At 36.7% G+C, this 288358-nt stretch overlaps 2 protein-coding genes and 3 long non-coding RNA genes across 5 annotated transcripts; 1 reads left to right on the top strand and 4 right to left on the bottom strand.

Annotated features, from left to right (window-relative positions):
• Positions 1 to 15565: 15565 nt before the first annotated feature.
• On the bottom strand, positions 15566 to 17140 carry LOC120747587 (inositol 1,4,5-trisphosphate receptor-interacting protein-like 1). Its single transcript, XM_040053599.1, has one exon. It carries the CDS (start codon positions 17138 to 17140, stop codon positions 15566 to 15568), a length of 1575 nt encoding a protein of 524 aa, XP_039909533.1.
• A 48441-nt stretch (positions 17141 to 65581) lies between these two features.
• On the bottom strand, positions 65582 to 180573 carry LOC131378489 (uncharacterized). Its single transcript, XM_058419299.1, has 4 exons — positions 180356 to 180573; positions 72139 to 72328; positions 68179 to 69600; positions 65582 to 66638 (listed from the first exon to the last, which is right to left on the bottom strand). The coding sequence occupies exons 1-4, from the start codon at positions 180571 to 180573 to the stop codon at positions 66513 to 66515; spliced, it is 1956 nt and encodes a 651-aa protein (XP_058275282.1). The 3' UTR covers positions 65582 to 66512.
• A 19259-nt stretch (positions 180574 to 199832) lies between these two features.
• On the bottom strand, positions 199833 to 206416 carry LOC120749675 (uncharacterized). The gene is made up of 3 exons (XR_005699726.1): positions 206204 to 206416; positions 201609 to 201658; positions 199833 to 199936 (listed from the first exon to the last, which is right to left on the bottom strand). It is a non-coding gene; the product is annotated as an uncharacterized LOC120749675 (long non-coding RNA).
• A 136-nt stretch (positions 206417 to 206552) lies between these two features.
• Positions 206553 to 208115, top strand: LOC120749348 (uncharacterized). Its single transcript, XR_005699631.2, has 3 exons — positions 206553 to 206735; positions 207300 to 207353; positions 207742 to 208115. It is a non-coding gene; the product is annotated as an uncharacterized LOC120749348 (long non-coding RNA).
• Positions 208116 to 231894: 23779 nt separating this feature from the next.
• On the bottom strand, positions 231895 to 233691 carry LOC120765523 (uncharacterized). The gene is made up of 4 exons (XR_005704447.1): positions 233626 to 233691; positions 233017 to 233142; positions 232348 to 232420; positions 231895 to 231999 (listed from the first exon to the last, which is right to left on the bottom strand). It is a non-coding gene; the product is annotated as an uncharacterized LOC120765523 (long non-coding RNA).
• Between the last annotated feature and the right edge of the window lie 54667 nt (positions 233692 to 288358).

The raw sequence follows: 288358 nt of genomic DNA, 5'->3' as shown, positions 1-288358 counted from the left end.
AGCCTGGGGGGAATTCCTTTCCTCTGGAGGTGGTTGGTCAGAGGCTTGGGGATGGGCACACCTTGTTACCCCCTGAATCCCCTGATCTGTTGTCTTGTTGTAACCCCCCCTGAACCCCTCCCCTGCTTATAAGGAGTAGGAGGGAGATTCAAACACTCTCTCGCTCGCTGGTCTCTCTGGCCTGAGGTTTGGATCAGCTGCGGACTTCCCGCAGCTGGGCCTGAATAAATATCTTTTAACCTGCAAAGCTGAGAGCCAGCCTTTTCTTACTGCCGGTGCTGTCACGACACTATTTAGTCCAACTGCTGCTGAGAAGCCAAGCCAGCAGGTAAAGATAACCTGTGTGCCTATCCGAACTGGGAACATCTTGTAGCTGTGCTGACCAGAGCTAGCCGGAGGTCAGCATGCGCCCGGTGCCGTGACAGAACCAGCCACAAGACACACTGAAGTTAGCTCATCTCCATCATGGACATGTGGATTGGTCCCTTGGATTAATGTATTATGCCACTATTTGGCAGCCTCACACTCTGCTGGGAACTAATCGGGGACTTGGCTCAGCGCTCACCCAAAGTCCCAGGAAGTTGTGGTAGTGCTCACTGGTGGCTTTGGTGCTTCCTGCCATAATAAGGCCCCGTCAGATACACCCAGCAGGGGTTTACAGCCAAACATAGGGTCTCTTCTGTGCTTGGCCCCATGGGAGCCATCAATCCTGGCTGTGCCTGCCAGTCATTTCTGGTTTCTGACCAGAAATGGGCACTGGCCCACTAGCAGTTCAAGGCCTTGCCCCCATGGCTTCCTCAAAGTGAAAAACATGTCCCTGAGTTTTGGATCTCCTCACAGAGCCAGACTGCTGACCAGCCCCAGGCACCTGAGCCCTCCCTCACCTGTCCTACCAGGACTCAGAGCTCCTTAGGGGCAGTGTTCTCTCCCTCCAGGAACATCAGGAATGGCTTGAATGTCCATTCAAGATCCAGATGCCCTACATTGTCCCTGCCACGATCCTGACACTACTCCAAATCCCCAGTGTCATGCCCCCATTTCAGCCTCAAGGCTCTGTTCTGCATCTCTATCAGGTCCAGGTTCCCTGCCTCACTCCCAAGTGCCCTTGGCCTTGCTGTGTTCCTGATCTGGATCTAAGCTCCACCCTGAGCCATATCCCTTTTCCAGCTCCCTGCCCCACCTCTTTATCCCATGAAACAGACCCCTGATGTCCCATAGCAATGAGAGCACTGTATAGCTTGTCCCTTCTGATCCCAGATCCCTGGGAGACAGGAGGACAACTCTTGCTTGGGTGAGAGGAAAGGGGGACTTCTGTTGGGGTCCTGAGGGCACTAAAAGAAGTCTCCCTGAGCCCCTGCACAGCATCCATTGTGGCCTCCTCCTAAATCTGCCCATGGCCCAGGACCTCGTTTCAGCTCAAGTATGGTCACTGAGTGCTCACCTGAGCAATGTTGTAGGCATGCCTTTCTCCAGCCCTGTGACAAAAATTAGTTTCTACACGTAATTTCAACTTAGACTTTTTGGAATTCATTTGTGTAAGCATTTTCCTAAATGTTAAGTGAGAAAAGTAAGATGCATGAGTAAAAAGTAAAATGAAACAAAAACTAACAAGAAACAAATGCTCCCTGTCACAAGCTAATGTTAGGTTGTTCTGTATAAAAAGAATGATAAGACATATTCTTTCATTATTAATATATGATCTTTTTATTTATGGACAAGCCCATCTGTTTGCTTTTTAGAACTTTATGTTACATGATATAGCAAGCATTTACTATAACTGCAGGGTGAAAGCATGCTAGACCTTTTCCTAGTTGTAGGATGTTCATGCTCTAATGAGGTACTCACTTATCTCGCATAGATGAACTTTTCTACCATTCTTATTCTTTTTCATAAAAAAATATAATTGGCTATTCAGACTTCCTGAAAGTATGTGAAGCAACACAGACTTCAATCAGTTAATCCCACAGACTCAAATACAGATGGGGCTCTAGGAAATGAAAGGCAGAAGCGCAGTGTTATCTATATTGCTACCTTTTTGTTCAGTTTGCAGTCTGACCACAGCTTACGCTCTGTGGTCAAAGGAAAGATTAGTTCTAAAGCACAGCATCACTTGTTGAAGACTATGATCAGACTTGAAGCTTTACAAGGACCATATAAAAAAATAAAAGGGAAGATTGTTTCTGAATTGAATTTGAAGTTCTTTGACTGTATTTAGGGATACCTATGTACCATCTGAATGAGCTCCTATAATATTAAATTTATTGTAATATAAAATAGGGCACACATTGTTAGCGCATAAAAGAGATTTAATTAAAAGCTTTGTGATCTCTCCAATTTCTGTCTTAAACTTTACCTTGTTAAATATCAGACCTGAGAGAAGTAAAATAATACTTGTATGATGGTAAGCTAATAAAAAATTTGACCATTCAGATGTTTGCTCTGCAAAGAAGCTATTATTTGGAAACTGATAATTATTATGAACACCATTTTGATGAGTGCTGCTTATTTCAATGGTGAATTAAAGACACAAGGTACAGGTTCTGAGGGGTGCAGTGTTGAGAAAAGATGTACAAATATACAATGAGAGTTGGGATGAAACAGGATGGGAAAAGTAAAACAAATCCATCCTTAGCTCAATTATATTGTCTGTGTCAAATCTGCATATGACCTTACATCTTATTTTTTTAAGAGGAAAGTCTAGAGAGTTAAATTCCACATGCAGCAACATGTTGCTATGAGCAATACCCTAAATTCATGTCAAGCCTTTCAGCTCTTTTTCAGTGGCTTTCTTTAGTCCTGTTACAATTTTCTTCTTCAGAAACAGTAGAAACTTGCAGAAGATAAACTTTATCTCTTGTTTACTGATATCCAGAAATTTCTTCAGTTTAGAAAATAATTTACAGCATTTTGAGCTCATATATATATTAAAAAAGAAAAAAAAACAAAACACACACAACAATAGAAAATAGGGTTTAGAAAGGTTCCTGAGTTCAAATTTGTGTTTCAAGCCAACATGAACTACTCATTCTTTTTTTCTTTTTTCTTTTTTCTTTCTTTTTTCTTTTTTTCTTTTTCTTTTTTTTCTTTTTTTCTTTTTTTTCTTTTTTCTTTTTTCTTTTTTTTTCTTTTTTCTTTTCTCTTTTTTCTTTTTTCTTTTTTCTTTTTTTTAATGGACTCCATCCAATATGAAATGTAGTGAATCCATAAAATCCTTCTACACTCTTCACATTTTTTTCTAAAATATTCCTCATTGTTCCCCTCCATGCAAATCAGTGATTTTTGAACCAGATTGGCTGAAAGAGCTGTTCCACACCTGTACACTGCTTTGCTACATGCATCGTGGCAGAGACTCTGATGATGATCTAATGAAGCTGGTGGTGAAAAAGTAGTTGCTTACTATATATCAATGTTAGCTGCTACTAATCACTGTTCAGAAAAGTGATGTAAAGCTGTCACAGTGTCCCTCACGCCTAGCAGGTGTTGACCACAGGCTAGCTCAGTTCGGCACTGCGGCTAACGCGGATCAGTCGGGGTTACAGGGAGGGCAAGCAACCTCCTCCCTGTGGGTCTTTGTTCCCCACACCGGTGGCTGGACCTGATGGCGTCATGACTGCGGCGACGGAAAAAGGGTCAGCTCTCTTTGAGCAGGGTTAAAGGTGCTTTATTAAGGGGAGTCCAGCAAGGAGCTCTGCCTCAAACCCTTGCTGCCCAGAGAGAACATGTGGAACTGGGCTGCACGAACTTATAAACGGGGGAGGATCCAGGGGTGGCGACAACAGGTCAGCAAATCAGGGAATTTGGGGGTGTAACAGGGGTTGTTAACTTTTGAACAATGAATGAATCACAAGAGGGAAGAAAGGGATTTCCCAGGCACCAGCCTATCACTCGACGCCTCCCCTGGATCTTTCCAGAATCCAGGGAAGGGTCTCGAAGTGACAGACAGGGCAACCAAGAGTAGAGAGAGGTGATTGACAGGGACAGGTGGAAGAAGGGGATGATTGACATAAAACGACTGATTATATAACTAACTCTTAGGGGGGAAACCATTACAGAAAACGGGGGGCATGAATGGGTGGAAAGAACCATTACAAAAAACTACTTATAAAACTTAAAAAAATAACTTAATAAAACAACTCTTGCACGACCACATAAAGCAAATTAGAGAATTCAGGATTTTTACGTTTCTGTTGAATGGAGAAAAAGTTGATACGTTTTCCTATTCTATATGTCATAGTTAGATAGTAGTTCATCTCTGCAACAAGAAGTGCAATTACTTCTTTGCAAATTATTCTTTTCAACATTAGCAAAAGACAGATACGAGTTTGATATTACCTAAACATGCTAGAAATACTCTGTAAGACACAGATGACCAGGAAGATTATGACTCATAAAGAAAAAAGATATTTGGTAAATGAGATAAGCAGGACAAAAAGAGTTTTAATATTTTCAAAGTTTAGCCTGAGACAAATCTAAGCATCACTTTTTGATATTTCATGTTATAAGAATTAGCTATTTCTTCCTTATGATGCTAAGAAGTAAAAAAATTAAGACAGTAAAAAATTGTAATAATTTTTGTACCAGCACAATGAGAGAAAGGATTTTTTTGAAGATAATGTTTCCCAAATGAATCAACAACTTCACAGAATGTATTGAAATATTTATATAACCTAACATCATGCATTTAACTGGAGCAACATAATTTTTTAGAGAAAGTGAAACTCAGACTTTCATGATATGCAGAGAAACAGGTAAAATTATGTTCTGTTGGTTTGTTACTTTGTTATTTTAGTTGCTTCTTTTGAGATCTAAGGCTATATTCTAGGCACAATGAAGGAGCATGGAATTTAAACAGCTTTTTTTAACAGCATATGTGATTGCTTGTATTCATGTATAGCTGTGGATGAAAGATGAAGGGTATTTTTTCTTTTTTGTCTCCTTTAAATTTTATACAGGATTCATATTTTTTATTATTTATAAAAATCTTGTAAGGTTTTAAATATTTACATATTCCAATCAAAACTAAATATGACAAGAATGAAAGTGGAATTGAAGGCTTTACTGAAAAAAAAAAAAACTGGTTTTGAGCCTACACTGAGAAAATAACTAATAGACATGGTTTACTATTTCTTCTAAACTATATTTTTTTTTCTCCAATTAGTTTCACAGGAGAGTTACAGACATTGCTCATTTAATTATTTCTAATGTTAAAATAATGTGTTCCATTTTCTTAAAGGCTTACTTAGATTGGTGAGTGTCATGAACAGTGGGAGCTTCAGACAAAGTTTATTAGAGAAGCACTCCCCAGGAGCTATGTGGTGCAGAAATTCATATCTTTAATCAAATAAGAAAAGATTTTAAATCAGTTTTTCACATGCAAGGCACAAGTACAAACCCACTATTTTTTAAAAATGTTTTGCTAAAAATAATTATTTAATTAATTTCTGCTTTCTTCTGTTTCAACTTTTTGATGGTTAGCTGGATGTTAGCCACTTAGATTAACTAACACTTCCTTTATTGTTTATGTCCTTTGCAGAATTGTCTTTTATTTTGAATCAATTGCTGTCCAGTGCCCCTGGTGAGATAATTATCTCCTATCAGAGGTAATTATTTAACTATTCAGGAGTTAAGTTTTGAGTCAAGTTACTATACTAAGAGAAATATAAACTTTGTTAAAATGGGCTGTAAGATATGGCTTTGCATTTACATATTTATCATGAAGTAAGAAAGAACATGTATTTTATCAAAGTTGAAATAGTTTTTAATCAGTAGATGCAATGGACATGACATTAAGTACTAACTCAATTACAAAACCAGAACAAATAAATATTTGTTTCAATATATTGGTATGATATGCTAAGGAACACTGATGGAGTACATTTCATTTCATTTCATTTCATTTCATTTCATTTCATTTCATTTCACTTCGGACACTTTGTAGGTGTCTCCTGGATTTTTTCATAATTTTCATCATTATATTACTTAGTTTTGCAACTATAAGGGTTAGCTGTAACATATTTTGATCAGAGAGCCTTCATATCCTTTCCAGATTTTCAGTCTTTATTTTTTAGGAAACCGCCTACGCAAACTGCATTCCTGAGATTAAAATTTCCGTTCTTCTAGTGGATGACAGCTGTTATGGAGATGTAGCACTTAACCTTGTGGTTCCCCCTTTTGCCTTCATTGCTTTTAATTAACTACTCTTAATTATTCTCAAACTGCTGAAAATAGAAAAATATTGCCTCTCACTGTAATTCACTCCCTGTCAAAGTCATGAGGCAGCAAAATTTCCTGAGAAGCTGAAAATGTACATATTTTCAAGCGAAACTAATCCCCAAATATTTTAAAATATTTTGACAATAATTTCTGGTTTTCTTCACAGCAAGCACATCCTGAAAGTGTTAGCAAACCTGAATATTTATATATTGAGGTTGTGCAGTGGCACTGGTAAGTCTATAGGGTTTAATTTTATCCCTTTTTTTTTTTTTTTTTTTTTTTTTTTTTTTACCCAGCGTGTATGGCATTATCATTTAGTTCTCAGGGAAGCAGGGCTAAATTAACATGATATGAAAATAATTATAACCACTGTTTGGAAGCCACTACTAATTTGTTATTCACAACTGGATTAAAAATTCAGACTTATTTACAATAAATCATGTATTTATACTTTTTAATTTAATATCAAACATGGGAAAACAACAGTAAACCAAGGCATTCTCTTCAGGCCAGTGTCATCCTCATGCTACACAAATGCTGAAACTGAAATGCACATTTGTCCTCTAAACAGGATATATTGGTCTTGTAACTAAAGAAAATAGGTAATTAACAGCTGTCTTTTGCAAAGAATCTACCTTATTTACAGTTCTCTCTTTGTTGAACTCCTAGGATTTACTTGCTGTGCATTGTAGTGAAATAATGTTTAAACCCCTTTTGAATGTTTCTGTTTAGAGAATACTTCTATTTTTCATAATTTTGACTGGCTAAATAGTGATGTATATTATGTATTTACAGAGAAATTCAGGAGTCCAGAAGAGATATGGTAGGGACAATATAACATGTCATTCTATAACTGCTATTTTCAGTTACCTCAGGTAGTGTTGCAGTGGTCAGTCAAAACTGGGCTGAACTGAAACAGTGCATACAAGCTTTCTCAAATTTTGAATACATTTGCTAAGCTCCTGTCAATTTATTCTTTGAAGTAGTGAAGTAAAGTTCAAGAATCTGAAATACCTCAAAACTACAACAATAGCAAAAACTTGCTTCACAACTATTAAAAATAAGTGTTTATAATTTGCATCACTGTCTACTGCAAACCTGAGGAAACAAGTCTTGAAAAGTATGACTGAACAACCAAACTGCTGTAGACATTCCACAATGTACTGTAATATCATATGAAGAATGGAGATCTAGCACTGAGTACACCAGTCCTCCAACATACGTATAATGCAATAGCAAAAATGATCCCAGAATCAGAACTGAATTAAAATGTAGCTCCGTGACCTGTCAAAGTAACCTTAATCAGAGGATATTCTGATTAAGATAGGTAGGATGACAAAATAAAACAAGTCTATTGTTTTCACTTGTATGTCTTGAAGAATCTCTTTCATGACCCTTGAGAAATGTCCCCCCTATCATGACCCCTGCTCCAAGAAGATCAGTCCTATTTTATTTACTCTTCAGTCAGAAAACAACAGAGTATTATCAATAATTTAAGGAAAACAAACCAACAGACACCCAGATGTATCACAATATTTCCCTTCAGATTTTGGTATCAACTTCATGTTATTTTGTCACATCCATGTCCAGTACAAACAAAACACATAATATAAAAAGTACAGTGGTTTTAGAGTTGTTATTCTGCAGTCCATAATAGGAGAATAGGTTCGGTATTTAAAAAAAAAAAAAAAAAAAAAAAAAAAAAATCAGCCTCCTTTATTTTTTCTTTGCCATATTTTCTTGTGTTTACCTTGACTTGATACTTCAGCTACACATGTGCATGTTAAGCATGATGGCATGAAAAAAACCCCGTGAAATTAAATATATATATTAAAAATCCTATTTTCTTTAATATTTTTTTTAAATGATTGCTGATAAAAAGTGAAGAAACAACAAAAAAAGTCAAGCTACATTGTCACCATTGAGCAATCTGTTTTACAGGAAATTAATAAATAATTCTTATAACTGGTGAAAAAGAAGTTAAAGCGAATAAAAAAAATAAACAGAAGCACTCACAACCCTCTAATGGTCATAACAGTTTTGGTTATGACTAGAATGGATAACAGTATAAATTGTGACACTGAAAGGGTGCTCAACATAAGAATAGACTGCCCAGGGATGTGGTGAAATCACCATCTCTGGAAGAAATCTAGAAGATTGTGGTTGAGGCACTTGGGAACATAGTTTTGTGGTGGACACAGTGGTTCCTGGCTTAGTGGTTGGACCTGCTGATCTTTTTGTTGAGGTCTTTTCCAATATTAATAATTCTATGGTTCTACGTCAAGCTGGATTAATGACATTGTACTTAAAATAACAATAGAGAAATTCAAGAATACTTTTGAGATGGCTATGAATTATTCCGAATCATTGAAGAAAGGAATATGAAGGTATAACACTGGTAAATATTTTTAATAGCTCTCCTTTAAGATATACAATTGCAAAAAATGCCAAGAACACATAACTACTGGTAATATCAAAAGAGCAGGGGGTAGCCTAACTCAGGAAATTACTGTAATAGCCATTCCAGATAAACATCTGTAACCTCAGCTGCACAGAAAGCTAGAGGCAAACCTTGAAAGAGAAGCTCAAACATGAGTTAATTAATGTTCTAAAACAGGCATAATAGAGATATGATAGGATATTTTTTTAATATAGAATTCTATTTAGATGTGTTATATATAGGAACTTCTGCTGTTATGAGCATGCCAGGATATAGAAATGCCTGTGTTATTATTTCTCAACATTTTAAAGAAAGATTTGAAGAAATTAAACATGACAAAATATTCAAAATACTTAAAATTAAATATAAATAAATAAATGTGGACATTTTCCTAAGGAATAATGCTTCTTAACATCTTTTTGTGTGTTTTCCAGAGTCTAAAGTATAACTAACTTGTAAGCAACATGCTAAAAGGCCTTTTATTCCATTAGAAAATTATGGGTTTAAGATTAACCATGGTTTCTAATCATCTAGTAACAGAATCAATATTTGCAATTCAAAGAGAACAATGCCTTGGACTTCTTTATGCAAGTCAGTAGGGAACTATTTTAACTGGACTAACATAATGGTTAGTCATTAACTTGATGTTGCTACCTGGCATAGGGATGTATGTGCACTTCTTGCTCTCCTTATCTTGAGGAGGAGATAATTATTCTGGGATCATTCCTTCTAGGTGCACAGAATGCTTAAAGACTTCCACTATACTGGTGTGCTCTGAATTTCTATTTCAGAACTATTATATTGACATTTACATGGCATCTCCTTCCTTTAGTTACTTTTGATTAAGGGCTTTATTGTATCTAAAGATGAATCAATTTGGTTCTATTGCCGTAATTTTATTTTATTCCAGTTGAATTGTATTAACTTAATTTCTGCTGTTTTGCCGTGTGTTTTGTGCAAATGGATAAAATAATGACTCTCACTGGAGAAACGCATAAAATCTGGTTCAAGATTTAGACATCTAAATGGAGGCATCTAAAAAGAAAACAACCCAAAACCCAACAACAACAACAAAACTGAAACAAAAAACAAAACCAAACAAAACAAAAACCACACAAAACAATATCTCAGTTAAGTTTCCCAGTTTTCATTTTACCTAATAGAAACCTAGGCAAAAAAGTCAATGGAAACCAGAGTAAAATGTAGTGAGAAGATATTAAAATTATTTAGTTGCTTTGCCATTTAGGATAACCTTGCTTATAGAAGGTATTTAAATAAGGTTGATGTACATAAAGTAGTATTTGCAGAAAACTCTCCTAAAAGATCAGCATCTCTAGATAACACTGGATGACTAACAGGATTTTCCCCTCAGTGACTGTTTTAGAGAGGACTGAATCAGCAAAGGAATTTAAAATAGTTGAAACCAAATCCTTACACCATTTTCAGCAGAACATTAGAATCCAAAATTCCTATCATTTTCCTATCATTTCTTCCTTTATAATTATTGAAAAATCTGTTAGGTTATCACTGAAAGGAATCAGAATATTTTATCTCAAAATCCTACTAATAAAGTAAAATAAGAAATACAGAAATTCAATCTAATTAATAAAAGCCTTATCTATAGCTGGGGATTGTATGTTCTCATTAATTTCAATCAGTTCTCTAACAAAAAAGTGTGCAGCTTCCCTGAGTATATTTGATAGAATATAAAATATTAATATTTGAATGAACCATTTGCAGGAATCTTTCCAATAAATGCATATGTACAATAACATACTGAAATGGAAGTATTTTATGCAGGCTTTTCTTGTTCAGGCCAGTGTAGACATAAAAGTAATTTTGATTATATGGCAGGTCATATAGGGGTTAGATTAGATGATCTTTAAAGGTCTCTTCCAACCCAAGCCATTCTCTGTAATTATGTTAAGGCTGTTGACTTCAGAATTTAATCTAACATTTTCATAATCAGCAAAAAAATGCGAGCTCACCCAGGACTAGTGATTCCATCACAGCAGCATGATATCTTTGGGTTATACAAGCCATTTGCAAAATAACCCACCTTGTCATCACAGTTTATTTTCTTTGTAACTGGAACTTTTTTTTTTTTTTTTTTTTTTTTCTGGTTTCTGTATAATTATGATCCTCAGATGCGGTAACTATCTATGAGTTTATACAGATATTTCATGGAACAGGAGAAAGAGTGCTTTTATCACCTGTTGAGCAATGTGATTTAGTGCTTGTTCACTCTGAACGGAAAATCTAAAACAAATTGAAGGAAATATGTTTAACTGTTAAAACTTTTTGAGTACAATTTCAGTAGAAGTCATCATCCATAAGTATTTTAATCTGGGACTAAGAAATTGCCTTGGCAGATTGATGGAAAGGATTTTAAAATTTTAAAAGGATTTTCCAGTGATCAAGATTTTAAGTTAAGAAATACTAATAATAAATACCATGGAAAATCCAAAGAGATTTTCATTTATGAGACTGGGCTGAGACATAGCAAATAACATTTAATGTTGACATTTGTGCAACAATTCATGCTGATAGGAAAAAACACTGGCTCAAATTTAAATTACATGTTACTGGGGGGTTTTTTTGGTGTTGTGGGTTTTTTTTTTTGGGGGGGGGGGGTGTTTGGTTGTTTTGTTTTGTTTTGTTTTGTTTTGTTTAATATCCTAAAATAGATCTTAACTGGGGGTGAAGATTTCAGAGAAAGTATAAGAATGTGTAGAGAAGTTCTAAAATTAATTATCTTATGGTCCTATGCTAAGAATGGCCAAAACAATATTTCTTGGCTATATGGGAACTAGTTACTATTATTTACAAAGTAATTATATGCATTTCTCAAAAGAAAGTGATAATCATACAAGCATGTGGTAATAGGTTATAAACCCCAGAAAAATAGAAAAAATATCCTCAATCATGGGCTGTCTTTCATAATGTTTAGCCCTACTTTGAGGAAGATTTGTATTTTTCTAACCACTGTTGATGTATATTGCATCCAGGTTGCAGTTGCTTTGACTCGTACATATTTTTTTTAGTTTGATAAGTTGTCAGAATCTTGTGAGATATACAAATAATTGAATCCTATTATTATAGTTAATGATTCATAATGCTGTTTCAAAAAAAGTTTTTATCTCATTCTTTTTCAGCCTCAATTTTAAACTATGTAAGCTCTATTAAGGAAAAAATAAAATAATTTTCCTTGGTAATTATGTGCATGTATGTGAGTTATTACCAATTTGGCTGTTGTATGAATTTAGATAGAACACTGTAGTTTTCCCCACAAGACTAGACGACCGCTGATGGCAAAAGTAACAGAGTCTGCTCCCTGGCTTCAGATGGGATTTTACAGCTTTTATTCTCAAGTCCTGCTCTGCTTAGCTGGACTGTCCCGATGGTTCACCGGTGCCAGACAGAGCTGGGCCCTCCCCATTCGGGGCAGTTTTCCCCAGGGGGCAGAGCCCAGGGGGCAGGGCCCAGAGGCACCACCCGGTCAGGAATAAGTGGGAGGGAACAGGGCTGGATTACATTTCAGTGTGGGGGATGGGCAGATCATAGGACAGATACATAGAAAAACCATTACAAATCCAATGAAATATAAACCTAATTAATGCATTACAACAACCTACTTATGGTTTGCACAACAGCGTAAAAGTCCTCATGCCCATGAAAACTACTTCTTAGAGTAGAGATAGCTGATCGATAGCCTGCCAGAAGAATGTAATCAAGAAGTACAAGTTTTTAAATGGAAAAAGTCCTCAAAACACAGAACTTCTGAAGCTTAGCTCATTCCACTCTAATGTGCTCTCCCCAACAAGCACCTAAAGATGTGCTCCTTCTGACTCTTGCTGCAACTGGCTACTCTGTATCATGACAGTCATTTTGAGAGAAACTCTTTTATGTATGGGATGTAGACATGTCTGCATCTAGATGCCATCGTGGGTACAAACCTCCTGCCTTGCTTTTTCTGATTGGAGATCCTTGCTACTGGATATGATGGAGCTGTTTATTGGGAAGAGTTTCTCTGAGGCTGATTGCAGCACCAGCAGGAGGTGTTTGCTCCCTTGGCTACTCAGATTCTTCTTGGACAATCTCTTTATCAGCTGAGAACTGACAGAGCACAGAATGTCTGGGTCATCGCCTTTCTCTTTTCCACCCATGATACAAGAGCTGGCTGCACTCAGAAAACACAGTTTCCTGAAACATCCTATATATTAACAATCAATGCCTTATAAATTCTGCTGTCTAGGTGAGGTCGCTATTGAACAGCTTCATGTCCCAATGGTACCTAGCGGGGGGGAAGCAGGGGAAGACAGGATCACAACAGCCACTGATCAGTCATTCACAGGCATCAGCGGGAAGAAACAGGAGAGAGCCATGAATTTCAGATGCTACTGTGTTTCAGCAACCCATATCAGCCTGCTCCTTTTAACTCTCTTCTGATGAAAGCTTCCGGTCCTATCACAGTGCTCGCCTGAGGCACATAAGTAACCAAGATGAAGATTAGGAGGGAAACTTTTTTCTGACCTCCAGTGACGTGAGCATCAAGAAGAGAAGAGAAAGTTACTGCCCTACTCTAAGGAAGATGGTTTATAGACTCACCTACAGCTAAATCTATTCTGAAAGCCCACATTACTAACTATGAATTTGCTGACCCTGAGAAAAAGGCAGCTTTAAATGAACTCTGCTGCTCCCACTGTCTCTCCTTAGAACTTCAGGCTGAGGTGCCTAGGACCAACTAATGAGAAAAATAATTTCATTCCTGCCCTGGTCAACCATTTCTCAGCCTCTTATCCCTCCCAATGCACCAGCCAGTCAAACACAGCAAAAACAAGAGACCCATGCTAAGCTTCCAGTGGAAATACTGGCAAAATCCTCTTGGACTGCATTATTTGAATGACCTGAGATCAACTCACTGACTGTGAATCACTTTTACTGCTCTGCTTAGCCTACCACCTCAGCTCAGCTTAGCTCACCAACCTCCCCACACTCTTCAGCTGTGTAAGCCCGTGACCTGCAATCAGAAAGGCACGAGTCTTACGAAAGAAACAGCCATGGGGAACAAAGTGCGGAGATAAGTCCACACTCTGAGGAGCAGTGGAACTAACCAAACACTCCGGCAGTCGCTTGTGTCTTGAAGCTCTGTACCTTCAAAACTACCTCAGGGGTTTGGGACTTGTGCTGACTTGCACAAAGGAACCCACTCCACCCTGCAGCAGTGGGCTCCTTCTTTCCAGCCTGGATGGAGTCATGTCCTGCATTTTGCAAGCATGTCCAGATATTCAGAATGGAACATGCTGACCGTATTTAGCACCTTACGGCACGCAGCTCTTCCTTTCTCAAAGTATATGTTGTGAAATTATAGGCAGTGCTATCCCTACCTTTCCAAACAAATTACCCTCCTTTATTGCACTTCCATTCAAAACACTGTCACTCGTACATTTCAGACTTTGCTTCCCTCAGAAGGATGCACAAACGTTTAGAGTAGTTGCAGGCACCGGCACCTGCAATTTTCAACTAACTGCATCTTCAGAAAGGCTTCTGACAACAGGCCATTCTCTGGAGATGAACACAGCACGCTGAGGCAAGACAGATGACTTTGCTACATCTTACTTGGAAGCCTCTTCTGGGGAAGGGACTGATGAGCACTCAGCCTGGGGCAAGGGAGAGGGGAGGTCTCTGCACCTGGGGGCAGAGGAGAGGGGAACAAAGTGTGTGTGTGTGTTTGGGAGGAGGGGAGCAGGGAGGGCGTTCTCCTCCTTCCACAAGCAGGGCCAAAGGGGCTGTGGCGGTGGCAGTTCCTGCCCAGCAAAGGAGGCAATAGACAGGGACCTCAGTGGAACAGCGAGTTCTGCTGTTGGCAGTGATCCTCCTTTGGGAGGTTCCCCCTTGCTCTCCCCACAGGGACGTGCTTGTTCCTGTCCCCATAGCTTCCCTCTCTGACATGGGACACAGCAGCTTTCTTTTCCATGCTCTGAATGAGGAAGGGGAACTTTTATAACGGCAGTGGGAGGACTGATTAACTAATATTTTAGCTGTTTCAACCATCATGACTACTGGTTGAATTCAAGAAGCAAAATTAATAGCCCTGCTTTAAAGTGCTGCAGAGGTGGAATACTGAGAGGTGACTGCCAGGCACCATCACCGTTTGAGTCACAATGTCATTTTTTCCAATAGCAGCACGGGATGGACAGTCTTTAAGAAATGATGGGTTAAGTGAAAAGAAGGACACATTTCAGGCAATTTGAGAAACTTTTCTCCTTTTATTATTTCTTCACACATATATTTGTAGATTACTACAATAGATAGTTAAAAGGGTACCCTTACTAAAGGGTAACTATCCCAGTGTACCTCAATGGCCTAAACTAACAGTAACTGGAAAATAATTTTACACTAACAATCCTAAAGGACCTCTTGAGGCAATGATAATGAACACAATTCCTACTATGAAAACTTGGGCTACCTGTTCTGCTATGGAAAAGTGACTTAAAATTATTATCTACACTTTCATATTCTGAGATGAACTACATGTTTACAAAAAACATTAAAAGTATAGGTTACAGAATAAGCACAATAATTCCCTGACAGGCTAGATTTTCCAGTCTTTGCAGTCTACTAAGCAACCTCCATCAGGTTCAGCGTCATCCATGAGGATGTGCAGGTGTAGGCAGTTTCTGACTCGTAGACATAGGCAACATGGCAACAGCATTGTGTGGAAAGTGAAGGGTAAGGCAACTCAGATGTGTCTGCACATGGAATGCCATGTGCTGCAGCATCTTCCTTCCACAGGAGCAGGAAAGCAGGCAGCTTCAGGATTGCCAGTGACAAATGCAACAATTATGCAGTGTTCACATGGCTGCCATAGGGTGTGAGCCCCGCAGCACAGCTGTGTGTAGGGAACTCCTCTCAGTGGCTGGAGAGCAGCACCCAGAGGCGAAACCGCAGCTGACCATAAGCTTGCATCGCCTCTCTGTGGGCCGCTGGATCTCGGGCCAGGTGCTCAAAGAGGTTGAGTGGCTTAGCCCTCCGCATTGTCAGTGGCAAGCTGATCTCTGCAGGAAGCCTCTCATTGCCTAGCACAAAGTGCTCCAGGCATTTTGACTGCAGGCAGCGGCGCAGGTATGCCATGATGTCCCACAGCCGCCGCGCAAATTCCCTCCTGCACCACCGGGACAGCGGTACGGTGGTCAGCACGTGCATGACCACAGTCTTCCAGACAGAGCTGGAAAAACCTGTGCCCCTCAGGACGCAGGTGAAGACCTGCAGGCATTTCAGGTGCAGGCTCTCACAGGGCACCTGCCTGGCAATGTGCCGGAAGAATTTCGCCTCCGCCACAGTGTACGTCTCTGGCCACGTTGTGCTTGTGATGAAGTTGGCCTTGAGGGCCTGGCTGCTCACGAAGATGCTGGAGTCACCTTTCTGGGCCTCTGTGGGCTGGCTGACCACAAAGATATCAGAGTCCCCTTGGCGCACCCCAAAGAGCATCTCCACCGTCAGGCTCCTCCTGCCTTTGCTCACCTGGAATTTGCAGGAACGGCTGCAGGGCTGAAACGCCAAATGCCATGAGTCTGACTGAGGCACATGCCGCCAGGAGCATCTCACCAACTGGTAGAACCAGTGGGAGGTTTTCTCCACGTCCAGGTAGGAGCCAGTGCAGAGTGTCTCTAGGAGGCTGCGCTTCCGCTTCCACCGCAGCTTCTTCTGCGAGTGGTGCAGGAAGCACAGCAGCTTCTTGCCCAGCTGCTCCCTCTCGCACGTGCACACCAGCTCCACGCGGACACTGAAGGTCCTTGTGGCCGTCTGCCCTGCACTGTTCAGCTCTAGGTGGAAGGCATGCCCTGGCGGGGGATTCAGCGGGACCAGCACACGGTACACCCCATCCCAGTCACGGGGACTCCAGCCCTCAAAGGCATTGCCTACCCCAATGGCTTCTTGAGGCACTGGGTAGAAACTATTGCTCACTCTGTCCACAAAGACACGCGTGAAGCTCTCCATCAGCTCAGCTGTCACTGAGCAACCTCTCTCCAGTTCCTCCGCAGGCCACTGTATGTAATCCACTAAAAGGATGCCTTGCTTATTCCCAGCATCTCGGGTGTCTTCTCTGTCTTCTGTTCCGCCATTGCCACTTTCTTCTTTGCCACCATCACTACCTTCTGTTTCACTGGCAGCCACATTGCCTTGTTCATCGTCTTTCCTTTCCTCATTCTTCTTTGCCTCCATATTTACACCACCCTGTTCTTCATCCTTGTTTCTATCACTGTCATCTACTTTTATCATTTCTTTCTTTTCTTCCTCAGTTGCAGAAAAAACACTATGGTCTACTTCATTCCCACAGTCATTGCTATCTTCCTGTCCAGTCCAATCACTGCTTCTCTGTTCACTGGCATCACTGCTTTCCTGCACCTTCACATCCACATATTCCTCCTTTCCATCTACAACGTCCTCACCGTCATTTACAGCATCATTGTTGTCTGCCTTCATATTCGTACCACTGGTTTTTCCTTCTTCATTTCCATGTCCTTCTTCCTTTCCAGTGTCCTTGTCTTGCTCCACCAGCACATCCTTGTTTTCCCCTTCACTGGCTTCATCTAGGCCTTCTGTATTTGCTGCAACATTGCCAGATTCTTCTTCATTTCCTTGAGCAGTGTTGTCTCCTGGCACATTCCTATCACACAGTCCATCTTTCTTTAAGTAATAGCCATTGTCACTCTCAGCATCACTGTCTCCCTCTGTCTTCACATCATCACCTTCTGTGGCATCACTGTTGTCTCCTTCATTTGCAGCCACAGGACTGCCTTCTCGGTCATTTCCTCTGTCGCTGCCATCTACCTCCACATCATCACCTTCAATGGCATCATCGTCGTCTCCGTCACTGGCAGATAGAGGAATGCCTTCTCTGCCATTTCCACTGCCGCTGTCATCTGCCTCCACAGTCACATCCATGTCTTCTCCGCCTTCCTCTGAATAAAAACTGTCTTCTTCCTGTTCTTTTCCTCTCTCATTTCGCAAGATCTTGCTGGAGCTCAGATCCTTGCCGCTGCTGCTGGCTTCACGGCTCCTTGTCCTGCAGCTAAACCACAGGACCAAGAGGAGCAGGAATCCAGCAAGAACCCAGAATGGCCACAGCTGCAGAGCACCAAAGAGCTCAGCTCCCCAGCCCTCGTCCAGCTGTTCTGAGGGCCCCTGCTCCAGCTCCCGCAGCAGCCGAGCCATCTCACGGTCCAGCAGCTCCTGACGCTCCCGCATTTGCCGGTGCGTGGCCTCATCCAGTCCATCCCCAGCAGGCTGTGGGTACTGGATCAGGCTTTGCATGAGCACGAAGAGCAATGGAAAGAAAGCCATGGTCTGCAGGAGGACACACAGAAGGGGTTCAGTGGGGCCGGAATAGAGATAGAAATTGGGGGGCAGGATCAGCAGGGATGTGGGGGCAGGAAGGAGAAGGCCCCCGGCAGCTGGCAGACAGCAAGGTCTGCAATGCTGGCCCCACAAGCACCGCGCCCTGAGCAAGGCGCTCCCACCAGGGGGATGGATGCAGGGGCAGAACACAGGTCCCAGGTGCCAGCACTTCTGCCCCAACCTTCCTCCAGCCCTGTCTACTCACTGTGTGTGTACTCACCGCTTGCCCAGGCTCGACTGGGGCAGCAGTTCCCCTTGGGGCCTGTTAGAGCTGCCCCCATTGTGACACGGCCCCCGTGCTGTCACAGACCCCAGAGCGCATCACCGGCCAGCCCCGCCCGCCATCCCCAGCCCAGATCGGGGAACATCATCATGGCCCTGGGCACCCAAAGCCCCAAGAGACACCAAGTGCAGAGCCCTCATTCGGGAACCTGGGAACCCCAGAACTTCCCTTCACAAAGCAGGCACAAATGCCCTCCCGCACAACGCTTGTCAAATATAAATTTGGGTGATGTGACCCATGGATGCTCTCAGTATACAAGTGTAGACTTGTATTTATTAGTCAAGGCGGAACTTTTGTACTATTAATATTGGTATTTATTGCTGTGGTAGTGCAGCTCCCTTTCCCCAACTCCTTTGCAGGCTGCAGTGTGATCTGTGAAATACTGATTAGGCCTCAGCCTTGACACACCACCTGGGATCAGCTCCTTCTTTTTTTTGGGTGATCTCAAGTGAACCCGCTTGGGAAAATCACTTTACGTGGGGGCAGAATTTCGTATCAGCTAATCTTTATTTACTGATTAAGTGAGAAATAAAGAAATCCACACTACTTGAATGATGAACAGGAAGTTGTAACACCATCCAGTCTTAGGGCCTACACTTCTCTTACACCAGTGCTGTCCTGTCTCACAAATCTTTTGTGAAAACAAAGATGTCAGGGTTTGTCTCCTGAATTAGTGTCGTGGTGCCTAATGCGTGGTCTTCCTCACACGCAAGCAGGCTAGCTCAGGCACTGCGGCCTGAAAAGGTACGGACAGCTGGCAGCGCCAGCTAATCCCTTTTCTGTGGGGTCTTGGCTCCCACACGATCTTGGCGGTAGGCAAGGATGGTGCAAGGCAACGATGACAGAGATAGAAAGGCAGACTCTGATGAGCAGGTCACAAGATTTCATTGCGGCCCCAGTATGGGACCTCCTGACCTCCAGGTAACTGCCCAGGCAGAGCCCCCCCAGGCTGCTTGCCAGCACCTTTTATTTGGGGGTGGAACAAGGAGAAGAGGCAGGGGGTGAGCAAATCAGGGATCACCAGGGAGGGGTCACACTGGTGAATGATATTTTCATATACCAAACATAGATGATGGGGAGGGACCCCCTCTGGATCTGACGTTTCACTCGACGCCCCTGGAAGAACTTTCTAGCTCCAGGGGAAAGCCCCAGGATGACAGGTAGACTCCAGAGGAGAGGGAATGGGGGATTGACACATAACTGTTGGAGGGGAGAAAAACAGGGAAAGACCATTGGGGGGAACAAACAGGGGTACATAGGAGGAACCATTCAATAAATTAACAGCACATACAATAAAACCAAAACGAATCCCACACCGCTACAAATTAGGAATGCATACAATGATCTATTCATCGAATGACAAAACATCACAGATGACCTGTTGTCGTTTTCGCCACGAGACCAGATGACTGCTGATGGCAAAAGTAACAGAGTCTGCTCCCTGGCTTCAGATGGGATTTTACAGCTTTTATTCTCAAGTCCTGCTCTGCTTAGCTGGACTGTCCCGACGGTTCACCGGTGCCAGAGAGAGCTGGCCCCTCCCTCTTCAGGGCAGTTTTCCCCCAGGGGGCAGGGCCCAGAGGCACCACCCGATCAGGGATAAGTGGGAGGGAACAGGGCTGGATTACATTTCAGTGTGGGGGATGGGCAGATCATAGGACAGACACATAGAAAAACCATTACAAATCCAATGAAATATAAACCTAATTAATGCATTACAACAGAACACAGTCTTTCCTGATTCATATAATAAGTTAGAAGGAATCAAAATTTCTTTCAGCTGTCTGTACCTTTGCTCTTGCTATCTTTCACTGGTTTATTATCTGCCTTTTTCCTGAAAGTACATGAAAGCCACTTTGAGTGTAAAATGTATACACAGAGTGGGATGTACAGTTGTTTAAAAAAAAACCCACAACTTTTTTTTTAGAAGTTACACAAAGTTAAATCTAGTTCACTGTATCTAAGTGAATAGAATAAGTATTAGGTGGATTCATCCTACCTGGGTCAATTAAAGGTGGAATTTTATAACCTGTTCCAGGTCTTTTTTTTCCCTTGTGTACACACTTAGCACTGAAAAGAAAAAATAAAGGAGAAAACGACTGTATTTACTATCTGTTTTTTCATACTCTCATCAATGATTGTCTTTTATAATGCAAACTTTCCATCTTTGTAGTCCAGCCATTTCATAATTATTCTACTTTCCGTTTCCTTTCTTCTTTCCTGTGATGTATTATTTATCCCAAACTGCATGCTCAGTACACTTTTTTTTTTTTTTTTGGTGGCAGCCAGATTCTATGGATATTTGTTTCTCAGTCCTTTAACAATTATCCCCTTTCTGAACAAGTTTTTAAGTTATAATGTCTCTGATCAGGGCTGAAATTGGGTTATCACAGAACATACTTTCTTGATTGCTTCATGTAATTAAAAGTAGACCTAATTCCTAATCTCTTTAAGTTTGAATGGAAATAAACCAAGTGTCAGATACTATTTGAGATGCTGGAGTGACTACGGGAAGTAAACCACACATTTTTCTACAAAGAAGACAGATACACTTGGTAAACCTGAGCCTCAGTCTAAGGGAACTCTATAATACAGCACACAACAAAAGCAATCAAATGTCTAGTCACAAAGACAAATGTCTGAAACCACAAATCTTAGCTATTGATATAAAGAAGACTATCTATATTTCTTTAAGTGCTTTCACATATTTTCCAAACTGAAAAGCTTTGAGGAAACTAATTAAGAGCTTGTATTCAGAGAATGGTATTTAGACATACATTTTTTTAAAGGGAATTCAGGTAATGTCAGTTCAGAGAACAGACAAAAAGAACAGCAGCTGAATATGGGATTTCTATCCAGTTTGTGATTTAGATGTTTTCTGACAAGTTACTAAAACTAGACTATGAGATAAATTGGCTTTTTGGAACGTGCACCCTAAATGAAATATTATCATGAAAACCGCTAAATAAAATGAGCTTTTGGGGGTTTTTTGTTGTTTCAATACTCTGTTCCCAGTATTTGCAGCATTGGGCAACAACAACAGAAGTCTTCTAAATTTGTAACCTGAAGGTCTCTGTAGCAATGGCTCTGAAAGCCTTAATGGATGTGGTGGTGGAAAAACACATTTCTCTCAGAGACTCCAAGGAGTCTTCTAAAGTCTAAGGAGTTCTAAGTCTCTTAAAGTCTAGGACAAGCATATTTCACCCACATCATATTGTATTTGTCCATGGAATACCTCTGTGCTCCACAAATGGTCACATGACCCTAGATCCAAATTACTGTTTTCTGTTCTTTCCTGTTTCAAATCCCTGGAACAATGCAAAGGCATTTTTGTAGCCCACTGGGCTTATGTTTTATTAGCTTGAAAGCACTGATATCTTGCATGCAGGGAGAATTGCTAAGGCTCTAAAGCACTGTGAGACAATTTAAAAGACTGTGATGGGAGAGGCAGTGAAAACTCTGTAGTATCCCAGTATAGACCATATCATAAACCATATCATTTATTATACTTGCTGTTCTGTTCTCAGTAAAGTGCAAGAGATTCACAAAAGAGCTAAGATTTATTCAGTGTTCATGAGCAAGGAACCAAGATGCAGAAGTAAACTTTAAAATAGTTATTTTTCAACATAGATTTATCTTGTAAAATCCTAGACTTCTAATCATGATCTAGTAAACCTCCCTGTCACCAATTTTGGAATCACATAGATTTTAGGGTTCCTGAGATGATTTAGGAGAGATAAATGGCAATCACACATACAACTCCTGGAAATTTAAGTTCCAGGCTACATGGCAGAGAACTTAAAAAACACTTTGCTGCATGACATATGGGCAAGTAGTATTTCAGATTAACATTCAGCTCTCTTCAGTCCCATTTTACAGGCATAAACCCAAGTAAAATTCTTTGTAAATTTGCCTTCCAACTGAGAAGATGTCAGAAAGAAAGAAAGAAAGAAAGAAAGAAAGAAAGAAAGAAAGAAAGAAAGAAAGAAAGAAAGAAAGAAAGCCCCCCAAAGTCCCCCAAATGACCAGAAATACTCAGAAAGACATATTTTTGCATGAAAAAAAAAAATCAAAAATATGTAGTTTAAGTGTGGCAAAATCTCTCTAGTTTTCTCACAGTTCAGTAATTAGTGAATACACTGCTCAATCAGGCTGTAATGTCTCATATGGGAATCAAGTTTCAGAAGGGTAACAACAGATTTTATTTTAGATATATAAAAATTTATCAATATGTATCCTATCACTCTGTATAAATTTTATTAGAGAATAATTAGCTATGACTTTCTTCTTCCTGAAGAGTCTTGACAAATTCTGTACGATTTCCAGTCCACAAACATCCATTTATCTGATACTGTATAAAACTGTAAGACTGACAAATTTTCCTCTATTTGACCTTTAAATCATTCTCGTCTTGTTGCAAATTTTATTTAGAGGTCTGTCTTGTTACTTGCTGGTGACATTTTCAGAAGAACTTCCAAAATCTGATTTCATCAGTTAGGATAAATGAAGAAAATCTGAATTCAGAGGCTGAACATTAAATACCTATATTTTTACTAAATTATTGTTTAAAGATGAAGCCTTATGGGCAGTGAGACAAGAGTTGAAAGCTTTAATAATGTTACTCTGACAAGAAATAAGATATGAGTAATTTTCCTTCTGTTTCCTTCTGTTTTTGAGGGTTTTTTTGTTAATTTGGTTGGTTTATTTGATTTGAGGGTTTCTTATCATTACATGTCTGGACAAAAAATGTATGAAGACTGCAAGAAAGGTTTCTTAGACTTTTGAACCATTTTCTGCTGAGAGATTACTTTGCATAAGTTACATTACAGGTATTGCATTTCCTATTTTGGGAAAATAAGTCAGTTTTTCATGTCTTTAAATAAATTATGCTTATGTCTCCTCTGTTGCTTCCTGTTCTAAGATTAGTTATATTAATATAAATTGTAGTTCTAATAATGAAAAAAATAAATATTCTATTCAATTAGCTTTTAGTTGCTTCTTTTAAAATTGATATACTATTTTTTTCCCTTACTCCTAGCTAGCTGATGTTCTACTATTCATTTATTACAGCACCATATGGCAAAGGTTTTTGTCTCTTATAGGAAAGATTTGATATAGTATGCTATCTGCTAGTTTGATTTTTAGCTAAAGTATTTTTTAAAAAAATATTTTAAAAGGAAAGATGCTGGCATCATACAGACCTTTGGATGTGGAATGAAGGAGTAATTTATCATTTCAGAATTTATTTGCATTTTATTAGGATAGATGGAAAATGTTGTTAGCTAAGAATGTGAGGAAAACATTAGCACAGTGCCAAGGAAATAGTAGGCACTTCTCAACGTCACCCATTTTCATTTTATGAAATTCAACAAATCATTTGAGACAAAGTACTTGACCATTCCCAAAAGGTAGCACTACATAAGTACTGTACATAATAATCTGCCATATAAAGCAAAACTATTAGAGGAATAATTATGTATGGATACTACAGTAGGTTTATTTCATGTTATGTCTTTCACATACTCACAGGGTTTTTTGGATGGTAAGCTTTGCAAATATAGAGAGAAAACTTACACAAAATTAAATCATAAAGTCATAAATCATTACGGTTGGAAAAGACCTCCAGGACCATTGAGTCCAACCTTTTACTGAACAACACTGAAACACGAAGTGTTCCACTAACTGCTGCATCTAGCTGCTTCTTGAACAATTCCAGAGATGGTGACTCCTAAACTTCCCTCGACAGCCTGTTCAATGCTTAACCACCCTTTCAGTGAATAAATTCTTTCTGAAAGTCATTCATCCTTAATTCTATTTACTTTTTAGCTAGTTATGAAAATTCTCTTTGAAAAAGTTTGGTGTCAGACAAAACTTCTCAGACTCTTCAAGATCTGTGGGTGTATACACTCAATTATAATTTTAATTCTAAGCTCAGTGTAATGAGGCAAGCAGTAGTAAATAATGACAGATTCATATGAATGTTAAGTGCTGTAAATATACTTAATAATTACAATAGTATGACTAGTTCAGTAATTGCAAGAGTTTCCTACACATCCATATGTGACTAAATTGCTGACGTTTCTGTAGTTATTTTTAAATTTTCACTATTCAGTTTCTAATGAAGTTTCATACATATAAATAACATTGATCTCATTAGGAGAATATCAGTAGTTATTAAAATTCAGCTGCTATCAGACCTAGCATCTTTTGAGGCTTTCCATAGTTGACTCTAAGATGTGGGGAAAAATAACAGTGCTCTCAGTATAGGAGAAATCGCAATATTTCTTTTTTAATGTACATATGTGTGTATGTGTGCATGTATTTATACATCTGATGAGTTTCTACATGTTTCTTGTCTGTTTCACTTATTTCAAATTAAATTTTCCTCTTCTAGTACCAAATTTTTCACACCTGGAAATCTACAAGAATGGATTTTTTTCCACCCCCCCCCCCCCCCCCCCCCCCCCCCCCCTCCCCACTAGAAGGTGTCAGGCTTGATTCTCCATTACCTCAGTGCAGTCATGGAGACATGGATTTCATACATCAGTCAGTTCTCTCTTCTAGTCTGTATTACAGACACTAAAGAAACTGGGGTCACAACTGTACTGATTCTGTTTCTTAACTTTGATTAACAAAAGATCAAAGAACTTGCTTCAAGCCTAAATTTGAAGTACACCATGAAAGTAACTGATGGAACCAATGTTCTACTTTAATTCATAGACTCCCATAGAATTACACAAATAAAATGCAAATACATTTCTGGCTCTTTATAGATAGCATTTAATCATCACTAGAATTTTCTAGATCAATTGAAATTTAATTTATACATCTACATAATTAAAAAAAAAAAAAAAACAAACCAAAAAAAAAAAAAAAACAACAAACCACAAAACTCTTCTGCTAATCTTAAAATTTATTACACTTCCTGATAATTTTCATGTAGGTGCTGCCACTCTGACTAATGGTGACTTTGTGGTAGCTTTAGCAGTGTGCAGATAACCCATAGCTGTTTTAGCCTTTTCATTAATAATTCTCCTTGTTCCTCTTTGATTTGGCGATGCTTCTCAGATCTGAGCAACTGGAAAATACCGAATCCAGTACAGTTCTGTCATAGTTGAGGTTTTGGATTTACAGACTACACTATGTTGTGAATTCAGCAAACTTTCACTAGTGTGTGAGATAATTTCTTTAACCAACTGAATCAATTTTCTTTTGCTCTTTTGCTCACCCCTCTCCTCAAACTTGCATCTTATCCAAATCAGTTGGGGATTTAGTTTGATTTGGGTTGGGTTTTCCTTTGTTTTTCTAGACCTTCTTTCTCCTGGAATCCTTATTTCTCTCTTTTTCTTAGCATTCCAAACTTTTAAATGTCTGCTTCCAGCCCTTCAAGTCTATGAGTCTGACGGGAGAGAGAGAAGAGCCATTTCTCTCATCAGAAAAACTTTGTAGAAGAGAATCTACCTGGTTACCCGGTAGGGTGAAGCATTTACAGTCCACACTGTCCGTAGAAGATCTGAGAGGCTCTGACTATAATTTTTTCACAAAACTTTATGCTAAGGTATAGAGCTAGGAAAATTAATTTATAAGCAGCTGGAAATGAATTATTATAATAAAAGCATCATGGATCTCAAGGGTGCACAGTGCTAAAAATTCTCTCTAACACTTCTTAAATACTCATCAGAGATAACTATGAACTATGATGGTAGCCTACAAATATATTTGAAAACGAAGGGAGTCATACAACAGCATAGAGAGAAAAGAACAAAATTAAATGCTATATATGAATGAGAGACCACTTTGCCAGAAGACAGTACTTATTATGTCACAGTCATTCACTAATTCTATCCTTTCATTTTCTCTGTCATTGCACAATGCAGAAAAACAAATCCCTTCTATTAAATTATTACAGTCTGTGTATTGGATATTTTTCAGTTATGGTTTTTGGAAGTGCTCAGCATAATAGATATAAAAAATAAAAAGATACTTTATTGTATCAATAACTCCAAAATGTACTTATATTCTGTAGAGTAACATTTCTAATTAGTTAAGACAGAAATATAATGTGTAAGTAAAATAATATAATTAGGGACCCATTCCATTTAAGGAACCACTTATCATGTCATGGAAGTGTCAAAATGTGTTGTGATTATTTCTCCAATAAATCTTTCTAGTGAAACAATGTCTAGATGGTTTCTGAGTATCTCTAAGGAGAAAGACTCAGAATTTTCATGTGAATTCAAGTACATTTTATACAAATTATCTCTATTTTGGAAATCAATATTTTTTGTGTATTATTAGATGAAATTTGAGCTAGATAATTTTATATATAGATCAGTGTTTTTTGTGTTAACTTGCCATGTGCATATATGTGTTCTTTCTGGGTGGCTTTGATTAAAATCCTGACAAAATTATTTAGAGTTCCTAGTAAATGGCATACGTATCTCATATACAATATACATTTAATAACCTTCTGTTAAAATGTATCAGAGTAAAACATTCAGTAAAAAGAATTATCATTCTTATGCATATTGACTCATTCTATACATACAAGCATATATTTGAATACATACATATACTAAAATTAGTCTGTTGCTTGAATGTCATTGATGTTTCTCAGGGATAAGGAAGTCAGGATATTATCTAGTAATTTGAACCCTTCAAGGCTAAAGTTTTAAAAGCAAATAATAAACTCTAGTTCCTCAAAAATTACTTTGAATTTCCTGCCACTCTGTGTCATATGTAAAGTATCCCTTTTTGCTATTCTGTTTAAAGAAGGTACGTCTTCCACATTTCAATCCACAGCAGAAATGCTGTTACTGTCATGCCCACAGATGTTCATCATCTGGTTCAGAGTAAACCTGCATGAACAACTGCCAAGAATATAGAGGCATCTCAAAACCAGGTACATAAAGCACAGCCCAATGGATTTCTACCACATTTCAGTTTCAAATACTAATATATTTTCAGCTGAATTTAGTGTAGTTAGAAATATAGATGGGGTTTAACTGCTAAGCATGATGTTTTGCCTTGTATTTACTTTTGCTGTGGATGTAGTTTTCCCTATTTGCAGATGGGTTTTTCTGACATATACAGAGGAGCACTTTGAGAAAAATCCTTCAGCTCTTTATTTTATGAAAATTTATTATATGAAGCATGCAACTAACATGAAAGATTGCAAAGCATGTTTAATTATCAGGAAGAAAATCCAACAATTAAATAAAAAATCTAATTAATATCTCTACTCTTTCATTTGAATGTTATGCAATTCAAATTAAAATACATAAATATAAACCCTGAATGTATTAAGGAGGGCATATAGCTTTAGAAATTTCTTATTAGGTCTTAGCTAAGATTAATGAAGAAGTGGATTTTTTTCTATGGAAGCACACATAAGTGAAACAATGTCATTAGTTTAAGAGTCCTAATGCCTTCAATCTAGGACATTCCACAAGAGAAGAGTGAAACACATACACAAAGAGAGTAAAATCTATCCATTATTCATCAAAGACAAGCAGAAAATAATAGATTAAGAAATTATTGCAGATATAATTTTAAAATTTATTTTAACAGAAATAATCAATAAATTCAGCTTTGAAGAAAATCGGCTTTGCTCACAGATCTAAAAATCATCACAAGCAGTACTCACTCCAGTGAATGCCTAAAATAGTCCCTGAATTTATTCATTAATATCTCTCACTGTTTCAGAAATTCACACATTTATTAATAAAATTATTTATGAGATTGATGACAAAATAGGTTTATATATTAATGAACTTGTTAAAATGTACTAACAACCTTTATTACTTATTAATATCAGTTTTGATATAGCAGTGAACTCTTGTTTGGAAATCTTGTCTGTTTCTCACCATTTTATTAACTTTTTTCTTTCATCACTAAAGTCTGTCAAACATCAAAATGTTAACTGAGAAGTCATAAGGTAAATTTAAAAAGAGAGGAATTCATAGAAATGGTATTTGTTAAAGTAAACCCAAATATGTTGTAATTTTTTTTCTGGGAAGTTTTCTTTATGAATCTTTGACTGCTAATATAATTATTATTCAAGGTTTCAAGTTTGTATTTTTTTTTCTTTAACCTTAACACCAGACTAAGCAATTAAGTTCAAAGATTTTTATCCTTTAACATGTGAATGAGTCATAAAAAAAAAATAATTAAATAGTTGATTGAAAAGCTATTTTTGAAAACATCACATACAATGAAACCATTTCTTTCTTTTTTTTGAGTGATGATGGAAAATTTTATAGGACATAGTGAGAAGGATAAACATATCTTGTTTTGTAGAAAATTCTTAAAGAATCTCCCAACTATTAAATGGAAATCTAAAGGACCTCTAACCCTGAAGAAAATGTACGTTTTCCCTCCTATAATTAATGAAACTGTTTCATCTTTGAAATAATTTGAACATCAAGAGAATTACAGAAACATTAGTAAATGGCTTTTAATGTAGTCAAAAGTGGAAATTAACAGCTAAAATTATTTTTTAAAAAGAGTACATAATAACATTTACTCTTATTCTTAATTAAGCAAGCTACACCAATAAAGCTATGATGCAGTAGCTTAAAAGTGCCTTTAATAGGGTGTACAATGGCTATGTCAGTAAGAGTTCACCCTTCCCTCACATCACTGAACAATGCAGATGCATTGCTCACAGTCCAAGAGTACTTTGCTCAGGTTTTTGATCTGACTGAGAAAAAGAGAATCTTATCCACTAGGATAAGGGTGGCCTAATTCAGACCTCAGACAAGTGTTTAAATATTCAACAAAATACAATGTTCTGATTTTAGGAGCTTTTGTGAATTCTGGATTTTCCTATAATATTGGAAGATGTAGCTTTTGTTGAACAGTGGTTACACAGAACCGAAGCCTTTTCTGCCTCTCACCTCACCACACCAGTGAGGAGGATGAGAGTGCACAAGAAGATGGGAGAGGACACAGACAGAAAGGTGAACCAAACTGACCAAAGGGATATTCCATACCATATGGTGTCATGCTCATTGTATAAAGTGGGGCAGAGGAGAATAGGAGGATGTTCAGACTCATGATGTTTTGTCTTCTCAAGTTATCATTACAGGTCATGCGGACCTGCTTTCCTGGAGCTGGTTGAACAGCAGCTGTTCATGGACAGTGGAGAATAAATTCCTTTTAATGCTTTACTTCTATGTGTAGCTTTGGTAAAAGCTTTTGCTTTACCTACTAAACCTTATCTTAACCCATGTTTTTCTCACTTTCACCCTTCTGATCCCTTTTCCCCTCCCACTTTAAGGAGGATGAAATTTGAGATGCTTAGCTGCTTGCCTAGGTTAATCCACAACGTTTATGTTACTAAAGACTTGTCAAATAATATAAATTAAGAGTTATATTGGTATGAAATTAATTCTATTTATATAGAATTTGTTAGTAAGTTTTAGTTTGTTCAGAGCATCTCCTACCGGCAGCCACTGATAGCATTGGAGAGCAGATGGCTTGAAAAGTACTGCAACAAAATAATATTACAGAACCCAGTAATGATTAATCAGTGATAAAAGAATTGTGCAGCAACAATTACATGAAGCTTCCCACAACTGTTAGCATAGGCATATTTGTCTTTGAAGTAAGGCTTAATGAGGCTACAGAATGCTATGACAAAAAATAGCTAATTACACTGCTTCAAAATCTCCTACACAGAATTGATCACTCTGAATTCTTGCACCATACTGCTACTGATGCAAGGACTATCTTATTTCCATCAACTTCATTTATTGCCTAGATGTCTAATTTTGTTTTAAAACAAATATTCTAAATAATGCCATAACTTTAAACAAAGAAAATTAACTCTACGCCAGCCAAAACTGGCAGAACACTTCAGCAGCTGACAAAACTCACATATGATGTTAAGCACATTAAAGAATGATGATATTTTTAATTTAGATTTTTTTTTTTTCTATATGAAACCAATTTTTAAAAGTCAGATTATCTGCTGATTCATATTATTGGTTTTCAGGACAAGTCATCTTCTTTCCTTCCTTCCTTCATCCTTCTGTCCTTCTTTTCCCTCTCTTCCTTCTTTCTCCTTCCCTCCCTTCATGTTTATCACTTAAGTATCATTTAAATTATAGTTAACATGTAATTACAGAAGGGAAAGGCACATTCATGAAAAACACGTTATAAGATCCTCTAAAGGAAATATAACTAACTGTTCTTATTTCTAGTATGTCTGAGTTTATCTTCCTTTTTAGTCAGAAAAGAAAATAATGTTTGCAAAAACATATTTGAAGCAAGATCTAAACTACGTAACAGTGCAGAAACTTCTAATATTTAATATACAAAATCTTTTCTAACTTCTCTGTAATTTAAGACACAATGGGGGAAAGGAGAAAAATGGTGAAAACCAGTGAGACAGCTTAGAGAAGTTTTTCTAATAAAGGACTGCTCCCATTGCTACATCAAAGAGATGTTGTGGATTAACCTTTTTTTTTTTTTTTTTTTTTTTTTTTTTTTTTTTTTTTTTTTTTAATATGGGTAGAAGGAAGTAAGGTTTAACTAAAAAAAAAAAATAACCTCTTCTTTTATTTGTGTCTACTTGGAGCCACTTCTGTGACATCAAGATGAGGGTTTCTGACAATGCTCTTGATGTCAGAGGATTATGACTTCAGCTGGAGGAATAAAAAGAAGCAGCAGATGAATTCTTATAGAATAAAGCTCTGCTTTCATGAAAATGCCTTTGTTAACAAGAAACAAGACAAGAAAAATGCGAAAGAAAAGTGACATATTTAGGTTGATTTCTTTCCCCTAAACAGAGTGTCCTTTAATATTCAAGATGTATCCCAAACCTGCTGATTTCTATAACCTCTTCTTGGAAGACTTAACCCAGTATGGATAAAATATTTTTCAAGGAGTCTTCAGATGTTCATTCTAGTTCTTATGACAGCTAAAACTTTCATATTCATGATGCCCACACAAATATCTCCTGTATAAAATCAATTAAAAAGCAATCCTATAGCCTCTATCATCTCACAATTCATTCCTCCAATTACTGTGTTGTGCAGTGCCTAAGAATATAGATAGAATTAAATACCTAACTGAAAGGCAGGCAAAGTCATAACAAGAAAACACGAAGATGTAATTTTCCTGAGTCTTCATTTATATCTGCATTAGTCAGTTCACATTTGGATATAAGCATGTTAAATAAGCAACCTTAACCGAGCTTTAAATATTTCTCAATTGTAAGACTATGAGTTAATACAACATAATATAATAAATGTATCACAGAATCATAAAATTACCTGGATTGGAAAGGAAGCTTATATATTAGTTCCAAGTAATGTTAAGTAATTATGGTAATTAAGGCTACATAATGTTAAAACCTAGTTCCAATCCCCCAGCCATGAGCAGGAACACCTTCCACTAGACCAGACTGCTCAAAGCCTTGTAGCAAATCAGACTCGACTTGGGAAAGAGCAATTTCATTCACTGTTAATTAAACCTAATTAGATTGGTGAGGAAAAAAAAAAAAAAAAGATGAAAATAAAAATACACTTTCCCCTGTCCCCATCTTTCTTTCAGGCTCAGTTTTACTCCTTCATTCACAACTCTTCTACCTCCTCCCTCCCCACCTGGAGCAATGCAAGCAGGATGAGGAATGGGGGTTGCAGTAGAAACAATTTGCTCTGCTACTCCTTCCCCTTCATGCTCTCCTCTACTCTAGTGTGGGACTCCTCCCATTGGAGACAGTCCTTTCCTGAGAGTCCTTTCCATAGGCTGCAGTTCTTCAAAGACTGCTCCAACATGGAGCATGGGTTCTTGCAGTGAGTTACAGTCCTTCAGGAATAGATTGCTCCAGTGTGGGTCTTCTATGGGGTCACAGGTCCTGCCAGAAAACCACTCACAAGCTCTTCTCCATGAGCATGGCCCTTGCAGAGGCCTGTCATGACAAGAGGTCGCCTTGGGCTGCACCTTCCTTGGGGACATTTCCATCTCCTGCAGCATGAGGTCCTTAATGGGCTGCAGGGTGGATATCTGCACCAACGTGATCATCCCCGTGGATTGCATGGGGAAAACCTGCTTCAGTGTATCCTTCTGTTTGAGCTGCAAGGGAAACTCTGCTCCAGCACCTGGAGTACCTCCTCCCCATGCTTCTGTGATCGAGATGTCCGTAGGATTGTTTCAAATTTTTTTATCATCCTTCTCTCTCACAGCTGCTGTGTAGCATTTTTTGCCTCTTCTGAAATATGTTTTATAGAAAGCACCACTATCTTGGTTGAGGGGCTCAGCTGCGTTCCCTGGTGAGTCTGCTGGATCCATGTGGAACCAACTGCATCTAACATGGGAAATCCCTGGCCTCTCTTCACAGACTTCACTCTTTTTCCCTCTCACACACATTGTTAAGTAAATCCAATACAGAAATCTACCTGCTGAGATGAGAAAACATAGTGAAATTTCTTGGCAGCATGAAAATAACTTTATAGTTTCATGTTTAATACTCATTGCTATGAAATATATTATTTTCTTAAACTTTTTTTTTTTTTTTTTTTTTTTTTTTAAAGACTGTTTTCTTGTTACAAATAAAATGAGAAACATTCACCATTTTCCCTGGTGAGATGTGAACTCCTTTGTGTTACTTTGGAAAAAATGTTTTTCATCTCTCTCCCTGATCTGAAAATTCTAATTAGGGTAGATTTAAATGTGACAGTATCTTTTTCATAAGACTGACATCAGTAGGATGAAAGTAGTGAGAAATAAGGAGTTCGGATGAGGAGTTGATACAAAAATGACTAGACTTATCAAGAATTCTATGTGTGAAAATCACAAATAAAAGGAAAAATTATATCCAGCAGGCAGAGGCAACACACTTTGGCAGTATCTGAGATATGAAAGGAAAACAAAGGTGGCAATGGAGTTGGCGGGAGTCTGAGAGTGATACTGCTTGAATAATTAAATATTTTGGTTCATTTCCAAATCTGAAAGATGAGACAAAAAATAATCTAAGTCCACATCTTACACCTAGGATGTAAGATATTAAAGCCTACAGTCAAGACCCTGTTCATCGCAACACTTCAAGTTGTTACATCACTTTGGGTTAAGTAATGTTAAAATTCAATAATGGTAAAACACTAGTTCCAAAATTAAATAATGTTAAAATATTAGTTCCAAGTAGAATGAAACTTTCATTTCTGAATTCAGAATGATAGGAAAGAAAATCAACTGCAAAGACCATGGAGCCAGACTCTTTTTAGGGGTTCATAGGGACACAGCCAGAGGCCATTGGCACACCTTGAAACACAGGAGGTACCCTGTGAACATCAAAAAACTTTTTTTTTTTTTTTTTCCTGTTAGAGTGACTCAGCACTGGGACAGGTTAAAGATCTTGGAGATCTTCAAAAGCTGTCTGGAGCTGTCTGGAGCTGTCTGGAAAAGCTTCTAAAGCCATTGTTCAGGGCAAGCTGCTAGAGGTGACCGTGCCTGAGCAGGTGGTAGAACAAGATAACCTCCAGCAGTCCCCTCCAACCTCAAACAGCCTTCAATTCTTTAATTGTTCTCCTTGTTCAGAGTTCCCCAGGACTCTCTGCCTATGTTCCAGGACCCTATTTCAGTCCTCCAAATTCAACATTCCCTGCCTCAGTGGTGCTGCAGCAGAGTTGCTCTCTAGCTTCCCACAGCCCTGACGTGCCCAGCCATGATCCTGCTGAGTCAGGCCACCTGTGCCTGCAGATCCCAGGCCACACTCGGCCCAGCCCTGTGTCCAGGCTGCCCTGGTGCTCTTTGGTTGACCTGCTGGGACGAGCCTTCATGGGGAGCCTCCAATTCTGCTGGGCTCCAGGTAGGCAACAGCAGAGCTGTGCCCAGCAACTCACGTCACTAACTCTTCTCTTCAAGGAACAGTGATAGCTCAGTCCCTAGAGTTTGCTTGTTTGGGTTTTTATTTATGAAATTTTCCCATCTAGAAGTTATCAGGAAAGCCATAGGTATTATTCCAGTTTTAATAACTCTTTTTTCTGCCGGTGATTTTCCAGTATTTGTTACAGCTTTCATTTGAAATTATCACCAAATGAAAAATTAAAAGGTATTACTTGTGTGCTCATACAAATTTTTAGTCAAATATTTTTGTGGGCTTCAGCATGTAATCTAATGCATAACCTGAAAATCTCAGGTTTATAGAGAAAAAAAATGAAATTGTTTCCTTGGATACAATAGAAGCCAAATGGGCATGTTAACAATTCAAATCCAAGAGATAACTTTTCATCAGTAAGGGCAAACAAATGATTTCTTTCATTTCAACTCAGATATAATCTGTGTTCCCACACTGAGAATAAGGGTAATCAAGAAATATTTTCTAAGTTAATTTCATGCAAAGAAGCCAATACTGTGAAAAACATTTAATAAGACAGAACACAGAATTCTTTGAATTTCATGGAGCTGTCTGTAATTTTTATTGTAAGATTGTAAAAAGTGTGACCCGGACACAAACCCCTCTCATCTGTCCAAGATTTTCATGGGAATACCAAACAGAACACAGGAGTGTTGAACAAAAAGTACTATTGTGGGTCCATCAAGCTTCCACAGAAAGGTTATTGTGTTCATAGTAGTCAAAGCACAGTGTTTCTTAAAGATGTTGGATTTGGTCCAAACCATCACTTACCCTAAAATGAGATATGGAAAAATATCTCAGATCTTTTGTGATAGATCTTCTTGAGACCATATAAAACATTTGAAGTATCCTCATTATAAAATGGACATTTATAATGAAGTTGCATAGTGACAAATCCTTTCCCAATCCTTGTTACCCTGGAACAGAATCCTGGATGCAATCTAAACTGATTTGCACTTAATTGTGTAATGGAGATGGAACAAACTCAGAATAGTGAAGTTCCTCTTACAGAGTTCAAAGACCTAGCCTGGCAAATTTTCAGGACAGCACAAGGAGATTTGCTTCTTGACTCTTTCTTTGTCTTTTGTGATTACCTCATCTGATTACCTCATAACACTATCTTATCTTACTTGCACATTCGTGAGATGTCAATGGTTTTTAAATTACAGAAATATTTATTGCAGTCATACTCCATTTAAAAGGTCATTTGCAGTGTTTTATAGTTTCCTCTGTTCAGCTGTAATTTTCTCTCAGAAACCTAAATCAGTATTTCCTACAAATAACTATTTTTTTTTCATCTAGAAATTATGCATCTTAGCCTTGCAAACTTCATTTAATCAACATGATTACACTGGAGAACCTGGTAATGCATAACAAAGTAGATTGAGTGTGTTTTTTAGGGGAAAAGAAGTATAAAAGTGAACAATCCAGTCTTGTGCAAGAAAATTTCCCTGCAAGAAAAATGCAAGAAAAATAGAAATTTTTTATAAGTCTGCTAGTTAAGCATTTTCCATGTTGTTAGGTCTCTTCAGAATGTCTTTTATTTCATGGTTGAATATTTTATATTCTTACTTAATAGAACACTGAGTAACTTAAATAAAATTATATTTTTAACTATTACCTAATTGTAACAGATTTGTTGGTTAGCTACACACTCTTAACTGTAAAATTCTGATTAGTGGCCATTGTGTCACTCTCAGGTAACGCCTGAAGATCACTTCTGTATTGCCAGACTGCACACTGTGGATCTTTTAAGAGGATTTTCTTTTCTTTTACTTTATTAATGACAGATTTTCTTTTTATTTTCTATTTCTGATGTTTATTAAAAGTCATTTTCAGGTTTTGAACAAGTCAAACCTTTTTTCTCTTTTTTTTTCCTGGAAAGAAATACAAAGATTTACATGCTTTGAAGATAAAATAGAGTCTCTGTGGATGAAATTGCAAATGCTTGAAGGATCGTATGCATATTAATAACATTGTTTGACTAAAGAACAATTGTTTACTATTTTAGGTAGATTTTTAAAGAACATAAAAAGAAATACCACTCCATGGCTCTTGTGGTTAGTTGGGGGCAGAACTGTCTTTAATAATGTGGGGTTTTTTTTTAGACCATCAGTGAAAAACAGAGCCAGAACAATGTCAAGATATTTTTTGTCAGAAATTAAGAACAGTAAAACTCAACAAAGGGTTTTACTACATTTAGATCCAATAAAAAAGAAGCTTAATTATGTACATACCTATATCACTATTTCTACCTTGTCCTATACTAAATATTTATTTAAGAGGTCTTAGAGAATGATCTAAGTGATCTAAGAAGACAAAGCAGGCATCTTCACTAACGCTCTAGCAGACATGAGAAAAAAAGCCTTATTGGAAATCAGCGCTGCAGTTAATGTATTTTTGCAATAGAATTATTACACTGATGAGGGACTAGAATTTACCATTAGTATGTCTTTCTGTTGAAAGATGCTCAGAACATATGTGACCTAAGAATGCTCACCCTGCAGTGCATTATGTACATTTTAGTTCTGAGGGAGTTTATTTGTTTGGTCACTTGTCTGTTTGACTGGATTTGCTTGGTTTTGCTTTCAATAGAAAACTTAGCAGACAATTTAATTTTAATGGCTCTGGGCACCATGCACTGTATTATGGCAGCCTGGTTGTATGTGTCACCCTATGGCATGGCACTCATTTTATTGTCACAACTACACTCAAATTGTAGAAGGTCTAGTGGAATAAAAACCCCCCAAAACTGTAAGACCTCAGACACTCAGAGCTGCATATCTACTTTTATTTATATATGCAAATCACTACCCATTCAGCCTCATACTACACATAGGTCTTTTGCAGCTGAATTATACTCAAAAACTTATTCCTTACTTCAAATCAAAAGCATTAGTGGAGTCGCAGCAGTGTGTGTTGCAGAGCCACACTACTATAGCCAAGTTTCTGGTTACCCGCAAAGGCAGTGTTTGACTTTGTCACATATGCAGCTGGGGACATATGAAGTACTCCTGATTTCCTTCCAAGCCTTCTGTCGTGCTCTGCAATGACGTGGGTGCCCTGTAGGCTTCTCTTGTTTCTGTCAAGCACTTTCGCATATCTTCAATCTTTTATGACATATGACGAGATCAAACAGAACCAGCTGTTAGAACCATACTTAGGCAACTAATTTCCACATTTGTTTTCTTTATAGCCTTAAATTGAGGCTGCTCTCAGTGCAATACCATCATTACTACTACTCAACTACCACTTGTACTACTACTGCTACTAAAAGTGTACACAAACTATTTAATAAACTCGAGCTATATTTTGAAGTGGCCATTCTTATGACTTTAAAGTTATTTTCTACAATGAATACTTTCAGTACTTAGCCAGATACTTAGAATTTATGCACACACCTATATGAGCTAATGCTTCAATTTACTTCAATTATTGCGTATTATTAATTATCCATACCTGAATTTGAACTAGATTCTCTGCTATCTTTACACTTACAGAAATCATTCCACCAAAATCGTTCTTCCAAACAGCCTCTCACTATGACTTCTCTTTTTCTTATGCATAAATCTTAATTACTTTAACTAGAGTTCCATGCTGAGGAGCAAAATCACTGTACTTTGCAACTGCAAGAAAAACCCACCAGAACTTGCTGATATTGTGTGTTGACAGTGATAGCACTTTCAACAGTGATCTAATTTGAAAGAAGTAATTTCTTTTAGCAAAAATTTCTAGCTCCTGAATGCAACATGAGTCTAGTGATTGTAACAGACATGGGCCTTGTCAATAAGACTAATTTTTTCAAATATTACTTTAAAGAACTGAGCATCTAATCAACAAGTATTGAAGTGCAGCAATTTAGTTTTGTGAGGCAGATTCTCTTTGCAGAATAATAAAATTATGTTCAAGGACACCTCATACATCTTTGCCAATATCACAAAAATTTTAGTAATTGAATAAAGTTGTTAACCACTAGAATGGCACTTATTTTAGTTGTGGAAAAAAAAAAAAAAAAAAAAAAGAGTGCCTAATTTCAACTAATATAAAGACTACATAATGCAAAATAATTGACATATCACTAGAATGAAGTAGTGGTACTGACCATTTATTGTAATTTTTTTTTTTTTTTTAACTGAGACAAGACACTGATTAATATTAGAGTATCAAATTATTTTAATTACTGTAAGAAGGGTTCATCCTTTTAACTTCAGTTGTACTTCCTCTGAATATTATGATGAACTTAGGGACCTGAAAATATTAAAAACAAAAACAAAAACAAACAAACAACCATAAAACCTTCTATAATAAAAATGGAAACACCATTTATGGGGGGGGGGAGGGGGGGGCACACACACACACAAAACACCCAAAAAACCATAAATAGCTAGATCTGGGCTCAAATAAGATGTGTGATTTATAAAAGTCATAAAAAAATTGTAACATCTAAATTTTTATCTCACTCATTTTTAGTAAAATATCAAGGGAGAAACCAACAATTTGTTTTCTCTTTACTAAAAATACTTCATACTTTTTTGCCTCAATGACTTGAAGATGTTGGAATCCAGCAGTCTCAATTTGTCAGGGGAAGATAATTTTATTGAGTTGCGGTGGTAACGCGAGATGTTCTACCTGTGTCTCCAGATTTCAGGATTCCAACTTAAAGCATTTTGAGGTCCATATGCCACATGCAACTTGCCCACAGAAGAGGCCACCCTTATGATAGTAAGTAACTAACAGTTCCAGAGTTGTGCGCAAAAAAAAAAAAACCAAAAACACCAAACCAAAAAACAAAGCAAAAACAAACAAACAAAAAACCATCAGAAACAAACAAACAATTACACCTTTTCTCACCTTTGAGTGTTGCAACACATCTCCTTTCAGTACCTGCTCAGAATCATTTTGAAAACAAGATATTTGAAAACCAGCTGTGACATGATTATTGACTGTGAAGTGTATCTGGATATTTACCATGCATAGCATGCAGAATATTTTCCTAAAAGGTAGACAAAGTCAAAGAAATCCTGCTTCTGCTTTTTCTAAGATGCTGATAGAATTGTGCCTCTGGCTCTAACAGTGGTGTGGCATGTTAAATAAAGAAGAGGAAGAAATTTGCTCTGAGCATGAATATGAACTATCTCCATGGCATCACTGGATTTATTTATTTCTGTAAAGATTTTTTTGTGTGTCATTGCATCATAGGTAAAAAGAAATAAAATATGATTTTCAGGTACTAAGGAAAAAAACCAAGGGACTTTCTTTTCTAATTTTGTTGTTTTGTTAACTTTGTTAATTAAAACACATGTATATTTATCATTTTTAAAATTATCAAAAAGAATCACACAGGCAATATACCTACTGCTTTTCTCTTTTAACTTATTTTGTTATTTTAAATATAAGAACAACAACTTTTTTTGTTTTTTTTTTTTTTAGGTTTTACTTTTCAGTTTAACTCAATTCCATCAGGGACATTTTATGGCCAGGGTCATAAAAAAAAGGCAGTCAGCAAAATGATTTGTCTAAGAGCCCCAGAACTGTTCAGTTTCCTTTGTTTGCAATCCTTTTTGCAGTTCAGAGAGCTCCAATCTGATCTGAGGTACATGATATAAATACCTTATCTAGAGACTTACTCTTGGTGAATAAACAGAGCAAAATGTGTCCTGAATCTAAAATTGTCAAGTACTATAACTAAAAATAATAATTTTATTGTTCTGCACTTGATGATCCTTCCATGTCTGTTCAGCTTCTTTTCTGTTCCTGCTTCCTTTTTCTTTCAAATTAACACAATTCTATCTTACATTATATCTAGGAAATAATGTAGAAGATTCGTGATATGCATTAAAATTAACACATAAAAGCAATGCCTTTTTATTTTGGTGTTTCTCTCCTCCAGTAGGTGTGATCCTTACACAGATAAGACAGTCTTCACTGCACCCAAAGATGTCTGTGTTAAACTGAGAATTTTCATTTCTCCTAAAAGAGAATACTTTGTTTTTTTCTTTATCTTAACTAGAAGACTTTCACCAATGAGTGATAAGCCATGTATTGGAATAACAAAAGAAAATATTTTCATTTAAGATTATAAAGTTATTGTTTTATTATGACCTGCAGGATTTGCAAGTGTAAATAATAATATTGTGATGGATTTAATCAGTTCTCCAAAACCCACCCTCATATGCTCTGTACACCACATCTCAAAAACTTCTTAGCAGACATTGTCAGAACACTTACATCCATAGAAGTGATTGTGCCTACAGTTTTATTACTCAGAAACAGAACCCTGCACTACAAAGTCAGCATTGCCTATTCATCTATAACATATGTGCCATGTATAGGCTCATGGATACTTACCCTGTATTTCACAGAACTGTTAATCCTGCTGGAAACAAAGTACACTTTATTTGAATGGGACCATAACTTCATCCAATTATAAATGAAATACACTTGCTTAAAATATGTGCCAAGTAACAAAAATAATTAAAACTCAAAAAATCTAATTTACAGATGATGGAGCATGCCTACCTTTACATACAAAAGCCTCTGGATATTTGAAGTTTTTATATAAGGATAGGAACACTTGTTTTTAATTGAAATGAAAAGAACATAATTACCTGTTTTAAACATCAGCCAGCCCTTCATATTAAATATTAAACATTTTGAATCTGTTTCAAAACCATTCCCAACAGCAATTAACTCCCCCTTGCACACTTAAATAATTCTTATGTTATCTGCAAGCCACACATCTGGAAAAAGGCCAAAGGAAAATCTATTCTAATAAAGTGTATTTTAAAATGAGAAATACTTTTAACTGTGAGATGCACTGAGGTCTGTTTTAACCATCTCATTCATGTCTACTGAGTGAAGTAAAATGACACATTCACTGTATTTAAAAACTAATAAATACCAGCCAAAGAAAAAGAAAGTGCATTAATCTTGGTCATTTTGCCAGGAGAAAAATTAAACCTAGAAATAAGTAGTATGATATGAATGCATTGCAGGACAGGAATCTGAGCTCCACTGAAGTGATATCAAAAAAACTTGTGTCCACATAAATGAAATGGTGTGAATCAGAGAGAGTTATACACTTCATGGCCACTCTCATGCTATGTGACTGAGAACACACATGCTGCACTGCATGGCACTATAATTTATTTAATATTCATGTGATATCCTGGCCTGTTGCCATATTCAGGCATTAATCCAACCAGGAACATGATGTTCTCTATACCTCCCCTGAGGATAAATTAAGGCCATTTGGTGAGAGTTTAAAAATACACAGTGACATACTTTTCCACCAAATATATGAAACAGACAAGGCCTTTTGCATTCTGGGGTCTGTGGTTGGTATTTGTTTGAAATTTAGCTGCTTGCATGGCCTATGGATCAAACAAACTTTTAAGTATGTGTTTTGTGAACAGAGAAATTATTGATTTTAAACTTGTTACAAAGTTTAAAAAAATCTCTCACAGAGAGTACAGGCTTCTCTAAAATAATAAACCAAAAAGAAAAAATGTGATTGATACAAGCAAATATATGAAACATAAACCTTAACTGATATCAAATGATTGTATCTATTATATCAGTACACATAAGTTTCATATATTTACTCTTATCAATCACACATTATTTATGTTTGGATTATTATATAAAATGCACATTAAATATTATATTTTATATATATATAATTTCTTTTGCATTTAATTTGAACCTCCTAATGTCACTGAAATTATTACATGAGTCCACATGAGTTCCACTCTTTCTTTCTCATGTAGATATAGACAGCTCCCTGCTCATCCTACTGATTCCTTCCCACGCTAATTTATAGAATGTAGCTCTTCTCAGGCAATGTGTTGAAATTGCGTGTGCCCATTCAAGGCTTGCTATTCTACTGGAGAGAATAAATGTGCTAGAAGATTTTCCAGTGTAAAAACCTGCGACTCGTAGTTGTCTTCTAGTTTAGGATCTTATTTCCTTTTACATATTTGGTCATAATGTAATTATATAGTCCAGTCTCACAGTATTGCCATTGCTAGTAATAGGTCATAAGTTTGGTACTTCACTTGCCAGTCCTGCTCTAATTTTAGTTTTATACAGAATGTAGCAATTAAAAAGAAAAAAAAAAAAAGGTATTTGCAGCTCTAACGTAATGTTGTAGTACAACGAAATTCACATCTCCTACAGTAGCAAAGAGTCTGAGAAGTGGAGACAAGTGGAGGGCTTGGGATAGAGGAGCTTGGGATAGAGGAGCTCAGGCATTGTTGGAGGTTAATTTGTTTCTTTTTTTTTACTTATAGATTTTTTTTCCCGTAAGTTGCTAGGAAGCTAACTACTAGCTACGTTTAGGTACTTAAGCAGAACAAAGGGGCCAAAAGAGAGTCTCTGGGAGTTTCTCTCAGAGGGGGAAGGTACTGAGAGTTTCGGCGCAGGAAAAGGACCGGGCTGGGGGACAGCTCCTCTATCTCGCCTCTCGCTCTCAAGCATCGGAAGGGGGACGACCAAGTTTACTGTCACCACCAAGTCCGATCCTAGGAAATCTACCGTCATCTGCTCGTGCGCCCAGGAATTCTGAGCTCGCCTCCTCCTGCCTGCTGGAGCTGGGCTGGCCCTGTCCCGCCGCCGCTTCTTCGGCACTGCTCTCTTTTCTCCGCCGTGGCCCCGCACTGCCCTGCCTGCCGGGACATCCCTGCCGCTCCAGCCACCACCGCGGAGCTTCTGATACACCTCATACACCAGCCCGGGATTCCTGCTCATTCCTGCTGCTCCAGATTAGTGCTCCTCAGAGTCCTGCAGCGGCACTGAGATCAGACTGCCCCAGGCTTTGTGAAGCGAAGCCCCTCGAGGTTTCTGGTTCTGTTTTGTTGTTAATGCTGTAGTTGTTCTATTTGCCGTGTTATACATACCAGTAAAGAACTGTTATTGCTATCCCCATACCTTTGCCTGAAAGGACCTTAATTTCAAAAATCATAATAATTTGGAGGGAGGGGGTTCAAATTCTCCATTCCAAGGGAAGCTCCGGCTTTTTCCCTGGCAGACACCTGTCTTTCCAAACCAAGACAGGCATGGTGATGATAAGAGATGAGGCACAGGCTTGGCACCGGAGATGCCACACCTATAAATAACTCACTGTCAGTTACAGAAATGCAGATTTGGATTTCAAAAATGGGTTTTGGGATAATGAACAGGAAGGAAAAAACAAAACAAAACAAAATAACAAAATAACAAAAACCACTCTAGTATCCAACATGTATATAAAGGTCAACATATATAGTAAACTGGGATGTAGCATGACACTGCATACCTATAAGAAAAGAGAAAGGTGTAGAAGCTCATTAACACATACAAAGTACCACAACTAGATACTGAAGGAGAAAGGAAAAACTCTAAATAGCATATTCATTCCAACAGAGGACTCCAGAGGCTGACAGAGTTTTGCCTGTAAGTGCTTATAGAAGCTGTGCTTCCTTTAAAGGTATCTGACCAAGGATCTTTACCAATCTAACAAGGGAAATTATATTATCAATGTAATAAGAAAAGGAAGAAATCATAAAACCTGACTCTTGCATTTTGAATTCTCTTATGAATATCATTAAAAAAACTTTAATAATTAGATCTAGATTAATGATTTTTGAACTAGACTTTTCAGATTTCCATCAGAGAAGAAACAACATTTTGGTTTTATTTTTTGTATGCATTTTACTTTCTCTTTGCCCATAAACAATACTTTGAGCATAACATTAACTTGTTTTTAGTTATTCTTTCCTATAAAGAGTTTGTTCCCACAGGGGAAGATTGATTTCAATTTACTTATTTATGCCCAGATTCATCCCACTGTTCTTGAGGCATTTAGCTAATACATCTGAATAAGGGTATGTTCTGTCAAATGCCTCTTACAGCAGTGGAAAGACATTGGCATGCTCAGAGGGCAAATCTGCTCTTTGTGACACTGCACAAGGGAAGTTGTTCACTTTATGAAAATTAGAGAGAAAAATCAGGACAGATTCCTACTTTAAGAAGCTAAAAGTACCAAGCTGGGCAGAATGACTCTACCTCTGAATAGATGAACCTTGTTTATGGATGAACATAAGGATTACTGTTATTTAAACCCCTTTCTTGTTATCAATTAGAAAATCCTTGCTTAATGGAACAACACATATATAACACATAAAAGGGAAAACTTATTACTACAAAGGGGCACCAGAAGTATCAGTAAAATTGCAGACAGGATTTATAAACATTTTTCACAGCGTTTAAAGTGTAGATGATGTGCAGAATGAATGCAGAATGATATCAGCAATTAATTTCACTGTAAGTAAAAAAATTAATTGTCCAATGACACAAAGTACTGCAAATTGTATGAATTGGAGTCCTGCAGCAGCATGCTATGTTAAATTACCATTATTGTACATAGCAGGTGACCAGGAAGAGATATACTACAATGGAAGAAAATAGAAAGAACGTGAAAGAATTACCTGTGGGAAAAAATACTTCCCAAAAAAGAACAATCAACCAATGCTGAGTACTTGTTCCTACTTTTTGGTATTTTGCAATTTTTTTTTTTTTTTTTTTTTTTTTCTCCTTGTCCATCTATTTAAGATAATAAAGAGACTTTTAGATGTCTGTAGTTCATAACAAACAGACCCTGGACCTGTAAATATGAGATAATTCAGAAGTTAATCATTATACAAAGGCCCCAAATTATAAGTCACAGAGGGTTACTATTTCAGAGCCTAAAATCCTTGAGTGCCAACATTTCAGGCTGTGTTCAGCCTCGTGCAGGCCCTCCACAGAGACTGTACGTAGCACAAGGTGCTTCTTCAGTCTGTGAGCTGAAAAGCTACGAGAACATGTAATCCTCTTCCTCGCCTTTTCTGTTGCATTCTTTAATGACAGGTATCACTGACAGAGGGAATATTGTGATTTTATGGTAAAAATGTTCTACTGTCATAATTAAATATATGAACTGGAGTATCTAGAGAAGAGTAATCTATGTTTTGCATTCTGAGTTGTCACCCTGGTTTTTCTGAGTTTTTTTAAAACTTTCTACTTATTCGTAAGATGGAGTCAGTTTCTTTAGTTTCTGCACAATATTAGCAGCAGTGTTTCACTGTTCTCATGCGTGGGAACATAAACAAACCTTTTGGTTTTGTTCCCCATCCTTTGTTTACATATTTCTAGCCTGAAAATAATGTGGTTGACAGCTGGTCTGGCCAGTGGAGTGAAAGGGTAGTAACCCCAGAAGCCAATCCACAACCAGACCCACAAATATATAAAAATGAAAGAAATAAACAGGCTCTCTCTGTTTTGGGGAGCAACACTTCACTGCAGACCTCTCGTCTCTGTGTTATTGCTTTGCGTGCCACTACCACACTTACTCTCCAGAAATCCACCAGGTTAATGCACCTGAAAGACATTTATTGATTTGTCTACAAATGATGGTAAAGAAAAATATACATCAAAAGAGCATGTTCTATCTAGTTTTTAAATAATTCCATGTTTTCATTTAGATAAGTTGAAAATAAAAGATTTTTTAAGCAAATGGAGGTTTTTAAATAGTAAATGCTGAAGCAGTGAATAAGTAAAATCTGTTGGTTCATATTTAACAAAAATTATCCTTTTTTCTAAATCTTAACATCTTCAATATTTATACACTTCTGGTTTTGTGCTTTTTTGAAAGATATAAAAATCTTTGATATTCTCTTTCTTCAGTACATAAAACTCTACCATATGTGGTGAAGCAGAGAAAAAATGGCTCAAAAATCATACATTGAACCTACTTGCAACCTGAGATTCATAGAATCTCAGTTTCCAGATGTACAATTCCACAGCAACTTTACTAGCGGATAGCACAGAGATGAAGATGAAAGACCAAGCCAAAAAAAACCCCCACAAAAACAAAAACCCCACAAACCTCAAATATAACACTATATTTTGGGGTTTCAAAACATATAATACATAAATTAATCATTAGTAACGAAAAAACTTGCACCAACCCTTGGCAACCATGAATGATCCACTCTATATTAACCCTAAGATAAAAGTGAGGTGTTCTTGTATTCTAGGTACAAAACTCTATGTACTGAACTTTTTGAACTTGTTAAAAAATCACTGGGACTATTCAAAACTTTGTAATCTGTAGCCATGGGATCTAGGTGCCAGTATCCATTTAACTTGATGATTTTGAAGCGGGGTAATAATATTGTCACATTGAATTTTTTTTTTTTTTTTTTTTTTTTTTTTTTTTTTTACAGAACTATCTGAGTAATATTTCTTGTGACATTCACTTCTTTACTCTTTTGTGACACCTTTCATTTTAATTTTCTTTCTAATGGAAAGAGTACTCTACAGTAGAAATCTAAGTCAGTTGTCTAAAAAAAGAGCATCTGGCAAATAAAATTGCTCATTGTTAAATAGCTGGTTCCTTTCGGAAGATGAAGGAAAGAAGTACTTAAATATTAAATGATGCAAAGATATTTATGATGATAACTGTTGAAATCTTTAACCCACACTATTCTTGAAACTGCATTCACAATGAAACAAATGAATGTCAGTTATAGCGGTGCCTAACCAAATCTTATTTATATTGTTTGACATGGATTTTTTTTCTGTTTATATATATTCTTTTTTTAAGAAATTCATATTTCAAAAATCCTAGAATCTAAGCACATTGAACAAAAAACAGCTCACACTCTGAAATGTGGCATTTCTACCTACAGCATCAGTTTGTCTAGAGATCTTACTATAAAAATAAAAATGTTAAAAGAAAAACTGTCGTTGTAGCACATGAAAGAAAGACGAAGGACTCCAAATATTTCAGAAGGCAAAGGATATAGAAAGCTTCATTTTCTAATTCTTACCACCTTTTATAAGGTGCTGATACAGACTTAACATGACTGGTGAATAGGAACAACACCTCTCTAATCCCATTGGTGAAACTAGAGAAACAGCAAAACACCACCTGGAGAAAGATTGTTTTGGGAAAGGGTAGTTGTTTGCCAAGATTGTTTTGAGAAGAGGCTTTCTCGAGAACTTTTCCCTTGGGAAACAGTTAGCACTGCTAGCAGGCTAAAATCTCTTCAGACTTAGAAATGTTAGGCCCACAAAAAACAACTGTTTTTTTCTATTCCCCCAGGCATTTCAGGTAAAATGAAAAGTTCTGCTACTGTTTTAAGAAGATTATTGGCTATGTTAATTTGTTCTAGTACATGTTTTTAATGATGCAAACAGATAATGTTTGTATATTTGTGAAAGCATGAAAATCTCTGAAGTAAACTAAGAAAGGGTTAATGTGTTGGAATACTTCCAGAGAGAGGAGAATGTGGATTAAAGTTAGAAAAACAGGATCTTCATAGAACAAATAGGTTTTTTTCACTTATCATATTTTTAAGTTAGTAAAATTATATAGCAAGTTATACAAGATGACAGGAAGCCGTGTAAACATAGGAAGGAATATGTATTCATAATCATAAAATATATACTCAGTTAATAAAAACTAATCCATTCTGCTAAAGTGCCAAAAGACAAGAATATTGTTAGACTGTCATCACCCTTCTTGATTAAAGTATATATTTCCTCAATTGATGTTTGGAAAAGAAAATGTAAGCCTAGGTTAAACTTGAAAGCACAAAAATGTTGAACCTTAAGACTATTTAGTCCTTTCCTATAATTTCAAACTGCAGACATTCAAAGATAACCAGAAGAACTGCAAGTTCAGTATTTCTCTCTAGATAATATCTGTACATACATTTTATCTTTCAATTATTTTGCTGTTCTTACCACAACCACAGTCCATCTCAGCAACAGAGCATGGATTTTGCTCCTGTCTCTTGGTTAATCACCAAGACCTGAAATTAGCTGTATCTATACAGTTTGACCTCTGTTTTAATTTAAAGGCACCTATAGTATTAACTACTAAATCTACCAATAAAACAAGCCCTTATGGTGCTATTTTTTTCATTTTTTTATCATAAAGTACAGGCTGCTAATTTCAATATTTTGTTTTACTTCACAATATGACCATGAATTCAGTATTTCTAACAGAGTGAGATTATTCTTCCTCTACACTAAACAGAAGATAAACATTCACGTAAGAAAATATCATAACCATTCCAGATTAAGTTTGGTGTAGGGCGGATTGTATCTCTGTTTCATTTTCTGTATAGATTTTTAACTATTTGATTCCATAATCCAGACTGGCGAATTAACTAGATTACATTTCCATCCAAATGGCTCTTATGGCCTTATACAATGGCTCTTCTCTTAAAACAAAAACAAACAAACAAACAAAAAAAACCCACAACCCCACCTTTCCTTGTTAATAATGGTTATCAAACAATTATTCTCCACAGTGATGTTATCCACAAATTTTCACAAGATGATGAAGTCTAAATTTAGTGAACACTCAGCTTAACTATATTAACAAGTCTTAGATTAACTAACAGCTGTTCTTTTCTAGATTAATTTTAGACTCTTTCATTTTCTATCTTGTGCAGCTGAGCATCAGTCATCTTGTAAAAGTGACCGTGACAGAACCGTGACTTCACGGCTCTGAGGTACATTTATTTGCGCCTTTTCCATGCATTAAAATACCAAGTTCAACAAAATTACTTGAATCTTGAAATCTAGATTTCATTACTGACAGAAAACACTACTCAAGAAACATTGGATCACAAAAAGAGCAGATAATTTTCATTACAGTAACCATCTCATCTCTACAATGTCACTACTATGATTACAGCGGGATTTTTATTTGTTCCCTTTATGAGGAAGACAGTAGGCATTTTTTTGTCCCCATTGAATTTCTACAATGGTTCTGAGATAGGTGAAAGAGGCTATCTCTTTTTATAATGACCAGCTAAACCAGCTATTCCAAGCATATTTTAAACTTTTCCTTCATTATCAATTTATTTGTCAAAAATGTAATATTTATTGTTATTCAATCCTATGAGCATAAGGAACATTTTCTTAAGAAAATATGTGATGATTTAGCAGGACCTCATGCAAAAGCTTGTGGGTTTTTCATACGGTTTTGTACGGGGAACCAGTTGTAGCTTTGTGGAGAAATACTGGGCATGCTGATGGGCAACAAGTTGAATATGGATCAGCAAGGTATCCTTATCACAAAGGTCAGCAGCATCCCAGCTGCACTATGAAAAATCTTGTCAGCACGTTGAGGGAGGTGTTGGCTCCCCCATCCCCAACCCCTGTGAGGCTACATCTGGAGGGCTGCTTACAGGCTGGGTGGATATTGACAGAAATCTGTCTGACATATAACAAAGGCCTGCACATTAAGGGACAGGATCATGCTTCATATAAAAAATACTGAGAGAACTGAGTTGTTTAACCTGGAGTAAAGAAGGCTACAGGGGAACTATCAATAGCCTCCAATACTTACACAATGTCTTTTGAGGTGTAGGATGGGAGAGCAAGAGAGATGTTAATAGAAAAAAGGGAGGTCCAAACTGGATATCAGGAAAATCAGTGAGGTCAACTACACAATGGATGAAGCTGCCCACAAAACCCGTGCAGGCTTCATACTTTGAGGTTTTCAAGATCTGTCTTGACAGAGTCTGTCGGGGGCTTTCCCCGACATTCAGGTGGTTTTAGAGTCTTTTGCCCTCTGCAAAGCTCTGTGCCAAACAGAAGAAAGAGACGGAGTCTTCAGGTTCTGATTTTTCAAGGTTGCATGCTTCATGTATTTTTTCTTATCTTACAATTTTCTCAGTGCCCCACAAAGATCTTTGCAGCTGCTCAGGCATCTGGTGACTCCTTGACTTCTCCCACGCAGGGCTGTCTCTATCTTTTATACTAATTGCTATGTATTCTTTATTTATAATTATTTGCCAATACCTATCACTTATACTAAACAGGTCATCTCTACTTTGACCCAATCTCTTTAAAATACTTTGTGCCACCATCACTGCTGAAATGGAGTGAGGGAAGAAGAAAGAAGAAGCAGGAGACAACGCCCCAAATCCTCCATCTTGCCCCCATTCACCTCAATGCTAGAAATCTAAATCTACTGTTTTTTCACCCTGTGATAAGCTAAACTACTACCTTTCACACTTTTGTGGCCTGCAATCCCTCCCGCAGTGCAGGAAGTCTTTCCCATGGACTGAGATCAAAGCCAGTGTCTTTCTGGGCTCTGGGCCAGGGTCCCAGACCCCCCTGTCCAGGTCTCTGACCCTCCAGGGCAGCCAAAGGAATGCCCTGGACTCCAACAAGAGTCTTGAATGTTCTGGTCAGAGCTATGTTTGCTTTGACCAGCAGCCTGGGCTAAAAACCCCTCATGTACCTTGAATCACCATACAGTTCCTACCTTGTCTCTGTTTGCTTCTTCTGAAGACCACAAGTCCTTCAAATATTGTGCATTATCTTCTATCTTTAATCAGGTGTCTTGAATACTGTAGGGAACCTCAAGTTGCTTTATAGCAATTTGTATATAAAAACTCGAAGCAAGGCCAAGGCCTCCCTATTCTAAATAGATATCTTAACTCTCATTACAGTCAACTCATACCTAATGTGGGATTCAATAATCCAAAATTAGGTGCTTAGTGAAAGATGATGAGGTGGACAGCTGTAGGTTATCCAAGACACATAAGACATGTTTTTTTCACTATAACAAACAGCATGTAAGATTACCAGAGCCTCAGAGGAACCACAGATAACCACTTACACCTTCAAGGATAACCCAGCATGATACCTCACAGCACCAACTTTTAACCTTAGTCATTAAGTCAATGTGGTTAAACTTACCTCAAATCAGACCTCTATGGCCTGCTCCAATTTTGTAAAGATATCATCAAGTGTAAAAATCAGATGCTCAGGGGTGACTGAGATAACATTTTGGCCTTGCAGATATAATAGGATTTATGGTAGAGCCATGGGCTTGTTGGGGTGGCAGCTAGACACCAGGACAAATAACCTAGGGTATTCTAGAATGACAGCAATATGTAGCCAGCTGATTAATCTGAATAAGCTCTCTGATATACTGATCAGGGTCTCAGTTCAGCTGCTATGTATATAGGGTTTTAATGCCTTTTCAAACACCCTCAGTGGTCATGAGTATCTGCTAACGTCATAGTTATCACCAATATATTCTAAACATTACTAGATGTCTCTGCAAATGACAATTCAAAAACTTCAAATAGCCTGAGGAATATTTATATATATATATATATATTTATATATATATACACACACACACACATGCATACATATAGACACACCCACAACCCCCATATTTAGCCAGCTTTATTTGCATGTCTAAATTTAGAAATAGACCATCTGGAACTGCATTTTACCCAAGGAAACATTAACCATGTTTTGTAATAACTAAGAGTCCTTTCCAAACTGCTGACTCCTCAGGCAAGGAACAGATTCTGAGAGTCAAGTGCTGATATGCTAATTTGGATAACATCACTTTCTTCGGTTATAGATTTTCATTGATGGTAGAACAACATGAAATAGATAAGAGATAAGATTTACACTGGAATTTCATTTTAGTTGAGGGTTAGCTAACTCTCCAGAGTTTAAATTTTCTAACTAAAAGAGTTTTCTCATTTAGGCAGTGCTGTTGGACACATATCTGGGCGACTGCTCAAGACATAATATTGAAATTACCTAAACCCTAGATTTAATACTGAGAAAACAAATCCAGCAGTAAAGAAGAAAAAAGAAGTCTGAATAGTCTTCTTTTTTACTAGTACCTGAGCTGCAATTCAAGCTTTGATGCATGCACATACATACCACCATTTTAAATATATAATTAAATATAAATAAAACACAGGGGTTTTATAATTCCTTTAAAATATCTATTAATAAAAAGTTTATTTGAATTTTCTTAATCAAAGGGGTTTTTTTACATAATGAAACAGAATTAAACCATTGCTTGCAGCTGCATTCAGACAGAAATCTGCAGACCATCTGTGATTCAAAACCACAGCACACAGTCAGACCATCCCTGCTCTCAGAAAAATACTAGCCCACTTGACTCTTTAATGTTTGCCTAGAAGGCACATTTCCTACTGGGACAATGAAACTGGCAGATCTGGCACATTCTTCTTAGCAAAAATTATGTTGCACCCTTGTTTTAATTACCATCAGAAGAAAATCACATGAACACTATGAGGCTTATTTCATGTCTTCTTTTCTTTTTCCTAATTTCTTTTTCTTCTTCTTTTTTTTTTTTTTTTTTTTTTTTTTTTAAATTTTGGTCTGGAGAAGTTTGAGTTTGTTTGTTTTCTTTCTAGCAATGCTCGAAGCTTCTGAAATATCTGCTTATTCATGTACTACCACAGTAAAAATTATTCTAAATAACTACAGAAGATTCTACCATTAATCATGTAACAGTTTTGCAAGCAAATTAACAAAGACCATCAGTAAGAATAATCAAAGAAGGATAAAAATTCAATTTTAGCAGCCAGGATGAGTAAGAAAAAAATATATTTTTTTTTTAAATACCACCAAAATATATGCATCTAGAGTGATGAAATAAATATAGTTTTGCTTCAAGTTATAAAGTGAGAAGAAACACAAGAATCAAAATAAATCAAAATATGAAAAACATAATCTTGACACTCTTGATGCTTCTGAAATTCCAGTAGCAATGAGAATTACATATGGTCTATTCAGATGATGTGAAATATAACAACATTTGTGTACAGATTTTTTTTTTTTTCATCCTGTTTATTAAAAACCTTATTAAAAGTCCTAGCAAATACAAAGAGTGGTTTTCCTGTTTTTTTCCTAAGGAACATGAATTTGTTACTTTACAAAATCAGCACCTTATAGGTTCATCTGAAAAGCATATTCATTTAATCTTTGTAGTCCTCAGAGACAGAGAATTTAAAGGCAATTAAATTGTGCTTATAATTTAGGTCATATTATAGCTTCTAAATGAGTAACAAATTGTTGGCATTAATTATGCATTAGCTTTAAATAGGTCTTGTCTTTTAATATAAAACCAATTTCCTGATGGCTGTGGATTTTTTCATCTTCCTCTTTTGGTTTGTAAAACCATTTGTTTACTCTATGCACATGTGCTGAAATAATGAATTCCTGATGAAATCTGGTGCAAATGAATGTTCTGTTCTTTCACTTCAAAGCTGAGTGACTTTTGGACTTATGACAGAATTGGTTCGAGACACATATTTATGGGAGGCATTGTAATAGGTACAAGTAGGCCTAAGATATAGCAGGTCCCACATCTCCAATAGGATTTCCTATTAAATCATTGTATTTTACTTTATGATGTCCAAATAGATATTTTGTACTGTCAAAAAATCTAGTAATTAAAAAAAAAAAAAATATATTTTCATATAGATTGGAGACTCAGTGCTGAATACAGAAGTTTACTGCAAAGAAGATAAGACTAAGCAGTTGTATGAGCTATCCTGTTTTCTTCTTGGAGTTCTTAGAAGCAGTTGACTATGTTTTACAAACTTTTCTTTCTACTTTTTGTCTAAAATTCCACTCAGGGCATGTGACATGATATTTAAGTTTACATTGCTGATATGCACAAAACTGACAAGAGATTTTTGGATCTGTGAAAAGCATGGCATTCCTAAGAGTGAAAGAGTTTTTATTATCAGTGCTGTAGTACCTCAGAAACAACTGTGCAGGCAGCTGGCAGTTTTTCCAGTAAGTGAAAGCCCCATCCTATGGTCCATTGCCTCTAATGCTCACCAGATAATCGGATGATGTATCTATTTACTCTTCTGTGTTTGATAGACTACTTACATTACAGTGACTGATAGCTCATTTGAGACTGTTTGGCTCAGAGAAACAGAATGGCACTTTTAAATTCTGGATTTTGACAATTTTTATTGTAAATTTCTATAATGGTCTAATGGGAAGTCCAGCTGCCAAGTAATGCTGTCTTTTCTTCTGACCTGGTGCAGCAGTTCTTTTGCACAAGTAGTCCTGTTATGATTTATATAGCTACCAAGAGACACCATAATGTGAAACACCTTTTTTTTTTTTTTTTTTTCTTTAAGCTATTTTTGTTGTGGTTTTCATAGACGTACATCATTTCCATTAATAGAAGATTTAAACTCTTGATGATGTAATCAAAACACTGGCTAATATATTCCAAGAATAATAAACAGAAAGATTGAATTTGAAAAGATTTTAGTACTTTGAGAATTGCCAAAAATGTGCAGCAATTGATAAAAGAGGGATTTAAAGGAGCATAAAAATAATTGATTTTGAGAGAAATTAATTTATATTCTTAAATTTATTTATTTGCAGAATAAATCATTAAGGGACTGCTCAAGTATATTATATTTGTATCAGTGAAGAAGTTATATGCCCTTTTCATTGACAAAAATTCAAAATACTAAATCAGATTTAAAAAAGAAAGAGAGAAGAAATAGGGAGCAGGGTAGAAAAACAGGCTGAAAATGTAGGCTGAAGATATTTGCACATCTTATGAAGCATGTATCTTCAGACTGGCAATAGTTGCAAACAGGATGATCTCTTGGCAGAGAACCTGATTGTTCAAGTGTATTTCAGTCTGTCTTATCTGGATAGGGCTAATGTCATGTAAGTAGTGGTCTTTTATCTTCTGAACAGGCAAAACGTCATACTGACAGGCAGATATGGATATTAGCATGGAAAAATATTATCATATTGTTCCCGTTTGACTTTTAGAGCCTCTAGTCTGGCAATCTACAAAAAAACTACAGAAAGAATGTTGTACCAAGTTGTAGGAAGTTTTTGAAAGACTACATTGTGTTAGCTCACCATAAGACTAGATGACCGCCGATGGCAAAAGAAAGAACCTGCTCTTTGTCTGGGGGAAAATATTGCTCTATTCTCCAGTCCTGCCCTGCTTTGGCTGGAGATCTTCCCCGATTACTTCCCGGGCTAGAGAGAGCTCGGCCCTGCCCGTACCAGGGCTTTTTCCTCAGGGTCAGGGCCCAGAGGCAGGGACAAGACATCATGCAATCAGGGAGCAGGGGCAGTGGAAGAGTTAGGTTACAGATGAGTAAGGAAAAAACGTGAAACAGATTACAAATCCAATAAAACACAATATAAACCAAATTAATGCATTACAACACTACATGTTCTAATTAGTCAATTTAAGCAATCTCTAGAAAGAACAATCCCAAAGAGAGCAGACTGTTTCTGGAGCTTGTAAATTGAGCTTACTGACTCAGAATTATCATAAGAAATAAACATGATATAAAGTTTTTAAATCTCAAGACATTTCAAAGACAATTAAAGTCAAGTTATTGTATAGATGTTAAAACCTGAAATGTTTCCCTTACACTCTCCTTATTTAGCTGATTATCAAAAATTCTAAAGCTTAGTCACTACTAATTGCACTTTGGAAAAAAGAAAATTATGATTTTCCACTAACACACATGAAGATTTAATGAAAAATCAAAAGTGGTTTAAAAAAAAGTCAGATACTAATGCTTCTAATATTTTCCCAGTACTCATTTTTAGTTTAATCTTTTACTTTTCATTAGTAAATAAATAAAATGAGGTATAGTATGGTTCAGATCATGTAGGTCACATTATCATGAAACTAATTCATAGTGACATTGTGCCACCTGAAATATTCACCCAACAAAGACCCTTGTCTCTCAGCCTCAGTGTCATTTTAAACTATGATTTAGTCTTTTTTCCTTGAAGTTAGAACTCAAAATATCTGAAAAGCTCTTATATAAACAATTGAAACAGTAAAAATCTGTGTGAAATTTTCAAGATAATCTAAGGTCAATAAAATGCTCTTTGAAGTTCAACAATATTATGGGAGCAAGAAGGATTTCATGGTCCAGTCTCACAATCCCATATGAATTTTGTCTATTTTCCTTTGTCAGGTAATTTGGAATAGAGTTGTTCATGACTTAATCTGGAGATTTTGGTGCTTCCGATTGTGGAGGGAGAGTTAATTCTAAATTCCAGTATAATGCATAAAAAAACCATTCTAAATTTAGTGAAGGCAAGTACTTCTAAGCATCAATTTTGTTCAGCAAATAACTCACTGTCTACTATGATCTGCTGTAAGGGAATTATTTCCCTTCTCAAAAACCTTGCTCAGAGCTAAGTGAAGTATAGAAAAAAATAGTTCTAAAGGACAGGATACATACAGTCTCTCTAAATTCTACCCTAGATTACTCTGGTAATTAACAACATAAACCCATTCCTAAAGTAAAACCCTTCCTAGAGCTTGAATTTCAGAGATGGCATGCACAAGCTTCATTAGTACTCACACAGGAAAATAGACTGAAATAGCACAATAAGATACTCTTTTATCATCCGTTATTTTGGCTAACCAAAATGTGGCACCCATTTTCTGTGTAACATGATAGTCAAGAAGGGAAGTTGTACAACAAGGTTGGATAATGTGTGTCGGCACGCTCATTAAAGGTGATACAGATTCAGTAAAGTAAGCAAATTGAAAGCATAAGTTAACAGCAGGCCTCCTGAGGTTGAGGAGGACTTTCTTCACTTGATTAGGCGAGCACTTCTAATGAGGAGGCAGATTAAGAAGATACAAGAACTGCCCTGGCAAAAAAATATTTGTTTTCCATATTTAGGAATCTCCAGTTTTATGCTCATAAGAGACATGGTTTCATAGCAGTATAGGACAAAAAATTTATAGAATGTATGCAAAGATGTTTTAATTGACTATGCAAAACTAAAGACACAAGGCTTATATAATTTTGTTTCATTGAGAGTTTTTATCTGTACTCAGTAGGAAAATGTGTTAGCTTGGGGTTTTTCTTGTTTCATTATTTGTTTTTTGGGTTTTATTTGTTTTGGTTTATTATTATTTTGGTTTGGTTTTAACTTTTTATTTGTTCACAAGAGAAAATAGTATTGGTAGATTGCATTAAGCACAACACAAAACACACCATATACATCCTTTTTTTTCTAATTATTTTATTTTTTTCTCAGAAAGACAATATTTAAGCTAACTTTACAAGCATTGTTTTTTAATATCCAGATCATTGCTTATAATGTGCATATAAATTTGTTTCTGCACACTTGGCAATTTATAGCTTATTCCCACTGCTGATGCCAGCATTTGTCACTGCATTGCATTGATACTTGGATTATTTTATAGTGATTAGTTCTATAATTCTATCTCCCTACTGACTAGTCTAAACATATATAATACCCTTTAAACAAATAGCACTTTTTTTCTTCATCTTAATGGCACTTGTGCTGGGAAGCTGAGTAGATACAAAATGTTGCTTTGTTATTTTTCAAGGATATAGGTGAAATGTCTATATTTCCTGGTGTATTGTGTAATGAAAAACACTGATCTTTACAAATATAATATCATGCTAAGTTTTGGTGCCACAGAAGAAATTACAAAGCTTCCTGCTGCCCTTCTTTTTCTCTTCCCCACCACCCAGCCTTGATACTTCTAGACTGAGTGTTGTCTCTCTTTTCCCTCACAATTTTTATCTCAAATTCTTTGCCTCCCCTATCAATATTGATTTTTAACCATTTAACCTTATTTCAGTTATGAGCTGCCTAATTCAGTTGTCTGAAAGAGATAAAGCAGGCACAGTTCCCCGTCCATAGGTACAACTAGCAGAAAGGCTGAGCACATATTATCAGGAGGCAGACAAACCCACGCACATACTACATGTATGTATATATATTTACAGACAGACAGACACACAGCTCAGCACAAGCACTCAGCATTTGCGGGGACACAGACAACACCTATGGCCTTTTCCTGTTCCCCTCTCTGATCAAGATGCGAGTTCATTAGTGGAAAGTATGTATGACCCATTCTCCACTGACTGGCAGTCAAATCCCTGTACAAACCTATGCATTTGGAATAGATTTATTTGCCCTCAGAGACAGTTAGAAACAGATTTTAATGAGAAAATAAGAGACACTGTGGTGATCAGGTGCAAAGAATGGCCATAAGTACAGATTAGTAACCTGTAACTAACCAACACTTTTTATGTCTTTTTCCCCTCTATCTCCCCATACTTGCTCTAACCCAAACCTCTTTGGTCTGTGTATTTCTCTGCCTTTGACTACTCCATGAAATAACCAATAACATGCCTTGCATGACCTCCCAATATTGTTTGTGGTATCTTACAAGGACTCTTGTAGATTTCCATAATCTACTTAGGTCACCAGGTAATAAATTCTGTTTCATTCCCAAATTCTTTCAACTTCATTCTGTAACACAGATGACAGGCTGTTCCCCATCATTTGCAAGGTCTCCTGGTATATCCCACCCTGTTTCTTACTGCAGATTACCAATGCACTGACTGTTTTTCCTCGGCAGACCTCAGCGGTGGACAATTCCATGAGTTGCCTGTTCACTGGATAGTTTGGTATTTTCTTCCACCAGTCATACTTCTCATCTTTGCAAGGTTCCTTTCACTTATGTTATTAGACTTTAAATAAATAGCTTAATAATTTTCTTGTTTCTCTTTTCCCATCTGAAGTCCTCTTCTCTCGACACTTTCTCTTTCCATGTCTATTACTTTCTACCGCTTCATTGTGCTTAATTTCATACTTTTACTGTTCACCTCTGCCACCTTATTCTCCATTTTATAATTTAATGAGTACATGGAAATGAAATATCTCATGTACATTAGGATTTATTCAGAAATTTTATTGATTAGGATAGAACTTTTATTTAATAGAATGTGACTATTCATGTTGAGCACTGGCACAGAAGCAGTAATGTGTTCTGTTTGGATACCAACCACATTATATTAGATAGTGTCATATATCCACCATACCCTTCTAATTACAAAAGCCTATTACATGATCATTTCTGCCCAGTATGCCTTAGTTCCCACTAATATCACTTGTCAGACACCTGAATCTTCTTCAAATTCTGCTTCTGGTCTGGCACTGCTTAACACGTATATTGCCCATTTGCTGCTAAATCTGCCTCTCTGATCTGTTCCGCGTATGAGACTGGAGGCTCACATGAGACGCACCATAAGGAATACTCCCATGCAGCCAAGCAACATCAGAGAAAGACTAATCAGACTGTCAAAGTATGCAGCTATCAAGCCTATCAAGAATATCCAGGATAAAGCCACTGAAATTGAGAAAATGTCATGGAAACCAAGAAACAGATGATCCATACAAAAAATGCACACAATAAAAAATCACTCACTGATGTTGCTTCCAATCAAATATCATTCTAGTATAGTAAAACACTATCTTATTGCATTCTCTTCACTATTTATGTTCATTCCATAATAAAATATGTAAATAATATTCTCTTTATAATATAGTCTGTGCTCTGGCAACCAGGTTTTTCTCTTGTTCTTACCCACAGCAGCCTGTGCTCACATGGAATACATACAGACTAGATTCCAGGGGAAGAATGTCCCTTTCCCAGAATATATCCATACTTAAAAACAGCATAATTTGAATAACCCAATTTGAAATTCATCAGACTGTTCATACTGAATTGTCATAATATTTCACCAAAATCATGGAATAAGACATATTTGACTATCCATGGCTTACTAATACATCAATTCTCTAATTCATTTTAGCCATATGCTGCTTCTCCAGTATTAAGAGAAACATGATCTTCTACACTGAGTTATGAACTAAGTTTTTGTTGGTTTTTTTTTTCCTTCTGAAATGAGAGAAAATACTTACTTTTCTTACTTGAAAATAAAGTTAAAATATATTCTAAACCAACATGGCAAGCACTGATTAACTGTTCTCTTGTAACTCATGTACACATAGCAGATACATCATTTTGCTAGCAGCTTTTCCTGTTGTGGCTGATAAGAAGTGGAAAGAAGGTATAAATGCATTTAGAAAAAAAAAAAGGCTCTTCTTGACTGCTATATCTATTGATGATATTAATAATAATTTCATAAAATCTATCTACTTCGGAAGGCATGATACATAAATTAAATCAGTGTGACTTCTTTGTCACTAAAGAGACTTCTGTGACTTAATGAGAAAAAACATTTATGAAGTCTGAGAACTGTGCAAAAAAATGTATGTAGTATCATTATGTTAGAGGAAAAGACACAATAGGGTGAAAGAATTACAGATATTTTAATTTTCACTGGAATAAAAGCATATGAATGTAGAATACACTAAGTTAACCTTGCATTTTAATTTCTTTATGTTCATTAAACACTGATGTGCATAATTAAGGCAAGTCAAATACAGAAAAGTCAGTCTTTCAAAGCTGAAGAACAGCATAGATCATGCTATAAAAATGTATTTAAATTAAGATTGGACTATAAAGTTTGGAGCAAAGAGTTTGACCAAGAATTCTGAAATAAGGGCATGTGGAAAATTGAGGAGGAAATTAAGTTCCATTATATTTTCCAAAAGTAATGTTTTCTTAAATCTATGCTATGTGCCTTGAAATAGAACATACATGTTTATTTCCATCCTTCAAAATAATTCTGGCAGGACTTCAGGCACATGTTTTTGGTTTTTTGGGTTTGTTTGTTTGGTGTTTTTTTTTTTTTTTTTTTTTTTTTTTTAATGGTTGTTTGTATATTCCCATATATACTATTTGCAAGAATTTATACTCAGGCTTATGAGAAATGACAATCTGTTACAATCCATGTGAATGTATAGCTCAGTATGACATTCAGAATTCCCCAAGGGGGAAAAATCAAACAAAACCAAATTATTTTAATATTCAGCCTAGAAATAGCTTTGGAAACAGAATGTAACTTATATTCCATTATCTCATCCTCTAAAATAACCTGGAATGAGATTTTGCCTTAGATATTCTGACGGAAATTTTTCTGTAGATATAATTGTAATTTAGATAGTAAGGCTCACAATATCTCTCTTAAAAATCTAGCCACATCTACTGAAGAAGCTTAATGTAAGATAATTCATTTCCTTATCTAACACTGCTAAAATTTTATACCTTATCTGTGTATTTCAGAAAATTTTCAGGGTCAATATATGTGAATAGATACACGTGGATATGACTATCTTATTTATTATATTGACATATTGAATATTATTTTTCATCTTTAAAATCCCTTCCTACCCAAACCCTTCTGTTATATGAATCTATGATATACAACCATATGCCATGAATATTAAAAAAAATAAATATTTTTCCTTATTGTGGTTAATGTCTTTTAAATCAAGCTATTAATTTTCTTGTTGCTGGCAAAAACTATGGCCATGAGAGCTCTTTATCCCTCTTAAAGTGTTTTGTACATTTCAAAATCAAATCTATTTTTTTGCATTTTTAATCTAATTCATGAGTGTCATTGAAGTCAAGCTATTGAACTCAAGCTACAGAAGTCTTGAATCAGTTAATCCTGGTGCAAGAAGAAAAACTAAGCCAAAAACGTCCTGTCTCAAGTTTTCAGGCCAGCTCCATTCTTTAAAATTAAATCTTCCATGAACAAGCACTGTCATCTGTCACACCATAAGCACATCTCCTTTGACATTCAAAGCTTATTTAAAGGGACTCTCTTTCAAATGTCTCCCACCCGTACACCACACTTCTTTTGTTGCAGACATTTCAAAAAACACTTGGAAAGATGGAGGAGGAAGTGAAATGAAGTTGTAACATATGAAGTGTAAGTATTGCACGCATGCATAACCATCTGTAGGCCAAACTTTGAAGTCCCTGTTTGGCAAAACTCAAGCTTCTTATCCTTATTTCTTCAAATACTCTAGAGAAAAACCACTTCTTTCAAGTCATTCCTTGCAGCAAAAACATTTTGTCCAAAACAACCACACAGCAAGTGATTTAACATGTGCCAGGAAGAATTTGAAAATGGGAAAACATGGTTTTAAGGGATATTTTGCAGTGGAGGAACACTTGGGAAATTATTGGTCTACTCTTTTTTTTTCAAATTTATTTTAGCTTGATTATCCCACTTTATAATGAGCGTAGACACTTTTTTTTCCAGTACAGTACCCCTTATACAGTTTTCACAACACAAGGACAACAGTATCAACATGAAATAAATTACTTATTTAAAGATATAAACACTCTGAAAATACCTTTTCTCCCTAGCCATGTTTTGGGGCTTACCAGTCTTGTTTTGTTTTGTTGTTTTCTTTTGCTTTCCATATAATTAACAGACTATTATTAGTTACAGGTAAGGAAAAATATGATACATTAAATGAAACATTTCATAATTTGCAGACAAAAAATGAAACAATCTACCATATGCTCATATAGCTTCTTTCCAGATTATTTTCTTCACTGAAGGAATGCTATTTCCTTTTTTCCCCCTTTCTGAGTTTCCTGAAATAAGTGTTGCATCAGGAAAAATAAAGAATGTCTGCGTTCTGAATGACTGCCAATGAGAGACTGACCATAGTCTGTTCAGAGCATCCTCCACTGGGTTCAGATTAAAAATATATATTTGGAGCATGTATGTCTGTATATGCATAGAGTCAAACAAAAGAGTGAGTTATATCAGATCTATACTGATGTATTTAGAACTCTTCCTCTGTATAACACACACCTTCTACTATTGTCATTTTACCAAAAAGGTGAAGTTATGTGAAGAGGATGTACATTAGAAACTTTCAGTAAGACACTGTAGCATAAAATATGGCAAATATAAGTGATTTTGTTGTAAATTTATATAGGGTTGAGTAACCAGAAACTTAGGATGAAGGCAAAAAAGGTAAATTTTGAGAACACTCCATTCTATTTTTTTCTTTTCACTCTTGCTCTTTTGATTATTGCATTTTTGTCCTATTATTTAAGAGTGACAGTTAATATCTCAAATTTGACCTATATTTCTTAAGGAAATGCATGTCTTCACAGTAATAAAATATGATCCTTACCCCATTACAAACTTCTCAGAAATGAACAAAAAACTGTATTAAATTAGCTCATTCTCTGAAGAAACCATTGCTTTATGGAAAATGAGACACTGCCTAAATTTTTGGTGCTTTAGGCCATTGTTTATAAACTCATACAAATATTTTTGCCCTGAACATCCAGAATTGTACATGACTGGTCCCTTTGATCTTCAGTGAATCACGTATTTACACCTCACATGAACTTGAAAGCAAAACATTTTAAACTTTGCAAACTGAAAGCTATTCATTTGTTATGCTCCTTTTTTTTAACCCCATGATGGGTTTTCTTCACAACAAAGAATGAGCTTTAAGGGTCTGTCTTGATGTAAACCAACCAACACTGAATCACAGCTATTTGGAATCAACACAGTGTTGGGGGGGGGTGCGGAATTGTGAACACTCTTTTGTCTTACCTAACACAGAAGTCTATATTAAAATTAGATAAATAAAATAGATATAGGACAGTGTGGATACATCAAGGTGAGAAGTAAAAAAGATGCTTTAAGTCTAATGCAAATATTATATATATATATATATATATATATATATATATATATATATATATATATATATAAATGTGCTCAGGTTCATACTGTAGCTCTCTCTTTAAAGATCTGAGAAAAAATTGGTTTGATTTGGATAAATTTGTGACATCAAACACAAAAATTGATACAATATAGCACAGTCCATATACTGCAAAGGGAACTTTAGCCAAGTTGACCGCCTTGTGAATACTTCTCAGAAGCCTTAATTGTGGAAGGTAGTTACAAATTATATTACCTTTTGGGAGCTTGCTTTTTTATTTCAGGCCTCTATATCAGGTTTTGGACTGAAATGCTAACTTGTATTTCTAATGTTGTGGTGCACACTTTCATTAAAAAAGAAAGCAAGAGAAATACAGTCTTGCCATTAAGAACAAGATAGGAAATTATCTGTCAGAAAGAGAAAGGAAATAAAGGAAACTCAAAGTTTGAATAGGTTATTTAGATTTAATATTGAGGAAGGAAAAACAATTCCTAGGGTTAAGTTGTATCGAGGGTGCATCTACCTACCTACATGTCCTATAAAAATACTCTTGAGACTTCAGTCTAAGCTGAAATCCCCTGATTTCTTTTGTAACAAGGTGATGTCTACACCAGCATGAAGTGAGGACCAGTAGGAGTGGATCTGTAGAATGGAACAGCCGGTGTTGAGGCGCTGATGTCCACACTACACATAGTTCACTGATTTTCTTCTTAAAACGATCTCATCTCTGGTTTCATGGACTACATTTTGATATAGTCGTGAATCACATTTTTCAGTTTGAGCACTTTGGTACAATTCCATGGTGCAAATTGAAGAAAAAATATCAGGGATTCAAAATCTCACTCTGGATGAGTAGTGTAGCTTGTCTTATAAGGATTCTGCTGACACATTATGGAAATAAAACAGCCAGGGTGCTGTATCTGCTCCCTCATGTAGTCTTTATGATGCCTGATTTGGACTTTCTCCTTTCTGTGGAAATAATTTTCAAAAGGTGATCATGAAAAAAATCCACTTGAAAAAAAAATCCAGGCACACTGACAAATTATATTAGCAGTTACTAGTGCAGTGTTTCTGTCCTTCTGATACATCCTTAAAGAACATGTAGTTTTTCTTCCAATGGCTAGTGGAAAATATTTATATCAATACTTGACAGTTACGGGGATAAATGGAAAGCAGAATTTTTTTTAATCTCTATCCTAAGTCCAATTTTCTTTAAAGGTGGTATGGTTAAAGAATCTGAAGGAGAAATTTATGTAAAGACAGAAACCAAACTAGCTCAGAATTTTCTAGATTCCATTCCCCTTTCTTCCCTTATTTTGCTCCTCCTTACATTAAGTTATTTAAATTTATTTGACAACATAATGTCGTGGTGCTGTTCCTCGCGCTGATGAGCGCGGCCACGGGCTAGCTCAGTCTCCTGCACCGCGGCAACGTATGAGGTCGGGGTGGCGAGCCGGTCGAGCCACCTCCTCCCTGTGGGTCTTGGTTCCCCTCTCAGCAACGGCCAGCAGATGGCGTATGCAACCCACGGCAGCTAATCAAAAGGCGGACTCCTCTGGGCTCAGTTAAACAGGATTTTATTCAGGGGGAGAGGCAGCACGGGGCTCAGCACTCTCTGACCCACAGCCCAGAAGAGACTCCGGGGGCAGGCGTGCATGAGCTTTTAAAGTGGGGTGGAAACAGGGGTGGTGACAACCGGTCAGCCAGTCACAGGGATCGGGGGGGTTAACCGGGGGTGTGAACCATGGAACTGGGGACCAATCACAAAATGAGGGGAGGGGGTCTCCCGGGCCCCAGCCTATCACTCGGCACCCTTCCCGGAGGATTCTAGAAGCCAGGGAAGGGTCTCTGAGTGGCAGGCAGGCGACCACGAGGAGGGGGGGGGCGGGGATTGATAGCGACAGGTGCAGGGAAGGGATGAATGACAGAAAACGTCGGGTTTTACAATAGACAAAACAACAGATGCAGAAGGGAAAACCAATGCAGAACACAGGGGTGTACAGTGAACTAAACCATTATAAAAATAACTTAAAAATCTTACAAAAATAACTTAATAACTTAATAAAACAATTCTCACACCACCACATCTCCCCCTTTTTTGTTTTTTCAAGAGGAGTGGGACTGGAATGGAGGAGGGAGGTCAGTGATGCTGCGTTGGGTACCCCAGTCCATGCTCTTCTTCATCCGGATTTCGTTCTCCGTCTTCTGGGGTCCCCTCCAGCACCTCTTCCAACTCCAGTCCTTCCTCCTCATGGTCCTCTTCTGATGGCATGGTGACATGGTTAACTGTGGGGGAGTGTGAGGTGGCAGAAACCAAATTATACAACATCTTTTTTGTACACCGAACGCAAGGATAACAAGTAATAAAACAAACAAACACAGCAACCCAGTTTTATCATAGATGAAGCCCAACCGGAGATTCCCCAATTAGAAGGCAGTCCGCCCAGCTAGTCCTTGGTCTCCCTTTTGAGGTTGGTCACTTGTCGGATGGTGGTGTAGTTGTTCGGTTGGTGGACCAGCCATCCGACGACTGGGAGACTCAGGCTGAGCGTTGCCAAGGCTCCGAGGGCTAGGTGGAACCTCCTCGGAGCGGGGAATCCGGCTCGGGTTGCTGTTATGAAAAACTGAAAGACACTAAACAAAGATGTTACTTAAATTTGACACAGCAGGGAAAGGGATGGCTCCGCCCGGAGCTGATGTTCAGCTCTCCTCGTTCGATGTTTTCCTTTTTCGCCTCCACGCTGCTACGGTGACTTGCAGACTGTTGATTTTGCCAGACCCTGGGCTTTTGGGAACATAGGGCCTCACCCACTTAGCTGGAATCCATTTTGGTCCCGTGGGGGTGGACACGCAGGCGTACCCACGTCCCCACGTGACCAGATCGTGTGGCCCTTCTGCCCCTCCAGACCCAGGATCTCTGACCATGACCTGCGGTCGTTCTTTGACCCCAAACAGCGAGCTGGCACCGAAGTGCCGGACGATGGGCGGATTGAGACCTTCGTAAGAACAATTCAGGAAATTAATGGTAAACAAAGCTCTGGCCAGCCTGACCGATGGTGACTCTGTCTTGAGGACCCTCTGCTGCTGATGTAGTACACGCTTGATGGTCCCATGGGTCCTCTCAACCATGGCTTGGCCTGTGGGGGAGTGGGGGATGCCGGTCTTGTGCTCCACCCCCCATTGCTGCAGGAAGCTACGAAGCTCCCTGGATTTATACGCCGGGCCGTTATCGGTTTTCAGTTCTCTCGGAATGCCCATGAAGGAGAAGGCGTGGATGAGGTGTTTTATGGCATCCCCGGCCTTCTCCCCTGTGTGGGCAGAGGCGAACACGGCTCCAGAAAAGGTATCTACGGATACATGAACATACTTTTGTCGTCCAAATTGTGGGAAGTGTGTGACATCCGTTTGCCACACCTCACAGCTCCGCAGCCCTCGGGGATTAACCCCTGCATGTAAAGTTGGAACAGCCTGCTGGGAGCAGGATGGACACGCGGCCACGATCGCTCTGGCCTGTTCCCGCGTAAGGTGGAAACGGCGAACAAGGCCAGGCGCGTTTTGGTGGAAGAGCTGGTGGCTGAGTTTCGCCTGCATAAAGATGTTTGGCAGGGGGGCCATCTCAGCGGGGGCAGCAAGGGCATCAGCCTTCCTGTTCCCCTCTGCGATGAACCCTGGCAAATCTGTGTGTGACCTCGTATGCATCACAAAATAGGGTTGCTCTCGGTGGGAGACCAATCTAACTAATTTTGAGAGCAAGTCATAAAGTGCTATGTTGGACACCTCCTGTAAAATCGCCTGATCTGCTCTGGATACCACCCCCGCCACATAGGCGGAGTCTGTGACCAGATTAAAGGGTTCGGGAAACCGCTCAAATGCCCTAACGACAGCGGCCAACTCAGCGACTTGAGGTGATCCTTCCACCTCGGCAATATCAGCCTCCCACTGCTGAGTTTGAGGGTCCTTCCAAGTCAGAACTGACCTGTGGGACCTTCCGGACGCATCTGTAAAAACGGTTAGAGCCTTGAGGGGCCTCCTACTGCGAACCTCTTTGAGTGATAATATAAATTTAGTTTCCGAATTAAAAATTTTGTGGGCAGGCCGATGAATAGAAATTTGCCCAGTGAAGGAGTCCAGAGCGAATTGGAGTGCTTCATTCTCCTGAAGCAAATGCTCCAACATAGCTTTTGAAATTTGGCCCGATCTCAAGCCAATTGGGATGTGAATACATTCGAAGTCACAGCCGGCCAATTCTCTGATCCGGAATCTCGCTTTCCGGATCAGCTCTGCAACCAACTCCTGTGGCCGGGTCATCCTCTTGGACCGATGATGACTCAGGAAGACCCACTCTATGATCAAGAGTGGATCATTCCCTTCACGGTCCTTCTTCGGGATGCTCTTCCATTGAAAGATCATCCCATGGAGGTGTGGCAACTTTCCCATTATTATGAATTTGAAAGGAAGCTCTGGGTCAATTCTGTGAGCTTGCCTTTTGGACATAGCGTCCTGCACCTTTTCCAAAGCCTTTTCTGCCTCAGGGGTAAGCGCCCTAGGAGAACTCAGCTCCTCTCCCCCTTTCAATAAATTAAAAAGGGGGGCTAGGTCGTTGGTGGTGAGACCTAGCCAGGGCCTTACCCAATTCAAACTCCCACACAGCTGGTGGACATCTGCAAGGGAACTTACTTTTGTTCGAATTGCCAATTTTTGGGGAACAATGGTCCGCCTTCCGATTTCGAGCCCGAGGTACTTCCAGGGCGGCATCCGCTGAACCTTTTCTTCCTGTAGCTCAAACCCTGCAGCAACCAGTGCATCGACTGTCAGACCAAGCACATGGGAAAGCATGTCATCATTCGGGGCGCACACCAGGACATCATCCATGTAGTGGTAGATGATGGCCTGTCCCGCGGCTGCGCGGACAGGGGACAGCAAGGAGGCCACATACCACTGGCAGATAACAGGTGAGTTCTTCATCCCTTGCGGGAGAACTCGCCAGTGATAGCGTCTCCTCGGGGCTTCCCGGTTGATGGTGGGAACCGAGAAAGCAAAACGTGGGGCATCGTCAGGGTGCAGAGGAATTTGAAAGAAGCAATCTTTTATATCTATTACAGCCAATTGCCAATTTTGGGGGAGCATAGTCGGGGAAGGCATCCCAGGTTGGAGAGACCCCATGTCTTCGATAACATTATTAATTTGGCGGAGGTCCTGAAGGAGCCGCCACTTGTCCTTCCCCGGCTTTTGAATCACAAAAACTGGGGAATTCCAAGGGCTGTCGGTTTCTACAATGTGGCCCTTGGCCAATTGCTCCTTCACGAGCTCCTCGAGCGCTTTTAATTTAGGTTTTGAAAGCGGCCATTGCTCCACCCAAACTGGTTTGTTCGTCAGCCAATTAAGTTTCTTGGTGGGACGCTCGTCAATGGACGCTGCGGAAATTTCCACTGAGGGGTCGGGTATGTCAGTTTTGACCCCCCATTGTGACATGAGATCTCTGCCAAGCAGAGGCTCCTTATAATCTAAAACAAAAGGACGGATGTTAGCCAATTGTCCTTTTGGCCCCTTAATTTGCACTATGCTCCTGGATTGTCTCGCCAATTGCAACCCTCCGACACCTTGAACGTGTCCAGCCACGTCCTGCAGAGCCCAATGTGACGGCCAATCCTGGGCTGGCACAACAGTCACATCTGCCCCGGTGTCTAAAAGACCAGTGATGTTAATAGTTTCCCCGCCCACCCTGAACTCACAGTCTACCCGGGGCCTTTCTTCAGTGATGGCTTGCACAGGGCAAGCCACTGGGGTGTTGTTCGGTCCCCGGGTAGGGATGATTTGTGCGATCACCTGTCCCTTAGGAATAAATGTGGGTGGATGGGTGCAGCGCAGCCAGAGGACGAGATCTCCGGGGTTGTTGACGAGAACCCCTGGAAGAATCTCGACCTCTTGCGGGGTGTACTTACAGTCCCCGATGATGACAGGCTCCTTTCCTTGGACTGGCCAGGCTCCTTGTTCTTTGGTGTTTATGGAAAGAAAGGTCCAATCCGCCGTCCTCAGATAGAGCGCTTCGGTGAGCCGCAGCCGATAAGGTTCATGCCTTGATGATGTTACTAAAATTGGCTTTGAAAGGTCATGGTCAGTACTGTATGTCAAATTCGGTGTGTCGCGTCCGGTATTATTGTCTGTCTCAGTGAAAGGCAGCGTATCATTGGCGCTAAATGTTTCTTCCCCCTCCCCCGCTGCTCGGTCCACCCTATTTCTATCTTCGCGCCGGGCGGACCTGCGCTCCCCCCTTAGTTTAACTGTCGGGAGCTATCTCCCGACCCTCCCCTGTTCCCACTCCCCCCGCCTTCCCCCCTTTTCTTTTTCAAAGCGTCAACGGCATCCCGCAGTGGGCAGGTGTTCGCCCAGTGCCCGGGCTCCCGGCAGATTAGACACCGGTTCTTCTGGGGCACATACGGTCCGCGTGTCGGTCCCTGGGTGCCAGACACTGCTGAAACTCTCGGTGTTATTGATTTCCCTTCCCGGTCGTTTCCCTGCATGTAGGGGACCTTTAGCTGACACACCCTGAGCATATCTGGAAGGGTCGGAGGTGGGTCCAGAGGGAGACTCAAAATTGCACTCCGGCACATATTATTTGCATTTGCAAACACCATCTCCCTCAAGATCCCATCCCTTACCGCCACTTCCATTACTTGCACCTCGATTGCTCGGGTGAGCCGCTCGACAAACTTAGTGAAACTTTCCTTGGCCCCCTGCATGATCTTGTAATAGGGTACGACCGGGCCGTCTGGCACCATTCCAAAAAACGTGGAGACCGCATGCTCCCTGGCAATCTGGAGGGCTTTGATGGGGATATCTGAGGTTTGGTCCGATGGGTCGGCCCATCTCCCCTCACCCATAAGGTGTTCTAAAGTGAGGGGGTTCCCGTTGTCGTCCACCGCAGTCTCTGGGTCTCGGAGGAGACTGGGCAAGGCCTCCCTGAGTTGCTGCCTCCATGCTGCCACCCACAGTTTGAACTCTGTTGAGTCAAGCAGGCAGGAGAACAGCTGCTTCAGGTCCGCAGGAATAACGACAGCAGCATCGAGATCTGAACGGAGCAAACCCCTGAAATAGGGGCTGTCCCGCCCATAATCTCGATGGGCCTTGCACAGATCCCGGATGGTGGACTGGGGGAACGGGTGATGGATCGCTCGGACCCGCTGCCCTCCTCGGGAGCCCTTATAAATGACTGGGGATACCGAAGGAACAGGGGAAGGCTCATGCATCCCTGCAGGCTCAGGCCCTGGCCCCGCCCCCTCCGGGCCCAGACCGTGGGAACCGGAAGGGGGAGCGTGGGAACCAGCAGGGGGAGCGTGGGAACCGGAAGCCCAGGAGGCAGGTCTTCCGGCAGGGGGCGTGGTTTGGGAACCCGATGATGTCATGTGGGCGTTCCCGTGGGAGGAGTAGCTGGGAGGAGCTGTGGGAGTGGTCTTGGAAGAGGGAGGAAGCATGGGTGGAGTCTTTTGGGGGATAGGAGGGGCTGAGGAGAGGAAGGGGTTGGAAGAGTTTGGGGCGGGAAGAAAATGATTTAGAGAAGAGGAAGAGGGGGATGGGGAGAACCGTGCCATGCGGTCTCCTCCATCTTGGGGATAAGGGGTAGGGGAGCCATTTTGTGGTTGGGGAGTCTCAGCTAGACTAAATCTAACACGAGGTTTATTAACTGGGTAAGATGGGGAAGGGTGGAATTCTTGAGCATCCCAGCCAGGGATGCCCAAGAAACCCCGAGCAGTCTGGCTAGGACTGCCCGGGCGGGGGGGTTGAGAATTCCTGGGGGAGCCTGAGCCAGCAGGTTGGGGTCCTGCTGCTCCCTTCAGAATTCCCTTCTGGGGACAAGGGGAAGGGGAACGGGGACAGGGAGAACAGGGGGAGGTTTGCCTAAAACTGGGCTTTTTCTGCACTCCCTTGGTGGTAGTTGAAGCAGCTGCTGAGAGCTGCACAGCCAGATTAAGGAATTTTGTGGCTTGCTTGTTCCCTTGGAGCACCAGATCATGGATTTTGTTTTGTACAACCCTCCAAAACTTGGGGCTGTACACCTGCTCCGGGGACACACGAGGAAAGTGCAGGAAAAGCCACCTCACAAACCCCTTGAGCTCGCCCCTCGAAACCTTTAACTGGGCGAGCTCCACAACCGACTTAAAACTATAATACACACCTTTTTGGGCAGCGGAGAGTTTTGCGCCCATCTCTCCGAAACCGAAACCAAAATCAGGGGCTCGGGGACACCTAACAAATCCCCCTTGCCTGCTGCCCACTCGATGACACCCAGACAAAAGCAAACTTAACAGAAAACGAACGCGGAGGTCACTCCCCTAAAACCGGGCAAAACCTGAAACCCAAACCCGGGGGGTCCGCACCGAAAAATAAAATCGCAGTGTCTAAAACCCCTGTGGACACTTCCACCCAAAAGACAACTGCCCGAAACTTAAAGTTTACAAAACGAAAAAGAACAAAAGAGCACCCCGAGGAGAGTAATCCGCAGGGGGATGAGGCTAACCACCACCCCCCCGAGCTGCGCAGCCTGGGATCCCCCCCACTCCTGGAGGATCCCTCCCGAAATTAGGGTCTCCACACCGGGAGCACCCTCCGAAAGTAAGCCCCCTCACGAAGAAGGCTTACCCCCTCCTGGGATGCGATAAAGCCTGGGGTCTCGAGATTAGCTGCCTGAAGAGGACCTGCTGGGCGCTTCAGGCTGTCCTCTTCGTCCCTTGGGAGCGTGATCTTACGAAGCCACTCGACCAAGGGTAGCGGGGCGTCCAAGGACTTTTCTTCAGGCTCTTGCAGCCTCAGTCCGTGCCGCGGGGTCCGCCTCGTGTCCTGAGGGTGGGGGCCCCACGTTGGGCGCCAACCGCTGTCGCGGTGCTGTTCCTCGCGCTGATGAGCGCGGCCACGGGCTAGCTCAGTCTCCTGCACCGCGGCAACGTATGAGGTCGGGGTGGCGAGCCGGTCGAGCCACCTCCTCCCTGTGGGTCTTGGTTCCCCTCTCAGCAACGGCCAGCAGATGGCGTATGCAACCCACGGCAGCTAATCAAAAGGCGGACTCCTCTGGGCTCAGTTAAACAGGATTTTATTCAGGGGGAGAGGCAGCACGGGGCTCAGCACTCTCTGACCCACAGCCCAGAAGAGACTCCGGGGGCAGGCGTGCATGAGCTTTTAAAGTGGGGTGGAAACAGGGGTGGTGACAACCGGTCAGCCAGTCACAGGGATCGGGGGGGTTAACCGGGGGTGTGAACCATGGAACTGGGGACCAATCACAAAATGAGGGGAGGGGGTCTCCCGGGCCCCAGCCTATCACTCGGCACCCTTCCCGGAGGATTCTAGAAGCCAGGGAAGGGTCTCTGAGTGGCAGGCAGGCGACCACGAGGAGGGGGGGGCGGGGATTGATAGCGACAGGTGCAGGGAAGGGATGAATGACAGAAAACGTCGGGTTTTACAATAGACAAAACAACAGATGCAGAAGGGAAAACCAATGCAGAACACAGGGGTGTACAGTGAACTAAACCATTATAAAAATAACTTAAAAATCTTACAAAAATAACTTAATAACTTAATAAAACAATTCTCACACCACCACAACATAATACATGAATACCTGTCTTCCAGAAGACTTGTACTACAGCCACTTTAATTCCTGGATCTCAGATTTATGAATAAGGTAATTTTGTACTTCAGTGTTTTAAGTAAAGAAAAAAAAAATCCAATAATAGATTAGTATTATAAGCTTGCCATTTGCCATCATGTCAATGACAGACTCATGCTTGTGATGATCAAGTGTAACTGTTATTTTTTAAGGTGGCATTTGATTTTATAATATATATTTCTTCTGACATAAGAAATTATTTGGGTTTATTTCCTTTTCTGTTCCTTTTCACAGAAAACAGAATGTTCACAAGGTGTTAGTACTGTATTAGTGCTAACAGCATTACTTCAGTTATGATTCTCTCTTCACAAGTCATACAGTGTCAGTCACAAGAGTATCATTAGGACAACTATTTTCTCTCTGGAAATCCAGTGCAAAGTTTTTATCATTTGTATAAGACTATAAATACTCTTTTCCTCACAGCTGCTAGTAGAATATAAGGCAGTCATCGTATTTTCTTCATAATTCCACTGTTTTCTCAATAAGAAATTCCTAGGTGTAAAAAAATACGTCTACTAGACATCTACTAGATTAATTTGGCTATTAATTTAGAATTGGAAGGTTTTACTGACATGAGCAGGCTTAAAAGACTTCAGGAGGACTAAGATGGACTAAGAATTACCAGGAAACTTTGGCCACCCAGCATCTTTATTTCCATCTTAAATTCTCTTCTACTTCTGGTCTCATCACAAGTTTCATCACATTTCAATTCCTTTTGATGAATTGGATCTACAGGTTTACAGGGAAGTATTTATCTAGAATACATTCACCTGCACAGAAGAAAATAAAATCCAATTCCAGCACCTGGAAAACTATATTCTTGCTCATTTCTAGAATGTCTTATTTCATTTTCTTCCTAAGTTAAAAATTAAGTAAGTGGAAAGTGGTCAATAAAGGAAGAAGCAAATGAAGTAAATTCTTTGACTGTGAAAAATTGAGCTTCAGTGACAGACTCATATAATTGTATTTTTTTTATTATTTTATTTTGCCACATAATTATAATGAGTTCTGCCTTCTAAAAAAAAAAAAAAACAAAAACACAAAAACAAAAAAAAAAAAAAAAAAAAAAAAAAAAAACAAAAAAAAAAAAAAAAAAAAAACAAAAAAAAAAAAAAAACCACCACAAAAAAAACCTATGAAAATAGGCTTATATTTGATAAAAAAGATCAGGGTGAGTTTCATGTTTTACCAGTAATCCTCAATGAAATAATCTGGCTGCAATTTCAATAGTTGATCTATTATCAGCTCTAGCAAATGTCCCTTGAGTGATCATAATTAAATATCAGACTTAGAAATGACTGTAGATCTTCCACCAAGAAAATGCAAAGTTTTAATGTAATGATAAAAAAAAAGAAACTACTACAAAAAGTACTACACACAAAAATTATTATAGAAACTTCTTGAAGAACTAGTCTCATGTAAGTCACAAAATTATGAATGTCAAATGGCTTTGTGACTGTTTCACATACGTTCTCTATAATGATACAGTCATTAATTCCCCTCCTTTTGCTGTCACTCTAAAATTACTTTCACATCTGTTTTTGACAAATGGAACTGTGCTTTTACATTAAGCAGGCAAAACTAGAGTCAGATCCAAGAAAAAAAATTAAACTCAGCATAGGTTTTTCATATAGCTGAATTCAGTATTTACTAACTGGATACAATTGGCAAAAGACTGCATAGCAGGTAAATGTGAAGTCATACTTAGCTGGATTAAATCTTCTTACAGTCTCTTTTTGATAGGTCATCTCTTCTCAAATAGCTGGTTAAGGATAGACCGATAGAATTAACTTCTCTGTTTTATTGGATAGAATGTTTTTTGAGATAATGTGGGGAAATTCTTCCATTCAAGACTCAATCACTAAAAATGCTGCAATGACTTTAATTATTTGAACTAGACATAAGGTTGCCTCAGTTTCGTACTTGTTTTGCTTTGACTTTTTTGATTTGCCAAACTGCTTTTGAAGTGATCTACATGTTAGATCTTTCTGGATGCAGTGTTTAAATAGGAGAAAACAATAAGTCGGAATTTAATTAAATACTATTAAATAGGAAAGGTAAGTGGCACTATCAAGGTTTAGTGCACTACAACATGGCATAACCTTAAAGCTGTTCCCAAAAAGCCGCCCAGTGCAGATATGGTCTTCTAAGAAACAATTTACGCAACAGGTTACATTTGTCTAGCTGAACAGGTATTGGTCCAGTCTTGATAGTACTAACCGTTAGAGTCTAAATTATCTGGAAAAAAGCTTCACTAATAATAAAGTTTTAAGTTGTTACAACAGGATCAGATTAGCTGGCGTGGCCAGCTGTCCGTCCATACCTTTTCACGCCACAGTGTCTGAGCTAGCCCCGGCATGCGTGGAGACCACGCTTAAGGCACCACAACAGTGGATGTCATCACCTAGGGTGGCATCTCTAAGAATCTATGACAGAATTGCAAACTTAAATTCAGATTTTGATTTCAGATATTTCCCATTGCATTGGTTGGCAAAAACCCTGACAAACAAACACACTGGTGGTCCATCCTGTAATTTGACAGAAACAGAGATATACCAATAAATGGTATATTAAATATTATTTAAAACATAAAAAACCCACACCTCCTGTCAATGAGAAAAGTTTTGGTTTTTTTTTTCTCTGTGCTCTTTTTAATTTTGTTTATTAAAAGGAAATACTTGCTTAAATAATCTGTGAAAAGTTTTCATGAAATTTATGAGATAATTCTTTATAAAACTGAAAAGAAAAAATGTACAAAAAACTACACATAGAAGGCCTAAAGAAACACTAAATTCAAATATATATACAAACTTTCATATTCAGTTCATACATATTTTCATGCATGGCCTGATCCAAGGCCAACTCAAATTTGTACTTGCTTTCCATTGATTTCAGTGAGCCTCAAAATGTGGTTCTTACTTTGTAACTTCATTGTGTTTTGGCCCAAATGCATTAAATTATGCATTCGCTAAGTGTTTTCAAACTGAATTCCAAGGTTTTAAAACAGCTACTCTGCAGTCCATAATGTAAAAATCTGAGATTTGTATTAATGTTGATTCCAATGAGAAATTATATTACATATGGAAGTATAATCTGTGGCTTTCTCTTCATATTATTGAACATTGCGTAAAATTGTCCTGGCTAAAGTGTGTTATTCAGCATAGAGGAGAAAAGTATCAGCATTATCTCTAAAAAAACCCCCCACAGATCATGTAAAGATTTTTGTCTTCTATCCAAATATACATTTAGACTAAAGTATCCCTTCTATAAAAATAGCTTTACATTTATGATAACTCAAACATTCCCAGATAATTCTGTGGTATGTATTCTATTAGGGAAAAAAAAAAAAAAATTGTGGTAGAAAAGAGATAAGAATCATCTGGATTTGGTTTATAATGGTGGGATAGTAAGTCATACTAACAATGAGAATGATTTTAATTTAGCTAAATCTAAACTGTTTATCCTTCCACTAGATGTCTTGAATAACTGCATAATCATTTCAATGTTTCAATTTTTTTAATAAGTCAAATACAGTAGTAAGAGGCTAACAGTACTGTTTCAGGAACAGTAAACTTAAAACATTTTTAAAAATATAAATTTCATCTTTAAGTCAAGCCTCTATTCAACATTTTACCGTTATTTGTGAGAAAATAAACAATTGTCATCCTATTTAATAAAAAAGGTAACAAAGTGACCCTAAAGATGCTTACTAATAAAAGGAAAATTAAGATTTCTAAAAGTCAATTATGCTTTATTGTTAAAGCATGCTGCCTCATAAGAACAGAAAGGATACAGAGAATTAACAACCAAGTCCTGTTTTCATGAAAAAAACTTATTTTTAAAACAAATACCCTGATGAAATATTTTTAGAAATATCAATGCATGCGCCACCACCTATCTAGGGAGTGGCAGACTGAATCCCAATAGCTCCTTTTTCAGTCTTCTGAAAGTCTCACAATGGTAAAACACTGGAAGACAAGAAAATAACCAGGACAGAAGTATTCATCCTTACTCTTTTCCTTAGGCATATTTATAGGCCTTGTCTGCAGCTGGTGGTTACAACTGATAAAAGAAGTGCTGCCCATTCCACCCTCTGTTCTGTAAAACCTTCAGAAAGAGTAGCCAGAATGGTCCCATGATGTAGGCACAGCAGTGATGGTCAGTTGTGGAGTTATGGAGGTGTCAATCCCTGCCGTGGTGGGACTTTTTTCTTTGGTGGGCAAGGGCTCAGAAATGGCTTTAAGAGAATGAATGACTTTATTTGCTACTGTTGAGTTCTTCCGTGTAGGGCAGGAAATGAGTGAGTTCACCTTTTTCTTCTGGCTACTCTTCCTGTAGGCTTTCCCCTTATAAATTAATGTAAACCATCCAGTAACCTGGAGAGAACACAAATAGTTATGGGAGTCAACACCTGGAAAAAACGCTAAAAGGGAAGGTGTTAGCAGATGAAAAATGTAAAAATTAGGAGCAACATGTAAATACTGAGCAAAGAACCCTTGATGGGACAAATGGTGGTCTACCTAGAGATATGGCCAAAACAATCTCACAAGTCTCACAGTTAGCAGGATCCATTTCTTTAATCTCTTCTTCCTGATGGAACATGGTGTTGTATAAAACTAGAACAAGGCTGGTGAAAATTAATTAAAACAATATTGATTAAAACTGCAGAATGTCTTTCCACTTTGTAATCATAATACAAAATGAAATATGATTTTTCTGAAACAGGAAACACTCAAATCATTTGAGTCAAAGAAATTTCAAAGCAAACCATTTGCTGCACATGTATGGATTCATCAATTATCAATTAATTTCTTGATTGTTACACTTTATGGTGTCCTTTTGGAAGGTTTCTACCCATTTCCAAGCTTTGTTCCCTATTTGTCATTACAAAGGGGTCTTCCTGTCTTTGTCTACATTGCAGGCCCCATACTTTTTATGCCCTGTTTTGTACTTGCCCCACTTAGAACTCCAGGATATGCTCCCAGTGGAGTTTTTCCATACTTACTCTGAAAAAAGAGAACAACTTTTTATTTTGCCTTACTTAGTCACAACTCAAAGGCAAGATAAGTAGGTGGTTTTCACAACTTAAAAAAAAAAAAAAAAAAAAAAAAATGGTGACAGTCATTGCACATGAAGTAAACAATGCAAAAGCAAATGGGTGTTATACCATCTACTGCTGCACCAGACAAGTCTGCTGTGAAAACACAGAATTATCCTGCAGATGACTACAAAACCCCACAACATATACTTCACATGGAATAAAAATGGATGTGAGTCATCCTGGGAACTGCTAAAGGAAAGTACAGCATGGTACAGCAGGGTTTGGCAGCCAAAGACATGAAGAGTTACTAAGTAGGATGGATGAAGTATATACAATCTCGAACTTTTTTTGTTGCAAGCAGTACTCTCTCAATGACCATCTATTCCTCCTCAGAAAAAAACAGATCTTGAACTGTTCAAAATTATATTAGACTGTACTGATTTTTTGGAAGAGATGTAAAGAAAAAAGGACATCTACTGCAAATTCTTGTTCTTAAGAGTCTGAGAGAAACAATTATGGGTTGTTTTACTGCACAAAATTGTTATCTAGTCTTGTTAGCTTCAGTCATTCCTTAGTTTAGCAACATTAGAGAATCACAGAATCCTAGAATTATTTGAGTTGGAAGAGACTTTAAAGATCACACAGTTTCAATCACCCTGCTATGGGCACAGATACCATTCACTAGAGCAGGTATAGTATATTCTTGTCCTTTTTGGGAAGAATCATTATTTAATGTGAGTGTGACAGTTCCTTTTCCTTTAAGAGTTAATATTACCCTTTCTACAATATGCCACCAAATTAAATTCAGATTTTTTTCACTAAACCAAATTGTTTCTTAAAACATGATGTCTCCTCAGAAGTAAAATAAATGTTATATAATGGATAATAAATCTAATATTACAGTTAGAAAAGTTAAATTATTGGCCAGTATGAAACCTTATGTAAAACCTTGTTTATTTAAGGGATAATTAAAGAACTTCTGGAATATATGTGAAGTTTCCTTTTTTAAAACTCTAGAAGCAGCCTTGACTTGTCAAAATTAAATCACTTAAGACAAAATCCTTTGCATGCAAAAGGTTCTGGCTGTTCTTTATGACTTTCAGCATTCACAGTAGAGAAGACTAAAAGAAACATTTTATTCTTGGGTATCTAATTACTCCTATGTTTATAAATAAATTTTCCTTCCTTTCTCAGCTCTACATTTTTTCTCCAGGGGGTTTTGTGACACATTTTTTCCAAGATTTAAGTTTACAACTTCTCCAGTTCCTCTCTGATCCAGGAAATCTCACAGAAGCTCTAACAACTCTTTTTCCCAGAGCTTTCATTTTGTTTTAGTCACAGAATGCTGAGGGTTGGAAAGGACCTCCTGAACTCAGCTAGGCCAATCCCACAACTAAAGCACATTCACCTAGAGCAAAGTGTACAGGATTGAGTCTAGAAGGGTACTGAATACTTTCAGAGAAGGAGACTACACAACATCCCTGGGCAGCCTGTTCCAGTACTCTGTCACCATCATAGTAAAGTTTTTCCTCTTATACACCGGGAACTTCCTCTGTTTCTGTTTGTGTACATTGCCCTTTTTCTTGTGACTGAACTGGTCCTCTTGACACACACCCTCAAAATATTTGTAGACATCGATAACATCTCCTCTTAATTGTCTATTTATTAGGCTGAACAGGCCCGGCTTCCTCACCCTTCTAGCACAAGAGATCCTTCCATCCCCTAAAAATCTTCATAGTCCTCTACAGGACCTTCTCCAGTAGTTGTCTTTCTTAAACTGTGTCTATATTAGTAACTAAAATGTACCAGGGACCATTTACTGATCCTGAGGTAAATGATAGAGCCCAGTCAATGCCAAGACTGCTAAACTCTTATTTTCCCTCACACTTTACCCCTGAAAAGTGTGTGTGTGTGTGTGTGTGTGTGTGTGTATACATGTAAACTGGCACTGTCCTTGTCTAAAATCACACCTGGGAACAAAGTCTGGCTGAATTATGGCAAGACTATGCTCGTGTTTGCAACTTAGCTGAGTTTACACCTTGCTCTCTTGACTTTTCTATTAGAGACATGTGCAGGGATTTGAGGCTAGTCTTTCTTGTTCTTACTGTCTTGGAAAGTTTCTCTTGCTCAGTGTTGCAAAAGTCTCGTTTCCTTCATCTTTCAAGCTATTACATTCTGAAAAAAATCTGCCTGATTGCTGATTGCTCCTGGTTTCACAGCATGGCTCACCAATTTTGCGGCAATTAAGAACTGAGGAAGAATTTGTTTACTCTGTGGGTGATCATGCACTGGAACAGATTGCCCAGAGAGTAGTGGACTCTCCCTCACTGGAGATATTCAAGAAATGTCTGGACACAATCCTGTGCAATGTGTTCTAGAATGACCCTGGGTGAGCATGAAGGTTAGACCCAGACTCTAAAAGAATGTTATCTTTATTTTGGCAAGAAATATTGCTCGAAATGTAATGATGTGCTTGGTGGAATGCTATCAAGCTTACCAATTTGTGAGACTCAAAAGAGAGGCAATATCCATAACTCCTCAAAAATGTAATTAAAAATAAGGAGAATAAACTATAGAGAATTAGAGCCAGTAAGTAGCACGGCATGTGGTTTCAGAAGGAAAATTGAAGAGTTCTCATTGAAATGAGTTACTGTACTCTTAGTCAGTGTGAACACAGAATGAAATGAAGTCTGACCTGTAATTTGACATGATGCTTGAAAACAAAGTTTGAGATTTTTGTATTGCGGCTTTGTAAGGTATGTGCATACCATTTAATATCTACCACGCATTTTAAGTATCAGCAAGTTTCTGATACTTAAAAAGAGCTATAGCCATTAAGTTAACAGAACTAACTTCTACTTAAAAATGAATTTCAATAAATTATTTCTATGAATTCAAATATAGAAGAAGAAGAAGAAAAAATGTAAATTAAATAAACAAAAACAGCACCTATAATCAACTGGGGAAAACCAGAGATACATCAAGTAACCACAAACCAGTTAAGTTTCCCAGTATGTCTAAGGAGTCATCTTACCAGAGGTGTTGGTAACACTTTAAAAAGTTATTTGAAGCACTGTTTAAAATGTTAACCTGTACAGCCAGCCAAGCATGAAATCAAACCATGTTTTCTATTGGACTTTGAGACAGCATTACCCCATGACTTGCTATTCTTTCACCATCATTCCATTGTCACACAAAAAGACTGAAAAGTCTGAAAGATCAGCACTATTTTGCCAAATAACAAGCACAACTATATTAAATATAAGTGGAAATGATGCTTTAAAAATCTCATCCTTATATTGTTTTTGTTCTCTGCAGCCACATAGGGGTATTCTTTAGGTTATTATTTTTAATGAGTATTAGTTCTTATTGTTTCATTATGAAAAATCATTGAATGAAGAAACAAATATTTTGAAGCTTAGCAACAGGGCTGATATGCTAAATAGATGTTTATAATGTTGGCATGATTTGAGAAATATGTCATTTCAATTATCTCTTCAGAATTGTTTCCCAGTTATTATTTAAGACCTCAAGAGCAGCCGTAACAGAATGTTTCTTGACTGATTTTCTACAGTGAGGTCGGTACTCAGATAGCAAAACACAAGTTTTGAATTGAAAGCAGTGAACCAGTAAATAACAAATTAATAAGGGTTAACTGAATTAAAGTAGAGTTTAATTTATGAACTGAAGAGACATATTGGTAAAGGAAAGCAAGTAGGGAATATGTTCCAGTATTCCAGAGCAGAACCAACAATTTTTTTTTTTCTACCATTTGCAACATTTAGTGTAATTTTAGCAATGTTGCTATTAATTACTGTACTGGTAAAAAGTATTTGCAAGATTATAACCCAATACATTTCTATCTTCAAGCTATTAATCTTCCAATAAAAGTAAAGTAATTAAGGTGTTTCTCTGGTGCTAGAAGTCATTCCTCGTCTTTACTTCTTTACTCCACTAGGTGTGGAGAAGATAGAGATGGCAAGAACATTCCATCAATTTAAAGAGGAAAAAGAACCATTTTATTTCTTTCCCTCCCTTTTTTATTTCCTTTCTTATTTTTTTTAAACAAAAGTTGCAGTCTTTGTGCTTAAATTATCTATTTTCCCATCTATTTTCACCAGAAGATGAAATAATAATTTTTCACTTTAAATTGTTGGAATTACACTTGGCATTATTTGACTTTGAGAAGAAAAAACTTACTCCTTTAAATAAAAGGGAAAGGAAGAAATTATAAGTAAGTTTGGAAAAATAATGTCTTAATGCATCAAATGTAATAAAAACATAGACATCTAAACAACATAGGATTTTTGAATACTGTTTTTTTTTATACCTTGAACTGATTGAATCAAAATTTACTGATTACTTCTAAACAATGAACAAGGTCCATGTTATATATATTCCTTATCTGAAATTACACAACTTATTTTAGATCTAGTTTTTTTTCTTTTCTTTTATATATATATATATATATATTTATAAACACCTGAATCTCATCATTCTGGGCTATTTGAAATATTCTTTACGTTGTTTTGACATGGACTAGTCTTTCTATTTACATAGCCATATATATATACACACACACATAGATACACATAACCTGACATACACTAATATGCCAAAATTAACATGGTGAATTTAAGTTAGAGTGAATGCACCATAAAATTAAAATGATAAGCAAGCTTTAATAAGATTCAATTTCATTTGATATAATTTTGTTTGCAATGTGTTTTTTTTTGGGGGGGGGCATGGGTGGATGTTAAACTTCCTAAGATACCAAGCTATTTCTTTTGAACTAACTTATACAGCAACTTGTGCGTTGAGCTGTATTTAACATTCTCTGATAATGAAGCAAGCAAGACAAACAAACAAACAAACAAAACTCTAAGGAGAGACCTTGCCATTCAGTTTTAGTTAATTCCTCTCTTACTCCTTTTCTTCAGTTTATTAGCATGTTGTTCTATGGTTTAGACTGTTATGATGCTGCAGCCAGCAGAGCAGAGAAGGACATCTAAATCAACAGCAAGTGTTTTCTTTAAGGTAAATTCTGGATGAGAAAAAGAGAATGCATCTCATTTAATACATTTTAATTTATTATAATAATAAAGAAATTAATACTTTCAGCAAAAAGATAAGATGCTCTGTTGAATGGTCTGTAATAAGAGAATGAAAACATAGCTTCAAATAGAGAATAAAGTAATAGAAAAATTACTCTATTTTTAAAAAAATTTTACATTTTTTAAATTGTGCTCCTCACTTCTTCCTAGGTATTATAATAATTAATAACTTGACACAAATCAATGATAGATATATAACAGTCAGATGCATATGCCAGGAGAAGTATTTTCTAGAAAATGTATTTTTTCTACAAAATCTCTATATGTTTCATTCTGGTCCTTTTAACAAACAGATTCAAATAGGTCAGTGGCAGTAACAATGAAGCTTGAAATGTAGGCTTATAAATACTATAATTCAAATTTGTCTTTTTATGACATTTTAGTGCTACACTAGACAGCTGTTTACAAATAGGCAGACCTCTGTTTCCCTTCAGAAAGTAAAAAAAAAAAAAAAAAACCAAAAAACAAAAAACAAAACAAAAAAAAAAAAAAAAAAAAAAAAAAAACACACACACAAAAAAAAAAACACCAAAAACCACACCAACTCTAAGTATGGCTTGGGAAATAGCTTAAGCAAGATATTTTAATTTTATTAGTATTGTAAGCAGCTGCAGTCTTCTGAAACCTTGCTTAAAGTTTAGCATGACATGGCAGGTGTGATTCTTCATTTCCATTTCTTTTTTCATTTTACAAAGTTCCTAATTACATGTCAGATTACAACCAGGTAGCAGTTTTTTCCTTGCTAACTTTCAGTGTTGAAAGAATTGCATAAAATAGTTTTTGTTATTCTGTGCAAAGCTCCAGGATTCTCTTGGATTAGGGACAGGCTCTTGAAATAGCTACTCAATCTATACCAAACTGTCAGCAGAGAAAACTGTGATTTAAGAATGAGAAGTAACACCAGTCACTAGCAAAAGCAGATGTCCAGAAAATCTCATGAGCTATTTGAGTCAGCAAAACCAGGCCCTCATGCAGGATAAGAAGGTGATCTGAGATACAGCATTTTTAGTGAACCAGTACTCCAAGTTTCAGTGTAATCACCCAGTCAAAAGTTTTCACAAAGTTTTTTGATTTCTTAATTTTGAAGGAGGCTTAATTAAAGGTATGGCTTATATTTTATTTTTTAAAAAGTATAGTAAGAAGTTTGAAAAGTAATTAATGTATGAATGGTTGTGGAGTTATTTGATTTTGTTTTCTTTAATGAGTCTTACATTTCCTGTCAGCTATGCATTGTTATATATTATTAAAATTATTACTATTGAGATTGAAACAATATTACCTATAGCAGTGTCCTCTCACGCCTGGCAGGCGTGCAGGCTAGCTCAGTTCTGCACTGCTACAGCGTGGATCGGTCAGGGTTACAGGTAGGGCGAGTAACCTCCTCCCGGTGGGTTCTTGGTTCCCCACACCAGCGAGTGGACCTGATGGAATTGCGACAGAAAAAGAGTCGTCTCTCTTTAGGCAGGGTAGAAGGTAGTTTATTAAGGGGAGTCTGGCAAAGAGCTCCGCCTCAGACCACTGCTGCCCAGAGAGAGCAGAGATCAAAGCTTGACAGCAACTTATAAACGGGGAGGGCTGACAACGGGTCAGCCAACCAGGGAACACAGGGGTGGTAACAGGGGTGTCAACTTCTGAACCATTAACAAATCACAGGAGGGTAGGAGGGGATTCCCCAGGCACCAGCCTATCACTCGACACCTCTCCTGGATCTTTCCAGAATCCAGGGAAGGGTCTCGAAGTGACAGACAGGGCGACCACGAGGGGAAGGGGGGAATTGACAGGGACAGGTGCAGGGGAGAAATGATTGACAGAAAATGTCTGGTTTTACCACCAACTCATAAGGGGGGAAAATGATTACAAAACACAGGGGGGTAGAGTGGACTAAACCATTACAAAAATAACTTATAAATATTACAAAAATAACTTAATAACTTAATAAAACAACTCTCACACCACTACAATTACCAAACTCCCCTCTGAAATACATACACAGTACTTGTTTTCTGCTTTCGGTTACTTATTCTGTTCAAACTAGATAAGCAACTTTCAGTCTTATTTGAAAATGTAATTTTGGTGTTCTCTTATGGAGAAAAATGAATGTATATAATAGAAAAAGTAGGGCAATCCAAAATAATATTAAATAACTGTGTACAAGCTTCAATGTCATCATTTATATGTATGTTTTGTATAGTTTACTCATGAGATCTCTATTTCCTTCACCATTACATGTTAATTCTGCTTCACTCTGTTTTACAGCCAAGACAAGCTGTTTCAGATTTTACAGCCAAGAAAAGGGCAATTTGTAATTAGAGGAAAATCTAAGAAACAAACTCTGGAAAAAAATAGAGTTTTTACTTTTACAGTTTTGTCAGTATCAGTTTAAATGGTCACGACTTTGAGGTATTGACATAAATAAGCATTTTGCAAATTTAGGGGAAGTTCTGAACTGAGCCAGAATTTGAAATGCTCATCAGGTTAAAACATTGTGATTTGAGCTACAGTAGTGTTAAGCTGATGGAAGCATTTCAAATAAAATCAAATATATATATATATATATATATATACACACACACACACATATATATATATGTATAGTGCTTCCTGTAATTTCTTTCTATAAGACATTGTTTGGGAGTTAAAAAGAATAAGGATAGGAAATTAAGATCAATGTGGGGGAATCCAGTAGAACAGGAAAAAAAAGATTTTAGAAAACTGAAAACAAAAATAAAATCGAAAGACATAAACTATGTTTGAATGCTCAGAGGTCTGAAAATTCAAGGGAAGAATTTTACTATGCTTCAGTGTGAAGTAAACTCTGGATAAATCTTTCCTTCATGGGAAGAAAAAGAAAATAACTTCACTAATAAAGAGCTTTGCTGTGTACAATAAATGTAAGACAATATGAATAGGCAAACTACTTATTTTGGGAATTTTCACTTGATTCTATACAAGATGTTTCACTAGCGCATAATTTTATATATACAAGGCCTTGAATATTACTTCACTGATATCCTTCATCTCTTCTGGTCACGTTCTTTTTACTTTTAAAAGCATGTTTATATCAAATCATTCTTATCACTTCAAATCTTTGCTTCGCATATGGTATATCACATTTCTTAGGCTTTCTTGTGCATGAAGCTATCTGCCAAATGTTTCAGGGATCCTTTTTATTGTCTCTATTGATGTATTCTGTGCATTCATTTCAGCAGACAGCTGATGTCTGGGAGTGTATATTATAGGCAAGAATCATTATACATATCTTCTTGCACATTCAAAAGAACATTTGGTGAACTAATTAAGAAATGTTAGGCATTGTCATTGGTAAGCTATATCTTTTAAGTAAAATTCACAAGAAATTATTTTCTTATGTTTATTCAATGAAGTTTGCACCTCTTCTGCTACACCTTGCACTACAGATTGAAATAAAAGAACCTCTGATATTTTTCATTTTCACATTGTTTAATATAGTCTAATATGATGCAAATATTGGAGGAATGTGGACAATTTATATATATATATGTATTTAGGATAGTCAAATGTTCATTATATTTAATAGTCAATACACAGACTGTGGCCTGGGAAGTATTCCATGCCAAGTAAGTGGACATGCCCTTAAGGAAGCTGCAACTCATGGACATCCCATACTGGAGCTAGCTGCAATTCTGTCCTCCTGAGAGCATGTTTTCCATAAGCAGTTGTGAACCTGTGGGAGATCCACACTGAAGCAGTCTGTTCCTAAAGCACTGTGCCCCATGTAAAGGGCCCATGCAGGATCAGTTGTGAAGAGCTGCTGCCCATGGGAAGGACCCACACTGGTAAAGTATGTGGAAAACTGTCTTCACAGGTTGGCACTCCATGTTGGAGCTGGAGAAGAGCATGAGGGTGAAAGAACCTCTGAGACAACTGGCTATTAGCTGAGCACAACCTCCACTCCCCCATCCCTGTGTGCTACTCAGGAAGAGGAGGCAGAGAAATCATGAATGAATGTGATCATGGGAAGAACAGAGGTGTGGGGGGAGGGACCACACGGTATTTTTTAACTTATGTTGTTTCTCATCATCCTACTCTACTTTTAATGGGGGGGGGGGAACACAAAAAACCAAAACAACAACAACAACAACAACACAACAACAACAAAAAAAACACCCACAACAACACCACAAAAAAACCCACCTAAATGGAGTTGGGTTTTTGTTTTGTTTGTTTGTTTTGTTTTGGTTCTTTTATATGAAGGTAACTGTTGAGTGATCTTCTTGTCTTTATCTTGACTCACAAGGTTTTCCTTCTCTATTTCTCCCCCTAGCCTGTTGAGGAGGGAGGGTGAAAGAGTGGCAAGATAAAGGGCTTGGCAGCCAGCCAAGGTCAAACTCGTCACAAGGGATTACGCCTTTCACACCTATTTTTCTGGCCTTACTCTTTAAAAGAGTTTTAATTTCTTAGGGAAAAAAACCCCAACCAACCAAACAAAAAAAATTCCAAAGCACTATTTCACTACATACGGAAGCTCACATGCCCCATTTCAGGCTCATTTTTCAACAGTAATAGCAGCACAAAATATACTGAATATACTTGCACAAAATAGGGCCAATTACAGATCCTATTTATAAGTTATTCTATATCCTTAATTTCACAGCCTTTTGAGTTGAAGCTGTCACAGGAAAAAGAGATCAGCTAAAGAGCATCAGTAAAGAAATCTTGTGTAGCCAGTCCAATATTACTATCATGGTATGAGGGCAATGGGGTTGCTGCCAAAAAAAAGAGTGTATGTCTGGTTTATACCACAAACTGCAATTAGGAAAGAATATTTTCTCTTTCAGTCATGGTGATACAAGAGAACTGCCAAGCCTAAAACAGTAATACTCTGTTTCAGTGCACTCCTGAAATACTACAGAATGATTTCCTACTCAGACTATCTTCTACCGTCAGAGAGTAACACCCATTGTGTTTGGATATAGAGGAACATAACACTGATAGGAAAAAAATAACTATAGATAAACTGCTTATGTCTTACTTAATCAGGTTTAAAAAGAAAATGTACAGAAAGGACATTTATTCTGTATAGAGGTAATTATTTACTGAATTTTGTGTGGATTAAATGAGGCTTCTCCAGAAAATGCGTGAACAAAATCTTTATTTGAAGGGTACTGCAGTTTGTAAAAACACCATTCACTTTGCAATAACTTAAATCCAAGGAACTGACAAAATGAAGATAATTTTTAGAATACTTTTATACCCACACACGACATATTCCCTGACAGATTGAATAATTTTCAACAGCAACTTCAGTCTGCTTCTGCCAGATAAGGAAACATTGTATGTATATTCAATCTCTTCCACTGTGTAAAACATTTCCTTAGTTATGCTCCCGTGCTTTCTCTCCAGTCCCAAATGCATATTGCATTGTTTCCTTGAGCCATGCATATATAATAGCAATGAAGACAAATTCTTAATTGTATAGACATAGATTTGAATATTACATTTATGTTTTGTTTTTGTTGGTTGGTTGTAGGTTTGTTTTGTTTGTTGGGTTTTTCTTCAGTTAGAGTTGGGTAGAGTTTGCAGTACTGGAGAAAGCTGCAAAACCAGAATTTGAATAGTTATAAATTTTTATTTGTATAACTAGTTAACCTTATAAGCCTAAAATTGACCAGTTTAATGTAATTAAAAGCAGGTCTCTGATATAAGCACTAACAGAACCTTGGCTATAGGAGATTTTAAATTACAGCATCATCCTGCACGCTACCTTTCATTGCCATATGTAATTTGCTCTGGCAGTCAATGAAAAATAAAATTGTTGGTGGAACTTTAAGGACAATAAAAGAAATATACCAGCTGTAAAGTATACCTTTGCAAAAGAGAGATATTCACAGTTACCAATTCATACATTATTTAGTTACTTATTGTTTTAATAGTAAAATTAAAATTTATTCTGGTGTACACTGTGTTCCCATAAATAAAACTTCATATTTTCTGTTTAGAAAAGCAGCTTTTTACTGCTAGATAATCAAACTAACTCAAGTAAATTTCAGATGTTTGTGGTTTTCAGACGTTTCTCATATGCTGAAATCTGGCTTTTTAAAATCTGAGGGTGTCTGTGTTGTTGTCAGAAATTTGTCAAATAAAAGCTCAACTACTTAAGGCAGCAGAACTAATACAGAAAGTTATGCAAGATAAAGAGTGAACTGGCATATTGCTGCTATGACTTTTGAAATATTATGGACAATGGCTTGGTAACTAGATCAGCCAATTCCCTTGGGGCTCTGGGATACATCTCATCAGGTTCCATAGACTTGTGTAAATTCAGGTTCCTCAGATGGTCTCAAACCTGATCTCCTGTTACAGCGGGAGAGACTTTGCTCCCCCACTCTCTGCCTTGCAGTCCATCCGCTTGAGAGCTGTGAGGACAGAGATAACCAGAGTGTTGAAATGAGAATGTTCTTGAGTACCTCTCTCTTCTCCTTATATGTTTTTATCAGTTTACCATTCTAATTAAATTTATGCTTAACAGCAATTAACAATAATTAATTATTCTTAATATAAAGTTGTATTAATCTACTATATACACTTTAGAGCTTGAGTATTTTTATTAATAATAACTATTAAGAACTATTAATAACACAGAAATTTTTTGTAGATTCAAAAACAAAAATTTGCAACTCATGCAGAAGTGGTAGCAATTTAATAAAAAAATGAAGTTCTCCTTTAGAGCTATTTTCTTAATAAGTCATTCATCACACTAATATGTAAAGCAGGATTCTCACCAACATCGAATGAAACATTTTACAGTCAAGGACAGAATTTGTCCCTAATGATATTATGTGATTTTGCATAAGTTATTCTGTGGATAATGAAGCAGAGAGCTCTGTTTTATGTAGATTTCATTAATAGGCAGTAACTTATTTCTATACTATTATTTTTTTTAAATTTATATTTGCTGTCAATCTTGCAAACAGCATTTCACTTGCATTCATATAGTGAACTATACTAATAATGCAACATGTAGTCCAATTTCATTTCATGCAGTTATTGTTTTCAATTTAGATCAGTAAATATGTGCTGTTCACTTAAACACCATCCAAGCGGGGTCTATAAAGAAAATTGTTGGGAAACCAACTGGACAATATGCTGTTCACTGGAGTCTTAAATGTTTGTTGTTGTTGGGGTGGTTTTTTTCTAAATGAGAACCTTTAAAACACAAGTTTATGTAGGACATCACTCATTCCAATTAATCTCCATGCTTTTTGGCAGGCATCAGAAAAATAACAACTGAAAAAATGCTTAAAAGTTTAATGGGTACAACTTCTTAGTGAAAAGGTCTCATTATCTCGAATGAAATCAAGCGAAAATTAAATAAAATTTGAGGAGCAGCAAGCAGCATATTGGTTATTACACTTTCAAAATGAGGTTTGGGAAATATGAAGATGCTTATGAATATTATTATTTCATTGTACAGAGTTATCAGAGAAACCAGTATAGATTTCAAATGGGGACACATCTCATTTTTTACAATATATTTCAAATCTATCATAAGCAATTTTTTAACTTATGTAGTAGTATATAGGACCAACATTTCCAAAGGACTGTAGATATTGTTCTCGGTCATCTCCATGCCAAAATGAACCAAATTTTAAAAGGAAATATAACTTTATCAGGTATTATTACTATTATTATTATTATTATTATTATTACTATTATTATTATTAATCACATACATAAGATGGATTAGAAATGACAGAGAAACCTGTCAAATGTAGGTAAAGGAGGAATATTAAATAAGTGTGTTTAGGAGAATGACTTTACATATGGTATCACTCAAGAGTGATGGCTATGTTATAATATTTGAAATCTCTGCTCTAGTCTCAAAAACATGAGGAGGCTAATTAGCTGTGGCTTTAAAAGTTAGGGCTGTAGTGCATCACCATGAATGCAGTGTTAAGGCATGAGATGTGGATTATTAGGTGTGTTCACAGCTGTTTTCTCCCATTTAGGTTGAGGATGGCCTCATTCTTACAAATTAATTTCCTGATGACTTTGAGAGACTCTTGACATGCAGGTCTACAAGCATGAAACATCTTTTTAACACATATTTAAATGTAGCCACCCAAATATTGTCTGTTCATCCTTTAATTTATATGATAACTGTCAGTGAGTGACTGGTGTTCATATTCTCCAGATTAAAGAAAGAGAAATAAACAGAATTGTTCACTTTACAAAAGTAAGTATTTATCTACTTTAAATCTTAATCACAAAAAACTATTTAAAAATAAATATATAGATGATGGGTTGTATCAGTTTGACATCCTATCAAAAAAGCATTTTGTTGCACAGAAATGCTCACTATTTTTTTTACCTGTTAGGCTTTAAACATTGTAATTTGTTTTTCTTATGTTTTGAAATACCTGCTGAATACCACAACAGTTCTAGAAGTTCATCTCAAAAAGAAATTTAAAGCATGGGTTTATTTCAGATAGATGAAATAGTATCTTGTACTGTGTGTCTGATAGCTATAAATACAAACAATATTGCTATAAATAGGGTAATAATACACATTCCTTTAAGAACTAAAACATTAAGTTATTAAATCCAAAAGGATAAATAAAAATGTATTATTTAGTAAAATATAGTATAAGCTAATATATTTACATCCTTTATCAACTAATTATATAACACATAATAATATTATAGATTATAAAGAATAATATTTTAGAAAAAGTATTAGGAATTAATTATAAAAATCCTTATTTTAAAATTATAGATTTACATGCTGATTTTACTGCATCTCATATTATTATATTATTATATTTTTCACTATATATAATCATAACACAATTATATTAGAATTACAGTATAATTATATGATATAATGTAATATTATAATATTAGTCTATGCTATATAGTAATGTAATATTAAGAAGTGATTTATTAAATGTTAACAGACAGTAAAGAATGCTTCCTATTCCTCCTACATATCACTAAAATCAACTGAGGCTTATACACATTCTGCTGTAAAAGTTTTTAGTTGTTCTGCTTGCATTAAGACTGGATTTTTTTGTTATTGTAATTTTAATCTGTGGTAAAATCTTTTGTCTATTACAATAAGCCTGGAGCCCTTGTTGTTAAACTTCCATTGCCTTCAAATTATGCTTGTTTTGTATTTTCTTATTCATGTTAACATTTCAGTAACTGCCATAAAATAGCAGTGAACTGCTAGTCCCCAGAGAACAGGGAAGCCTGGGGCATTAGCAAAGAATATTATGGGTTATAAAACATAGTTTCTACAATCTGTATGTCTCCACATGAGCAGGCTTCTATTAACTGCAGCCATAGAGGGACACATGCTCTGAGACAAAGGGACATGACACCTCCTAGGAACCATATCAAGCTCACAGACACACAAGAAAATAGACTTGGAAATGTGTTAAATCATGCTAGAAAAGCAAGAATAACCTTTGTGTGTGTGAGAAGAGAAGCAAAGTAATAAAAAATTTCTTATGTCACCCTATGGCATTACAACTTTAAAACATCTGAGTTAAGAGGACATTTTCTCTTAAGGGATGGTTTGCTTCATATGTTCATAAGAGGCAGAAAAAAAAGGTTTTGGTTTTTTTTTTAATGGTGAAAAGGAAAAACACCTGGAAGATTGGCAGGTGTGGGCAAAAGCCTTTGCTCCCACTAACATACATTCAGAGAAACAGAAGTCCTACACAATGATATTGTTTGCTGCTAGGTGAGAGAGATGGAACCTGCACTTTTGCTTTTTTGGGGAATATTATGCATGGAACACATCAAAACACTCCAGAATTGTCAATAACAATAGATTTTTGAGTCCATGTTTTAGGAAAAGAGCAGCTACAACTTTAGGAATCCTGCTTCCACACAAAACTAAAACACAGATACATGAGAAAATTTTGATTTAATATAATAAAAAATAAAATTAAAAATCCATGAGCCCTCAAACTGGGTTCTTCTTGCTGCTGAAATTCTTGCCAGATGGCATTTTTTAAAGAATAATGTATCATCTACCCTCTAGAGACACTATAACCATATAACCAGCAAGAGCAGATTTACAGGTTTTGCCCTTATATCAAAAGAAGCACATTTCTCTACATGCAGAATCAAGCTAACTGGTTCAGTTCAATAATCACGTCATGGACACATATGGTATAAATATCGTGGGATCATGGTCTGAACAGCATTCTTGAGTTTATTCATGGAGTTTAGAGAGTGTAATCCTCTTTGTCATTGCTTCTGCTCCATACTAGACATAAAGCTGCAAGGGGCTAGGAAATACTCTTCTGTCTCTATCTTCCTTTTTAAAGTGACAGAAGAATTTTCTTGAAAGCACACCCCTTCCTCCCTTCCCCCCCTGTATTTTATGAGATTAGAGAAGTTTCCAGGAAGCCCATGTAAAGAGGAGTTTCTTACTTCATCTGTTTAATGTCTTCATCACTTGAAGTTGATCTTTTTTGCTTGCAATATAAGCAAATTTGGCAATTCTTCACCAGTACTTTATTCTTTTATTCATCTGGGGTTCTAGCCTCTCTTGGCCTTTCTGATCTTCCTCTACCTGGAAGTTAAATATTAAACTAACACAGACAGGAATATGTTGAAGTCATCAGTGCCAAGGCTTCTCTTACCAGCACTGCTCTATTGACTGGAATAGAGATGCTTATAATTGCCACTCATCTTACAGTAAAATGAGAATTAGAATTATTATTCCCAGATATAACTCAAGTTACTTATAAGGAAAATTAATAAGTATAGGTAATGCAAAAAAAAAATCATAGCTAGAATGTAAAAGTCACTCACATTACATTGTCTAAAATACAGCAGATGTTTCTGGTAGTTCACTCTAAGATATATGAGTTTATACTGGAATAAATTGATGCAAGGATTGCTAGAAAAATGAGAAGAGAGGTTAATAGATCTTTGACTGTTTATGAGATATAACTGCAATCTATACATCTACAAATGATGGAAGATAGCTATCTGAACTAAGAGCAATCTTGACACATGAGTAAATTGATATAAACTGTGTATGAATACATTCAGTCTGGAAAGGATGTTTTCCATTTATCATGCAGTGATAATCTATAGTAATTTCACTCTCAGTGAGCTATGAGCAAAAAATGTTGCTATATTTAAGAAAATGTTTGATAAATCATGAAAATAATTACTGATTTTCTTTGAGGGCATGCAACTGACTCAGTGGTTCAAATGCATGATTACTACTATAATCTATATACCAATATTAAGATTTAACTGAGATTCCTGAAACACGGAAGAAGCATTTTCCTGAAAATGATTTAAAAAAACAAAACAGAAACAAGAAACAAACAAACAAACAAACAAATGAAATATATAATTTTCATTGAGAACAAAATTGCAGATCTGTACAAAAACACACTGGAAAACTGATCAGGAAAATAGTCTGTCTCAAGCACCTGAATTGAAATTTTCTCCAGCTAAGCAGACTGGAATTTGCATTTGTACATGTACCTGCGTATGTATGTGTATATGTATATGTATATGTATATATATATGTATATGATTGCTAGTAATACAACATGCTTGACATGTCTTCATCAGGGAAGCAAAAATCTATTGAAATTCTGGTTAGGTATAATATGCTGACCTTTGTTTCATATTATTACTCAAATAGGCTCAAATAATGAGGAAATAATTTTCTCAAATGTAACTTTTTTGTAAATAAATGAGACAATAAGGATATCCTTAAGAAATTCCATACTTGAGAGAAGACTTCTGAAGGAATCTGTTAAATATGAATAGAAATACTTATATCTATCTATCTATACATATTCTGTCAGGTTAGAGTTTTGATAAAATTTCAAGTATAGGAAAAGAAAAAGGAGGTAGCTATACATTTATTTCCACAGGTGTTATTAAATTTCATAGTCTATAAATATGGGGTTTTCATCTTTCTGCAGTATACTGATTGAGTCTACAGTCAGTATTGTATTAGGAGTATTATAGAAGATGCTGTATTTGAGAAACTAGGGTTCATGTTAGGTTTCAGGCAGCTGCAGAGCCTACAGATCCTAGGACACTGGTACTCCAAAGGGCATTGCAAGGGCACTACAGCAAGGTGCCAACATTGCTGACTCCACAGTTTTTATTCTGTGTCATCTATAATTATGAAAACCTTTTCCACAGCAGCAAACTGCTATTGGGGTTAGGGCTGGGGTTAAGCTTGGGGAAGTAAAAGAGTCTACAGATCCAAACCCACTGGGGCTGGAAAAGGCTTGGAAATTGCAAGATAATCCTAGCAGGGCACCAACATTGCTGCTCCTACGTCTTTTCAAACTGGACCACCCATGGTGATGAGCACCTAAGCCCCAGTGACAAGATGACATCAGGATAAGAGTTAGGCTTGAGAGAGGAACAAGGCCTAGATTTCCAGGGATACTGGGGCTGGAAATTTCATGCCAAAAGGATCATGGCAGGCACACCACTTTTTTTGCCACAGCACCTTTCTGATTAGGGTCATGGATGGAGACTGGCACTTCAGTCATTACGCAAAGATCCTTTTGTGTGAAAAACCCAAAAATTCTTAAAGTGAAACCTATGCAATGGAAGGGAAAGGAAAGGAAATGCATCAAAATGAGCCAAAACTTCTTAAAATTGTTCTCATTGAAATCTTGAGCTTTTCTTTCCTTTCATGAATTAAGAAATCAAGGAGTGAAGTGAAATGAAGACAGGAAAGGAAGTGAAATGACATGAAATTAAAAAAAAAAAAAAAAAAAAAAAAAATCTCCTGAGATTAAGTGAAACCATTGAAATGGAACAAAAAAGGAAGTGCATTGAAATTAGCTGAAACTTCATCAAATAATTTCCATTGAAATCTCAATATTTAATTTCCTTTCAAATACTTCAAATGAAGGATTTTTATCATGACAGGGTACCAAGATTGCTCACTCTACACTTTTTGTGTCCAGGCCAGACATAGTGATGGGAGTCTCAGCAGCAGTGTCAAGCTACCCTTAGGGTTTGGGTTAGGGTTCAGAGAGCAGCAGTTTATGGCTCCAGGGTGGAAAGGCTGGGTGTCATCATTGCTGACTCCACACTTTCTTCAGGTAAGCCATGCATCTGGTGGACAGAGAGAGACAACACTCCTATGTGTCGAGGCAAGAAGCTGGCTTTTGTTCATTACACTAGAGTGGCACCATGGTTTGAAAAGGGGTCTGAACCACTCCATGGATGACAATTCTGTTTAATGTGCTTTGTCTGTCTACCACCTGTTGCAAGCTGCATGAAAGTGTGGTTCCCAACCCGAAGGAAGGTAAAGGTTACTCATTATCCATATTTCCTTTTCTTTATCTTAATTTTAAAACAATTTTAATATGCTTCTGTGCCTTTTATATTGAGAACTGGTATGAAACTTTCAAACTCTCTAGTGCAAACCAAATATTATTTATTTTTACAGAAACTTCTCCTATATTCATATAAACTATTTTTCCTGGATATATTTGTATTATTTTTTTCTTGCATGTGATATTGAAGCAGACACTGAAATTCTTTTTCTCTAATAGGCAAGTTGCTGACTCCACTTACTACATGTTATTTATTATGGTAATTGGAAATGAAGAATGAACTGTAGATCAAAAAATTGTTGTGAGGAAAATAATGCAAAGTTCCATACCATTTAGGTAGACAAAATTCATAGTTTTTTTTTCTTTATTTCTTTTGTTTGGATGCTGTTTCTTCTCTTTTTAGCTTATTGTTCTAGGCATGTACTTCCCTTATATTGTTACATTTTTCCTTTTTTTTTTAATTAAACTTCCTCAATTCTCATTTATCATTTCAGAAATTCTTCTTTTTTACTCCTATTTTTTTCAAATAAATAAAACCAGCATCAATTATATGTGCACCAGCAGATGAGCATGAATGAATATATTTGATATCTCTGTTTTACCATAAGGAGTTTAAGATTCCATATGCAGTTTTCTCTTTTCATATTTCTAGGAAGGCAAGAAAGCCAGTAAACGCAGCTGTTTCAATATTAAACTAGACATGGTAAAAATAAGGATATTAGATAAGTCATTTCATAACATATGTCTTCATATGTGTTAAAAAAATCTGTATGTGCTGAGCCAGGAGCCCTAGGAAGTTCTATGGCTCTACCTCACTTACAAACTTTTTGAAGCATTTATTGTAGTTGTCAAGTTTTATCATCACTCCCAACAGTGTAGATTTATAGAGGCTGCAATATGGGGCTTGATTTACGAGCTCAGAGAGTATAGCTTAAGCACGTATTTGTAAAGCTGAGTATTGTTATCTAAAATTATTATCCTAATAATAATAATAGTGCATAAATTATCCAGAAGCTTACATATTTACAGTAAAGCCCATTGCTGTCCTAATTGTTGCTTGTTAGAATATTAACACGACTGTGACTGGATCATGTATAATTTTTTGGCATTTCACTACCAAACTTGTCTGCGGGATCTAATCCAGAAGAAAACTTGACGAGCACCTGCATTCACCAAAGAAGTTCTGTTTGAAAACACACTGGTTTCCTCTCTTTTATTCTTATTCCTTTTATGCAAAATTAAAAATAGTTGCTTGAGATAGAGATTATATGAGTCAAAGCTCTTGCTGCTTAATTAGATCTACTGCATGTGTCCTTCCTTTTTGATGTTGCTGAGTCTTGGTTCTGGATCAAGTATTTAGCTTGCTTATATTTTTAGTGAATAAACCTATCCTTTAGGATAGCTTCAGCTATCTTCACCTTTACCATACTGTAACTCATTCCTTTGGTTAGTCTATCCAAATCAGAAAACATTTCTTTTTCTTTTCCCCCTTTCTTTATTTCAGAGAATTCTACAGAAGTTATGGATGTAGATTATACATCATTCTTGATCTGGATCTGGTTTTGTATTACATTGCATTACAATGGCTTTTTCTGCAACATTTACAACTAAGGTTTTTATTATATATATATATAGTGGGGAAAACAGTTAATCTTGATGCCTGATAAAATGGGTTATTTTCTATCTGCTTTTTTTTTCTTTTTTTTTAATATATATTTTTTTTTTTCCTAAACAGAGGAATTATAATTTTTTACCTTTTTACCTTTCTTGAAAAATCCACTGTACACCTTATGTAAATGATAAAATGATCAGTTAAATCATGTGCATTTTTAAATTATTTTTTTGTGTTTCTGAACATAAAGAAAAACATAAAACATGAGGAAGCATTTCTAACTTAACTGAGAGAATCGGAAGGAGTCTGTTTATGAAAACGATTCAGTCTTACAGATGTACAGCAGACAAAAGTGGGGGTTTTAGTTACTTTCACCTCTAACTGCTTCTCAATCTCAGCCCACACTTGTCTTACTTCTGGAGGATTTTCTCTGCTTTTTTTACTGTACTTTAATTTTTAACAACCTGAATCAGACATTTCAGGCTGTTTCTCCTAGCCTGAGATGCCAGATTTCCTGCCTAGCATGCCAGACTATGTCACAGTGTATGAAAAAGATCACCAAGTAAAATTCATGGTGTCCATCAGTCTGCCTCTTTGAAGTCTGCTTTCATTACATTTGGTGCCTTGCCCATTTAGAAAACCAAGAGAGAAAATTTTCTCCATATTGTTTCATATGACCTTGAAAATGTCTTCTACTCAGTTCCACTCTTTCTGTTGACCTGCATTTGGCAATCATAACAGAACCTCGCTATTGCATACCTTGGCCTGCTGCCAGAACTTAAGGAAAGAAGGTACAATGCCTGTCAATTATTATTTCCTCTGCAATTTGTTGATGAAACAACTCTCCAAATACTTTCTGAATCCATCCACTGAGATTGTCTTTTTTGAATTCTCTTTATTCTCCCCTTTATGTAAATTTGCAGTGCTGGCAGCTGGACTGGCTTTTTCTACAATGCTATTCTGTTTTATAGAGTATTCTAGATTCAGACATATTTTAATTTTTTTCCCCATTGACAAAGATGTGTAAAAATGTGTTTCTTCTGCTTTTATTTTTAGTCAATACTTCAGAGATAAAAATATCCCCTCTAACCCCCCAGCATCCTGACCTTTTAACTTTACAATTATCCTTGTCATGTTATTTTTTAAGAAATTTAAGTTTTTCCTTTTTTATTTCATTATTCTAAGACTTAGGAAACAAGATATTTTCCCCATTCACAGTAGTTTTCATTCTGTAACAACAGTGTTAGCTTGTCAATCTATAAAAGATAAATGCTTCCTGACTTACAATATATAAACGAACCACAGAAATATCATACACTTTCAAGCATCTTTGAGTAGTTACATAAACAGCCAACATATTTCTAAATCCTGAAGAGTGTCAAGTTAAAAAACCCACACCCTAATAATTACAATAGAGAAGACAGAATTTAGTAGAACTTAGCCTGCAAGGATTTGTATATTGGTTACTTTAAAATCATTCTTCTAGTTTGAAAAACATATATGATAAGAAAAATAGGGGATTTGTTTGTATTTCTTCAGAACTTCAAGTATCCTGGATACAGAACTGGGCTTGGTTAGCCTGGAGAAAAGGAGACTCAGGTGAGACCTTATCATGCTTTACAATGTCCTGAAAGGAGGTCGTAGCCAAGTGGGTCAGTCCCTCCTCCCAAGTGAGTAGTTACAGAACAAGAGGACACAGTCTTAATTGGCACCTGGGGAGGTTCAGGTTAGATATCGAGGATAATTTCTTCATCAAAAGGATGCTACAATTGGAATGGGCTGCCCAGGGAGGTGGTAGCATCACTGTCCCCATGACTGGATGTGGCACTCACATGTGCCATGGTGTAGTTTACAAGGTGGTGTTTGGTCATAAGTTCAACTTGATGGTCTTGGAGGTCTTTTCCAGCCTAAGCAGTTCTGTGATTCTGAGATTCTGTGGGATTTTTTAAAATAGTATTTCCATTCTGGTAGACTGATGAAATATATTGTTTTCAACAAATTCTGTCTCTTATGGGTGATTTGATTTTATCAGCCACTCATCAGATTTACTTTTCTACTGTGATACTAAACCCTAGCTTTACATGACATTCCTTTTCTGTGTGGCACACTTACTATGATGCCTGAATGGTTATAGGCTGCAAATTGCAGCTTGCAATGCTTATATTTAGAAAAGGATGATCATGAAAATTCTAGAGATGCAGGGCTTGACATCAGAATTTACGTAGCTAAAACCTTTCTGTTTTAATTTACTTAAACAAGGAAAAAAATTTCATTGAGCAGAAGGGATAAAATTGTTTTCTGAGGAGCTACTGTTTTTTCAAATATGAAGTGAATGACTGATCATTAGTCTGAATCTAGTAAATTGCCCTAAGTAATTTGTGGAAAACTCTATGAAAGCCATGCAAATATATTCACATGCTTTGGGCTAGACTGAAATGATAAAAGAAAAATGTTGTTCTGGGGTGAAAGATGCTGCTTTGCTAAGTGAGATATGAACTAAAGCTGTCTAGGTCAAAATTGTCCACTGGAAAAACAAATAATTATTATGGAAAAAATTACCAAAAAACTTAGTATATGTCTGTGTACAGGAAATAAATAAATTAAAAATTAAAAAATAATTCCTAATGTATTTACATTCTTATTGCATGTTTGGGGAAGGAGACAAAGGTATTTGTAAAACAGACAAAACCAGCTAGTTTGTTTTTTTTTGTAGAGATGTGACCAGTAAGCTTGCTGTCAGCATATGGCTACCATCTGAGTTGGAAAGCAAAAAAACTAGAAAAACAACAGCCATTTGGTGGGAATAAATGTACAGACTACTAAAAACTTGAAGAAGGCTGATTCTGAAGTTGAGCTGCTGCGGGTGATGGCTGGGCTACCAGCCAAATGAGACATGCTGGTGTGTGGGAGTGAGTGTGCTTTTTCCTCAAAATTGTGGTGCTTGCCTGTCACAGCTGGGCCACAGTGCTTTGCGTGAGTTTGTATTCCATGCAGAATGTGGATTTGCTGTAGGATAGAGATCACGGAATATAAATCATAGTTTACTCACTATATGGATATTCCATCATAAAAAATATTTAAACAATAGAATCATAAAATCTTTTGGGCTGAAAAAGACCTCTAAGGCCATTGAATCAACTATTAGCCTGACACTGCCAGTGTCATAGTTACAGGTCTTTGAAAGAACACCAGGGAAGATGACTTAACCATTTCCCTAGGCAGCCTGTTCCAATTCTTGCAACCATTTTAGTGAAGATTTTTTTTTACCCATATATCCAAAATAAAATCTAATATGTTTGTCTGTTGGGGTTCTGTCCTCATGGCTACCTCAAATTAGTTTAATTTTCTCCTCAAAACACCTTAAATTTCTCCATGACACATCTGATTCATGATTTTCTAGTTAAGAAAAAAGGAGCATGTGAGCAGTACAGCTTGCAGTGATACAACACTGCAATACATTTCTAATTCAATACATTGCCATTTCTAATGCTGGATATCTGTAAGGCCTCAGGGCTGGAGCTTATCAGTCCTGCTCTGTCTGAACTTTTGTTCACCTGTCTGCATGTTTGTTTTGCTTGGTTTAGCAGTGACAGAAATTTCCTTATTTGATCATGTGACTACAGATTATTTGCTCTACATTTAGAAGAGCACAACCATAGTTGCAGTAAATAACTACTTTAAAAAATATATACAGCTCTAATAAAATTCCATAAAATGGAGAAATACATATGTGTAGGACAGCAGTGTCCTGGTGAAGTGAATACACAGGACATGGTGCAGAGAAGTCAAGGCATGGAAGTACTAAGAGACAGGGAACAGACAGGACACTGGAGACAATGCAATGGTGAATGAACAACTGGACAATTCACCCAGGGTCAGCTAAAAAAAAATATGGCATGAAGCTGGACAATATTGGGTTTAGCAGTAATAAGGAAAAAAAACCCCATACCTAGAGCATGCAGATACATAGTGAATTTGGATGCAACATGAAGCTTCAGACCAAGGAAGAGAGAAAAAACTGTTAAAGTGTGTTATTAAATGTGCCAACATTATGCCAACTGGTCGCTTAGACAGAGACAGGGAGACCCATCAACATGAACATCATAATCCTTCCTGTAAAGACCTCCAGAAGTCCAAAAGCCACAACCAATCTCCTTGCCTGCAACAGACCCATACAGAGCAGAATGAAAACGCCAACCTCAGGGCCCAGAGGAGCATAGGAAGGGTGGCCATAATACTTGGAATAGGGGCTGAATCTGAAAAGTGTGTGCACAGTGATTTTGTCTGCATTCCTTTTGATGGGAAAAACTAAATCTAGATTAATGAAGAATAGATTCATTATTTCATCTATACCACAATTGAAATCTTTAATTACAAAAAAGGCTCTTTTTGGCTTTCAGCAAGATTAAGTATCTTATAACAACTTCACATTGCTTGATAACCATTGTGCTCTCAAGTAATTTTAGCAGTAAAATGTGCATCTTACTGTCACCAATTTTAAAGATTTAGATGTTGTTATTTTATGTGGCTTGGGAGAAAAAAATACTATAAACCTGTAAAAATAGTTTAATTGGTAACCATCTTCAATAAAAATTCAGCAGGAAGTTTCATTCCAAGATTAACACAGACACTACTTGAAATGATACAGTGGAAGGAAGGAAGGAAGGAAGGAAGGAAGGAAGGAAGGAAGGAAGGAAGGAAGGAAGGAAGGAAGGAAGGAAGGAAGGAAGGAAGGAAGGAAGGAAGGAAGGAAGGAAGGAAGGAAGGAAGGAAGGAAGGAAGGACAAACTGAACCAAACCAACCAAAACCCAGCAAAAAAAAGTAAACAAAAAAACCCCCAAACCCAATGCACATAACCCTATATAAATATTGGATATCAACCTCTATATTAATGGCAATAACTGGGCATTGTAACAAAAATATATAAACAATAAATACAGTCAAAATAGTAATGTCTCTGATTTTCTTGTCTCCACACAGATGCAATCAGTCTTCATGTCCAGGATGAATAGGAGGCTTAAGTGCCACAATGGAGATTTTGGCTGGGTTTTAGGAAAGTTGGAACAGATTGCCCAAAGAAAATTATGAGCCTCCAAAACTGAAGGCTTTTGAGGGCAGCCTGAAAATACATTTGACAGCCATGAGCTAGGTAACTCTGGTCATGCTATGAAGTGGGTGCTCTACAGTTCTTTTCCAGTTGGACTGCACAACACTGTGCCATTTGCTTTGATCTGCTGAATGCTGGCCTGGGAATGCTGGTTTCGTGGGACAGCTTCAGCTTAGTCCATGAGAAATGCTATGTTTCTTTGTTTGCTTGCTACTTAATTTCAGTCTTTTTTTTTTTTTTTTTTTTGGAATAAACCCAGATTTTAGAGAGCTTCCCACAAAGTTCAAAACCTATTATTGAGTCAGATTTAGTGCAGAGCTTATGTCTGACACCTTCCAGGGTAATGACATTCCACAGTCTCATTACTTTTAGGTTTCAGAAACACTTCAGAGATCTTCCCAAAACCACAGTTGGCTTGACACTATTTTCTCAGCAGCTACACAGAAAATAGAGCTCTTGTTACTATTTAAGAACTCCAGAGTTAGCGTGACAGGAAATCAAGAAGTTTATGATTAACAAAAGGTCATTTTAGACACAGAAAAGCACAAAAAGCCCAAATTAGTAGCAAAAGAAATATTTAGATATTAGGGAAGAAGTTTGCTAAGTTACATTTTAAAAAAAGGAAAAGCAGCAGAAAAATACAGGACAATGCCACTCCGAGTATAAGTTTTTCCTGTCCTTTTTTCTGTGAGTTAATCATGGCCTGAGTACTAAAATCCCATGCTACAATCTTAGTTCTGGTAGTGATGCTTGTGTTAGTGAATACAAGAGTACTTTGCCAAGAAAAATAACATCTTTAATTATTTTTAAGGGCTGTAATTCTTGATTTTAATCAAGAAAAAAAGAAATCCATTTTTCTTTTTTCCAAAAGTCATCTTTAAAGGCATTATAGAATTGATCAAAATAAACATCAGTTAGTTACACCAAAGGCTTCATTTTCTTCTCTTAGACAAAATAAGTCAAAAGAAGGTGATACGGATTTTATATATAGCTCTCAGTCTTCACAAAAGAGATGAAAATGAGTTCAGAGACTAAATTTGATATTTATTTGCAGATATGTTACTGATCCATGTCTCTTTTCACAGAGGTAAAATTTGTAAAGTGCTTGCATTCTGTTTCTGTACATACAGATGCATGTAGACACAGAGATGAGTCACGTGCTTTTCTAAGAAAACAGTGATCTAGCATCTTTCAAAGGCCAGTGATGAATGCTAATATGCCTAAAGACAGCAATGTGTACCCTGAATCAGGATGGCAATTGTGTACTTGGTTTTTAAATTCATCTTGTTACACTTATATACCTGTACTTATCTTGGGAGCACTAATGCAAATATTTAAATAAATATAAATGATAGTTAAATATGGCCTTCCATTCTATCAGAGAATTTTATTTCTAAATTCAAGATATGTATCTCTACTAAATGTGATATAAAACATGTGCAGAGAATATTAGGCACAGGATATCATTAAAAGCCCATATAAAAGAAGCCAGTGGCAAAAATGTTTCCTCTGCTCTTTCATTTTGGCCGCTGGAGGTGCCATAAAGACGGATACTCTTCTGATCCTGAACATAATGATTTGAAAGCAGTAGAGGGAAAAATATTTTCCACCTTAATGGGACTTCCACCTTTAAACTTCATCAGTCAGAACAAGCAGGGTGTTCAGAAGCCAACAAGGAAAACTGCTTCTCTAAAAGCAATTATTGTCTTAGAGGGTGTGATGACATGAAGGGTTATCCAACCTACAAGTGTGCATTACATATGTTTTTTTATTCTTTAATATGTAAAGACATGGAGGCTTCATCCTCTAAGAGAGATTCAACTACTCTAAAGCAGGTGGACGAATCAAACTGACCCCAGAAGTGGGCCCAGAGGGAGCACAGGAAAATAACAGCCATCAGATTCACTTTAAACATGATCCATGTAGCGGAGTTTGGAGTCACTCAGGTGTGCCCGGTGTGAGTCTAAGGTCTCATAAAAGGCTTGTGCAGATAAATTGACCTGTTTAAGAAAATAAAAGTATGCACAGCACAGGAAGGTCTCAGAAAGAGAGGCTCCATTTTGGATAAAAATAGTTTTTTGTTTTGTTTTTTATCAAAAAAACATAATAAAGCATAAAACACCTGAACTTCACCATTTTAAGCAGCCAATTCATGCTGTTAATTTCTGTATTTCACCTGGGCAGCCAAATGATGATGATGTTTTCTGTTTTTTCAGAAGAATTTTTTTTTTAAATTGTTTTCCTGTTCTTGGAGCTAGAAAACCAACAGTATGTAGTGATCCTTGCTTTCCCAGGATGTTTTACCCCTTATTAAAAATCAATTTTTAAAATTGACTTTAAAACAATTTGTTGTCATTACAGTTCCTTGTTTTCACAATTAGGTTGTGTGAGTTTCTAGGCACTCTAGCTGTACTTCAAAGATGCCGGGTTTTGTTTTTTGGGGTTTTTTTCAAGCATGTTTCTGGTTCCCAGCTCCAGTTCCCATGCTCATAGTTCCCAGGCTGACAGGTAATTTCTCCATCAGTATTTCAGAAGTCATTTTCTTCTGCTCAGTAATCTTCCCCTTTTAAAAACTTTGTCATTCTGGCTCCTCATATCATAGGGAGAGGGGAAAGGAGCTTTAATTCCAAGATCCATATTATTTATTTGTATTCTGGCATGATCTTACTCCTTTCTAGAAGTGTCTTAATCCAGACAACATGTATGACTCATGACACTGGGAAAAGTGCATAAGAAACACTTGACAAAATGAACAAGGAAGACCCTGGATTTTGTGCATCATTGTTTCATTATGTTTGAATGTCCTTACTGGAAGAGGACTTACCATTTCAACCTAATTGGAGTCCATTATTCAGTATTCATATTTATTAAAATGATATTGTAATGAGAAGACAAAAAATTAATTTTTTTGTTATCTCAAGCTTGCTCCTGAGGCCAGAAAAATAACCATAAGGAAACAGGAGGGTTGGATTGTACACATCATAATACAAGGCCTCATGTATCTAACTGTAGAGCAAAAAATGTGAATTGGAAAGAGAGTGCAGTAGCATGGTTTTACATTACTGGACGTCATCCTCTCTATAGCTGCCAATAAATACCCACCAAAAAGGAAAAGTATCATATTGTTAAGCACAAAACTAGTATGTTTATAATAGTATTTGGATTCTCAGTAATGTACCTACCCTCAGTATATGTTGATACTTAATTTTTTCCAAACTCTGAGTGAAAGGGCTCTTGAGAACCCTTTTCAGATTTGCTTAAAAATATGTTTGTGTCTGAAATCTGCAATTTCTTTTCCTCAAATGGAAATGCCAGGCTGTTAAATTATGCAAGTAAGGTTAAAAAGACTCTGTACTGCTACTGTTTGTCTTCCAAAAAAAGAAAACTACAAAAAGGGATACTTGGTGATTAACAGTTTACGTTTGATCTTTCAGAGAAAAAAAAAAAATTTTTTTTGAAAAATAGATATCAGCAAGTCTTAGGACTGCTAGCTGTAGTACTATTTATTTAAAAGACAAAACTATAATGAAAACAAATCCAATTAATTGTCACTCGTATGTGGAAGAAGTAAGGCTTTTTGCTCTCTGGAGAATGGTAGATATTACTACTTATGATATCTGTTGTTTTGGATTGGGTTGTTTTTCATGTTTGGGTTGGGGGAGGTGGTTTTTTTGTTTGTTTTCAGTTAATGTTACCTGTGAAAAATTGTCTTAAATTGCATGAGAGTTTGATAATTTGCAGAGTATGTTGATTTGGATGGGAAAGTTGATCTGCTGGAGGGTAGGAAGGTTATGCAGTGGGATCTGGAAAGGCTGGATTGATAAGCCAAGGCTAATTGTGAGAGGTTCAACGGTGTCAAGCACCAGGTTCTGTCCTTGGACCAAAACAACCTCAGGCAATGCTATAGGCTGGAGGATGAGTGACTGGAGAATGGCCCAGAAGAAAAGGATTTGGGGATTCAGCCTACTGAATATGAGCCAGCTGTGGACTCAGATGGCCAAGGAAGCCGATGGTCTGTATCAGCAATAATGTGGCCAGCAGGATCAGAGAAGTGATTGTCCCCCTGTACTCGGCATTGGTGTGGTCACACCTCTAGTGCTGTGCTCTGCTTTGGGCCTCTCACCACAGGACAGAAGAGACACTGGTGAGCTGGAGTGGATCCAGAGAAAGGCAATGGAGCTGGTAAAAGATCTGGAGTACAACTAATACATGCCTCAGGGAGCTGGGATTATTTAGACTGGAGAAAAGAAGGCTCTATTCCTCTGTATCACTACCTGAAATGCAATTGTAGCCAGGTGGGGGTCGGTCCCTTCTCCCAAGTAAGAAGTGACTAGGCAAGAGGCAATGTTGTTCCAGGGGAAGTTTACATGGGATATTTGGAATAATTCCTTTTCTGCACAGGTTGTCTTTTGGAATGGACTATCCAGGGAAGTGGCTGAGTCACCATTCCTGAAGGCATTTAAAAAATTGATAGAGGTGGTGCTTAGGGACATGGCGGTGTTATGTTAATAGTTAGACTTAATGACCTTAAAGGTCTTTTCCAACCTGAAGATTCTATGATTCTTTCAGATAGTTCAAAAGGTGAATACACTTGACAAATTCCCAAATTGTCTGACAAAATTTGTGTGTACTTGAACTGCTAAAAAGAACCTGCAGTAGGCATATGCTGCATGTTATTCTCTGTGTTTAATGAAGGTCTCACCTCCCATGCATCACTCTTTGAAGATCCACTACAAGTTTACTTGTATCACTGAATCTGTGGGGACTAGAGGATATATTTTTGGCATAAAAATAATATATTCATGTTCTCTGAAGGTTAATTATTTGTGGAAATAGGAATGATATCATAATTTATTCTGGGCCTGGTTCCACCATTTTTCTGCCTTTAGAGCTGAAGCCAGAGAGAAACCCAAGTAAATCAGTTAAGTCCCTCATAAATAACATAGTATTGATCTTGAATGAGAATGGAAAAAATCAAGTTCCCTGCTGTTAAATTCCCTTACCACTATTTTGATTTCACCCTTACATTTTGCCCACTTGTTTAATAGTGGCATTTGCTATTGAAGATTCTACACATACATTCATACCACAGTCAGGTGGGATTGCTTATGAGTGCTGAAAATGAGAAATGGTACAGCTGTTCTCTTCCTTCTTATCAAAAATGGCAATTTCAAAACTACAAAGGAATGTATTGTGAACCATGTTGTTTTCTGTTCCTTTGAAATGTTTGCATCGTATTCTGAGTCTCTTTAAGAAAATCACACCAGAAAAAGGAAGAAAAAGGTGACAACTGCCCATTGTGCTTTATTCATATAACATAAATGAAAAGGACACAAACAGTTCTGAATGGAAGTAGAGAAAATGAACAGCAAAAAACTTACAAGAAGAAATTACTGTAAGCCTAGTGGTTAGTTTCTGGTTCTTTTATTTTTTTTCAAAGCAAAGTATTTAGTATTTCATTCTCCTTTAGTTTCAACTGAAAGAATTAAGTTACTATCCTAAAGATATTATAATTAAAACCTGTAATTCTAAACGATTATCAGGAAGCACTGGATATAATGAGGACCAATTTTGGCTCTCAACACATGTACAGAAGCCTGTCAGCTGGAAGCTTGGGTTAGAAATTTAGGCTGCATTAACTACATTTATAATACTGATTTCATATTTTGTAAAAGAGGATATTTATAGAACAGGAAATAATACATTGGAAAAAAAAATCAATGTGAATTCAAAGATGTTTACATAATTTTGAATAGCATTACATACATGCATAAATATCTATTTTCACATACATACCTAGACAATGACAAAATTCCCAGTTCCATTTTTCAAGAGTAGTTTCTGAATTTAACAGTTTATTAGCTGATGAAATTTTCCAGTAGACATCTTTATTATATCATTGTTACTACCCATATTTCTTAAACCTCGTCAGAATCTGCTGCTAACAGTTAGCATAGTCTTAGTTCTCTCCAGTAAATCTTCCTCTAAATCACTATGAGAAACCAACTGAATCGTAAAGCTGCCTCACCTCATGAAGCTCTAATCATTTCAGTTTCATTTAATCTTTAGTAAGGCAGATAGAGAGCAAACTAATTTATTTCATTTCAAGTCTTTTCAGTTTGACATAACTCCAATCCATGCTTGTATTCAAAGCAGCTTTTTTTTACTAAAGTGTCATTTTCATAGCAAAAGAACATTCATGCTCAGAAATAACAATCATGAGAGAAAGCCCTATTATATGTGGTTAGTTTTACTTACAAGCTCTTACAAGCTCCCAATTTCTCAGATATGTTCAACTGCTTTTAACAAGATGTATAATGGTTAATGTCTGTGCTGGTTTAAGAAAGTCAACAGATAAACTCTGGGCTATAAAGTTAAGAAAAAGATCTCTGTGAAATTAGAAATACTCATAGTAGAATTTCAATAACAAAAGAAAGCAGGAAGATCCTTTCTTTCCTGGAAATTATCTTTTAGGATCATTGATAAATAAGAACTGCATTTAAGAAATTCTATTTCTATTATCTATCCAAATTTTTGTTAACATCTGTGATTGTAGAGCTATCTGTAATTTTCATAGGATTTATATGGACAGTGAGTGCTAAGAATCTAAACTGAGTGTGATGAACTGTTTTGTCTTAGGAGTAACACATCAAATGGCATATCTGCTTCTGATACAGCCACACCCACTGTGATAGCCATCTAAATAGGCGAAAGTCCCATAAGTAGTACTAAAGGTAGAGCAGGCATAACTTGCTCACTAAGTTAAAGATTTCAAAATAAAAGTCCTGTCAGTCTCACTTTGAGATTGGATAATCTATTTCTTGAAATGAAGAAAGATTTTTGGCTACAGAGATTGCCAGAACTTGAAAAAATATTATGAACTTTAAATTTGAATGTCAAAATCAAATGTCTACATAGTAGACGCTGACAAGTGGAAAACCGTCCTATGTGCCCATCACAGTCCATGGAAAGTGGCAGACAATTCTGTGTCAAACATGATTTCTTTCAGCAAGGTAATTCTGCTATCTCAGAATTGATGTCAGCTACCATTTGAGATCCCTTAGGAGACTTCTGACATCCACAAAGGGTTTGTAGATAAAGAAACCCAAGATAAATTACTTACTTAATTGGCAGCTAAAGCTCAGGTGGAATATCATTGAGAACATTTAATGTCATTAGACACATGTAAAAAAGTAACTGAATTATCTTGAGGTGTCTATATGAGGATGTGATTAACTAAATTTTACAATAGCTTTTATCAAGGCTTGCAAAGGCAGTCTGTGGTGATTAATTCAAGTAAAGATATCTGCCATGTAGGCGTCTACATCTGATTGGTAAATTACATTGTTTTACCCTGGAGGGGGAAGATAGTGATTCCTAGGAAATGAATACATGAAATGTGAAAGTAACAGAGAGTTGGGGAGGTATAAATTCAATGGAAGAATAAGTCTGAGAGTAAAATAATTACATTTAGGTGTCTCTAGCTTCTTATATAGTTGATGAACCTCTAGTTATTGAAGTAAATGCAGTCCAGGCAATCAACACTTATTTACTTTGCTTTGAAGTATACACTTAAATACTTTTCAGTTCCTGAAATATTTGCACCTTGAGTTCTCAAAGTGTCATTCTAGATGTCTTCATAGGCAGATGAAACAGGTCTAACAGGAAACTATCACACTTCTGGAACTGAAGACCAGAAATCTCAAGTTTACGTCCTTCTACCTAAAGCTGACTATACTGGCAAGTATAGAATTCAGGAGGGACAGACTGTTACTCCAAGTTAGTTGTAATTTGCCACTTAATTATATACAAATTTAACCCATTTGTGTCTATATGGCACTACAATAACGTGATATTATAAAGCCCTGTAGAATATATTCTGATGAGGTGACTAGCATGCTAAATTTGGTGTTGGCAATTGTAAGTTTTATGTTGCTATCTGTAAACATACAAGTAATTAGTTTCTAAAGAAAAGTGTAGGTTAAATAAATTTTTAAAAAAGGACCAAAATATGTAAACCTTCAGTTAGCAAAGCCCAAAAGATGTGGTCTAAGGACTCCACGTATCTTAATTTTGCTCCAAATATCAGCTTTGACAATAACTGGCATTAGAATATATGCTTGTGGTGAAATGTTCTTTTTATCCTTCACATGTGGTCTCTTTATTACTTGCATTTTGTCAAGTATTTTCACAATGTATATACAACCTATCATTGAAATTTTTTCACATTCAATAGCTAAGGCTTTCAGAAAATGGTGAAACCGCTAATGATGTTAGAAAACCAGCCTGGTCTTGAAGGCCAGGAGCACAGATTGCCATCCAGATATTACATTTGCTTTATTAAGTTGAGAAGATTATGATTTTGATGCTACATACTAACAAAACTCTTCAGTGAGGGTGGGAATTATTTCACTTCTTTTTACATGTCTAAATTTGGACTGGTTGCCCAAACCAACCTTGTCAGATACGGTAGGTCTACCTATGAGTTACAAATCACAGAATTAATTAGGTTGGAAAAGATTTTTTAAATCATTGAGTCCAGCCTATGACCAAACACTACCATATCAACCAGACAGTGGCACTACTTTTCAGGTAGTTGTAGAGAGTGACAAGGTCAGCCCTGAGCTTTTTCCTCTCCTCTCCTCTCCTCTCCTCTCCTCTCCTCTCCTCTCCTCTCCTCTCCTCTCCTCTCCTCTCCTCTCCTCTCCTCTCCTCTCCTCTCCTCTCCTCTCCTCTCCTCTCCTCTCCTCTCCTCTCCTCTCCTCTCCTCTCCTCTCCTCTCCTCTCCTCTCCTCTCCTCTCCTCTCCTCTCCTCTCCTCTCCTCTCCTCTCCTCTCCTCTCCTCTCCTCTCCTCTCCTCTCCTCTCCTCTCCTCTCCTCTCCTCTCCTCTCCTCTCCTCTCCTCTCCTCTCCTCTCCTCTCCTCTCCTCTCCTCTCCTCTCCTCCCCTCCCCTCCCCTCCCCTCCCCTCCCCTCCCCTCCCCTCCCCTCCCCTCCCCTCCCCTCCCCTCCCCTCCCCTCCCCTCCCCTCCCCTCCCCTCCCCCCGATAGAGTCCAGGATGTCATTGGCCTTCTTGGCCACCTGTGTACACTTTCTGGTCATGTTCAATGGCTTCTTGATCACGTTCAGGTCCATTAGCACCTCCAGGTCCTTTTCTTCTGGGAAAATATCCAACCAGGCATCCTCCAGACTGTGGCTCTTGTGACTAGAACGCAGGACCTGACACTTGGTACCATTGTTCTCAGCCCATCAATGCAGCCGTTCTAAGTTCCTCTGCAGGCCCTTCCTACACTCCAGCAGATCAATACTTTGACACCACTTCTAGTCTGTGAATTTTCTAGTAGCAGACTCATCCATATCATCAAGGAAGATATTAAACAGGACTAGGCCCTGCACTGATCCCTGGGGGACACCACTTGTGACTGGTCTCCAACTGGATGCACACAACTGACCACCACTGGGTGGGCCCAGCCATCCAACCAGCTCCTAACCCAGTGAAGAATACACTTGTCCAAGCCGTCAGCTGAGAACTTTTACAGAAGTAAGTTATAGGAGACAGTGTTGAAGGCTTTGCTGAGGTCACTGAGTTTGAGCAAACGTAGTAATCTGCTTTAGATTGTGATGACTTGCACTGTGAATTGAACTTTTCAAACAATATTAATAGACTCTGTTCACTACAGAGCAATTGCAGTGACTATTGAGGGATGCTTCACACCATAATTATTGTAGGTCCTATTCAGGTAGAATTTAATGCTTTTTTTTTTATCTACTAGTTTCAACATCTTTATGGTATATAGCTTTTAGAAAATATATTTTTTAGATTGCATGTAAACTTAGCCTGGGTATCTTCTGCAGTTTTGTTTGTGTAGTTATCAACCATATGTTGTGACAATATGTCACTAAATTATACATTTTTCCTTTCAGAGCAAACTGGTCATGATGTCAAAAGCATTCAGATGCACTGATGAGAAATAATGTTATAAAAAAAGTTTAAGGAATACAGACAGTTTCTAAGAAGCAATTATGTCAGAATTACAAGATAACATTAATTTCTTACTATTTTTCATACCAAAGTCAGGAAAGAGCAGTGCTAACCCATATTTTACTTGATCTGCAAGGACAGAAGAAGACACAAGCATGATTGTCTAATTTAAATTTCCAGTTGGATTCATATGAGCAGTCTTTCCCTGTGCACCTGTGCTCCCATTTTGAGTGTTATAAGCAACATTTTGACATGTGCATATAATTTTCTTAGTCTGTTAGGCAGACAAATATTTTGTAATGGCAAAATCTTTGATGAGAAAATTGAATACTTTGGACCATGAACTTGCATGTCATTCTAAATGCAGAATGATATAAACTGTTGTAAACTTGGATGACATGGACAGTCTTGTAATAAACATTTGATTAAAAATAGAATATTAAATTCTCCAGAACCTACCACCATCCATTAGACTCATATTTAGAACTTCTTAAAAAATTAAGAAAAAGGGACAAAACTTCATTTACTTCTGCATTTAAACTTGCAAGACAAGTGCTTGAACTTGCTCTCAACTTTCACCAGCCTCACTCACACAATGAATTATTCTAAATTCATTCCTGGATAAAAGCATAGTCACTCTCTTGATTCATATATTCAAGATATCCAACTGCCCTATTTTAGTAATAGTGGGACACATTCTACCAAGACAAATGAGAGGTACCTTACCTCCAACTTTACAGAGAAGCATCCATCTAAACTTGTGCCCTTTGCTGGAAGTTGCTCTAAAAGCACAGGCTGTTTCGGAATTTGTCTTTCAGTCCTATGGCCAAGAATATTTGACTAACATTTGACTATCACCTTTGAGTTGTACTTAACATTGCCATTGTGTTTGGGGAACTGTTGCATTTTAGCTACATCTGCCTCTTGCTGTGGATCCATGTCTTACACAGTCACTTTATTTCAAGCACCAATTAGTATTTTAGGAGCCTGGAAAGGGGATTTATGCCCCCAAAACTTCCAACTTTTATTTTTACAGCTTAAAAAAAAAAAAAAAAAAAAAATCTGCTGTGTAATCATTTAGCTTTTAATGTCAACACAAGTTCATCCTCTGTATTCAAGGAGAACTAAGTGTATTTTCTCCCTTCCTTCTTCTTCTGCATGCTAATCAATTTCCATAGAATAGAAATGTGTCCAGAAACTCTAATTTGATGTCCCAAACAAGTTCACTTTTTCTTTAAAGGAAAAGTATTAATATATATGTCAATAAATAAAGAATAAATTAATAGATTAGATATGGCAAACATGTTTCCAAACAAATAGTGATCTAAAGTCTTGTAGAAAACATAAAGAAATTAATAAATCACACAGCCTGAAATCTAAGCTCTAAAGTGGTTACATTAGATTATAAATTATTTTGTCTGATGCCTAGGTATTTTCATTTTTCTAAAGAAGACATAAGAGACATTTGCTGATGATGTAGGAGTAGCCAGACTCTGGTAAGGACTTGGAGAAGCAGCAATGACACTAAAAAGCATGCTACCCCTGTGCTGATGGGACTACAGTGAATGTAGCCAGTGTGCTTGACTTGGTTGTCCTTATCCACTAGTCCTAGAGATCAGTGGGTTTAAACAGCCCTGAACAGAGGGGAATGATGCATTAATCATAGTCCCAGTGGCTGATCAAGGCAATGCTGACTAGTTACCTTGCTTGTCACTATGCCGGAAAAATCTGCACCATGAAGTCATGTATCAGAAGAAGTATGCCATAAAATATATTAAAATAAAGAGAGGTAATGAGCCTAGGGAGGAATGTGGGAAGTTTTATGAAAAGTATTAAAGAAAAAAGGGACACAATACTGAAAAATTGTTGTAATTTCATTTCTAGAGCACCATTTTTTCTGAATGTGTTTTATCAGTAAGCAAAAGAATTTAAAAGATAGGTGGTTCAGTGATAATCTGTTTAAGATCACTGCATATTTTTAGAGTGCTCCACTTCCAGAAGATGTTTCTGGATGAAACACTTAACAGGCTTAGGTGACTTATGTGGAAGAGATTCTGAGAGCAATCTTATTAGTTCTAGTGGGAATAACATCCAATTTCATAATTTACACTTATTGACCTGAAACTACAGACCATACAGAAAATTTTCTATGGAGAAAAGTCAATTGGCTTCAACAGTAAGAGCTGCAAGTTGAATTAATATTCATAATTTAAGGTGATTTTCAAAATAGTCCTAAAGGTAAATTAAAGCAAGAAACAACCTGAGTGAGTCAGTGCCCCAAACTTTAGTCATCTTTCTTACGTCAGAAATATTAGATACCTGCAGCAAGTATTTTACTCTGTCTATAGCCAATAAAGACATGTTGAGGAGGAAAATGGTCTCAAAGTTAGGTGCAGCCCTTGAAAGATATTTGCTGTCCCTCATACACTGAACAAAATTTACTTTTTACAGTAATAAGTAAACCAGAACAATTAATTATTTTCCAATAAGCCAAGACAAATAAAATATTACTGGTTTTGCCAATTTTCCCCTGGAGGAAGTTGTCTTTATCATTCCTATGTTTTGACATCCTCTTTAATCAGGTGGTGTTCTTTTGTTCCTAGCTATGACTTTTTTGTGTTAGTGTGGTGGGTTTTTTCCCCAGCTTGGACATCTGAAACAATTTAGAATTTTAGGGCAATTTTCTCGTATGCTGGCTTTATGCTATGACATTCTGAAAACTGAATAATCCTAGCACCATGCCTGAGTGTTGCTTGGAGAAGGATGGTTGCAGCTGTACAAAACAGTCAAACTTGAGCTAAGATTAGGCATACAGAGATTGATTTCTCTTTTTATTCCTCTTTCATTATGGGTACAGCTTATAGTATACACTTTCTTGTTATAGCTTTTTTCCTCCACAAAAGTAAGTACACAGATCGAAATTCAGTATTTAAATTAGCTGGAGTGCATGCCACCTTGAAAATTTAGAAGAGAATTCTCCTGCTATCCTTTGTCTTGTTCTTATACAGTTTCTGAATTGATTCCTGTTCTGAAAGACGACAACTTGCTGAGAGTTTCAAGTATTTGGGACTATATATTTAAAACAGAGTTGTGTTGCATATTTAAATTCCATTTTGTTGTCCTCTGCTTGTGGTAAACTGCAGAATTTAATTTAGAGGCAAAATAATCAAACAAGCTGTTTGGGGAATGAAACTATCTTAGGATAGATATAATGTTGAGGTCAATGTTCCTTGGATGGAATATTAAACAGCTGCCTAATCAAAAAAGAAATAATTGAAGGAATGCACCACACAGATGCTATTTGGTGGGTTGATTTTGAGCTTGTGAATCCAGCCAAACACTTGTCCATGCACACACATCAAATTTAAATGTGGATGGGCAGTTCTTCTGCAGTGTATTTTATCAAAACAAATTTCTTATCCAGCAGAGAACATCTGTGATGGCGAAGGAGAAGAAGAAATTAAGGAAGTAGGCCAAGTCCATTCTGTGTTCATTTACTTTGAAGATTTTAGGAATTTACTTCCACCAGAGAAAAACCTAGTAGTCTAGAGTCTCAGCACTCTCTGGAATAGCCCAAGAGTAACAGATTCATTTTCACAGCTGTTAAAATATTTTTTGCGTGGCCTAGTAAAGCATATTACAATTTCTGTCCTTTGTATTAAGTGATCATGACAATTCTATGTAGTTTCTCTTACAAAAGACTTAAAGAAATAAATTAATTTTGCTCTGCATTTTCCATGGGCATTAAAAAAACCCTAAATGCCACATAAACTACTTTAAGGTTCAAGTACACTACATGTTTTAAAAATCTTGGGGTATTGTTTCATGTACCATCCTATACAGGCAGGGAATGGGATGAATATACTGTCAATTTAGAGGTGAGTATATAATTGTGCAGAAAAAATTGAATTTTCTTCTCAGATACTTTGTTGTTGAAGTTCTTAGCAAAACAATCACATGGAAAAAATCTTATTTTCAAAGCTATTTAAGTGTTTGTGCATAGTCTGGTGGCGCAAGAAATCTGTTTAAATGTAAATAATGAAATGTTAGAAGGTATGGCTATTAGGGTTAAACTCACGAAAAATAAAGACAATAAATTTTGAATGCATGCATTAAGACAAAAATTATGCTATACCTTAATCTATTTCTTTGCTCATATTGTATGTTATATACCCATGGGTATATGGTGGGGTTTTTTTGTACAAAACCATAAATATACAAATGTTTTATATCCTTGTGATGTTTTTTGGGTTTGTTTGGGTTTCTTTAAATAATTAGTTCTACGTACCCTCCACCCAAAATTCCTCAAGAATTGGTTTAATTGGTGTCAACATTAAACTGCATCAAGTCAGTAAAATTTCTTTTGTTAAATGCTTACATTTCATTGTGAACTTGAGTCAGAAAATTAGAACATTTATGTTTCTGAGTAAGTCAAGAACACTTGTAAGGGATTTAAACAAGTCAGGGTTAAACTCCAAGCACTCAGGAAGGACATACACTGGTCTTGTAACATGTAAATTCTCCTTTTGCCACATAATGAACTCTTACAAGTGTCAGTGACTAGAGCATTAATTACATTAATTCTGGTAGGCATTCAAACTTAAAGCTTTATTCCCTTGTCTAGGATTGTCAGAGAGAATATTAGTATCAGCTTATTGTTTCATTTAGGTCTGTCTCTGCCATCTTCTCTATATTCAGTCATTTCTGTTCATACCAAGTAATCCTTCTGAATTGGAGATAGGCCATGGGTTTTAATGTACCAGTGGAACTGCAGTGCAAGGACAGATTTTTATTTCATTTTTAATCAGTGAAGTGACCGAGACACTTTATTCCATATTGTCAATATGGAGGAGCAAGCCTAAAAATAAGGAAAATAGATTGTGAGGAAAGAATACATAAGAGTGTAGGAGAGACTGTCAATTAGGAGACAGGCACGGGGAAAACAATGATTAAAGGAAGCTAGAAAAGCAAAGTTAGAAACAGAAGATTAAAGGCTGACATACTTGATTTACATCATGAGAAAGATAGGACCCTGATGCAAAATATTCAAGAGATATAGCAAAGTTTAATGAGAAGGAATAATTATCTTAAGAAGGATTTTAAATTAAGATTTCCAGAAACCAAAGATTCAGCTCACTAAATGTTACCTAAAAGACTGTTTTTATTTCTAAATAAGATGGCCATGCACTAATGTTTTGAGATCAAGTGCTAACAACTGGTTCTCAAGCACAGTGCTTAAGGCTAGCGCACTTTTTTATCAGATTTTTCTCAAGGATTTTAGGACAGCTTCAAAATGGAAACACTTAAGCAACGTGGGCAATTAAGTCTGCATTTTTCAGCCTCACTTTTCTTTTAACAAGATAGACTTCCCCAAGAGATGTAGAAGGAATGTAAAAAATACTAGAGGGGGGGAAAAAAAGCCCCCCACACCCCCACCATCAAATAAACACTCAAGCAAAAAAATGTTAAAACAAAACAACCAAAAAAAAAAAGAAAATAAACCAAAGGAAAAAGAAAGCAGAAACTGTAAAATGAAAATCCAAATGTACAATAATAGAGTTCAATGGAAGCAGATGAAGGCTTTCAAAAATAATTTACAAGTACACTGGGAAATTCGTTGCCATATGGTGAAACACTTTGCATGCTCTGACATGACTCTGTTCTGACATTTGATTGTAATTTGGTAAAGGATGAAACAGAGTTTCAGCCAGTTCAGATTATGGGACTGGTATCTCTCCATGATATCTGACTATCAGTTGACACAACCTTATTCTGTTGTTTGCCACCGATTATCATGCAGGCAGCTGAGGAAGAATGGGATATTCTGCATTTTTCTGCACGCATGGTTCCCTTTGATACATTTTCTTCTGGAAGTGCACTTAACTCATGTAGCTCCATTAGATTCTACAATCTCTAATGGCTAATTGACTTTTTAAAAAGACACCTGAACATCAGCCCTACTATAAATTAAGACCAGTGATACCCTGAAAACTATGTGAAGCCATGCTGCGCTAGCAAGGATGAGGCAGAAAAAAAAGAGTAAGATGTGCTGACAGTGAAAATAAAACCCTCCTTACCAAAACAAGCAAACAAAGAAAACACATTTTCTGACTTTTACTTGAATGATTTGGAAGCACAGAAATTACTAAGTGCAGCTTATTTTTATATTGACCAAAACCTCTCCCTGGCCATTTGTTAGTCTTTAAATGCCTTACTCAAGTGCTGGAATGACCTGATAAAGACACTGAGCTCTTTATCTTCAGGTAAGATTGTTTCAAAGAATCATTCTGATACTGAACAACTCTTCACCTTATGGACTAAGAATAAGAAGAGAACAGGACAGTTGCATAAGAAGAAATCAGCTACAATCTAGCTGACTGCTGTCATTATTTTAGATTTCACACTGCTGCTTCTCCTGAGGGCAAACCTACAGTCTTCTCTTCCTTTGCTGTTGTAGTTAGATACCCAAAAGAAGCAGATGGATCAAAATTGTTCCATCTGCTTTTTCTGTCATAAACTGGAAAAGGTATTTGGATTTAAGTGAAAGACTCATAATATTAAGTCAAGAATTAAGAAAAACTAGAAAAAATGCATTTTGCTTTTTGTATCTTGTCTCTCTGAGAGGTTGTATACCTTTTGTGTGTTGAGAAGTTTTAATTTGGTGAACAAAGTTTTCTGTTTATTAAACATACTTGGCATATTATTAGCTGCTACTTAATAGTTTTTATGTTCATTATGTGTTGCAGCATTCATATTTTTTTCCCTACAAAATTCCACAAAAATATTATGGCTCAAAAATTTGTGTAAACATGAAGAAAAATTATATTTACTATAAGAAATGCAACAAGCAATTTACTTTTTTTTTTCTTGTAACAAAGAACTGAATATGGCAAAAATATTTGATCATTTTACACAGTTATTAAAAATTAAGAACCAAATGTTATTGCAGTAGCTTGGCACTTTTTACTTGTTTGTACTCCAAGTAACAGATTCCTAAGTGATGAATCCTCAGTGAGGTCTCAGTAAAGGGCTTAGACTTTAGTTCAAGTGTTCATGCAAAAGCGTTATGCAAAACATGGCCCTGAGTTAGATCTACTCTTAAATGTAGAAGAGGGAACTAAATAACTAAATAGGTATTCAAAAAAACAATTCCACAAAACCATCAAGTTGAATAGGAGTTATTCTCAGTACAAATATGTTAGAAATTCTACCTCTCTCACCTAGGAAAGCTGACCCAAACTGGTCAAAGTGATATTTCATACCGTGTTATGTCATGCTCTGTACATGAACTGAGGGGAAATCTGTCTGGAGTCTAGTGCTCAGGAACTAGAGCAGGAGGTAAGCTATTTCACTGTACACCCCTTGTTTTGCATATTACATCCAACTCTTACCCTATACAATTTACATTATGCCTGGGTCCCATACTTTTCAATATATCCTGATTAATCACCATGATTTTTCCCTTAGCCCACGGGCTATCCCTTTAAAATTTCTCTTGACTTCATTTAGTCAATGACTTTGGTCTCCATCTGTAATAGTGTCCTTCAGGGAAAGAAAGATATTGTGTGGTGGTGAATTGTTTTATGCTGAAGCCAGTTTTGGTTCCATCACCACTGCTCTCGTTTGGTTCTATCACTACTATGGTTTCATTATGTCCCATCAACAATATTAAAGTAAAAAATCATTCAAATTAGTAAGGAACACATTTTGATGAAACAAGGTTTTAAAATGCCTGGCTACCTCACTTGGTAGAGCACAAGAGTTTAATCTCAGGGTCACAGGTCCATGCTCCGTGTTGAGTGGCAAAAAGGGATGGTGTAGTTTCATCTATCAAGCAGCTAAACACCACACTACCACTTTCTCATTCTGCCCCCAGCACTGGGACCAGGGAGAGAATCAGAAAAACAAAAGAAAAATCTTTGTTTGAAACAAAGGCTGTTTAGCAGGGGAAAAAAAAAAATAATAATAAAAAAATAGCAGTAATTGTTATTGTTGAATTATAATATTCAAACTAGTGTTGTACAATGCGATTTCTCAAGACCTGCTGACTGATGTCCAGATGGTCCCTGAACAGTGGCCCCCAGACAGCCCTCCCACTAGTTTATGCAGTGAGCATGATGTCATATGGTATGGAATATTCCTTTGGTCAGTTGGAGTCAGTTGTCCTGGCTCTGTCTCCTCCCAGCTTCTTGTAGTTCCAAGCCTCCTTGTTAGCAGAGCAGTAGAGAAGATGACAAGTCCTTGACCACTGGTTGGCAATAATTGAAACATCAGGGAGTTATCAACTTTGCTCTGAATCTAAACCCAAAACACAGCACTGTACCAGCCTTAGGGAATAACATTAACTCTATTCCAGCTCAACAAGGGCAAAAGTAAAATGTGGTGGTGCAGAACTGTTTTATTAGGTTTTTGTAAGAAGTTTATGTTATGGTTCATTTCACTGTATCCCCAATGTTGTAACCCTTTTGTGTTGTCTGTATAATAAGGTGTTTTGTGTCAGTCCTCCCATCCCCCACCTGACTTGTAACATCCCCTCTGCCCCAACCCCCCTCTCTGGGGCAGCCTGTCTATCACTTTGAGGAGCCCTCCCAGGTTGCAAAATCTCAGGGAGAGGGCTTCGGGTGATAGGTAGCCCGGGGGGAATTCTTTTCCTCTAGAGGTAGTTGGTCAGAGGCTTGGGGGTGAGCACACCTTGTTACCCCCTGAATTCCTGATTTGTTGTCTTGTTGTAACCCCCCTTGAACCCCTCCCCCGCTTATAAGGTGGAGGAGGGAGATTCAAATCCTCTCAGCTCAGAGCTCTCAGCCTCTCTGCTCCTCAGCTCTTCAGCTAATAAACATCTTTTAACCTGCTAAGCTGAGAGCCAGCCTTTTCTCTTCTGCTGCCGTTGCTGTCACGATACTATTGGGTCCAGCTGCTAAGCCGAGAAGCCAAAATGAACTGGGAACTTCTGTGGCTGTGTTGACCCGAGCTAGCCAGAGGTCATCTCCCGCCCGGTGCGGGACAGAACCAGACACAGTAAAAGGAGAATGTCACATATTTTTTTCACACTGTGCAAAAAACAGGAGCTCATACTGACTCTATGAAAGTAAGCTTTAGTAATAATAGCAGAATAGAACACAGTTTTAACACAGCAGGATGACCTAGAAAACTGCAAGGCTGGAACCTGAGAGCCAGTTAAGGAGCACATTTCTACTCAGACTCCTTTTCCTTATGCATTTTCATCTGAGTCCTGATCATATCCTTACAAAAACGTGGAAACTTAAAAACTTTGTTATAATAATCCATAATTCCCTTATTCTTCCGTGCCCGTCCTCCAAAAAACCCAGTGCAAAAGTCAGGACACTAGACTCAGGAAACAAACACGAAATGAAAGAGTCCTATACATGTGTAAGTTCTTGTCCCATTCAAGACAAACAGAAAGACATGACTCATTTCAATTTAAAGTTTCATCCACAGATTGCTCCTACAGGTAGGTATAATGTCTCTGAACTCTCTAAGAAGCTGGCAAACACAGCTTACCCCATCTGAAGGTGATATGCACACTTAAAACAGCACAGATGGGTCTAGTAAGAGAGCTGGTGTTTGTACTGCAGCTACTTTTGTGAGAAGAAAGCTGCTGAGCTGAACTAGATAAGAGGGATACTTCTTTCTTTCTTTGCAGAATACCCATTTTACAATTTGATTTTTTTTCTGTTTTCTAATTACACAATCTTAAGATTAAGCACACTCAGTTTAATGTGATTAAGGTAGGGAATTAAAAAATCCTTTATAATTTTGATTTTTTGAATCGCTCTTACAACAGTGCTTTAGACCTTTGGCTTTTTAAAGTTTTTTGAGTAAGATCACAACTAAGTCATACCAAAATGTCATGGAACAGCTGGTATCCTTAAATTGCAGATGACTGGCAGTAAGGATCATCACAGATAGGGGAAATGCTATTCTCTCATTAAAAATCACATCATTCAAGATTTTATAATGCCAAATTTCAGCACATCATTAGATCTGAACAGGCAAGGTTTAATTGCATGACCAGTTTTTTTTTTTTTCATGTGTTGTATCGTGCCACTGTTCTTAAGATAAAGAACCTTCTGCTGTAGATGATAATTTTTATAATCAAGGGAATTGCATCTGTCCAGAATGATATTGACAAAATATCTTTTTTAATGGATAATTGAGATAATTGCAAATTTGGAAGGGATTGTAGAATTACCCCAAACTCCTTTAGAAATATGAATGCAAATTAATGGGCTTCACATTTTTTGAACAGTATTGAGAGGAAATTTCCAGAATTCTGCTGTATTAGTTCTCAAAATAATGTGTCAGTTTTGTGAGTTTGAGGTCAAAAGTGGGCAAAGTCCTGATGAATCCCAACTCTACTGCTAAGTAAGCCAGTAAGGTCACAACACACCAGAGAAAACTAGGAAATATCCTTTTATCAGTTAGACACAGACAGACAATAATTTTTAACTGTGATTATACCAGACCTTTCTTTTAAGATGCAGCATTTTCATATGCTCACAGATCACAATAAGTCTTCCTTCCAGCATAAATGCTCCATGATTCAATATTTACTCTTACTAACTTTTTCCCTTCCTTCCTTCCATGAAAAGTTATGAAGTAAAAAACAAACAAACAAACAAACAAACCTCCCACAAATCAAAACAAAACTACAAAGAAAAAATATTTTTTTTTCTAAAAAGCGACATTCCTAAATGCAATAACAATAGAAATGTTTTCTTCATATATGTGGATATTTTTCACATGTTAAAAAAAAAAATCCACTTTCAATTAGTGTTTTGGATTCATTTGTCATAAAGTTTCATAACTTCATACTTTGAATGTTGATAAAAGGTTGTAGTATTGGCATCAAATATATTTCAGGGGTTTGAGTTGGCATTTTGATGAAAAAATTCTACACTTTTTCAGACCACCTTCATACTACCAACATCATAAAGTCACCCCAGGACAACAGGTAACTGTAGCTGTATATGGTATGGAAAGAATAACTGAGTTATCACAAAGGAAAAAAAGTATAGAAGAAAATCTTTCTCGTCTTCTGTCAGCTCTTAAAACTAAGATTATAACTTTCTTGCAAACCATCATGTACAGAGCTGTCTGTGTCAGTTTTTATAGATTCTTCTGATAGTCTGTGCAGTGATTGACCCAAACCTTTTTCCCACTCAGTTTTTGTTAAAACTAAAATCACGTTTGAGAAAAATTCTTTTTATAATCTTGAAAGATCTGGATCATAAATCATGTGGCTGTCAAAGGAAGCACAAAATTCCCATAGCTTACAGCATAACACAATTACAATACACACACACACACACACACACATAAATAATCAAATTTAAAGAGAAATAGTGCAACTCTGTCTGCTTTGGGCAGTATTATTAACACATTTATGTTCTTTTTAGAAATTATAAATAACATCATCTTACAAAGTACTAACATTAAAGTATTTCAAGAGAGTTTGATGTTGTAGTGCATTATTTGGGATTATCTTGTATTTCATTTTAATATTGGGTTTTGTAATGGTTTCTTCTCTACCACCATGTATCATGAAATTTATCCCGGCTCCTTCTCTCCGCCCATCCTCCCACACTGGAATGTAACCCAACTCTGTTCCACTCCCACCTTGTCCCTGATTGGGTAGTGGCTTGTCCTGCCTCTAGCTCCTTCCCCCTGGATAAAAACAAGGAGACCAGATGGAAATCTCTCTCCCTGTTGGTACTGGGACTGGGATGGGGACTGGACTGAGCAGGACCCCAGAATAAAGCTGTGATTCCCTCCGGACGAAGGGCAGGCTCTTTCCTTTTGCCATTGATGGACTCCTGCTCTCTCTAAAGGAAAAGGTTTGCAGCCTCTGGGATCTTTAAGGTCCTGAGGGAAAATATCCTTTCTGGCTGTGGTTTCTTTCTGAAGCTAGCTGAGGCAAAAACGGAGCCAAGGCTCCAGGAGAGAGAGAGAGCCACATCAGTTTGACACAGTGACTGCTTATAACATCATGAAAAAATGTGCAAAGGTAATTCAAGGTGAAAAAATATTGAAAAAAATTACATTGCATCTGCTAAATTTCGAAGTTACAGCTACTGTCAAGAAAACAAGCAGTACAGAATAGACAATGCCCTTTAATTGTCCATTTAAAATTGCTTATGAAATAACTTTACATTATGTTTCTAATACTTATTCTTCTGCCTGTGTGTTTTAATTTTGGACTGAACTGGTGGAGTGCAATACACTAATTTATAGGACTTATGGGGAAGTCAGCTGGAGGAAACATCCCTCTGCAGTCTATGGAGCACCCCATGCTGGAGCAAGTGGATGGCCCACATTAGGTTGTAACTTCATGAGACATCCATGCCGAAGCAGGTCTTGGAAGTCTGTGGCCTCATGAAGAGCAAAGCCCACACTGGAGCAGGTTTGCTGGCAGGACTTGTGACCTCCTGGAGTACCCATGCTGGAGCAAAGTGTTCCAGAGAGACTGAGGCCTGTGGAAGGAACCCACACTGGTACAGTTGATAAAGGACTGTCTCCCATGGGTGAGATGCTATGCCAGAGCAAGGGAGGAGTGCGGGGAGGAAGGAGTGGCACAGACAACCTGGAGTGAACTGACTACAATTCTCATTCCTCATTCCCCTGTGACACCTGGGGTAGAGGGAGAGAAATTAGGAGTGGGACTGAGCCCAGGAAGAAGGGAGAGATGGGGAAAAGATGTTTTTAAGATTTGTTCTTATTTCTCATTATCCTACTTTGATTGGATTATTAATGAATCTCAGCGTAGTGTACATGCATAGTTCACCTTACTCTCTTCATGTAAACTTGTGCCTTATTAAAAAAGCGTTTTTTACAACTCTATGATACTGCTGAGACACTTGGACTCTTTTTTTTTTTTTTTTTTTTTTTTTTTTTTAATATATATATATATATATATTTTTTTTTTTTTTCTCCAATGGAAACAGAGACCTGGCAGCATGGAATATTTCAAAGTAACTTTTGGAGATTTTTTCCCCCCTTTGAAGTAGTTTTATATTTCAGTTGAAAAAAGAGTTACAAATTGTATAACAATAAAGTCTCTGTAGCCTTGCAGCTATAAGCAATTACAGTCTACCCTGAAAAGAGGTGTACAAGAAAATCAAATTAGAATGTTATAAAATAAAAGAAATATGCTGTGTTTTTCTAAGCATTTTTAAAATTCTGTTTATTTTCCAGTAGCACAATAATTGTAAAAGTTTTTTATTTCCAGCATTTTTATTTCCAGCATTTATTTTTACATAATGAATATTACTTTTTCAGATGAATTATAATATTTAATTTTCCCTATTTTTGGTATAATTGCAATAGGAGAACTTTCTAGTGCTTCAGAGGACCATTATTTATCATTATCACTTTATGATACAGCTGAAATTTTCAGAGATGAGAAAGTTTAAAGTATTTAAAAAAAAAAAAAACCAAAACAAAACAAAACAAAACAAAACAAAAACAAAAACAAAAACAAAAACAAAACAAAACAAAACAAAACAAAAAAAAAACCAAAAAAACCCCAAACCCAACATTGCTCTATTGTGTTTTATTTTACATGAGACAAATTGGGAATTTTGCATAATTTAGGTCATTGATCCACTCAGATTAATATTTTGATTCTATCCTTGATTAGTAGAAAAATAAAAGAAGAGTCTTATTCCCATATTTATATTGGAATAATTTTACTCATCAAGACAAGGGGAAAACAAAAATCTTTTTTTTAATAATGTTCACTTTGGCTTATTGAACAATTTTAGTTGCCATAGGTAGCAATTAACTGTTTGTGAGATTACAGCTATCTTTATTAGCTTTAATTTCTATAAGGATGTACCTTCTCCAAAATGTTTTTTAGACAGTGGCAGAAAGTGACTAAATGTAGCTGTCTTGAGTTTTGTAATTGCTAGAGGTAAACCAGTATTTCCTCATACAGTATGCACGTATGTGACTTAGAGTGTAAACACTATGTCAGTCCAATTTGGAACACTGCTAACAGTTTGCATGCAGTGAATTTGTACTGCATTAGCACTAAATGTGATGCACAAAAGTGAAATATGAAAGTATGAAGGATATAAACTACCAGTTAGTCTCTGTTGCAGCTTTTAATCACAAACAGTTCCATTTTACTAGGACAGAACCATCCAATTCATACAATGACCAATAAGTTGCTGTAGCTTAACAATGCTGGATCTTCCTATGCAGTTTTTCTATTATTTGTCAACCGAAATAGTGTTCCTAAATTATGTAGTTACCACTCTTAGCGGATTTTCTCACTGCAAAACCTCTTTTAAATTTTCCTTTTATGTCCTAATAAAGACTTTTAATTGAGTAACGTGACTATGAATAACATAATAAAATGTGTAATGTTGATCTAAAAACCTTGACTATATTTAAATCTGTGGAATGCTCCCTTTGATTGTAAATCCTCAAAGATCATAGGCTTAGCATGGTATGGAAGTCACGCCCAAGATGCATTGACATGAAATTCCTTGATTTGCAGAACTGGATAAATATAGCTGATCAATTATATAACAAATGACTGGGTTTTTTTAAAAAAAAGTAACTCAAAAATATTGTTTGAAGAGCATCTCTGCTGATGGTTGGTCTCAGTAATGGTGATAAAGTCGCCTAAAACCACTCTACTTATTCTTAGTTTTAAAACTTTAATGATTGTATGTAATATTCAGAGTTCAAATACAGACTTTTGCATACTCCATATATATTTTTAATCTTATCAATAATGAGGTACCTATGCTTGGCATATGGTAAGCATCTGATTGTAATATGTTTTGCTCAAAACCACAGCATGCTAGTCCATTTACTTAAGCTAGAATGCTGCAAGAGCTGAGAAACTGGAATAGAGATTAGTTTTATGCATTAGCATTCAGTCTGTCAGAGGGTTTGTTGTTACTATTTTCCAAAGACAATGTACTCTAGAAGACGTACAGCCAGTCATAATGGAATGTGTTCAGAGTATAATAGAAAATCTGAATCTAGAGTATTTTAATGATTGTTTGCTTTTATTTCCCTGAATGATGCTTCACATGGCAAATTGGTATTAATATTTTCTGACTTAACACTACTTCTACTTCCTAATTTTAATCTGATGTAAGTTTATTTCATTTCTTCTAGTAGCCCCAGGACAAACTGAAATCTTGTTGCTGCTTATAAAGAGAGAGAGAAGAGAACCTGTCCAGTAGACTAATGCTAACATGCTATGAAATCCATAGACACTTTTTCTCCCTGAGGAGTAGGTGTGGTGTTGGTATCATGTTGCTGAAATACTTTTTCTTGAATAAAATTGACAGATATGGTTTGAGCATTACAAGACATTGGGAATGGACTGAGGCAATATTAGACTTGCTGACATTAGGACTGGTGAAACATTGGAATGTCCTTTTTTGGGTAGGTCTGCAGTAAAAATAAATGAATAAAGGACAAACAGTGGTCTCAATTCGAAAATCATTTTCCTTCAGAATTTTTCTCCTACCTGCTATTAATTTGCTGCATAAAATTTCCACATTAGTCACCTGGAAGACTGTTTTTCTTTGGTTCTTATTAGCACAGGTTTTGTTCTCTATGTTCAGTCCTCACCCATCTTGAGCAAAACAACCTTGAGTAATATAATTTTGTGACTCCACTCTTGAGAGAAAAATCACCTCTTGTGTAAAAGCCTTGAGTAAAATCTGATCCTGTAGATTCTGCCATCCTTTTGGAATCAGTATTCCACCTAAACTTTATTTTCCAGTAATTGCCTTTTAATTATTCTTTTTATTTTTAAGGAAAATTGAATTTCCAGTCTCAGAACTGGAGGCTTTGGTAGTTCAGCGTAATACATCAATCCTTTGTAGTTTTGGTAAAATTGCCATTGTTTTTTGCTAACGAAAATCCCTTCAAGTTCCTTCAATTTTTGAAGACAAAATATGTCACATGAAACCTCTTGTTCTTTTCCCTCTCAAAAGATAGGGCTGTTGTTTAGGTGCTAGAAGAAACTGCTCTAATTATTTTCTACAAGTGTACCATTAGCCTGAGAATAGATAACTGTTTTTAATTGCTGGAAACAGCTGGGTAATTAATGCTACCCAATTAGTATAAACACTTTTTAATCTTCTTTGAATCCTCCTGTGACCCTCTTGGGTATCATACCTCAATATTTGAAAACAAAACTGGAGAAGAAATTGTGAAATCTACTATTAAAGGCAGAAGATTTAATTTCTGGCTGACAGAAATTTATACATCTTTCATCATAGTCACTCCCAGTGCTTATTATTATGATTATTTATATAGTAGTAGTTACCATCCATTGTGACATGTTTGTACATTGCTGAGAACAAGTAGCTTGTGTCCAAAAGTGCTCAGAATATAAGACTTTGATTATAGTCCTTAAATCCAGTGATTAGTCCATAAATCTATTTGCCTGTCTGTAGCAAATCTCTGTGGAGATATCTCCAGAAGAGATACAGGCAGTTCAGGCTGCAGGAGAAAAGGGAACCTTTTGAAGAATGCATGGCATGGGGAAGACTTGAGGAAAATATTGTGGGTTTTTTTACCCTAACTGTGAAGGAAAGGAACAAATTAAATACAACACTGTCCATAAAGTTGGGGTTTATTTTGTAGACTAGGTTTCTACCAATGCTCTCCCAACATTTCCTCAGGGTTGTCTGCACTGGATGGTACAGTAACAGAGAGAAGTTACCTAAGTTTTTTGAAAATAATATGAGATTCTGACTATTGTTCAGGTGCAAGAGTAGGTCAGGCTGTGATAAACCAAGAAACTGCCCAAACTAGTCTGTTTCTTTTCTAAGACTAGCTCATGCAAAGCTAAATCAGGTTTGTAGCTAAAATACTCTGTAGTCTGAGCTCTGTGTATGTTTGGACCACACAGTTATGTGCTCATGGCCAAAACACTGAACCAGAAATCAGGAAAACTGTCCTTTCCTGTATATGTTTTATGCTCCTTCAAAAACATAAGGAAAACACTGACTGCTTCACTGGAATTGTCTACTATTTGCTAATGTTAACAATGTATGTACATAAATATCTGAAAATAATTCAGTTACCCTAGGACTCTTTATATTTAGTCAAATACTGATATGCTTCTTGTCTATGTCCAATGGGATGGAGCCCACAGAAAGACCGCACTGGTATGTGGGAAAGAAAGTGATTTAAATATTGTTTGAGGGTTACATATTAGAATGGAAATTAATGAAATTCACAATAACTCATTAGAAAGAAAGCCAGGAAACAAACCCAACTTCTATAATCAATAGCTGGTTAGACTATTACTGACTCATAGAATCCTTATTTATTCAGTGCAAAATTATGTTTGAAGAGGAAATTCTTAGTAGAGAACAAGAGAGGAATTTTCAGAGCCCACAAATTATGAAAAGCTTGGAAATGTAAACAGGATGTTGCTGACTTTTAGTTTGGTTGGCTGGGTTTTTAAATACATTCCTCTGAAATTCCAGTCATCAATGAAACATGTATTTGAGAACAAAATATCTGTGAATGGTGTCAAGTTTATTTCTAAAATTTTTGTTACCTCTTTTATAGACTGACAGTACTGCCCATTAGCATACTTCTTTTATCTTGATTTAAACTACCTTGTCTTGTAAATCCAAGCCTATATTAGGTGAAAGACGAAAGACTTAAAAACATAAACACATAAAATGTTCAGAGGCAGCCACATAAAATGGCATAAATTTGTCAAGAATGCTTACCTCACAAATCCTGCACTCAGTTTGTGAAAAAAATAATCATTTTAACATGCAATTTAAGTACAGAAGCAAAAAAGTAAAACCAAAGAAAAAATAAATTGTGCTGTCTACAATTAGCAAATCAGATCAAGTGTCAGAAAGCACTTTAACAGTATAAATAGGTCTATTGAGTAACAGACAATATAAAGATATAAAGTAGTTGTTTACAAACCTGTAAATTTTATTGTGTTGTAGTTTTCAACAATGTGAGCAGGAAAAAATTATGAGCAGTCTTAATTTATTAGACAACAAGAGTTTTCTGTAATGATATCCTAAGCCAACATAAAGAATAAAGTTTTTGAGTCTACTAACTGTAGGACAAATTCTCAAGAGAATTTAGCGATTAAAAGGATAGCAACCACCTTTTCAAAATTTGCTAAATATAGTTATTATTTCTCATATGTAGAATATACCACTCAAAAATATTTTTTGTGACTCAAAACAAGTTCTTTATTACTGTGACCATTAAAATGGCCAACATTATCCCTGAACTTAATTTCTTTAGTTTTTATTGGAAGAAAAAATACTAAAAAGATTGATCTTGGCTGAATATACTGAAAGTTAGGTAATTCATAATTTCATATTGCTGCTTGCCATTATACAAAACAAGTATTGTGATGAACATGTGACATGTACTGAACCCTTGTAAAACTTAAAAAAAATTTGTATGTTTCCAAGAAGACTGATCACCTTTTTCTGTATTGTAATGCCATTATACATTGCATGCTTTTGTCCTGAAACTTATCAATGACGCACTTCTATCTTGATTGATAATTGGAGAACAAATGCATAGAATGCACCACAGGGGAAATCTAAAAAAAAAACCCTAAAAAAAAACCCCAACACCATCCCCCCCCACCCCCATGTGTTCAATGAATGAACATCTAAAGTTTTAATAACATTTTGGCCACAGTAGTTTAGTCAAGTGATGTTTTTAAACTATTGAACTGGGATAGTAAGACATCTATGATGATGATAATAATAATAAAAATAATAAATATTTTCTCTTTCGTTAAAATCAGATCAGCCTAAAGCAATAAACTTATTAATAGCCAAGACAGTTTTCAGACACAGAGTCTAAGCAACAGAAACAACTTTCTGATACTTGGCTTTGTGACACGTGAATTGTTTGCCTTGTTGTCTTAATTATGCTAAAATTATGATTTTTCACCTTCCTTCAGGCCATCCCTTGCCCATATGTATCCTACTGTATCACTGTAGTACAGAGTATCACATTCTTGGCTCTTTGAGATGTACAGGTAAGCCTAAACAGAGCAGAAAACTGAAAGGAACTAATATCTGGGCATTAGATTAAATTCTAATTTTTCACTAATGATGATGGGAGCTTTAACATATAGACCATTTAAGGAAGACACCTACATTTAGTTGTTTTAGTCTGTCCTAATTTGAATCTGAAATCCATACTCTTTTTTTTCCTTATTTTTCCCAATATCCAGGCTCACTGTAGGAAATATATGGCACTTACTGTTCCATTTTTTCCCTTGAAACACAGAATCTGTCAAATAAGGAGAGGCTGAGAACTGGGACTGTTGAGGCCGAGAAGAAAAGGTTCATGGCAGAGTTTATCAAAGTGTATAAACATCTGATGGGTGGAACAAAGAGGAATCCATACTCAACAGTATCTAGTAACAAGCAGTTACTCTCCTGTGAGAAGCAATAGTCACAAATATAAAATAAATTCCATTTAAATGTAAAAAGCCCTTCTTTACTGCGAGAATGATTGAAAACTGTTATAGATTTCACAGAGAGGTGATGGAATTTCCATTACTAGAATTATCCAAATCCCAACTGGACATGGCCCAGGAGAAACCTGATCTAGGTGACCTTGATTTGAACAGGGGGATTGAACTAGACAACCTCCACAGGTCCTTTTGGACCTCAGCTGCCCTGTGATTGAAAATAGTACACTATTTTAGCAGAAAGTATATATGTAAGTTGCTAAGGCTCATATTGATTTTCAACTGTCCTCTAGGAAGGTCAAATAATCTTTAACCCCTACAAACCATAGAAAGCTAAATGAATTACTGCTTTGTGTTTTAGTTTTGGGGGTTTGTGGATTCTCTTCTTGATTGTCTGGTTTCATTTGGTTCCAATCTATAATGTCAGACAATCCAAAGGAATGATATGTTGGTTAACCGTAGATACTTTAGAGGGGAGGGGTAGAGGAGGAAAAATATCCATTGCATAAGCAGTGTTATCAAGTCTGTCTTGTCTTAATGTGAATACATATTTACTTATGCACTCAATTATTCAATTTGAAGCCTGAGAAATTATAAAAAAATCTTTAAACTGTAATTTCTTTTTGGTTGTATCTGTTAGAAAACTAATAGAAAGATTTGAAAGGGTATCTGAATAAACAGGAGAGTTTAAGATATACCTGTATATAAGAAAATGTGGATAACTATATTGCCCTCTAATACACTTAGTCTGTGACATTTCATATGTAGTTGAAAGTATTACAGAACTATAGGATTGAAACAAATTACCTCATTCTCCTAGTACAACATTTGCCATTCAGTTTAAAAACTGATTGGAAAACTTTTATATCTTTAAGGTTGAAACAAATTTTTGTTTCAATCTGATTAATTTTGAGATTGTCCACTCCATAGTCCATCCAAAAATCATTATCTCTGTCATGGGCAGCTAGCAATTCCCTCTTGTATCCAATTAAATGCTGTCATTGTCCTTTGAGTCAGACACATATTACCAGAATGTTAATCGGTCTTTAGTGGCACAAGCCTTGGGGGCTACCTCAAGCCAGACTTCTAATTTTTCACACAGGCAATTTTCAATAGTCCCTTTAAGGAGTTCTGATCACATTTTTATTCCTGCATACCAAATATATATGTAATGTATATTATATGAAATTTCAAATCTTCAGAACATGAATTGGAAAAGTCTGACTGTATATTGCACAGTTTTTCATTAATCCTTGGTACCATTCAGTCTGTCCGTCTCATCATTGGGTAGTGAGAGCACATTAGAGAGAATTTCACCTTAAAACATGTGTCTGATATTTCATCCTTGTCTTCTTTCACTTGAGAATTACAGTGCTGTAGAACACTCGCAAATCACTGTCCATGCCAACTTCTATAATGGTGGCAAAAAGGGGAATGTAGAAAATGTTTCTGATTCAGCCACAAAGATAGATTTCAAACATGCACCTTTACTCTTCAGCCCATTAACGTCAGAACAATAAAACTTCATCTGTGAATAGTGTAGACCTATTGCTCACTGATAGTTTAGGGTGTGTGCATACTTCTTGTTATTGTAGTAATTTTTCCTTTGAAGTGTTTCTGTTTTCACATGACAAACAGTTACTAAATTTTGTAGGTAGCGTCCCAGCTGGCTTGAACTTTACTATGCGCTTAATTCATGTGGTTTTGTACCTGAAAAGACAAACTGAATCCCAACCACAGCATTGTGATTTTGTTAGAGAGATTCTCTTACAGGACAAAGAATTGTGTGTTGAGTAGTTATCAGTTTAGAGGCGATGAAGTAAAAAAAAAAAAAACAAAAAAAACCCCCCCAAAAAAACCCACAAAACAAAAAAACCACCATCAAACCCATCTGCTCTTGTTTTAGAAGTTAATCTATTGCAGATGCATTTTTTTTCAAACTATCCTTTCATGTGCTTCATCTAACCCTACTTCCTGTGATGACTTATTTATTCAGGGCCTTTTTAGGTTTATGATTCAAAATAGCACCTGATTTCACCTCCAAAACATCTTAACTCTTTCTCACTTTGATTAATAGAAGGAACTGAAAAGTTTCTGTGTGCTGTCAGTTCTCTCATCACATGTGCATAATTAAAAAAGAAAGCTTAAACCAGAGTTTCAATACATTTTTAAACTCACTCTCTGTATACTCTTTCCAACCTAGAGCTCAGAAAAAAAAGGGAGGTGGAAGAAAGATTAATGTTCTTTCCTGCCTGAAAGTACAAGTTCAAAATCTCATCTTTTAACTTAGCACCAGGCTGCCAACTCATAGCACTCATGCTTGAGAGGGTTGGTAAAGCTGTGATACTGCATGGAAGAAGACAAGATCCACAAAAGTAGAGAAAAAGTATAACTTCACAGTGAAGTGACTAAGATTTTCACCTGAGAATAAGTACTCCCATTTTCATACATCTGTCCCCAGTATGCCTTCTGCATTTGCTGTGTATACGTTTAGTTTTTATTGATTTCAATTTGCTCTTATTCATTCAGTCTTGGGAAGTAGTCAGTATGAAATAAGGAGGAATAACCCCTCACCTAGAACAGAACATATGACGGGTAAGTATTTAAACTTTTTTTTAAAGTAATATTTACAATTTGAGGCATTTTTCCATCCTGTGTAATTATTTTGGGACTTAGAGTCATCTGTTATTGTTGTCCATGCTGGACTGGGTGTTACTCCATAACTCCTGATTGTGTCAGTTTGTCCAAGCACTGAGAGGGCCTGAGGGTGCTTTCTGAGCTCTGGAGTATTCAGTTGTGAGGGTGAAAGCATTGTAATAATCTACTCTTGACTTACTTAAACCAAAACAAAACTGAACAAACTAAAAGGCCCTGTCTCCCCTGCTTTGTTGTGGCTGTTTTCTTCGCATGATTTAAAAAGAAAGAAGTATAAATATATAAAGTACCTCCAAACTTCAGCACTAGGGGCTTATTCAGTCCTCAATCATATGTCATCTTCTGTGTTGAGAAATGTTCCAGGAATGTAATATATAAATAACTTATTTTTTCTAAGGCTTTGTGTGGCAGAGGCACACTAGGTAACAGTTAGACTAAGGACTCAGCAAGGACTCAATTCTACATAGCAGCAACATAATTATTTCATAAAGCAAAGTGATTTTCATTCTTTCTCATTTTCCTCGTCTCTTGCAGACAAACAAACAAACAAGCAAACAAAACAAAACAAAACAAAAACAAAAACAAGCAAATAAGACAGATACAGCAAGTGTTGTTAACTAATAGACTGACCCAAAAAGTTAGAGAAGTAGGTTGTTTAAGAAGACAGATTTCAAGAATCAATGAAAAGACAACATTCATAAGAGAAAATATGAGCTAATAGTTGTGTGGACTTGGTTTTTATGCACCATGGATAGTACAGTACTGCACTTCACTTCCTCTCCTGTGGAGCAGAGTGAGTTTTTTGGATATTTTTTCCAGTGGTAGCTGATATCTGAGATAATATTATTTTCCCTTGCATTGTTGCTTCTGAAACTTGCCACAAATATAATGTTTAATGTCGTTCTGAATTAAAACAAAGTTCATAGCTGTGCTAACTGCTGTATAAGAATGGATACAGGATGATAACATAAGGTGTTTTTTAAATTTGTTTTTGATTTTTAGTGTCTTGTAGTTTTCCATGAAACAAAATAAAACCCCCAACCCCAATAGCACCCTAAAACCAGGGAGCTCTTTTTAACTCTAAAGAGAAAGTTTCAGTGCAGAAGCATTATGGCACAGCTAACTAAAATGTAAACCATAACAAATTTGATATGTCTTCATATGCCATTAAACAGCAGTCCTCTTAGGTTGACAGCTTCTCTGATTTTGTATTTAATCCTCTCATCATTCATGACAACCACGTTTTTACATAAACTGTGAATATAAAGTGACAAAAAAAATAAAGTCATTGCAGTTTCTGCACCTCATTTTATAGTAACAGATGTAGTGAACTGAGGACATTAAAACAAATTCCAAAATTACCACAATGGAGTATTCAAGGTAACTGCAAGGATGTTTGACCTAGAGCTCCACCTAGAGAAACTTTCATAAAAAACAAGCACTTGTCTAAATCTCGGTATTTAAAGTTTATGGAGTTACTGTCAGCCACAAGTGCATTTAGCTGCCCAAGCTAATGTAAGGAGGAGGCTTATTTGCATTTTAGAACGAATTTATTTTAATTATCATAGAACATTCCTTCACTTCTTTTCCCTGATGATTTAAGAAGGTGAATAGCCATATTTAGAATGCTATAATTTTGAGACTGCTAAAAATTATATTGGATTAATTTTTATACAGAAATCCTGAATGAACACCCCCCTAAAAGACTGGATCTTTCCTTCTCTATTCTATCTTCATCTTTTATGCTAGTAAGTGATACTTTAGATAGATTTCACATCCAACCATGTTGGCTGTTCTCCAATTAATATTAGACATCAAGCTGAATCATAAGGTCATGTTTTCTGGGTTCTGAGGATGAGTAAGGCATGAATTTAAAACTGAGATTTTATTTCATTAATAATATTATGATCAGGAATGTGCCAGAACTGGTTGTGAACTTCACTAACAGCACCAATATTTTGGGAAAGCAATCAACAAAGAGATTAAGATGAGTGAAAGAAAAAAAATGCTTTTTGCATTTTTTGCCTCTGCTCTTTTCGGTCCTCTATGGAAAGCAAGGGGCAAATAGTGCATCTTATTTGCAAATACTGCATCAACCTGAGGAAAATATTCTGTGACAGTGGTAGAAAGTGATTTATGCTAACATGTAACCAAAAAAAAAAAAAAAAAAAAAAAAGCCTACTGAAATAAGCATATTGGAGAAACATTAATACTGGGAGAATAATTTATTCAATATATAGTCAGGTTATAATTTTAATAGCATTTTATCAATTACAGATTTATTTTTTTTCCAAATGGGCTGCAGATCACCATTAAAGAAACAAGTACTAGATAATGGTGCTTACCATTAGCTCACGCCTTTCCAGATACAGAGGTCAGATACAAAAAGAAGAAATATTTAAACTCTTAAATAACTTTCTATATTGCAGGGAAATAGCAGAATTCTGGTAGTTTGAACACTGAATGAGAGCATGTCCTTCTGAGAAGGTAGGTTGGTGAAAATAAACTGTGAATATACATGGAAGAGCTTTATTTTTGTATCCACACTCAGGAGAAAAGTTTCAAGTTAATATAAAACTTCATTTTCAAGTTAATATAAAACTTAGCTTTCTAGGACTTTGCACCTTTAAGAGTATTTTTATTTGATATTTACCTATATTTTTGTTTCTTTGCCTTAATTTCTTTAAAATACAAGATCCAGTAACCTGTACCTTTCAATTGTCCTGAATTGTCATAGCTACAACAGAGAATGGCACAGCTTGAAAGGGCTAATAGCTGAAGAAGGTTTCTCTTCTGCCACAGTGTGAGGACTCAGGGCATTGTGTGCTGAAAAAAGAATGTGGGTCTGGGATTTTCTCTTTCTGATAATTCTCAAGTGTGGGAAGAAGATGATAGTGGGTGTGTTAATGCTCTGTTTTGTTTCTCCATGTCTTTCACATTGTGTAAAAGAGTAATTTGTGTGGGTGGGAGTACATATATTTGGGTTATTAAGAATGTAAATACAGCTAAAAGGCTTTCTGAGACTGGGAAGCCTGACCTGCAGTGACAGTAAATCCTATATATATAATTTTCACTCACTACTGTAATCCATGGATTTTGTTTACCCGTTTCTATATTTGCCAAAAATAGATTTTATTGGAGGAAGAGGGGCAATAATTTAGATTTAAAAAAGCAAAAATCCATACAGTATATCTCCCTTAAGTAAAGCCTGCTAATGCATGGAATATTGTTGACCAGGGTGTATGGGGGGAATTTTTATGCATATTTACACATTTTAATCCTTGTGCCTTCTTAAGGCTAGCATTCATAATTACCACCAAGTGGACATTATAATCTCTAGCAGAACATAACTGGCAGTTTCAGGGAAGGAGCACATTCAGTAAAAAGGCAAATTCACAGCTCTAACAAAAAAAGCTTCCTTTGAGCAATAGCGTTGACTGCTTCATATGCCCTGCCACTTGCAGCCAGGTTTTTAAGCTTTTGAATGCTCTTTGCAACTCAGACAGTTTGTCTGAAGTAGTGGCTTGTTGAATGTGATTATCTTGCATGTGTTGCAGCTGACCTGTTTGTGCTGTGGGAGTCTGATGCATTTAATAATGTGCCCTGGGGAAAGGCAAGCTGTTTCCTGGGGGCAGTGAGGTAAGGAAAGGTAATAAATAATGGAAAATAGATTTAGAAATTATGTTCGAGGACATCTAGTTAATCCCCTTCTTCACAGTAAATTGCAGAAGCGTATTGTTCCTAGCTCTCAGAGGAGAAAGTTCTGCTGTTACCAGTGCACAAGAACTGTAACCTCGCATGTTGTCCCTAAATTGTACTCTGAAAAATACAGAGATTTTCACTCTAAAGGTGCAGGTAGTTTTCTGTAATTTAACAAGACCAAACAAAGTCCTGCACATGACTCAGGGCAATCCCAAGCACAAATACAGGATAAAGGATGAAGGAGTTGAGAGTAACCATGAGGAAAAGGACTTGGGGGTGCTGGTAGATGAGAGACTGGACATGACCTAACAATGCACACTTGAAACCCAGAAAGTCAATTGCATCTGGGCTGCACCCAAAGCAGTGTGGGCAGCAGGGCCGGGGAAGGGATTCTGCCCTTCTGCCCCGCTCTGGTGAGACCCCACCTGGATTGCAGCTCTGGAGAACCTAACATTGGAAGGAAGTGGAACTGTTGGAGTGAATCCAAAGAGCCATTAAGTTGATCAGAAGGCTGGAGCACTACTCCTATGAAGACAGTCTGAGAGAGCTGAGGCTGTTCAGCCTGGAGAAGAGAAGGCTCGAGGGTGACCTCACCAGCAGCCTTCCAGCACTTAAAAGGGGCCTACAAGGAAGATGGAGAAGGACATGTTACAGGGGCGTGTAGTGATAGGACAAGGGGTAATGGCTTTAAACTGAAAGAGAGTAGATTTTATATTAGGAAGAAATGCTTTACTGGGAGGGTGGTGAGGCACTGGAATAGGTTGCCCAGGGAACTTGTGAATGCCCCATCCCTGGGAGTGTTCAAAGCCAGGCTGGATGGGACCTTGAGAAACATGGTCTAGTTGAAGGTGTCCCTGCTCAGAATGTAGTGATTGGAACTTGATGATTGTTGAGGTCCCTTCTAACCCAAACTATTGCATGATTCTATGGTAACACGATTGCTGTTTCTGCAATATGAATATTGAGCCTAATGTCCAAGGCAGCTGGGGGAAAAGGTTAGAGGGAAAGAGAACAAGAGATGTAAAGATGATGAAAAAGATGAAAAATGGGCTAGGCTTGTCAATAGCAATCAAAAATGTTGCACACAAGGAGCTGTGGAACTGTTTTTGGGTTTGGGTTGAATTTTTTTTTTTTTTTTTTTTTCCTTCTTGCCTTTCTGGACCTGATTCTTTCCATACAGAGTTCTGTAAGATGCCAGTGAACTTCAATACTAGCTTTGCTTTCTGAAAGTGTGAAATTAAGTTGGTGCTGCCACTAAGTATACTAGAGTATTCTGGACATAAACAAAAATTAATGAGAAAGAGGTGTAAAATCAATTTCTAGATATGGGGGGTCCTTATACCTTACTGCTTTTTGAGTGAAGGAGAATTTAACTTCCTATCTTTACTAACATTGAAATAATTGATTTTCTTCATTTCTTTTCCCCTTTTTTCTGAAACAGCATATAGACTATTTCTCTGCAAACACATTGCTGTAAAAACATTCTCTCACTATGACTGTAATAAATAGAGCTTCTCTTGGCTGTATTCTAAAATGTATTTGTGTTAATGTACACTTGGAATCCACAGTCTCAAACATCTAATCACATACTGGGTACCCTCCCAGTTGTATGGATTCTGAAATTCATAGCACTTTTACTCCATTGGGATACCAGAGAAGCTACATCATGTCTGTGGTTTACATTCAAATATCTGACAAATTTAATCTTTTAAAATGCCTTTTAGAGGAATGGTGAATAAATAAAAATATTGGTACATGAGTCTCCATCAAAAAATTTTTGCAGTATGTCAGATATCTAGTCTGAAAAACATTAAATATTAGAAAGACCTTCCTGATACTTTATTATTAATTGCCATTGAATATTCTGCATATCCCAACAACTTTATGAAACAAGGAAGTAGAAAGAAGTAATACAGAATAAAAGTATCCTCAGAGAATAACCAGAAATATTCCTGATTCTAAAAACCCATAGTAAGAACCAGTATACTTACTGCAAAGAGAAAATTTGTCTGCCCAAAAGATAGACATGAAATTACATGCGATGAGATGCGTGTAATTTCCCTGAAGAGGCTAGTTTCACACAAGTTAATTCATCACAGGTACAGTCACTATTAAAATTTCTACCTGATTTAACTGGTATTTTCTAAGAAATATGTTAATACCAGATTTACACTTTTCTGTAAAAAATGTTATCTCTTTTTATAGACAGGAGTATCTGAAATCATGTCATACAATGTCCTCACCTCCAACATCAGCAAAATCATACTAGATTACAGTTTGCCTAGTCTCACACCTGTGGACTTCTCAATAATGTTTCCAATGATATTCAGAAATACAAATGGATTGAAATTTCTACAACTATTTTTCTTTACAAATACAATAAAAATAATAATCTGAAATTTTCCATTAATTCTAGTAGTTTTGTTCATCTCCCTACACATTAAATGACAGACATCAGAGAATTGGAAATATATCTGCTACAAGGAAAAAAATTTCTTGAAGCTTGTATCAAGTAAGAAATGCTTACAGACTATTCAACAGAGGTCTTTTTTGGGTCTCACTTTCTTGTTCTTCCATTCTGCAAAGAATCCTTGATGTTTCTATTCTTGAACTTTCACACATATATGTAAACGGGTGTATGTATTTTCTCTCATATTCTTCATGGTAACATTCTTCAGTAAGATACATTGAACTTGCAAGGTGGAAGATAGCAGATAGAGGTTTGAGTTTCCACAATCAGAAGGCAGAATTTAAAGCAATACTCACTCATTTGTGCCAAAACTAAAGTAAAATAATGCTGCAATGGCTAGGCTAAATATAATACCCAACCTACCTTATTTAGAACTAGCCAATTCACCTTTTTTGGTTTTTTGGTTTTTTTTTTCAGTTTGCATGACTGCCTAACACAGGGATAAAGTGGAATTTAGTTTCAAACAAGACTACTCAGGCAATACGTAATTTATACATGACTTAGTTTTTGTTGGCGTTCCACAGTCATTGAAATGCTTTCTTTACACCTTCCAAGAAACACATCAGTTTTGACAGGGTCTTGGCACCTGTCTCCCAAATAACCCTGAGAATGATCTAGAAAAGTGATGTAGTTCTATGTCTGATTGCTCTACACAGCTTGATCTAATAAGCATGTTCTGCAAACAGTTAGAGATTCAGGTTCTGCACAAATATTGTAACAAACAATATTGTCTGTAAAAGAAACAGACAAGTGAAGATGGAAGTGTCACATCATAAAGAAGGAAAAATCAAGCATCTTGATATTTACAGAAGCACAGAATATTCTGAGTTGGAAGGGACCCACAAGGATCATTGAGTCCAACTCTTAAGTGAATGACCTATTGTTTATACCTATACCTTGGTGTTATTACCACCATGCTCAAAAAAAACTCAGCTAATCTTGGTATTCTCAGAGCCTAAAATTGTTCAAGTGAACTTTTGAAGTTATTTTAAAACACATTACTTTGAACAAAGCTACAACATTGGAGGACTCACAATGGGAAAACATTCTTATTGTGCTTTGTCCTCCTTACATGACTTTTTTATTCATATTACAATAGTTTCCCATAAAACAAAAAATCAGTCAGTCCTAAAATATTTATAGACTAGAAATAAAAAATAAATAGCAAAATAAACCCTTCCACCACTACTATAAATGTTCTTTCACAAAACATTTTTTTCTGTGTACGTTGCAAAGACTACCTAAAACAATGAGTAGCTATAGGAACACTGCAGCATAAGGGCTTGCTCAAATATGCTGCTCAGACTTCATGACTGAAGACATGAGTTTTGTCTGAATATTAATTTTAAGCCACTTTTGTGCCTGAGATAAGCTATGTTCTTTGGGGAGTTTGGGGAACTGTGATAAGGCAACATATATGACGTTCTTGAGCTTTAGGAAGTAGGTGACCTTCTGCACATAATTAAAAGGGTCAGACAAGATTTTGTGGAATAGTCTTTGAAACCCCACAGGGAGGCTATAAAGGCTTTTAATTTTTAATTTTTTTCTGGAGACAGAAAAAGTCACCTTCATCTAAAAACACTGTCTAGTCCAAGAAACCTTCTTTGCTCAGGTAGATTGTAATTGTGCATGACATTTTTTAAATCACAGAGAAAATAAATCTCTTTTTTTCCAGATTTCTTGTATCCATGGTTTATAAGTAGTAGAATAAAATTTGAGGAATAAATTAATATTATCTACAATAATGATTTATCCAATAGCAAAGAACTTTGAAGAAAAGACAACTGACAAGTAGGCCTAAAAATATTCTAGTTTTGTGGGAAACTGAATGGGGGTAAAATTAGATTTAAGAGCTAATCTGAGCATGTTGCAGTAGATTATCTGTCAGGATTGTCCTATTATCAGCTGGGAGACAACTAACACTTAATTAGATTTCCCTCATAGCAAAAATCTCATACATATTGCCACAAACTGTATTGTAGAAATGGTCATAGTATAATAATGGAATTTAACTTATTTGTCTGCTTTTATAAACACTGGATGATGAAGGAATCTCAAAATAGCTTAGTTTTGCATGCAAACAAATGAAATGTTTGTGTTTATTTTTAACTATTATTTTTATAAACCCTTTCTTTAACTTTTGAGTGGCAAATTGAATGTTTCCCCACACACCAAAAATTCCCAAAGAAATAAAACCAGAAAACAAGATAAACTCAACTTTGATCTGTCCAAACCATAGGAATATTTCAGTTTTGCTGAATCTGTTTCAAAATTTGCAACACTGCTGATACCTTAGTGTGAAAATGCAGGACTATAAATGGCAATGCCAGTGATAATTATAGTTACAATAATAATAATGATAATAGTAAAGGGAAAGAGCTTGAATGTTGGCATTGAACAGGTTAATGAACAGAGTGTTTCTCACCTCTGTCCTTTATACAGTCCACCAAATTGATATAGATGCTTTCACGTGCTTCTGTTTTCCAGAAAAGTCTTAACTAAGTACTGAGAAATCATCTCTGCAGATATAATCTCAGGGGGCATTTATGTAGATTATTTGTAGGCCTGCAGTACATATCTCCTCAGAAAGGGAAAAGAAAAGAGCAAAGAGGGAGTTCACTTACTAACACAAGATAGCAAGTAAAAAAATAGAAATGTAAATTTCAGAGCATAAAAACGTCCCAAGATTTCTGATTTTGATAGTGAGTACATACCTTCTGGATAAAAACCCCCACAACACTTTATTAGATAAGAGGAGTTGGTTCTATTACCGAGTATTTCCATTGCTAAACAAAAATTTAAGTTAAAAGAATATAGAATACTTCTGCTTCTTAAAATCAGCATATCTTGAACCTCAAGCAGTGATTATTTATTACTGAGGTGTTTGGAGGCTTCTGATGCATAAATTTATTAAATTAACTACATTTAATAAAAGTAATATTACATATATATATTTACATTAATTACTGTCAATAATATTACTTAACTCTATGAAAATTGCTTTTTTTTTTAATCATAAAACTAAATAAGAATTGAAAGTCCAATAAATCCTTTCCCTTTTACTTTGGATTAACAAGAATGCTTAGGAATTTTAAGTTATTATGATTCCTTACAGATTTCTACAATTCTTTAAACCAAATGTTTTTTAGAGCAAGATAGTTAAAGATACCAAAGATTAGCCACCAGCACCTTTTTGTAAATTAAATTTAAAATTTTATTTTTTTTTAGTTTTAAATTAAATTAAATTAATTAAATTAAATTAAATTAAGTTAAAATATTCTCAATGCAAAACACCTATTTTTTCAGTTAATGAATAGAAATAGCAACTCTTGTTAGTCCAAAGATAATAGTTCAGTGAAAAAGACCCAAACAGTTAAAACTGGTTTATCCACACTTGGCTTCTAGCCCTGCCCCTGCTGCTATGCTCACCCTCTTCTACTCCTCTGGACCTTAAATCTGGTGGCTTCATTCTTATGTATGTGGGGAGGAAGGGGACCGGATATCATTATTTACCTGCAGTTCTTCACACAGGGAGACGTGCTGGTTATGTCAACAATTTCTTCTTTCTCAGTCTAGGATTCACTTGGGGTTCTCCTTCTTCTCTTTAATACCCTTCTGTACTTTGGCTTGTCTTTGTTGGTCTGTAGCTCCTTTTTAATCCAAATTAACAATTTGTAGTGTCTTTTACATATGTGAGACACTTTGTTCATTTTTGAAACCAATTTTGACGAGCTTCTGGTCAGCACTCCTTTATGAATGAATTGCTCACACTTGTGATGTCTCCTGTGCTCCATCTTTTATCACCACCTCATGCCTGTGCTCCTATGCACCACATTCTGAGATAAGTCTCTGATGTGCATATACTTGAAATTTGTGCTTTGGTATATGTTCCATTCTCCTTATGATCTGGAGAAAAAATGTGTCTTAAAAAACAAAATTAGCCTTGTTTCTTCATTAACTAAAAAACATGCATTAAAAAAATGCATATCTTAAACACTTTATGCTTTTTTAAAAATATAATTAGTTTCAGCTGTGTCCATGATTATCACAGTAAAATAAACTCTATGAACAACAGGGAAGAGACTCAAGATTTTGAAATTCTCAAAGGGTAAAGTATCATAAATAAAGCATATAGTTCTATTCTTAAACAAATCACACTAACATGAAAAATTCCAACCCTCTGCTGAAAACTCAATAAATCTTACCTTATAATAAATACAGGAATGTTCATTAATACTTAAGTGCCTTTTAAGAAGTATGGACCTTTCACAAGAAAGACCTCTAAACTTGACCTGATAAAGATTTAATTTCAATTATTTAACCTACAGATTATAAAAGCCAAGTAAAAATCCTTTACTTGATGTTCACTTACTTATGAGGTAAGCTTATAGGTTGAAATGTTCAATATATATATCAGAGGACTTAAAACACATAAACAGGACCTTATATTGACATCACACATTTCTCAAAAAAATTATAATATTGAAGTTTTACTAAAAACCCCTCACACTATTATTACAGAATAAGACATATGAATATTAGTTATGTATTATTTATTACCACTTATTTATTCTGTCCAGTACAACTGATAAGATGGTCATAAAGGAATGACATTTCTATTTTCAACAACTTTGAATAATCTTTCTTTGCATTCTTTATGGACTCCTTTCTTCCATTTCAAATAGATTCAGTCTATGCATAATCCCCTTGTGTTTCTACTCTCCTTTCCAACATGAAGGGGTTTTTTTTGTTTGTTTCTTTTCTGACAGCATCTTAATTTCTTGTGTTTGTATTCAATTAACTCTGACATGCTTTTCAACTGCAGCATTTCCAAAACTATGCATATATTATTTATACCATCTAACCAATGTTTTTGAGATGTCTATTTTTTAAGAGTAAACACTAGTTAATGTAAGTTAAATTGAGTCAGAAGGAACAGTTAGAAGATGGAACTAAAAAGATGAGCTCATCTGGTTCAGAGGAAATAAATAACCACTAGACAAGCATGTGGTGGTGCAAGAATTGTTTTATCAAGTTCTTAAGTAATTTTGTTAAGTTTCATAAGAAGTTTTATGTTATGGTTCATTCCACTGTGCCCCCATTTTCTGTAATGGTTCCTCCCCTACGAGTTTGCTGTATAGCGAGTTGTTTTATGTCAATCATCCCACCCCCTCACCTATCCTTGTCAATCCCCTCTCCCCCCTGCTCTGGGGCATCCTGTCTGTCACTTTGGGACCCCTCCCTGGACTTGGGAAAGTCCCAGGAGAGGTGTCAAGTGATAGGCTGGTGCCTGGGAAATCCCCTTTTCCCCTCTTGTGAGTGGTCCGATGTTTAAAAGTGGACACCCCCTGTTATCCCCCCGAATTCCCTGATTTGCTGACCTGTTGTTGCCACCCCTGAATCCTCCCCTGTTTATAAGTTCGGGGAGGGAAATTCAAAGGCGCTCTCTCTGGGCAGTTTGAAGAGTGGCGGAGCTCCCGCCACTCTGACTTTAATACACCATCATTAAACCTGCCGAGTAGAGAGTCGACCTTTTGTCCGCCCCCACAGTCACGACGCAATCAAGGCCAGCCGCTGGCTGGGAATCGAGACCCACAGGAAGAGGTTGCTTGCTTGCAACCCCGAACGGAACGCTTTGGCCGCTGTGCAGATCTGAGCCAGCCAGGGGCCAGCGCCTGCCAAGCATGGAAGGACACAGCTACACAAGCACATGCACTTTTTAGTCAAGAATAGGGGTGCTAGCACCACTTTAAATAATATTTGGTCTGAATATTTTGAAGGACTTTTGGATATCATTAGGAATTTTGTCAGCTGAGATTAATTATTTTTGTGCAGATCAATGTGTTCTGCAAAGCATGATCTTGTGGTCAGTATAGTCCAAGAGGCATGGAACACACTGATGTACTGCATGTGCCCCTCTAAGTATAGGACATGTGAGAACATTGCTTGACCTTGTTCCCCCACACTTTTTTATTTAGCAGAGTACACACATAACAAAGGGATTCTACATGGGCACAGGTACCTATGTTTGTTTGATTAACCCTGTCTAGGTATAGGAAAATGAAAGCTTTCTGTTGTCAACACCTGCTATATTGTTCAAAGTGACTAATATTTGATTGGAGAGATTCTTTCTTCTTCCCCTTTAGTTTCAGGCTCTTTCTCTCTCTGTATTAAATTAACCTTGAAATGTTCTGATACAGTGATTAACAACTAATCATCCAGAGGAATATGAAATAGTATTTTCCTTAGCATTACCAGAGTGCATGTCTGCTCTCAAAACTTTGATTCTGACTAATAATTTGTAATGGCTAGTATCTCAGAAAATAAATTTAATGGAGATTTTGATAAATTTAATTTTGAAATTTATGGGGCAAACTTTCCTTTAGGGAGTATCAATTACTTTAGGGAGTATCATATTATATATGTATATAATACTTTCTTTTTTTTCCTACACTGTATGGACAAAACATTAGAATTACCTTTTTTTTTTTTTTTCCTTCTGGTGTAAATATAGAGGCCTAAACTGAAGCTCTAGATTCAGTGCTTCATAATTAATCTGGAATAAAGCAGAGATTTATAAAATGTATGCACTCTTTCCTTTAAATGAATTAGAAACTCAAGAGCAGACATGTCATCCCTGTTCTTAGGCCTCATTGCAACATTCTTCTGTTTAGAATTTTAAAGAGCCTCTTACTGAGGGGAACAAACAAACAAACACACAAACAAACAAACAAATTTAATCATCCTTGTATGCCCAAATTACAGTTTATTTGTCATCTACTCATAATTACATAGTCTAGTTGTGAGTAGTTATGCTTAGATTGCAAAATTACAAGAAGTCTCAAAAACAGAATTACATTTATTTGGCCAGTGTACAATAGGATCTAGTTAAACAATTACTGCTGCTCCCTCAGCACTTCGCTGTTGGGAACTACTGGTATTTTAAAGCTTCTGACATGAGGACAGCTGACTGAGTACAGATTTCTTTCTAGTATTATGAACCATCTTCTGAAGGATTAGAGAGGAAGAATCTCATCTGTTGTAATGCATTAATTGGGTTTATATTTCATCGGATTTGTAATGTTCCCTTCTATCTGTCCCTGCCCAGCAGTGCCCATTCCCCTCAAACCTGATCCTGTTTCCTCCCACTCATCACAGATTGGGTGATGCCTCTGGGTCTTGCCTCTGGGCCCTGCCCCCTGGGGAAAAAGCCACGGCAGGGGAGGGGCCAGCACTCTCTGGCATCAGCGAGTCACCGGGAAAGGTCTCCAGCAAACCACAAGACTTAAGAATAAAAGCTGTAATACCCAACCCGGTGCCAGAGAGTCAGACTCTTCTTTTGCCATTGGCGGCCGTCTAATCTCGTGGGGGAAACTACACTCATCCTTAATACTTAAAACAACAACAACAACAACAACAACCAAACAAAAAAACCCAGTGCCTATGTGAATTTACTGCTTCACAGACTTTAGGAAGCATATAGCATAAAGTCATAAATTTTTGTGCAGTTGCTAAAAGGTTTTTGACCATCTGAATATATTAATGCTTTTACAGATGATAACAGATCATTAGGAAAAGAAACAAACTAAACAAACTGCTGGACGCAAATACTCAAACTTTCCCAGAACTGTGCCATTTATTCTCATTCAGTACTCCCCTGGAAATTTCTAGGAGGTAATTTTTTCATATGTCCTCTTGTTACACTCCAGGCCATGCAATGTATCTTGTTTCCTGATATAAACATACTTCTCTGATAAACTGAGACACTGCCTTCCACTGTTTTGAATGTTTTGAATGTTCTGAATGGAAAAAACAAACGGCACCTTAGTCTCAGAAGGCCACTATGTGGACTTCAGGAGAAAAGGAAGGACAAATAACAGTTGATACTGACTTGACTGACCTGCTATAGGACTAAAGTGTTTACTACCATCACAATGTTTGTTTTCAAACCGGCATAAATTGATTACGATATCCACACTTTGCAAAAAGAGGGGTTTTTAAATGTTATCAAGATTACTTGGTCAATCCTAAAGAATATTAATTCTGTATTATTTTTTATAAACAATCAAGTTCTAGGATATTCAAATCACTATGATATATTAATACAAGATTTTAAATTTCTCAGAGAAGAGGAGAAATAAAAATATTAATCTGATTATACAGCACACTGTAAAAATGTCTGCCATCCCTCTTACTTTTAAGCTTTATGTTCCCACTGAATATGTATCTGTTTATCCAATTTTTCTTTATACTTCTTACACACTTTTGTTTTTTTCATGGATAAAATATTAAAATGAGGATGACAATAAACTGAAAAAAATTGAACAGGAGATCAGGACAGGTATAAATCTTCCTTTAAATCTACTATAATATAACATATGTCTTATTAAATGTATAGTATCCTAAAGTGCAACAATTTATGAAAACACTAAATCAATAAATGTCATCATAAAAATGGTTGAAATTGTATATATAGAAGTATTGAAAGCAGATAGGAAATTAAATAAAGAAAAATCCGCAACACACACCCAAAAGAGTATGAAGAGATTTGAACAATACAAGAATACAATAAGCTTGTGGTCATTATCAAACAGAGTGGATAAAATACTAGAAATTTTATTGTTGAATACCATCAGTGATAGAAAGGAAGGAAAAGTACTCCATTGCTTGTCCTTGTTTCTTGCTTTTGTTTTATAAATTATTGAAATTACCTTGGGTTTTTACAGTAAGACAGCATAAGTAAGATGCTTTCCATTGGAAAACCAGCAAATGAAACCCATTATTCAGGGGAATCATGAGAAGATTGGTGGGTTTTTCTGGCTAAAAACATCTGTTATTAGTTCATTAGCATGAACAAAGTGAACCATCAAACATTGATTACTCTTACTTTTTGTCAAGTAATGGATTATACTCTTTTGTATCAGGTAATGAAAAAACAATTTATGGAATTTCACAGTATTGATGCATTAGTATTGCTACTGTTGCCACAAAACATGCTAGTTTCTTATTTTTATGTTACATAAGGGTTGAAGTATTCTAAACAATTCTCACCATGCCATATGCAAACTCTTTATATCTCTGTAAACTTTACTATCTATTATCTATCATTATATTTTAGGATGTCCAGGATATTTTGTTTACTTAATGCCAAAACCTTCCGTAACATAAAACGTCATCTTCTTAAATCCTCAGGGAAAGTCTATGTGAAACAAGAGCTTTTATGGTGTGAGTAAATCTTATAAAGGTTAGTCTGCACAAAGAGAATTCAAGTACACAAACATGACAAAAAAGTTTCTGTATTCGTATAGAAAGACTGAATGTCAACATTTTTATTTCCCATGTTCCAGAATCATTGTTTGAATCCATCATTCACAGCAACTTGCATGACATGTAGGCTCCACAGACCATTGCAGAGTTAGCAGGAAGCCCCTATGACAGATAATTTTGTTTCCTTTTCTAATTGTTGAGTCTTCGGATATATGTGCAGCAAGTGCAAAGCAGCACAGCTGCAGAGTTACTCAAATTTAAAAAAAAAAAAAAAAAAATAAAATAAAAAAAAAAAAAAAAAAAATTGTCCAAGTGGGAAAAAAAAAAAAAAAATCTCAGGAAGCCTCCTAGGCAAGCAAATAAATGCATTTGCTTTAATGATTTCTCTAATTTTATTGAAGAAAATAACAATCACCATAAGTAAAGCTTCTCTTACTTCATATATTTCTGTTAGAATTAAAAACCTGGATTTTAAAGTTGTTAGAAAGAAGGGTAATATTTTCTTTAAAACATTCTTCTTATCTGATATATATAAAAACACTGAATGTGTATAAGAGCCAACTTTTCATTGTCTGAAAGCCCATACATATGCAGACAGCAAATTTTTTTTTTCTTTTTTTCACTGCATTTCTTTATGTGTGTATTTATAATTTAAGTAGCTACATTACTTTTAAATTTGAAACCTGGAATTATACAATCTACAGACTTCCTACCAGCCCAATGGCCAGATTAGTAAAATATATCATGTCTTTAGGCACAGATAGTATAAAAACTATCTTCAGTCTGAGCAACTTAACATCCTTCTCTGAGGGACAAACATTCCCTCCTTGGATCATTCATATCAGGTAATTTAACATCCTCATCAACTGACTTGTAGACAGGAATATCCTTATAAAAAACCAGTGTGGTTACCCAGAGATTAGCTTCTAATGAATCCCTTGGAAGTTTGTTTTCACCTCACACACACGCACTCCTCTCTAAGAGCCTCATAAAAATTATTGAAAAACTTGTTACATAAGAGAGTTTTATTGACAAATGTAAATATTCTAGACAGCAATTCTTTTAAGAAGGCCTCCCTTACTGCAATGTAAATCAGGTTAGGGCAACTAAGCAAGGAATACTCACTGCTGGATTCAAACTGGAATTAGATGAGAGAACTGTTAAGATGCTCAAGCTTGGTCAAACTCATTCATGGTCTAAGGTGGAATTGTCTCAAGAACTAGGGAACCTCTAATTCAATGGGGAGAGATGTAAGAAGTCTAAGCATTTCCAGGATTTGCTGGCAGCTACCTCAGGGAATTTTTTGTTTGTTTAGAATTGCGGTATTAGTATGCACAGATGTTCAGTCAATGATGTTCTAATTGTCTATACTCAGTTTCACTCTGCTCATTATAAGACAGTAATATATGCTAGCCATTTCTTACCCCTCTGAATTTTTTATAAATAAATATTAAGGAAAAAAAAAAATTGGGAAACATTACTAGTAATTAATTAGATGGACAGTATCACACCAGAAATAATAAACTTTTTAAAAGAAAACTAGAACTGAAATCAGAATCAGTGGCACATGAGAATTATATGAACTTTTGATTGCTTGCTACTGCAATGGAACTAGCAGTATCAACTAAGGCTCAACAGACACCATTGTTGAGGACAAGGAAAGCAGAGAATATTATGCAGATTAATATCACAGGATCTGGATTAAGTTTCTCTGTGTTGTAGGCTGAATATTTTAAACTTTTAATAGGAAATCAAAAACTCTGGATCAATCACATTAATTTAAAAATTTCAGATGAAACTATTAATGGAGTTGACTTGAAACAACTTTTTGTATCAATAAATAAGAAGGAATAAATAGCTTTGAAAGGAATGCATGAAATTGAAAGATACACAATCTGATTGAATACTCCCTAAAGTCTTAAATTGTATCAGATTGCATAATTAAAACTTTTGCAGAATCATAGAGTCATAAATGGTTTGGGCTGGAAGGAGACCCTAATGCCCTGTGGGCAGGGACACCTTCAATTAGACCAGGTTGCTCAGAGCCCCATCCAGCCTGGCCTTGAACACTGCCAGGCATGGTGCACTCACAGGATCCCTGGGCAACCTTTTCCAGTGACTCACCACCAAGTAAAGAATTTTTCTTAAACCCACTCTATTTTAGTCTGAACCCATTCCCCCTTGTCCTGTTACTACATGCTTTTGTAAATAGTCCCCTTGCCACTGCTGTCCATCGGGACTAAGCCATTGGACACTACCCTCTGGATGTGACCATCCAACAAATTCCCAATCCACGTAACAGTCCACCCATCAAATCCACCAGTCTCCAGTTTGGAGAGAAGGATATTTTGAAGGACTGTGTCAAAAGTTTACAGATGTCGGGATAAAAGACATTTGGGGCTGTAAATACAACATGCACTTTCTCCATCATAGAAAGCCACTGGGTTGGACAGACAGGATGTTTCTTCAGTGAATCTGTGCTGAAGGAATTACATTCCTCAAATTACATTCCTATTCTCCATGTGCCTTAGCATAGCTTTGAGGAGGATCCATATAAGGATGCTGATACAAGAAAACAATTATTTTAAAGGAGAAAAAGAAAAAGAAAAGAAAAAAAAGGAAAAAAAAAAAAAAAAACAAACACAAAAACACAAAAACCCAAAGCCAAAACACCAAAACCAAACCAAACCAAACCAAAAAGCAAAAAACAAAAACAAAAACCAAAAAAAAAAAGGATAAGATTTTAACATGTTCAGAAAGGCAATACTTCACTGTGAATTTTAGGCCAAAGACCAACACAATTCATTATCTTGGATTTCAGGATAACAGAACTAATTGTTTTTCCTCTTTTTCATCCACATAGCTTTTTTAAACTAATATTTCTTAATATAGCTGAACTGACTAACGGGAAGCTCCATAAGAATCAAGTACAAGAATTTTTCTGCTGTGAAGATTTTACCCCCTAGATTTCATGTACATTTCTTCAACATTTTTTTTAAGAGAATGACATCAGAGATCTGTTATTGTGATGTAGCAGATGTGTGAAAACACACGTGAAAACACACGTGAAGCCGCTCTCCCTCTCCCCTCAGAGCCCATGTTCTGTTTCAGCTAGCTTGAGAGAGAAACCACTTCAGAAGGAAACTTCCTTCAGGGTCTTAAAAGCTACCCAGAGGAAAACCCCTTTTCTTCAGAGAGAGCAGGCGTCCATCGATGGCAAAAGGATAGAGTCTGCTCTCTGTCTGTGGGGGATCATGGCTTTATTCAGGGGTCCTGCCCCTGCAGAGTCCGGAGCTCAGTCTGGTCCCCGTCCCTTGTCCCCATCCCAGTGCAAGAGAGGGAGCCCCTGGCCGTCCCAGGGCTTTTTCCCAGGAAGGACAGGCCTAGAGGCAGGGACAAGCCACTACCCAATCAGGGACAAGGTGGGAGTGGAACTGAGTTGGGTTACATTCCAGTGTGGGAGGATGGGTGGGGAAAAGGAGCAGGGACGAACCACATGATACAGTTTCCAGGGGGACAGGGTGGTACAGAAGAAAACATTACAAAACCCAATATAAAAATGAAATACAATATAAACCAAATTAATGCACTACAACACACAAGAAGGGACTTAACACACATAGGAGGCCCCAAAAATAAAATAAAATAAAGGCTCCATGTCCATATTGATGTTCACAGAACTATAAAACAGCCCATACTGGAAAGGACCTTGAAAGAATGACTGGTCCAAACTTCCACAGTAGAGATGAGATTAAAAGAATATATAGATGGGATTATCTAACTCCACCATGTCCAGTTTAATTCTGTTTCATAGCAACATTTATCTCAGCAGCTACCAATATCAATGTGCTTTGTTGGCAGATGGGATCATGGTGCATCCTACAAACCCTTCTTTATTAAAAGAAAAACATTGTCCCTATGTATATAAAAGTCCAACTTTTAAACTTCTTTTCTTTTTTATTTTTTCCATCAGTGCAGCAGAGTAGTAAAGAGAATATTCTCAGTTTGGTACTTTGATTATGAGGTTGGGGCACTTTGATTATGTGGTTGATTAATCATAATCTGCCAATCAGTAGCCAAATATTGCCAATGCAGTGTCTAAATACCAGCTCTGTCATCTATTGCAATGGATTATAGTGTCATCAGGTCTTGGTCCCTATTGTTGAATCATGAGGTTTAGTGAGAAACTCTTGCTTTCTAAATATCTCAGAGAGATCTAGGTGTAGCTTGGTCTACCTAGTCTCAGATATGGTCAACAGTTTATGTCTATCAGGTTATAAAATAAAAAATATACCTACTTATTGACCTATTTTTTGGAAGTTATATTAAAAACCAAACTCCACTGAAGAAAAAAATCTTTGTAAGGGCGGAAGTGTATCAACTGATTCACAAATAGGTTTCTTTCCTAAATGAACTGTAGGATCTTTTGGTTATTTTTGCATTTGAAATGGCTTTATGACCAAGGGGAATTTCTAAATATGGGAATATTATAAATGTCAGACTGGCATATATGACAAAAGACACTTAACCAGCTGTTAAATTCAGTGCTGCATTTTCAATTTCTCTCTTCAGGTAAAATCCCACTTCTTTTAGTGCTTGAAACTCCACATTTGTGGAGCTCCATCCTATATATGATGTCAAATAATTTTCCTCAGGAAAACACAGTAAATCAACTAAATTAATACTTTAGTGTGCATATTTTTTAATTTTATCTAAGTACTTTTATCATTTTCTTAATAAAATATATGATAGTTAACTTGATCTACCCATAGAATATAGAATGTATAATATAATGAATCTTGGAAGAACTGCTGTTCACTGGATATTTGCTGCCATCTGCAGCCAAAATGTGAAAAATGTTTTTCTGGAAATAAAATTCTGATATTTAATATTCAGTGACCTCCCAACCCCAAGAACTTGTTTGTTCTGATTATAAAATTGTTAACTGAAAGATATAAGTGGCTACAACTATCAACAAGAATAAATTTCTGGGAAATCTGCTGAGCACTTAATATTTATTTGGGTAGCTTTTTTTTCTATGGGGATTTTTGAAAGTATTTTTATTTGGAATAAAAATTGAGCACAAAATTAAAGACAAAAATTACAGAGGGCTATAAAGGTAGGTAAATGATCAGCTGTAGCTCAAATCTGGTTCCATTCAAACCCATTTTAATAATTATACAAAGCTTTCTTTTTTTTTTTTTTTTTTTACCCTTGGGCTATTCTAATGTGCTTGGAACTTTGCTGAAGTATGTCACTTTAGCTCTTCCCAGCATGGACAGGAGTAAAGAGCAGTTTTAATATTTTGGTCACATTTTGTTTCTAAATTACTACTGAGGCATTAAATTTGGCCCCAAAAAAGGAAAAAAAAGAGAAATATTTAATGAAAGCATATATCAAAGAAAGTTTTAGTTATTCACTCTCATTGTTACATAATTTCATATATATATTGTCTTTTTTTTCAATATAATTTTCAGATAATATGCACTCTATTTCAGTTTCAGAAATAACCATTATTTGTGAAGATGAGTTTTTAGGTTGTATTGATTAAATTTCTCCACTTTATATTGAGCCTTTCACAATAATAAAATTACTTGTTTATAAAAATGCAGTAAATCATGTAGGTCATATTTATAATACATGTTATTTTATTCTCTTTTTTTTTTCTTCTACTTTTTCCATGAGAGGATAAGGGTATTGGAATGGTTTGTTTTGGAAAGCACCTTTAGAGGTCATCTAGTGTTCAGGGACACCTTCCCCTAAACCAATTTGCAGGTATCAAAGCTTCATCAATCTCTCTTGAGCACCTCCACGGATGAGGCTTCCATCCACAGCTTCTCTGGGAAACGTGTTCCAGTGCCACCACCCTTACTGTAAAAAAAAATTCTGCTTTATGTTCCCCTTATAGTCTCTTTTAATTATTAAAAGGGTGCAGTAATGTCTCCAAAGCAAAGGTGGAGATGGAAGCAAGAATATGGGTTTTTTATTATTATTTCTGCATAATTTTGAGGCAATTATATTTTCTATTAAGTTGATGCACTGAAGTCAGTAAGATTATTTTTCATAAAGTTGGAATGCAGTTAAGAATCTCAGGCCATGTCTTTAAGAGGATTTCATATCTAAATCATTGCAGTTTATTTACTTAGAAAAATCCTCTGGTCACAGAGTCCTCTTTGAAACTAAAGTTGTAAAAATGCAAATGTGACTAATATTTCTGTATTTAGACCTTCTACCATTCCCCTTTCTCTTCCCAAACCACAGCCCTCAAAACAAAAACAAGCAAACAAACAAAACCCCCAAAACCACCACAACAAAATGAACAAACAAACAAAAACCCCCCAACAGCAACAAAAAAACAAGAAAGGTTTTCCATACTGGGTATTGCATGTAAATCTTTGTGATTGTTTTGAATTGCTGCACTACTGAGCTGCACAGCTTAATAATTCCGTTGGGTGTTCATCTCTCAAAAACATGTGATGCTAGTTATCATGCCAAAATGTATTTTTAAAGTTGAAATTATATTTGGTCTGCAGTGCGTTCCTTTCAATGAGTTCAGCTGCAGCCTGTGCCTTGCTCTCTGTCATCTGCATTACAATAGTAGTGACTTCCTTGCCTCTGTGGGCAGTCAGCCAGAACGACAAAGTAACCCCAGTGTCTCCCTGTGCTTTCACTGCCACTTCAATGGACTACTGCTGTCAGCAGTGGAAATACAATAAATTGAGGCTCTTTCTTCAGTAGAAATCCTAAGACAGAATTAAGGCATACTTCAGTATTTTACAAGAGACTGAGACCATCTGTTAAGGTCCAGCTGGATGGCTCTTGGTCTAACAGAGTGGAAATGGATCTTGTGACTCTCTATTTAGGTGGTTTCTTCAGCTATCTTTCCCATTGTTAATGTTTCAGTAATCACATTCTGTGTCACGGAGCGGTCAGAGCAATTTCCTCCCTCAGGTCAAACCTCAGGGGTTATGCTTTTAATTTAATTAATTAATTATCAACTTGCTGAGTTCAAGTCCTGTTAATCTTTACAGCGGGGGAAGAAAAACAGGGAAGGAAAAGAGGAGGAATATATGAATGGAGAAAACATTTCCATTTTAAAAGGCAAATTTAGGAATCAGATGTCATACCAGCTAAGAGAGCAACAGAAAGGTTAGGAGACACTGAAAGTTATTCTTTCCGGGATATTCTGTGATCCCCAAAAATGGACTGTTTATTCACCAAGCTGTAAGTGTTTTACATTACCCATAAATCTTGAACACAGGCTTCATTAAGGCTCATCCCATTTTTTAACTTTTTTTTTTTTAAAACACATCAGAAGCATTGCCAAAGGTAGTAGGAAATACCTGTCCACCTCCTTCAGGTCAATGGATTTGATATCCTGGTGGTCATTTATCTACTCATAAATTAACTCAGAGAATTAAAGACTGAATCACATTCTGCTTTGTACTAAGAGACTTAATATGTATGAAAACTGTAGTCTCTTCCAGCTTCCAACTGCACGTCCTCTGACTTATAACCTAGTTTTCACTTTAATGTATCACAGCAAATGCAGTTGTTGAACTACATCCTGAACTGTATAAAAAGTGCATATGGAAACTGGTTGAGAGAGCTGGGTTTGTTCAGCCTGGAGAAGAAGACTCTGGGGAAATCTGACTGGAGCCTTTCAGTGCATAAAGGAGGCATTTTACCAAGGCCTGTAGTGACAGGACAGGGCACAGTGGTTTGAAACTGAAAGAGGATAGATTTAGACTGGACATAAAGAAGATGTCTTTTAGAGGGGTGAGACATTAGAACAGGATATCCAGAGAGCTAGAAGGGGCTTCATTCCTGAAAGTGTTCAAGACCAAGTTGGATGGAGCCTGGTTGAGTGGAAGATATCTCTGTCCATGTACTAGATGATTTTTAAGGTCCCTTCCAGATCTAACTATTCTATGGTTCTACCATGCAGAATGCATTTAGAGAAGAGTTAGAGACAGAAGCAGAGAAGCAAAAACAACTTTTTCTCTTTTTTTTTTCCTTGAAACGACCCCAAAGCATAACCCCCATATACCTTATCTAAGTTTTCTTGCTGATATTCTTTAATTGAAACTTTTAAAAGGTATCTTAATAGAATGCATTAGTAACTAACTTTTCACATTTCAAAGAAAAGATAAAATTGAGGACCAATCTTTCTTTAAAGAACAGATATGAAAATTTACAGAATTTAAGTAATACACAGCACAATAACTGTATTGTACTCATTATATCATTGACTCTTCTTTCAGGTGACACAAAAGTGTAGTCTATTCATTAGAGTTCTTATATTTTGACAGAGCAAACTTTTTGTTTTGAGAAAATTTGTAGTTTAAAATGACAAATTGTTTGCAACTTCATCACATTTTCAAGTTTTAGTAATTTTTTTTTTACTTTCAGTAAATCTACTCAGACAGAAAAAGTACAAATTGCTTGCAATTTTTTCTTCCTATTTAGCTAGAATAGAACAACATAGCTTTTGAAAAATCTGCGTGTTAATGTACAGTCTCAGACATGTTTTGTGCAAATCAAACTAGATACAAAAGACAATGTTAAAAGCTAGGTCATCTCAATGAGCACTTAGGAGGATGGGTAAGTAATGCCTCAATCGCTCTGCGTCCTTCTAAGAAAGGTAATAATGTCATAGACACCAAGGGAATTTGTGCTCTCACATTCACATCGCATACACTCTATATACTGTTTCAGTATTTGGGCGGTTGTTTTGGATGAGGATGATTTGGACGGGGTTTTTTTTATTGGTTGTTATATGTTTTAGTTTATGGGGGTTTTTTTCTTTTCTTTTTTCTTTTGTTTTGTTTATGCCTTGTTAATTTAATGGACACAAACAGCCAAAATCCACACAAACTTTCAGTAGGCAGGTAAATTAAGTTAAATCTCATTTAATTAATCTATTTAAAATCCAGTGGAAGACCAGGCCTACTTATTTTAGTTGGAATGGACAGGCTGGAATTAAAAGCATATTCAGAATTCCATAATCACAACACAAAATTCAGTAAATCTGTGACTGTTTAAATTTGAATTTGAAATTTACTGGTAGAAAATAATTTAACAGAACCAGCAGACTATTTTACTTTAAAAATCCGTGTTTTATTAGTGTTATTCAGGTATTCAGCAATTGATTGTTTATGTAAGGAAGACATTTTAAAGAATTGTTGTAAGCCTCTAGACAATACCAACAGGCCAAAATTAATGTATAGTAAGAGACAGTTCTGTCCAAGAAAGTTTAATAAATCAAAAGAATTTATGCAGTGAGTGAGAAGAATTACAGAACCCAAACAATTTGCAATCAGGTGACAGATGAAAAATGCATACGATGACTTGACTATAGGGCCACTGCTCTAACCTGGTCTCCTTTGCCTTAGAGGTATTTAACAATCACTTATCTTGTGTCCATTGCATCCCAGGGATAGCCTAAATTGTTAATGTGAAACACTACCTCATAAAAAGAAGTTTGATTAAATTTAATGACTTTTTCAAGTGACTGTTGTGAAATTGAGCTCCCCATTATCTCTTCTAATGATTTTAAATATTTCATATGGATTAACTGGATAATTAAATCACTAAATGACTAGTTTATGTTTCTTAAATTATATGTCAAAGGTTACAGGAAAGAAATTATATTGTCTCTGAACTCTGTTGGAGGACAGAATAGTTTTACAAAAATGTGTGTTCTGAATAGAGACCAAAAGGAATCATGTTCCTGTCAGTATATTTCTTTCAGTTAAAACCAATGCTATTGTTCTCTTCAAGGCATTTGGGAAGAAGAATATGGTTGTTTTAATATTCATATTTTCAGAGAATCCTTCTGTGATTATCTATTTTTTTTGCGCTACACAATATTGCTTTCTCACCAATGCACTCAGAATTAAACTGCATTGAAAATTGAATAAATTTCTGACAAATTATTGGTTCAGAGAGGAATGTAAAATAATAATAATAATATTAATAATAATAATAATAATGCAAATTTTAATTTAGAATTCAGTGTGCTTACTGGCATTCTGGACAGAAAAAAACTTAAACACAAGTCTATGTGGAGGCACAGTTTGCTCTGTTTAATTGATCAGAATAAAATGTGTTCATTGTTGACTTTTCCATATCAGTTAAAGTCCTTGCTAATCTTTTAACTGTTCAGAGATAATTTATTTTGTCCCACGGTAAAATACAAGCTTGGAAATGCTATGAACTTATTCCTGCAACAGATTCAACTGTCACATTTTTTGAGTTTAAGTTATCATGTGCAAACACATGATAAATACATAGTCTGATTTCAAAAATCATTTCAATTCTGCTAAAATTCTACTGTTATAATACATGATAACTTGTTGGAGCCAAGGATTTCCTTTGAATTTCTGAGCTGATAAATTCTTAGGGTTGAATGCTTTGCATGAGTAATGCAACACAGATTTATTAAAACTAGAGGAAGTAGGTAAATTTACATAGATTTGGGATCTGTCCCTTCCTATTTAATCTAGTTTTCATACTAGTTTTTCTGATTGCTCTCTATATTCAGCTTTAGAGATATCTGGCAGTTCCAGTAGGATGGTTATCAAGTATTTAATTAAATTACGAAGTCACAGATATATTTTATTTCAAAATATTCCCTAACATTTTAAACCAATTTCTTCAATATTGAAACTTTAGACACTGGAGGACCCAGATTCTTGACATATATCCGTTAGTATCATTCTGTGAAAGTAAATGAATTGTACTACTTCCAAGTCTGCTCCTGTGTGGTGATGCAGAACTGTTTTATTAGATTTTTGTAAGAAGTTTATGTTATGGTTCGTTTCACTGTATCCCCAATTCTGTATCCCTTTTGTGTTGTCTGTATAATAAGGTGTTTTGTGTCAATCATCCCATACCTCACATGATATGTAACATCCCCTCTGCCCCAACCCCCCTCTCTGGGGCAGCTTGTCAATCACTCCCGGGGTCCCTCCTGGATTGTGAAATCTCCGTGAGAGAGCTTCAGGTGATAGGTAGCCTGGGGGAAATTCCTTTGGCTCTGGATTTTAGTGGTCTGAAGCTTGGGGGTGGGCACATCTTGTTACCCCCTGAATTCCCTGATTTGTTGTCTTCTTGTGTCCTCCCTGGGACCCTCCCCCGCTTATAGGGGGTAGGAGGGAGGAGGAAGCTCTCTCAGCCGCGGGGTTCTCAGCCTGGAAGCTCTCAGCCGCTCGCCTCGGAGCTTGGAGATCTCTGCTAAAAAACATCTTTTAACCTGCTAAGCTGAGAGCCAGCCTTTTCTCTTCTGCTGCTGTTGACTGTCACCTTTGGGTCCAGCTGCTAAGCCGAGAAGCCAAAACGAACTGGAAACTTTGTGTCTGTGTTGACCTGAGCTAGCTGGGGGTCAGCTCCCACCCGGAGCGGGGACGCAACCGGACGCACTCCTGAATCAGAGAACAAGTAATTTCTAACATTTCTTCCTACAGTCATTGATTCTTTGTAAATTTTTTTATTGTTTCCAGATTACTTCAGAGGCAAAATTATTCTTTTTTGAGAACTATCAAAGTTGCTTTTCTGTAATCTATGGTGCTTTGTTCATTTTGCCTTCACCAAGGAAAAAAGTTAGAGACATTTATGATTGTTTTAATTGGACTTGAGAATAGAATTGAAGAGTCTATACCATTTAAGCAAAACTCTGGAGGCAGAGCTGTTCTAATACAAACAGAAAAGCAAAGTAATAAAAAATCCTGTTAGTGCACTACTCCATAAGCAGAAATTTTTGTGTATCGGATACAGAGCTGGTAAAATTATTCAACACCATGTTTCAATGTTACCCCAGTCTTTCACTGTGAACAATGAATGCTTTTCTCTGTGTAGTAGGCTCTCATTTATCAATAATGACATGAAAGTAAGTTTGACCTGAAGAAGGATATCTTAATTTTTTTTTTTTTTTTCCTGGAAGAAAAGCTCAGCTAAAAATCTGGTCTTTAAGAGCAGTTAGAAAGACTCTAAGAAACTAATTGTTAGCAAAGAAAAAATTATAATAATTATTTAAACTCTCAATACAGAGTCTGGCATTCTTGGGTCAAGTTTAAACAGATTGTCTAGTCTCGGTGATGATGAAGTTCAGTAAAATAAGAGATTAAATCAGTGGAAATAAAATGAAGTGATGCTTTGCTGTGAATTTATTGAGAGATGAGCTAAGCCTCACACGGACATTTAACTTGTTGCCACATGGGAGAGAGAGGAGGATTAAAAACAATTTAATAAATAAAAGAAAAATATGAAGAAGAAATTAAAAAAAAAAAAAAAAAAAAAAAAAAAAAAAAAAAAAACTAATGCAAATACAGTAGTTCACCACTCAAAAACTCATGCCTAGTCACTTCCTGAGCAATGGTAACCTCTGGAACCAACTGGAAAACTCTTCCCAAGATTTTACTTCTGAGCACATTGTTAGGTATATCCCTGTGGTGGTTTCAGGCAGATTTTGGGAGAGACCCTCCCACGGGGCCCCCCTCCCCTCCCCCAACCGGTTCGGGAAAAGACTTCCTCAGAGAGAAGTGGAAAAAACGTATTTATTAAACAGGCAAAGCACTCCCAGCACAATACCCAATGACAAGAGCTTCGTGTCGCTTACGGAGGGATAAAAAACTTAAAGAAAGTCTCCTCTATAAGACAGTCACTGTGCTCCACCGCTCCGTCTCCGCTGACGCTGGGAGAAAAGGAGATGTGCAGGGCTGGTCTTGGTGGGGTGGGTCCCCTGTGGAGGCCCCCGGTGCTTCCCCAGGTCCTTAGTCCGGAGAGGTTGGAACAGTTCCGAGGAGAGGGCAAAAAAAGCAACAAGGAAGGGGAAAAAAAAAAATAATAAAAAAAAAAAGGCAAAAAAGCTTCAGCTATTCTACAGCGTCTAACTACGCTAGCACTAAACTAACTAACTGCCGGGGAAAAAAAACAACAGAGCTTCTTTTGTCTTGCCGTGTTTCAACTCCCCCGCTTCAAGGTCACTCCGATGAGCAGAGTTTTCCTGGGGAAAACAAACGGTGCTTCCCTCCCCCCTGCACCCAACAGACGATTGGGGATACACAGTCACCCTAGGACTTGGGTCTGCTGTCCTGACTGTGTCCCTTCCCACTTTCTTCTGCATTTCCAGTCTACTGGTCTTTGGTGGGAGGGACAGAGGTGTGAAAAACAGAAAAGGCCTTGATGCTGTATAAATATTGCTCCACAAGTTCTAAAACATTTGTGTCTTATCAAAACTGTTTTGATCAAGGGCAAAACAGACTTATCTTAGGGAAACTTCTTTTTTTCTTCTCAAAAGGCATTTTTAAAAGATATTTATGAAGTTTTTTGTCCCCATGGTTCTTCTAGTCTGCACTCAGAGTCAGAATATCAAACAATCCGAAATATCTTAGTTTCTGGGTGGATATATTAATCTCTGGTTGACGTTTCCCTTTTAATCTAACAAATACTTGGTGGTTTATACAAACTAAAACACCATTTGCAGAATATTAGTGAGGGCGTCTTTCGATGTGAAGCATTCCAGTTGATGAATTGACCTGACTTAGTAACACACTGCTCTCAATCCTTAATTTAACTTGGGGATTGAGTTCTATCAGACATGCGTTTTCACTGATTCTTGAGGCAGATTACTTTCTTCATAATGAGTGCATTTTATCAATATTGTGCTATAGGATTCAACAACCATTTGAATTAAAGATAATTAACTTTTTTTCAAAGTGAAAAAGAACTGATAAAATAAGTTGTGAGAGAGTACTTCAGGAACAGAAATCCTGAAATTTTGAAAGCACTCTCCTGAATGTCTATTAGGTTAACATTTCTATTAGTTTTGTTTTAGTTGCTAATTATTTGAAAACTAATATTTAATTTCCTTGTAATTGACCTGCATTGAATAAAGCAAAATACCAAAGCATGTTTTTTCTAATGAGATGAGTCCCTCCAGACCAAGAATGCTTTATTCCATGTAATCTTTACTAACAGAAAAACTGCAAGTAACAAAAAGAGGTTTCAAAGTGTCTCTACTCTCCAGGAATAAACCTTTAAAACTTTTCAGCAGCCACTAGTTGACTCTGAACAGCCGGAGAAAACAATGTATGTTATCACTATATACACTATCAGTAGTTTACAAGGATCAGAGAAGACAATTTCTCCTGAAACATACAAGTGTGATTGTCACAAGGGGGAGAAATAATTCTTCCACACTAAAGTTTTATTTTTCACAATAAAGACATTTTTATTGTAGGTTTTAGTTCTGTGGGGTTTTTTTTAGGGGGGGGGAGGTTTGGAGGGGTTTTTTAGCTTCCATATCTCCACATAGTTAATCTCCTAAATCATTAATCAGTCTGTAATACCTGCAGCATATGTAACTTACTGTGTCTGACTGAACAAAATTATTGATTCTCAGAAACTAACAATCTGTTTTCAGGTTTTTTTGTTTCTTTTATGTTCTTTAGCATTTTGCCAGGGTGTTCGCTTAGATATTTGTAAAGCTTTTTCTGCCATATCTGTATCCTCAGCATGGTAGAAAGCCTGAAATTTGCTATTCATAAATTCTTTCTAGACATTGCCTAGAGTTTTCTGTATCCCCATCAACAGATAAATCTTACTCACATAAAATATTCATCTAGTGATTTGATTGAACTTTTAAGAGGGACATTACAAACAACAAAATACTATCACATACAGAATAAAACATATTGACAAATAGAATATGAAACAAGCATGTTAGTAATTTTCTGTTTGATAACATAGCTTACAAGGGGGAAACTTTTCAGACAAGGTCAAATACAAATGAACTGGTGAGTGGAAAACTGTACATAGCTGTTATAGTTAATTTCTTTCCCTATCAGGGAATCAAGTGCCAAATCCTGTCTGGCAGTCAACAGTAAATTTGCAGTTCTTTTTAAAGTTGGGGGTTTTTTTTGTTTTTGTTGGGGGTTTTTTGTGGCACAAAGGTGGTGAAGTCTATGCAGCTGCTTCCTCCCAAGAGCTACAGTTCCTTTCCTTCAACACAGCACAAGGAGGGCATCCTGAAACAGACTTTCACAGTTAACATTTATGTGTTGATAAAAGACTGAGTTTGAAAGGCTGAAACCAGTGGTATATCCTAGATCCCACAGACAGAAAGTAGACTCTTGATTTCCACCCTCCCCTTTTTAACAAAATGTGTTTGAAAAAGCACTAAGATCACTGACAGAATATGCTTTCTTTCTGTTTGCTGATATATTTACAAACCTCTAATCCCAGAATCGCAGTAGTCCCTAAGAACAGGTAAAGGCTACTGAAGCTGCAAGTTTTAAACTTGTAGTCTGTCTTTTTCCTTTTTCACATCACTTGTGGTGGTGCAGAACTGTTTTATTAGATTTTTGTAAGAAGTTTATGTTATGGTTCGTTTTACTGTATCCCCAATTCTGTATCCCTTTTGTGTTGTCTGTATAATAAGGTGTTTTGTGTCAATCATCCCATACCTCACACGATATGTAACATCCCTTCTGCCCCAACCCCCCTCTCTGGGGCAGCTTGCCTATCACTCCCGGGGTCCCTCCCGGATTGTGAAATCTCCGGCAGAGGGCTTCATGTGATAGGTAGCCTGGGGGAAATTCCTTTAGCTCTGGATTTTAGTGGTCTGAAGCTTGGGGGTGGGCACACCTTGTTACCCCCTGAAACCCCTGATTTGTGGTCTTTTTTGTATCCTCCCTGGGACCCTCCCCCGCTTATAGGGGGTGGGAGGGAGGAGCAAACTCTCTCAGCCTCTGGGTTCTCCACCTAGAATCTCTCAGCCTCTGGGTTCTCCACCTAGAAGCTCTCAGCCGCCAGGTTCTCAGCCTGGAAGCTCTCAGCCGCGGGGCTCTCAGCCTGGAAGCTCTCGGCCGCGGGGTCTCAGCCTGGAAGCTCCGAGCCGCTCGCCTCGGAGCTTGGAGATCTCTGCTAATAAACATCCTTTAACCTGCTAAGCTGAGAGCCAGCCTTTTCTCTTCTGCTGCTGTTGACTGTCACCTTTAGGTCCAGCTGCTGAGCCGAGAAGCCAAAACGAACTGGAAACTTTGTGTCCGTGTTGACCCGAGCTAGCTGGAGGTTAGCTCCCACCCGGAGCGGGGACGCAACCGGACAATCACTGTTACTTCAGTAAGTGAAAGTAGGTACTAAGGACTTATTGCTTTGACTTCTTGGGAAAGTAGATGATTTTCCGAATAGTATCCCTTAAAATGTTGTGTTTATGAACCTATCTTGTCAGACATCATACTTTTTCAAAAAGCATTATAATCCCTTTACAAAGAAGCGGCTCCACATTTCTGATTAATTTTGTAAATTTCACTCCTGTTTTGCACCTAAGGCAACATCACTTAAATAAACACCACACTTCAGTTCTTGTAGTTATGCACACAGAGAAATTTTATCTGTACTTCTGAAGGGACCTAGATATGAAAAAAAAAAAAGGTTGTTAAAACATTTTTACAGAAAAGAAAATGTCATCTTTTGTATACCCTGTATATGAGAAAAATGACTGTTCTCACAAAAATAATTTGCAAGCAAACTAAAAAAAAAAAAAAAAAAAAAAAAAAAAAAGGAAAGAAAGAATGAGAAAGAATCATATGATTTGAATGTGTTTTGATAAATTTTGATCTTATTGCCATTATTTTAACGTCTTTCAGCAAGAACATATTTCATTTAGAGGTAATATCAACCATGTACAGAAAGGTAAAAAGGAGAGAAATGTCTTGAAGAATGGATGAATTCATCCATTTTTTCTCCCAGATGAAAGCATGAACTCAGTCTGCACCACTCACCTCTTTTAGTATTTTAAAATAAGAATTGGCAGTGAGTCTTGCTGTTTTATACAATGAAAATGAAAACAGGATTTCAGTTGTTACCGGGTTTGGGTTTTTGTGGTTCTTTCTTTAAGTTTTAATTTAAACATGAAAGTTATAGTCACCAATTATCCAGGACAAAAGAAATAACAATTATATAATGGCCCTTTTATTATTTAAGGGAAAGCTGGCAGAACAACAATAGGAAGTCATTACATGACTCATTATTAGGTTTCTCTTTCTTTCAATTTCATGACTTCTTTTGAAATCTGTGTGTGTGTGTGTGAGAGTTTGTGTGTGTATGATATAATTTAAAATACATATACTTTCTTTCTATATAGGTCACCGTTACTTTCCTTAAAAAGTTGCTGTATATTTCAAACAAATTTCTGACACTTTTGAGTAATTTAAGGTAATTAATTACATTAATGTAATGTATTCCTTATACACACATTCATACTTCACACTACAGTTTAAAACAAAGTATTATGAGATTCAGTGGCTAGAATACCTATTTATAAATAAAATATATCTCCTGTAACTTACAGAGTTTATAACATGTTAATAAAAAATGATAAAATGGTTATGGCTGGAAGAGGACATTAAAGAACTTCTAGCTCCAACCCCCCTGTCATGGGCAGGGAACTATCTACTAGACTATGTTGCTCAGAGCCCCATTTAAACTTGTTCTGAACACCTCCAGGAATGGGGCAAACACAACTTCTTTCAGCAACCAATTCCAGTACCTCACCAACCTCACAGTAAAGTATTTCTTCCTAATATCTAACCTAAACCTATCCTCCTTTATCTTAAGGCCATTACCCTGGTCCTATCACATGTCCTTGTGAGAAGTCCCTCTCCAGTCTTCTTGAAGGTGTCCTTTAGGTATTTGAAGGTTTGTCTTCTCCAGGCTGCAAGGTTTCCCTGAAGGCTTGTCTTCTCCAGCCTGAACAGCCTCAGCCAATTTTCGTAGGAAGGTTATTCCAGCCCTGTGGTCAACTTAGCGATTCTCCTGTGGAATTGATCCAACAGGTCCACATCTTTCTTGTGTTAGGGAACCCAGAGCTGGATGCAGCTCTCCAGGTGGTTTCACCCCTCATTTGATGCAGCCCGGACTGTATTTGGCCTTTTAGGCTGCAAGCGCACATTGCTGAGCTCTGTTGAACATTTTGTCCACAAACACTCCCAAGTCTTTCTTCCTAGGGTAGCATCCATTCTCTACACAGCCTGTACTTCTTTTTGGGATTGCCCCAATCCAGGTGCAGAATATGAAGTGCCATCAGGGCTCATACCGCCTCACACTTGTTAACTCAGGCATCCTTGTGGTTGAATGTACTTTAAATATCTTTAAGTTTTGTGCTGCAAAATCACCACTGCAACAGTTCTGATTTTATTTCACATACTCTAGGTATAAAAAAGCCCCAAAATACATGAGATTATTTAAATAGCACCTATTTTTTCATTGCACCTCAATGTTTATGAAAAGTGCATATTACAGAAATAGGAACAAGACAAACTGATTTTGTGCCCCAATAAGCACAGATCTTAGTCTGCAGGTACTTCATGCTTATGGAAAAAGTGAAATAGAAAGACAGATAGTGTTAACATTCTGGGTTTACCATCTCTCTTTTTTCTTTCATTTTGTTGTTCTCTCTCTCTCTCTCTCTCTCTTTTTTTTTTTTTTTTTTTAATAAAAGAAGGAATATAGTAGCTCGAATTGCCTCCATCATCAGGAGGAAACTTCGGTAAGCAGTAAAAAAAATATGAATTTAAATTTCAGGTGTAAAAATGGGGTATGCAATGCTATAAAGAATGTTACTTTATTCGCTGAAATAATTCACCTCTAGAAATTAAGAGATGCCAAGTATCTGCCTCCACACACTCTTCCATACTTGTCAGAGAAAGTAAAGCAGCAAAGAATAGTGAGAATAAAGAGAGCAGAGGCAGCAGAGAAAGGCATCAGCACAAATACTGCTGTAACCTTGCAAGTACAAGGAGAACAAATTCAAAATTATAATATCAATACCATTCGTAATGACCCGTGGCTTTGCAAGCAGCCTCACGGACACTCTGCCAGCACATGCCTCCAAGCATATTAAGGTGAATGTGTTTTCTGAACATGGTGAAAACTCCAAGGCATGCAGAACCCCACATATTTTAGGAATGACCTTCATCTGTACCTGCAGGCTGCTGACTGGACAAACCAAACCTGCTCTTTAAGGGCAGTCAAACACAGCACAGTCAGATAAAATGTGTCTTGCAATATTTCTACAGCTGAGTTAACAAAGCATGTCCTTGCTCAGGGCAATATCTACTAGAATAGTAGATCTATAGTAGATCTACTAGAATCTACTAGTAATAATTTACACTATCTAACAGTATAGTTTAAGTGATTAGGCAGGCTGGTCTCTAATTAAAGAATTAACATGTTGCATTTCAGATTATTTTATACTGAAGCATTTTATCATAGCTTCTGACTGTGTCTTCATAATACTAAAATAAATTGAAATTCTGGTTGAAAATTTTCAAAGGAAAAAGAAGGTTTGAAGATTGGGAACTGAAAAAGTACAGTCAGGTGTGAATTTTACATGGCTTCAGAAATCTGATTATTATAATACTTTTCAATGTTTGTGAAAGTTTAAAAGAAGATTTTTCCACTTCCCATTCTCTGATGAACTTATTGGATCTGTTCTAGCCCTTAACATATTCTATAGAGCCTTGAGCAAATCTTGTGGTTTCAAATAGAATCAGTATGAGTAGGGGAAACTGCTGCTAGATCATAAATGGGCAGAAACACCAAAGTTATAACTTGCAAGAAAAAAAAATATAAAAAAACAAAACAAATTTTGAGTTTGGATAATGAAAAAAAAGATCCATAAAGGGACATAAACTGCAAAGAAACCAAGTTATCTCCAAGGTTATTTTCTCTATGTTTCAGTACAATCAGTTATTTAAACATTTTATATTTTGCTTAAAAATAAATGCCTTTTTTTAATAGTACTTAATTAATAATGGTGAAAAATTGTGCTTTTTTATCAGTCTTTTTTTTTATCTTATGTTGTTTTGAAATATATATTCATATGTTACAGCTTAGCAGCAAATAAATTCTATTGATTTATATTTGGGAAGTCATGGGAGTAATATTCTGTAGAAGAAGTAACAGCCATGGAACCATTAAGGTGTTGCACCTCTGGAGGATAATGATTGGGGAATGACTAAAATTCAGCATCATTGGAAGGAAGCAAGTGTGTGAGTCTGTGTCATACAGAAGTCCTGTCTATTCTTTTATAGTCCCTGCAGAACTGTTTCATGAGTGTTGATGGAAACACACAGAAGCATCATTTTCACCCAGTCATAGAATGGAATCACTTCAGTATATATATGAACTATTTATAACTTATGCTGATAATTTTCTTCTGAATTCATTGAGAGAATGGATTATTTCACAACAAATTAAAGGCAAAGACATCAGGGAGTATTACTTGATGTGATGATGCATGGCAACTTCTGGGATCCAGTACTATAATACAATGTGATATTTGCAGCATCTCCTGGCTATAAATTGGTTCCTTAAGTCCTTGAAAAGGTCCCTCACTTCCTTGAAATCTGTTTGAAGTACCATCTCCTCTCTTTACATCTACCTGGGATCTGTAACAGAGTTTTATTGCCAGCAACTTCAGCCATTGCTTTATTCAGGGTAAAGACAATAGGAAAGTAGCTGGCCTTGTGCCATTTAAATTTTCTCTGCTGGTGATGACATCGGTTAAGTTAAACAATCTTTAGCTATTACATATATGAATGCATGAGTCCATGCATAACTAAAAAAGCTAACCAAGAGCTTTTGAAAGAAAAATCTGATTATGGTCTGCACATCAAAAAGTGATTAGAAATAATACCCAAATGGAAGACAGAGAGAAAGTGGAGATCTGCCAACTACAGCTATTTATGGAAACATGATGAAAGAGAATTTTAATAAAAAACATTGCTTCACAAAGACTACAGTATCTTGCTTGAAATATTTTCTCAGAAGTCATTAGGAGATTGAAAGCAGAGTTAAAAAATTCTCTGACTGGGTTCAGGGTGCTGCCATACATCATGATTTTTTTCTTCAATACACAGGTTTGAGGCAGCAAACAAACAGGTCCTGGACTGCCTAACACATGCTGCACAGCTTCTGGGTCTTAGGCTTCTTCTGTGGCTTCTTCATACTAAGACCCCAGAAAAAAGCTTCTTACTATAATTTTGAGTTGCCTGATACAAAGTCAGAAAGTCTGGGAGCATAACGCTCTAGGGAAACAGTGTAGTACCAGTCCCAGAGAACACATAATTAAGTAAAGGTTATTGACATAATCATCAAAACATTTTACAAAATATAGTTGTTAGATATCTTGTAAGGTGAACAGAATATTCTGTATCTAGAATAAGGTGTAGTCTGAGGTAAAACTTCAATAAATAAGACTGCCTCCTTTCATTCTGTCTCTGTATAGCATGTTAGCTATTTATATATATATATATATATATAAAAATACCAGTTTTCAAAGCTGTGAACTAGAGCAGGCAATCATGGTTGGATGTTCAGGGTTTCTCTCCACATCAGAGTGAAGTAGAAGTTTAGCTATTTAGTTGTCAGTTCTATAAGCTCAATTTAGATACAAGTAGTATTTTTCAACTGAATGTTAAAATGTAAGATCTGTGTTTAATTGCTATTAAAATACTCAGACTTTGCTCAGGCCAATATTCAGATTATAGAAAGGAAGGTGTCATAATTATATTTCTTCTTAGATTATTCCTAATGCAATTTTTTAATTGTTATTCATCTGTCATGATGAATATCAATCACTTGAATTTACTTAGGAGCAACGTGTTACAATATCTATATAAACTGTAATAACTCATTAATATATGAAGCCACTGAAATCACCAAAGTTAAATTAAGAACAGGTTTTTTTCCCATTTGCTATAAGTATAGTATGTTCAGAATACAAAAGGAATTGCACAAAATATTCTAAGTGTTTATATCTGCCAAGTATGCAGAAGTTTTCTTGGAAAAAAGAAAAAAGAAAAAAGAAAAGGATATTTTTAAAAATCCAAGAAACAAGAGCAACTCAAATGTAATGTATTGTCTTACATATAATAAACCAGTAATTCAGTTCTAAATAAGTTTTTAAATAACCACAATACTATATTATAAAGACAATCAACCAACTAATTGACATATAGCAATATTTATAAATGTCAATCCTTAGTATTCGGCCTAGTTTATTTAAACATTAGATGGGCCTCTAAAATAGGTCATTCAGCTTTCAAATATAAGCAGAAGTCTATCTAATCAGGGCAATTAAATGTGTATTATTAAGGGTTTATTCAGTTCTTTTAATCATTATACAGCTTATAAGTCAGTTTCTTTTATCTTTAACTTGGATCCTTGAATACAGACAACTTGAGGGATTGAGCATCATTTTCTTTGAAGTAAAATCTTCAGTCTTTTGCAATATAATTCCATGTTAATTTAAATCACTGTTCTGCTTACTTGTAATGAGTTTGGGGTGGTGGTTACAGCATTTGACTGTAACTGTGAAGTACAGACAAAACAGATCCTGAAGTCATGAATTGGCACAGGTCTAATTGGCACAGTATGTAGCTGGGTTTTTGTTTGTTTGTTTGTTTGTTTGTTTTGATAGGTTTGGTTTTTTGTTGGTGTTGTTGTTTTTACTTTACTTTGCTTTATGAAAAAAAAATGCTGCTGGTATCTGCATTTCTTATAAAATGTTTCATTCTTTTCCTAGGTTAGAGCTCCACTTGGTGGTCAATAGGGCAACATGCAAGATTGTCATTAACCTCATTTTAAAAAGAATTACAAGTATGCTTTATGTTATTTTTATAATATAAAGCAGTAATTTAAAAAACCCAAATTTCAACCCTAAGTAATGTGTTCCTTGATTGTACTATAAGCTAAAAAGTGCACTTTACTTTTTTAAAGATGGAAATACACTGTTCCTTAAAGTACATGCTGACAAAACTTAATTAATTCTCACGGATTTATCAAACTGTATAGCAAAATAATCTTATTTGTGCTTGGAAGATATAGAGCAGACGACACAGGAACTGAAAAAAAAAAAAAAAAAATCCCACAATGATAAAGAGGGGTGATTTTGACTTCTTTCTGGGATTCCAAGAGCGTATTGGGAGGGGAAGAAAAGGAAAATGGTTGTTTTTTAAACCTCATGTGCAGTTAATTTGTTAAAAGTCTGTCTTTGTCAGATAGCTAAAGACTATATCAGTATTCCCCCATCTAATGAAATCTACACTAGACAAAATTTTCAGATTCTGATATTTATAAATATAAACAAATAAAGTAATGTTTACTATTCTGTTTTACAAACAAATTTTTGCTCTCTAGAAAATTTTCAAAGGGAAAATATTCTTTCTCATCTCAGTGGTTTTGGTATCAATTAACTCTTTCCACGTCATCATGAACTTTTGTGACAGCAACTTAAAACCACACCCCCAACAGCGTCTCCTGATTCTCCCCAGTAACGTTCATGTCTGATTATCTTCTAAATGAAGAAGATGCATAGCCAAATCATGTCCATAGTGCTTTATTTAGTATTTATCAATAGTCAATGGTCACAAACTGAAACACAAGAGGAAAAACTTTTTTATTCTACAAGTGACCAAGCACTGACACACACAGCCCAGAGAGGGTGTGGAGTTTCTATCTTTGAAGATTTTCCAAAGCCTTCTGGACATGATCCTTAACAGCCAAGATCTAAACAACCCTACTTGTGCAGGGCTGTTGGGCTAGACCAGATGTTCTCTGGAGGTATCTCTCAAACCCAACAATTCTGTCATTAGGTGTTTCTGTGATTTTGCTTAAAAGAAAAATCTCTATTTTATGAGGATAAAAGATATTTTAAATTGTGAAAATCCTTATGAATCCTTGTTGCTTCTACTGCTGTTTTTAATTTTTCTTCATAATATTTTTCATGATCAGGCAAAACTAGACTGTTACAGTAACTCTCTTTTGGACGTTTACTGAGCTTTTTACTGAGCTTTTCAATGCAGTTCTTCAAAAGCTAGAGTTTGGAAAAGTCAGGTAAAAATATTTTCTATAAATTCTCTCAAGCATCTTTACTCTGCATAATACGTTTTTTAAATTCCTGGCCGATGGATGCAAAGCGTTTTAGCATGAGTTTATAGAGAATTTAAAAATGGATAACTCAGAAAACAAACAAACAAACCACCAAGCAAATCTTTTTAATGGACAAATTTTGGCATAACTGTGGCATTTTTCAACCGTTTACTGAAATTCCTATAGCCCATAAATTTACTATTTCTTAGTCTGTTAAAAGGTCCATTATTAGATGCACTGCTATTTTGAAGAAGAAAACATACATGATTTATTTAATGCACACATAAATACCAATACCTTTATAAAGCTTTGTAATCATGCAAGATTTCTTGCACCTAGCTTTAGTCACCTAAAAATCATATATGTCTGACCTAGCCTTATTGTCAATGAGGGAAAACAGACTGGTTTAGAAATAGATTGAATAAACCAGTCCTATGCATCTACCTAAGAAGAAGGTGAACAGTCTTGGGGAGACACCTGTTTGTCTCTGAATGAGAGACTGAGTCTCCATCCAGATCAGTGAGCCTATGACTGTTCTCTGGCCCTGAGGCTGAGTGACAGAGTCACATCCATAAAGACTTTAGGGAACAATATTTTGCACATATTCACTCCTGAACTGTTCTCAGATAGTCTTTGGAAAAGGCTGAGTTGCCTTAGAATGAAACCATGCCAGGGACTGTGAACTAAACAGGAGAAATGATTGTTTATACCCAGGAAAGTATTGTGGCACTAATAATTTACTGAATTTGGTGTAGCTTTGAGTTTTTACTTTCAACTCAGATGCTTTTCATGCAGCTCCACCAACTTATACAAAGAACTGCTACTTCTGATGTTATAATACAGTGTTTCTGAGTGACAATTTTCCTTTTTTATAAATGTGGGAACCTCCTGATAGAGTCAACTTGCATGATGAATCAAAAAAGTCAAAAAAAATTTAAAAACACTGGTTTTTACTAGAAATCCTTTATGGAACTTTATGGCACAGAATTACAGAGAAGCCTAAATGTCTCAAAATGGCCTTCATCTAAAATATAACTTTCATAATACTTGCCTGAGGAACATATAATTCTGAACACTCTTGAAGTGAGATGTCAGCAAAGATTTGCTCTCTTCTCTACACATAGTCATTGCACTAGAGAATTAAAAGCTAAAACTATAAAAGATTACAATAATTAGGTATCAATTGAGGAGTAAAATACCACCAGGGTTTATGTGTGAATTAGAAAAAAATGTTGAAATTAAAAACTAGTAAACTAGCAGGATTATCTTTATATATGCACCAACAATATTTCAAAAGGAGATAGGAGTTTGGTAATATATTAGAATTTTTTAACTTTTTATATTCAGTTCAGAATAAACAGTAGGTAAAATAGAAGTGAAGGGCATAAGGATTTCAAAAGACTATTGATAGATTGACTCAGGAAAAAGATCCCTTAAAACTAAATCATATAGTGAAAGACTAATAGAGTTTACAATCTGGTTGAAATATGAGAAACAGGAAAAAAAAAAATCATATTGCTAATCCAGAATGTTTCTGTTTGCAATGAAGAATATGATCCTTTTTAAATTATTTAACAATTAAAATGTTTTCTCACCATAGCCATTTCCATAACTATTTCTGCAAGCTGAGTGGTTTAAATAGAAAATCAAGAATACAGATGTTTGAAAAATAACCATTGCACTTTTTCATTAATATTTTCATGCAAGTTCATCATCATATCTTAGTTTCTGATTAATACCAGTTTTTCAATATGAGAGTAAGGAAAAGAAAACCAGATTCACAGAGTTAAACTAGAATGCTAACAACTGGATTATAAATAGATTTGACCACAAATTTAAGTTATATTTTACTTCATGTGAAAATAAAGGCGAAGAAAAATATGTACAAAATTATATATCATAGAGGGAACACATATAGATATATGTTTTATTTCATAGTATATAAATAATTTAAAGCAATACTTACTATATTACAAAATAAATTAATTAAGTACTAGCAAAAGGGATATTGTTCATCTGCACAGGTATTGGAACCCAGAAATCAGAAACATATTGTTAACTATAGAAGATAATATGGAATAGGTGATATTTCATAAACATATTTACTGTTTTTCTTTCTCTAAATCATGTAATACTTGGCTTACAACTTTTTTTTCAGGACTAAATCAATGAAATCTCTCATATTTCAGAGGCACACACTGTATTTTAGCTGTCTCATGAGAAATTTTATACAATTTTTTATTTGTCACAGGGAGATAATGCCTTTCATGGGATATCTTAAGCTTCTTCTATTTCCCTATAATTTTTTTTTACTTCTATATATTTTTTTTCCCCCTGGAGACTGGATAAGTCCATGTTTCACATGTTGTTAGACATGTGTTCTAGTCCATTCGGCATTTTATTAAAAAAGAGCAACAGTCATACTGCAAAATGGTTCATTTTTTCTCTCTGAACAGGGCCAAATGGAAGGTTATAAACCAAATCCACCCACAGGACTTTGTTCTTTGCTTCACAATCTTTCCTGCTGTGCCATTGCCTGAGGTCAGATCTGAAGTAAAAAAGACATAACCAGCAATCTGGAAAGTCCAGCGCCACTGTGTAGTTCAGTCTGTGAGTGTGTGCATGTACATGCCTCAAAAAGAACTACCATACACAGAGAGTTGTGAAGCATCAGTTTTATGTTTCACTAAATTTTAACAATTAGATTGTTGTTTTGTTGGGTTTATTTTTTCTTTTTGCATTTAGAGAAAGCCTAAAAGGATTGCTTAGCATTAAGTTAAGGAACTAACTAACAGCTCTCTCCCTCTCCTCTATGACTTTTCTGTTTCTCAGTTTCTGCTAGCATAGGTTTTGTGTGGTTTTCTTTTTGTTTCTATTGTGGTTGCAGAAATCTAAGCCTTGTTGCCTTCAGTATCTGGGATCTTACTCCTTACAGTCCTCCCAGCCAGGCAATATGCCATCTCCCCTCTTCATCCCAATGCTCGCACAACCTTGTCTTGTGAAACAGACTGTCCCCTCACAGTAACTCCCTTAGTTTTCTCTTTTTTATGCCCTGAAGTCTTATCATCATCTCTGGAGGATCCTCCTTTGCATTGCAAAGTGAGGCATAATCCTCTAGATCATAGAATCAATAAATCACGAAACATCATAAACAAGGCTGGATGGGACCTTGAAAAACCATCTGGTCCAAACATTTTATGGAAAAAGGAAATTAAATTAGATTATCTAGCAACATGTCCAGTTTTGTCTTGAAAACCTCCATGGATAAACACCCCATCATGTCCTTGAGGAAATTATTTCAGTAACAGATTTTCCCCACTGTGTGTTGTTTTGGGTTTTTTGGGGTTTTTTTTTACATCAATATGAACCTCTGCTAACATAACTTGCACCCATTGCTTCATAACCTTGTTGTGTGGCTCCTTAAAGGAGAGAAATTTTCCTCTCTGTAGCCACTCTTGAAGTACTGGAAAACAGTGATGAGATATCCCTGAGCTTTCTCTTTTACAGTGCTTTACTCTTGCTCCTGTGGTCTTTCCACACAGGGCAGATTCTTAAGCCCTTTGATCCCCCCTGTGGCCTTCTTTTGAATGTTGCCTGCATCTTGGTCAAATTTTGGGGAACCAGAAACAGACACAGTACTCCAGGTATGGCCTTGCAAGTGCTTAGTGGGATGATCATGTCTCTATCTCTGTTAGTAATAGCTCCATGGATGCAGCCCAGGATCTAAATTTGTACTTTTGTTTTTGCTGCAGAGGCACACTGCTGACTCATTGTCTGCTTGTTGTCCACCAGGACTCCCAGGTCACTTTCCTTAAGGATGCTCTACAGCCACACAGATCCTATCCTGTACTTGTCTCTGTGATTATCATCCAGGTGCAGGAGATGCCACTTCATTAAACTTCACAGAGTTCTTGCTAACCCACCCTTTCAGCAAGTCCAGGTCTCTCTGTAAGAGACCCCCCGCTTCTGACATTCCACCTCACAGTTTGCATCATCAGACTTGATGAGGTCATTTTCAGTCCCATCTTCCAGATAATTTAGGGAGAAGTTGAAGTGTCAGGCCCAGTATCAGTCCTTTGGTGATCTCACCTGTAAAAGCCATAGATTGATGTCCTCTGTCTGTGTTTTATTAACCAATACTCGGTCTGTCTCACAGACCAGCTGTCCATTCTTGCCAGTTTGTTTAGGAGAAAGCAACAGGCAAGTGTCCAGTTCTTTGCTTAAGTCCAGCTAAACAGAATGCACTCCTTGCCCCATATCCACAGAAAACCCTGCTTTGTTGTAGAAGGTGATCAGGTTGGCCAGGCTGCCAGATGTTTCCATATGACACACTGCTTCTTAAGAGGGAGTCACTGGGCATGTGTCCAGAAGTATTTGTTGAAACTCTTGAAATTCTCATTGGCAAGGTGTACACTGACATCACTAGACATCACTAAGAAATGAAAAGTGCAGTCCAGGATCTATCTCTACTTAACAGACTAGAAAAATGGACAAAGTAGAGCAGAAACAAGCTCCACAGAAGGCAATCCAGGCTGCACTGTGAGTGAGCCCAAGAAGAGAAGCTAGCTCACATGCTTTGCTGTAAAATATTGAACAGCAATGACTTTCCTTTCACAGTACAGTTGTGCAAATTGATGTCATTAGCTGCATGAATAGGCACTGAATTTATAAGATAGAAGTAGGCTGACTCTATACATTCCTGCAGAAAGGCTCGTGGAAGAGTAGTAAACATGATCATGAACTAACAGTACTTAAGATTTTGTAGAATTGGTTCTGAGGAAAAGAAAAAGCAAGGAAGGAGGTTTATACGATTGATTTTTTTTTTTTTTCTTTGATCTGTGTTTCAGATTTGGTTTTGCTAGGTGGGGTTTTTCGTTGGTTTGGTTTTTAGGGTTTTTTTTGGTGGTTGTTATTGTTGTTGTGTTTTTTTTTTTGTTTTGTTTTGTTTTTGTTTTTTTCCTTTTCTCCCCCCCAGATATTCCTAACAAAGATTTTAATCGAAAATACAAATAAATGCATTTTGACTATTTTCAACAGAGGACTTGAGGGCTGAAAAGAGAGGAAGTTTCATCAGAAATATTTAGACAAAATGAGAAGAGGTAGGAAGGTGAGTGCTCCTTAAGGTTTTCAAATTTTTTTTCTGAGAAACAATTAAGGATGGAGTTTTAAGTATCAATTTTTATTCTTTGGGGGAAAAAAAAAAAACAAACCCCCCCCCCCCCCAAAAAAAAAAAAAAAAACAAAAAAAAACACAAAGAAAAAACAACAAAACCCTCATGTGAAATATATTTTTTCTAAAAAAAAAAAAAAAAAAAAAAAAAAAAATCCTGTCACAGTTTTGAAAAACGTTGTGATGGGTGAGCATTATTTCAACCCCATTTACCCAGGTAATACGTTCTATCTGAAGTTTATTACACCTGCCTTTCCAAACAGGCACAGCTGCATTTTTAGACAGCTCCTAAATCCTTCAAAGGAGCTGTCACTCAGTCGTTACCTTGCCACTTCTGGTGAGAGCGGTGTGCTTCCCGCTGCCAGGCTTTGCCTAGGATTAAAGAGAAGCACGGCGTGGCCGATGCCGTGCCGCCTCCATTCCCCTGGGCGGCACTGCTGCACCGGCTCTGCAGTCCCGCCAGCGACACAGGGCACACCCCTGCAGCGACACTGCTCTGCACAGAGAAGGACATCGCTGACAGCACCTAGGGACAAGAGCATCCCTTCGGACTGAGCATGGGAAATAGCTCTGCGTGCCTAGAGAGGAGACCGAGCAGGACCAGTAGAGATGTGCTGGTAGAAATGTGGCTTAAATGAACTGCAAAGACTGTAGGATTTGGGTCACTTGTATCAGTGATGATGCAAGCAAACAGGCTTAAATGCTGTGCTGATTTTGACAGCTTTCATTAATCCCTTTATGGTCTTGCCCAAAGAACTTAGTCTGTGACTAGATTTTTTAAAAAGGGTTTTACTGCACAGAGTTGCAGTATTTAAAGTATAGGTACTAAGTTTCAAGAGTAGGATCCATAGTACACAATTTCTAATGCCTTAGACAGTGTTATTCTATGGAAGAGGAACAGACATTTATGGCATTCACAAAGTAAAGCCCATTCAAAGACTAGATACGCAACAGAAAATATTTACAGAGAAAGTATAAGTGCCAGTCATTCAGAACTGTGGATCTTCCCTTGTCAGAATGTAATGGTTTTCATTTAATAAAACCAGGTAGAAACACTAATTAATGTAGGGATTTTAGTGTTAATATTTTTGTGGGAGGGAGAGATTAGGAGAAAAATAAACAAAGCAGGCTTAAGCTTAAAAATGAACAAAAATTGGTTTTATTAACACACACACTAAAAGAATAAAAGAGAAAAAAAAACCAAAAACAGAATGAAACTTTAAAAACACACTTCTTTCCTTTTACAAACTATTAACTTTCTTATTAAACAACATAGAAAGACACAACTTAGGATTTTCAGTCAGTTTCACTACTTAGACATAACTACACATTATCTTAGGAGAAGAGTCCTTTTAAGATCTTTCATGAAGATGTTTGCTACAAGACACAATCGTCCACTGCTGTTACACATCTGCTGCCGCCCGGAGTTTTTGCAGACTGTGACATTCTATCCACAGAGCTTCTCAGTGTATTTGGGGTATTCTTTACGAATACTTCTTATATAAAAATTATCTTTGTCTCAAAAGGTTGAGACCTCCTTTTTGACCCAGGAGCGGGGATTTTCAAAGTTCCCAAATAAATCTCTATTACACCAGTCCTTAATTTTGATTAGAAGCATTCAACCCAAAATAATACTAAGAATGCTGCAAAGAACAGTTCATTTCTTCATAATTTACCTTAGAAGAGTCCGGTTAAAAATGTCCACTTCTTCAATCCTATTCCAATATTATTAGTTCTTTCACTTCTCATCTAACTGACTTCATGCAGTGTCTGTTCCATGTACTTTCTGTTTTCTTCTTTCTCTCAAGGAAGAATTGTGCTTTAAAAGTTCTGTGTTGCTAAGAAAGGGTTAAAATTTTTGCCCGGGCTTGCAAAGCCACGTGCACACGCGGAGCTGGTAGAAGAAACCAACAAATGTCCTTTTTTTCTACCCCTCAGTCTCATTCAAGGCAGTCTAGCTCAGAGCTATCACTAAGCTGCAAAGAAAGCCTGCATCCGTGCTGCTTTCATGCAAGCAGCAGTTTTTAGAGGGCTCGGCCGGGCCTGGCCCAGCCGCCCAGAGGCAGAAGGGCCTGACCTGGGCCTCCCCCCCACAGCTGCATTCAGGCAGCAGTCCTCAGAAGCCTGGCCGGGACCAGCCCAGCCAGCAAAGAGGGGGCTAACCTGTGCTCTCCCTGCCCTCTATGCAGGCAGCAGCTTCTAAAAGCCCAGCCGGGCCCTGCCCGTCCACCCAGAGGGCAGCAGAGCCCGACCCAGGCCTGGCCCAGGTCTGGACCAGGCCCCGGCCCCGACCCACGTTGTTACCTCCTGGCCTATCACCGAAGCAAGAGAGCCGGCAGTCTCAGCAGATTAGTTTTAAATTTTCCTTCCAAAGTTGCACTGACACTTCTCATTGGTCAACTTAGCTGTCAATATCGCGACCTGCTTTCTGATAGGTCCTTGTCCTCCCCCTCCCCCAACTTAAAATGGGTTATGGCAGGGAAAAAAAAAAACAACCACGTTTTACATTTCTCTATATCTAGAAAACAAAATTGTGCTAACCTATGATACAGAAGCAGAAAGAGCTCTGAGGCCAGCAAAGCATTTAGAGTGGTGAAGGCTTTCAGTGTTGACTTCCAAAATCAATGAGCTTTGGCTGCTTCTAATGACTTTAATGAAACCTGCTGTTCCTCCATAAGTTCCATGAAGCATTTTCACACACTGTCGGCCCAAAAAGCTCAAGAGATATAGTACATTAAGAGGTAATCCAGATTAAAAAAAAGCAAGCAAGCAAGCAAAAACAACCCCCCTACACAGTGTAAGGTACACATAGGGTAAACATGAATAATCTGGTTACTTTGATTAGGAACTATCAACATTGTATTTCTGATGTGAATGAGGATAGATGTCACCATTAACTGTATTTTCCTTCAAAGTAATCCCAACGTTTTTGCAGTTGTTGATCCTCTTTTATACATTATTCTCTTGAAATGCAATTGTATCATAGCAGAACTGTGAAAGAGGAGTGATGCCTGATTGAAAACACACTTAAAAAGAAGCATGCCACTGTGGCCAAAACATCAGGTGCTAAAGTACACACCAGTATCAGCTCCTCAGGAAGTATTCCAGGCTGGCAGCTGTGCCCTGCCCTTCTGTTTCAAACTCCCATGTCTTCTGGTAACATGTTGCAGATCCATTATGTTATAAATAAGATGGACCAAATCTGATAAATCAAAATTTGGAATTTTATTGAGAGACAAAATGACAGTCTCGGACAGCCACAATTAAAAGGACAGCGTCGAGCCCGGGGTCGCCGCTGGGTGAACACTTGATAACATACTCTGTCGGTCTGTTATCCCCCAAGTTCACATTTTCGGTTTGCAGCAGTCTCTTTTTATACACTGGATCGCGGAGAGGGACTCGGGATTTTGACGGTCCTTCCTCCAAGGCATCTTCATTAATCATGCAGGTTTTGGTTCCGAGAGTCTGAATAGACCGGCGGAGGAGGACAATACTGTTAATGGTTGGGTCCAGGTGTGGTGTGGAGATGTTAATTTCTGACGGAGATGATCTAGATATTGATCTAAGGTAATCATCTGGTTCTCTGGGCTATCATCTCCGTTTTCTGTCGCCTTTTGTTCCCTTTCAAGGATTCCCGGCAGCGGCATTTCTCGTCCCCCTTTCTGGTAATTCCAATCATGTTTTCCTCGTGTCCCTCCCATGCCTTTTCGGGCTAGAGAAATTCCTGTATTTTGTTGAGCCACCTTCCCCTGAGTTAATTCACAATATGCTAGTTTGAACAAAACTTAACTTGTAACATGCTAGTTTATACAAAACTTATATTTATATGGCTTGTATTATATTTTATATCCTATTAACACGAATTAACTTTAGAACATATATCACAATTATATATTTTGCAAAATATATTTTAAAAATTTAATCTTGAATAACTCACAACCTGAGTTCATTATAGCTAACAATTGACACAAGGAAGTCTAGATTAAAAAAAAAATATATTTTTAAAAAAGCATTAATGTTGTTAATACTTAAACTTATGCTCCCACCATTTCTTGTGTGACATCTAGCTCACTGAATATTTTTACAGGATGAGGAGTACTTGGACTAAAATCATTGTAATTCAGGCCAAAAAATGAATAATTGCACTGCAGCTGACAAGATTTACATCATTTGCAATGATTGCTGCTCTTAAGCAAGCTGTGATCTAAAAAACAAAACAAAACAAAACAAACCCACACCCTAATTAAAACATAGATATAAATTTTAATAATAATAATAAATCTAAATAAAAAATAATAAAATAAAACTGGTTTATTTGTAAAAACAGTACCTTTAACTTACCCATGATTTTTCTCACCCACTACTACCTAGGGGAGGAAATTATGCTGCTCATTTTACTTTTGGTTTATATTGACTCATGTCATGCCTGTTCCTAATACTCTGTCTAGCTTCTATAAAATATAGAGCTATAAATTATCTGCATCTCCTTCCAGAAGAAACATAATCTTGGAAACAGTAGGATTCTGTAAGGGACTAACAATATATTATTTTAAAAATCCACATATTAGGAGGGGAAAAAAAGTAGTCCTATTTTTATAATTGCCTCATTTCCTTAGGAAGAAACAAAGGATGGATGGCACATTAAGGATTTAAAAGAAAGGCTGTAAAGAGAGTAAGGGAAAATGCTTTTATCAGGAGCTTAGAATCTCATAATAAGTGACAGCGGATTCCACAAACAAACTAATTAATGATGGTCTGATGAGAGGAAATGTCCCCTGGAGAAGAAACAACACAGAACAATGACAGCATTAGAGAGAAAAAGTGAAGGGTAAGAAGAAGAAAATGTTGTGGTATTAAAGCTCTGTATTTAAGTAAAAACAAAACTCAAGTTCATTAAACAACAATGCTTATGCATCTTGCAATAACTTCTACTGTTTCCATGGTACCTGTCACATTTTGGGGAAACAAACTGTACCTTTGGGAAACATGAAGTTATATGCTTTGGCAATAATTAGAGAATTTTGGCTTGCTTTGCAAAAATAAGAGGAAAAATGTCTTTAGTTTTTTGGGGGTTTTTGGCCATGTTGTGTTACTGTTCATAGGAAATCAAACCACAGATACAGCAGATAAAATTATTAATATAGTTGTGATTACTTGAATTGAGCAGATGTTACAGAATCACAGAATCAACCAGGGAAAGACTTCTGGGATCATCAAGTCCAATCTTTGATTAAACACCACCCTGTCAACTAGACCAGGTGCTGCATGTAGTCCTTCCTCAAATGTCACCAGGGATGGTGACTCCACTATCTCCCTGGGCAGCCCAGTGCAACATCTAATCACCCTTTCTGTGAAGAAATTCTTCCTAATGTCCAACCTGTACCTCCCCTGATGCAGCTTGAAACTGTGTCATCTCATCCTGTTGATGGTTGCCTGTAAGAGGCCAGCCCCCACCTGGCTATAATCAGTGTCCCTCTTTATGGAGCATTTACTTATATAAATTGTCCAATAGGCTGGTTTTTCCTTTTTTTTCTGAGATGCTGCAGAGAAATGCCTAATGTTTTCCACCCTTCCCTCCATATCCTTGGACATGAGCCTTGGCAACAGATTCCTATTTTTCCTGCCTCCTGCTCACCCAAGATTCACTATCGTTGTTTTGCAATCCTGCACCACCATTTTATAGTGCTTTGAAATATGCCACACCTCACTTGCATGCCCTATCTACATTGACTGCATGGGGAAAGTTCTTACATGTGAGATCATTGAGTGGACTCAAGTTCAAAACTTTCACATGTCAGTCTTTTCCTACTCTTTTCGATAAGGTTTAACTCTGACTCTAGAGCACACAGAGGCAGATATGCAGATAGTTCTCTTTTTTAAATGAGATCATCTGCTTTGAACTGAAGTGTTGCTGCATAGAGCAGGAATGTGGTCTGTCCTCCTCAGACTACAGGAACAAGACATGAAGGCATGTCCTACAGACATGATCCCTCATGGCCCAGGCACTAAATGCCCTTTCCTTTTGCAAGGTCCATAAAGACCAAAGTGATTATTGTGCAAGGGAAGGTGGCATGCCTTTATTCAGGAAACAAAGCACATGGTCAATCTTACATATTTTACTTATGGTTTGAACTCCAGATCTTCACTTTTAGTTTATCTTGTTTTTTTTTTTCCCACAGGAAAGCTAAAGAAAACAGTGATCTTTCAGACACCTGGAAAAGAAAACCAGATTCTTCCTATGTGTTCCTTTGGTTGCCATTGAAGAAATTTACTGGAGAGACCATGTCTCTTGGTCTCGCTTTCAATGCACAGAAAACAGTCACTTGACAGGGATATGAGCTTCTCTTGCATGGGCTACAATAGGAAGAGTTTGATGGTGGATGACACAGGAAACTTTTCCACTTTTTCTGACTTTCCAGAACCCCAGAGGTTAATGTTGGCTGTGATGAGAGCAACTGGTGTTAAGTTACCATCAGACTGAAAAAAATCACAGGCATTTACACTTGGTGATGCAGGCGAGGGTCTGCCTACCTCTGCCTTCAGGCATCTGGCCTGAAAAATGCAGACCAAGAAGTCAATCTTTAATGGAAAATTAGTTCAGATAACAGCATTATGTTTATGCTCTCCATCACCCCTATGAAACGGAAACCTAAAAAAAAAAAAAAAAAGTTTTTTTAAACCCCTAATCTCCAGCACATATTAAGAGTGACTTTTTGAGTCAATTAGTTGTCAAAACCAGCATCCCTGTGTCAAGAATCTGACCTGTTGTGGAAAGGAAGATTAAAATCACCAATGAAAGGGTTATCCAGTCTAATCTCCTAACCTGCTAGGTTTGCCACCAAAGCCAGTGATAATAGATAAAACAACAGGTGTCTGAATAAACAAGCTTAATTGTTCTGCAGAAATTTAGCTCAAATGTCTCTGCAGCACTCTGAAGTACCAACATATGTCAAAACTAATGATTTTTTTACAAAAGACTTACTAAATTTATAGGGGTTTTTTTTGGTTTTTTTTGGTAAGGATCCCACATTTTTGAGTCTACTTCAAGAAATTTCCTCTTAAAAAACCAGAATATCGGTATTTATTATAATATTAGAAAGATTTTGAAGATATTTAATTTCTAGATTTCTAGATGATGAGAATTCATCCTAGGCAACACAGCCAAAGTGTTTGCTTTTTTCAGGTGTTAACACTTCTAAGTATTTCTTTTATTTAGCCTTTAGGGGTTTTTTTCCTTTTTCTCCATGCCACCCAATCCACCCAGTGGTTAAGATATTATTTGTAAGGTTGAGCAGTAAAACCAATTAATTAATTAATTAATTAATTAAACATAGCATATAGATATATGGATATATGGATATATGGATATATGGATATATGGATATATGGATATATGGATATATGGATATATGGATATATGGATATAACTCATGGGTACACACAGTTGTCTGTATGCAATTTGTACATCGAATATTTTGTAAGAAGGAAAAACATGGTTAAGGAAGAAACCTGCCTAGTTGTCTTGCTTTGATGACCTATTACTGAGTTGAGGTTGGGAAAATGATCCACTATGATTAAAACAACATGCTCAAGTAGGATAATTTTTGTATTAAACAGTAGAATGTGAAATTTGTTAAGAGATTGGCTTCTGTGAAGAAAAAAATATCTTGATACCAGGGAGGGGATCCTGAGCCACCTTCAGAAGTAAAAGAGATACACTTCTGAATAAAAGATTTTTCCCAGGAAGAAAAAGAATCCCATCTGGGTTTTATTACAATACACAATGCCAAAAAAAATTGCTTTGAAAAGCAAAAACAAAACAAAAACAAAAAAAGCAGGGAGAAGGAAGTAACTGTCAGACACCTTTTAATATCAAGTCTGTGTCATTCTGCAGGCACAAATTGCTGGGTTTTAAGATTTAATATAGTACAATCTCATAATTTACAAAACTTTACAAATGAGGATTAAGGCTCTGAATAATTCATCAACCTATTTCTGACAAATGTGGTACTTAGTGAAGAGTTCTCTCATGTTGACTGCACCAATGAATGTAGAAACCAGGGAAAATTATTATAATGATCCACCTTTTGTTTTGTTTTTAAATATCTAAACAAGCAGATAAACGTCAGTTTACATGGTTCAGTTTTAAATTAAAACATTTCAATGCATGTATCTGGCACTAATTCATCTACTTCATCTGCAGTTTATGTAACATATTAACCCTTGCAATTAGAAGTTGAAGTTTTCCTGACACTTTGTCCTATAGCTTTCACATCTGTCATGGCTTAGGAATGGTACTCCTCAATTTAGTGCTCCTACTGAGCTTCTGCAAAACGTGGGTTGCTCAATTGCTCCCCACTTCCCCTGCAGGTGGCTGGAGAGAAGAATTGGAGGTACAAAAGGTAAAACTCATGGACTGATATAAGAGCAATTTCCTGGAAACAGTAATGAGATGAGAAAGCAATGAGTAACATCAACAGTATTAACAACTAAATGTACAAGATAGGCAAAAAAAAAAATCACATGTGATAGCTCTGAATCAGCATTACCCTACTAGAAGGAGCCCCTTCATGTTGTTCACAGCAAAGCTGTTGTTTGGTACAGAATAACCTGAGCATAGCCCATCCTGGTGACTACAAAAATTAACCCAGTCCTACCTGGAACCAAGACAACATCTTAACATTCAAAAGCTTACTATTCCTGCTTTCTCAGAGCTGCAGTGAGAAAACATTTACTGCCCAAGAAACAATCAGCCAGCAATCTTCACTATTTCCTGCCATTCTATTTGGATTCTTTCTTTGTTTGAAGATACAAGAAGGCTGAGTGAGTTGCTGTTCCTAAATATTTTGTTAGTTCAAAGTTGAAAAACACATCCAAGCAGATTACTACATACTTACTCAATCCCTTATATAATAACATGTCACATTTTCATTTTTCCAGCAGTATTTATCTCTTTTGCTATTCAACAACAAAATGAATCAATCTCTGTAGAATGATAATCCACAAGGAGTTTGGTATATGAGAATGTGACAGTGTCACTGCAGTTAAAGAAAATGTATCAGCAAATGTCAGTGATGTGTAAAAATTTAGATTAACTCCATAGAGGTTCATGGTCTTTCTCTGAACTTAATAACAAATGCTAGTTTCTGGACTTGAACATAAATACATTTAAGCTAATCTTCAAATTTACTAAATTCAGTAATTTTACTCTCTTAAAAAAAAAAAAAAAAACCAAAAAAACCTTACAAAAATATTTGTAATAGTCTTTAATGTGATTTTTTTGTTTGTTTTAATTTCTTTTTCATTAAGTATAAATTCATGATTGATTGCTGAAGTTTCTGTATAATTGGAGTTAGGAAAGATATAATATTATTTTGCAACCGCTTATCCTGAGCTGGTTTTCCCATGGTACCTCAGCATAATACCTCATTGTGAAATAGGAAGATTAAATATAGAGCAGGAAGGGGGAGGGATTTTTTCCTTTTTTTTAAATGTCTCTGAAATAGCCAGAAGAACCATTAGTGCTGTGAATTGCTATTCTTTGAAGGGAATATGAATTTAATTGTAAATATAATTATTTGACTTGCTTCATAAGAATAAAACTAAAAGCAAAATTCCATTTAACAACAATAGTCAGTCTTTTAACAGTGAAGATACAGAAATACTTTGAATCACTTCTCCAATTTTGAGAATCATATGGGTTACACATAACAACTGAATATTTTCTTCTTTTTCTCCAAACCTCCAAAAAGGGAGATTTAGAAGACTACTTTAAAACATTATGCTTTTTTCCAGATTTGACCAGGTAAGTTATTTCTGTAAACAATTTTTCTGGCCTATTGGATTTTGGTTGTGAGAGAAGGAGAAACATAAAAGCCACATTATCCCTCTATTTCCCCATCCTAAGTAGCATTTAACTTAAAGCACTAGAGGCTTTCTCCTCTTTATTTCTCTGGGAGTTATCCTATTGACTTCATAGAAGTGAAATGTAGGTTACTAACGGGTGCTTTCAGCGTGTTTCAGCAATACATTATGTCAGTTTTATTATCTCCAGGATCTTGTATTGTCACTTTAAATCTTAGTAATCTGTATCACAACTGACATAAAACTTTGCTATATGAAGTCTGCCATTTTGCATTTATCATATAAACTGGTAATTCAGCTGGAACTGCTGCAGGGATGTAAAGCACATTTTGTGACCTTTGCTTCTCACCTTGGCCACTGCCCTGCACGCCAGCTGCACATCCCAATGACCTGTCAAGCTGAAGCAGGTTCTCTTCTGTTGGGAGAAACTAAAATGCCACAAGGTGCCTTCCTCTGGGCATATGCAGGGCTACTACTGGATCTTTGTTTCGTTCAGGCAAAGATAGAATGGCTACAGCCATCCTGTTTTGTCTCCATACAGATATTTTTACATTTTTTCCTAACAGAAATATACCCCATCAGAAAATAACTTTCAAGGAGTGTCACACAGAGGACACAAAGAGTATCACTGTAGCTAGATAGACTAAGTGAATTTTAATTTTTAACCTGAATACATTATAGTACTTTAAAAACTTTGATGGGTACTTTAGGGAAAGATAACTGAGAAGAAATCTCCATTTGTATGGATGAGAAGCACTTATCTTCACTCACTTCTATGTATCCTACAAAAAGTAAAGAAGATAAATGTATTGAACTCATAGGCTTGCAGGATTCAATGATGCAATAGGATAATCTAGGACCACTTTACAAGCCAGTACTAGAAAACTCAGGAAATTACCTGAACATACATAAGGTTTTATAGCTCTAAATTTTGGCACCTTATATATTTTTTTAATTAATAACTATACATTAAAGACCTCCTCAACATCAAATAAAAGTTTATAAATATATTTTTTAGAAATAAGGATCTTAATTCACTTAAAAAAGTATATATGTCTTGTGGTTTGGTTATTACTGTCTTTACTATCTTTCTGAGAGGGTAAACAAGGGTTAATACAATGTCAATTCACTTTGGCTTTGTCCTGAAGGTTTCAGGGGCAGGGAAGTAAACTATACTCAAAGTGACAATGGAGATTTTAATTTCGTTGAACCATTCTGCAGTGATCATGTGTCAGGAAACATATCTTATCATGAACTATGAAGGAAAAGAATGAAATAGAGAGATCTAGTCTTTAGGCTAGAAAGCAAAGGATAAGGAAGTAGATAAAGGCAGAGTCTCTGGAAGGGAGACACTGAAGCTCAGTTTCACTCCCTCCTGTTTCCCCCTCAGATTTATGCACTTGGCCATGCACTGAAGTGAAGAGTCATTTCCACAAGGGATTGAGAGATGTTCTCACCTGTACTGGTTCTTAATCTGAATGTAGCATTTTTAGTTTGTTATTTGAAAGGAAAGGACACTATTTCATTAATTTTCATTTACAGATCAAACAAAAAATTGGAACATTACCACTGGTTAACAGTATTCAGTCTGTGTTTAAGATGATGTTTCACACTACATGAATTTAGTCTTGCTGATAAAAAAAAAAAAAAAAAAAAAAAAAAAAAAAATCCCTCAAAGGACTAATATATACACTGAAGAAATAGAACCAGAACAGCGAAGTAAAATAATACATTAAGAACCCATCAGAAAACTAGCCTTAGAATAATCAGTAGGTTGTGCATCTTAAGTCCATACTGTGTTCTTTTATTTCAGTATCATTTTATTTGTATGAAGTTATTATTCATTATGTTGTCCAAAGGTAATAGAAACCATATTTCATTGGTAGTACACAGTGAGGAAGAGAGTCCCTGCTATAATCTCCAGCAAGAGAAAATACAAAGGGGAATCAGAAAAGTGTACTTCAAGATCTAGATTAAAAAAAAAAAAAAAAAAAAAAAAAAAAAAAAAAAAAAAAAAAAAAAAAAAAAACCAAAAAAAAAACAAAACACAAACCAAAAACAACCCACAAAACTTTCTCATTATTCCATTTCCTTATCTCTTCCTGTACCCTTCCTCTTAAGCTTTTTATTCTGTTTGGACTTTTTTTTGTGAATACAGAGAAAGTCTGAAGGGAAAAAACCCCATGCCATTTCAAAGCATTTGTTGACTTGAGTACTTAGAAGTCACCAAGCCTTCTGTGGCACAGATAAATGGTGACAGATAAATATTCCTGAGGCACTGTTTAGGGAAAGATGCATTTTATTCAGAAGGTTCAGTCAGAGTTTGCTCCTCTGTGAATGTATATATTAGGATTCAAATACACTTGTGATACATGTTTTGAGATAAATTTGTGTTTTATGTGTTATAACCTATAAACTGTATTACAAGCAGAAAGACTAATTTGCAATTGTAGAGATTCCAAACAATTTGTAAGGGGCGAAGTCCAAATTAACAACCAAAAGGAATGGCCAAACAGGAAATGTCCCATCCATCAAGGGAGGGTCCACTGCCTTCTCCAGGGATTAACACATATACCAATCTAGAAGTGGAAAACCCAAGAGATGTCACTATCAGCATCCCAATGCCCACTTCTCGGAACCCCATTCAAGCGCTCGATTCTGCCGGAAAGAAGCATTCGGACCCAAGCGGCCAGAGAAAGAAAATACATGAATATGCCCAGCAGACACAAACTAACAATAAAACTGCCTCAGGGAAGAAAAACTGTATAAAGCCTGCCCACTGAATCTAGGTGATTGTGAACGGGGAAGACTGGTTCCATTGTGACCGTCTCCACGTTCACCCAACTTCAATAACCTGGGATTGAAGTTTTCTCTTTCATTGTGGCTATTTCAGATTGTTATTTTTAAAATGGAAAAAACAAAAAACAAAAAACAAAAAACTTTATATTAAATTGGCTATTGATTGTCCACAACACACTTACAAGAGAAAATTATGTAATCCAAACCAATAGACTGTTACAATTTTAACAGAATTTATGAGAATTATCTGCTACTTTACAGTTGGGTTTCTCTTGCTTTTCATTAAAAACAACAACAACAACAACAACAAAACCCAAAGAACTTCTTTAAGAAGAAGCAGAGAAAAAAACCTGTAGTACATTTTGAAAATATATTAAAAAGTAAAGCTTGGAAAATACATTAGCTATTACAGCTACCTAATAGCTGAAATCTGCTCTACGATCTACAAACACATTACATTACCATTTTGAAGTCTTTACTGTTTTTCAATGAGATCTGTGGGAATTTTATTTAACACTTTTGACAGTTTTAACAGTACAACAGTGTTTCAAAAATGCTTACAGAAAAAAAGGTTGGTTTTTTTTGTTGTTGTTTTTTGTTTGTTTGTTTGTTTTGTTTTGTTTTTAATTGTGTTAATATTTTTCGTTGAGGACGGCATGAAGGTCCAAGTATTTTAGAGTAACCTGACAGATTTTTGGTTCCCCATGCAAAGGGCTGGTATGATCCAATGGCCCTTTAGTGACACTACAATGAATGACAATGGAAATTACATTTCTAAGAGATTATTTATTAGATTTGTGTTAGGAAAATTAATCCAAAAACACCAGAGGTTTATGTCCAAAAAGGAGACAGAGAAGTCCTTTTACTTTATTCGAATAAAGGGAGAGGCCATGGGGCATTTCCCTGGGGTCTCTCAGAATTTCGGACGATGCAACCTCCTTTTTATCCTATTTTCCCGGTCACATTTCCCTCTCTCTTTCCCCATTGGCTGAGATACTTGAGAGGTACAGACTTCGCAAAATGCCTAACACCTAAGATTCTCCTTTTAAGGTATAACCCCTCCCTAATTTTTAATTCTTATGGCATTTATGGATTTTCCCCAATGTTTCTTTAATCTTTTAATATGGTTTGTGTGTAAAGGCAAGTATCTTCTTTTCCATTCATCAATCAGTAGACTCTTTCCCATTGTTTCTCTTATCTCTCAGTGCTAGTTTTATCTACCAGCAGATCCAGGGCTTGTTTGTAAAGACAAATCTTGTCATTCCTGTAATTTGTAAATGTTTATTACATTTTGTGTGGTACTGGCACTTTTGTTTACTTTTATTTGTGTTTAATATCTGTGATGACAATGTTGGCAATACTGTGATAGAGGTCAGGTTCAGGTGGGAATGCCCAGGTACCTCCCCCAGGCAGGGAGTTTCACACTGAATGATGTAATGATGTGAATTCTTCAGGAGTCCTTGATGGTTTAAGATTTTCCAACTGCCTTTCACCTCAGCGCAGCTGAGTCAATTATGGCCCATTTAAAGGGGTGAATAGGCTATGGTGAACATCACAGAGTTTTCCCAGAGGGGAGTTTTCACAGCTGAGACATTTGTGCAAGGACTTAGCATCATAAAAAGCATTACCCCACCTCCCAGGATCTGCCTCAGCCTCTTTCCTTATCTTGTTCAGCACCAAGCTGTAGCCTGAGGCGCTGGCTGTGCACCTGAGAGCAGAGCACATAATCAGTTTGCACCTTGATTGTTTGAGTCATCAGCATTCCAGTCTCTCACAGGTCTCTCATCACTTCTCCCTACACTTTCATAACTTCCCCTGGGCATCACTACAACAGTAATGAAAGGAGGTGAAGAGTTTATTATTGTTTATCACTGTAACAGAAAGGCTTAGGTTTATATTAATCTTTTGCTCTTAGAACAAGGAGCATGATGGCAAGAACTGGTGATGTGTGGCTCTGAATTGGTCTGTTTGCCTTGTTGACCTTTTTGAATTGAAGTTTTATGGAACTCGGCTGCTTGCCCTGTAAAGACTTGCAGCCTCATGTATTACTTTCTATTTCTGGATAATTATAATCATGTGACCCGGTCACAGAAAATACTATTGCAGAAACAAAGGCTTTCATAATTTTAATGTTGAGGAGCTTTTGAAATACAGTAACAAACATACTAAACTTAAAGTTTTGAATATTATACTTTCATTTCATTTTAACATCTACATTGTCATGATACTATTGATTGGCTTGAAAACAAGAATTCCATTTCCAAAAAGAAAATTATTGCTTTAAAAAATTTGGACTTGTGTTATATACAAAAAGCACTTTGCAAAACAGTATCATGGAGTGTTAATAGCACAGAAGTTTCAGCACTTAGCTAGCATACGGAAGACAATGAAATCTGTCTCCCTTTTGCATGACTTGGAAGAGGCATTTTAGACCAAATGAGGGATTAGCAGGAATGTCAAAAGCCATTTGACTTCTTTAACCTAAACCCAACATTTACTGACTGAATGTATGCAGCTTCTTTAATCTTAGTTCTGCAGCTTCTCTACTTTCTCAAGGTGCTTCTATCCCAGCTTCTTCTAGCCAGCCTGCTAAGAAAGTAAATCTGGTAGATGGGCTCCTAAAGAAAGAGAGACGCTAACAGAAACCGCAGTGTGTTGTAATGCATTAATAGGGTATATATTGTGTTTCATCGGATTTGTAATGTTTTTCTCTGTATCACATAGTCTGTCCTTGCTCAGCTGTAACCCAACTCTGTTCCACTCCCACTTTATCCCTGATTAGGTAGTGGTTTGTCCCTGCCTCTGGGCCCTGCCCCCTGGGGAAAAAGCCCCAACACAGGTGGGGCCTAGATCTCTCTGGCACCAGTGAGCCACCGGGAAAGAGCTCTAGCCAGGCAGGGCAGGACTCGAGAATAAAGCTGTTATATCCCATCCAGTGAGTGAGAGCAGACTCTTTCCTTTTGCCATCGGTGGTCTTCTAGTCTCATAAAGAAATCCCACATCTCTGGTACCCTAACGTGCACCTCAAAGCCACAAGAGTTTCCCAGAAAGCTGGAAGAACCACTCGGAGAGCACGTGTCCGAGGAATTTCACGCAGGTACGTGAGATTTCTCCTTTGGACTTAAAGAACCCATCGGAGTGCTACAAAGAAGCCCTCGACCGGCAGGCTGCTCCCAGGGAAGGTGACCAGAATTTCGTGGAAAGATGACCCTGGGATCCAGGACTAGAAGCCCTTTTTGCACCAAAAAGGGTCAGTCTCAGGCAAAAGGAGTATAGGAGTGTTTGGGAAAGAAAGGAAAAGAACACTGGATTTTTGGTGAGTACCACTTTTGGTTTTCGAAGGGAAAATCTTTTAAGAGGCATTGATCCTCAGGGAAAAAGGTTTTTTCCTTTCAGGGAAGGTTTTTGCTTTCAGAATAAACCTTCACAGTGCTTTAATAGCGCATTTCTTTCAGCAGCCGGGGTCGGGGGAAACAGGTGGAAAAGGAAACTGTTTCCTCTTTTTGGCTTTGTTTTCTCTCCAGCAAGGGTTTTTTAACTTCCGGTTTCCCAGTCACAGTTAAAGGGGACACAAAAACTTAAAATCTGAGCCATAAATGGGTGCTAGGCTGTCTGTGTCTCAAAAAAGAGTCTATTATCAAATTTTAAGTGTCTTGGAAAATGGCAGGATCCCTTGCCCAAAGAGACAGTTGAAAAAATTAATTCGATATATATTTTCTCAGTTTTCAGATGTATCATTAGAGCAAATAAGCTTCCTGGAATTTTGGGAAACTATTGCAAATAAAATAGTTGAATCTGGCTCATCTAATAATAAAGAAAATGCAAATTTTGTTTTTATAGCTTAAAAATTAACTTTGCATTGCAAAAGCAAAATGAAAAGGGAAAAAAGCCAGTTCTTTGTGGATTTTCCCCAGTTTGTACCTTTGCAGACAGTCTGAGTGCTCAACCTTCCATCTTAGTGATCCCCAGGTTGGGGGGCGTCACAAGATGGAGGGGATTCCTTTGTCCAAAATGGCCAAATCCACGTGCTCTCAAGCCACAAGGAGTCTCTCCCTTTGTCTGTCCCTCCTTCCGGAAATCCCTTCCTCTCCCCAGACCCCTCCTTCCCATCGGTGCCGCCCCTGGCACTGCCCTCTCCTCTGACTCTGCCCCCTACCCTCAAACCTCCGCCCTCCGAATCCTCCCTGTGTGACTCAAGCCTCCAGCCCCTCCCTGCCCCTGGTTCCCACAGTTTCCCCACCCACAGTCCCGGTTGCCACGGCCCAGAGGGAGGGGGGGGAGCCAGGAACCTGGAAGCAGGAAGCGATCCTGGCTTTTCTGCCACCGCTGTCACATATCAACAGTGAAAAAGAGGGGGTGCTGTCCACAGTAATTGGGACCCCTTCTCCCAACAAGCGATTCAGGGTTTATGCAAAGCTCAGGCCAAATTCAGATATGAAAGTGAATACTTTTGCAACCGTTTAAAAGCAAATTTAGCAAGGAATACTACAGTTCCCTTTGACCTACAGAATGATTTGCTTCCAGAGCTTTGGCAAAATCCTGAAACAGCTGTTGATAATAAGAATCTGCCAATTCAATTAGCAACCCAGCCCAATAGGTCTTTCCAAACTTACAGTAAAATAAAGGAGCTTCCATCAGAACCTTTTAGTAACATTTGTGGAGCGATTAACCTGAGCTATCGAGTTACAGGTTAAGAACAAAGAAGCTCAAGAACAAGTCCTGGAGGAGATGGCTCTGGCTGACGCAGACGAACAGTGCAAGGCAGCTATCCTCAGCCCGTCTATAGAACCGGCTCCAACTTTACATGACATGCTCCAGGTGTGTGCCAGGAAGATTCCCTTCATAAAAGCTCATCAAAACCACAGTTCCAGAGTCCAGCCGCCACAAAAAGCTGCTGCTGCAGACACCGTGCTTCCTGTGCCACGGCCACTGCCCAGGAGAGGAACAAAGTATCTCCTGTGTGATCAGGCTGGACACTGGGTGTCTCAATGCCCTTTAAAGAAGCAATTTCTGGACTTTCAGGACAATGGGGGCAGGAGGTCTCAAAGGTCCAAAGGGAATTTTTCAAAAAAATTAGAAAATGTAAATGTTAAAATAAATAATCCTGCTTTAACCAGTTCTGCCTTTCAGCAAAAGCCACCAGATATGATAGTAAAGGATCCAGCGACCAGAGAAACAAAAAGTCCTCATGATCAGGTCACCTGGGGTCGTGGGTACACCTATGTGTCCACTCTCCCAGATCTCAAGTGGGTGCCAGCTGAGGGGGTGAAACCTTTCATCCCTAAAACTGCAAAACCCCCTGCAGAGGGCCCACAAGTGGCCAGTGCTGCCTGGAGGAGGAGAAAGCGCTGAACCTTCTCCTTCTAATTATCATTATTCCTTAACAGTGTTTTTCTAGACAGTTTGTTTGCACTGAAGGTCATTTTTCTTTTGCAACTTTAGAGGTACTCAAGGTCCGAACTCTGAGCATCTCCCACAAACCGAGCCTTCCTCCTTCTTAATTTAATAAGAAAAGGGGAAATGTTGTAATGCATTAATTGGGTTTATATTGTGTTTCATCGGATTTGTAATGTTTTTCTCTATCACGTGGGCTGTCCTTGCTCAGCTGTAACCCAACGCTGTTCCACTCCCACTTTATCCCTGATTAGGTAGTGGTTTGTCCCTGCCTCTGGGCCCTGCCCCCTGGGGAAAAAGCCCCAGCACAGGTGGGGCCTAGATCTCTCTGGCACCAGTGAGCCACCGGGAAAGATCTCCAGCCAGGCAGGGCAGGACTCGAGAATAAAGCTGTTATATCCCATCCAGTGAGTGAGAGCAGACTCTTTCCTTTTGCCATCGGTGGTCGTCTAGTCTCATAAAGAAATCCCACAGCGGTACCTGTTCTGAGCTGCAGGTGCAAACTCCTGCATTTGCATTGGCCTTGTTCTTGCCGTGTGATGTAGCTCAAACCATAACCACATGGATGGCAGCTGCCCCTGATTCAGCATCACTCCTTTGAAGCCTAAGTGATAGCCCACACAAAACTTATTCAGCTGGTGTGGAATGCATCTTGCCTCTGAATGAGAAATATTTCCCTTCACTTTTGGGTTCCTTCCTATCCTAGGTGTGGATATTAATAGATAAACTGCTCTCCTGTCAAAATACTACTTCTCTCTGGGAAACTTCTATGAAAATACAAAAGAGAAATTACATTTCATGATGAAGAAATGCAAATATTTGGCTTCTGCTACTGAACACTGAACTGAAGAACAACAAAAAAAGAGGCCTTTTTCTTTTATGTTCTATTTTTCTATTTACTTAAAGCATGGAAAACAAGGCTGTGTCTGTGCATTATTTTTGCAAATACTTTTTGAAAAGAAGCTTTTATATGTTACAACTGCAATTTTTTTTTCCTTTTTCTTGATTTGTATTTCTATGGTTTAGGGACAAAAAGAAACAATTTTTATAGAAATGAAACAAAAAACTTAAAGATTCTGCTTTCACTAGGGGGCAGAAAATGCCTAAGCTTTTCATCTACAGAGTCATATTTGAGTTCATTTGACGTAAAGTTTCTAAAACAGCTGTACTCTGAGCTGTCTAACCTCTGAATCATCATACACTAAGCAAATCAATAATATTCTATGGTAGTCACTCTTCAAGGAGAGAACACTGTGATGGAAATGCTTTCACTTAGACAGTCATGTACTGAAGCTGTACGCCAGTGAGTAATAATGCTTTCCAAGGAAGTCAACATGAAAAAATGAATAATTTCTCTTCTGTTCTACCAGGAATGAGACATAAAGTGGGAGGAGGAGAAAGATGAAAATTCAAACCTTCACCTTCAAAAATGACTTTAAAATGTTATTGTTTGCATTTTAATATGTGTTATCAAATCTTCAAACTTATTTGCATTTTATAGATAAATAGTTTTAATGCAGTTCTACACTTCATGAACAATATTGGAAAAATTTACATAAAACTTTTTATTGTTTCTGAAGTAGCTGTTTCCATTAAAATCTTTCACAAAGTTTATATTAGCTAACATATTTAGAAATCTCTGTATCAATCACAAAACCTATAGATATTTGCATATTAATTTCACTGCATGATAGAATGAAATATTTTGTATATGAAGATAATAACATTATACTACAATCTAATGAAATTCACAAACCGAAGATGCTTCATAGTGATTTTTTTTTTCTGGTTTATGGCATCTTTTATAGTTTTACTGAAGCCGTTCTTTGTACAGCTTTTATTTTAAGCCTGGAAAAGACAGAAAAATAAATAATATAGTGTTTTAAATTATGTTTGCATACCTTGATTTCCAAATGAAATGGTTAGTCAGCTGAGAACCTGCAAAACCAGCAACCCTTAGCAAGTTCACCTATGTCTTGGGGAATCAGAGTAGCCTAATGCAGGATGATCTTCACTTTAGGTGAACACTGTGGGTGTTCTGTGACATTTTGTTGAAATGCATTGATTTGGTTGAAAACTCCATGAGGCACACATATTAAATTCTTGGTCCAAAACTTCAAAAAGTATTTGAAAAGACCCTAAATACTTGTGAATGTATAAGTATAAATAGTGCACACAGTCCCTGTGAGACATTAAATTTGAAGAATTAAGGATTTTTAGGAAAGATAAGACGTTGCTGAATTAGCTGAAGTAGATAGGTAAGCTTTGTTCACAGTAAACAGAAGCCGGATCTTAGATAAGCTCCCCCGGATTTAGTAACTCATTGGTTGTCAGCTTTATGTTTATGTAGCTGTGCTTGTAACAACAAACAAAGTGTGCTAGATAGGACATAAGATAGCTGCAGATTTCCTGCTTAAAGAACCCATGGAACACAGGAAATTATAAGTTCTACCAAGGATTCATTTGTCACGAATGCATTGAAAAGGTAGAAAGGTCAGAACGAGGAAGACTCATCTTACTTCCTCATTCTGGGTGACCCCTCCCCAGAAGAGACCCCCAACTCATTTTAAGAAGCAAACTATGCATGCTTAATGGCCTTTTTTGCCGATTAGCATGCAAAGCGAGGAATGGGAGGTGACAGGAGTATGAATATGTATTTGTATTTTGGGTATTGAACACTTTTGTAAATAAAAGGCTTTGTAATTACCTGTGAATTTTGCAGTGCAAATTAGGGAACTATCCTGCGTGCTGCCCAGCCGTAATAAACATACACTTTCTAACTTTAAATTGTTAGAGAGTTTTTGTCTGTCACAGTTGGGTATCGATACTAGATCAATACCCATATTTCTTTAATAAGTCACCTGGCTATAGAGCTGATGGAAAACTATTCTTTTGACAATAAAATATTAAATTGTTTCCTGTAGCTGTTCTTGAGGAAATAAGCAAATTCCATCTACTAGCACTATTCCCCACACAAACCTTAAAATAAGCATGTGTTTAGCCTTGCAGAGAGCTTCATAGTGGGGAAGTAAATTATATTTTTTCTCAGCTTGGCATATCTGTCAGTCTTCAATGGCAAATTAACTGCTACATGAATAAATTAAAGAATCCATGGTGTTTTCAACAAGTGAGACTACAATTGAATTTTTTTTTTTTTTTTTTTTTTTTTTTTTTTTTTTTTTTTTTTTGTAGCTATTCTTTTATGTGAGTCACAGATTCCTGGAAATAGGGCCTGTAGTAGATGCAATAGCTGTTCAGTGAAGTCCCCAAAAATGAGGAAGACCACATTAATCTTTCTCACTTTAAAAGTATGAGATGTAAATAATTTAATATAACTTGTATCTCCAAGATTTATATGTCTGCATTTAACTTAGTAAACATAGCTCCCTTTTGAGGCAACAGAGATATGCTGATTTGCAAGCGAGAAGTATATTAATATCTTTTATCAATTTTGGTATTAAAGTTAACTATAGGATTTGCAAATGAATTTCTATGTGAAGTAGAATGAGCTATAACTTACGTAATCACCAAACGCCAAACAGTTCCAAGTTGTAGTCTAAGTCACTCTACCTGGAGAAGAGCAGAGAGAAATTACTATCTGTGCCTTCGGGGAGATGTTCAATTGATACATCCTGTAGTATGCAACTAAGATTAGATGAGTTACCCTCAGGAAGTGTCTATTTCTTTCTGTAAAAGGTAATTTGATTTGGTTTTGATTATTTGACTTTAGTGTTATGTTAAATTGATATCACCTACTGATTCTGTAGTTACTTGTGTGAAAAAGCAGTGATGTGATTACAGTAGTGTCTTGAATGTCCTTCTAAATTTACCTTTGTCAACAATCCTTGTGATATCCAGATGCATATTTATTTAAGAAAGCAAACAGATGGCTTGAAAAATGTAATTAGGTACAAAATTCTCATCTGGTCCTATCTAAACCAAACTAAGAAAATCAACAGAACTTGCTTCTTGAAACACACAAACTAAGCACCGTTACTATTTTTGTTTTCTGTTTTTCCTTCTGCACTTTGTTTGATAAGTCATTGTCATATTTCCCATGCCCTGAATAAATATTTTACTTCACTTTTTATAGATTTCTGTAACACATCTTCTATTTACTGCCTATTATCAGCCAAACTCATCAGTATTGGTCCATTTTATTTCACTTTTATGTGATGTCAAGCTGCTGCTATTGCATTATTCAACATGAGCCTTTGTACTGGGTCATGCTTTGAGACAATAAATTTTATTCATTGTGGGATTTCTTTTGAGAGACCCAGACAACTGGCGATGGCAAAAAGAAAGAGAGTCTACTCTTTCCGGGGGAGAATCAAGGCTTTATTTGGGTTCCAGCGCCTTAGCAAGTCCGGCACCAGTAGCTAGCTCCTTTCTTGTGCCCGTTTCCAGGCAAAAGAAACTGCCACTCCCACTCCCAGGGCGTTTACCCAGGGGGCAGGGCCTAGAGGCAGGGACAAGCCACTACCCAATCAGGGATAAGGTGGGAGTGGAACAGAGTTGGGTTACATTCCAGTGTGGGGGATGAGCAGGGCGAGCAGGGACAAACCATGTGATACAGTTTCCAAGGGGATCAGGGGAAAACCTTACAAAGTCTATGAAACACAATATAAACCAAATTAACACACTGTAACAATTCATAAGCAGCCATATGAGTCTGTGGTTAAGATTTGTGACTACATCAGAGTTGATAAGAGATCAGTCTTTTAGTTATTGCTGAACACTGCAAAACATCAAAGACTTTGCTGTTCCTCACTCTACCCACCAACAAGGAGGTCAGGGGTGGGCAAGTTGCTGGGAAGGAGCCAGCCAAAACAGCTGACCCAGTTGGCCAAAGGGATATCCTATACTGTATGGTGTAATGCCCAGCAATAAAAATGTAGAGGGGCTGGCCAGGAGTATTTCCCAGTCTTACTTTACTCTGAGACTGGCCTAGCAATGGTCTGCTCATAGAAGGTGGTGTCAGACTGATTTTGTTATACCTGCTTGGGTTTTTTTGTTGTTTCTTTGGTTGTTGTTGTTGTTTGGTTTTTATTTGTATTTTTCCCCTTTTCCTCAATTTATTATACTGAATTTATCTTTACCTACAAGAATTTTCTTGCTTTCATTGTTCGCATTCTATCCAGCATCCTCTTAAGAGGGATGTGACTAAGTGAGCAGCTAGTGGGCAATTAATTGCAAGCTAGGGTCAACCCACCTCAGCATTTCTAGATAATTAAAAAAAAAAAACAAAAAACAAACGGTAAGTATAAATATTGCCTCTCCCCATCTCTCTCTCTCTTTCTGCCTCTCTGTCCACCCCTTCCCCCAAAATGTTTTCCGTTGTTAGTAATTGTTATGAAGAAAATTATTCAAGAGTCTTTCAAATTTTATCAACAGCAAATAAAATAACAAAGCTTCGCATAAAGTTTATGAATAGAAACATTTGCCTTGTTAATTTTAGCGTTCTAGTATCAACAAGGCATAAAAGTCTACTTCAAAACAGTCAGTTTCAGAGCTTGTGTGTTTCAATCTATTCAGCAGCAATTTAACCAATTTAGAGATAATAACAATAAGAAAATAATATGCTGCCTCTTTTCTGGTTGCTATCAAGTCCTCAAAATTTGTACTAGAAAAAAGTCTACCTAGCTCCTCAAAGTGAATTTGTTTACTTCACTGTTTTAAGTCAGCATCTTCTTCTTTAAATAATTATGATAAATATACATTACAAGAAACTCTGCTACATAATTTCAAAGTAAAACATGATAGCGTGTGATAATAAAAGTGATCTCTATTGTGCATTTTTTTTTCTGTGCACATTTGTATAACAATATAGCTCAATCATATATAATAGCATGTATGTATATTTTGGCAGGAACCTATGTTTGAAGTACATCTTCCTCTAATGTACAACCTCACCAGTTCTGAAAGCCTTTAAACTCAATGTCTTATGGAGGGGTTGAATAAAAGTTATGATATTTCTTTCTCTTTAGAAAAAAAGAATGTGACAGAAAAGTATAAAGCAAATAAAAATAACAATAAAATTATAATAAATTAGTAATAGTAACATCATCACCATCATCTAGAGGAAGTTAACTGTTAAAAAGTTTATTTCACATTGTCAATTTAATACTATAATTACAATTGAGCATTTTGACATTTTTTAGTGCAATTGCACAGTAAAATTTTGGTTTAATTTTAGCTTTTGACAGATCATAGTTCAACCTATGATTACAGCTCTAAGGAGATAGTTCATTTGTAACAAATTAGAATGAGATTTTTACTGAGGCAACTTATTCAAAAATGTTATAATGAAAGTCTCAAATGTCTTGTTTTTAGGTGGCATGAGCTGAAGCGTACTGAAGATGAGCACTCTGGCTTGGCTTCAGTAATTTTGTTTTTTTTATTATTATTATCACTCTGTCAATGAAGTGAGATTCTCTGTGCTACTCTTTAGCTTATTACCATTCTTATCTCTTATAAGAGAACTCTGCCATGTGGTCTCAGCAAGTATCTAAGATCTGGTTTATCCATTTGCTAAAGCCTCTTCTCCTTCAGTCTATGCATTAATCCAGACCAATTTAGAACCATACAAACCCATATGCCCTTGGGTAAAACTTTTAGAAATAGCAACTATACATACTCTTTTATCAGCTCCTGTTTCATTCTAAATCTTGCCTTAAAACCTGTATTTTTATAGAAGGTTGAGAATATTGTGCAGTTAAAGAAGAGATGGCCTAGATTAATTTATGTTTTGTTTCTCTCTAGAAGTCATAGCATCTCCTGAAAATAAAGAGGAAAATGGCAGAAATTTATGCATTTAGACTGAGATAATAAGTGCCTAAATATCTACTCATAAAGCAGACTAAAACAAGAGTAATTCAGCAATTAACGTTGAAAATTCAACAGAGATCATCTAATTATCAACTGAAATTAACTTCCCACTGAATAGACAGAAAGCCCTAAAAAAATTCCCTATTTGTGCTAGTAAAACTCTAATGTCTTCAATTTTAGCAAAAGCAACTTTAAACTCAGATAATGAGCTAAATAAATCTCAAATTTTTAACAACAGGAGCTGGGCAATAATAGGATTAGCATTAAAGCCTTTATAGCCAACATACTGAGCAATTTTATAGTTAATTTCACTTATTACTCTACCTCCTACAATTTTATTTACTCTTTTGCCCTAAAAAGGGCCATAGCTGAGACACAGAACAGGCCAGGTATTTACAGCAGAAAATGTAATTTTCTCACAGAGGACTCTCATGTTATCCTCCACTGTCACCAGTTCACGGAGAAGATCTGAGAGGCAAATAACTGTTTTGGTTGTAAGTGTGTCCATTTGGTTGCATGTGTATTTTTTTTTCCTGCAGTATGAATAAAACCCACTGACTGCATTTGAGAATGAAGTCATCAGGTCATTGAAAACCCTTGCAATGCTCTTCTCAGCAGTGGATAATATTACAAATTCATCAAATATAATGCTCTATGTTCAATTAACAGATCAAACACTACTCAAAATAGCAACCTAAGTCTCTCAAGAGATAATCAGAGCAGTGAGCATTGCTCTTTGAGTCAACAGATTATTTTTATCCAGAAGGGTAATTCTTCTCTGTGCAGAGGTTGATGGTAAGAGCCTCTGCAGGGAGTCAAAAAGCTGCCAGAAACCTCAGCAAATATTAAGAACACTGATTTGGCATCCTTTCATAAAGATAACCTTTTTATGCAGATAGAAAACTGTACATATTGAAAAAATTAATCTGCAGACCTATTCTTCTTTCTTACACAGAACAAAGACCTATTTGTTATGTTTTATTATACATCCTACATAACACACAACTTGAAAAATATTAAGACATTGCAATGGTAAGATATAAGAACTTTCTGTTTCTAGGAAATGAAAATGTCTTGAATGCTTTCTTGAACATTTCTAAATTTTTAGATAATATCTTTTTCTCTGTGCTTATACAATAAACTTTTGATCATCTATTTTACACCAGGGAGTGCTGGGACTTTATGACAACACAAAGAAAGACACTTAGAATTTGTAATGTCTCACTTCAAATGGTATTTATTAGAGCTAGCATTATAAAGGAAGAGAGAATATAGATGATAACTTACCTCTTTCAGTGGTGAGAACCTTGAGAAATGCATCATTGAACATCTCCACAAGCAGCACACAATGAAGACCCCACTTGTGGAAAGGGTTATTTCTTTTTGGTTCTTCAAGCTGCCACTGAATTTTCTTTCAAGAAAACAACTCTCATCATCATTTCTACTATCAAACAGAAAGAATACTTGCATTAGAATTTCCCATGTTGTTGGGAAGACAGTACTAAAGGCAATCTTGCCCCCCATACATTGCAGCTATGTTAATTATCAAAGAGTGGGAACAGCCTTGCCCTCACAGCTATGGGCGATAAAAGGGTAAATTAGCTGGGAGAGGAATCAGCTGGCTGTGCTGTGAAGAGGAAGGGGCAGGAGGTTGTGCGAGGGACAGAAACAGTAAGACATTAATACAAGGGACAGCCAGGGTTAGACAGCTATGCTAGGGACAGGAAAGGGTGAGCTGGAAATGCAGAAGGAAAGTAGAAGAAGGAGAGAAAGAGACAAAGCTGTGTGGAGCTACTAATGGGATTACAGCATAGAAAAGGTATGAAAGACTTTAAGATAACAAGGTACTGATGCTTGGAGCCCTCTGAAGTCTTTAAAGCAGCACTCTTGACTGCTGTGGCCATCTTGATGGCAACAACATGGGAAATCCTTGCTGCACTACTAGGTAAAGGCAAGGCCACAGAGGTAACATAATTGTGCTGCCTGCAGCTCCTCTGTTACTGGCCAATTTTATTCTGCAAACAAAGGGATTTACTCAGCACAAGGTCCTGAAGGCCAAGCTGTACATCCAGCTCAGCACAGGAAAGGACAGCACATACCTGGGCCTTTTGTGTGGGTCATGAATCGTTTGATGTAAAACAATCTTCCAGCAAGGATCACTGCAACATCTCCCTAGGACACAAGTTTTACCTCCATCTAATGGAAGAAATTCTGGGTGATCTATGTTTTATTTTGCCTTGGAGAAAATTACACTTTTTGAGAAAAATGTTGTGTTTTACTCAGCCAACAGTGTGTCCAAATCTCATTATGTGATAGTGTGTGTACATCTTGTTTAGTCCTCTTAATTAAAAAGCTGAAAATTCTATCCTTGCCTTACCTCTAGGTACAGTAAAAAGGGATAGTCACCCCCACAGTATCCTCAGATGGATTATAACCAGTAAGTAACCTTTGGAATATTCTTAATTTTCATTAATTTATAAGGGACATTAAAATAATTTAGATGATGCATTGAACTTTTAATTAGTTGAAGTTAGATGAAATGAATACCAACTCAATTCTGTAGGCTAGTTGCTGCACACAAATTTTTGTGTTTAATTTAGTAAAAAATGTAAAGAGTCTTTCTCTATGCTGGCTGTATGAAGTCTTAAAAAATTGAAAGATATTCAGATTACAACAGCTGAATCAAAGAATTTAATGTGGCTGGTGAAGAGTTTTCATATGCCATCACCTTTGCATAATTTTGAGTGTCAAAGTTACCTGGGACATGGAGTTATTTATATTGAGTTTTTATTATCCTTTGAATGAATAAAATCTACTTTTTCCAGGGGGAGTCTGGAACAATGTCAAATCCACAGAAGAACAGGAAGAGAATTTAGGAGAAGAATAGCTGCCTTCCTATGTGTAACTAATAAGGATATACACTTTTATGGCAAACAAATTGGTGCATTACTTGACAGTATAAGCAAGCTACTATTACTCTTAAAAATACAGAACTAAAATTACTGAGACTATGGAAATATATTTGTTTTTATTCAAACATTAGGACATTTTAACTTAAACAATCAGCCTTTAAAACCTTTATTTGGAAAATGCTGAATGAATATAAGCTTTATTAAAATTTTTTTTGGTTTACACAGTTATAGAAAGGAGTGATTAACAACTCTTTGATGAATTGGACTCTGTTTAGCTTATGTTTAGATCAAATAACCCTGCAAACACAGTTTGGAAATGTTTTTGGGTTTTGCACATATCTAGATTTACAAAATTTTCTGAGACATAGATTAGAGATTGGTGGTATTTCTCACTGATTCAGAAACTAACTAAATTAGCAGTAGTTAAGAATGTGACCAAGTAGAAATGTTCTCACTCTGAGATATTAAGGTTTGTTTCCTTTTTTTAATCAGTCAGTAGAGAAGGACATGTTAATCTTTCCTTCTGTGTAGAAAAAACAACTACTGGACTGTACTCATACCAGATAAAAAGTAAGATATGTTTTACTAAACCAATTTTATGGTGAAGTGTATCTTGGTTATCACTAGAGTGCATTTCCTAGAGAGAAAAAAAAGAAAAATGCATTACTTTTATTGAATCACTCAAATAAAGGTCTTTAATTAACTTTTAATTTAGGGTCCACTTAATTTTTAAATGGACCTTTTGTTACTGAATTAAAGCTGTCTTCTGCACAAAGTAGAAATAACTTTCTTATGCCTACTTGCATACTGCCTGACTTCTACTGTTTTTTTACATTCAGACGTTGCATGACAATTTAGGTCAACAAGATTACCAAGCTTCAGCAGCATACAAAAATTGATCTCTGGGAGCTGTGAGAATCACCCAGTCCTAGGAAGAACGCATGCAAAACACTTTCATGGACCAGAGATGAGAAACACTCATGAAAGTCTTCTTCAGGACAAAAGGTTATACATGCTATGTATGGGGTTAAGAATTTATGTCCTGGTAATGTTTCAGAACTCTAAAAATAATGCAAGAAAAAGTTACAGTTAATAGTAAAGCTCACTCAATAAAAGCAAAAATTAAGAGAGAGAACACTTATTCAATACAAACTGTTAATAAATATTAACTTCCCGCTATGTATTCCTGTCTTCTCCTGTTATGTTCCCCTTCTGTCCCACTGGGTACTAAAGTCAAGAGCATCAGTCTTCTTAGTAGGAAGTGGTGGGACAAAACAACCCATCAGTCCTGAGTTTTTTTCTAAAAGTCATGTATTGTTCATGGTGGGGAGTTCTGCCTTGGGCTTCAATTTTTCTGTTCTCTACTTTTTCTCTGAAGTTAGTTTTAGCTGGCTCACACAGGTGCACTCCTGCATTGATCAGCTTTTGACCACTGTGTTCTGTTTTCATAAACTGGAAATTCTGATGTCACTCTATATTCACACTCTTCAACACAACATTTAATGCTGCTATCACCAGCAATTCCCCTCCTATGGAATGGCTATTTGTTACTGCTATATAATCTGAAGGAGATTTTGGCAATAGTTACCAGATTGTGAGACAATTACTATTGCAGGGAAAGCAAGAGAAATCAACTCGGGACAAGGCAAGTGCAATTGAGTCCTGAGAGACAGAAATGACAGGTCAATTCAAAGCCTGAGGCTTTTTATGAATAATGACAAAACATCATATTTCCTGGGCTACAGAAAGGCTTCAGCAATCCTGCTGTGCTGTGTACTATCTAAGCATGAAATTGGATTCCAGGGCAACCAGAATATTTTACCTTGTTGACCTTTGTTGCCCTTCCTTCTGCAGCTAAAAGAGTTAACAGCCTTTGTGGTAGCATAACCCAATTACATGACCTAATCCTTCACCGGAAGTTGTCAACTGATGCAAAATTTACTGTAATATTTTAAAATAGATAGGATATATTGCATAAAAATAATAGTGATTCAAATACTGCTTTTGCAGACATTCTTAAGTAATGGGGCAACATTTGTCACTTTAAATCCTTATAACTGTGAGACTAAAACATGTCAAAATGAATAATTTCTTTTCAGTTAATCATTAGTTAGACAAAATGAAAAAAATATTGTCAGTATTTGTTTATAAACTACCAAAGAACACATTTCAGACTGTCTAAAGTAGTATAAGATTCACTGAACAAACATTGAATATAAAATTATTTGGGATTATTTCATATCTTTTTTAGCCCAAGAATTAGAATTTAATTGCTCCCTTGAGTCCTCTTTCAGGCATAGAGGAAAACACCTTGTGTCTGCAGACTGAAGATGTGATTGTTGTCTCGAGGCCAAGAGGTAAGACTGCAATCATTCGTCCATTTGTTGTGCAAAAACCCATCACAGTGTGGGGAAGGGACATTTTAGTGCAATAGGTCGTAAAGTTGAAAGTGGATTTTTAGTGGGGGCCACTGTGGCACTCACCACTTTGAAATTAACCTAGAAAACAGACAATCCTGTCTGGGTGGATCAGTGGCCCCTTGAGAGGAAAAAATTGAGTGCTCTCAAAAACTTAGTCAAGGAACAATTGGAAAAGGGACACATGGTACCAACAAACAGTCCCTAGAATTCCCCAGTGTTTGTCGTTCGCAAGAAAGCCCCTGGCTCATAGAGATTGCTTCATGATCTCAGAGAAATCAATGAGATCATTGAGGAAATGGGACCACTTCAGCTGGGGCTTCCATCTCTCTCAATGATTCCGAGAGACTGGCCACTTGTGATCATTGATCTCAAAGATTGTTTTTTCAGCATCCCACTTCATCCAGATGATGCTCCTCGATTTGCCTTTTCCATCCCAAGTGTCAACAGGGAGGAGGCTCTGCAGAGATACCATTGGGTTGTTCTTCCTCAAGGTCTCAAGAACTCTCCGACCATTTGCCAATGGTTTGTTGCACAGGCACTGTGTCCAGCTCGAGAGAAACATCCAGGAGCAAAAATCATTCATTACATGGATGATCTGCTCATTGCTGCCTCGACACAACAGAAACTGCAGAGGGTTTGTGACTGTGTGATCACAGAAGTGCAAAATGCAAGTTTAGAAATTTCCACTTCAAAAATTCAAGAAATTGCACCTTGGAAATACCTAGGATAGAAAATCACTGAACAAACAGTGAAACCACAGAAAATTGAAATTAGAACAGAAGTTAACAATTTACAGGATTTGCAACAACTTTTGGGAGAGATCAACTAGATGACATCCATCTTGGAGATCACAAATTATGAACTTGCGCCATTGTTCAATCTTTTGAAAGAGGACAATAACATCAAATCCCACAGGAGCCTCACTCCTGAGGCTCGGGAGGCCCTTCAGAAAATTGCTAGAGCCCTCCAGCAGAGACAGGCACATCGTTTTGTAACATCTTTACCTTTCTTTCTTGCAGTGTTGGGGGGGAAAAATACAGTTATATGGGTTGATTTTTCAGTGAGACTCATCACAAAAAAGACCTATTGTTGATTTTAGAGTAGATTTTTTATCTTACAGGTCTCCGAGGACGATCTTCTCAAGTCTAGAAATGATAGCTCAGATCATCATCAAAGCTAGGACCAAGCTGCAAACAATGGCAGGCAAAGATTTTACAACAATTTACCTGCCTTTGAAAAAAGATTATTTTGATTGGGCATTGCAAAAATCAGAGGACTTGCAGATTGCATTGTTAGATTACTCAAGTGTTTGTACTATTCATTTCCCAAGCCACAAGCTGTTGAAAGCAAAATTAAGTCTTAGAGAAAAGCCAAAAATAAGTGAGGTGCCATTGGATGCAATAACAGTATTTACCGATGGCTCTGGAAAAACTCACAAATCAGTAAGTACATAGCAAGATGACATCACAGGGGAGTGGAAATCAGATATAAGAATAGTACAAGAGTCACCACAAATAGTGGAATTAGCAGCAGTGGTCAGAGCTTTTGAGCTGTTCCAGCAACCTTTTAATTTGATCACAGATTCAGCTTATGTAGCTAATGTGGTCAAAAAACTTGAGAGTTCACTTTTGAGAGAAGTTGACAATGAAAATTTATATTCATATTTATTGTGCATGAGGACATTTTTGCAAAACAGAAAACATAAATATTTTGTCTCGCACATCAGAGCACATTCTTCTCTTCCAAGTTTTTTAGCAGAAGGCAATGCACATGCAAACAAATTGACCATGCCAATTTCAAGGACTTTACCGAACATCTTTGAACAGGCAAAATTGAGTCATGCATTCTTTCATCAGAATGCTCAAGCACTAATGGACACTTTTCACATTTCCAAAAGTCAGGCAAAGGAAATCATTAGTGCTTGCCCTGATTGCCAGATTATTCAGCCTCCTGCTTCCATGGGAGCAGTCAATCCAAAAAGATTGCAGTTCGCAGTTATGGCAAACTGATGTCACAAAATATCCATCCTTTAGGAAACTCAAAAATGTTCATGTTTCAGTTGACACATTTTCAAGTGCAGTCTTCGCATCACTGCACACAGGTGAAACAGCACAACATGCTTGTCGACATTTCTTGCAGGCATTTGCATCTTTGGGCGTGCCACAAGAAATCAAAACAGACAATGGACCAACATATATAGGGAAAGTGCTTGACAAATTCCTGAAGAGGTAGGGTGTCCATCATACCTTTGGTATCTCACACTCTCCAACAAGTCAAGCAATCATTGAAAAGACACATCAAACATTGAAATCCCTTTTAGACAGACAGAAAAGAGGAGAAACAGATGCCACACCATACATGCGCTTGAATAAAGCCTTGTATGTGTTAAATTTTCTAAACTGCTCTTTTGCAGAGCCAACTCCACCAATCATCACGCATTTTTCAAACAGCACGAGAGCGAAACTGAAAAAAAAATCCTTTGGTTTTGGTCAGAAACCCAGAATCAGGACAGATTAAAAGGCCATTCAAATTAATAACTTAGGGCAAGGGATATGCTTGTGTCTCCACAGCAGTTGGGCCAAAATGGGTGGTGGCGAGGCACGTGAAACCGTACCGAGTCCAGACGCAAGCAGAGACAGACCCCAAGACCGGAGGAAGAGAAGTGGGCATGCAGACGTAAGCCGGTGTCAAGACAGCAGACATCCCTTCGTTCTACGTGCAAAAGAGACTTTAGGACTTGTTTTCTTTTGAGCTTAAGTGGTGTTGCATTTTTAGAGATTCCCAAAGAAAAGAGAGCATTGAAAATGAAAGAACTATCCTTGTGCCTCATTCTCTCCTTAGTTGCCTTGAGCAATGCAGCAGTTTTACCCATGGCTCAACCAAAAGAGAATGTTTAGGAAACTCTAGCCAATGCATCAGGTTTAGATACCATCTGCCTGACACACTCAAGACCAGGGAAACCTTTTTCTACATGTTTAGTGGGATTGCCAGTGAGCAAATTGCCGATTCCAGAAAACATCCCTCCAGAAATTTCAAAGTTCATTGTAGATCCAGTGGACCAATAGGATGTTTGGATGAAATTCCTTCCTGTAGCTCCTTTTGAACCCCAGGAACTGGAAATTCTTAGATCGGTCCAAATGCAATTCTGTATGAAATTCAGCCTTTCCAGAGTGGCACAAAACAAAACTATAGACGTCACTCCAAACCTCAATTTTTACAGAAATTCATCGTCTTAGTGTAATTACACTAAGATGCTGAAAAAAACATCCAATCATGTTCCAGCTCAGTTGCCGAGAGGAAATTTCTTCATCTGTAGAGACAGAATTTGGCCCGCAATTCCTGCAAATGCCACAGCTTTGTATTCTTTTATTCCCCTTCAAGAGCAATTCTGTCATATTGCTTCTGTCTTCCTTTATATCTTTGTTTAGGGCTGGAAAGATAATTCCTGCCATCTGAATCCCAAGTATTTATAGTATTCATGTATTTATAGTGCTTATCCCTTATAGTCCTTATCCCTTATACATGAAAACTCTCCAAATATATATATATTTAATTTTAGCTCTTACATTGCCATAAATATTAGGTTAGTCAATGAATGAAAGGAACTGATGTCACAAAGCAAGCCCAGAACAAAGGGGAAAAAAATGATGTAATTGTTGCAAACACTGTCATCTCTGTACAACATTCAAATAGGAATAAAACTCTGAGTCATCATTTTTAGAACAAGGAAATAAGTAAAGTTGTTTCACAATTTTTTTATTTTTTTTTTTTAATTGGACAGTGTATTTTAGGGACCTTACTGTTTGTTTACTTCTCTCCCTCTCTCAAATATATATATATCTCAAAGTAGGAGTGCAGAATATAATGCCATGTCAAGGCAAGTCTTCACATCGTTCCTCATTATCTTTCTCTTGTTATTATTTTCCTAATTTATATGTTCTTTAAAGAATATTTTTAAATTTACTTCTTTAAAAGGTGTGTGTTTTCATTTACACTCAGAACAAAACTTCACATTATTTTAGATAAATAATATTTTTCAATTAGACTGTATCAAATAAAAAAAAAAATTCTCTGATGCCTATATCATCTCATTAGTCTACAATTTTTAGCAACTTTTGATATTTCATCTGACATATCATCTCTAGAAAAAGCTAGTATTTACCAAACATTTAATTGTGCATTTTTGTTGACATGGAATAAATGTCCAAATTTTATATTTAATAGTGCCATAGTGTCTGTTTAGAAAGCCTTGTACAAACAATAAAGGAAATCTCACACCTGCAGGCATTTGTATTCATGAGAAAAAATAATCAATACAGTACATCCTGCAAAGGCAGTGTGGCTGAATACAGGCAACCCATGTGATTTCTGAAGAATGTAAAAGAAAATTTATTGACTTACATGCTTGACAAATCAACAGGAGGATGTGTGCCTCTAGATTTTCTGAACCCAAAGCAGGCCAGAGTTGTCAAGGTTAATGGTAGACTTGGCCATTCACATTGGTGGTGAATGCTGGAGAATTGGAGAGAGTGTACCCTGAGGTGACTGAGAAGTAGAAGCATAGCAGAATTAGAGAGATATTCTTCAAGAGAGAAGATTTTGGCTTGTCAAGGGATCTGCTGGGGAAGATTCAATGGGAAATTGCTCTGAGGGGCAAAGCAGCCCAGGACAGATAATAGATCTTTGGGAAACAAGATTCTCAGAGTGCAAAAGTAAGCTGTTCCTTACAGAAGGTCAAGCGAATATGTCAGAAAGCCAGCAACCTCTGGACAGTGATTGTCTGATTGAGCTCAAATGCAAAAATGGAGCACACTGATAGTGGAAGGATGGATGGTGGAAATTAAAGGACATTGCTGAAGTGTACAGTGGGGAGTTAGGGAAGCCAAAACTCAGATGCAGATGAAATTAACAAGGAAAAAGAAAGAGCAAAGCCCAGGGTTTCTCTAAGTACATTGTCAAAGAAAAAAGTTCAAGAAAAATTGAAGTGGGTTTCTCTCTCCCCTTCAGACCCCATGCTCCGTTTTAGCTGTGGCAAGCTTGAGAGAGAGCCCACGACAGAAGAAATCTTCCTTCAGGGTCCTAAAAACTACCCAGAGGCTGCAAACCTTTTCCTTTAGAGAGAGCAGACGTCTGTCGATGGCAAAAGGGAAGAGTCTGCTCTTTGTCCGGGAGGGGAATCATGACTTTATTCAGGGGTCCTGCCCCTGCAGAGTTTGGAGCTCAGTCCAGTCCCCGTCCCCATCCCGGTGCAAGAGAGGGATCCTTAGGCTGCCCCAGGGCTTTTTCCCAGGGGGGACGGGCCTAGAGGCAGGGACAAGCCACTACCCAATCAGGGACAAGGTGGGAGTAGAACAGAGTTGGGTTACATTCCAGTGTGGGAGGATGGGTGGGGGCGGAGGAGCAGGGACAAACCACGTGATACATTTTTCAAAGGAATAGGGGATACAGAAGAAAGCATTACAAAACCCAATACAAAAATGAAATACAATATAAACCCAATTAATGCACTACAAGAAAAAATCTTTACCTGTTTCTCAGTGAGGTTGGCACCCAGTAACAAAGGTCTTGGAGATGGTTGGCATAGTTAAAGCTTTTTGTGCCCTATTTTCAGGGTTAGAGGGGATGTGGATGAAATTGCCAAGTGTTTGGAACCTGCAGGTACCATAAGCCCTGATTGTCCTTGTTCAGCCCCCCTAAGTCTCCCCCCACACTGACCAATGCCCAGAAACCCATTTCAGCCACTGCTTGGGCCACCAGCCTCTGCTCCTGCAACACTGCAGTGGGATCAATCTCCAGATCATCCACATGGATGATCTGGAGATTGTCACATCCACTGTCACTCCCATCCCAGCTGTCTCTGTCCCTAGTCGCTTGATGCCTGGATCTATATTCTACTGCACCTCCATTAAAGATATCTCTCATTTGTTACTGGTAGTTTAAACATTACTGTATATTATTCAGTATGCCCATTTCCCACATGCATTCAAAGATATGTTGAATCATTACAGGAATAAAACTAAAACACTGATTCTTCAAATATCTGTACACATATTTAACTAAGATCAGTTCCATTGACTTCACTATTTGACTTCACTATTTGACTTCAAACTGGTGCTTTTCATTTTTGGTAAAATTAATTGCGTGTATCCCCATGATGCTTTGAGCTCTACAGTCTTCTATATATTTTTTATTATTATTATTTTTCAATACTTGAACTGTATGTAGATATGCTAAAATTATTATTGTTGTAGGTTTTTTATATATTTGAAATATATATGAATTTTGAAACAATTGCAAAATATTAATTTTATTGCTTTTTATTCACTTCGATAAAGCCAAAAAAGTTCCATATTAGGAAACATAAATCTTATTCTACAAATGCAAAAGAAGAAAAAATGTGTGGTTTCACATAGTTGATTGAGTTTTCTGGCCAAAGATTTTTACATGTAGACAAATTGTGAGAGATATAGAAATGACTAAGGATATCCACCACAAAATCTTCCAGAGTAAGGTCAAACAGCACCATTAAATCATCAATCTTAGCCCTTTCCAATTACAAAACTCTAAACTTTACCTAGTTTTATTGAGCTCTTCTGAGCTCAATAACTTTTATTTGAGCAGACAATAACTTGTGTTTGGCTGAAGTATATCTCCTAGAAAGGCAACCATTCTTTATTTAAAGGTTTCCACAGACAGAAAAATCTACTTCATCCCTTGGTAGCTTGTTTCAGTGATTAATTGCCCTTGCAGTTAAAAAGATGTGCCTAAATTCTAATTGGAATTTATCTGGCTTCAGCTTCCAGACATAGGTCCTTGATAGACCTTTATCTGCCAGATTGAAGCCCGTTAGCAATGGGCATTTTGCCCCTGTATAAGCACTTATGAGTGCAATCAAATCACTTAATCTTTTTGATCAACCAAACAGACTGTGGTCTAAATCTTCCATCATGAGTGATTTTTTGCAGCTCTTGGAAATGTCTCTTCTCTGAACCTTTTACAATTTTACATTTTTTAAAAATATGGATGATAACTTTGTATATTGGTCTCACTGAGCTGAGCAGAGATATCATCCTTTTTACTTTTATGATCCTTTTCTTTTTATGTCTTTCCTTCTTTTCTACCAGCATTGCAATAGGTACTCTCAGCTAATTGCAAAAATCTTTATATCTTTTTCAGAATCATTGCTTTCCAATTTTGTCTTTTTATTCAATAGATTGTATTTCTTTGAATTTCAGCACTTTATTTGGGGTGTGATCCTTTAATCTGAAATTGCAAAGTGAATCTGACTCTTCTGTTTACATCTGTTTTTTTATTTTTACTATAATTAGTACCATTTACAATCCATAAGTCTCTGTTTTATCCATTGTTAGATTTGGTTGACTCTCTCAATAACTATATAATATCCAAAGCTGGTATTTCTGAATTATTTAAAACAAAACAAAACAAAACAAAACCAAAACCAAACCAAACAAAAAAAAAAAGAAAAAAAAAAAAAAAAAAAAAAAAAACAAAACCCAAAAAAAAAAAAACCCAAACCAACCAACCAAAACCAAACAAGCAAACAAACAACAAACAAAACCCCCCCTATTTCCCATCACCAGCAACTGTTCAAGGTTTGTCACTTGGCAATTTCTTAATCGACTGATCTTGTAAAATTCCAGAATTTTACTAATCTTTTCAATATTCTTCATTTAAGAACAGCTAACACAAATTTAATTTAGAGGATGTAGGCACCTGAAGTGGAGAATTTTTACACGCTCTTCACATATATCCAAGGAAACAGCAGTTTCTTTCCTTTGGGTTGTTCTTGTTGCTGCTGTTGTTGGTTTTATTCTACTCAGAACAAATAATCAAAAGGAACAAAATAAGGAAAAAAGAAAGACACATAAGAATCAAACTGAGAAGTGTATTTTGCATTGAAAATGCAGAATAGCATGGTCTATTGTTTACAGCAGGTATACAGAGTATAAAATACAAAACATTATACAATTTACTAATTGTTCTTTATTAATGCAATCAAAAAGTATTCCACATAAACATCTTTCCATGACAAAAAATATTCATGTGTAAAATCGTCATGTGATACTTTCAGAATAAAAATGCAGTCTATTTTACTTATAATAGGATTAATTTCTTGAGCTAGTTTTCTGAAGATTTGTTTCAAATCTCTCTCAGAAAACATTCTTCTGTCTCTGAAAACTTTTTGCTACTTTTTGATCACAAAAGTGTCACTACTTTGGCAATATGTGCCCTGACATCATATTTCACTTTCACAAGGGTAAAAATGAGAAATGTGAGTAAGCAGTTCCAAAACTGACTCTGGAACACATGAGCACTTGCAAATTTCATGGAAGTCAAGAGCTACAGATAAACATTATGTGGGGATAATGTTAGGACTACCATTAGTGAACAAATGTGTTCACAATGACAACTTCCTAGAATTGACACATTGGGTTTAGATCCCATGTACACCTACAAAATTCTTAGATTAAACCACAGTTTAAAATTGAAATCCACCGAAGTTTCTCCTCTGCTATGGACACAAAAGCAGTTAAAAAAATTATGGATTTTAAAGAAGCTAAACAATTAGCATACAAGGCAGCTTTCCATTGATCTGTGTTCTTAATAAAGTTAAATGTTAGGAAGACTAATGTACCATACTGATGTTTTAGGAATTTCATTAGCGTATTTGAACGACTATCATAACTCACTCACCTCTGCTGAGTTTATGAGCCATGGGTTTTCTCCAGCTCATAAAATCATCTTGCTTAGCACAATGCAGTGACTGATAGCATGAGAGATGACACTTCATGAAGCAAGGTGACTCTTTTTTTTTCCTTTTTTTTTTTTTTTAATGAGTTTTGCAGGACAATGCAGAGATACAGAAAACACTGCTGGATAAGAAGAATTTGATGAAATATCATTCTGACTTAGTGACAAGATAAATACAAATACCCTAGGTCTACTGGTCTTAGTAATGTTGAAGGTAAACTGTGACAATGTTAACTTCTGAACTACTGAGAAATTATTTCTTTTTTTTTACTTTTTTAAGTGTAGTACACATGACATGAAAAATCACCACTGGAAATAGTGAAGTGGCTTTCTGACAATGGGTTCTTATACTGAACATTCACCTAAACATTTTGAAATTAAGACCATTTACAATTTACCTTTATGTGGAATGAAAATGTGTCACAAATGTGACATTTGTACACATTTTCTCATTACAAGCATCAAGCCCTGTGGCGGTGCATGTTTTGATTTGTTCTGTTTAATGCATTTTGTATTGAATATTGTAATGGTTGGTTCAAATGTACCCCCTGTTTTCTCCCCAATGGTTTCTCCCCCACCTGTTTGTTATATAATGCTTGGTTTTATGTCAATCATCCCTCCCCCTCACCTGTCCCTGTCAATCCCCTCTCTCTCCTCTTGGGTGCCCTGTCTGTCACTCTGGAGCCCTTCCCTGGCTTCTGGAAAGTTCCAGGAAGGGCGTTGAGTGATAGGCTGGTACCTGGGAAATCCCCCACCCACCTCTTGTGATTCATTCCCTGTTAAGGAGTTGACACCCCCAGTTACGCCCTTCTACATCCCGACTGGCTGACCTGTTGTCGCCACCCCTTGGTCCTCCCCCAGTTAAAAGTTCATGCACGACCCTTGATCGGGGCTCTCTCTGGGCATCAGTGGTGACGGGCGGAGCTCCCGGTCGTTCTCCCTCCTAATAAATCCAGTTGTAACCTGCTCGAGAGAGTTGGCTCTTTGTCTGCTGCCAGCACTGTGATCCCATCTTTTCCTACCGCCAGTGTGGGGGAGCCAAGGCCCCACAGAGAGGAGGCTGCCTGCCCAGCTCGCAACCCCGACCTCACACTCGTCAGCTGCCTGTGGTCAGTGCCTACCAGGCATGCGAGGACACTGCGACAAAGCCCATTAATTTTTAAAGAGTATTCTTACCTTTCTAGTCATCTTATAAAGCGGATATCGTCTTAAGTAATCACCCAAGTCTGCCTTTGTCCATGGATCAAAAAGGGATCCAAAATATGTGATTTCTGTGGTATTATTTGTCTTCCAATTACTGCAAAGAAGACCTTAAAGGAACAGCCCAAATGTAGATCTTTATAGCGAGATATATAAAATATATTTAGACCTAGTTGTTCTCATTCTTATCCCTGAAGTAGATTCTACATCTTTAGCCATCACCTGCAAAATACCGTAAAAGATATTTTACATCTAGTTCAAAACAATTTGCCCCATGAGTTTGTGTGGGTACAGGGTAAAATAAAGGTTTTGAAATAAACCTTTGGATTTTATCAATGCTCACATTTAGCTCCAGTTCAGATGCCTGAGTTAAATTTTGCCTTGTGAATATGTGCCAAATAAATGGGTTTGACACCCAGACTGCATGTAATTTTTAAAGAATGTTACATTATTTCTTGACTCTTTCATCCATTTAAAGAACTCCTATGAAAATCTCTCATCCATCACTCTTTTATAACATACTACCAGAATGAATTTATTTTCATTTGCAGTTATGCAGTTACCTAATATAGCTCTGTAAAAATGATCCCTTTCTTTGAAATATAATTCAATAGTAGCGTAAGTGTCCTTATATGCTATTCTTGAGTATAGTCGGTGTTTTAGTGTGGTCTTTACCACATGAGAAGAAGGTAACCTTAGCTCAATAGCCATTCCTGAGACTGAAAGGTTTACTTACATAGATAATTTTTATATTGTTTCTATAATTGAATTTTTATCAACTTATTCTCCAAGTTTCTGCACTGCTAAACATGTGTGGTTTGTTTTTGTTTGTTTTTGTTTTTTTTTTTTTTTGGTTGTTGTTGTTGTTGTTGTTGTTGTTGTTTTTCCTGTTGTCTCCAATCAGAGCATCTCCATTTATGCTATTCTGGGTAAGGGTGCATGTATAGTTACAATTTCCGTTATGGGATTCAATTTAACTCTTCCTCCCTTTCCCTAAGATTATGAGTAGAGAAGAATTTACTAACATCTGCTAAAGATCTAGATCCAGCTTGCCAAATGAAATGCTATGCCTCCTCTGCATGTCATACAATTTCACATACTAGCACCTTTATCAGACCAAAGCTTTCACAATTTGCAAGAATACTTTAGTTTGTTGAGAGCTACATTTTTACGCAGAAGATGTGATTATCTGCTATCTGTTGTTGACTGAGTTCATATTGCATTATTTATTTCCCTTGGATTCAGTTATGAATCTCAGATAAGTAGGACTGTAGTTTCTGTCCTATATTCCAAGTTATTAATTCTGAATTAGTCTAATAGTGATTAATAATCCCTGAAACTGTAAAACACTTGTATGTCACAAAAAGAATGTATATTATAATTAAGGAAGTAGAGGTCTAGGATAATATTAGGATACAGAGCAGATTAATAAGTTTTTAATTTTTATTATTTTGTAAATTTTTAGTTAAAAAAAAATCCTGTATATTAGATGTTTTTCTTCTAGATATTTCTTATCCTGAATGAAGGCTATTCTGCTTTTCAAAAGTGTTCTCTATTTGTCTAAACTTAACTAAACATAACTTTTGAACTTAAACTTGCAGAAGTCCTCTTTTTCTTGGATGGGTAATTGCTTCTTTATGAAATAACTATAAAAAAGTATAAAGCCTTCATGAGAATATATAGTATTGGATAAAATTTTGGTTATTTTTGATCCATTTTGACCCCTATGTACTAACGCTACAACAGCTGTATTTTCTGGCATTTTAGAAGAGAATCATAGAATGATTTGTGTTGGAAGGGATCTTAAAGATCATTTAGTTCCAAACCCTCTCCTGTGGGCAGGGGCACCTTTCTCTAGATCATGTTGTTCAGAGTTCCATCCAACCTAGCCAGAATCACTTCCATGGATGAAGCATCAATAACTTCTCTGAGCAAGCTCTTCCGCTGCCTTACTGTCCTCATAATGAATTCCTTCCCAATATCTAATCTAAATCTACTCTTTTTTAGTTTAAACTCATTCTGCCTTGTCCCATCACTACATATTCTTGTAAATAATCTTTTTCCACATTTTGCATCTGTCATGGATGCAAAAGAATATGATGGATATTCAAACTTCTCTCTTGGACAAAGAGCTGCAGGCATAAAGAATGGCTGGAATTGACAGCATCACAAGGAGGGCTTAGTATCATTGTTGGTATTACAGACTAGTGCTTCAAGTAACATAATTGCCTAGCAAAAAATCAGACAAATTGCCCAAGGAATGGGAAAGTCAAAGATCAGTAATTCTAAGCTATCACCTGAATCAAGGCATTCATGTATTGCAGAGAAAATTTGGAAGCATTTTAAGCAGGGAGTTTTCCAATATCTATATTACTAACCAAGGCTTAACTGACAGGAAAAGGGACAGCTAGGCATATGTTGTGTATCACTATGGTAACAGACACCTTAAAAACAATGTAATGGCAGTAGATTTAGAATAATTGAAGAATGAAAGAGCAAAATATAATGAACAGTAGATGAGTAATACTATTGCATACAGTGGCCACAGCAAAAATTTTCTATTCTGCCTGAGGACAGCATGTATCTTTGCTTGGCAATTTAAGGTGAGAAGTTGCTGAGTTACTACATCTATGCGAAAGATTTTGGAAATATTTGAATCTTCTGGGAAAATTCAGAAATTAAAGAATCATAAAATCACCAAGGTTAGAAGAGACCTTTAAGATCAACAAGTCCAATGCAGCACCACCATCTGAACCCTTAAACTATTAAACCACGGTGACCTGGGTGACCTATTCAAATGCTAACAGGGTTTTTTTGGTGGTGTTTTTTTTTGGTTGGTTGGTTGTTGGTTTTTGTTTGTTTGTTTGTTTGTTTGTTTGGGGTTTCTTTTGTTGGTTTTATTTTGTGTGTGTGTGTGTGTGTCTGTGTGTGGGGTGGTTTTTTTTGTTTTGTGGGGGTTTTTTGGTTTTTTTTGGGGGGGGGGGTTATTTTGGTTTTGTGGGTTTTTTTCCCCTAGTACCTAATTTGAATCTCTCCTGTCTCAGTTTAAGGCTATTTCCTCTACTTATCTCACTGTAGACACAGCAGGAAAGACCTCGCTACACCCTCCTGTCAGGTAGTTATAGAGAGTGATGAGGTCACCTTAAGCCTCCTCTTCCTGAGCCTAAACAAACCCAGCTCCTTCAGCCATTCCTTTTAAGACATGTTTGCTAGACCTTTTGCAAGCCTTGTTGCCCTTCTTTGGACATACTCCAGCACCACAAGGCACTTTTTAAAAGAAACTGAAGACAGCGCTCAAGGTAGGCCTCAACAGTGCTGAGTACAGGGGTGAGATCTCTTCCACTGTCCTAGTGGACCACACTATTCTTGACACAGGCTGTGATATATGTCCTAAAGTTAATTTGTGTTAAGCAATATGATATGTAATTGATTCACTGTAAAATGGAATAATATACCATGTAAAATTGATCTACTTTAAGTTTGGTTTAAAATCAGTAAACCTAAAGGTGTGTATAGGGTTAAACTGCACAGAGGGACATCAGGAATTCCTGCTGGGAACCGCTTTGGAACAATCCTACAGAAAGGCACAAAAGGACGGAAACGGGAGATGGGTGGCCTGACGACCGAATGATTAAATCAGGTTGATATCTTATCTGTTCTGGCCCGATGTTAACACTTCCAAACCTTCTCCAGACACGGCAATCATGACATTGTTCTGCTTTTTGAATCCATTCAACGGACCCTGGACATGAACATGAATATCTAATAAAGCTACCATGAAGCAAGAGTCTTACGGTCTCAGTCCTCTCTCAGCGGAAGACTGTATAAAAACCAGCGGTATTGGACCCAATTTGTGAACAGAGGGGGTAACAGGCTGACAGAGTCGGTTACCGTGTTCACCCAGTGCCAAAATCCCGGGATTTGATGCTGTCCCTTTTAATTGTGGCTACTGGAGACTGCGTTTAAGTCTCAAAATAAAATTCTAAATTTTGATTTACTGAATTTGGCTTGGTGATTTATTACACAGGCCAAGATGCCATTGGACTTTCTGGCCACCTGGACAAACTGCTGGCTCGTATTCAGCTGGCTCATATTCAGCTGTCAGCCAGCACTAAGTCCCTTTCTTCCAAACAGTTCTCAAGCCACTCTGTCGCCAGCCTGTAGAGCTGCAAGCGGTTGTTGTGACCCAAGAGCAGGACCTGGTATTTTGCCTTGTTGAATCTCATTAAATTGTCCTTGGCCCATTGATCAAGTCTTTCCATATACCTCTGTAGAGTCTTCCTGCCTTTGAGCAGATCAACACTCCCACCCAACTTGGGTGATTCTTCCTACTGTAAAGAAGACATCTAAAATATGTCACAGGCCCATTCTTGCTACATCGACCATTTCCCTGGAATGACTATAAAGGAAGCCTAGACTATTCCTGCAATGTGTGTGTCTAGAGTTTGATAACTGTGAAATATACAAACCTCTTCTAAAGTAACTGTTTATTACTATCTGTGATGTTTTGAGCATGAAATGAAAGCTGTTGTCTCAAATCTTCTGAAATTATTTTTGTTGTTTTATGGGATTTTTTGGATGTTTGTTTGTTTGTTTGTTTCTTCTTTGTGTGTGTGTGCGTTTGGTTTTTTCATTGTTTTTGATTGGTTGATTGGCTGGTTGTGTGGGGGGTTTTTGTTTGGAGGGTTTTTTTTTTGTTGTTGTTATGTTGGTGGTTGTTTTGTATCAACTAATGATCAATTCTAGGATAACTGTATTAGTTACTGATTTTACTTATCAATATCTTTTTCTGTTAGATTTCAACCTTTGACTTCTTCATATTTCAACATTTTAAAATAAATTAGATTGCTGATAGTGTGTAGCAAATATAATTCTGATAATGAACCTGTTAGATACCCTTTTGAGCCTCTTGAAAGCTTCCTATGAACTGGCAGGAGTGCTCTAACAGCAAATTGTCATTTTGGACTTAGAAGAATAAATATTTTGGCCAAAGAGCATGTAATATGAAGAGGGAGAGAGAGAAAAGAAAAGAAAAGAAAAGAAAAGAAAAGAAAAGAAAAGAAAAGAAAAGAAAAGAAAAGAAAAGAAAAGAAAAGAAAAGAAAAGAAAAGAAAAGAAAAGAAAAGAAAAGAAAAGAAAAGAAATGCTAACTCCTTGTTTTTCATAATAGAAGAAACTTCAGAAAATCTATTTGTTTTGTGGCTATCTATTGTTATAAATGTATAGACATAAAATAAGCCTGGGAAAACAAATTCTAATTCTTGAAACCTCTAAAGGCAGTCAGTAGAGGGAGCCATGTTCATACACAGTTTATTACATGACACTGCAAAGCTTTCTAAAATAACCCAGCTGATGAACAAATGAGATGGTTTTTTATTATTATTATTTACTGCAGTATCCTTACATAGGAAGAGAATGTAATATGGAAAACACCAGACTCTTTCCTGACTGAATATGTTAGTCAAGTGAAGGATCATTGTAACAACAACATTAAGGTGCAGTTGCAACCCTAGATTTGTAGTATTCTATGTTTTTTAGATTTACCAAGGGATTTAAGTATTTAATATTAACCTCCTGGGTATTTTAGTGTGCAGATTCCAAAAATTACAAGGGGAGGAAAAACCTGCTCTACTGACGCCCTGTCAATAGCCTGGCAGTTGCTTTCGTGTTCAGCTTCAAAGTTTCTGAGTACTTTTATATTAAGAACTGAGTGCATAAGGAATTGCATTCTCAGTAATCAGTGACTGGTGGGGTTTTTTCATGAAAAATATAACTAGAGAACCCTTAGGTATTCTCACTGCTGAAATATTTAAACCACAGAAAGACTGAATTCCCAGTGAAATGCAGTTGCAGCCATTTTCTTTGAAAACGCAGTTGGAGCCCTTTCATGGGGATAATGGAGGTGAGTTCTTCACACTGAGAGGAGCATTGAAATAGGGGTTTGAGATCTCACACAATGGGTAAAGAAGGGAACACAGCAGCTATAGTAGTAATAAATATCGCTCTTGCACAAACCCTTCTTCGACAGAGAGAAGTAAGCCACTGCTCATTAGCTATTACTGTGTGAAAGGACTCAGCCCACTACCAGGAACCCCTGCCATGCCACTGTAGTGAGGCATACTGTAAGAATTACAGCTTTCAGGTTTTCTACACTGACTGAGGTACAACTTGTGATGTTGAGTTGCTCTTCAACACTAAGAATAAGGAAATTGTGCATGAAAGGGTAGAGCAATTTTAAGATCTGCTGATGCTGTCACTAATATAGATGTATGAGGAAAGTGCAGTGGTGTTTAGGAGTTAGAAGAAAAGTGACTTAGAAGCAAAATTTTTCAGAAACTGAACTTTATTCCTACGGAGTTACAGTGAGTTTGTGCTTTAACCATGTACATATATTCACATAGAGGTATAGTTATCTCTGAGAACTATTCCATGATTGTTTTTCTGCTCAGATCTGTGGAGATAAATCTTCCCTATGTTAAAGCATGATGGGGAAAATGTAATAATAATAATAATAATAATAATAATAATAATAATAATAATAAATAACCACCTAACCAACAAGAAGACTGCTCTCTCCTCTGCTGTAAAAGCTTAGAAAAATACAATATTAGTAAAAAGCATCAGTCTCATGGAAACACCTAATATCATAGGTTAAACAGAAGTTAAAACTATATATATGTAAATTCTATATCACAGTTTAGTTCTATTTTTATTCCTGTATTTTTCTTCTTACCATCATCACTACATGTCAAATCATACAACTTCAGCTCAGATTTTTTCAAAAGGATCTACCCACCCTATTTTCTTTTAAGATTCCCCTTTTTTGTGCATGTGTTTTTAGCAGTTTTTTTTTTTTTTACACTATTTTATTGAAACTGTTAGTCTAATATTTCTATGGCATAAACATAAACCTATTTAAAGTTTAACAATAAGGCACTTAAAGAAAAAAACTAAAGTAGATTTCACATGCTCTTCCTCTTTTGTTAGGAAACTTATGGATCTAGACCTGTCAATTTCTGATTCAGCACAGATGTAAGCATTGCAGTTTCAAGGAAAGCTGCAATTTCCTGTGGCTCATAATGTCATTGTAGGAGTGGATATGGTATCTATAGCTCAGAACACGCATGTAATCAACAGTATGAAGTGATTTAAGACAGAATATCAAGTTAATAAATGTCTTGCATAAAATGGATTTTCTAAAATATATAAGGTGTAATTGACGAAAGATTTTTCAAATCACATGGTAACCTGTTGCAGGAAATAATCTGCCTCTGTATTTTTCATACCACATAACACTGGAGATCACTCCTCTAGGAACCTTGCAGTAACTTTGCATAGCATTTATTTGCCCCCTCTGTAATAGAGTTGTGCATTAAATTTTCAATAAAGTTACTCTTGATATTTGGAAGGTACAAAAATCTTCCTCTTATGCAAACATAAGGCCTATGACTAATAAGAACATAATTTTTTTTAGACTAGGCTGGACAGGGATGCTTTGATTATAGACACATTTTCACATTTTGTCTTAGACTCGTGTATTATAACTGCAGAATCTTCCCATTTTGAATTCTGGGACTGGAGCAGATGGCAAAGATGTATTTCAAATAATGGTACTTGACATATAATTTCTATAAATAGCTACACAGCTACAAGGTGTTTTTTGTAATGTTTCTGTCTTGGGAAGAAACTAGAAAATCTCTGTCACTTCATGATAATTGTTCTTGAAATTCTTCACAAATGGATAATTTTTTGAGATTTTTACCTTAAAATAAAAAGACAGATATCAAGGCAGATGTTCTTTTGCATGTTACTGGATTCTCAAATGTCTCCACAGCCTAGTCATAAAATCAGTTCCTGCCACATATTATGCACACATATATAGATATATAGTCATAGATAAAAAATATGAAAGACATATATTCTCTATTTTTATAAAATATGTATTAAGTTTATTTGTCATGATAAAGGGGTCTACTAGAAAAATAACTACATAACCCCAAAAAACTACATAAAAAATGAAATTTATTATGTATCTTACTAAGAGTAAGTTTATGTGTTAAATCATTTTCCCTTCAGCTCATTCATGCAATGATTTGAAAACCCAAAACTGATACTGGAACTATACTGAAATGTCAGCTATGGAGGGGAGAGAGTTGTACACCATACCAAAAATAATGTTGTGGGTTTATGTCACTGGTGGGTGCTCTTTGGGAGAACAGTGAGTTCTTCTTGCAGGCAGAAGAAAAATGAAAAATGGTCTTAGACATCTTAGAGTTTATGGTAATATAAAATAAAAATAAATAAATAAATAAGTAAATAAATAAATACGAAACAAAACACACCAACACACAAACTCAATGCTTCAGAATCTTAAGCCAATTTCCATATGTTGTATTCTGTTGTAGAATTGGAATTGTCATGTTTTCAATCAAGGTTAATGCAAACAAAACAAAAACCTCAGAAAATCAAGTGCAACTTATGTAAAAACTCTTGCTGAAAGCAAGGAAGAATGAGCAGACTGTTTGATTTAAATATCCTTTTAAATTTTTGGCAGCTTGAGATTTATTTTATATCCCATTTGCTCCATATTCTTTTAGTTATAGCAAGCAGGTAATGCTTCCTTTGCTGTGAAAAATGTTGTTGTTGCCAACTTTGTAATCTAAGCTTCATTTTTACCATTCTAGTAGCATCAGTTTGTCAACATAAAAGCTAAAATATTCTGAACTCAATCAGCTTTCTCAGGCTTGTCTCCAGAGATGGCATTAAAGGGTTTGGATAACCTCATCTGTTCAGCACTGAGAATGCTTGTAGCTTCTGTTAAGTGCTCTCTAGTGATTCCTTTCAAAACTTTTAGTGGACAGCAATATGTCTATCTGGTCATATACATACTCCTTATCACATCATCCTAGAGAGTTTTTAAAACTGCCTGATAGTAGTGCTAATCTTTCAGTCAGTTTTATATGGACCAATAATAGTAGCATTAACAGGAAAAAAAACTCAGACATTTAATGCTACTCTTTTTTGGTATAGTTATTATTGGACTTTTTAGAAGGCATAGACAAGTTGTGAAGTGGACTGCTGCCAGGAAAAAAAAAAAAAAAAAAAAAAAAAAAAAAAGGAAAAAAAAAAAAAAACCACCAAAACAAGCATAAAAAAGAAGTGTTTCATGCAAGAAAAGTCTTTTGTATTTAACAAGTTGAAAAACATTGCATTAATAAAGAAATATGGTATAGAGCAACACTCACATTTGATCATCTTTTATCTTGCACAGCTTTGAATAGTACAATTTAATAGTTTATGAGATTGTGTAGATTTGCACTGAGAAGGTTACTTGTATTAGCAAATAATATTTCTATTGTTGGATGCATATTGAATTATTTCAGAGAAGTGGAACAGCTCTGATTGTGTTACAAAAAAACCACACCAAACAATTTTTAAATGCAAATTCCAGTTACAATACACCCTTCCCCCCCCCCCCCCTTTTTAAACTTCTGCAGATGGCATGCTATCCTTTAGGCTTTTAAATTAGTGCACAGACAGATTTGAGGTTAAACTTAATGCAATAGCATTTCCATTTTATGATTTTGAAAACAAATTATAAGTTTTGCCAGTGTTATGATTGTATTTTCTCTGATTGCACTGGTGGGACTCTCATTTAAGTTAGAATGTTTTATCATATATTTCTTCAGCAAAATCGTACTCTAACATTTTGATATACCTCTTTAGAATGCTAGTTTTTCCCTCCTTTTTGATTACCACCTTTAGCACAGTCTTTTCCTCCTAATTTAGTTTTATAATAGTGCCCTCTGCATGGAACAAGGAATTTTATTTTCACTTGAGCTTATAATTCCTTACACAGATATCAGTGGAAGAGTTGGCCTTCTGGGATAGAACTACATCTACTTTTAGTTGATACAATGCCTCTGGTAGTGGCCTATGCTCTATTAAGGAAAATGTGTATTTCTGACATTAGCTCATTTGTAAAGTAAAAACCTTGGATGGAAATTTACATTCAAACTAATATAACTCCAGAACTTTCTTAGAGGAATAAAAAAAATTCGACATTTGAGCTTTAAAATGACAATGCTGGGTTCAATTTCTGTCAGGAATGAACACCAGTCATACAATGAATTGCAGCTTTTGATTAATATGACATTGTTTGATGGTGCAGCACAAAGTGTGAGCAGCCTTTCCTTGGAAGGAAGATATGCAGAGAAAAATTGATTTAGTTACATAGGGGGGAAAAAATAATTTTTAAAAAAAAAAAAAAGCTTCTGTGCACAACTACAGAAATAGTTTTGATTTTGTTCCCAGGCATTGTCAAATGCAAAAATGCATAAACAATGTAAAGAGTAGAGCCTTAGTTGAGCCTTTATTAAGTTATACACAGTAGAATTTATTTTCCCATCTATATTTTTCTTCTTAAATATTCAAAGACTGCAAGGAGGTTGATACAGATGTTAGCTTAGAGGCATTTTGTTGAGATAAAATGAAATGTGTAATGAAAACTATGAACACTGATTTAAGATCTTTTACATGCTGATCCCACACACAACTCCTCCAAGAAGCCAAATACACTGGCTCATCTAATATTTTGACTCAAACTGCTATTGAAGCATTTATATAGAAATAGTTGGAAGATACTAACCTTATATCAACTGACTCAAAGTTCTCATATTGGGCTGGGGAGAAAATATCTTAACTAGGCTAGAAAAAGAAGTAAAAGCATCTTAAAAACAAAATGAACCAACAAAAGCAAAACAAACAAAACAATCCACACTCACAAAGCAAAAACTAAACCCAAGTGTATTTTTTAATGTGCTCTGAAAAAAAACCAACCCCCCCCCCAAAAACCTGTAAACATGCCTTCATTTGTGATAGAACTATTAGGGATACTGGAAGGGATATTAAGGTATCAGCTAGTCTGTCTCTTAATGAAAGCAGAATCAAGTAATTTTAAGCTTGTTTGTTTGTTTGTTTTTCTTGCAGATATTTTTCTATCCATTCCTTAAAATATTTCTTTGTTACCTTTATAACATCCAAAACTATTAAAAAAATAGTCTTTTAAACATGTGACTCATATTTTTTTTTCTCAACTACTATTTATACTAACTGATCTTTGTCTCAGTTCAATTATTTACTTTTCTGTTCTGAGCAAAGAAGAAAGTCTATCTCTTCATAGCCATCTTCTTTTTTGTAACATTTTTTCTTCCTGTCTGTGTCTCAGTTTTCTTTATTCCAGACAAACCCACATTTCTAAGCTCTTCTTTGAAATATGGACAGGTATAATAAAAGATGGGTCTTGTAGTGTCATGCTGAACTCCCTAGCCTTTAGTTGTAGTGAAAACTGTTTCAGAGAGAACAGGCGCTGTCTTTTGCTGAGTGTTGACCCATTGGCATATCTTACCTTCACACTCAGTGCATAAAAGGGATAAGTATAATTTCCTCTTCACAGTACAAATACTGTCTAGCAAAAGTTATTCCATAATACCAATCTCTTCTACTTCATTAAGTCAAAATGTTATGTGATATGTAGAGATTGACCCATGTTGCTCAGTTAGATGAGATTAAAAAAAAAAAAAAAAAAAAAAAATCCATAGAGCTGAGATTACCACATGCAAAAAAAGTTACTTCATCCTGGAGTTAAGTATTAAAATCTAAGGAAGAGTTCAATATAAACACAGATCAACTGTTCATCTTGTTCATGTATGTCCAAATATCAAATCTGCCTCTTCATTCCTTTCTGCGGCTTGAATGGCTCCAGAACATGTCTTAGTTTCTGCATAAAAATAGCAGTGAAAATGGCTTTGTGAATCCTAAGACAGATCAGCCAACATAAAACTTTCACTTTTAGACTTAAAGAAATTAATTGCAAGACAAGATTCCTGAACAAAACATGTAATGGACCATATCAAAATATAATCTCCACAACAGAAACTTTAGAGCTCTTTCTTCTTCAATGCATCATAGATGAGTGTGAGAAACACTTGCATGGACAAGAACGTTAAGGACATTAAAGAGAAAACTAGGAGAGATTCCTTGTGGGGAGAAGTTTTCATTTGAAAACAAATGAACATGTTATGCTGAGCTGGTATCTTAATTGGCCTCCATTAATTTATATACTCACCCATGAATAGATAATGAAGGACAGTTTTGGTCTTATTTTATAATTCATGTTTCACATAAAAGGAAGAATTTATCTGTGGAGAAAGAGTAGGATTATCATGTAACCAAACTACTACAAATACAGAAAAGGCTACAAATACAGCTACAAATATAGGGAAAGATTAAGCTGATTACCTCTCCTTATTCATCCTTTTCTGAATAAGCAGTATCTATGCTACTTCCAGGGAGTTTCCTCTATATTCAGATTGTATGTGACCTATTGCAACTAAGTGGATTTTATTGTAAAAAGAAAGAAAATACGGGAATTTTAGTTGTCTTCACAAGTGTGTGAACATTAAATATTTTTCTCCTGTGACAACACTTGAGATAAGGGGATCCATAAAATTAAGACATCTGTCTGTACAAGCATACTGAATGATGCCAAACATCCTGCTTTGGAGCATTATTCTCTGCTATTCAGTTGCTATTCTGCAATACCCAATCTGTGGGTCGTGGTCCTGAGCACTCTCTCTCCTCATCACAAGAGTTTGCTGGTGACGTGCAGTTGGGTCATCTGGGATCAGGCTACTGAGAAAGAGCAGGCTGAGAAGGATCTTTCTTCTCTGCTCAGGAAACACTCTTTCCTAGTTTGCCTGAGCTGCTTGTCAGCATACTTAACAAGGTTACTCACCTTATTGAGACCAACATTGATTTCCCAGCTTGAATTTGGGCCTACTTAGACTTGTCTGACCACTTCTAGGCACCTGACAGTCACATGTCACTATCCACATACTGGACATGGTTTCTTGGTTGCATACTGTAGGGACATTGGGAGAACTGTTAGCATTTGAAAGGGCCTCTGCAGATTCTGTAGTCCAACACTCCTGCCAAGGCCCTAGAGCAGGCTGCACAGGTAGGTTTTGAATGCCTCCAGAAAGGGTTCACCCCATAAACCCCATGGACAGCCTTTTCCAGTGCTCTGCAGTTGAAGCAGCCCTCTTACTAGAGGATAAAAACAAGCTGAGGCACGGATTTTTTTTTTTTTTTTTTTTAAACACAGCATAAAAAGGGTCCTGGCTTATTCTTCTTCATAGCTTAGTCATCTTAACTCCCAACTATTCATTGACTCTGGCTGCAGCAAGCTCCTACTGCAGGTTTCCCTTGAAGACTGACCATTGTTTATTTCCTGCTAAACTATGACTGCATGTATTGGTTTGCAGACTGTGAATCCAGGCTTTTACCTAACTAGACTGTGACTGCAGGTTCCAACAACAGGCTCTAACTGCAGACCTAGACTGACCTTGCATCAGTGATTCTCTCTCCCCAGGACCCTGCTTCATGAGTTTCTCCCTCATGCTCCTCAAGGTTCCCCCTCCCATTACCAGCTAATCCCCTCTTTTATCTCACTCATCCATATTAGATATAGCTGTAACTCATCAGGAGCAAGGCTGTATTGGTTAATTAACACAGCTGTTACTTATCAGGGGCAAAGTCACCTGTATTCTCTTCTCCTACATTCTGCCACGTTCAATGGAAAGAAGTTCTTTCTCATGCTGAGGTGGAACTGCTGTTTTAGTTTGTGGCCATTGCTCCTCATTGCTCCTCGTCCTGTCACCGGGCACCACCAAAAAGAATGTGGCACCATCCTCTTGACACCATTATTTGAGATATTTATATTCTTTAATGAGACCCTCTCTCAGTCTTCTCTTCTCTAGATTGAAGCATTTCATTGAATTGTTGCCCAGCCACTCTCCCACAGCCTTGGCATCTGGCTGTGTACTCTGCCCAAACTCCCTGGTCCCTGACACAGTGTGGGAGCTCACAGGAGCCAGCTACCACAAACATGACATGTAGGTCAGACAACCTTAATCTAGTCTTATGAATGTGATAATATACATGAGGCCAGTCACCTGTTACAAATTTAACCAGTGTTAAATTCATAAATGTACGTGTATGTATATCTATGGAGTCTTAGAAAGGTCAGGTGATTTACATCCTATAGTATTTGAAATTGGGACCAGTAAAAGTCCGGACATGTTGTCAGGGCACACAGATTTGGGTCAGAAGTCATATTTAATTACTGTGGGTTGTCACACTGCATGTCTGCCAGAGGACATGGAGCAAGGGCAGGAAGAACAAACAGGGAATGTGATGTGACAGGAGCACTTGGTGATGGAACTGAAAATTATTATCAGGTTGTTCATGATGAGTTCAGAAGACCAGGTGGGCTCATTGGGGTTGGACAAGCTCTGGTCTGAAGGAAGCACTCAGAGGCATGGGGAGTGCTAGTGGAACAGGAAGGGCAGACCCTGACAGAAGGGCCACTCCTAGTTACACTCTTAGCTGCCAGAGAGCCTGGGGCAGTGGGTCAGCTCCAGGCATCATACATAAACCTGAGGATAGCGACAGGCTGAGACTGAACCAGGATGTAAAGGTGGGCCTGGCTCACCAGCGGCATGGCTGGACAGGACAGAGCAGTGGGCGCTAGAGACCTGCTCTGCTGCAGCATCACTGGGGCAGGGGATGATGGCACTGGGGGGTGCCATGGGATCATTGGCTGTGGACAGGGGTGACCCTGATGGGGTCAGATAGGGACAGCCAGTCCTCAGGACCCTGTAACATATGTATAACTTCTACACAGCTATTCAGTTTTCATAATATATTGTAGCCGATTCTTTTATAATACATTGTAGCTGATTCACTAGCAGACCATTTAAAAAAAAAAAAAAAAAAAAAAGTCACTACTTTTAATTTGCATTACAGAGACTAGATTTCTATCTTCTGTATTTGTGGTGGTAACACAATGCTTATCCTTTATTGATAATCCTGAGCACCCAGTCTAAAAAATATTTCTTAGCTGATTCCTTGTTGGAAAGAGAATGAGCAGAAATTCATCAGGAAGCAAGTGGTTGCTGTGCTAAAAGGAATGTCATCATGACAGAGAAAAATAGGAACAGACAACTGACACTGCAGATTAATTCATAACATCATAGAATCAATCACTGATGTGTGAAAAGTACCTCAGACAGGGGCAGCCATCAATACCAGATTAACGCTTCTCTTAGCTGCTGCTGTTTTCTTTTATAAAATAATACGGGAGCTGGTGGTAAAAAGAACAACCTTACTTGTTCAGTATCTCAGCTCTTAAACATTCAAATTTCACTTTCATATAGGCAGTATGTATGCTTTCATTTAAATTGTGTATTCTATTTTCTTCCATTTCCATTCAAACTGATATGTGGTTTATTAAAGTTTTTTTTAGGTATTCTGTGCTTTTATTTAGATTTTTTAGGTGTTTATTTTTTGGCACCTTATTGTTTCTGCTGGAAAAAGAAACCGTAGCAGCACAGTTTTACACCTCAGCAAATAATCTGCAATTAAATCATCTGGATAAATAAAATGAGTTTATACTCTTTGAGAAAACAGTGGCTGAACTTCTCTCTCATTTGCAGGTCATTTATCATTTCCCTCTTTATTTTCAGGATTTGACAAGTAAGAATTTTCCACTTTCTGCTTCACAAAATGTGGTAGGACGGAACCAGACACAACAAAAATTGTATAATTGTGTTAGATATGCTCAAGAACACATATACTTTGAGAATTAGTATGAGAACAACTACAAACTACAGACAATTATTTTTCCTTTAAAAATTGTTTTTCCCCCAATTTTACTCCTTTTGTAGGCAGGAGGAAGTGGTGGGTATTTAAAAAAGAAAATCCTAAAAGTCTTTGGGGTTTTATTTCAACAATTCTTGTGCATTATTTGAATCCTCTCACCTGCTTGATAGCTGTGTCTGTAGTATTCACTTAGTGTATTTTTTACAGTCCAAAAAAAATCCTCTCATTATTGTGCATACTTTGGCAAATTATATAATGGTGATTTAGTTGCAATTATGAACACTATTTTAAGCTTCCTGAAGTGGACCCAAACTTTATACATTGAATATGAAAGATACAGCACGTGAATTTTTTCTTAATGTAAATAGCCTTGAGTGTCATGATTAGGATGACAATGATTTTCAGTTAACTGACTTTCATTAATCTGATGCAAACACAATGGGACAGTTCCACAAATTACAACAATATCGTGTGAACACTTCAAATATTCCAAACTCTGTCTTCCCTTGCCCTACATTTTTACCTCTTTTTCCTGCATTCAGTATACAGCTATTATCTCCTGTTCTGTCACTTTATAAGTGTATCAGTCTAAAAGACTGTCACAGATCCTGAGTTTTCCTGTGATTTCATGGGATTAGTTTTAACATGCTTCTATTCAAACTGTGGTTACATCTGAAATTTTAAGGTCTTTGGTGTTTTTTGAACATATGTGGACACTGTTTTCTTTTAAATTCATACCTACATTTTCTGCCTAAGAACTAAAAATGCCACATATAAAGTATTTAATTGACAGGAGCAGGTCTGAGGTTTCTTCTTGCCTGTTATAAAATAATAACTCACAAAAGCCATCCAGCCATCCATGAGGACCACATTTTTCTTTAAAGAAATATGATAAAGACCAGAGCTATTACCTGAGATGACTAGTGGTCATTGCAACCAAAAGTACTGTCCAAATTACTACATGACAGCTTTACATAGGATAAATGACCTACAAAGTCACGGTAGTGAAATCTGAAGTAATTTCTGGTTTTATTTCCACAAAGCTAATCTCTTGATTGGCATAATTAAGTATTTTGAGTTATTACATTAAAATATTGTAATTATAAAAAAAAAAACCAAATTTTCATAGACATTTCATAGAAGCTAATGTGCTTTACTTGCAATTTCATGGAGTAATACAATGGTAATAGGAGTGAAGATTAAAAACAATGGCAGTTTCTTTTGATTGCTCATTGCAAATTCTTTTCCTTTAAAGTCTTAAATGTGAGTTCAAACAGGATACCTGCAGAAGAAACTGAAGAATTCTAGTTGTTTTAAATAAATTATATGGTAGCAAAACCCTTTACTTTATCTCACTGAGTAACTGGAATTATCGCGGATTTCTAAATTACTATGTATAAATCTTCACTGCAGTGTATGTTCATTAAATTAGGAAACTAAGGAAGAAATTTTAGTCATTAAAAGCCATTAAAAAAGGAAAACTTTTCTCACTCAAGAAGGCAAAAAATATACATAGTATTTACCTTGATTTAATTAGGCATTTTACTAAATTATAAAAAATGTAGGCAATGCTTTGGATTTGCCATGCTTATATTCACTTTCTCAATTCTTAATAGCAGTCTTTTAAGACTGAGAAGATTATTAGATATTTTGACATAGCCTCCAAGACCACTGTTGTTTCAGCCAGACCCTCTTGAATTCTCATAATCATATTCCCCAAAACTTTGTTCTGATAGAGGACAAACATTCAAAACAGCTCAGTGAAATACAATGTAGCAATGTAGATTTTATGAAAGTGTAGGGTGGTGGGGTTTTTTGTGGGTTGTTTTTGTTTGGGGTGTTTTTTTGGTTGTTTTTTTGGGGGGGTTGGTTGTTTGTTTGTTTTTGTGGGGTTGGTTTTTGGTGGTTTTGTTGTTTGTTTTGGTGTTTTTGTGGTTTTTTTTTTTTTTTTTTTTTTTTTTTTTTTTTTTTTTTTTTTTCCCCAATCTACATGTTCAGTCTGGTTATCTAGTGCAGGGAAGAAGGGAAAGAAAAAAAAAAAAAAAAAAAAAGTAATTCAGTTTTCTCCATTCTATATTATTCCACCCCATTCAACTGTAGAGACAGTTCCACCCAAAGGAGTGATCATCAGACAAAGAGAGACAATACCTACTAGTCTTGGCTAGCGTTTGCTTCGCATCTCAAGACCAAGCTGTTCAGAACATGTGTGAAATTCTGTCGTTCTGCAAGTCAGTGAGAAAGCTCCCATTGACTTTACGGAAGTTACAGTTTCATGACCTCTGACTTCCACTTTCCAGAGGAACCATCCCCCACCTTTATATTTGGCCTAGACAAACATTCAGTGCAACAGATCTTTCTGGAGACTAATCAAAACAAATCCATCTGACCAAAGAACAAATTATACCTGTTTCCATTGCAGGCTTCTTCTGCACTTCAATCTGATATTTTGTTCCAAGATGGATGAAACCAAGTTGTTCCGTCAATAGCAGGCTTTCAGGTACAGTATATAGTGTATGATGTCCTACTGAAGAGCATTTGCAATTCCAGTCTTCAGCTCTCATTTCTTTGGATTTTAAAATATTTTTAAATGAAACGGTCTTTTTATGTCTTTTTTAGCATGCCTATGCATCAGGAATTGTAAATAGTCCAACTGAGAGTAAAAAAGAAAGTTTCCTTACTTCAAATATATGTTTATTTTTTCAACAATTGGAATGACACAGAGTGGAAACTGCACTTGGAAAATCTTGTCTCAGTCACAGGATTCATTTGCTGCAGTCTATGACTCCTTAACCTCTAAAAATGACTGATTTGAACCCTACATATAAGCACATTTAAATGTCATAACCTACTCATTAGTGGGAAGAACAGAAAGATTTAAAAACCTTCAAAGATACCCTAAGTGAAGATTGATTTTGTATGCACTTGCTCACACATATCTTAGAGTTACAATACCACAGCTAAGAATAATTACTGAGGAAAAGGAGAGAGAGCTGAGATGAACTCTGTGAAGTTCAAATGTGCAAACCCTCTCTGTTCCAGAAGTGAAGTGACATTCTCTGACTTGGGTGGGAATTTGCATAATGTAGGAAACCTTGTTTCTTATCTTCACATAGTTGTGCTTGCTCTGGAATTATCAATTTTCAAGGAGCATTTCAAAATGTATGCAAAAAAGGACTGCTCTTGAACCTCTGTATTCTCATATCCATTTGAAACACACATCAGGGGTTTGCTAAACCTCTGACTCTCCCATAATACTGCTTATGTGACAATGATCAACTTCTTAAATAGCCACCACAGAAAAATAATTAAAGGCAAGTTTAGAAGAAACAGAAATTATTACAGAAATCATCTCAATGTTTGAAAGCAAATCATGTTTATGTAGGAGTCTCCTGGGTGTGTGGCCAGATGGGACAGGTGGTGACGAAAGATGTCTGGAGTCAAGGCTGGTCTTAGAGCATGTGGCTTATTGCATAGGTCAGGAGTGAAGGGGCCCTGCTGAGAGCTGCCAGCCACAGCTCAGAGCAGGCCCATGAGAAAGAGAAAGAGAGCTAGGAAAGAACTAAGGGGGCAAAGTCAGAGAGTGAAGAAGAGGAGCTAAGTGTAGTGAAGGGAATAGTGTAGTAGAGAGCAGAGAGGAAGAGAAGAGCGAAGAGGCAGAGCAAAGAGAGTGAAATTCCCGTTATAGTACATTAAATCCTTTTCCATACTGAATGTTCTAATTTACACTAACCAATCTAGTACAAGAGACAAATCCTAAAGTGTTTACATACAGCCTATAAGAATAATTACATTACCCTATGTGTTACACTTTTTCCTAGGTTACAATGTAAGATGTGCTCCAAGTACATATTCTATCACCATCTACATGAGCTGTTGAAACTAGGTTGTGCACTGTTTCCCTTGCCCCCTCCCTCCAGACTATCTTCTGTTAATGGCCCATCAATGCCCTGCTGCATGACTCATAGGTAACTCCCTCCAGGAGCTATCTCTGTTTAATGGGCAATCAAGGACCCATTACAAGACTGATAAAATGATATCAGCCCATTGTGAGATACTCCGCCCAGGGGGAGGAGCCAAGCATTCCACCTGGATATAATCTGGGATTTGGGACAGCACAGGCAGCCTTACCCACTGGATTCCCAGAGGACAAGAGCTACCAGACCTTTCTATGGGGGCACTGCTTCAACAAGACCACTTCATCTGGACTGCTACCACCACAGTGCCAGGTTGTATTCTGACTCTGTCAGTGGTCTTTTGTACTATTGCATGTGTTTTATTTTACTTTTTTTTTTTTTTTTTCTCTCTCTTCTATTAAATTGTTTTTTTCTGACTTGGAGTGTCTCGCTGGTTTTGCATTCAAGCCAGCACACACTTTAAACTCTAAGAGTTGCTCTTCAAACCCTTCTTGCCAAGCTAGCAGGGTCTGCTCTGACCCTTGGACTTTCAGTAAAGAGAAGGGCATTGTTAAATCAAGGGAAGATTACCTTCAGCTGGCCATACTATTGTTTTCCATATTTCACTTATAGGTTTCAGATTCTCAAAATTTAAGCAGTCATATTTATAAGGCTTTCTAGTTTCATCCTTCCCAACATGTTTAGATATAAAGTCGTACTGTGTAATTATGTGTTGTCAATGTCACATATCTTGGAAAAATGCTTTCAGAAAGCACAGGTGTGCATCAGGCAAACAAAGCTATTTTAAGTGTCTGTGTTTGCTTTTCCAGTGCAGCACATTTCTATATTGCTTTTATCTGTCCTTGTAGACTCTGCAAGGAATCAGGAAGATTAAGCTGATCATCTGTAACTGTAGGTACACAGAGACTTTAGAGAGTTTTGTGACTTATATGCTTTGTCTCACATTCTATGATAACATTAACATTGTGGGTCTGAAGAAAGATTGGAAATGGTGAAATTATTTTTATTAAAATCAAATATGAGTAGAATTTTACAGAATCCGTGAAAGATTTTTAGAGGTTAACACAACTATAAAATATTGTTAATAAAAGCTTGGTTTGTTTTTTGTTGCTTTTTTAGTTTTTTTTTCTTTTTCATCTTTTCATTTTCTCCTTCCCCCACTTCTCAAATGAAAGCTGAATATTCAAATGGTTTAATTTTCAAAAAGGCGAGTAATCCAATTTCATTCATTCTCTGTAAGCACCACATTAAGAAAAAACTGAATCTTTGGCCAAGTAAGCTTTTAGGCATTAAGAGATTTTTCAATTTTGTTCCTCAGTGTCTAAATCATTGTAGGCTTAGGGCTTTTCTCTAATGCAATTTCTTAGTTGTGTACTTGGGATAATATTTTACTTCTTCAGTAGAAACAGCATTATGAGAAGAAATATGTTATTCCCATGATGCACTAGTGAGAAGAACATAGTGTTGGCACCAGTGAGTCTGAGCTATGAATAATTTTATTGGAGGTAAGGTAAAGTATTACAAAATGTCTTCATAGTGATGCTTGAAAAAAAATACACTCACAAATTCATTTATTTATGCTACAATTCAAAAGCGTAGGTAATAGCATTCAACTATTTAACATCCACTTGAATTACTATACACTGTGACTAACGTTATTAAATAAAGTCAAGAGCTTTTAATAGTATTTCTCACACTTTTCCAAGTCTTACTATTTCTATTGCTAAAAACAAACAAACAAACAAAAAATTAGTGTTCTAGTTTGTTTCCTGAGCATTTTCATCTGCAGACTCTGGTGAAAAAAATATTAACTTTCAAGGCACCTGTGAAATGTCACAGAAAAGAGAAAACATAGACTACTTTCTGCCCCTACCTCCCCCTTTTGTACAGTTGTCCTTGGCAAGATGAAATAAGTGAAATGAATCATGTGCTGTCACCATTATTGAGCAAGTCCTGATAGCTTTAGCTCGAGGTTAAGGTTAGAAAATCTCTCTGAAAATTACAGTTTGCTTTCTCTTTCCATATCTCAGGCTTAAATGTCTTTTTTTAAAATCTGTTTCTCCCTCCTTCTAAATCAATGCAATCAGGCTTTGCTGAAAAATTGAAAAATTATGTTCTTCAGCTTTTGCGTGTTTCTCTGAAAGCAAACAAAAACTCTGACATTTTCTTGAACTCCCCAAGTATGATTCCATATTATTTATCTAGAAGTCCTGTCTTCACATTTTAAGGCAGACTCTGCTTGTTCTTTTCTGTGATGGTAGACTTGTTTGCTGATTAATATTACTGTATGAATACCACAATAATACTACTTTTTCTTTCTACACATATTCCAATTTTGCACACATAGAAAAGCTATTCTGCTAATTCACTTTTTTTCCCACCCCACAAATTATGACTTGAGGAGATTTAAGCATTTTACTAAAATGATGTTATAGAAATTAGAAGCGTTTGTAGTGTAACAATTCTGGAAACAGATATGGTTGCTCTTTCAACCCATTAATTGTAAAATGAAGTTGGAAATAAACTAACACACTGTCAAGTGCTGTGATAAAATCTCAGGACTGGGCTGTCTCTAATCACCAATCTCAAGAATCCATGTGTACATGTCACACCTCTTATTCAGTTTGCTTTGACTTGTCTGATTGATAAAATCAGAGTAGGAATAGTGATATGGTTTGAGAACATGACAGACACATCTGTAACCTGTAAGAACCTGTAAGCTTCACTGTACCTGGTGATACAATAATATGCAGACAGCAGAGGTTAAAAAATAAATCAACTGAGAATAGTTACATAATTCTTCTTTGTGAAGTTAATTGAAAAGGGGCTGAAAATATCCACAATTTTACAGACAGGAAATAAATAAATCAATAGTGATAAATGTGATCTGTGGAAGTCAAGCTGTCTAGAAAAGATAAGAATAAAAAACACTCCTTCCTAATTTAAAATTAATTTTATATAAGGCTCCTGGTGACCTGTGCACTGAGAAAGAGAATGATGTAAGCCTAAGTCAATGAAACATTTCTGTTTCTGTGTCTGTGAACAACTTAGAAGTATATAGTAGATGGGATACAATATCAGGCCACTTAACTGCAAATATATATAGTATGAATATGAATCTGTATTTCTGCATTCAAGTCTGTTGCCTAAACAAAGGTGTCCAGTGCCACCTTTTTTATGACACTGTCCCACATACATACACCATCTGTCTTACTAGAGAGGATGGGTCCTGGAGTCTTGTGCTGTATCTGACAGAATTGTGCAGGTTTCAGCTGTCACTATACATATATATGCAGACAAGTTAATAAAACCCCTAATCAGTATATGTAATGGAGCTTCAGAGAAATTCAGCTCACCAAATGAAGGTGCCTAGTTTACGGTGACATGAGCAGCTTTCAAGGTAACATTGACCATTGTGCTGGCTTGAAGGCAAAACCAGCGAGAGACTCCAAGTCAGAAAAAAAAAAAAACCAATTTAATAGGAGAGGAAAAAAAAAGATAAAATAAAATAAAATACATGCAATGGTCCAAAAGATCACTGACAGAATCTGAATATAACCTGAAACCGTGGTGGTAGCAGTCCAGATGAAGTGGTCTTGTTGAAGCAGTGCCCCCATAGAAAGGTCTGGTAGCTCTTGTCCTCTGGGAATCCAGTGGGTAAGGCTGCCTGTGCTGTCCCAAATCCCAGATTATACCCAGGTGAGAATGCTTGGCTCCTCCCCCTGGGCAGAGCATCTCACAATGGGCTGATATCATTTTATCAGTCTTGTAATGGGTCCTTGATTGCCCATTAAACAGAGATAGCTCCTGGAGGGAGTTATCTATGAGTCATGCAGCAGGGCATTGATGGGCCATTAACAGAAGATAGTCTGGAGGGAGGGGACAAGGGAAACACTGCCCAACCCAGTTTCAACATTTCATGTAGATGGTGATAGAATACATACTTTGGGCACATTTACAGTGTAACCTAGGACAACCGTACTGACCAAAGGCTTGATGTAGGTTCATTTTTATACTATCTGAGATACAGAGAATCTGAGACATTTCCATCTGTAATGCTGTTCTAACTACATGCAAGTTTACACTGAATACAGTGATCCTGATGGATCCTTTCCAGCATGAAATGTTCAATGATTCTATTTGTGAAACGTAAGCAGTGTGAATACATATCTACAGAGATAACTGCCAGTTTTGCATCATTCTTTGACAAATGCAGTTGAAATACTGTGCTTAAAACAAGCAGTCAGTAGAAGTGTGGCAAGAAAAGTTTGCATCCTTCATTACACAAATTTTCCACCTAGATTTTTTTTTTTTTTTCCCTTTGATTCCCTTAATGCACATTAGAGTCCATTTTATTTCCTGCTAGTTTTACTCAGGGCTTGATTCTGTGCCATACCTGATTTTGTACATCATGAAGATGTTTGTGCATAAACCACTGAGACCACAGATGCCCCTCCAAAAGGCTATGATTATTCTGTAACCTTGCCATGCTGTGTGAACATTTCAGGTACTTCAAGAGATCTCTGACAGCGACATACACTTTCCTTTATGCAAGGATATTAACCCTAATATTTCACAATGAAAAAACAGTTAAGGGTTTTGGTAACAGCTCCAGCACAGAAAAAATAGTGGCAATTATATGCAAAACACTGATTCAAACAAAGTTTATGCACTAAAAATGCAAGCAATGTTCTTAACTGGTGTTTCTGGAGTAAGAAGGCACAGTGAGTTAAAAATCCAGTGACCTATTCTCACTTACACTCATCTGATACAGAATGCCATTGTACTCAAACTAATTAAAATCAAATTCTTTTTCTTTTTTTTTTTTTTTTTTTCAGTGCTACTTCACACTGTGAAATGATGTAAATGAAAATTAAGCCTTGGATTTTCCCTACAGTGTATTTTGCTGATTCTAACTACAGTTACATTCACAGAAATTTAGAAGTTATGAGATTGCAACCAGTAAGAATGTTACTCACTATTTCAAATCCTATTTGAAGGTTTCTGTTAATTTCATGCTGTGTAGGCTAAATCATTAAGAATGATGCAGATTGGAATTTCACTTAGCTAGCTGAATGTTTGAAGTTAAAAAGTATGCTTAAGAATATTTTTTCTTTAATTTTACTGCTTCAGACTGAAATGGTTTGATTTCTCCCTCCTGACAAGAAAGTCAAATGAATATTTTTGGATATTTCAAAACAATATCCTGGCAAATACTGCAAATTGGGTATCTAGAAATCCAACAAATAAATACATGATCTAGCACCACATAAATGATGGAAGAGATCAGAGTGAGGTTGGCAAAGTATCACTCTATCTAGCCTTTTATAAAGTGAAAGAATTATTTTGGATTCTACATTTTATAACCTAACATCTGTAATATCTGAAATATCCCCTCCCCCCCCAGTTTTCTGCCCATTTTTATAATATATTACCTAGGAATGGAGAGCAAAAATATTCTTTTAAGAAAAAAAAAAAAAAAAAAAATTCTTTGTTCATAGAGAATGCATAAAAAAAAAATTAGTGACTGTTCTGTAGCAGGGAAAGTGAGGCGCAGGGTGCATATTGAGAAAGAGGCAGAGATGTTGCAGGTTCATTTCTGGCTTTTAATAAGAAGGATCCAACAAGAAGATAAAAATCTATCTAATAGGACAGAATTAGCAGAGGAATATAGGTAAGTGAATATTACACACCTTGAAAGACTGGAGGAAGAAACCATTCAGGCAATATCCATGCAGTATCAAATGGTCACGGGATGGATATTCCCAATTCATACTACAAAGACCAGTGGGATATTGATGCAGCAGCCCTCTTACTAGACAATAAAAATAAGCCAAGGTACAGATTTTTTTTTTTTTTTTTTTTTTTTAAACACAGCATAAAAAGGGTCCTGGCTTATTCCTCTTCACAGCTTAGTCATCTTAACTCCAAGTATTCACTGACTCTGGCTGCAGCTAGCTCCTACTGCAGGTTTCCCTTAAAGACTCTGACTGCTGGTTATTTCCTGCTAAACTATGACTGCATGTATTGGTTTGCAGACTCTGACTGCAGGCTTTTACCTAGCTAGACTATGACTGTAGGTTCCAACAACAGGCTCTAACTGCAGACCCAGACTGACCTTGCAGCAGTCATTCTCTCTCCCCAAGATCCTGCTTCATGATCCTTTCATTTCCTCAAGGTCCTTTACGATCCTTCCCTCACCAGCTAACCCACTCCCTTTTATCACACTTATCTTTATTGGATATAGCTGTGACCCATCAGGGGTGAGGTTATATTGGGTAATTATCATAGCGGTTACTTATCAGGGGCAAGGTCACCTGTATTCCCTTTTCCTACAGGATATTACATAACTTTCTTAAAAGAAAACAGATATTTTCATACAGAACTTCCTGCTGCAATTTTAGATGAAGGTAAGGATTAAGTGATGTAATTGCCAGGACCAAGTGGGAGCTCTCTGGAGGCTCCTTGTTCTAAGTTTATCTGTAGCAAATAGTTTTATGTAGCCCAACAGAGCCTGAAGACCACCCTGAGCAAGCAGCACAGTGCAGCAGAGGCTTGCACGTACTCACGTTAACTGCACTGTGGATCACTAATCTCTTTACTTCCAGCAGCTTTCTGGCCAAAATCATTACAGTGACTGAAAGTATTCTGGAAAGTAAGACCATCTGAAAATCTCCAAGGTAGTAAAATGTTTATCCTCTAGGTATATTTAGCCTTTAGAGAGTAATATGAAAAATCCATAGCAGAAGCATGTTTTAGTCAGTGTAACTGAAACTGAGTATCTTCCAAGGACAAATTTAAGCACAAAAAATTAAAATGAACTTAGGATCTTTCTGAAATGTCCCCTGCATAAATTCAGTTTAATTCACATGAGCTGTGAAAGGAGAACTCATTGATAAGGAAATATAGTCTTATGAAGTTAAATATAAAAAGTCTATTCTCTCCACTGCCATTCACCATAATTGGATTTCTGTCTGAATCGTTTGACTGAATACTGCAAGATCAACAAAGATGGCAGAATTTCATGCTAAATTTCAGTAAAAGTCCCATAAGACAAGAGACATACATGTAAGAGTCAGTTTTACGATATAAAATCCAATAATTTATGCTTTCATCTGTAGGATAAAAAATATATGAAAAAGGCTAGAGTTTTACTAGAAAAATGTACCAGTCTAACAGTCTAAATGGGTGCATAACTGTCACTATGCTCCTTGTTATTTAGCAAGAAAACCTCAGTGATACATTAGCTGTACAATAGGGGTTGCTAAGTAACGAAGAAAAAAATTCTTGACAATGACAGAGGCTTACTTATAACCAAAGAAAAGAAAGCTTATGGGCTTAGTAAGGAATAGGAGAAGATAAAGAAAACTTATGGTATCATTTCTCCTTTTTCCTTAAAAAATACACACATTTAGATCTCACATCTTTTAAGTCAGTCCTTGGTTTGTTTATTTTCTTTGCCAAAATGAGATTTTATTTCTTTTTAAGTGCTGCCAAACATGGACTAGACATACTTTTCTCCATTGAAGGTAATTATTTAAAAGCAAGTTTTCTATTCTGCATATACAGCTTATTTTGCATTACAGGTCGCTGGATCAAACCCTAAGTGATAGGCTTTTTAGAGGAGGAGAAAATCACTGATCAGACAGGTACTGTATTGCTTTGTGATGTACCAATGTTCTTCAACAAAAATAACTTCCTAAACTAGATCCTCTAAACAGAATGAGGAAAAATTATGTTTAAATTTTCAGTTTTGTGATACAAGCAGTATTTTGCTTATAGAATTGATGTGCATTCCTGGAATTATGCTTGTCTAATGCTGTGTCTAATGCTGAATGGCAAGATTCACACATGACTTAGTTAAGCCATAGTTAAGCTGGGATAAGAGGTCTCAGAAAACGTGTACTACTCTTACAGGCAGTAAGAGTTTAAAGAGGTAGAAATATTAAATATATATGAGTTAATGTAATACATTTTCCTTTCCTTTTTTTTTTTTTTTTTTTTTTTTTTAATTGAACTTAATAGGAATAAAATCATTAGGGAATTGTTGAATGTAGGGTTTTAATGAAAGTGCTTTGAAACATATAGAACTGTATTAAGAATTATGTCCATTAAAACTCTTCTGTACTTTATGTTATGAAAATTTCCTTCTTTAACTATTTGTTAAAGTATTCATTTAGCTTTGAGTGTAAAAATCTATGGAAATAAACAAAAAAAAATAGATTTTCAATTGAGGTGTACAAGTAAATCTATGTATTTTTCTGCATCCAAGAAAAATAAAACTCTGCTGATTTTTTTAAAAAATTTTGGTTCTAAATGGAACCAATATATGACAATTACATGTAACTAATGCATTGTATGCTTATTCCTCAAAGAATATATATGCTTTTTTTTTTTTTTTCTTTTTTTTTTTTTTTTTTAGAAAAAAAGTCTTCAAGTTCATACATTTGCCTATAGCTAGCTATTTATTTTCACTGTCTGGAGAATTAGGGGTTTTGTTTGTTTGTTTTTGTTCTTGGGGTTTTTTTTTGGTAGAAACAGAAGGGACCTTAAAGATTATCTAGCTTGAACACCCCTGTAATGGCCAGGGACACCTTTCACTAGAAAACGTTTCTCAAAGTCCCATCCGACTTGGCCTTAAACTCCTCCAGGGATGGCGCACCCACAACTTCCCTGGCAACCTGTTTCAGTGTCTCCCCACCCTCTCAGTGAAGATGTTATTCCTGACTGTAAATCTAAACCTGCTCTCTTTCAGTTTAGAACAATTACCCTTCGTCCTGTCACTATATACTTTTTTACAAAGTCTCTCTCCAGCTTTCTTTTCTCTTAGAAGGTTGCTAGAAGGTTTACCTGGAGCCTTCATAGGAGAGGTGCTCCAGCCCTCTGATGATCTTTATTGTCCTCCTCTGGACTTGTTCCAACAGGTCCATGTCTTTAATATGTTGAGGCCCCAAGCAGGACGAGAGTGGAGAAGAGGGAAATAGTCACATCCCTCAGGCAGGCAATAGAAGTTGAAGAGCAGTTTTTCTCTGCTTAAATTTGGCATCCAGATCTGGTCAGCAGAAAAGGTCTCCATATTCCTCTGACTATATTAGCTCAAATAAATGAGGCAAGATAGCTTAGGGTGATCACAAATTGCATGGCTTCTATCCTTAGAAAACTGAAATATAATTTCTTATTTTCAACTCAATAAGAAATTAAAGCCTATATGTTGATTACTTTTTCTAGTAGTTAAATAATTTTGTGCATCAGGTTAAGTAGAAAGTAGAGCCAAATTTCTGTACTGCTAATAAATGCAGTTTCCTGTTTCTAAACTGATAATTTTATACAGTTTGCAAGTTGTGGGGCAAGGTTAACTTTGGGTATGGTTTGTTTGGTTGGTTTTCTAAATAGTAACAGTGTTACTACCACCACTGGCCTCTCAATATTAATTTTTTCTTACTTGTGTGAGGAAATTTAAAAAAAATATATATATATTTCTGAAGATATACAATATTTATACCAGGCTCCTCTCATTCTCTAAAAGCACTTAAATATTGGCTTTGCTGTCATGATGAGAATGTTATTATTGTACCATCTAGGACAACTCACATGCACAGTATTAGGCATTTTAAAATATACAATCTAGCCAGAAACTCTGCCTATTCAAGCTCATGACAGTAAAGATTATCACCTTTACAACAGTCAAGTTCAACTTAACTTAGAACATATGTTTTATTTTTGATAATGGTACAATTCTTGTTCAAAGTTTTCTCAGTTTGTTTTTGTTTTGTTTTGTTTTTTTCCACTTCTACAGAACTCAGCTTATTTCAGCTCACCAAAGGAATTTTTAGCCACTTTTTGTGGCTTGAAATAGTGGAGGATCTGATATCTACTAGTGCAGTTCACATGTATCTGGAGAAGATCAGAACCACCCATCGTGAATGTGAAAATTTACATAGAATTGAAAGGGGGTTACCAACACTCTTCATAAAGAAAGAACATTGAATGTTGGAGATTGAAGTGATTTTAAAAGGTGAAATTATATAAACTGTAAACTAATATTTTCCACTGAAATTGCATGTGATACTATTTCTGGAGGACCAGCCACTTGAGCTGTTTCAGTTTGTACAAAAAGACTTCTATTGAAATTGTACAAGTATTTGTTATTTCGTCTGAGATATAATAAAGCCTATATCACAGTTCTAAATAGCTTGCCTAATATGGAGTTCTGATGCAGAAGTGTTACAATCCTACAGTCTTGGCTTCATTTAAGATCTTTAGTGCTCAAACTTTAAGTTTAATGTCAAACCCAAGAAGTTATGTACAAAGAATCAGTTTCTTTGTTGAAGTAAAGCATGTGCTAACAAGTCTATTTTTCTTTCTTTAGACAGCTTCCATAGCCTTGCTCAGTATCATGCTACTTTCTCACTACACTGAACTAAAGAGACTGAATGTATTATACTCAGTAGCTAGCCTACAGTAGATTATCAGAAAAAGAGAACTACAAAATAATCCAGGTTGGAAGGGATGCCAAGAAGTCTCTAATACAATTTTGCTTCAAAGGAAGGTCAACACTGATTGCACTGAGTTTTTAAAGTCTTTATTCAGCTGAGTTTTGAAGACCTTCAAGGCCAGCATTGTAAATGTTCTTCATCCACCCACGGAACATCAATTCATCCTGTTAATTTTCCCATACTATGTGGTTTTGTGTATATGAACTTCAGGTAGGTCAGCTTCTAGTGTTTATCCTTCACAAGACCTCCCTTACAACCATCACCCTGCCCTATGTACACCCTTGTCTTAGCTTTCTTCGCTTAACTGAAAGCACTTACCACCTCATGATATAAATGATTTATGGTCTTCATCACTAGTCTGGTGAGTCCTGTTTTCAAGAAGATCCATCCATATTTTGTCAGATCTCATGTCTCACTAGCAGTCCTTATTCCTTAGAAATCTCTGTCATAAAAAAATCAAAGTACTACTTGTGACAATGCTGCTAATCTGCTTGTTATTTCAGGATACATCAGGGACCTCTGCCTGAGGCTTTCCCATCATCCATGGGATCAAGGGGAAAACCATCTTTGTCCTCACCTCTCTGTAATCCCTTCTGATTCCTCTAAGTTTCCCTTGGCAGTATTAATGGTGCACACATGGATGAGCAAAAATCCGAAGGCTGCATGAGACTCACCATCCTCTAGATGGTGATCTAGATTCTGATCTAGATTTGAGCCCCATCAAAGAATTAATCTCCTGTGGAAGCAGTTCTCCTTGGCAGGGGGCTGCTTTTATCTCTTGCAGAACAGTGTCAAAACACCTTCACTTGCTGCTTCCTCTCGACACTAATTCTTGGTTCACGCCCAGGTGGCCTTGAAATCTATTTCAATGAAGTTCCTTCTCTTTCCTTGGCTATTAGTACAATGAATGAATTTGTTATCTCATTCATAAATTCAGATCTGGAAGCCAAGGAACATTTCTCCTGCTGACAGAGAGCACAAGTCCCCTTCCATCTCTATCTTGGGAGTGCCATCCACAGTTATTCACACATAATTTTTCATTGTCCCTCTTTCTTTTCATTCTGTAGCTCAGCTTCCTGCCTCTGCAGTCCCTATGATGATCATACAAACCTCTTAGTCATCCTCCCTGATGTTTCACTGATTGCCTCCCCTAACAAGGGAGGCCACCATTGCTCTCACTCCACTCTGCTCTAGACAAAGCAACAGATGTGAGCCCCAGGAGGCAGCATGCTCTGTCTGAAGATGTGTAGGACCCATGACAGGGTTTTTACTCCTGCCAAGGCTGGACACTGACCTTGGTGAGGGCACCACCATTGCTATGTAGTCCCATGGTCTGGAGTAGAGTTCCTGGATCCCCTTTGCATCCACTGCAAGAAAAGTGTCCTACAAACAGCCAAAATCCCTGTAAGTTTACTTATCTTGCTGGGCACTGTGGTCTGACTCACCAGCTGAACAGACATCCCCACTGTAGAGGAACAGTAAGTCACTCATCAGAAGGCATTTGTTTAGCAAGCAACTTAAAACCAGTTTTAGTAACAAAAGGCATATGAACACAGAGGGACCAGTGTTCTGGGATTTGCATATTTTTTAATGAAATTAACTAGGGAAGCTTCTTAATTGCCTTTTTCTTCCTATGCTTTATCTTAACTTCAGAAATAGTTGAGTATTTATAACTAAAATACTATGATCATGAAAATATTATTAATTATAAATTTGATTTTAAAAAATGAGAAGCAAAATCTGCACTTCACAAAAGCAGAAGCCCTGAATATTCTAAAGGACATGGAAATGAGATTTGAGGACTTCAAGGGAGCTTTTACCCTCTATCAGTTTTATAGGATTATTTTGGTGCAGTTGCAAATGCTGACTAGAGCAAATCTTCCTGCCAGCATACGATTTTCTGGAAAACTAATTATTGTTCTAGTTGATCATATGTGGGGTAGGTAGGGACATCTTTTTTTAATGTTACTGGAATCTCAGTTTTTACGACCTGGTTTTCCACTGCTTACAGTTTTGCCAGGTTTCAAACACTTGGCATTAAATAGCTATGTATGATCTCTGCTGCTTAAATACTCTTCAAACACTTTTTCAGAATCTGGTGGGAGAAGTGGGGGAATAGTAGGTTTCCCCCCACAGCCCCCAAACTCTCAAGAAGCTCCAACATTTTCTGTCATCTATAGAGACAAGAATGTTTTCCCGTTTAATTTCCCAAGGTGGTCAACTTGCTTTGTATTTCTCAGTTAATACCTTCAAAGTATAAGAACTAGAAAAATTCTTATGTATTTGGACTTCTTTTTTTTAGACTTCTATGGTTCTCAATTCTGAAATTGTTAACTGCTTTGGACATCTGATACTTTCCAACTGACCTGTGCATACACCTTTCTCTGAGAAGGACTGAGCTCTTTTTAACCGAGTAATTTAAGCAGTGATGGAACATTTTCCTTAAACCATTCATTCTGACTGAAATATTTAAATCAGGAAGTTCTGGGGATTTTTTAGTGCTCTTTGTGTTTTCTTCATTAACAATCAATAACTTTTTTTAGAGAAGAAAAAAAAAAAAAAAAACAACCACAAAAAACACCTTCTTAAATAAACCCAAAAAATAAGGAAGACAAGTTGTTACAGAATTCAGAAATTTGACTGGAGAACTGAATTTTTACATTCACTGAATTTTATTTTCTATTTTACATTCACTGAATTTTATTTTCTACTGCATACCTGGATTCTTTTATATCTTAATTTTGATACAGCTGAATGTGGAAACATGTATCTCTGAAAAGGTTGCCGCTTTAAATAATGCAAAACAAATAAAAAAGCAAAAAAAAAGTCCCTAATCAGTGTGGTTTAGGATATGTGTGTCTTCTATTTGCCTGTGAGAACCTAATATGAAATGCAGAATTTATGTATCTATGTATTTATGTATATATATTTATACTTTCATTGTTTAAATAAAAGGTTCTACATTTCTTATGTTTGATTGGGTATAAGCAAAGGGTTTATACACTCTAAGCACACAAATATTGGTAATTTCTTCACAAAAGGTGGTGTGAACCAGAAAAATATAAGTTGTCTTTTATTTAGTGTTTCTAGTAATGCTAAGATTCCTTTAGATAAGTCAAGTAAAATGATGTGTAGCTTCTACAACCTCCAGCATAATCTTATCAGTGTAATATTAGGAACATTAATCAAGAAGATATGTGAAAAGAAAAATAGTTTTTTCCTCTCCTATAGTAAGTAATGTATGGACTTCCCTCCAGATGGTATCAAGCAAAGCACTTTTGGCTATCTTTTAAATTACATAATTCAAAAACTGCTATTTTGTGCAGAGTAGGAATTCTGTCCTTGACAGACTATAACTCATGAACTCTTTGTTGTGAAGGAAAAAAGAATGCTGCTAAGGAAACCATTATTCATTTTACCTAGGGAACTCAAAGGGAACATAGGTTTAACAGGCCCTGATAATTGTTGTTTTGTGACTTTAAGATTTATAAGGTTAAACTATATTACCAACATGACAGTTTTAAAGGGTTAAAACTGAATGAAAGTTCTTTCCAAGGTTATCTATAAAAAATGGTACAGTTAGTGCTATGACATGCTAGATAATACTGCAGTACCTCAAACTTCTGCGCCAGTCAAACCAGAATGATCTTTTTCCCCTTCATCATGCATATAAAGATACATTGTGTCAATTACATGTTCTTAAGTATAAAAATGTACAAAGGACCAACAGCTGCTGAAAAGAACAGGAAGTCTGAATACAAGCATGTCTGACTGCACTTCTTTCTGAACCCTGAGAGTAATCTTCATTCATATTGAGAAATTTAACAAGGGGCAATAATTATTAAATTTTTACTCAACAGACTGAAATAAGGTTTGTGTTTAACCTGCTGTGTTCTGTTCTATAAACAGTAAGAGCTCATATCTTCCAGGTGAAATGTGACAGCAAAGTTCACCATGTTCAGTAAAGATCGAATTGGTATATTTTCGAGAGACAAAGTTCCAAACTGAGTGGGGTCAAAGTTTTCTGGGAGCCGGTAATATAGATTATGGTTAATGCTCCTTTGATGTCTTTGAGACCCTGCTTGTCTTCTCCTGAAATCCATAGAAAAACCCTCACTGACATGTTGAAGCCTTGAGCTCTTAGATTTTTCTCTTGAGCTCTTAGTTTTTGTGAAGTAGGTAATAGTACAATAAAAAAGGTCAATCGTATACATTTTACTTATGCAGCCAGTGATTTTACCAGAGAATGTAATTATTTGCATAACAAGAGTTTCTCAGATGAGTAATGTCTTGACGATCAGATACTACACTGGAAAATATTTAATGATTTCTAAGGAAAAAGTATTTTTAAAAACAGTTTCATCAGAGCATTCTTTTTATAAAGAAATGTATATATAATTTCTAATTATAAACAATGCCTTTGCAACAGTAGTAACTGAGAGTTTGGTGTTAACAATTAACTACAAGTGCTGTTCCTCGTCTCAAGTTTTGTTAGGAAAAAAAAGACAAATTGGCCGTCTTTGATTTTTAGTTCTCAAAGCCATTTTTTAAATTAATGATCATTCATTTGTTGTAAGTTGACTAGTGAAAGAGAGATTTAAATACTGCAATAATATATATTAACTGTAGAAAAACTGCTAATATGGTAATGTACATCTGTTTTTTGCAACCTAGTGCTGAGAAAATAGGGATTTGTCGTGGTTTAACCCTGGTCAGCAACTAGGCCCTGTGCAGCCACTCACTCACTCCCCCACCAGCAGGACTGGGGAGAGGTAAAAGGTTAAAACCGGTAGGGTAAAAATATGATTTATTGTCTCTAGGAATGGTTGACCTTTTTGAAAAGAACATTTCAGCACAACCAGGTAAACCCACTAAAAGAGCCTAATCATTCAAATTTAAACATATCCTGAACATGATTTTGCGCTTCATTCCTAAAGTGAAATATAAAATAACAATGTAGTATACTGTTCCTTGTTATTTCACACAATTTTTTGTAGCACAAGACAATGAGAACAAAGCAGACACAATAAAAATAAAAAACTGCACATTGATGCTCAGCATTTTCTGTTGCATCTTTCAAGTCATTGAAATGTGATGGCGAATATTCTAGTAAGGTCATATGTAAAAAAGACAAACTAGGCAGTAAACCTGTTTACCTAATGAAATAATAAATCATAAAAACAGTATAAAAAAAAATTATCCACAGTTTATAGGAAGACCATTAAGACTCATAAATGAATGTGTTACTAGGCAAAACCAAGGGTCTTTAAAATTAGGAAATAAATTTATGATGGATTTCCAAGGTAATTTGTGTTGGATATGTACAGTATCAGAACAGCTAGCAGTATAAAATTAAAATTAATCATATTCAAACATAGAATCACATCTTTGATGAAGAAACCAAAGAAAATAATCTGTATTGTATGGAACATGATTCCTGATCTGGCATAAATTTATCTTGGTATTTATTGATAGTAACTGATCTAGCATGTTCCAGCTTGTGATGATCCCTTTGAGCATGTAGTAAAAAAATTGAATGGACACTTGTTCTTTGTAAAATGTAGAGTTTTGGTCATGTCCTAAGAATGGATTTATTATCTCATGGAAATTTGACTGAAAAGTTTAAAAACATAATTAAATATAAGCTGTTTGGAATGGCTTCATGAGGTATAGCCTGTGAGACACAAATACTAATGACATTATTGGTGTTACTTGCCACTCCAAATAAAAATACATTTTCTTCAGTATCTTTCTTTAATGAAAAACTAAACTGTGCACTAATTTAGATATGGAAGATTGATGAACTTTATTAAGTAATCATACCTCATTTTTATGACCTGACAGCATAAACAGAAAAAAAGAAAAAATAAACAGGAAAAAAAAAATTGTATCAGGCTCACTCCCTCAGAAGAAACTTCTCCCACTTCTACCCCTTTTTACGTTCGAAGTGCTTCAGACCTGAAGCATAATGTTAAAGTTTAACTTAATTATTTTCATAACTGAGGTATAAACCGTATATTCTAGGATTTTTAGGCAAAACAGATGCTTCCTTCACTCCTAAATTAAAAGCATACTGTTGCTGTGTGTTATTTGTCTTCATGTTGTATTTCTTTTTTTATATTGGGTTTTATTTTACAATGGTTTGTTCTATACTCCCCTGTTCTCCTGGTGTCTTGGTTTTGAAAGACAGTTGTCTGCCAGGGAAAGCTAGAGCCTCCCTTGGAATGGAGAATGTAAACCCCCTTCCCTCCAAATTATTATAATTTTGCAATTAGGGGCTTTCAGGAAAAGATATGGGAATAGGAGTAACAGTTCTTTACTAGGAATATTTATTAAAAAAAAAAAAAAAATGAAGTAGTTAAAAAAAAAAAAAAAAAAAAAAAAAGGCAAGGAAGCAAACAAAGATCCTGGAAAAACCCTGACAGAGTCAGGGATATGACCTGGTACCCTGTTGGTAGGGGTGTTGGAAGCAGTCCAGGTAAGTCCTTCTGCAGTAACAGATGGGCTTCTGTGGAGTAGAGATGGTCCTGTAAAAAGTCCAGTGGTGACAAGATGGGTCCGGTCTACCTCTGGGCATCCAGTGGAAAAAATTGATCCCTTCTGTTCTTCAGTCCCAGTTCTTATCTAGCTGTTTATGTTTGTTTATGTTTATGTTTATGTTTATGTTTATGTTTATGTTTATGTTTATGTTTATGTTTATGTTTATGTTTATGTTGCTGGCTCCTCCTTTACTGTGTGGAGCATCTCACAATTGGATGATGGAATGTCATGTCATTGATGGGCCCTAATGGACCATCATCCGAAGATGTCCCCCTGAAGGATAGAGGGGTGGTGAAAGAGATAAGAAACACTGCCCCACCTGGTTTTAATGGCTGGGCCATTATCAGAAGGCATCCACCCGCCATCCTACCTGGAAGGGTGAGAGAAGGATAAAACATCTCCCAAAAACCAGTTTTCAACAGATTAAATAGAATACACATTTTTGGGTTAAAGACTCCAAGACACCTTGAAAATGTTATATCCCGAGGTTTGTCCCTGCCCTTTCTTCCCTGTCCATCCTCCCACACTCCTCCCAGTCCCCTCCTGCGGGCTGTCTGTCATTCAGCTGTTCCACCCACCTTCTGGAGAGTTTGGGTAAAGGACATCGAAGGTCGGTGCCGAGGAGGTTCTTCCCTTTATGTTCCCCATTGGTTCCCTTGATTGTCCCTCCAACCCTGTTCCACTCCCACCTTATCCCTTATTGGGTGTTGGTTTGTCCTCTCCTTTAGCCCCTCCCCTGCATATAAGCCCGGAACACAAGGCCTCAGCATGACTTGGCCAGGACTGTGGGACTGGGGCAGATGTCCAAACAGGATGGAACAAAGACTGGAATAAAGCCTTGGATTCACTCTCTGATCAAGTCTGATTCCTTTCCTCCGTCACCAACGGGGTCTCTCTCTCATAATGAGGGGAAAAGCCCTCTGCCACCTCCTGGGTTTTTAGGATCCAGGGGAGTTTTCCTGTCTTGGTTCTGTCTTGAGCTAGCCTGGGCAAAATGGAGCCAGGAGCTCTGATAGAGATGCGCGACAGCATACTAAGGAAAATCTAATAGAAGCTTCTTATGATCCTCAAGATAAGGCCTCCAATACAGTATAACTCCAGAAATGTTGTTGCTGTTAGTGTTCCCATGAAAAATAGGATTGTCATTGCCCATGAAGGAACACAGCCCTTGTATTGGCTATGCCTAGGGTGACTGTGCAAGGCCCAAGTCCTGGCAAGCTGTTATCAACTTACCCTGGGAAATTGATAACACTGGCTGTGTGAGCTGCGTACAAATTTTCTCTTTTGATAATATGCAGCTTAAATGTGGGGTAATAGAAAAGGCTTTGAAAATGTGAAGCAGGTCAAAATCAGAGGCTCCAGAGGCATAAAGAGCTCAGTGACTGTCAAGTGTGGGTCATTGGAGAAGCTTAATGTAAAGAGATGGGATAATGGTAAAGCAACCTCCATATCATCCCACCCAACATGGTGCCAAAGGCTGAGAGTTGCCAAGGAAATCAACTGTCTAATGAAAGGACAAGGTCCTAAGTTGAGGGATGCGGTCAAAGAATTCAGACACACTGCTCTTCTACATCCTCTCCTTAAAGGGCTTTTCAGCCTGATGAGGTCAATGATTAAGACCATCAAGGACCCTTGTGATCAGGAATGTGTGACACCAGCTGTGAACATTGGATGTTCAAATATAGTGTAAGATATACCTCCAAAGGATTTATGACTTAAAATACAAAAAAATATTAAAACTATATTTTGGTAGTGGGTGTTGTTAGTCAATGTTAGTCTGGTAAAGTTATGTTTGGAAGTCTGAAACTGGTTTGATTTATCACTTTTTAATATTTTTTTCACACCAATCTCTGACTTACTCAGATACACACTCATTTGAAACAGTTACACCTATAACTGACAAGGTTTGAAATTATCTTCTCTTTTATACATTTTTGGGTCAACACCTAAATGGTAATTTTGGATAGTATTTTACATTCAGGATCTTTTTACTTGCAATAAATGGATAGTTAGGTATTATCTGATTTCTGATATCATCCTGTTTCTATATCCCTTCTACAGTACATTTCAATTGGAGACCACACACAGTTCATATCAAACTTGGTATTGACATAAACTAGATCTAACTCAAGGCAAACTTAGAATATATTCACTTCACTCTTAGACAATTGCTACTACACCTTAGCCTGGCTAAAACCATCTCAGATCAAGACAAGACTAGTCAAGTCCTAGTGCTCTTTTCAGTAGGTTGATGAAAAGTTTGTGGTCCTTTATTAGTAATAGCAAAACTCAACCAAGATTTTACAGTTCAGTTTAATTTTCAGTTCCTACATTGCCTTTGACTATTTTGCAACAGTTCTACATTTAAGAATGTGTGCAGGGATATATTTGTGACGTACAGAAGAAGGAGGTATCTACCTGATGCTTAAAAGCTGATGGGTATCTAGTCTTGTTAAATCTTCGTAAAAGATGATTTTTCCACCATTTGTTGTATTTTAAAAATTATGAAAAGAATGTCTATCTTCACACTTGGAAATCACTATGCATACAGGAATTTAAAATAAACATGTCAATCATCTTATTGTGGTAGAGCATATGGCAAAATGAGATGAAAAGTTGCTTGAAGTGAATATACCTCTAGGTAGTTTTTTTTGCCATATTGACATTTTCCAAGTATTTCTCATTTTCTCATTTTCCTTATTCTCAAGAGTCTTTTTTTTTTTTTTTTTTTTTTTTTTTTTTTTTCCCCCTCTCTTCTGTATTAACATGATATGATTTTTTCTTTATGGAAAATGTCAGTGTTGGTTCCATGATTTCTATTTATATATATAAATGCATGTGTTGCATTTATGCAAAGCTTCTAAATATATTGTTATTTGCTTTTGTGTAATTCTCTTTTTTAAATTATGCAATGTGTATACTTTAATCTTAGCTTATCAATGTTTCCTCCTACTATCTTTTCTTCCTTCTAAAAATTTTTTGTTGTTTGGAATTTTACTCTTCTGTAACAAGGGGTGGAATTCCAGATTTGCACAAATTCATATTTAATGATGGGATACACATCCAGAGTGTTGACTGCTAAATTTAGCTATTTCCAGTCTGGAGCTGAATTTTATTTCAGTTTTGGGTGAGTATGCTGAAGATCAAAATATGATAGTGCATACTTTCTGAGGCTGTGTTTAGTTTCTAAGATTTGATTTCCTATTGGGAAAGGGAGCTGGAAGAAGCTATATTCTCTTCTGAGTAAAATCATCAGATCCTTAAGACATGATTGCAATTCATTGCTCAGTGGGCCAGGTGTCATTGTGTCAAAGAGCTAGAGCTAATACCAGAAACCAGTTGGTCAAGGTCTGCATGGATTAATTTACTTGTTTTACTTTGATATTTGGAGGTAGATGCAATGACAGCACGTATAAATTCACATTGTATTTCTGTCTTCTCACTTGTGATGCTTGTGGTGTCTACATTAGGAGTGCATTCACAGATAAAGACACAGCCTGGTGAGGAATTTCCTGTGTAGTCTGTCATGATCCACACACCTGTCTGTCTAACCTCCTTTCAGACAATATAGCTAGTGGACTGAATTTCACCATAAATTCAGGTAGCCTTCTGTCAAGCATAAAGTGGTACAAACCCAGGCATTTTCATTAAACAACCTAGATTAGGAAAATGAATTATCCTGTTGGCTGGACCTTTTACCCTGAAAGTAGGAGAACAGGTTTTGTGATTTTATTTCAGCCTAAATAAATTTTCACTTCAATTTCCTTATCAGGCCTGAAGATATTCTTGGTGGAGTCCTTTCCTCCAGTCTTACCACTGAGTAACTAGATAACTGACTGCAGCTGAGAATATTGGAATGGCAGGAACAGAAGTGGAATAAGGGAAAACTAGCATGACTTCTATCTAGTAGCTCCATAAGCTAGGAGAATACAGACTAAGGCTTTCTCCCCTGGTTTATTCCAATTTCTTTATTTTATTTTTATTTTTTTATAGCAGACATAAACACAGCTCTGATTGGTACTCTGGAAGAATTAGCTCTTCTGCAAACCTTCATTTCATTCATTGTTTATGGAATATTCTTATTAAATATAATAAGAATAATTCTTATCTAATTATTTTGACTTACATTTACCCACACCTTTCCACTACATAATTCACTAAATCTATTTTTTCCCCCTGGTATCCACTAAATCTATTAAATAGCAGCCATCTTGAAAAAATAAAAAGACAAGAGAAGGGGAGAAGTCCACTACTGTAATGGCCATCTTAAAAGGGCCTCTGTAAAGAAAATAATTGAACTCAAGCAAATGGAATAATATTTATGTCATTGGTCATAGCCACAGTTTGTAAAAGTGAGAAAAATGCATAAGTTTTTGGAAACTCAAGGTCTCTGTGACTGAAAACTATTGGAATTTGAAATAGTATTACACTTTTGTGCAGATGAGGGACACTAAATATTATGCAATCTAGTTTCAGCCAGGTGTGTTGATAAGGATTTTGTTTATACCAGTCTTATGAACCCTAATGAAATGATAACACAAGACTAACGTTCCACAGAATGGAAAATATTGACTCCTTATTATGCATAAATTAAAAACAAAGTGAAACTCCTTCTCAGAAAGCTATAGATCTGGTGATTTTTTTTATTATTAATAAATTTTAGATCATCATTCAGAGAATGGTTTTTCTTCTACTTTTAAATTACTTTTAAACATACTACTGTCATCACTTTCATGACTCCTTTTATGATTAAAATACTATTAATGCAATACTGCTATTTTAATAAACACACTTAAAAGCATGTATTAATTACAGATAATAGCAATAAGAAATTGTTTGTGGATATTTCATTTAAAATAAATTATTAAGACTTAATTTCTTGTCAGACTGTGGGACTGATCCAAATTTTGACATCTCAAAATTTGCCACAGGAAGATGACTCTGAATTGCATATCAACTGTAATGTTAAACCTCTTATTTTCTTTTCAGAAAGTTATTGTATCCAGAAGATTTACATGATATTTCATAATGATTGCATAAATTAGCAAATTAAGTTTCCAATAGCAAGTTGTTGGGGTTTTTTTTGTAAATTGAGCCTGTATCTTGTTCCTTCTTGTTTGATTTCTCATTGACTCTAAATTCTATAAAAGTTTAACTTCCAGATTCTATGTTCTTAAGGCTCTGAGATTTTAAAAATAAGTATAATAAAACTCCCCAAAGCTGAGTAGCAGCTGATATTAAACCTGTAGAATTGCATAATTTTACTAAAGCATGTTCCAAGTTAACATCGTTCTTCTCTGGAAGGAAATTACTGAAAGCACACACACACACACACACACACACACAAAACCCCCTTTGATTTCTCTCCTGATTTCTCTTCTGCAATCAAATCCCAGATTCACCCAGAATGGTCACTAGAGAAGAGAGTGATGGATTTTCACCTGTAATGCTTGGCCAGATGTCAAGTGGCAGCTTACACATTTCTAATAGCTGTAGAAAGCTTTAGAGTACTTACCGGAACTTATGGATGTTTTAACACTTAACTTCTTGGAAGTCTCTCCTAAGAATATGCAAACTACAGTGTTTCTCGGGCTTATAACTGGGTCAAACAAGGACAAATTTTCATAAGAATAAAAAAAATAATTAAAAAAAAAAAAAAATAGAAACAAGAGTGTGGAAAACTCAATTTGCATCCAGATTTCAAAAATCCCTCTCCTACAGCTTGGTGCTATAAGAGCATTCCAAAGAATAGATTGCCAGAATTCCTTCTAGCATCAAAAAAACCCCCAAACATGAAACCCACAGAGGTTTTCTTTATGTTCATGAAATAGCTGAAATATTTTTGTTGGAAGATAAAAGTACCCCTAGCATCATAAAGTTTCAGCTTGAGGTAACTTAATTCATTAAAGTCTGATTAAATTACTTTATAAGCATCTAAAATCTAGTCCTAAAATTAAAGTTTCAGGGGACATTGAAAATAATGGTGAATTGACCTGCTTGTAAGAGAACAGAAAGACATGGATGTTTCCTTCAAGTCATGAACCTTTGAATCGATAAACTCTGTATAAAAATTCCACAATAATCTCAGCATGGAGTCAAAAACATAGATAAGTTTATGTCAAATAAGTCAGTAAAATTTTTATTATTTGTACTGGAAGATAAAATAGCAGAAAAATCCGTAGGTTCAAACTATTGGCAAAAAATTTGATACTGAAAATAAATTTCCAGCTGTCCTATGAGTAAAATCTAGGTATTTTATTCATTCCAACTAGCTTGTTTTTCCTCAGTTTCACATTGAATTTTGGATGTATACACTTCCTTTTGATATTACAGTGGTATTTATTGATGAGAGAAATCAGAGAAAGACTTTTTGTTGACTTGAAGAATGAAAACTTCGTCATGGACCAGATCAAGATGTTTCATCACTCAGTCAGTGATGGTTCCTGAAACATAGCTCTGTACAATTTTTACTGGTAAATATTTCCTACATATGATGATTCAAATAAATGGGTCCCAAGCTCAGAGGTACTGTTTAAATTCACAATAGTTTTCATCTCTTTGAGTTGAACTGCAGCTTTATTTCTATCACTATTTTAATTAATATTTTTAAGGGTGCCCCTTCTCTTTCAAACATAATGTGTTCATGGCAGAATGAATTTTAAAACATTATGAGATTAAAAGGTTATGGCTTGTTCCAATTTAGATCTGGGCCTTAAAACTCTATCAAAAATAATATGAACTTAAAGCTGACAGGTTTGAAGAAGAATGTATTGAAAGGTTAAATGGTCTTAGTAAATTAGGATTAAAAATAATTTCCATATCCATCTATTGAAACAATAAATGGCTTCTCTTTTTTCAAAGACACTGAAATGAAGAGGAATTATTTCATGTCACTGAACCAAAGATTTAGAAATAGCTTTGTTTATATTTTTTTTTTTGTAAAATTCACAACTCTTTACCTGATGTTCATTTTTCTAGAATATGTAGACAGGGATCAAAACCCAACTAATTCAGACTAGGGTTTCAGACCAGCATTAGGGAAGCTTGGGTTGTTAAGATATATCAAGTACAACAGCACTTGTATAGAGGAAGAACGAGGGAAAAGCAACTATGTATATTAAAATGGCCCTTGTTTCTTGCTTTGTTTTGTTTTGTTTTCTGCTACACACGATAAAACATTCTCTCTTCAATTTAGAGCATTTTTGTTTGCTAACTTTTCCCCCAGGTCTTTAATTTCTTAACAAGATAGTGTTTACTGCCTGAAGTCATCCTGGTTTTAGGTTTAGTGAGGTTGTTTTATTTTTGGGAATCTGTGTGCGTGTGTGTTTCTCTGTGTGTTGTACCATTCCACCTATAGCACTATTTTGTTTCTTTCCATAAATGTTTGTATTTGGCTATAGCTGAGCCATAATCAATCACTGGTGCAGCAGACTGATGTAAATATTAGTTGACTTCAGGATTACTGTGGAGTTAATCAATGATATTTGATTTAACATGAGTCACCTGATTTGCACATTCTGTTCTTGGCAGTCCTCTGGCCATCATTCTTTGTAAGCAGGATCCTATATTTCACTAAGAGGTAAAAAGGGTGTGTATCCTTTGTTTGTTGTGTTTATTTACTTATTTCAAGGAACCAGTAATGCTTGTAAGAGAGAGAAAAAGGAAAAAAGGACATCCAGCTCTTGAGGTGCTATTGAAATAGGAAATTCTGCAAGAAATATGAGTCTTCTGAACAAATAATAATAATAATAATAAGATACATTCACACCAAAACCATTAAAAAATAAAGATAAAACTATGACTTTATTCAGTCAGTCAGTGAGTTTTGGCTTCACTTTTTCTAAACAATAAAAAGTCCTGGCAATGTGAAAGCCAGTTTGTCATTTTGAAGGGAAAAAAGAAAAAAAAAATTAAAAAGTAAATGTACTTAATTCCAAACTAACATCAAAATGGTTTGGGCCTGGGGGTTGTTTTGTTTGTTTGTTTTTGGTTTGGGGTTTGTTGGTTGTTTTTTGGTTTTATTTTTTCAGGTTTTGTTTGTTTGTTTTTATTTTGTTTTTCCCTCCCATAAGGATTCTATCTTAGTTTCTTGAGAAAAAAATAGACTTGAGTTGAGTGGATCAACATTTCTGAGTCCTGGGTATGCATCTACACACAAAGGCATTAAGGTGTGATAAACCTTAGCCATTTTTGTTCAATACTTCAATCCACAGAGATTGATGTCAGTGACATCCAGTAAAGTTAATGGAATTTGCCAATCTGACCGAGAAAAGTCAGTTGCTGATAACACTTATGGATTTCTTTTAATCACAGCATTGAAGATAAAGAGATTGGAAGCTAGTTTACAGGTTTCTCTTTCAATCAGATTGATGTGAAGGAGAGATCACTTGAAAGGCTCACTTACTCTCTAAGTGTGACATCAATGTCAAGGACAAAACTGTCACAAGGGTTGTTATGCTAGGCAATTACACAAGAGTTTAGATTTATCATATGGCTTACAGTGGTAGATAGAATTCCAAAATTTTGGCTTCTCTAGTCAAACTTATGGCCATGAAAATGTGTAACTGTTATTAAAGAGCATACTCAAGCACAAGAACAGGATTTCTCTGAGTTTGCCCTATTTGATAATAACAAACACTACTTGTTATAAAACATTAATTGTCCATCATAGATAATTGCTGCTGGACATATCTCCCAGTTCTACATCAGTCTGAAACCATTTTTCATGTCTTTAGAATTCTTCAGTTCTCAAGGAAAATACTCTACACCTCTTCAGAAACTTTGCTTGTGGTTTACTTATAATGAGTCTACAATTTTTAGTATTCCCAGTCTAGATTAAGAAAATTGTAATGAGGGCTTCCAAAGTTTTAGTAACTATATTACATAATCAAGAAGAATTTGACGGTCATTTAATACAACATGTTTGTGTTTCATTCTGCTTATTACTGGCTGAGAAACCTCCTCAGGTTTTAAATTATAGTAAATTATGGACATCTTTAAAAACAGGAAGATGTGAAGACATCTGGATATAATAATTCTAATGAGAACTCTTTATAAGAATAAAGGGAAAAGAACGTCTATAGAAGACATAAATACAGGACCTTACAAGGGTAAGCAATTGTGACGGCTGGCAGGGAATAACTGATGAGGTAGAAAAAGATGAGAAAAGCAGGGGAAAAAAAAAAAAAAAATCAATGTGTATTGATTCTTATCAGACCAGACTCCCAAAAGGAGTTCTCCTGATTACTTTGACTGTATATGAATTCCTAGGCAGATGAATTGAGAAAACTGAGATGCTGAAATTCCTCACTTCTGCTTTGTGGAACAAAAATGATATGCTGGATAGTAACTTTGTATCACAAATAGTCTTGTGAGATTCCTCATGACTTCAACTTGCAATATTTTTCATGTTCATTTTGAGTTCTGCATTCTGGTGATAGGAAATACTTCTCAACACCTTTTGGGCTATCTTTTGGCTTAATAGTTAAAATTATTACACAATGTCTGCAAAAGTTAGGCTGAAAATTAATTATATGATAAAAATAAATCCTAGTGATCTATAGTTTGATATCAATGCAAAGTGCAGGTACTTAACACCTTTGGAATTCATCCCTGAGGTCTGATGTTCTCAGTGAAAGATGAGAGAAAGAAAAGATTAGGAAAAAATGTACATTAATAAAGGCAGGCCAGAATGATCCAGATACATTTAATGGAAGGTTAAAAGTGTAGAAAGTTATGTTTCTAGGTGACCTGGTCTTTTTACAGTACTGACAGAAGCATACACCATAGCAGATGGTGGTGTTTTGTTACAACAGAATTGTGTGTCTTCGTATTTTGTAAAAGTTTGATAGAGAAAATAATAACATATGCAAGGCACTGTGTCTAGACTTCAAAAAAAAAAAAAGAACAAGAAAAAAACAACAAATAGGAAAGAAGTAACAAAAATGTAGTGAGTTGGTTATTGACACATTTTATTGGCATCTGGAGGAAAATCATGTCTGTAGCTTTCTGAACACAAGTGTTATATGATCTGTAAAGCAAAAAAATAAACTGTGGCACATTAAGCTATTTCATAAGAGATTGCAATCATCTGGTCACAGAACATATGGAACTATAAAACAATGGCAGAACATCGAATACATTTGTATTTTGTAAGTGCATTTGTTTTTCAAATAAAATTCACAATACAAAAAAATATTTTGCTTAATTTATTTTTTTTCTTTAAGTGGAGTTATTTGCTGAAAACAATAATTATAGACCAACAAGTCCTAATCTCAGAAACGTAACATGTGGCCTGCAACACACAAAGTCACAAAGACATTTTTCTGTAGTCAGACTGTACTAATTAACACATTTAATAAAATGAAGGAAGATTTTTGTTGTGCATTATTTAGATTCATATTGTATTTAATTTTATTTTGGGTTTTGTAATGGTTTCTCCTGTTCCCATGGAAAATGTATTATCACGAATTTTGTCCCTCCTCCTTCTCCCCTCGCATTCTCCCACACTGGAATGTAATCCAACTCTGTTCTACTCCCACCTTATCCCTAATTGGGTAGTGGTTTGTCCCCGCCTCTAGCCCCTTCCCCTGGATAAAATCCAGGAAAGCACGTGGATCTCCCTCTTGGGACGGGGACAGGGATGGGGACTGGACTGAGCTCTGGCCCCTGTGGGGGCAGGACCCCAGAATAAAGCCACGAGTCCCCCCACACCAAGGGCAGACTCTTCCCTTTTGCCTTCGACCGTGTCTGCTCTCTCTAAAGGAAAAGATTTGCAGCCTCTCTGGGATCTTTAAGGCCCTGAGGAACAAATCCTTCCAGCTGTGGTTTCTCTCTCAAGCTAGCCAAGGCAAAAACAGAGCCAGAGCTCTGAGAAAGCGAGAGAGAGACGTGGAAGAAGAGTGATCAGACATTTTGGGCCCCATTTTGCAAAAATTGAGTATTCAGAGATTTAAAGAAGTTAAAAATATTTTTCAAGCACTTACAAACTCCATATAAAAATAAAATAACATGTGCAGTTGATACTGCACATTGAAGTACATTAAAAGTGTGTTGTCTAATGACAGAATCAATTTCTTGATATGTTTATTTTGTTCTTAACAAACAGCTAAGTATTATAATCTCTGAAGAGAAAACAAAGCATAAAATACTTACCACAAAATACTTTTCAATCTACCTAGAAATATCTAGCTAAATAAAACTCAGAAACTGGAATATGTTTCAAAAATCAAGAAATCAGAATGGCAAAATTGTGACAAACTTGAATCCCAAGTAAGAAACTATGCTTAAGAAGACCTAAAACCCCACGAAGTAACATGGAATGTAGAAAGTAGATAGAAAAATACTACTGAAGAACAGCTAAATTTAAGCTATGCATCAGTGGATATTAAAAACTAAAGGTGGTCTGAAATTCAAAAAGTATAAATGTATTTAATAATAACTCCATAGTTCAGTGATGAGAATTTTCAGTCTATAAAGACCATTAAAATTCATTTCAGGTAAGCATAAATTTTGGTTTAATCCCAGCCAGCAACAAAGTACCATTCGCACATATGCTCAATCCTCACTCCCCTCCCTCCCCCTTGACCCTGTCATGGGTTATGGAGGAGAGACAAAAAAAAAAAAAGTAAAATGTTGCATTATGTTCTATGTTATTTATTTTTGTATTGTATTTTATGTTATTTATTTTCGTTATAATGGTTTGTTCTGCATCTCCCTTTTCTCCTGAAGAAATGTTGTGTTCCAAGGTTTGTCCCTACCCCTCCTCCCTGTCAATCCTCCCATATTCCTCCCAGTCCCCTCCTTTGAGCCCTGACTGTCATTTGATTGTTCTTCCCGGCTTCTAGAAAGCTCAGGTAAGGGCATCGAGTGATAGGGCAGGAGCAGAGGAAGTTCCTCCCTTGATATTCTCACTGGTTTCTTTGAATGTCTCTCCAACCCTGTTCCACTCCCACCTTGTCTTTCATTGGACAATGGTTTGTCCCCTCCCTTAGTCCCTCCCCTGCATTTAAGCCCAGGTCTCCTTTCCTGAGGTGGCTCTGCTGGGGCTGCGTCCCTGAGGCTCGGATGTCCTGTCTGGGGCTGAATAAAGACCTTGGACTTTGCCCTCCGGCTGAGTCAGACTCCTTCCTCCGCCATCGGCATGGTCCTCTCCCATGACAAGGGAAAGTCCCCTTAGCTGCCCCTCTGGTTCCCAGGATCCGGAAGAGTGACCCCTGCATGACCTCAGTGTTGGGCTAGCTCAGGTGGACAGAGACGCTGCTCCATAAGGGACACCGTGTCAGTAAAATAAATGGGTTGAAATAAGAACAGTTTAATAATAAAAGTATGATTTTCTGTGGCATAGAAGAGCCTTTTGGCCAGTTCAGGCTAGCTGTCCTGGCTGTGTTAATTCCTAGCTTTTGTGTCCTGCTCACTAACAAAGCATGGGAACCTGAAAAGTTCATGTCTTAGACAGAGTAAGCACTACTTAGCAACAAACACAACATCACTGTGTTATCAACATTGTTCTCATACTATATCCAAAATACAGAACTGTACCAGTTACTAAGAAAAAAATAATTCTCTTCCAGCCAAACCCCAGACAACATATCTGATAAAACACCATGCTGCACTTTGGAACACATAAGCAGTGAAAGTAGCATATATTTGCTACACTAACTAGAAATTACCAAATAATGAAAACGTACTAAGAAAATCATACATTTTCCAATCTGATTAAAAATATCTATTGAAGAAAATGATAGTACAGAATCTTGTAGCAAGGAATTTAAAAGATATTACTTGTTTTGTGGTATTAAAAAATCTTTCAGTATTATGCCTAAACTGGCTTATATTTTCCATGCCTAGAATATAATAGCTTAATCAAAAAGTGGTACATTTTTTTTTTCCTGAACCACCACAGAGCTTTATGAATAGAAGGTCTAACATACTATTTTCCTAAAACAAAGATTACTTCACCTTAATTGTTTCATAATTTTGTAACTGCACTCATTTGAGTAACATACTCACGTATAGAGTGATTTTGCAAATCAATGGCAAAGGAATATATGCTTATACATGGGTATATCAATACAATCAAACAATATAGAGCAAAATATTCTGTAAAATTTCTGATTGAAGTTAGATATTCAGTTTCATATGCTTACTGCATCATGTGTGCTTCTTGTCTTAGCAGCAGGCTGAAACTGATATTAAGCCACCAACTAGTAGGTTGAGAAAAATTATGAAAAATGTTTAGCAAAATTTTCATTATATTTTATTGTGAGTAGTTGTGATTTATTTTAAATTTATGGCAAGAACTGAATGAATAGCTACCAAGGCACAAAGAAATTTGTGCATGGAGTTAGGAATCAGGAGGCCTATATGGTATTCCTGGTTCTGTCTCTTGTTCACAAGGAACTTCACATTTCTAGATCTCATTTTCTGTAAGGTGAGTATATGGGTACTGCAACCTTTCTGTAAGCTGCTGTGTGGTCTGTTCTACCCATAAACATTGTTGTGTGAGCTGTGTTATTCTATTATTAATTTTACTACACTACAGCTATTTAGTTATGATACTTTTTCTTTTTTCTACTGATGAATTGGATGCTTTTCTTCTTCAGTTGTATTTTTAACCATCATCTTTATTTGTCATTACCATAATTATTTATATTAGGGAGATCACCTTACTTCATCCTTGTTTTGTAATATACATACACACATATATATATATACACATTTAAAGATATATAGTTTTATCTGAATGCATCTAGACATACCTATAAATGAATATATTATGAGTACCTGCACAAAAGCTGCATATAATATTTTAAAGATATTATGTAGGAGTACTATTTTCCCTGCACTTCTTTTCCATTATAATGCCCTATTACTATAGCCTTACTCATATTTAGTACTACTTCACCATTAGTCTTATCAGACACATACATAACATTTTGAAAAATTTCTACATTTTTATCAAGGATAAAGCCATCTAAGTGACACTTTCAGATATTAGCAAAATGCTGTGTTAACACATTATTTCCACTGCTTTCTGAAAGTTCAACTTCAGAAAAAGCAAATGGGATCCATTTGCTTAAAAATGGTTGAGCACTCCTGTGGTTTTTTGTTTTTTTTTTTCTCTATTTTGCTGTGACTGGTTTCTTCAGCTAAAATTAACCAAAGTCGTAAGCAAGAATCTATTGGTTGTTTCATGTGCCCTTGGGTTTTTATTCAAAGCAGCAACAAAGTGCTTTTTACCAAATTGCATAAGAAACAAACTTATAATGGTTCATTTCACCTCAGAAAAATGTCAGATCAGAAGCAAACCTCAAAATAGCTCCATTACAACATTGCATGTTTTTTAGCTTTATGTTTGGCTAGAGAGAAGTACATAAAGTTTGAGTAAATTGTTGACACAGTCAAATGACTGGGGTGGATTTTACCTTTTCCCCAGCAATTTTAACAAATAGATGAGTAAATGAAACTTTTTTTTTTCTTAGATGTTGAAAATCAGCCAAAGTTTCTGTTGATTTTGTTTACCAAAATATAGGAGATCTAAGGTCACAATGACTCCAATTCTACAATTACTTCCTATTGCAAAATTGATTAGGTTGCTAAGTCTCCTGCAACCGTTCATTCTCACTTTTGCACACAGATGTTTCAAAAGCCACATGGTCACCTGTTCGCATGGTGGGAAATTGATGTAGTGCTAATAAAATTCCTGTTGATTTCAGAAATATGTCTAGATATTTATGCAAGTGTTCCCTGATGAATGTTGGTATTTTCCCTCTATACCCAGGCTAGGCTTCTCTTTGAGCTTTGAAGAGATGCAGATTTTTCTATTTTATAATTTCACAACATCAGTATGGAAAAAAATATCACAATGCTATCAAGATAAATGGCTTCAAAAATATTTTGCTCTTATTTCATTTTTCATCTACTCTCCATTATCTTTCCACTTTGTCTAATTTCTCCGAGGTGTTAAAACTGTGCCTCCCCCACAAAGAGGTGCTTTCCACAGATGTAGGAGGGCCCACCACAACATAGTTCCTTCTTTGGTCTCTTACTACCACTCCCTGCATAGGAATGCTCCATTTTTTACAATAATTTGCAAAGAAGATTCTTATCCCTGAATGGAAGAGATGAGTGTTTAGATGAATAAGGAAGAGAGCTGAAAGTCTGCATCCAAAAATCTGTTATGATCAGTGTCTCTAGGCCCAAAGGAAGATCAATATTAAGTGATGCTCCTCAAGTACTGGAACAATAAAATTGTACCTGAGATGTGCAAATGACAGTACTAATGCAGGCTGTGAAATGAATGGATTGAGAGCAGCCCTGCAGAGAAGGATTAGGGTGTGCCAATGGATGAAGAATTGAATGAGTTGTGTCAATGTGTGCTTGCCACCTAGAAAGCCAGTCATATGCAGGTATTCATAAAAAGCAATGTAGCCAGCAAGCTGAATGAGGTGATTCTCCCTCCTCTACTTTGCTCTCAGGAGACTTCCCCTGTATCATCCAGTTTTCAGGCCCCCAGTACAACAAAGATATAAACCTGTAAGAGCAAGTCCAGAAAAGAACTTCTAGTCCAGAACACCTCTTATGAGGAAGGATTGAGACAATTTGAGCTGTTAAGCTTGGAGAAGAGAAGGCTTTGGTGACATCTTAATGTGGCCTTTCCATACTGGAAAGTGTTTCTAAACAAGGTGGTAGAAGACTCTTTTTTTTTTTTTTTTTTTTTTTTTAAAAAAAAAAAAATCCTGGGCATGTAGCAATGTAACTGAAAGAGGTTTAAACAGAAATTTGTTATGACAAGAATGGTGAGACATTGGAACAGTTTTCCCAGAGAAGCTGTGGATATCCCATCACTGGAATTTTTCAAAATCAAGTTGAATAGGCTTTAAGAAACTTTAAGTGCAGGATGTCTTGGCCCATAACTGGGAGTCTGGACTAGTATCGGGGTACCTCACTCCCCGGGTCACCTCTTGGCTGGCTCCAGACCCCGGTGTGTTACCCTGATAATGGACAGAAGGTAAAAGACCGAGGCGCTCTTTGTCTTCCTCAGGACCATAATCCAACAGTTTTATTGTAGAACAAAAAGACAGAGAAACCCTCATGGTGTGGATTTTTAAACTCAGGGGGAAAGGGTGGGGAGAGGAACCCCAACCAAAGGGGAGCAACTGGGGGAGGGGCATAGGGAAGGACCGACTAGAGGATACCACCAGAAGCCAGAGGGGGTACAGAACATACCATGTGCAAAATATAATAAAACTATTTTTGTATGCAAATATGGCAAACCACCCAGTGCAATATAATAACAAAAATTAACTATTTAGTGCATGCCATGGGTTAGTACAGTTTGGCTTTTTAGTTACAAAAAATGTAAAATAATTCTCCAGGTCAGGACCTGGGAATTGCTTTAAAAGAGACAGGGACCTATCAGAAAGTTAGTTAGAATATTGACATCTATTCTGACCACTGAAATTGTCAGCTGCGACTTTGGGAAGTACCATATAAAACCCCATGAATTTCCTGTAGGTGGGTCTTTTTTCTTCTTCCTTTGGCGCGAGAGAGACAGGTAACATCGAGCTGAGCCAGCTGCTGTGGGGAGCTGGCCTGAGGCCTGGCCGGATTCCATCGGCTCCCGGGTGAAAGGGGGTGGGGGAAGGAGAAGTTGTTATTTTGTATCAGCTACTTTCTTCGGACTTCCCTGGAGCAGGGAGAGATCTCTCCTAGGCTGTGATGGAAGCTTTGGGCACTATTTGGGCTGAAGCCACCCCGATTTACACCGAGGGGTGGGCTGAGAAGGCATCTATGATCCTGCCTAGTTTTTTTTTGTGATTCTGGACTGCCCAGGTGCTCTGATCTCTGATGTTTCTGTGTGAGTTCTTCCTCTCTCACCAGCGTGGCTTTGAACATCTAACACCAGGAGCTACAGAGAGAGAGACAGACTCCAAGCAGATTTAACTCTTTCTTAGCAACATGAAGCTTCCAGAGCTTAGCCCTTCTCTGAGAGAGTAAGAAAAGACAGAGTGAACATAAAGAACAACAGGATGAAGTCAGTAAAGCAAGAGTGAAAAGCCTATTGGGACAGAGGGTTAAAGAGTTGGTTGTTCTATTCTTACTTGAGCCATGGAAATTAACTCTATATTTAAGTCATTCCTTTAAATCATGGGAAAGATACGCATTTGGGGAGATGATTGTTTTAATTTGTGTGTAGATTTAAGCAAAGGTGTTTATGATGAACTAAGTAATATCCTATAAGATGCTTGAACAGAGATAAAGATGAGAAGCCCCCTGCGCCAGTGAAGAAGTGAGAAGATATTTCTGTACCTTGAGGTAAAGAATCCTTTGCTTTAGAGTTATTCATCTTTAAAAAGTGACACCCCAGTATGCAAAGTCTAAGACCCATGACCCATAAGCAGCTTGGGAAACTGCTCATGGGAGGGTCACAAAGGCAGGTTTCTCTGGGCGGTTGTTTTTGTGACAGTTTAAAACCCACAAGAGAACTGTTCTAAGTTGTCAGTGGGATCCATGACTCGAAAGGATACTCTTCCCCTAAAGAATTGATGAAAGACTATTGTCAGATAGTGAAACTGACTGAAAGTTACAAGTTTTGTCTCTTTATGTTGTTTTGTAAGAAAGTAAACAGTTTGTAAGGGGAGGGAAAAGTGTTTTTTGAAGTTTCATTCCATTTTAGTTTTTTTCCAACTTTCTGTTTTTCTATTCTTTTAGTGTATGTTAATAAACTATTTGTTAATTTTAAAGTTGATCCTGCTTTGTTTTTCTCCTAGTCTCTCTCACAAAAAGAGTAAGTACCAAGACCAAAATTTAGTGAATGTGAAACCACTACAGTGCACTACAACAGACTAGATTATTTTTAAAGGACCCTTCCAATGCAAACAATTCTTTTACTCGCCCTAAATTGAAAAATTGCTTTTATCCATTTGCACTCCTGTCTCCAGACTGTCTCTTTACATCCTCAGATACATTTTTTGGATTCCCAGCTGTCAGCTATAGAGTGATGAGGCAGACTGAGTCAAAGTCTAAAGAAACTTAATGAAACAGTGGTGTGCCACATTTATAATACGACAATGGTGTGCCACATTTATAATACGACAAAAATTTTTATATGTGTGTATGTAATTTCTAGATCGTGTGTATATATATTATATAAGGTATGTGTACTTATATACTTTCTACACAGATATATATCCTATAGCATGTATGCTATGAATATGTTAGGATATAAGATGGTACTTAATGTTGATTTTTTTCTGTATCTGTGTAGTAGTATGCACTACTATGCACTTGTAGTACACAGTAGTTGATAACCCTGAAAACAGCAGTTTGATAAATTCTCTCAACACCATTATATTCCATTATAAAAAGCTTCAATCTTCTTATTACTAACCTGAACTAAGTTCTTAGGAATGTGATACTCAGGTATGAATTATTCACCTTTTAAATTATAAAATCCATAGTGAAATTTCTGACTTAAAATCATGCAGCTGAGCTTAAAAATAATAAACCTACTTAATAGTATAGTTTACATGTATAACTTCAAAGGCATTAGTGGGTTGAAAAGAAGAATCCTGCACTTTGCTCTTCCTGTGTTACAAAAATTTTCTTCCTCTAAATGAGACACATATTAATGTGACTGCAATTACTATTAATATTCTTATGTAGACACAAAATTATTATATTCTTATGAAATGACACAAAATTCAGAAAATTAAATGGGTTGTGTTTCAGTTTTGGAGGCCAAGACCAAACTCAGCCTACCAAATACTAAGTAAGTGTAGTTGCCCAAATGTATGTGTCAGAGCCATTTGTGACAACTTGGTATCCACATGAGGCTAAATTATGATTTTTACTCTCACATGTGTTTTCTCAAATAATAATGAAGAGAAAGTTCTTCACTTCAGACACTGGAATAGATTTATCAGTCTCCTGGAGTGACCATATATATTGTCTCATCAAATGTAATCAAAGGACAAATTTAAGAATGAGAGAGGTCAGGATTTTTTTTTTTTTTTAATTAAATTTTAAATACGAATTTCAAAAGTATTATAATTACCAAAAACCTTAAAGTAAAGAAAAGATCAATAATAAATAAAACTTGGATCACATTACCAATAATAGATTGCAGTATATCATGACTGAATTAATTAAAAATATGAGGTCACCTATTTAATGAACTTTAGAAACCTGCAATCACCTTTCATCACCTAGGCTAATTGAAACCAGATGTATTTATTGTGCTGTGTTATAAGATGTTGTAAATCAAAAATGTAAAGGAGTTGTAAATATCTTACTTAAACACTATACTGCCGCTAGGGAGTCAACAATAATTGCCTGTGGGAATTTGTTATGTCTACTAGGTCTTCTACTTCTTGAAAACAATTTAATCTACATGCATTTTATGTATGTATATATAAACTCCAATCTATAGAGTCTTATTTGCAAAGAAATTTAAATTGAGGGTATTTTTCAGTTAGAAATCAGGTTGGAGATTATCCAGTAATAAAAAATGTCTAAGTGATGAATAATGAGTAAGTTATCCCTGCATTAATCTGATCTTTTCTATCCTTGCATACATTGTAGAATAACACTGTGTAAGAAAATGTGGAATAAAACCAGTGCAAAACATGATTCTTGGAAACGTCAGTGATGTTTAAAAATGGATCAGCATTTTCTTAATAACTTTGTCCTCATTCTACCTACGAGCAAAATTTAATTTTATATTGTACTAGTTAAGCTATTTCCTAGAGTTAATTCATACAAATTGTCTCCAGCAATTTCTGTTCCACAATCTTTATTACATGTTCCTCTTAACTACCTTTCCAAAACATATATGTTTCTCATTATTCCCCAAGGGCTTATTGGAGGAAAAAAATATTCAAATAATCTCCTAGAGGAAGCATTGCTTACTTGTACTTTCTGCACAACCATCTCATCTTAAACACGTAAGTTATGTTAAATCATAACTTTGGTAGTAGAGTGAAGTGAATTGTATAGCAGAAGCAAAACTCGCAATAGAAATTAAAAGGTGCAGTACTGTTTCAGAAAAAAACCTAGTGACTTAACACAGTAAAAAATAGGGAAATTATTCAAAGCAGTGGAAATGCTAGTCCCTGAAGCCAAAATATTATTAGAAATGATCCTGGGTGTCTAGAATAGCTGGACATTGAAACAGAGATAATTTTACGAGCTCAGAGTCAGAAGACCAAAATTGTTTGAAACTTTGGAAACTGAAACAAAATAGCTTAGAAGAGATCAGACAGTAAGGTTGCTGAAAGAAGATGGTCAAAAATCCTGTACTGCTGCAGGAGCAGTGGAAGACTGTGCTGGGGAGAGTTGTCATAGATATGTATATTCTTAGAATGTATTAACAAAATGTGCTTTTAGATACATTTTTAGATATAGGCTAATAATTTACAAACCAGCCACTGTGACTATTCTTAATTGCTTGGGCATGATGTTCCACAGGTTGTAACTCTGTCCTAAAAAGATTGATGGGGATTTGCCCAGCAACAGCCAATAGAAAGATTACTGTCACCATTTCTTTCCTAACTCTGATAGGAATTCACTTTAATCAACCAGTATAATGCTTTCTAGATATTGTTGCAATCCTGTTAACAGCATCATTGTGCTAATTTAAATTATGGCATAGATCAAGGGGGCTTTCAGAAACTCAACATTCAGGAACTACAGGTGATAGCTTAACATTCATTGTTAAAACTTCCAAATTTTCATGATTTCTAGAAGTCAAGAAAGGAAAACTATAGTCACTGATATCCATGGGGCACTGATGGCCGTGGGGACTCAGACATTGGCCACTACCCCCTGGATATGTCTGTCCAACCAATTTCTTATCCACCTAGCAGTCCACTCATCAAATCCATCTCCCTCCCATCTGGAGAGAATGATATTGTGGAGGACTGTGTCCAAGGCTTTACAGAAGTCCAGATAAATGGCATCTTTAGACTTTCCCTTGCCTACCCACGTAGTCACTCCATCACAGAAGGCCACCGAACCTGTTTTTCATATTTTGGGGTTACTCTTAGCTAAGTAACTATATTCTTTATGTTACGATATCTTTGACATATTGAATGGAATGATGAAATTTAAGAAATTGATACAGGCCACAAAAATGCTTGGAAAATTTAATGAAGCTTTAAATAGTTGTAAACCAAGTTATTTAAATAAAGTAGTTTTAAAGAGAAACATTCATTAGAGACACCTTACATTATTAGGGGTGGGATTGCTTTCCAACCCTTATACACTGGTGTACACCATAGGTGTCCCTGGGAAAGTCCAGCGGCTAAGGGCCTGTCTTGGTTTGGAAAGACAGGTATCTGCTAAGGAAGGCAGGAGCCTCCCTGAAAATGGAAAATATTCCCCTCCCTCTGAATTATAATTTTGAAATTAACAGGCAAAGATGTGGGAATAGGAATAACAGTTCTTTACTATGAAAATTAAACTAAAATGCAGTAGTACAAAAAACCGAGCCAGTATACAATCTGACACCCTGTTGGTCAGGATGTTTGGTAGCAGTCCAATTAGAATCATGGCTTCAGTCTTCCTGGAGTGACAGATATGGTTTTGTTGAAGCAACAAAGGGTGTAGTTTTCCTCTGAAGGTCCAGTGATGGTCTGGTCCTCCTCTGGGAATCCAGTGGAAAAGCAGCTGCCTATCCATTCCTACCTGGATAAAATCTGAGAGTCAGATTTTATCCAGGTAGAAATGCTTGGCTCCTCCTGCTGGATGGAGCAGCTCACAATGGGAGGATGTAATGTTAGCAGTCATGCAGTGAGACTCAATGGCCCATTAACAGAAGATCCCCCCCTGGAATTATGAGGGATGGGTCATGGAAGTGATAAAGAACACTGTCCCACCAGGTTTTAACAGATGGTAATAGAATAGAATTTTTGGTTAAATCTTGCATTGCAACCTAGGACATTGTCAAGACTATGAAAATCTGAGGAGATTTGTTGCCTAAACCTACCTAAACATAGGTACGCAGTGTTATCTGAGGTGCTCTGGGTTTCACAAAGATATCTGTACAGGGCTGGGACATATGACATTGTATATAGAAAAGTGTTCCTCCAGGGAACACTTTAATGGGTCCAAAATGGTGCTAGATTCCGATGCCTGGGAAATTGAACCCTGTGCCTTGGCACAGAAATCTGCTAAGTGCTTAGGGACCTACTAAGCACAACAAATATAGGAGTTTTCTCCACTTGAGAGTGATTTGAACAGATGTCTTGACATCACGAAATATAATTCAATCACCTAAATATGGGCAGTTAATGCTATTTGAGTTGCTACAGGGAAACTTTTCTGACTGCTGAGTTAGAGTGATCTAGGTTGCCATGATTTATGCACCAGACCTAAGAGAATGTTTCAGATAATCAAGGATTTTCCACACAATGATGCCAAGTCTGTAGTCAAGAAATAAGGATTTATATGTTAAAACAGGGTAAAATTCAAGTTAATTTAGAGAATAATTTAAACTGAACGGAAGGACTCTGTGGCAGTGCCTCAGCTCTACGGGGTATTAGGGCATGCTCTACACCCTGGAGCTGCCACAGGTGTGTGGGGCAAAGCCTTAGGATGCACAGAACCTGTAGGAGCAGAGGCACACTTCTGCAGCCTTTGGCTTTCACAAGGACCAGGACAAAGGATTGAGGAGACTTCTTCTCTTGGGTAAATCCACAGGTTTATTTGTGAAGGAGTCCACAAGGGAAAAAGGCAGGGAGCACAAATCTGCAAAGGGGTTTTATATAGAGGGGGGCGGTAGGGGTGGAAACAAACAATTGACCAATGGGATACAACCGGGGAGGAGTAAAGGGGAGGAGAGTACAACAGGGAGGGAGGGATTGTATTACAAAGTCCAATGGGGCTTCAAAGGGTACATGATAAACACAGAACTTTCCAGATAAGGAGGATAGGGTTTACAGTGGCTGACAGGGAGGATGGGCAGGTTTAGGTGATGGATAGGGAAAGGGCAGTATACAAAATCTGGGGTAAACCATTAACATATAAAACATAGGGGAAACTGGAATGAACTATTTAAACAGACCACAACAGGACTCTTTTTGGAAGGCAATGTCATAACGCATAATGCCTGCAACTTGAAATCAGACAAAGTCAAACTAAGGTTATTCACCCAGTTTCTGGCATGAGCAATCACAAGTAAGACTGGAATAGTCTGTCAATAAATAATCTTGATTCAATATAAGTTCCTTTAAGATTTGATATATTTTGATTTATATTAAAGCATGTTATAATTCAGGTCCAAATACTAGACTTGAAGTACAAATAAATCCATTAGATTTCATTAGATGATGAAATTATTATGCAACTAATCAGAGTAGGTCATAGAACACATATTTGTTTTGTGACCCTGGGGGCCTATAATATTCTTGGAGTTCAGGATTTCTAGGAATGGTGTTAAAAGAACTTGAGGATGTCTGACAGCAAAGACACATTCAGGAATACAGTGTCAGCTTTGAAGTGAGAGCTAGAATTACATGTTTACCAAGAATAAAACAGCACTTGTTGGATTAACAACTTAAAAAGAAAAAGAGAGGCGTTTGTGTGTATTCATTCTCATTTATGTCGAATTGGAAGGTGCTGCCACTTTCACTACCTTGTGTATCACACCTCCTATTTTCATTATGAATATCCCTACAGTAAAAGTGACAATTCAGTGAAAATGGGGTATTTATTTCTCAAAATATAGAGGAAGACATCTGCAAAATGTTTGCAATAGCCTGCATGAACCACAGGAACTACTCAATATATGTCGTTTGTGAAATACTTCAGAAAAAGACAGTTTCCCTTTTATTGAGGGTGCCACTGACAGGAGACAACCAAAAGACTTCATGGAACTTTGAATATTCTTTCTCTCCTGTGGAGGTGTAGAAGGCTACATTGAACAGTTTTGTCATAATAAAAGTTGGTAAAAGACTTACAGGACAGTTAGTGCAAATGCCATCTTTTGTTTACTCTTTGACTTGGACAGTGTCTGATATCCTAGACACACAATAGGAATGTAGGAGGAAAGTTAGCTATTACTCACAGTCTGCTGTCAGTTTAAGCATTCACAACCTGTCACATCTTGTGAGAACTGAGGATGTAAATCAGTCTTTCTCTGGAATGTATTCTTTTTTATGCTTGAGTTACTTGAAAAGCAACACAAATCTATTAATAAATATTCAATAATAACATTAATTATCTCCTCTCTACCACTGAGAAAATATAGAATACACAGTATCTAGAAATATGCATTCACCTTAAGGAGACCTTTAAAACAAAGCCCAGTTAAATCACAGAACTTTCTTAGAAATTTACTTTTTTCTGAGTCAAAATTATATGGAATTTACTTAGTCCTTTTCAATTTCTAATCACTGTTTTTGCTCACTTCTTCAACAGTGAATCACAGATTACTTCAATAATCTACCTTTGGTTTTATATTGCAAGAACTTTTTCAAGTAATGATTTCTCAAATAAATTGTCATTAATATGTGCAAAAGATATTTGTATCTTTATATATCTGTTGTTCTATCCTCACTTATTCATACAAATTTTCACATTTCTTTAGACCAGAGAGTTTTGATCTTTCATTTATGTGTCAAGCACCTAACACAAAGTGCTGCCATTGATCTGAGAGTAGTCTTTTAGCAAAATATAACATTTAAATAAATTTTCCAGTTTAAAGTATGAGAGTAAATGCAGGGGTTTTTGGTTTTTTTTTTTTTTTTTTTACGTAAAATAGATTGATTTATACATATTAAAGATTTATCGTCATTTTGATATGGAGCATTGCAAGATAGTCTTTTTGATTTTATGAGGTCTTAATCCACTAACAATGGCCACAACAATGCCCCAAACTTGAAGTGTGATTTTTTTTTTTAAATTTTATTTTTGTCTTCTAGTGTCTGTATGACCTTATGCCATTCCATTTTTGAGTTATTAATGAAGCAGAAAATAATAGATGCTTTAAAAAGTCTATGACACTACTTCCACAACTCAGACTAGAAGATCTCCTTTTATATTTTATTGTCTGTCTTCCAAATGCATAATTTACAACTTGAATTGAGCTGTTTTCATTTAACCCTCTGACCACCAGACTTCCTCGCTGGCTCTGTGAAGCATAACCCTGAACTTTATCTGTTTGACATACATTCTGCATTATGTGATTTGTACATTTTTGCTATCAAGATTGTTGCATTTTCCTTTTACAGCAAAAGAGAATAATTTAGACTTTATGATGGATAGGATTTAACGTAAGTGTAGAAAAATGCTTCAGACCCATCTGTTTTCAAAGAATTTAAATTGTCACTTAAAAAAAAAATTGCAATACTAACACTTGCCATGATGTTCCAAAATAAGATAATGAACGCCATAGGTTATGGGCAAGAAAGCACTATATGTAAGTAGACCTACCTCTAAATTTAAGCAGAATTAGCATGTAAATATGACAGCTAAAAAAATATTATGAAATTTTGCTAGTACTAATTGAAGTTTATTTTCTTTCAACATCAATGTTTAGATTTTAAATAAAATTAAGGAAATGAAAATATGACTTTTTGAATGTTAAAAAAAGTATTCTATGTTTGTCTTTGCAAACATTTTTGACAAGTCAATTTTCATCATACCAAATGTGAGTGGGACTAAATTTCAGTGGTTTAATTAAAACATTTTTAGTTAAATGATATCCAAACTATGAATTATTTTTACTATCTAATTTTATTTTTTAATGTTGGGAACTATCAAGGACTTTCTGAAAGGATTTTGCAGACATATGGTGCAGTATGCTTGTACCATTGAATGCCATCTGCTGTCTAGGCTTAAATGTACATTAATTTTACTTTTAATTCATAATGAGCATGAAGAATGAATGTGACCCATGCACTGCAATTTGGCTAAGTCATTGGCAAGTGTACTTTTAAGGTATAAAACATATTTGTAATAATAAAATGGCAATTTACAAGTTCCCAGGTGGGTAATAATTAATTGCATGCCAGCGCTTTATGCGCCCAACCACTGTACTGGGACAAAAACTAGAAAGATAAAAGTATGAAGCATTCCCTTACTAATAAGCATATAAAACTTGTACAATTTGCATCGCTAAATTTAAACCTAAGAAATACTTTAAAGCATTTGTTTAACACATAAACGGAAATCAGATTTGGGAATGTAGAGAATATCTTAGAAAAAATAATATGTGCACATGCTCTAATTTATCATCCTTTACACTACAAGATGAGAAATTATCTGGAACCAGTCATGCTGACAACTTTGACCATCACCCAGAAAAAACCCAAACCTTAATGATGTAGTAAATGCATCAGTTGTGACTGATTTGTCAAGAATCTGATGGAGAATCACAATGGTGAATTGTGTTGATGTATGGTCATGTTTTCACTGAAAATAGTGACAGAGCAGATCTGTGAAATTGTCACTTTAACAAAGAGTAAATGAAGAACTTTGATCACAGAATATTCTCAATTGGAAGGGACCTATGAGGATCATTGGATCAAACTTTTCTCCTCACACAGGACAATGTAAATGTTAAACCATGTGTCCTGAGAAGAGCCAAAAAGATTATTATAGACATCAGAATATCAGAACCTCTCCTATGAAGATATGAGAGTTAGGACTGTTCAGCCTGGAGAAGATAAGGCTCCAGGGAGACTTAATAGCAGATTATGGGGAGAATGTGTGTGGGTTGGGTATTTGACCTAGATGATCTTTAAGGTCTCTACCAACACAAACCATTCTATGATTCTATGAGATAAGAACATTGTTCGAATTCTTCTTGGGCACCAAGAGGCTTGGGGCCATGACCACTTTCCTGGGAAGCTTGTTCTAGCACTTGACCACCCTCTAAGTGGGGGTCCTAGACCGAGCCATAAACCATTCCCTCACATCCTCTCACTGGACACGAGAGTGAAAAAAAACCCAACACATCCCATCTTCCCTTCATTCGCTAGTTGGATAAACTTTGCGTAAAAGAATAGTAAGTTAATAAGGCATGATTTTTGCTTTGTGAACCCGTGTTGACTTTGATCAATGGCTGTGCTGTCTTTCAGTGCTTTTCAATAACTCCCAGAATAATTCTATCCATAATTTTACCAAGCAGGGAAGTGAATCTAAAAGTCTTATAATTATTAGGGTCTTCCTTCTTGTCCTTGCAAATTGGAAAAACTATTTGCTGGCTTCCATTTGAATGGGACCCCTCCAGATTTCCAAAACAGTATTTCCAACTTTAGAACCTCCTATCTATTGTGTAAGTGCACCCGGAAAGGCAAGGTAGATGTCCAGAGATGGCAAAATGTGGTTCCACTAGTCAGTCATCATCTCAGAATTCTGAATATTCCTCAGCTTTCACTTTTTTCTTCTGTCTAGGCACATCTCTCAGTCATTCTTTCTGCAGCCCTCAGACATAAGTGGAAACCTAAGGCACATTCTGAAGCTGGAAACTTGGATAGCTGGTTTCCCTTGGGAGCTTTTTTTGAGCAGCTGCACTGGATGCTAATACCACAGGAGGCACAGAAGACGTGACATTCTGTTGTGTGGTCACCATTATTAGAGCTTCCCATGGGGAGATTATGGCTCCCCATGGGATGAGGGCAAGACTCTGGGATCAGGCAATCTGGTTGGTGAGGCCACAGACTCCCAGCATCATGGGTGTTCTTCAGCAGATTGTCATCCTTGTTGCTGCCTGGTCTCTCCACACACAAAGCCCAAGGGGTTCAGAAGCCCTCTCGGACACTCCCTTCCAAGGTACATCATAAGCCTCATGCCTCTCAGCAATTGTAAATCCTGTTGCTGGGCATCCCATGGTTTGACCTGTGATATAGCCATGATGTTTGACTTCTTAAAGAGTCTGTCATCAGGATTGTGCATCTTCTATGATGCACATAATGATGAGGCTTCATCAGAGGACACTATTAGTAGATAATGGAAGAAATAAACCCGAACTAAAAAACAAAGCATAAAAAACCCCAACCTACCAAAAAAAACCCCCAAACTACAAGACTTTTTTTCATGGCCTGGTAGCTAAGACTAATTTTCATAGTTTAACTGATGTCTTCAGATTTCAGCCTTTATGTTTTTCAGATCCTGTACTGTATTAACACATACTCTAAACTCCCTGTAAAGTGTAAGCCACTGTCTACACATTTTGGTCAGACAGAACAATACTTCTAGGCCTGAAACTCAAGGACACCCTATAGTTTCAGGTCCTAAAAGTATAAACAAAAGTGAATTGGGTAAGTGCAAATTTACCCAATAAGGAATATGGGGAATATGTCTTTATTACCTGAAATTTTAATTGGATAATTAGCCCCTGATATGCAAATGGACCAAACTTGTGTCTGTCTGAAAAACTCACTACCATTGTCCATTTTGGGTGCAGCCCCTTGGGGAGGCTTTGTCTGACCTTAACGTACCTGAAGACCCTTCATTATATATGTGCACTTTTATCCTTTTAACTTTGTCTGGTCTCTGTTTCCATGCAAGCCTGAAATAGGCATCAAAACCCCATCCAACAGCCAAGCAGAGCCACGGAGCCACCTGCTCCTTCCACCAGCAACAGGATAGAGAGGATAGAGGAGAGAATCAGAAAAGTAAAAGCTAGAAAATTCATCGGTTGAGATAAAGAGAGTTTCGTAGGCAAAGCAAAAGCCTCACAAGCAAAGCAAAGCAGGAAAATGTTTCACTGCTTCCCACAGGCAGGCAGGTGTTCTGCCATCTCCAGGGCAGCAAGACCCCAAGACATGTAATGGTTACTTGGGAAGACAAACATTATCCCTCCTCCTTTTTCCCCACATGTTTATATATTGAGCATGTTGTCATGTAGTCTGGAATACCCCTGCGTCAGTTTGGGTCACCTGTCCTGGCTGTATCTCCTCCCAATCTCCCATGGATCCCCAAATTCTTCACCAGCATACTAACATGAAAAGAAGAAAAGGCCATGGCTCTGTATAACCCCTGCTCAGCAATCAATAAAATATCTTAGTATTATCAACCCTGTGTTCAGCATATAACCAAAACATGATCCCATACAGTCACTGTAAAGAAAATAACTCTACCTCAGCAAAAACCAACACAGATACCTTTGTAGTGTGTGGAAGATGTAGGTTTGAACTTCCTCAAGATAAGAAAAAATCTAGCATCTCAATTAACTTCCATCAATCTGTTATCTACAAAGTAGTCACAAGCTTGGCTGTACCCCTAACCACATCTAGCATCTGTCTCTCCAGAATAGTCACGTGTAACTACAGTTAGGTATTCAAGGAGCTTTCTGGCTAAATAAGAAAATGGTCAATGAAATTAGAGGAATACTGGGAGGTTTTGAAAAGAAGACAGACCAAATCACTATTTGGACTCAGTCATCTAAAACTCACTCTAAATTGGATAGGGTTTAAGCAGTTTGAAACCTCAAGTTATTAAATGATTGAATTACTTGGTGTCATAAACACTGGCAGCTGGCCAAATTGAAAACTATGATGATGACTAGCTTTGTTCCACTTTTAACCGCTCATTACTGCATGAGAAATTAAACTGCCATATTATCCCCTGTCACAGATGGTATGCACAGGTTGAAATTAGTATTTATTAGAGTAATATAATTCCTTTTATCCATACTTTCCTTTTATCCATACTTTCCTTTTATCTTACAGAAAGAGGCAGGTGACTGACAATTTTTAAAAGAAAGTGGCCTAAGCCTTCTCACCCTCTTTAAATGGCTATATTCCAAAATGAGATTTCATATTTAAAGATGATATTTAAAAAAATGTTTCTTAGAGCAAAGCAGGAAGAAAACCAAAGATTGTAATTTTTAAGTAATTTCAGTTGGAAGTGGCTGTCGTATTTTACAAATCATAGGACTGCTGCTGAACAGTTAGAGAGCAACCACATAATTTCCTGAAAATAGTTCTTAGAGGATGTGCTGTCAATCAATACTCTAATTTCTTTATTTTACAAAAAAAATCAGATTATGACTCATACTTTTTCTCTTAATTTGCTAGTTATTCTTTTTCAAGGAAGAGCAAGTTTGTACCAGATTCCTTGTTACTCCTACCTTTGAAAGGATATGGAAGATGTTCAGTACAAAGAGATTAAAGGATGTTTGCAAATCAGGGAAATTTATATATGCTCATGGATTCTGTTCCTCTGTCAGTCCCCTCTCTTTTTCTTATTTTCTCAGATGATATTGAATAATTTCACTGTAGTTTAATAGTTTAGCCCAACTGTGGATTGAAAGTTTGTCGTATAGAAACCAGCACCATCGGCAAACACTTTGAAAGACAATTTCCATTTAATTTGTTTTTGAAGTAGAGCTTCATCCCGTGTATTTCTCTCTTGGGTTGGATTCTGGACACCTAGCTTTGTTCCCAGACCAGCTGAGCATCTATTAAATCCTTTTAACCTAAACTTAAAGGAGAAGAACAATTGGTAAATTGAAGGCTTCTAGAGGAAAGAAAGAATTGCTATAACTTATGATAGACAAAATACTGGAGGAGAGAATTCATCTGCACCAATTCTGAACCTCTGAAATGTGGATGTGTAATTTGAGCTAGCACACTGAATCTTCACTATTACTAGTGGAGAGAAAAAGTGCAACTGCAGTGCATAAAAAATATGTGCCTGCTGTCACTTGAAGTACTGTGACATATGTTGACCTCAAAGTTTCTACTTCAACAGAGTGTAGATCTCATTTAAGTGATGTGCCATACAGCTTAGTCCTATTCAGGTGTATTGCTTAGCCTAGAGAATAACAAATCACGTGAGGCACTTCTTTGTGAGCAGCCGAATCCCTTCTGTGCAGATCTGCTGGTTTACACTCCAAATCTGATTTTGATCTAGCAACAAAGATTCCTACCCACAGATGCATTTCTAGATATTTATATATATATTTATATATATATATATATATATATATATATATATATATGTCTTATACCTATAGCCAAGGTGTACATTATAGCTATTTTACATAGCTATATGTATTATGTTATTACAGCTCTTACATATTATGTTACAGTTAAAATATATTATGGACAGACAAAATTGAATATGTAAAGCTGTAGAAAAAATCAGTAGATTTAAAAGTGCATTCATTGAACCTTAGGACTAAGATATTTCATTGGGTTTACATGGCAAGATTTTGGTAGAAAGGGGGCTTTGTGATAAGAGATAAAGAGCTGTCCCCTCGTCAAACACAGACTCTTTCATCTGGCTCCAAAATAGACTGGCTACTGACCACAGATGAGCCAACCAGCGATACTGGTGGTGCCCCTCATTAACTTATTCAAGAAAGGGTAAAAAACTCTGCAGCAGCTGTGAGAAAGTTAAATGTGTAAATTTGAGAGAAACAGCTCCTTCAGACACCAAGGCCAGTGAAGGCAGGGGAGGAGATATTCCAGGTAGGAAAAGCAAAGATTCTTCTGCAGCCCTTGGAGAA

The sequence above is a fragment of the Hirundo rustica genome, chromosome 2 (genome assembly GCF_015227805.2).
Source record: "Hirundo rustica isolate bHirRus1 chromosome 2, bHirRus1.pri.v3, whole genome shotgun sequence".
Classification (NCBI taxonomy): domain Eukaryota; kingdom Metazoa; phylum Chordata; class Aves; order Passeriformes; family Hirundinidae; genus Hirundo; species Hirundo rustica.
Note: the sequence above shows the minus strand (reverse complement) of the source record. Positions and strands in the feature narration are given on the sequence as shown.

Coding starts and splice junctions, on each gene's coding strand:
- LOC131378489 (XM_058419299.1), bottom strand. CDS start 180,573: ATGCTCTTGTCCCTAGGTGCTGTCAGCGATGTCCTTCTCTGTGCAGAG. Junction 72,329..180,355: donor CTCTCACCAGAAGTGGCAAG/GTAACGACTGAG, acceptor TCAGGACACGAG/GCGGACCCCGCGGCACGGAC. Junction 69,601..72,138: donor TTATCGCATCCCAGGAGGGG/GTAAGCCTTCTT, acceptor GACCTTTCAAAG/CCAATTTTAGTAACATCATC.
- LOC120747587 (XM_040053599.1), bottom strand. CDS start 17,140: ATGAAGGCAGACAACAATGATGCTGTAAATGACGGTGAGGACGTTGTA.